The sequence below is a fragment of the Triticum aestivum genome, chromosome 2B (genome assembly GCF_018294505.1).
Source record: "Triticum aestivum cultivar Chinese Spring chromosome 2B, IWGSC CS RefSeq v2.1, whole genome shotgun sequence".
NCBI lineage: Eukaryota > Viridiplantae > Streptophyta > Magnoliopsida > Poales > Poaceae > Triticum > Triticum aestivum.
In genome coordinates, this window is record NC_057798.1 from 526,436,378 (window position 1) to 526,724,735 (window position 288,358).

Consider the following 288,358-nt stretch of genomic DNA (forward strand, 5'->3'; position numbering starts at 1 on the left):
AAGACCTAGGCAATTTGAGGAAGCCCATCATTGTAATACACAAGCCAAGTTCTTTAATGAAAAATTCCCACTAGTATATGAAAGTGACAATATAGGAGACTCTCTATCATAAAGATCATGGTGCTACTTTGAAGCACAAGTGTGGTAAAAGGATAGTAGCATTGTCCCTTCTCTCTTTTTTTCTCATCATTTTTTTATTTGGGACTTTCTCTCTTTCTTTATGGCCTCTTTTATTTTTTATTTTTTTTATTTTTCGTCTGGAGTCTCATCCCGACTTGTGGGGGAATCATAGTCTCCATCATCCTTTCCTCACTGGGACAATGCTCTAATAATGATGATCATCACACTTTTATTTACTTATAACTCAATACTTGAACAAAATATGACTCTATGTGAATGCCTCCGGTGGTGTAATGGGATGTGCAATGAATCAAGAGTGACATGTATGAAAGAATTATGAAGGTGGCTTTGCCATAAATACGATGTCAACTACATGATCATGCAAAGCAATATGATAATGATGGAGCGTGTCATAATAAACGGAACGGTGGAAAGTTGCATGGCAATATATCTCGGAATGGTTATGGAAATGTCATAATAGGTAGGTATGATGGATGTTTTGAGGAAGGTATATGGTGGGTGTATGATACCGGCGAAAGGTGCGCGGTATTAGAGAGGCTAGCAATGGTGGAAGCGTGAGAGTGCGTATAACCCATGGACTCAATATTAGTCATAAAGAACTCACATACTTATTGCAAAAATCTATTAGTTATTGAAACGAAGTATTACACGCATGCTCCTAGGGGGATAGATTGGTAGGAAAAGACCATCGCTCGTCCCCGACCGCCACTCATAAGGAAGACAATCAAAAAATAACTCATGCTCCGACTTTATCACATAACGGTTCACCATACGTGCATGCTACGGGAATCACAAACTTCAATACAAGTATCTCTAAAATTCACAACTACTCTACTAGCATGACTCTAATATCACCATCTTCATATCTCAAAACAATCATAAAGAATTAAACTTCTCATAGTATTCAATGCACTTTATATGATAGTTTTTATTATACCCATCTTGGATGCCCATCATATTAGGACTAATTTTATAAGCAAAGCAATTACCATGCTGTTCTAAAAGACTCTCAAAATTACATAAGTGAAACATGAGAGATCAATAATTTCTATAAAATAAAACCACCACCATGCTCTAAAAAGATATAAGTGAAGCACTAGAGCAAAATTATCTAGCTCAAAGATATAAGTGAAGCACATAGAGTATTATAATAAATTCCGATTCATGCGTGTCTCTCCAAAAGGTGTGTACAGCAAGGATGATTGTGGTAAACTAAAAAGCAAGGACTCAAATCATACAAGACGCTCCAAGCAAAACACATATCATGCGGTGAATAAAAATATAGCCTCAAGTAAAGTTACCGATAGATGAAGACGAAAGAGGGGATGCCTTTCGGGGCGTCCCCAAGCTTAGGCTTTTGGTTGTCCTTGAATTTTACCTTGGGGTGCCTTGGGCATCCCCAAGCTTAGGCTTTTGGTTGTCCTTGAATTTTACCTTGGGGTGCCTTGGGCATCCCCAAGCTTAGGCTCTTGCCACTCCTTATTCCAAAATCCATCAAATCTTTACCCAAAAACTTGAAAACTTCACAACACAAAACTTAAACAGAAAATCTCATGAGCTCCATTAGTATAAAAAAATAAATCACCACTTTAAGTTACTGAAATGAACTCATTATTTATTTATATTGGTGTTACACCTTCTATATTCCAACTTCTCTATGGTTCATACCCCCCGATACTACTCATAGATTCATCAAAATAAGCAAACAACACACGAAAAACAGAATCTGTCAAAAACAGAACAATTTGTAGCAATCTGTATCAAACGCATACTTCTGGAACTCCAAAAATTCTGAAATAAATTGGTGGATGTGAGGAATTTGTCTATTAATCATCTGCAAAAAGAATCAACCTAAAAGCACTCTTCAGTAAAAAAATGGCAGCTGTTCTTATGAGCGCAAAAGTTTCTGTTTTTTACAGCAAGATCGCAAAGACTTCACCTAAGTCTTCCCAAAGGTTCTACTTGGCACAAACACTAACTAAAACATAAAACCATTTCGCAGAAAGGAATATCAAACAGAATCCAAACGTAATGAAACCTTCGGGAGAGTTACTTTTGGAACAAACACAATTCAGGAGACTTGGAGTGGACGTCAAGGAAGCAACGAGGTGGCCATGAGGCAGGGAGGCGCGCCCAAGGGGGCTAGGCGCACCCCCACCCTCGTGGGCCCCTCGTGGCTCCATCGACCTACTTCTTTCGCCTATATATACTCATATACCCCAAAAAGATCCAAGAGCACCACGAAACCCTATTTCCACTGCTGCATCCTTCTGTACCCGTGAGATGAGATCCCATCTTGGGGCCTTTTCCGGCGGTCCACCGGAGGGGGAATCGATCACGGAGGGCTTCTACGTCAACACCATAGCCTCTCCGATGATGTGTGAGTAGTTTACCACAGACCTTCAGATCCATAGTTATTTGCTAGATGGCTTCTTCTCTCTCTTTGGATATCAATACAAAGTTCTCCTCAATCTTCTTGGAGATCTATTTGAGGTAATTCTTTTTGCAGTGTGTTTGTCGAGATCCGATGAATTGTGGGTTTATGATCAAGATTATCTCTGAAAAATATTTGGTTCTTCTCTGAATTCTTATATGCATGATTTAATTATCTTTGCAAGTCTCTCCAAATTATCGGTTTAGTTTGGCCTACTAGATTGATCTTTCTTGTGATGGGAGAAGTGCTTGGCTTTGGGTTCAATCTTGCGGTGTCCTTTCCCAGTGACAGCAGGGGCAGCAAGGCACATATTGTATTTTTGCCATCGAGGATAAAAAGATGGGGTTTATATCATATTGCTTGAGTTTATCCCTCTATATCATGTCATCTTGCCTAATGCGCTACTCTGTTCTTATGAAGTTAATACTCTAGATGCATGCTGGATAGCGGTCGATGTGTGGAGTAATAGTAGTAGATGCAGAATCATTTTGGTCTACTTGTCGCGGACGTGATGCCTATATACATGATCATGCCTAGATATTCTCATAACTATGCGCTTTTCTATCAATTGCTCGACAGTAATTTGTTCACCCACCGTAGATTATTCTATCTTGAGAGAAGCCACTAGTGAAACCTATGGCCCCCGGGTCTATCTTCCATCATATTATTTACCTATCAATTTTCTATTTCTATCGCTGTTTATGTTGCAACCCTTACTTTCCATTCTATATCATGAAAATACCAAAAATATTTATCTTATTATCTCTATCAGATCTCACTTTTGCAAGTGGTCGTGAAGGGATTGACAACCCCTTTATCGCGTTGGTTGCAAGGTTCTTATTTGTTTGTGCAGGTACAAGGCGACTTGCGTGTAACCTCCTACTAGATTGATACCTTGGTTCTTAAAAACCGAGGGAAATACTTATGCTACTTTGCTGCATCACCCTTTCCTCTCCAAGGGAAAACCAACACATGCTCAAGAGGCAGCAAGAAGGATTCCTGGCGCCATTGTTGGGGAGGCTTACACCAAGTCAAGTCAAGATTTGATCTCCCGCCAACGTGCGATTTCTGGCGTCATTGCCGGGGAGATCTACGCACAAGACAAGACATACCAAGTACCCATCACAAACTCTTATCCCTCGCATTACATTATTTGCCATTTGCCTCTCGTTTTCCTCTCCCCCACTTCACCTTTGTCGTTTTATTCGCCCTCTTTTTACGTTCGTCTCCTTTTGCTTGCTTCTTGTGTGCTTGATTGTTTGTCACGATGGCTCAAGACAATACTAAATTGTGTGACTTTTCCATTACCAACAACAATGATTTTCTTAGCACTCCGATTGCTCCTATTACCGATGCTGAATCTTGTGAAATTATTGCTGCTTTGCTGAATCTTTTCATGAAAGATCAATTTTTTGGCCTTCCTAGTGAAGATGCCGCTACCCATCTAAACACCTTTGTTGACTTGTGTGATATGCAAAAGAAGAAAGATGTGGATAATGATATTGTTAAATTGAAGTTATTTCCGTTTTCGCTTAGAGATCGTGCTAAAACTTGGTTTTTGTCTTTGCCTAAAAATAGTATTGATTCATGGAATAAGTGCAAACATGATTTTATCTCTAAGTATTTTCCTCCCGCTAAGATCATCTCTCTTAGAAACGATATAATGAATTTTAAGCAAATTGATCATGAGCATATTGCACAAGCTCAGGAGAGGACAAAATTAATGACACGTGATTGCCCTACTCATGGATTGAATTTATGGATGATCATACAAAATTTTTATGCTGGATTGAATTTTGCTTCTAAAAATCTTTTAGATTCGGCCATGGGATGCACTTTTATGTAAATCACTTTGGGAGAAGCTACTAAACTCCTAGATAATATTATGGTTAATTATTCTCAATGGCACACCGAAAGATCTACTAGTAAAAAGGTTCATGCAATAGAAGACACTAATGTTTTAAGTGGAAAGATGGATGAACTTATGAAATTGTTTGCTAATAAGAGTATTTCTTCTAATCCTAATGATATGCCTTTGTCTACTTTGATTGAGGATAATAATGAATCTATGGATGTGAATTTTGTTGGTAGGAACAATTTTGGTAACAATGCGTATAGAGGAAACTTTAATCCTAGGTCGTTTCCTAGTAATTCCTCTAATAATTATGGTAATTCCTACAACAACTCTTATGGAAATTTTAATAATATGCCCATCGGTGTCAAAACCGGCGGATCTCGGGTAGGGGGTCCCGAACTGTGCGTCTAGGCGGATGGTAACAGGAGACAAGGGACACGATATTTTACCCAGGTTCGGGCCCTCTTGATGGAGGTAAAACCCTACGTCCTGCTTGATTGATATTGATGATGTGGGTATTACAAGAGTAGATCTACCACGAGATCAAGGAGGCTAAACCCTAAAAGCTAGCCTATGGTATGATTGTTGTTATTCTACGGACTAAAACCATCCGGTTTATATAGACACCGGAGAGGGCTAGGGTTACATAGAGTCGGTTACAATGGTAGGAGATCTACATATCCGTATGGCCAAGCTTGCCTTCCACGCCAAGGAAAGTCCCATCCGGACATGGGACGAAGTCTTCAATCTTGTATCTTCATAGTCTTGGAGTCCGGCCGATGATGATAGTTCGGCTATCCGGACACCCCCTAGTCCAGGACTCCCTCAGTAGCCCCCGAACCAGGCTTCAATGATGACGAGTCCGGCGCGTATATCGTCTTCGGCGTTGCAAGGCGGGTTCTCCTTCAAACTTCATGTACCTGTCGAATAGCGTCCGGCTTCCTTATAAATGTTGCGCTCCTTGGCTTCTACGTCCAATAATGGCCCTCTTCCACGTGTCATATGAATGCGAAAAGCTAGGGTATTTTTACGTTTTACCCCCTAGCCACGCGAACGAGCTGCCTATAAGAGAGGCGAGGATCTAGATCCAACTCACACCATCCTCCTTCCGCAAGTACTCATCGAAGTGCCTCTGACAAAAATCCATTCCATCATGGATAGTCGACGCGGCTCCTCCTCTCGCGCTCCCAGCCCTCAGCCAGGAGATTGGGGGAAATGCTCAGTTCCACACAGCGAGCTAGTGACACTCCAAACCGAGGGATATCTTCCCCCAGCCTTCATGGTTCCGGTTCGAGCCGGACTGGCCACCTTCAGGGGTGGAAAGCAGGCGGAGAGCGTCACCAACCCTTCCAAAGGAGAGCGGGTATGCTTCGTCCCTTATCTAATAAGGGGACTCGGATTTCCCATACATCCGTTTCTCTGGGGGCTCCTGGAGCTCTACGGACTCCAGCTTCACCACCTTACACCTGCCTCCATTCTGCACATCGCGGGCTTTGTAGCTCTTTGTGAGCTGTTCTTGGGCATCGAGCCCCATTTTGCACCGTGGAAGAGATTGTTTTGCCTCGTACCCCGTTCTCACGAGGGGTCGATATATCAAGTGGGCGGAGCCGAAATATGGCGCATCGTCGGGACCGGATATCTATCCGGTACCCCGAAGAAGGCGTCCGAAGACTGGCCTTCAGAATGGTTCTATATGGAGGACGCCCCTCTGCCGGATCCAGTTCGGATCGGCCTCCCGGAGTGCAGCAACGCTCCCTTGAAGAAACGCCTGAGTTGGCGCCCGCGAAGCCCTCAACGGGAAGATCATGGGAGCGTCCCTTATCTGATGGGCCGAATAAAGTTACTGGCCCACTCCGGATTGACCATGATTGGAGTCATGGACACATGCATCATGCGAGGGGTGCAGCCGCTTCAATATAGGGGCCACCCCATGTGGGATTTCAACGAGGAAGATGACGCCACCCGTCATGGCCGCAAAGGGCCGGGATCGGCCGCCGATCTTAAAGATCATGTCCGGCTTGTACAAGGGGGAGAAGGAGGACTTTCTCCGCACGAGTCCATTAAATGGATTCTCCATGAATAACCCTCGGAGCTGGGTAAGCGGACGTTTATCTATCCGATCCATATTCCCAAAGTCAAGTGTCTTACTTTGTGATTTTGACGCAGGAGCTGCGCCGGGACGTGGAGGGCATACAAAGCCTGACTCCACAGCCCGAGGATCTGGGACGATCCCTTGATCCGGCCTCCGAAGAGGATCTGGACATAAAGGTGGAGCTGATTGACGGGGTGTTCCACCAACTTAGCATGGACAATGTTCTAGTCACCATTACGGCTGACTATCCCGGTTTATCTCCAGCTTCCCAGGTGACTACGACCGGAGTCCTGACACCATTATTTGATTCATGCTCATTTCTGACCATCATATACCGATGGTGCATTGCAGGAAGCGTCTTTAAGGCGGGAAGCCGAACCCGCGGTGGCTGACCAACAAGGGTCAGTTCGGCCCAGCAGGCGGAAGAGGAGTGCGTCGCGAATCGAAACATCGCCGCAACGGTACGGCGCACCGCCGTTTTTAAGGGAAAGATCCCTAGGAGGTATATTAACGCTCATGACTTTTCCAGGAGAAAGAGCGCTCGCCGGACAGTGTCCGGAGAGGTTGCCAATCAAGCCTCCGCCAGCCATGCTCCAACGCGTGGTCCGGAAGGGGAGGCGAACACAAGGCATGAGCCGGATGCTCCTCCAACGGAGGATGCCGACAGGCTGTCCGCCACCAGGTCTGAGGTGGAGAGCGCCATGAATCACAGGCGTCGCGGGACAGTTCTTCGTGACGCGTGTTTCTCCCCGGAGGCGTTGAATGCCTTTAATGCGGGAGACACGCACCTCCGTGCCGCTCAAGATGGTTTAACCAGAGCCACGGAGCAGTATTTGAAGGACATACGGGCAAGGAATTTTAATAGTTATATATGCCAGTAGCCCCCGAGACTTAAAATAGTTAAAATAACTGATTTAAGGATCATTTGTTATGCAGGATCTTACGGAGAAGAATACCCACCTGTCCCAGGAGCTTCAAGAGTGCAAGGCCCAACTTGAGGCCGCACTGGCCGCCACAGGGGGAGCTACGGAGACCCCTGCTGGTAATACATACTTCGAAAAGATAAGTAGTTAATAAAGTGCAGCGTGTGCGTAAATCTGACAATAATATTGCAGAGGGTGCCGGACTAGATCCGGACAAGCAACAGCTACTGCGCCAGCTGAAGGCTAGCGAGAGGGTGCTTATGAAGGTGCAGCAGGAGAGGAACAAGCTCCAAGATGCCCACACCCAGCTGGGAGAAGAGCTGAAAGGTGTTCGGGCCCAGCTGTTTGGCTCCGTGAAGGAGAATCAGCGGCTTCGTCACGGCATTTATAGTAAGTGCTTGAGCAAACTCCTTTGAAAAGAAGAGTTCGGCGAGGAAGTCGATTGACAGAAATGTGTCTTATAGGTGTGCTCACAGGTCGCCCTGCGGAGGAAATGCCCGGTTCAACGGGTGACCAACTCCTCGAGCTGATGCAACTGCACGAACGTGTTCGGCAAGCGATGAGTGGCATCGCCCAGGCCTTATGGCCGTCCGTCTCCCTACCCGAAAGCCTTGAAGGGCTTGCCGAGAAGCTGCAGGGAGCACGACAGCGCTTCCATCTGTGGAAGATATCGGCCTGCCGTCAAGGCGCCAGGGAGGCCTGGGCCATGGTGAAGACGTGGTACAAGAAGGTGGATCCGAACCACATGGCCGAGGTCGGACCCGTGGGGCCCGATGGGAAGGAGATCCCTGTGAGCTTAATGTACGGCCAAGTAGAGTTGGCCGCTAAGTATTCCCAACAGGACTGTAAATTAGACAGCCTGTTAGACGGGATTGAAGAGGAGTACAATCAGTCAATTTGATGATGTATTTTAAAATGACATGTAAAATGCCTTCTAGCCGGATTGTAGATCGTTTGTCTTTGCCGACCTTTTCGCTTCAACCTCGGGACCCTAGAGTCCGGAGTGTGTCCGAATACCTTCTCAGTTATGAAAAAACCGGGGCAATGCATGGAGACCAGGCATAGGGGTCATTAGTGCTTTATCAGACAAGTGCCCAACTAGTTATGTTATATTACATGGTTAGTAAGAAACATCTTCCAGGGAGAATAGTTCCGTTAGGGGTTCCTTTCCTTGGGAGGCATGCCCTGAGGTGCATGTCCGTACTGCGAAGAGAGCAGAAAAAGCATCTGGAGGCGGATAAGTTAAATAAGTAATAAATCATCTTTCAAGTCACCGACCGAATATTCCCTTAAGAACGCTAGCTTTCAGCTTCACCCAGTCTGAGGTACACATCCGGCTGACCCGGCAGTAACAATCGCAGAGGTGCTCCCTTTACCTCCTAGCCGAACAATCGGGAATGTAGGGGTAAGCACAGGAGCCAGGCAACCCAGCTTGGCCAAAACTTAAGTCATATCGATGCATATAATGGTGAATAAAAGGTACATGCGGAAGTATGACACATGTGTTGGGCATGAAGCCCGTATAAATATGCTTCTGTTAAAGAAGCCCCCAGGTATAATGAGTGCTAGGAGCACATCAAGTGTGTGCGAATAATGCGCAAATCAGCCTATCAAAGGCTTTTACTAAAAAAAAGTGGGAAGAAGGAAGGGGACAAGAGACAGTGAAAATGTAAAAGGTGGACGGAGGAGGGAGATGAACTCTGAGTCCGGCGCTAGGCGTAGAATCTTCGGAGACGGGCTGCGTTCCATGGGTTTGGCTCGAGTCGGTTGTCAGATGCGTTACGTAGACGGTATGCTCCGCCGGTCAGGACTTGGTCGATGATGAAGGGACCTTCCCATTTGGGCTTAAATTTGTCCTTTTTCTTGTCCGGCAGGCGTAGAACAAGTTCGCCAACATTGTAAGTTTTGGCCCGTACTTCTCTGCTTTGATATCTTCGAGCCTGCTGCTGATAAAATGCGGAACGAGCTTGTGCCACGTCCCGCTCGTCCTCTAAGGCGTCCAAACTGTCCTGCCGATCCAACTCGGCTTCTCTTTCTTCGTACATGTGCACGCGAGGTGAGTCATGAATTATATCGCAGGGCAGAACTGCCTTTGCGCCGTACACCATAAAAAATGGTGTGAATCCGGTAGTGCGGTTTGGCGTGGTCCGCAGCCCCCAGAGTACAGAGTCGAGCTCCTCTACCCAGTGCGTGTTAGATTCCTTGAGGGACCGCACTAGTCTGGGTTTGATGCCGCTCATGATTAGACCGTTTGCTCGTTCGACTTGACCATTAGTTTGGGGGTAATAGACTGAAGCGTAGTCGAGCTTGATGCCCATGTTTTTGCACCAGAGTTTAACCTCGTCGGCCGTGAAATTCGTGCCGTTATCAGTGATGATGCTGTGGGGGACACAATAACGGTGTACTACCCCGGATATGAAGTCTATCACGGGTCCGGATTCGGTTGTTTTAACTGGCTTGGCCTCTATCCATTTGGTGAATTTGTCCACCATGACCAATAGGTATTTTTGCTTGTGGGTTCCCCCTTTAAGGGGTCCAACCATATCAAGCCCCCAGACCTCGAACGGCCAGGTGATGGGTATAGTTTTGAGGGCGGTGGGTGGCATGTGGCTTTGATTAGCAAAGAGCTGGCAACCGACGCATCGTTGGACTAAGTCCTGAGCATCTACCTGGGCAGTCAGCCAATAAAATCCTGTACGGAAGGCCTTGCCTACAAGGGCCCGGGCTGCGGCGTGGTGCCCATCGAGTCTGGTGTGAATTTCAGCCAGGGGATTTCGCCCTTCCTCTTCAGAGATACACCTTTGAAGGACTCTGGTTGTGCTTTTCTTATAAAGTTCTCCCTCATGGACCTTGTAGGCTTTAGATCGCCGAACTATGCAGCGGGCCTCATTTTGGTCTTCGGGGAGTTCCTGCCTAGTTAAGTAGGCTAGGAATGGTTCCGTCCACGGGGCGATTACTGCCATTATTTCGTGGGCTGAGGGTGTTATTTCATTGGCTGAGCCATCGACTGTGTCAGAATGTTCCGTGTTGGGTGGTGCGGCTGGTTCCGGGTTGCTATTTCGGGACTCCTCTTCCCATAGTACGGATGGCTTAAAGAGCCGCTCCAGGAAGATGTTTGGAGGGACGGCGTCGCATTTTGCGCCGATGCGCGCCAACACATCGGCTGCCTGGTTGTTGTCCCGGGCTACATGGTGGAATTCGAGTCCTTCGAACCGAGCTGACATTTTTAAGACGGTGTTACGGTAGGCAGCCATTTTCGGATCCTTGGCGTCAAAGTCTCCATTTACTTGGGATATTGTGAGGTTTGAATCCCCGTGGACCTCTAGGCGTTGAATGCCCATGGAGATGGCCATCCGGAGACCATGTAGAAGGGCCTCGTATTCGGCTGCATTGTTGGAGTCCGTGTACATTATTTGAAGTATGCATTGGACTGTATCTCCAGTTGGGGACGTCAAGACGACGCCAGCCCCCAAGCCGGCCAACATTTTAGAGCCGTCGAAGTGCATAATCCAATTGGAGTATGCGCCGTACTCTTTAGGGAGTTCGGCTTCAGTCCATTCCGCGACGAAGTCAGCCAAAACTTGCGACTTTATAGCTCGCCGTGGTTTGTAGGTTATATCGAATGGTGTAAGCTCAATGGCCCATTTTGCAATCCTGCCCATCGCGTCGCGATTGTTTATGATGTCGTTGAGAGGTACTTTGGAGGCCACTATTATCGAACACTCTTGAAAGTAGTGTCGCAGCTTCCGGGATGCCATGAACACCGCGTACGCTATCTTTTGATAATGTGGGTACCGGGACTTGCATGGAGTTAGGACAGTGGATACGTAGTACACTGGTTTTTGAAGAGGGAATTTGTGCCTTTCTGTTTCTCATTCGACGACGAGCACCACACTTACAACTTGATGTGTTGCCGTGATATATAACAACATTGGTTCGCCCAAGTTGGGCGTGGCCAGGACCGGATTTGTTGCCAGTATGGCCTTTATTTCTTCGAGTTCGGCTGTGGCAGCGTCTGTCCATTCGAAGTGTTCGGTGCGCCTGAGGAGGCGATAGAGGGGCAATGCTTTTTCTCCCAAACGGGAGATAAAGCGGCTTAGGGCCACCACGCATCCAGTCAAATTTTGTATTTGTTTGAGGTCTTTTGGGATGTCCAATTGTGACAGAGCTCGGATCTTGGCTGGGTTTGCTTCAATTCCTCTACCGGATACAATGAAGCCCAAGAGCTTTCCGACTGGTACGCCAAAAACGCATTTTTCCGGGTTAAGCTTAATGTCATATGCTCGGAGGTTGTCGAATGTGAGCCTCAAATCATCTATTAGAGTTTCGACGTGTTTGGTCTTGACAACCACATCATCTACGTATGCCTCCACTGTTTTGCCGATCATGGTAGCCAGACATGTCTGAATCATGCGCTGATATGTTGCGCCGGCGTTTTTAAGTCCGAAGGGCATTGTATTGAAGCAGAATGGTCCGTATGGAGTAATGAATGCCGTTGCGGCCTGGTCTATTTCCGCCATCTTGATTTAATGGTATCCGGAGTATGCGTCGAGGAAACACAATGAATCATGCCCCGCGGTAGCATCGATGATTTGGTCGATGCGGGGGAGGGGGAAAGGATCCTTTGGACAGGCCTTATTAAGGTCTTTAAAATCCACGCAAAGGCGCCAGGATTTGTCCTTTTTTGGTACCATTACCAGGTTTGCTAGCCAGTCCGGATGTTTTATATCTCTGATGAATCCGGCTTCCAATAGTTTGGCTAGATCCTCTCCCATTGCTTGTCTTTTGGGTTCGGAAAATTGTCGAAGAGCCTGTTTGACTGGCTTGAATCCTTTTAGGATATTTAGGCTGTGCTCTGCCAGCCTGCGTGGGATTCCTGGCATATCTGAAGGGTGCCAGGCAAAAATGTCCCAATTTTCCTGAAGGAATTCTCGTAGTGTGGCTTCTACATCAGGGTTTAATTGTGCCCCGATGGAGGCCGTCTTTGTGGGGTCCGTAGGATGGACCTGGAATTTGACTATTTCGTCCGCTGGTTTGAAAGATGTGGACTCAGATCTCTTGTCGAGTATCACATCGTCCCTATTCACCATGGAGCGTAGTGCCGTGAGTTCTTCTGCCGCTAGTGCTTCGGATAGTGCCTCTAGGGCTAGTGCGGCTGTTTTGTTTTTGGCGTGGAGTGCTATGTCCGGATCACTGATCAGAGTGATGATTCCATTGGGCCCGGGCATTTTGAGCTTCATGTACCCGTAATGGGGTACGGCTTGGAAAATTGTGAATGTCTCTCGCCCTAATAGAGCGTGATATCTGCTGCTGAACGGGGCCACTTGGAACATGACTTCCTCGGACCTGTAGTTGTCCGGCGAGCCGAACACCACATCTAGTGTGATTTTTCCTGTGCAGCGTACTTCCCGACTAGGGATTATTCCTCTAAAGGTTGTGCTGCTTCGCTCAATGCGGCTCCAGTCTATTTCCATTTTTTGGGGAGTTTCCTCGTAGATGAGGTTTAATCCGCTGCCGCCATCCATGAGTACCTTGATAAGGCGAAAACCGTCCACTATGGGACTGAGGACCAATGCGGCTGGTGCTCAGGCTGTTCGGAATTTAGGTTCGTCACTGGCATTGAAGGTGATAGCCGTGTCGCTCCATGGATTTGTTGTTGCTACTTGGTAGACTTCGGTGAGGCTGCGGATAGTTCGTTTCCGCATATTATTTGATGTGAAAGTCTCGAAGACTGTTAATACCGTACTGGTACTGTTGGGCTGGTTCTCCGGGGCTAGAAGACCTTCGCCACTTTTGGCCACCTGCCGTAGTATCCAACATGCTCGAAGGCTATGTGTTGGAGTGGCGCCCTCTGTATTATGGATTTTGCAGGGTCCGCTGAGCCATCCCTCCAGTACTGTTCCGTACCCTTTGGGGGGTTTTTGCTTTTTGGTTTTTGACCCAGGTGCTTGAGCATGGTGCACCCTTTTATTCCGGACTAGGGTTGTGTTCAGGGCTGGATTGTCCCAAAATCTAGTTTCGGTTTTCCAGGCATTCTCCATCGCACAGGATTTTCATACTATGGTTGCCAGGTCGGCGAAGCGCGTAACTTCGCGATGACTTATGGCATTCATGATTCCCTTGTCCGTGCAATTGTTGCAGAAAATAGAGATTGCGCTTTCCTCACGGCAGTCCTTTATCCTGTCCATAACCAGGAGGAATCTGGCCCAGTAATGATGTACTGTTTCATCGGGCTCTTGCCGTATTTGAGATAGATCGCTTGTGTTTGGGTGGGTGGGTGGAATTAAATTCGGAACCCCGCCCAATCTGAGGCTCAAAGGCTGAGGAGTTTCCGGATTTGGAAGCTTGGATTGCTGGACGTCGTCCAACGAATCTAGTCTGCTGCCTGACTTTAGGTTTAGTACTCGATTGACGTCCGTCCCTCCGCGGGAATCCGGCATGGAGGGATCGGGAATCCGAACATAACTGGTTTTTAACATAGAAGAGGAGTCGCCGCGTTGTTCTTCTACCACAGCAACATGGTGGGTAGCCTGGGGAGAATTAATTTCTCTTAGATCGGTTTTAAGCCCAATCTGATCGTAGTCTGTAGTGACCCCCAGGGCGGCGATGCGATCCAAGAGCTCGTTTACGGAAGAGAGCTCCATCGGCGAATTCTGAGTTGATGCGAAGATCGCTTTTGATGACCCGAGAGGTCATCGTCGAAGCGGTGGCCGAACAGGCGGTCATAAGAAAACCACCTAGCCGTATAGCTTGACCGGCGGCCAAAGCTCCTTTGGCAATGGTACCGTCTTTAAAGACGGGAAGAGGCATCCTTCCTGATTGCGACGGCACAGAGGAACTCTCAATGAAAGCACCAATGTCGGTGTCAAAACCGGCGGATCTCGGGTAGGGGGTCCCGAACTGTGCGTCTAGGCGGATGGTAACAGGAGACAAGGGATACGATGTTTTACACAGGTTCGGGCCCTCTTGATGGAGGTAAAACCCTACGTCCTGCTTGATTGATATTGATGATGTGGGTATTACAAGAGTAGATCTACCACGAGATCAAGGAGGCTAAACCCTAAAAGCTAGCCTATGGTATGATTGTTGTTATTCTACGGACTAAAACCATCCGGTTTATATAGACACCGGAGAGGGCTAGGGTTACATAGAGTCGGTTACATTGGTAGGAGATCTACATATCCGTATCGCCAAGCTTGCCTTCCACGCCGAGGAAAGTCCCATCCGGACACGGGATGAAGTCTTCAATCTTGTATCTTCATAGTCTTGGAGTCCGGCCGATGATGATAGTTCGGCTATCCGGACACCCCCTAGTCCAGGACTCCCTCAATGCCCTTTGATTTTGAGACTAGTGTTAAAGAATTTATGATTTCTCAAAAGAATTTCAATGCTTTGCTTGAAGAGAAATTGCCTAAGATTGATGAGTTGGCTAGGAACATGGATAGAATTGATTCTTTGAAACTTAGATCTCTTCCACCTAAGCATGATATCAATGAGTCTCTCAAAGCTATGAGAATTTCCATTCATTAGTGCAAAGAAAGAACCACTAGGATGCGTGCTAAAAAGGATTGCTTTATGAAAGCGTGTTCTTCTAGTTTTCATGATAATAAGGATGAAGATCTAAAAGTGATTGATGTATCTCCTATTCAATCTTTAATTTGCAATATGAATCTTGATAATGATAGGACTGGAGATGAGTCAACTTTCAATAAAAGGCATCCCAATGATTCAGAGTTTTTAGACCTTGATGCAAAAATGGTAAAAGTGGGATTGAAGAGGTCAAAACTTTACATAGCAATGAACCCACTATTTTGGATTTCAAGGAATTTAATTATGATAATTAATAGATTGTATTTCCTTGTTGCAATCCGCGTTAAATTCTCCTCATGCTTATAGTCAAAATAAAGCTTTTACTAAACATATTGTTGATGCTTTAAGGCAATCTTATGAAGAAAAGCTTGAATTAGAAGTTTCTATCCCTACAAAACTTTATGATGAGTGGGAACCCACTATTAAAATTAAGATTAAAGATCATGAATGCTATGCTTTGTGTGATTTGGGTGCTAGTGTTTCCACGATTCCAAAAACTTTGTGTGATGTGTGAGGTTTCCGTGAATTTGATGATTGTTCTTTAAACTTGCATCTTGCGGATTGCACCATTAAGAAACCTATGGGAAGGATTAATGATGTTCTTATTGTTGCAAAATAGGAATTATGTGCCTGTAGGAATTCCACCATTAAGAAACCTATGGGAAGGATTAATGGTGTTGATGTAGAACCCCTCCATGATCGATTCCCCCTGCGGCAGATCGCCGGAAAAGGCCCCAAGATGGGATCTCACGGGTACAGAAGGTTGTGGCGGTGGAAAAGTGGTTTCGTGGCTCCCCTGATGGTTTTAGGGTATGAGAGTATATATAGGTGAAAGAAATAGGTCGGTGGAGCTCTGTGGGGCCCACGAGGATGGGGACGCGCCTACCCCCCTGGGCGTGCCCTCCTACCTTGTGGCCACCTCGTGGAGTTCCAGACTTCAACTCCAAGTCTTCTGGATTGTGTTTGTTCCAAGAAAGATCCTCGCAAAGGTTTCATTCCGTTTGATATTCCTTTTCTGCAAAACACTGAAATAGGCAAAAAAAACAGAAACTGGCACTAGGCCTTCGGTTAATAGGTTAGTCCCCAAAAAAATATAAAAGAGCATATTAAAGCCCATTAAACATCCAAAACAGATAATATAATAGCATGGAACAATCAAAAATTATAGATACGTAGGAGATGTATCACTTTGCCTAAGCTCTACAACGATATGACCAAGGTGGAAATCTGTGGAGGGGGGCACCGCACACGGCTAAGACAACTCTCAACTTGTGTGTTCTAGGGTGCCCCCTGCCCCGTATATAAAGGAGCAAGGGGGAGGCTGGCTGGCCCTCATGGGGCGTGCCTCGAGTAGGATTCCTACTAGGAATCCTATTCCTAGTAGGTTTCCAACAAGGGAAGAGAGAGGTGTCGGAGTAATTAGCCACGGGTAGCCTCATCGGCCCCCCATGGCGCTTCAAGACATCGGGGCCGGCTGGTCCCTCAAGATTCAAAGAGCCAAGCGCCGCCTCCTCGCGGCCGGCTGGTCCAAGCGGCCGGCTGCCAGGAGACGGCAAAGCCCGGCAGGCAGTCACGAGGTGGGCCGGCTTCTAGCAGGCGGCCTCCAGAGAGGCCGGTCCCTAGAAGGCGGCCCTAAGCGTCCTCAAAGTCTACGTCCACATCAGTGCGATGAGAAAGGGCATGGCTACAGCGCGCCTAGCCACCCCCAAATCTAGCGCCAAGCATGGCCACAGTGCATCGTACCAGACGGAGATCTCCCGTCCGGCGCGACACTGTTGCCACGCTACCCATGACGTCACCCTTGTCAGTGAGAGCCATGCTCCCACGACGAGCTGTTTGTACGGACCGCAGGCGGTGGGCCCTACCTGTCCACAAGGAGCCAGAAGGCGGCGAGCCCAGACCAGACGGCTCGTGGGTAGGCCAGCTAATGACCGGGCGGTCCTCCCCCTCCTGGGGGTTTGGGCGCCATTAACCAGAAGATACAGGGAGTGGCTACAGTGAACGCCCGCCAGGAGGCGGTACTGTAGCCACGCCTACCCTGACAAAGCATGCATCATTAGCCACACGGCTACAATGCCGAGCAGCCGACAAGACCCGCAAGTGGTGGGCGCGGCTTGTCGGCCAAGTACGAGACAGCCGGCGGGACCCACCAGATGGCGGGCCCCAGCAGCCAGCGAAGAAGCCGGCGACCAGAGACACTGACAGCCAGGTCTTACACCCGGCTAGATTACCATTGTACCCCTGAGGGGTAGGACTATATAAACCCCCCAGTCCCATGCAAAGGGTTCCAGTTCCGGTTGAGCCTCATCCAGACCTTAGTTCATCCACACACACATATAGAGAGAGGGAGCTAGGGCTAGCCTTGTTCTTCTTCCTCCTCTGGAGAAACAGCTCAAGGAGCAAGCTTGTAGCCACCATTGTTGCTTGAGTGATCATACGGAGACCCCGCAGAGCAGGACTAGGGGTGTTATCTCCGAGGAGAGCCCCGAACCTGGGTAAGATTCGCCGGCGTGCATGTCTTTGCCTTATCCCGTTTCCTGGCACCAGCGATGTCTTACTAGCCCCCTCCATGATAAGCCATCCTTTATCATATGTCGCACGACACCCCCGACATTTTCCACCCACCGTGGGGCTAGGTGCACCGTCATCCGGGATCTGTTCTGGACGGGAACCCTCTTCCTCCCCAGCGAGCGCAGCCAGCCCGGCACGCCCGATGGCGTGAGCACAGATGCGTTGCGTGGTGCGGACCTTGCCTGTGCAACGGCTGGCCTCGCTGACCTTGTTGGCGAGATCCGCCTCTTCGACAAGCCCGCGTCTGGTTATAGTAAGGGGCGAACCAAGTGCTTGCGCGAAGAAGCGAATCAATCAGAATGGAGACAAGGAAAGGAATCGAGGCCCGGCCCGGTAGCGATGCCTCTCACGCGGATGGGAGTTACTTTTCTTTATCACCGTAAGCATTATGAAATGGACCCGCATTCCCCTTTGCTTTTCTTTTGCAACTAAGCTTAAAAGAAATATAGTAGTCTTGCAAGCCATTAGAAAACTCATTAAGTGCTCTGTTGAGTGAATGCCTGTTGAGAAGCTTAGGTCATACATTTCCACCTAATTAGAATACAACCATGAAGGTGGGGTTTGAATGCCATACAACTATATACTCTGGTAAGTAGGATTGGAATGTAGCCGAAAGTTGCCTCATCGACCTCCTTCGCAAGCTCGACATCGCCAACGAGCCGGCCTCCGACCTGGAGTCGATCGGCTCCACCGACCCGATGCTCGTCGACTCCGACACCGCGTCCCTCGACACCTTCCCCGCCAATGTGGTGATCGTCAATGACCCGCTCCGTCACGCTGACAGCGGCGGCAACACCATCACGGAGGTGCTCGTCATCAGCCACGGCGGAGCCTCTGGTGGGGATGCCCAAGACCCCCTCCAGGCGGCAGTGCGAGACCTCTCTGCACCTATTCCCGAAGACGCCGACGCCGAGACGCTGGAAGCCCGCTGCGTCACGCTCATCGAAAGCGCCAAGAAGTTGGCCACCATGAGACGCCTTTCAGAAGCCTACCAGCTCGAGATCGACCATGCTGTTGGTGGCACGCCGGCTGTCGGCGGGCCTAGCTGCATTGGCCTGGTCCGGCAGCGTGGCACTGCCATTGCTAGCATGTTTGGGGTGGACCGCCCTGTCTATGCCACGCCCGTGGAGAACCTACGAGCTGCCCAGGCAGACACTACAAAAAAAGACACATCCGTGACATTTTGGGCCGAACAATTTTTTTTCTGTCATACTTATGACAATTCTATGACGGTAATTATGACCAAACCCGGTATCATCATAGATGTGATGGGCTCCTACTTCTATGACAAAAAATCATGACAGAAAATGGGCTTTTCGTCCAGGGCGGGCCGAAGATGCAGCTGCATGACATTCTTTGGGCCATCCATGACGGAAAAAACCATGGTAGAAGCGAGGGCGAGGAAAATTTCGGGGAGTTCCCGATTACGGTGGGTGGTCGGGGCCGAGCGATGTGCGTTTCTCTCATACACGTACGCGTGTGTGTGCGAGGCGTTGGGCTCTAACTGAACCCGAGCGAGGCGTCGCCTAACTGAACCCGAGCGATTGCACTGCAGGCTACGCGTTACTGAACCCGAGCGATCAAGCGATTTCTTCGCTACTGCTGCTAACTGAAGCCAATCAATGCTGTGTAACGCCCCGGATACAACTTTCCATATTCCTAACTCCAACTCTTGTCATTTCCGGCTATGTGATATGTTATTTCCTCCGTGGTTGGGTTTTTGTCTGTTGTTTTGCATTTTGTTCTTGTCATGCATCTCGTCTCATGTCATCATTCGCATTGCATCGGCATCGTTTTCATAAAACTTGCATTCGCTCGTAGTTGCCGCTTCTTCCTTTTCCCTGTTGACCCCTCTCAGATCAACCGGACCGCTCTCTTCAAGATTTCCCTTCCTTTGTTATCGTATCAATTCACTCATTCATTCGTTGTTTCCAAATTCCACCGGTGGTTCCATCAATACCTTCTCGAGTTTGCGCTATATCTCTTTTATCCTTTCAACGAGAATAAGTAGTATGCATATCCGTTGCTTGCCATCAATTTAAATTGGTGAAGGATACGCATAATGTAATTCTTATTATTGTTTCATCCAAGTGATCTAGTTTCTTCTTTCCAGAGTTATTCATCATGTCACATTTCTCGGTTCGAGATGCTTCATCTTTTCTTTTCCGGAGTTCCAAGTTTTTCGCATTATCTCATCGCGAAGATCCATCTAAATCATTTCAAGGCTTGAATCCTATTCTTTTCATCCTTTTGTTTACTGGAGGCTCTACATGATGGTTCGTCAAGGATTCTTTTCATTCTTCAATTGTTCTTCAAGATTTCTCTTGAAGTTAAGATCAGCCAAGCTATACTCTAAAAAATAAACATGGTGCTCAACACATGTTTTGTTTTGAGGAGCTCAAGTTTTCTTCATCTTGCATTCCAAAGTGCAATTCCTTCTATCTTGTCTTTGACATGGTGCTATGTCATCCTTGACAATTTCTCTTCATGTTTCATGATTCACATGTTGTCAAGAATGAGATATTTTAAATCCATCAATCCCTTTGTTGGAGTTATCTTGGGTCATATTTCACCTAAAGCCTTCCCTAAGGAATGTTGCTATTTGTGGTGCTTATCAATGATCCAATTTTCCTCCTTCTCTTCTCGGTGAAGAAGTTTTTCATCTCTTCGGTGCTCTCAACCAATCAATGGTTTCCATTAGTGGCCGGTTGTCATCTCACAGTCTTGAGATGTTTTCCATAAGCCCACTACAAGCTTATTCGTTTCGTTGTTGGTTTTCCAACAATTCCGTTCTAACCTTCTTGGAAGGGTGCTTTCCAAGATTATTTGTGGCAGAAGTTGGCATTTTTCTTCTCCATTCTTTTATTCCAATGATCTATCTTCTATTCTTTGTTCCGGAGGTAGTGTGTTGTTGATTTCATCAAGTATCATCCCATCTTCTCACGGTCATGTTCTATTCCTTCCATGTTCAACCGGAGTGCTGCCCGAATTCTTCCTCTCTCATCTTGTTTTAACCGGAGTGGTTTCGAATTCTATCTTGTCCATTAAACTCTTGATTCATGTCTTTGCAACCTTCAAGTTCTCGTAATGTTCCTTGTTCCTCTTTTCCAACGGATTGTTTGCAATCTCATTCATCTCTGTTGTACTCTTTCTTTTTAATTGCTCAACCTCTCAAGGTTTGTCGTTTCACTCGTTCGTCAAAGAAGCAACTTAGTTTTACCTCTTCTCTTCCTCTTCCGTTTCTCTCCGGTGCCATCCTAGATCTCGGGACGAGATCCTCTCGTAGTGGTGGAGTGTTGTAACGGCCCGGATACAACTTTCCATATTCGTAACTCCAACTCTTGTCATTTCCGGCTATGTGATATGTTATTTCCTCCATGGTTGGGTTTTTGTCGGTTGTTTTGCATTTTGTTCTTGTCATGCATCTCGTCTCATGTCATCATTCGCATTGCATCGGCATCGTTTTCATAAAACTTGCATTCGCTTGTAGTTCCCGCTTCTTCCTTTTCCCTGTTGACCCCTCTCAGATCAACCGGACCACTCTCTTCTCTCTCTTTTCTGAGCCCATCAAAACCCTTTGTCTCCATGGTGTTTCGTCAAACCCCTCTTGCACACGATCGCCTTGCATCTCTAGACAACCATGACACTTCTTGCCGTGTCCGAAATTTACCCGGACCCGACCCGGGCTGTCATGATCGATGAGTCCGGATCATCCCCAAACATCTATAAATCATCTCCGTTTTCTTATTTGGACTCCCTAGCCTATTTATTCCGGGCCGTCCGATTACGATCGGAGGGACCAAATAGTCTCTGACCAAATCCACCTGCTATTTATACACGGGATCCAACCCTAGAAATTAGGCAGCTTCGCCGCCACACCTCTTGTCTCCCCTTCCTCGGGATCTCCTCCCGATCCAATCTCCCCGACCACCTTCCTTGTTTTCTGTTGACGCCCAATCCGAGCCTCTGCCATCCAATGCCCGAAGGAGCAAGGCCCCTCGTGCCCGATCTCCCTCACCTCCTCCGTCCCGCGAGCAGCAGCAACAGGACCATGGCCGTCACCCCGCTTCTTCGAGACCAGCCACCGCTGATCTGCATCCATGCCGCCTCCCGCCGTCGGCCGCAAGCCAGGAGCCCGAGCTCCTCCTTCCCGAGCTACAGGACCCCGCAGCCGTTCTACCTCGTCGGACCCCTCGCGCAGACCAGCGCCACCAGGCCGTGCCCTGCTTCCTTCCTCCCCGTGCCGCTCTCTCGAAATCTCTCATCTCTCTCGCCTCACTCTCTCTGTTCCTCTTCTTCAGGTACCTCATCCACCAGGCCAGAAGCCTGAGCTCCTTCTCGCACGTTCGTCCCCTGCCTCGATCGGGACCTTGTCCCAAGCCATCGTCACCGTGCTTCTCGCGTCGCCCGACCTGGAGGAGTCGCCGCGTTGACCACGGTCCCGCGGTGACTGTCCTCTGCGTCCCGCGCCGCCACTCCTGCTTCATTCCGGCGAGGCTCCGCCCGGATCCGTTCGCCGGCCGCAGCCATCGGTACCTGCATCCCCTGCTTTGTGAACGAGGAGACCAGCGCTGCGCCTTTGTTGACCTATTCCACTGCCAGCATGGACGAGACCACGTCGCTCGCGTGGGCCTCGATCCCAAGCCGGCCTTGCCCAGCGGCCTCGCTCGGCTTGCCTCCACCGAACCGGGCCTTGGCCCAGGGTGAGCAGCCCCGCCCCCTCTCCTGTGCACTTTCGGGCCAGCCAGATTCGGCCCAGCTCCTGTTTTTTTTCCTTCTGCGAATTTAGCATTTATCCAGTGATTTAACAGATTTGCAGAAACCCCCTTGAACTTCATGCATATAATAACTCATGATCTGTGCATCATATGTAAAAACTTTATATATGTAAAGTGCTTAGAATTTCATGTAGTTTCATAATATGCTGTTTTCATCCATGATAAAAATGCTTAACCCTGCTGTTTGCATTAATTTGCATAAATAACATGCTAAAATGATTTATTTCATAACTAAATAACCGTAGCTCCAATTTTAATAAACTTTATATGTAAATGGGGTGGGAAAATGCCTAGTTTAACATGGTGCACTTTATTTTCCTGTTTAAAAACAATAAAATATGGTTTAGGGCAGAACAGTACCAAATTCATAATTTGCATATGGGGATTCTCCGGAATTGTTGTTTGTTGTTTCCTGCCTCATTTAAACTTGCCTAGATAGGTAGTTTAATTATGCTTCACCTCTTGCCATGTTTAACAACATTTAATATTGCTTGGTAGCTTAAACGAGATTAAACTAAATATGTCAATGTGGTGTTTTGTCAATATGCAACTCGTTGCATATTGAGCTCCACTTAGCTTGTAGTATTGTTTGTTGCACTTTGCCATGCCATGCCTCATTAAACCGGACATGCATCATGCTTGATTGTGCATCATGCCATGTCTTGTGATGGTTGTTTACCATATTGTTTGCTTCTTTCCGGGTTGCTTCTCTCGTTAGCTTCAGTTTCGTTCGGGAGTTGTGAGGATTCGTTCGACTATGTTGGTTCGTCTACTTCATCGACTCGTTCTTCTTCCTAGCAGGATTTCAGGCAAGATGACCGCTACCCTGGATCTCACTACTATCATTGCTATGCTATTTGTTTCGTTCTATCGCTTTGCCGCGCTACCTATCTCTTGTTGATCAAGCCTCCCAATTTGCCATGTCAGCCTCTAACCTTTTTCACCCTTCCTAGCAAACCGTTGCTTGGCTATGTTACCGCTTTTGCTCAGCCCCTCTTATAGCGTTATTAGTTGCAGGTGAAGTTGAAGATTGCTCCATGGTGGACAGGATTATGTTGGGATATCACAATATCTCTTATTTAATTAATGCATCTATATACTTGGTAAAGGGTGGAAGGCTCGGCCTTATGCCTGGTGTTTTGTTCCACTCTTGCCGCCCTAGTTTCCGTCATATCGGTATTATGTTCCTGGATTTTGCGTTCCTTACGCGGTTGGGTGATTTATGGGACCCCCTTGACAGTTCGCTTTGAATAAAACTCCTCCAGCAAGGCCCAACCTTGGTTTTACCATTTGCTTCACCACCACCTATACCTTTCCCTTGGGTCGGCCAACCCGAGGGTCATCTTTATTTTAGCCCCCCCCCCGGGCCAGTGCTTGTCTAAGTGTTGGTCCGAACCGAGCAACCTGCAGGGCCACCTCGGGGCAACTTGAGGGTTGGTTTTACTCGTAGCTTGACTTATCCGGTGTTGCCCTGAGAACGAGATATGTGCAGCTCCTATCGGGATTGTCGGCGCATCGGGTGGCTTTGCTGGTCTTGTTTTACCATTGTCAAAATGTCTTGTAAACTAGGATTCCGAGACTGATCGGGTCTTCCCGGGAGAAGGAATATCCTTCGTTGACCGTGAGAGCTTATAATGGGCTAAGTTGGGACACCCCTGCAGGGTATAAACTTTCGAGAGCCGTGCCCACGGTTATGTGGCAGATGGGAATTTGTTAATGTTCGGTTGTAGATAACTTGACACCAGATACGAATTAAAATGCATCAACCGCGTGTGTAGCCGTGATGGTCTCTTCTCGGCGGAGTCCAGGAAGTGAACACGGTTTTGGGTTATGTTTGACGTAAGTATGAGTTCAGGATCACTTCTTGATCATTGCTAGCTTCACGACCGTTCCGTTGCTTCTCTTCTCGCTCTTGTTTGCGTATGTTAGCCACCATATATGCTTAGTCGCTGCTGCAACCTCACCACTTTACCCCTTCCTTTCCCATTAAGCTTTGCTAGTCTTGATACCCATGGTAATGGGATTGCTGAGTCCTCGTGGTCACAGATTACTACAACAACAGTTGCAGGTACAGGTTATGCGATGATCATGACGCGAGAGTGATGTTTGCTTGTTTTGGAGTTCTTATTCCGCTTCTTCTTCGATCAGGGGATAGGTTCCAGGTCGGCAGCCTGGGCTAGCAGGGTGGATGTCATTCGAGTTTCTATTTGTGTTTCATCCGTAGTCGGATGATGCTCTTATGTAAGATGATGTTGTATTCGTGTGGCATTGTATGCCTTATGTATGTATCCCTATCTATTATGTAATGTTGATGTAATGATATCCACCTTGCAAAAGCGTCTTCAAGATGCGCTTCTATCCTTGGTGGGACCTTCGAGTTCCTTTAGGATAGGGTCGCATCTTGGGCGTGACATGCTGCCTCTAGATGGACAATGAGCATTGCAGGGCGGTTTAGATGAGCAGTGAGTGTTGCGGGGGGGGGGGGGGGGTTGGATGAACTGTGAGCGGTGGGGACCCCGTGGTGTTGCCTCTGGATGAACAGGACCCCGATCGATCGAGTTGGTTGGGGCTGGATGAACAGGACCCCGTGGAGGGCTGGATGAACAGGACCCCGTGGAGGGCTGTCTGAACAGGACGACCCCGTGGAGGGTTGGATGAACATTAGATGGTGGAGGGGTGGATGAACAGTAGCCCGTGGAGGGGTGGTTGAACAGGAGCCCCTGGAGAGGGGTGGTTGAACAGTAGCCGATGGAGTAGCGCGCGGTGGAGGCTGGATGAACAGGAGCCCGTGGATGAACAGTCGCAGGTGAAGGCTGGAGGAGGTCAACGGTGGATGAACAGTAGCCCGTGGAGGCTTGAGGAGGTCGATGGTGGAGATGAACACTATCCCGTGGAGTCCCGTTTTGTGGTACACCACACCCCTCCCGATGAACAGGACCCCCATTTCGATCGTGGTGCTCCAACACAAGTCCGTTTTGTCCGTTTTGCGGTACGCCACACCCCTCTCAATCAACAGGACCCTGTTTCGACCGTAGGAGGTCCAACACAAGTCCGTTTCCTCTGTTTTGCGGTATGCCAGACCCCTCCCGATGAACAGGATCCCATTTCAAACGTGGCCGGTCGAACACAAGGTCATTTCCTCCGTTCTGCAGTATGCCAGGCCTCGTTTCCATCGCATGTTTCGTCCAAGCCCTCCCAATGAACACGACGATGCATTCTGTTTGGACCTAGCCGGTTGGCTCCCCATGAACACGACGACGATGCTACTTCTCTGTTCCGACCCATCCATGTACACGAGCCCTGGCCGTACGTATGCGCGAGTAGGCGTTCGAGACCCCACCCGTATGTACGTACGTGGCCGTATTTTCTTTCTTGCACCCTGGCCGTTGTACGTATGTGTACATGCTACGTGCGCGCCTCTACTACGACATGTGCACGCCTCTACTACAACACATGCGCGCCTCGACATCGACCAGTATATGCGTACACGTTCGCGACCAAAATGACAACGCTATGTACGCTTCGACCAGGTGGGTCCCAACTGTCAGGCACTTCCTTGCGTGCGAAGATGTAGATGGTGGGTCCTAGCAGTCACGGGGGCGAATCGTTTTTTTATTTTTTGCCTGGACGCACTTCCTTGCGTGCGAAGATGTAGCTGGTGGGTCCCAGCAGTCAGGGGGCGGATTGTTTTTTTGTTGCCCGGGCGCACTTCCTTGCGTGCGAAGATGTAGCTGGTGGGTCCCAGCAGTCAGGGGGCCAATCATTTTTTTTGTGAAATACGGTGGCCCTACCGGTGGGTCCCCGCTGTCAGGTGGAGGAATAATTATTTTGCGTGTAATAAGGAGGCACTTCCTTGCGGCTGCCGTGGACCCAGCTATCAGCCTCTCCACGTACAATACTCTTCCGATGGAAGTCGGTCGTTGACCACATTGACCACGCCACGCCGAGAGCACCACGGCGGTGGACGATGGTGAGGCCTAGGAAGGGGACGACACGGAGCCGGGGAAGACGTAGCAGTGGATGCCCACGTGGAGAGGAGTACGAGGGTTCACTGGTTCGACTGTGGTGTGAGGCTGCCGTCGCCGCAGAATAATAGGGGGTGTGGGTGAGTAGAGGGATGGCCTAGTCAGTGGTGGGAGTAGTAGGGGGGTGAGGCCTCCATGGCATCACAGCCGGCCACGGGAGGCAGGAGCATGCGACACGACCGGCGCTGCTTTGGGCGGCTGGGGCATGAAGACCATAGGTTGAAGAAGCACTACGCCGTTGGATGGACATTGTACGGTCACTGGAGCTAGAATCGTTCATATTGCCTAAGTTGACAAAGCCCTCTATCCCCGTCAACTTAGTAGGCCCACAAGTCAGCCTCCCATGAAGGTGAGTCCCAGCTAGCAGGGGGAATATTCATTTTTTTGTGTGAAGGAGGCACTTCCGGTGGGTCCAAGATGACAGCGGGGGGAACGTTTTTTCGCGAAATACAGAGGCCCTTCCGGTGGGTCCCAGCTATCTGGTGGAGGAATCATTATTTTGCGCGTAATGAGGAGGCATTTCCCTGTGTGGGCCCCTATTGTCGGCCTCTTTCGATGGCTGTTGTTTGTTGACCATGTTGACCTCGCCGCGCCGAGAGCACAAACGCGGTGGATGAGGGTGAGGCCCAGGAAGAGAACCACCCGGAGCCGGCGAAGCTACCGCAGTGGATGCCCACACTGAGGGGAGTACGGGCGCTGACTGGTCGACTGCGGGGTGAGGCTGACATTGCCGGAAAATAACAGGATGTGTGGGTGGTTAGAGGGATGGCCTGGCGGCAGCACAGCCAGCCACGAGAGGAGGGAGCAGGCAGTCCCGCCGGCGCTGGTTTGGGCGGCTGGAGCAGGAAGATCAGAGATTGAAGAAGCATGGCGGCCATTGGATGGACATCCAACGGTCACTTTTGTGTGTTAACTAAGTTGACAAAGCCTTTCGTATGCGTCAAAAAAAATTTAGGACAGTGTCATCGTCAACCTAGTAGGCCCAGAAGTCAGCCTCCAAATCTATGGAAAACAGCATACAGCCCTTTAGTTATTATTTTCAATAATTTACAGTCCATTTGCTAATTCTTAAGGACATTTGAAGCCCATATTCTTTTTATTAGCATTACAAACCATATATTCTGGGCACTGCTAAAAAATTCAATGAAATTTTGCATATTTCGGTGGGGTCCGAACTCTTTTAATCACGAAATTTTGAGTCACGTTAAAAATAATTTTCAAAAAATTATATCAAAATAAAATTCAAAAAACAATTCTCCGCAAAAAAATGAATGAAATTTAGAATCTTAACTAGCAAGATGCCCGTTCATTGCACGGAACATGAAGATGCATTTGTATGAGTAGTTTATCTTGTGGGAGAAAAGATGATATTTTAATGTAATTGCCAGTTGGCTTTGGTTTTTATAAGAGTGGAGAGTAGAGAAATCCTAAAAAAATGATATTTTAATGCAATTGCCGGTTGGCTTTGGTTTAAAAATTTACAGCCCATTTCTTACAACTTATAGCCCATTTTCTGGGGAAGCCCATTTCTTACTACTTACATCCCTCCTCGTCTTGAAAGATTTGCAGCCCAGCAGGGCTGAGAAAAGCAACTAGGCCTCAGTTTTGGTATTCTCCAAAAAAAGAACTAGGCTAGCCAATTTCAGAAAGAAAAAATATATCAATTGGGCTCGTCATGTGCTTAATAAAAGCATAATCATGGGCTAGACGGGCCACAGCCCCCGCACAGCGCGCAGTTGAGCTCCGTCTCTGAAACTAAAAACAACTGGGCGAGCTACTGGGTTCCTGGTGTTATCCGCTTGTTGTGTAATTTTCTCGTTTATTGACTACATTGACAATGGCATGGGACCTAGTTGTCAAACAATTAGGAGGAAATATATATTTTTGGCTTGTAATAACGAGGCACCTGCTTGCGAAATGCAATGACCCTGGTGGGTCCCTACTGTCAGCCTCTCCATGTATAGTCATCTCCTGATTCCTCTTGGTTGTTGACCATGTTGACAACGCCAGACGGCGGCGGGCACAGCGAACGAACCAAGGCGGAGAACGGCGGCGAGGCCTCGGACGGGAATGAACAGCAGTCATGGAAGATGTGGCAGTGTAGTGGCAGGTGGAGGGGAGTACGAGGTTAACAACATGCAACTCAAGCATACAAATGGTACAAAAAGCCCAAGGATTAACTGTTCATCAAATTTTTAGACAAAACCCAGATTGAACATGACAGTAACATCTAACAGAACCACTCTTTTTTGCAGTCACAAACAAATGGATCGGTCTGATCCATAAAATCAACATCCTGTGCAAAAAACTTTATTTCAGGATGACTACAACTTGTTGTAAATAGAAACCGAGCACGTTTAGAAGCCCATTTGTCCACCTGAAACTTCTTTTTTCGCTGTTCAACATGTCCGTCCATGAGAAATCTCTTGCGGTAAAAATTATGCCTCATGGACAATAGTAACCCCACATTCAACACGAAGAATGTGACAGAGCTTCTGTTTGCCTGGTTGGATGCATATCGTTCCATCATTATTGTCCTCAAACGAATGTCATGAGAACTGAGAAAATCCTTGTGCTTATTACGCCACTGATTGGTTATATGTTTTTCTCCATGTGATTCTGCCTAAGTAGACATGAAGATTGAAAACAGTTAAGGTCTGAAAAAGAGTATGTCAAAAGAACGACAACTGAATAGTTAATTCTAGTACAATATATACGGGCTTTCAATGTGCATGAAATCATCACCTCTATGTATAAATTCTCCAGAGATCGAAAGCATCGCAGCAAGCCAATAATTATGTTCAGATCAAAACTATACATTCTGATATATATGATCTTGACAGAATCCAGCAGCATTGATAGGCTATCAATGGATGAATTCTCCATTGAGCATATAACATAATATTAGTACCCAAAGTGTACTCCAAGATGATATAAAACTTATGCGCACAAATGAAAAATGCAGCATATGATTACAAATGTGTAGATGATAATATACGGTACCTGAAAAGTGAGGATCCAAACACCAACTCCTTGTGATTATTAAACGGGTCACGAATTACACCCAAGGTCTCCAGTTTGGGCGCAGAGACGACAGTTATTTGTGAAGGTGTATAACAATTATCAAGGAGCAACCTTTCAAGTGAAGGGGCATCTTCGTTGATGAGCTGCTGTCCTTGAAAACAAATTCCAATGCTTTTAAGGTGAGGCGACTTTATTTGGAGACAACTGATACGGATTTCTATTCCCAAAACAAGCATCAAGCGCTCCAGGGTAGGGCAACTGGATTGGATGATGCTGTGCAGTGAGGCCTCCGACAGATAAACCACCACAAGCGAAAGTTTTTTAGCAGTGGGAGTCGAAGCATTTGTACCAGATCGTCTGGTAGATGGCATCGGGCGAAGGTGGCGGTGTGGAGTGATGACCCACAAGTATAGGGGATCTATCGTAGTCCTTTCGATAAGTAAGAGTGTCGAACCCAACGAGGAGCAGAAGGAAATGACAAGCGGTTTTCAGTAAGGTTTTCTCTGCAAGCACTGAAATTGTAGGTAACAGATAGTTTTGTGATGAGATAAATTGTAACGAGTAACAAGCAATGAAAGTAAATAAAGTGCAGCAAGGTGGCCCAATCCTTTTTGTAGCAAAGGACAAGCCTGGACAATTTCTTATAATGAGAAAAGAGCTCCCGAGGACACATGGGAATTATCGTCAAGCTAGTTTTCATCACGCTCATATGATTCGCGTTCGGTACTTTGATAATTTGATATGTGGGTGGACCGGTGCTTGGGTACTGCCCTTACTTGGACAAGCATCCCACTTATGATTAACCCCTATTGCAAGCATCCGCAACTACAGAAGAAGTATTAAGGTAAACCTAACCACAACATTAGACATATGGATCCAAATCAGCCCCTTATGAAGCAATGCATAAACTAGGGTTTAAGCTTCTGCCACTCTAGCAACCCATCATCTACTTATTGCTTCCCAATGCCTTCCTCTAGGCCCAAATAATGTTGAAGTGTCATGTAGTCGACGTTCACATAACACCACTAGAGGAAAGACAACATACATCTCATAAAATGTCAGGACCCCGACTCAATGCCACATCGATCTAGCATGTAACACCTCATATCACTTTGCGGCCTCACGCACGGTATTCCCACAGGTGTCGCCTTACCTTTGCCCGGGACCGTTTGCGCCTTTTGGCACACGTATATGACAGTGTCGCTAGCATCCATATGATAAGGAGCCCGGGCTGACATGGCTAGTCGTAAACCCAAAGTGGCACAGACTTACAGGGACAGGCATCCATGACCCAGCATCGAACGTGCCAGTCATCAGCGAGTGGATCCAGGCTGTAGCACTGGGCTAGCAGGACTCCGATGAACCGGGCTGTAGTGGGCTAACAGGACTCCGGTATTCATCGCATGACATTTCCCCGAAGGGACAGACACAGGAACGAAGAAGGACACATGCCGGCCAGCCTAAGTGTTCCGGAGCAGTAGCAAGCTATCATGGCTCGGTGGAAACACTAGGAGACATTTCCCCATAAGAGAGGCTACTAAAGATAAACAACTAGATGGTCAGATCCCACACATACCAAGCATTTCAATAACATACACACAATATGCTCGATATGTGCAAATACAACATGGCATCACAACATGACTCTACGACTCAAGTAATTTATTCATAGGCTCCGAGGAGCGAGATATTACAAACATGGGTCTCATGACCCAACATTCAGAGCATACAAGTCAAAGCACAAGCGGAAGCTATCATGTCTGAGTACAGACATCTATAAATGAAAAAGGCTGAGAAGCCTGACTATCTACCAGATCCTGCCGAGGCACAAGATCGTAGCTGAGGTAACAAGCTAAACGTCGAAGTCCACGCGAAACTACTAGTGAGACCGAAGTCTCTCTGCAAAAACATAAAATAGGCAAACGTGAGTACAAATGTACCCAGCAAGACTTACATCAGAACTAACTACATATGCATCATTATCAACAAAGGGGATGGTGGGGTTTAACTGCAGCAAGCCAGCTTTGACTCGGTGGCTATCCTGAACTACGACTGCAAGTAACTCTTTGAGGTGGCGCACACGAGTCCACATATTCACCATATCAATACACCACTATGGATCCGCTCCCGTCTCCCTACGAGAACGCCATCCATAGCACTCACGCTTATCTTGCGTATTTTAGAGTATCCACTTTCACTTGTCTATGAACTGATATAAGCAACCCAGAAGTCCTTTTCCGCGGACACGGCTATTCGAATAGATGATGTTAACCCTGCAGGGGTGTACTTCTTCATACATGTTTCCACCACTTAGCGTCTGCACACGACATGTGCTCGGCAGACTTCAAGCGAAAGCCGACGTGGGTGTAGACCACGACCTACCTAAACACTCAAGTCTCTAGTCCAGGTTTATCGCCTATTCGGGTTCCATCCATGAGGAGATCCGGCCGGAGTTTCGCTCACAGCCCCAAACGATGTGAACAGGGTTCCCGAGATACCAAACGGGCATCCGGTACACCGTGCCACGTACCTACCGCATCACAGCCCACCCCTACGGTCAGCGCTGTCCACGGCCTCCAGTAAGCTACAAACACCAGAAACTACTTGCAACTCCTGGACAGAGGACTAGGGTGAATAAGAAGTCGAGCGGGGTCATATTTCAGGGCCCAATGTATGGTAGTAGCTGAATCATGGATCACAAACACAGAACTCAGTTCCTGAGGACGGCTGCAATGAGACAACCCACCATGTACTCCTACATGGCCTCTCACCGCTACCTTTACCAAATCGTGTTCACACACTTAGCTCACACACGGTAGGACATGTTCACACGCCTCTGATTCATCCCCGATGAATCAGACCTGACTCAACTCTAAGCAGTAGCAGGCATGACAAACAAGCATGAATGAGTAGGCACAACAGGGCTCAAACAACTCCTACTCATGCTAGTGGGTTTCATCTATTTACTGTGGCAATGACAGGTCATGCAAAGGATAAAGGGGTTCAGCTACCGCAGCAAGTAACAGATGAATCGTTGTTGTCCTAATGCAGTAAAAGAGAGCAGGAGCGAGAGAGTGGGGTTTTATCGGAATGAACAAGGGGGTTTTGCTTGCCTGGCACTTCTGAAGATAACATTGAGTCTTCATCAGTGTCAACGATCACATCATCGGTATCACGTCTATCGAGAGGGGACAAATACCGGCAACACAGAAGGGAACACAATCAATGCAATGCACAATATGATGCATGATCATGACATGGCAAAATGAATGTGTTTTGGGCTAATGCAACTAGCAACAGATTAAATGAAGTTGGTTTGAATACAAGATTCAAATTCAAACTCCATATATGATTATTTAAATGCCCTTTAATTGATTTGTGCTAAACAGCAGCTATAAGTTGTTCTAACATGCATGAAAGTGGTACAGATGGATTCCTTGAATTTTTCTGATAATTTTTCATATATAATTATTTAATTTGGAGTTACGGTTGAATTTCTATGATTTTTAGAAGTTTTAGGCATTTTCTGAAATTCCTGAATAATAATAAATCCAGAAATGAATTTACTGCGTCAGCACTGCGTCATAGTGACGTCAGTAGGGTCAACTGGGCTGGCTCGGGTCAAACCTGACGTGTGGGGCCCATACGTCAGTGTCTCAGTGCCAGTTAGGGTCACTGACATGTGGACCCAGTCAATGGCCACGTCAGCATGGTCAACGCTGATGCGTGGGGCCACTAGGATTAGTTAAAAACTAAATAGAAACTAATCTATGATTAATTAGCAGGTGGGGCCCTGCTGTCAGTGTCACTAGGTGTTGACTAAGTGCGTCATTAGCCCGAATTAATCCGCCACGTCACCCTCGCCGGAGTTACGCCGGCGGCGACCAAAACGACGGCGGAGCGTTTCGGAAAAACGCTACGGGGCTCCATTTTGAGCGCGGTTTGTTGCTACGGCTTGCTGGCGTTCTTGCGCATCTAGTGGTAGCAGCGACAGCAGCTGGGATGGCCTGAGTCGATGGCGACGAGCACTTCCGCGGCGGCCGAAGTTCGGGCACCCGCGGGTTTGGCGTTGCGGTGCGCAGGAGGGGGAGCTGGTTGGTGTGTTGGGCTCCTGGGGGCTTTATGAGCACGGTGAAGCACTCCGTCGTGGGCATGCGCGGCTATGGCCACGGCTGCGCCATGGCCGGCGGCGAGAAGCTCTCGGCCGCGACGGGCATCGGTGTTAGAGGAAGAAAACGGGCCAGGGAAGAGGGGGAAACAGCACAGGAGCTCACAGCGGGTGCAGCGGTGGCCTCGGCGAGCTCGGGGAGGGGCTGGAGCTCGCGAATCCTCGAAAGTTCGCCGGCGGCCGAAGGTTGGGGGCGAGCTTGAGGGCGACGCTGCAGGGCTTCCGGAGGGCCGTGGATCGGTGGGGAGGAAGAGGGGGTCGGGGCGGAGCTTCCTGGGGCGTCGGTGAGGCGTGGGGTGGCCGGTAGCCACGGTGGCTCTCGTCGGTGGCGGCGGCTCCGTTCGGGTGAGGAGAACAGAGGAGGGGGAGAGTGTTCCGGGGAGAGGACGAGGACGCGGGAGAGTGAGGAAGAGAGGCAGGGAGGTGCGTGGCGTCGCGGACGGGGTCCAGGGCGACGAGAGGAAGCAGGAGGTGGCCAGGGGGAAGCAGGAGGTGGCCGAGGCCTCTCGGGCGCGCCACGCCTCGCCTCTGTTCGTCCTCCTGGCAGAGGAGGAAGAGGACAAGGGGGAGGAGGTGGGCTGGGTCGGCCAGATGGAGCTGGGCCAGGTAAGTGGCGCCAGGTAAGTGGCGCCAGGTAAGTGGCCCAGGTGGCCTTCTCTCCCTTTCTATTTATTTCTGTTCTGTTTTTCTTTTATTTAATTCTTTTGCCACTGTTTTGAATTAAAAATAATAATTCAAACAATGCCAAAGCTCCTCTGAATATTTTATTTTGCTAGATGGACCTTTCCAAAAGCTCATAAAATAATTCAGGGATATTTGAAATTATATTCTAATTATATGAATATAATTCAAATTCAAATAGCTAATGAATTAAATTCAAAGTCCCAAAAATAAATCCTTAAAAATGTTCAATATTTTGGTTGGGACCAGAACCCTTGCCAAAAATTATCAAACATTTAAGAAGAGCATTTTGGAACAATGAATGAGATTTTTAGGGTTTCTGCCCTTCTTTTATTTAGGGTTTTGAGGCTTCCAATTTCCCTCAGTTCAAATTTCAGAATTTAAACATGATGCACACATGAAGCTAGCCTAGAGCACTACCAGCAGCTAGGGATGTGACAACTCACCCCCACTAAACAAGAATCTCGTCTCGAGATTCAAGCGTAGGGTAGGATGAAGGGGAAACGCAACTAGTATAATCTTCACGATCCAGGTTGCACTTCAAATGAACATTGATTTGAACACCATCTTTGTCTTGTCGTCTTGCTCTGAGAACTCCAGCTAATCATGACAAGAAGAGGAAAGGAAAACTCTAGAAGGATCGGTCTTCTCGAAGATCGAACAACTCAGAATTAACTCACGGAATGTGACATAGCAACATCTCTCGAGCTGAGAGATGAAGCATACCTCTAGAGGGATGGAGTGGAGCAGGTGACGAGGTTCACTAGGTAGACAACAATTCCAGACTTAAGAATGTGGTGATCGGTTGTCAACATAGCGAGGAGTTGAATTGCCATGATACCATAACGATGCACCTTAGGGAAGGTGACTCGTAGAAATATCCCCTTAAGTGGCAAAAAGAATTACCTTTGATTCAAAGATCATTGAAACTCTTTAAACCAGCCTAAGGCAATTCTCGAGCGATCGTTTGGAGGGGGGTCGGTAGAATGGCATACTCGGACTTGGATGATGTGGATTACCTTGTTGAAGACAACGCAATGGATAATTTGCTTGTCACCGGAAATGGAAGAGACCCGTGGTAGAATGGCACATTGGCGGTGCAAGCTGGGAATAAAATGCAAATGCTGGGAATGATTCTAGTAACTGGGGAAGAACCCAACAATAGAGAGTGAATTCTCTGTTTGAGAAGGTCATAGCATTGCCGAGGAAACTGAGAGCAAACCCAGTTAGTGTCGATGATAACACCTAGCGCTTGTGCGTGCTCTCAAGAACTTGAGCATTTCCATAATCATCAAGATTTTATCAACATCCGTGTCAAGGGTGCTGACAACACAACATACTACCATGATGAATAGCGATGGACGATGCAGATGCAAAGGAGGATAACACTTTCTCAGATTTCACCTTAGCGAGGCCAAGGGAACGAAATCTGGATGATCGACCGAGAGACATTTAGCACTCCGCTTCTAATGTTCTCCTTGATGTGCTAGTGTAACCCATTCATAGATATGGTTTGATAACTAGAACATCAAGTAAAAGGTCGGACTTCGGGAGCAATAGAATCCATAAGGAACAGTTACGGAGGTAAATCCTACGAAATCCTTATGGGGAGGTGGCCAACTTCTTCAATCAAGATACTACAATAATAGGTCTTTCGGCTGGGTGGTGCTGGCCACGACATCCACTTTACCAGTTATCGAGGAACCAATATTATAGTTCTTGGGAAATGTTCCAACCATCATATCTGCCTGAGATTCAGATCTGGTTGGTGTCAGGATATTCCAGACTCATCGAGTCTAGGAAGAAAAATGAAAGTTTGCAACACAAATCGACGAGATGACGTTGCGAGATTCTCGGGAGATGAACTACGATAGCAAGCTCCAAAACATGAGCTGGTTCTGCTACAAACATGTGAACACGTTGTCCCAGACAAGCATGACCACATGGTAGTCTTACAATAAAACACTACCGAGTTCAGGAGGGGGAACCATCAACGAGGGTATCGAAGTCTTTCATAAGTCCGGATTAGCTCTTATGAAGATACTCCTTCTCCTTGAACAAATCAATCAGTGGCTTGGTGTGCTAGGGATACATATAGATTGAAGGTTGCAAGTCTTCAAACCACAGCATTCTTCGCACGTGTGCATGACTGATTTGGAATGATTCCAAAGAAAGCAACATTGACTTTCTCGAATCCACGGCGGCAACTTGCATCAGATGCACATGAATTAAAGGAAGTCACTACCTTCATCCAAACATATGCTTCATGAGCTAGCATGAACAAATGCTTTCAAAAGTTTCCAACACTAGCTTAATGTTCAACAAAATCATGGAGGAGATAAGGATGTTGTCAATGGGCTCAACAACAATTCATCTAGGTTTCCTTTTAAAAGGAATTCCATAGTTAAGTGAACACGGTGATAGCATTGGTCAGACCAAAGATGTAATGGTGTATGCTCGAGGGATCAACCACGAATAAGACAACATTACGAGCATCGTTGGTACTGATTTGATTTGACGATAGCCCACACTCAAATCAAAGGATTGATAAGACAATAGGTCCAGCAACTGATCACAGGGACCAATCGATGAAGATATCATCTTTCTTCAACACACACTACACAAGAATATCCCTTTGGAACGAACTAAGTCAGGCAAGCTTTTATCTTCCAACTCTCCAAGTTGTTGTCTAGCTTAACCAACTAGCTCAGGGATATCTAACACCGATTCTTGGAGAGAAGGGTGGTTTACAGAAAACCAACTTGATCACGAGCTCAACATAGCGGTCAGGTGACAACCTGGTAATACTTCTGAGAAGATATTCAGAAAATCACGAACCATCGGTATGTTACTAAGCTCAAGAACAATCTCGCTTTTGAGGGCAAGACGATATGATCAAATGAGTGAGGACTTGACAAGATCCTAACTCATCAATCGAAGGGTGCACCGAAATAAGGACTAGGTAGCACGATCAGTCTTAGAAGGATGATTCAAAAACCAACATGCTAAGAATGAAATTATTATCCTTTAACTACCAAGCAACGAGGTTGCTGGGAGTATTGATTTCACACATCACAATTCATTTGTCGGTATTCCGGTTGCATCAACACGAGGGCCGAGGAATGACTAATGATGGTGAGAAGTATCACTACGTCAAAATTCATGAGAGTTGGTGCAGTTCTCATGACAATTCTGACATAAAGGGGGTAATACTCCAAGGTAGAACAGAACCAAAAGCTGGATTGGCATTTGATCTGCGGAATACAACTACTTTGACCCAATCCTAGATATGGACGAGGTACTGGAGTTTGTTTCTCCAAGTCATTCAGGACAGAATGGCTTGACGGACCACAAGGGTAATAGGCATCGATAAACGAATGCATGCATACCCTTGACTATCAATTGATAGACGAAGGTCAGTAGACAACTAAAGAGGGACAACTCAAAGGAACATATAATTTTCTGAGTTGTGGATGCATAGATTAGTATGTCGAGCGAGATCAACATTTCTTCCAGATAACCCATGCAGAGAGGTAGGACTGGCAGAGTCACGATTTATGAATGGAGATCTCCTCAAGAGTACTCTAATTGTGATCTTTTGATCCAATAAACATCTGCCATAAGCGGTTCATAGTATTTGAAGAAGGAAATACCACGGACCTCGAGGACTATCGCAAAGTTACTAATATCCTGAAGGAACTAGCAAACACTATCAACATGAAGTAAGTAGAGTGAATCTCGGGTTCAAAACCCAGAAATAGAATGCCTACTAACTAATAACATCACGGGATGCTTTCGAGAATGATGGCCAGAATCATCACACTGGGAACACAAATCATGGCTAAATTACTAGATGATCCCCTAAGACACCTAGGGTCATAATAATATCTCCAACATATATGTCAAGGTAACGGAGTACCTCAACTCACTGATTAGTGTGGTTAATCTGGCCCATGGGAACATTGAAATGGAAAGAAAGGATTTGCAAATGCATCAGACTACTTAGAAACCTGGAATGACTCGGACAGCATAACGGCTGTAAATGCTCAGAAAAGATTTGAGACATTCACAAAAATGGTGGCATAACCACTCAGAAGCACAATATCACGGTTTCGAGATCAACAATTAACATACGGAAGCAGTAAAAACTGAATAGAGGCTTAAGTCCAAAAATCTTATAAGTCTACGGATTAGTAACACGTGATCCTGATAGTAAGAAGAGATAGCCTAGTTCTTAATCCCCGTAGGAAAGATAAGATGACTCAGATCAGAAGGCCATGAGGTATAAGGAGTAAAAAGAGCCTTACGTTCCATCCCACAATCAATTCCCTTATATAACTAAAGAATTTCTAGACTCAACTTCGACCAGTTTGGCTTGGTAATCCTACAGGCAGTCAAGCTCTGATACCAATGCTGTCAGGACCCCGACTCAATGCCACATCGATCTAGCATGTAACACCTCATATCACTTTGCGGCCTCACGCACGGTATTCCCATGGGTGTCGCCTTACCTTTGCCCGGGACCGTTTGCGCCTTTTGGCACACGTATATGACAGTGTCGCTAGCATCCATATGATAAGGAGCCCGGGCTGACATGGCTAGTCGTAAACCCAAAGTGGCACAGACTTACAGGGACAGGCATCCATGACCCAGCATCGAACGTGTCGGTCATCAGCGAGTGAATCCAGGCTGTAGCACTGGGCTAGCAGGACTCCGGTGAACCGGGCTGTAGCGGGCTAACAGGACTCCGGTATTCATCGCGTGACATTTCCCCGAAGGGACAGACACAGGAACGAAGAAGGACACATGCCGGCCAGCCTAAGTGTTCCGGAGCAGTAGCAAGCTACCATGGCTCGGTGGAAACACTAGGAGACATTTCCCGGTAAGAGAGGCTACTAAAGATAAACAACTAGATGGTCAGATCCCACACATACCAAGCATTTCAATAACATACACACAATATGCTCGATATGTGCAAATACAACATGGCATCACAACATGACTCTACGACTCAAGTAATTTATTCAATAGGCTCCGAGGAGCGAGATATTACAAACATGGGTCTCATGACCCAACATTCAGAGCATACAAGTCAAAGCACAAGCGGAAGCTATCATGTCTGAGTACAGACATCTATAAATGAAAAAGGCTGAGAAGCCTGACTATCTACCAGATCCTGCCGAGGGCACAAGATCGTAGCTGAGGTAACAAGCTAAACGTCGAAGTCCACGCGGAACTACTAGTGAGACTGAAGTCTCTCTGCAAAAACATAAAATAGGCAAACGTGAGTACAAATGTACCCAGCAAGACTTACATCAGAACTAACTACATATGCATCATTATCAACAAAGGGGATGGTGGGGTTTAACTGCAGCAAGCCAGCTTTGACTCGGTGGCTATCCTGAACTACGACTGCAAGTAACTCTTTTGAGGTGGCGCACACGAGTCCACATATTCACCATATCAATACACCACTATGGATCCGCTCCCGTCTCCCTACGAGAACGCCATCCATAGCACTCACGCTTATCTTGCGTATTTTAGAGTATCCACTTTCACTTGTCTATGAACTGATATAAGCAACCCAGAAGTCCTTTACCGCGGACACGGCTATTCGAATAGATGATGTTAACCCTGCAGGGGTGTACTTCTTCATACATGTTTCCACCACTTAGCGTCTGCACACGACATGTGCTCGGCAGACTTCAAGCGAAAGCCGACGTGGGTGTAGACCACGACCTACCTAAACACTCAAGTCTCTAGTCCAGGTTTATCGCCTATTCGGGTTCCATCCATGAGGAGATCCGGCCGGAGTTTCGCTCACAGCCCCAAACGATGTGAACAGGGTTCCCGAGATACCAAACGGGCATCCGGTACACCGTGCCACGTACCTACCGCATCACAGCCCACCCCTACGGTCAGCGCTGTCCACGGCCTCCAGTAAGCTACAAACACCAGAAACTACTTGCAACTCCTGGACAGAGGACAAGGGTGAATAAGAAGCCGAGAGGGGTCATATTTCAGGGCCCAATGTATGGTAGTAGCTGAATCATGGATCACAAACACAGAACTCAGTTCCTGAGGACGGCTGCAATGAGACAACCCACCATGTACTCCTACATGGCCTCTCACCGCTACCTTTACCAAATCGTGTTCACACACTTAGCTCACACACAGTAGGACATGTTCACACGCCTCTGATTCATCCCCGATGAATCAGACCTGACTCAACTCTAAGCAGTAGCAGGCATGACAACAAGCATGAATGAGTAGGCACAACAGGGCTCAAACAACTCCTACTCATGCTAGTGGGTTTCATCTATTTACTGTGGCAATGACAGGTCATGCAAAGGATAAAGGGGTTCAGCTACCGCAGCAAGTAACAGATGAATCGTTGTTGTCCTAATGCAGTAAAAGAGAGCAGGAGCGAGAGAGTGGGATTGTATCGGAATGAACAAGGGGGTTTTGCTTGCCTGGCACTTCTGAAGATAACATTGAGTCTTCATCAGTGTCAACGATCACATCATCGGTATCACGTCTATCGAGAGGGGACAAATACCGGCAACACAGAAGGGAACACAATCAATGCAATGCACAATATGATGCATGATCATGACATGGCAAAATGAATGTGTTTTGGGCTAATGCAACTAGCAACAGATTAAATGAAGTTGGTTTGAATACAAGATTCAAATTCAAACTCCATATGTGATTATTCAAATGCCATTTAATTGATTTGTGCTAAACAGCAGCTATAAGTTGTTCTAACATGCATGAAAGTGGTACAGATGGATTCCTTGAATTTTTCTGATAATTTTTCATATATAATTTATTTAATTTGGAGTTACGGTTGAATTTCTATGAATTTTAGAAGTTTTAGGCATTTTCTGAAATTCCTGAATAATAATAAATCCAGAAATGAATTTACTGCGTCAGCACTGCGTCACAGTGACGTCAGCAGGGTCAACTGGGCTAGCTCGGGTCAAACCTGACGTGTGGGGCCCATACGTCAGTGTCTCAGTGCCAGTTAGGGTCACTGACATGTGGACCCAGTCAATGGCCACGTCAGCATGGTCAACGCTGATGCGTGGGGCCACTAGGATTAGTTAAAAACTAAACAGAAACTAATCTATGATTAATTAGCAGGTGGGGCCCTGCTGTCAGTGTCACTAGGTGTTGACTAAGTGCGTCATTAGCCCGAATTAATCCGCCACGTCACCCTCGCCGGAGTTACGCCGGCGGCGACCAAAACGACGGCGGAGCGTTTCGGAAAAACGCTACGGGGCTCCATTTTGAGCGCGGTTTGTTGCTACGGCTTGCTGGCGTTCTTGCGCATCTAGTGGTAGCAGCGACAGCAGCTGGGATGGCCTGAGTCGATGGCGACGAGCACTTCCGCGGCGGCCGAAGTTCGGGCACCCGCGGGTTTGGCGTTGCGGTGCGCGGGAGGGGGAGCTGGTTGGTGTGTTGGGCTCCTGGGGGCTTTATGAGCACGGTGAAGCACTCCGTCGTGGGCATGCGCGGCTAGGCCACGGCTGCGCCATGGCCGGCGGCGAGAAGCTCTCGGCCGCGACGGGCATCGGTGTTAGAGGAAGAAAACGGGCCAGGGAAGAGGGGGAAACAGCACAGGAGCTCACAGCGGGTGCAGCGGTGGCCTCGGCGAGCTCGGGGAGGGGCTGGAGCTCGCGAATCCTCGAAAGTTCGCCGGCGGCCGAAGGTTGGGGGCGAGCTTGAGGGCGACGCTGCAGGGCTTCCGGAGGGCCGTGGATCGGTGGGGAGGAAGAGGGGGTCGGGGCGGAACTTCCTGGGGCGTCGGTGAGGCGTGGGGTGGCCGGTAGCCACGGTGGCTCTCGTCGGTGGCGGCGGCTCCGTTCGGGTGAGGAGAACAGAGGAGGGGGAGAGTGTTCCGGGGAGAGGATGAGGACGCGGGAGAGTGAGGAAGAGAGGCAGGAGGTGCGTGGCGTCGCGGACGGGGTCCAGGGCGACGAGAGGAAGCAGGAGGTGGCCAGGGGGAAGCAGGAGGTGGCCGAGGCCTCTCGGCGCGCGCCACGCCTCGCCTTGTTCGTCCTCCTGGCAGAGGAGGAAGAGGACAAGGGGAGGAGGTGGGCTGGGCCGGCCAGATGGAGCTGGGCCAGGTAAGTGGCGCCAGGTAAGTGGCCCAGGTGGCCTTCTCTCCCTTTCTATTTATTTCTGTTCTGTTTTTCTTTTATTTAATTCTTTTGCCACTGTTTTGAATTAAAAATAATAATTCAAACAATGCCAAAGCTCCTCTGAATATTTTATTTTGCTAGATGGACCTTTCCAAAAGCTCATAAAATAATTCAGGGATATTTGAAATTATATTCTAATTATATGAATATAATTCAAATTCAAATAGCTAATGAATTAAATTCAAAGTCCCAAAAATAAATCCTTAAAAATGTTCAATATTTTGGTTGGGACCAGAACCCTTGCCAAAAATTATCAAACATTTAAGAAGAGCATTTTGGAACAATGAATGAGATTTTTAGGGTTTCTGCCCTTCTTTTATTTAGGGTTTTGAGGCTTCCAATTTCCCTCAGTTCAAATTTCAGAATTTAAACATGATGCACACATGAAGCTAGCCTAGAGCACTACCAGCAGCTAGGGATGTGACATAAAAATATCGAACGAATACCAAATTCACATGACTACCAATAGCAAGACTTCACCCATGTCCTCAGGAAAAAATGTAACTACTCACAAAGCATATTCATGTTCATAATCAGAGGAGTAATAATATGCATTAAGGATCTGAACATATGATCTTCCACCAAGTAAACCAATTAGCATCAACTACAAGGAGTAATCAACACTTCTAGCAACCCACAGGTACCAATTTGTGGTTTTGATACAAGATTGGATACAAGAGATGAACTAGGGTTTTAAGAGGAGATGGTGCTGGTGAAAATGTTGATGGAGATTGACCCCCTCCCGATGAAAGGATCGTTGGTGATGACGATGGTGATGATTTCCTCCTCCCGGACGGAAGTTTCCCTGACGGAACAGCTCTACCGGAGCCCTAGATTGGTTCCGCCAAGGTTCCGCCTGATGGCGGCGGAGTTTTGTCCCGTAAGCTTGCCTCTAATTTTTTTCAGGGTAAAAGCCTTCATATAGCAGAAGATGGCCACTGGAGGGCCACCAGGGGGCCCAGGAGACAGGGGCGCGCCCAGTAGGGGTGGGCGCGCCCCCACCCTCCTGGCCAGGGTGTGGGCCACCTCTGGTGTTTTCTTCGCTCAATAATTCTTATTAATTCCAAAACTGACTTCCATGGAGTTTCAGGATTTTTGGAGGTGTGCAGAAGAGGTTTCCAATATTTGCTCCTTTTCTAGCCAGAATTCCAGCTGCCGGCATTCCCCCTCTTCATGGTAAACCTTGTAAAATAAGAGAGAATAGCCATAAGTATTGAGATATAATGTGTAATAACAGCCCATAATGCAATAAATATTGATATAAAAGCATGATGCAAAATGGACGTATCATGGAGAGAGGAGGAAAACCGCGAGATGGACAACAGTGGTGTGGGCATGAATTCTTGGTGGGTTAGTGGTATGAAACTTTTGTGGTAATGTTACAACTCAAACTGCTGGAGTTTTCCGAATTCAGGGGATATCAACCAAGCGTCCACCTTGCTGGGTATGGACAACAGGTAGCATGTCGGGATGCAGAGGCATTGAACGTGGCCCTGCTGGTGAGAAGAGACGATGGCTCTGAGGAGATCAAATTCAGGAAGGACAGATATTTGACGACAGTCAAGATTGAGGGGCGCGGTGTGCCATAGAGGGCGCCACCGAGTTGAGAGGACTTGTGTGCGGCAGCAATTCTTGGTGGGGAGAAGCGAGATGATCTCCTCAAGGATGACGTCTGGGAGATCGCTGATGCGGTCCACCGGAGATTCTACCGGTTCCTCAGATCCGGGTGGGGAGGAGGCTCGCCGCTTCTCCTCGTGCTACCGGGTGCGGGATCTACAACCGGCATCGCCGCTGGCGGGAGCCTCATCTTCTTGGCGCTAGGGCCAGCCGACTCCATTTTCCTTGTGGGCGTCGCGCTGAGCTCACGGGTTTGAGCAGAGTAGCGAGAGATGAGCCTAGTGGCAGTGCGAGTGGGGAAGAAGGAGGGCTGGAGATTTCTGTAGGAGTGGAAGAAGAGGAGCCGGCGTTTTCTGGACGAGAGAGGAAGAAGGTGAGCGGGGGTTTTCTGGACGAGTGAGGAAGATGGGGAGCGGGGGGAATTGGGGGGAGGGGGGAGACGGAAGCGGGAGAGCGAGTTGTTTGTGTTTATAAGGCCCGCTGCACTAACTACTCGGTTTTTCTCAAGAACCGCTCTCTTCTTTTGCGTTGCTGCATTGGAGCTAGCGCATGGACTTGGCTGACTGGCCATGCATGCAGGATGCATGCCCGCCGGACACTGCATGCGCCTGGTTTGTTACTAGGCCTATTTAATAGGGTGGTTATGGAGTAAATTAAGGAGATTTATTTTCTTTGTGTGCTTCCACCAAATTAGAGGATGCGGTACTGGATGCAGACACTCACATTAAACTAAGCTTCAGAAGATACGATATGCATACTAACATTCAGAAGAACAAAAGTTCAGCATGTCTATGCATCTCAATGATTCGCCATACTATAACCAATACAAAGCTATGAGAAGGTGTGGAAATAAAGAAAATCGGACGATGCTTCTCTGAGCAAAGGGCCTCCCTGCGCACGCATTAATTTCCTGGGCATGCTTGTTTCTTCTCAATGTTGTGAGCACTTTGAGCATGTTGGCAACTCCACAGCTAGCTAGCTACCTCATCTTGCAATTGATGCTGACACATTTGCAGCAAACACATGAGGCAATAGAGATGACTCAACATGAGTCCATATTGTGCAGTTCCCCTGAAATCATATTCATTGTCCTGAATATGAAAAGATAGGAAAATAGTAGCTATACTTAAACGGTGTTGCAAAACAGTAGACATATCAATAGCTTAGCATGACAAAACACGATCATCTGGACGAAGGGGATACTGACCTGCCTGAGGAAGATTATATATAATTTCATAAGTCCTTGGTTGATTTCCACCTTCAGCTGCACTACTTGTTTGCTCCTCCACACATGACAGGATCGTTCCGCACTGCATTCAACAAGTCAACGTACGAATAAGCTAATTTCATCTTGCGATGGTCATTGTACCTAGTTATGAATGTAGGAATACCTGGAGCACCATGAGGTTAGCTGACAGCAGGTAGATGCAGCCATATAAATTTTGTGCGGTGCTACCAAAATCGAGGTTTGTATCCCTTCCCGTTATGAGAATTCTTCTTGAAGTTGGTAGCATGTGACGGCTTGTTCTTTGCATCAAACTTACCTTTCCCCTGAGATTTGTTCTTGTTGTTTTGGGGCTGGTTGGGCTGGAAGTTCTTCTCGTGTACCATGTGGGCACTAGAAGCTCCCTCAGCGACCCGAGCACATGTGTCTTTTGCTCTCGCCTTCTCCTCAAAATCAAGAGTGCTAATGAGATCCAAAACAGAAAACTCATGTCTCTTGTTTCTCAGAGAAGTAGCAAAATCGTTCCACGAAGGTGGAAGCTTGGCAATGCTGGTCCCGGTAACAAATTTGTCCGGCAACACACACTTAAAGTACTCAAGTTCCTTAGAGAGTGACTGTATCTCATGAGTCTGCTGAACAACAGAACGCTCATCAGTCATCTTGTAGTCACAGAATTGCTCCATGACGTACAACTCGTTGCCAGCGCCCGAGGGCCCAAACGTGGCCTCGAGCACAACCCACATGTCTTTGCCGCCGTCAAACGACATACATGAATCCACAATGGAATCATCAAGAACACTCAGCAGGGCCGCTTTGAAGAGGGTACCCATGTTCTGAAAAGCTTCCTGCTGTGTAGGATTAAGATCGCCCTCAGGCTTACCCTTAGTGGCGTCATAGCAGTACATGATCTGAAACCATTATACTGCTATTGTGCGCCACCTTTTATATTGCACCCCCTTAAAAGTAGGCGGCTTCAAAAGCGAAGCAAAACCACTCAGAGTAAATTGCCTATAATCAGGTTTTTGGATTGGATTGTTGAATATATGAGCAATTTATTATGAGATTTAATCCGAATCAGCAGTAAATAGATCATGACGACAATTGCAAATATCAAAGTAATGATGCGGACTAAACCAGGAGGATAGAATCACATACTGTACAGCGGGAGCAGAACCGATGTGGTTGATGTTGTCACTCATGTCATTGATGAAGAGGTTACCGAGGTCGGGGAAGAAGGCTGTCATTGAGGAAGTCGTCGCTGGCAGCAGTCACATGAGTGTGCACCCCAAAAACCTGATCGCCCCTCTCCCGTACAGGATCACGAAAGGCGGGGTTCGGAGGACTGTTGTCCCTTCTCGCGGTGCATGCCGGAAGGAGGGCTGGAGAAGAATTGTGTGGCGGCGCTAAGATCTGGAACGGTGCGAAACCATATGATACAGCGGCGGCTAGGGTAGAGCATGTCAGGTCGGTCGTGTGAGTATAATAGTAGGCCTTTGGCCCCCAAACCCCACGTCCAAGTCAATAATAGCCCCACCAATGTTTGTCTCAAAAAAAAAGGAGTAATTAAGGCGTCTGTTAGTCCCTTTAGTATAAATACTATATCATTAATAATGGCCCCACCTTTTGTCTCACAAAGTATGTTGGAGTACATCTAGCTACACGTTTACAATCCGCTTCTCTTCTCTCTCCTCTTCTCTCTCCTTCAACTAAGCAAAATACTATATTTAAATCCTTATAGCCTACTTATGTCATCTAATTGTAGTACTTGCTCTAAAGTTACTCTCCACTGTGTAGTCTGAAATGCCGGGCATGCAGCGGGCGTTGCCCTCGGTCGGCACGCCGCTTCAACGGCGGAAGTAGTGAGAGGTCGTGTCGCCCTGACTTGCCATCAATATGGAGCGGCGGTCTCAGTTGGCACCGGGCGGGAAGCGCGCGCGGGAGGGGGAGGGGTTTTTGTTGGTCCAAGAAGGTGAGAAGCCAACTTGGGATCGGCCGGACGGGGAAATATCATGTGCTCCCATACTCTGCATATGACACTAGCCTATGTTACTACTCCCTCCTTTCCGGTTTATAGAGATGCTTAGTGTAACATAGTAATATGTTACAGTATAAGTTACTCCCCACTATGACCAGCCTTGTGTTGGAAATATGCCCTAGAGGAAATAATAAATTAGTTATTATTATATTTCCTTGTTCATGATAATCGTTTATTATCCATGCTATAATTGTATTGATAGGAAACTCAGATACATGTGTGGGTACATAGACAACACCATGTCCCTAGTAAGCCTCTAGTTGACTAGCTCGTTGATCGATAGATGGTTACGGTTTCCTAACCATGGACATTGGATGTCATTGATAACGGGATCACATCATTTGGAGAATGATGTGATGGACAAGACCCAATCCTAAGCCTAGCACAAAGATCGTAGTTCGTATGCTAAAGCTTTTCTAATGTCAAGTATCATTTCCTTAGACCATGAGATTGTGCAACTCCCGGATACTGTAGGAATGCTTTGGGTGTACCAAACGTCACAACGTAACTGGGTGACTATAAAGGTGCACTACAGGTATCTCCGAAAGTGTCTGTTTGGTTGGCACGAATCGAGACTGGAATTTGTCACTCCGTGTAAACGGAGAGGTATCTCTGGGCCCAGTCGGTAGGACATCATCGTAATGTGCACAATGTGATCAAAGAGTTGATCGCGGGATGATGTGTTACGGAACGAGTAAAGAGACTTGCCGGTAACGAGATTGAACAAGGTATCGGTATACCGACGATCGAATCTCGGGCAAGTACAATACCATTAGACAAAGGGAATTGTATAAGGGATTGATTGAGTCCTTGATATCGTGGTTCATCCGATGAGATTATCGTGGAACATGTGGGAACCAACATGGGTATCCAGATCCCGCTGTTGGTTATTGACCGGAGATCGTCTTGGTCATGTCTGCATGGTTCCCGAACCCGTAGGGTCTACACACTTAAGGTTCGATGACGATAGGGTTATAAAGGAAGTTTGTATGTGGTTACCGAATGTTGCTTGGAGTCCCGGATGAGATCCCAGATGTCACGAGGAGTTCCGGAATGGTCCGGAGGTAAAGATTTATATATGGGAAGTCCTGTTTTGGTCACCAAAAAAGTTTCGGGTTTTATCGGTAACGTACTGGGACCACCAGGAGGGTCCCGGGGGTCCACCAAGTGGGGCCACCATCCTCGGAGGGCAGCATGGGCCAAGTGTGGGAGGGGACCAGCCCCAGGTGGGCTGGTGCCCCCCCCCACAAGGGCCCAAGGCGCCTAGGGTTTGGGGAGGGGGCGCCCCACCTTGCTTGGGGGGCAAGTTTCCCCCTCTCCCCCCTTGGCCGCCCCCCTAGATGGGATCTAGGGCTGGCCACCGCCCCTAGGGGTGGAAACCTAGGTGGGGGCGCAGCCCCCTCTCCCCCTATATATAGTGGAGGCATAGGAGCAGCCCAAGACACAAGTTTCTTCTCTTGTTGGCGCAGCCCTACCTCTCTTTTTCCTCATATCTCACGGTGCTTGGTGAAGCCCTGCTGGATCACCACGCGCCTCCATCACCACCACGCCGTTATGCTGCTGCTGGATGGAGTCTTCCTCAACCTCTCCCTCTCTCCTTGCTGGATCAAGGCATGGGAGACGTCACCGGGCTGTACGTGTGTTGAACACGGAGGTGCCGTCCGTTCGGCACTAGGATCTCCGGTGATTTGGATCACGACGAGTACGACTCCTTCAACCTTGTTCTCTTGAACGCTTCCGCTTAGCGATCTACAAGGGTATGTAGATGCACTCTCCTTTCCCTCGTTGCTAGTCTCTCCATAGATAGATCTTGGTGACTCGTAGGAAAATTGTGAATTTCTGCTACGTTCTCCAACAGTGGTATCAGAGCTAGGTCTATTGCGTAGATTCTTTGCACGAGTAGAACACAAAGTAGTTGTGGGTGTTGATTTTGTTCAATATGCTTACCGTTACTAGTCCAATCTTGTTTCGACGGTATTGTGGGATGAAGCAGCCCGGACCGACCTTACACGTACACTTACGTGAGATAGGTTCCACCGACTGACATGCACTTGGTGCATAAGGTGGCTAGCGGGTGCCAGTCTCTCCCACTTTAGTCGGAACAGATTCGATGAAAAGGGTCCTTATGAAGGGTAAATAGCAATTGGCATATCACGTTGTGGTTTTGCATATGTAAGAAACGTTCTTGCTAGAAACCCATAGCAGCCACGTAAAACATGCAAACAACAATTAGAGGACGTCTAACTTGTTTTTGCAGGGTATGCTATGTGATGTGATATGGCCAAGAAGAATGTGATGAATGATATGTGATGTATGAGATTGATCATGTTCTTGTAATAGGAATCACGACTTGCATGTCGATGAGTATGACAACCGGCAGGAGCCATAGGAGTTGTCTTTATTTATTGTATGACTTGTGTGTCATTGAACAACGCCATGTAATTACTTTACTTTATTGCTAACCGGTAGCCATAGTAGTAGAAGTAATAAGTTGGCGAGACAACTTCATGGAGACACGATGATGGAGATCATGATGATGGAGATCATTGTGTCATGCCGGTGACGATGATGATCATGGAGCCCCGAAGATGGAGATCAAAAGGAGCAAAATGATATTGGCCATATCATGTCACTTTTTGATTGCATGTGATGTTTATCATGTTTATGCATCTTATTTGCTTAGAACAACGATAGTAAATAAGATGATCCCTCATTAAAATTTCAAGAAAGTGTTCCCCCTAATTGTGCACCGTTGCGAAAGTTCGTCGTTTCGAAGCACCACGTGATGATCGGGTGTGATAGATTCTTACGTTCACATACAACGGGTGTAAGCCAGATTTACACATGCAAAATACTTAGGTTGACTTGACGAGCCTAGCATGTACAGACATGGCCTCGGAACACAAGAGACCGAAAGGTCGAGCATGAGTCGTATAGTAGATACGATCAACATGAAGATGTTCACCGATGATGACTAGTCCGTCTCACGTGATGATCGGACACGGCCTAGTTGACTCGGATCATGTAATCACTTAGATGACTAGAGGGATGTCTATCTGAGTGGGAGTTCATAAGATGAACTTAATTATCCTGAACATAGTCAAAAGATCTTCGCAAATTATGTCATAGCTCGCACTTTAGTTCTACTGTTTTAGATATGTTCCTAGAGAAAATATAGTTGAAAGTTGACAGTAGCGATTATGCGGACAGTAGAAAGCTTATGTCCTTAATGCACTGCTCAGTGTGCTGAACCCCAAACGTCGTCTGTGGATGTTGCGAACATTGGACATACACGTTTTGATAACTACGTGATAGTTTAGTTAAACGGTTTAGAGTTGAGGCACCAAAGACGTTTTCGAAACATCGCGGAACATATGAGATGTTTCGAGGGCTGAAATTGGGATTTCAGGATCGTGCCCACGTCAAGAGGTATAAGACCTCCGACAATTTTCTTAGCCTGCAAACTAAGGGAGAAGAGCTCAATCGGTGAGCTTGCGCTCAGATCGTCTGAGTGCAACAATCACTTGAATTGAGTGGGAGTTGATCTTCCAGATGAGATAGTGATGTTTCTCCAAAGTCATTGCCACCAAGCTGCTAGAGCTTCGTGATGAACTATAACATATCAGGGATGGATATGATGATCCTTGAGGTATTCGCGATGTTTGACACCGCGAAAGTAGAAATCAAGAAGGAGCATCAATTGTTGATGGTTGGTAAAACCACTAGTTTCAAGAAGGGCAAGGGAAAGAAGGGATACTTCATGAAACAGCAAATCAGTTGCTGCTCTAGTGAAGAAACCCAAGGTTGAACCCAAACCCGAGACTAAGTGATTCTGTAATAAGGGGAACAACCACTGGAGCAGAATTATCCTAGATACTTGGTAGATGAGAAGGCTGGCAAGGTCGATAGAAGTATACTGGATATACATTATGTTAATGTGTACTTTGCTAGTACTCCTAGTAGCACCAGGGTATTAAGATCCCGGTTCAGTTGCTAAGTGCTAGTAACTCGAAATAAAAGAGCTACGGAATAAACGGAGACTAGCTAATGGTGAGCTGACGATATGTGTTGGAAGTGCTTCCAAGGTTGAAGTGATCAAGCATCGTACGCTCCCTCTACCATCAAGATTGGTGTTAAAACTAAAAAATTGTTATTTGGTGTTTGCGTTGAGCATAGACATGACTGGATTATGTCTATCGCAATACGGTTATTCATTTAAGGAGAATAATGGTTACTCTGGTTATTTGAATAATACCTTCAATGGTCTTGCACCTGAAATGAATGATTTATTGAATCTCGATCGTAGTGATACACATTTTCATGCCAAAAGATATAAGATAGTAATGATAGTACCACTTACTTGTGGCACTGCCATGTAAGTCATATTGGTATAAAACGCATGAAGAAGCTCCATGTTGATGGATCTTTGGACTCACTCATTTTTGAAAAGTTTGAGACATGCGAACCATGTCTATTGGTGTATACGCATGAAGAAACTCCATGCAGATGGATCGTTTGGACTCACTTGATTTTGAATCACTTGAGATATGCAAATCATACCACATGGGAAAGATGACTAAAAAGCCTCATTTTTTAGTAAAATGGAACAAGATAGCAACTTGTTGGAAGTAACACATTTTGATGTGTGCGGTCCAATGAGTGTTGAGGCATGCAGTGAATATCGTTATGTTCTTACTTCACAGATGATTCGAGTAGATGTTGAGTATATTTACTTGATGAAACACAAGTCTGAATTATTGAATGGTTCAAGTAATTTCAGAGTGAAGTTGAAGATCATCGTGACAAGAGGATAAAATGTCTATGATATGATCATAGAGATGAGTATCTGAGTTACGAGCTTTGGCACGCAATTAAGACATTGTGGAAATTGTTTCACAATTAATACCGCCTGGAACACCATAGTGTGATGGTGTGTCCGAACATCATAGTTGGACCCTATTGGATATGGTGCGTACCATGATGTCTCTTATTAAATTACCACTATCATTCATGGGTTAGGCATTAGAGACAACCACATTCACTTTAAATAGGGCACCACGTAATTCCGTTGAGATGACACCGTATGAACTATGGTTTAGAGAAATCTAAGCTGTCATTTCTTAAAGGTTTGGGGTCGCGACGCTTATGTGAAAAAGTTTCAGGTTGATAAGCTCGAACCCAAAGCGGATAAAATGCATCTTCATAGGACACCCAAAATAGTTGGGTATACCTCCTAATTTAGATCCGAAAGCAATAGGATTGTTTCTTGAATCGGGTCCTTTCTTGAGGAAAAGTTTGTCTCGAAAAGTTGAGTGGGAGGATGGTGGAGACTTGATATGGTTATTGAACCGTCACTACAACTAGTATGTAGCAGGGCACAGGAAGTTGTTCCTGTGGCACCTACACCAATTGAAGTAGAAGCTTATGATAGTGATCATGAAACTTCGGATCAAGTCACTTCCGTACCTCGTAGGGTGAGAAGGATGCGTACTGCTTCAGAGTGGTACAGTAATCCTGTCTTGAAGGTCATGTTGCTAGACAACAATGAACCTACGAGCTATGGAGAAGCGATGGTGGAACCAAATTCCGACAAATGGTTAGAAGCCATGAAATCCGAGATAGGATCCATGTATCAGAACAAAGCATGGACTTTGGTGGACTTGCCCAATGATCGGCAAGCCATTGAGATAAATGGATCTTTAAGAAGAAGACGGGCATGGATGGTAATGTCACCATCTATGAAGCTCGACTTGTGGCGAAGAGTTTTTCACAAGTTCAAGGAGTTGACTACGATGAGATTTTCTCATCCCTAGCGATGCTTAAAGTCTGTCGGAATCATGTTAGCACAAGCTGCATTTATGAAATCTGGCAGATGGATGTCAAAATGAGTTTCCTTACCAGTTTTCGTAAGGAAAGGTTGTATGCAATACAATCAGAAAGGTTTTGTCGATCCTAAGGATGCTAAAAGGTATGCTAGCTCTAGCGATCCTTCTAAGGACTAGAGTAAGCATCTCGGAGTTGGAACGTACGCTTTGATGAGATGATCAAAGATTTTGGATTTATACAAAGTTTATGAGAAACTTGTATTTCCAAAGAAGTGAGTGGGAGCACTATAGATTTTCTGATGAGTATATGTTGTTGACATATTGTTGATCATAAATGATGTAGAATTTCTGGAAAGCATATAGGGTTATTTGAAAAGTGTTTTTCAATAGAAAACCTGGATTAAGCTACTTGAACATTGAGCACCCAGATCTATGAGGATAGATCAAAAATCACTTAATAGACTTTCAAATGAGCATATACCTTGACATGATCTTGAAGGTGTTCAAGATGGATCAGTCCAAGAAGAAGTTCTTGCCTGAGATGTAAGGTATGAAGTTAAGACTTAAAGCTCGACCACAGCAGAAAAGAGAGAAAGGACGAAGGTCGTCCCCTATGCTTTAGACGTAGGCTCTACAGTATGTTATGCTGTGTACCACACCTGATATGTGCCTTGCTACATATCTGGCAAGAGGGTACAAAGGTGATCAAGGAGTGGATCACCAGATAGCGGTCAAAATTATCCTTAGAGGAATAAGGATATGTTTCTCGATTATGGAGGTGATAAAGAGTTCGGCGTAAAGGGTTACGTTGATGCAAGCTTTAACACCTATCTGAATGACTCTGAGTAGCAAACCGGATACGTATAGTGGAGCAACCATTTGGAATAGCTCCAAGTGGAGCGTGGAAGCAGCATTTACAATATGACCTAGAAATTTGCGAAGAACATACGGATCTCAATGTTGCAGACCCGTTGACTGAAACCTCTCTCACAAGCAAAACATGATCAAACCCCTAAACTCATTGAGTCTTAATCACATGATGATGTGAACTAGTTTAGTGACACTAGTAAACTCTTTGGATGTTGGTCACATGGCGATGTGACCTATCAGTGTTAATCACATAGCGATGTGAACTAGATTATTGACTCTAGTGCAAGTGGGAGACTGTTGGAAATATGCCCTAGAGGCAATAATAAATTAGTTATTATTATATTTCCTTGTTCATGATAATCGTTTGTTATCCATGCTATAATTGTATTGATAGGAAACTCAGATACATGTGTGGGTACATAGACAACACCATGTCCCTAGTAAGCCTCTTGTTGACTAGCTCGTTGATCGATAGATGGTTATGGTTTCCTAACCGTGGACATTGGATGTCGTTGATAACATGATCACATCATTTGGAGAATGATGTGATGGACAAGACCCAATCCTAAGCCTAGCACAAAGATCGTAGTTCGTATGCTAAAGCTTTTCTAATGTCAAGTATCATTTCCTTAGACCATGAGATTGTGCAACTCCCGGATACCGTAGGAATGCTTTGGGTGTACCAAACGTCACAATGCAACTGGGTGACTATAAAGGTGCACTACAGGTATATCCGAAAGTGTCTGTTTGGTTGGCACGAATCGAGACTGGAATTTGTCACTCCGTGTAAACGGAGAGGTATCTCTAGGCCCACTCGGTAGGACATCATCGTAATGTGCACAATGTGATCAAAGAGTTGATCGCGGGATGATGTGTTACGGAACGAGTAAAGAGACTTGCCGATAACGAGATTGAACAAGGTATCGGTATACTGACGATCGAATCTCGGGCAAGTACAATACTGTTAGACAAAGGGAATTGTATACGGGATCGGTTGAGTCCTTGACATCGTGGTTCATCCGATGAGATCATCGTGGAACATGTGGGAACCAACATGGGTATCCAGATCCTGCTGTTGGTTATTGACCGGAGATCGTCTCGGTCATGTCTGCATGGTTCCCGAACCCGTAGGGTCTACACACTTAAGGTTCGATGACGATAGGGTTATAAAGGAAGTTTGTATGTGGTTACCAAATGTTGTTCGGAGTCCCGGATGAGATCCTGGACGTCACGAGGAGTTCCGGAATGGTCCGGAGGTAAAGATTTATATATGGGAAGTCCTGTTTTGGTCACCGGAAAAGTTTCGTGTTTTATCGGTAACGTACCGGGACCACCGGGAGGGTCCCGGGGGTCCACCAAGTGGGGCCACCATCCCTGGAGGGCAGCATGGTCCAAGTGTGGGAGGGGACCAGCCCCAGGTGGGCTGGTGCGCCCCCCCACAAGGGCCCAAGGCGCCTAGGGTTTGGGGAGGGGCCGCCCCACCTTGCCTGGGGGGGCAAGTTTCCCCCTCTCCCCCCCTTGGCCGCCCCCTAGATGGGATCTAGGGCTGGCCGCCGCCCCTAGGGGTGGAAACCTAGGTGGGGGCGCAGCCCCCTCCCCCCTTATATATAGTGGAGGCATAGGAGCAGCCCAAGACACAAGTTTCTTCTCTTGTTGGCGCAGCCCTACCTCTCTTTATCCTCATATCTCGCGGTGCTTGGCGAAGCCCTGCTGGATCACCACGCTCCTCCATCACCACCACGCTGTTGTGCTGCTGCTGGATGGAGTCTTCCTCAACCTCTCCCTCTCTCCTTGCTGGATCAAGGCATGGGAGACGTCACCGGGCTGTACGTGTGTTGAACGCGGAGGTGTCGTCCGTTCGGCACTAGGATCTCCGGTGATTTAGATCACGACGAGTACGACTCCTTCAACCCCGTTCTCTTGAACACTTCCGCTTAGCGATCTACAAGGGTATGTAGATGCACTCTCCTTCCCCTCGTTGCTAGTGTCTCCATAGATAGATCTTGGTGACTCGTAGGAAAATTGTGAATTTCTGCTACGTTCTCCAACACCTTGGCCTCTCCCAGTGCTCCACCATGTATAGCTGCTAAGCCTGCCACGTAGGCATAAAATATGATGTGGTACCAATAAACTAAGCGCCTATGCATTGAAGACTTGAGTTACTAAGCCATTTAATGCACTTAGCACCTTATCTAAGCACATCTAAGCACTTACTAGCACCCCCTTGATCGTGGACCTTGACGGTGTACGTCACCTTGTGTCTTATAATTTTCCTCGTCATCATCTGAGTCCTAGAAGATCTCACCCACATCATCATTAGCATGCAGCCGCCTTGATAGACAACATGCGCAGAAGGAGTAGAGGCGACTGGGGACGCACCATGTCATGGGCACTCCGTACATGCTCGTGTGTGTGCAGCGTGCGTGTTTTTCCATTGCTAGCTCTAAGGCCAAGGCTGCGGTCGTCTTCGTCTCCGACTAGTCGTTGAGCAATGACGGCAAAGAGGTGCTGCAAGAGATGCGTAGGCGCCGTTGCGTGCGAGCTTCACCGTAGCACGACGAACCAGACGTCACCGCAGATGGCGCACGCCTCCATGCAGCCGAGTGTGTGCACATGCATGTGTTATTCACGTTCATTCTGCGGCCGAGCGTGTGTGCATGCACGTGTTCTGTACGTGCGTTGTGTGCTCCATGCTGTGTGCGTAAGTGCATGAGTTGGATCAGATGGAGTTAGTGCGTTGGCTTATGTACATGCATGGCTGCATGCGTCCTGTACATGCGTGGCTTGCTGCGTGGTTATCAATATAAACTACTTCCTCCATTCCTAAATATAAGGCTTTCTAGCCATTTCAAATAGACTACAATATACGGATGTATGTAGACATATTTTAGAGTGTAGATTCACTCATTTTGTTTCGTATGTAGTCCCTTATTGAAATCTCTAAAAAGACTTATATTTGGGAACGGAGGGAGTATAAAACATCTTCAACTTAGCATCCTAATGTACCGTTTCTAGTGGTTAGCCAAGAGTTCATCTTCTTTTATTTGTTTACTAGGAAACATGTCCATGTGTTGCAACGGAAGAAAACAGCCCTCACACGCCTTACCCACTAAACATGGCTAAAGAGCTCACCCTCATGCCCATAACATAATAAACATGACTAATACCTCATCCTCAGGTCCACATCCTCCATTTCAATATAACATCAGCCACATGTTTCCGCTTGTCGTCTTTGTCGTCCTCCTCGTCGGTGGTCGCAGTATGAGTTGTCACTAACCAAGGTTGGCAAGGTCCAACAGCTGTATTGTTGAGCCGTCTTCGTGTCCGACAAAGATCAAGAGTGTTGAACGCGGTTTTTTATCATCTGGCTTATATAATAGGGAAAAACACTGCACATAATATATGTTTGTGTCATCATGTAAATTCAGTAGTTTGTGTCAGATAGACCATGCATGAAACCTTGGTTGGACTTCTCATGCATTTTGACGGGAGTCACTGGGCAGAGTGAGACTGGTTGTATGTGAAGATGCGACAGAGAATAAGATTCTTTCCATATCCCTAGTTTAATAAAGTGAAGTAAAACAAAGCTTCATGTGGGCATATTTCAAAAATTCGCCCAAGTTTTATTAATATAGGTATAGATTAAAACAATTTAGCTATAGTACCTCCCAGTTTAAAAAAACATGTTTATAAAAATGTTTGCCTTTTCAAATTTAATGTTCAGAAAATATTTGTGTTTTTAAAATGTTTGCAAATTCGAGAAATATGACAACAGTACATCCTACTTTTAAAAAATTGTTTGTGCTTTAGAAAATGTTCAGGTTTCAAAAAAAAAGACAAATATTGTTCTTTAAAAAAATGTTCGCCTCTAAATTTTTTATTAACAACTTTGCAAAAATTTCACGTTCTAAAATTTATTCACTTAAAAAAATATTCCTCTCAGTATCTGGCGCGACTGCGTACTTTATTTTAAATTTCGTGGTGCTAATTAAACAACTAGTCTTGCTTAGTCTAATGGTTAGCATTTGAGTGCTCTAGTGTGAGTGGCTGGGTTCGATTCCTTCTATGGCAGTATTTTTCCTCCGAAATTCTTTTACTGGCGCGGGCTGTTTGTGCACTAATGGGCCGGCCCATTGAGGCTCTGTGCGTCCTGTAATTTTTTTCACAAAAATGAATCGGGAGAACGCCTGCGACGTACGAACGAAGCGTGGGATGTACGAAAATTATGTGGGTCCCACCATGAACGAAATAAACTGAAAAACAATCCTCCCTTTAATATTAGGTAAAAGATAGGTGGGTAGGCGGCAAAAAACAGGGGAAAATGCGCAAGGTTCCTTGCAGATGCTCCACCGTGAGGTTCCTTGCTCCTTCTCGGTCGTCGGGAAACTATGCTCTTCAACTCTTTTCTTTTACGTGAGCTTTGTTCATCATTTTCCCAACACGCGAGACATCTAGCATCAAGGTGCACGTGTCATGCAAGAAAATGGAAATAATCAGATAAGCAGTGCGTAAGTGAGTCATGCACTTCGATGGCACCTACGCCATATTTTTTCTCCTCGATGGCATGTGAATAGTGCACTTACTCAACGACGGAGCACGGGATGGTAGCAATGACATGGTCAGCCCTTTTTGGAGAGAGTACGTACTAAATAACTTTGATGTGTCCCGTCAACTCGCAGAACGACGAGAAGCTTGATTACGCCTTCTCCCTCGCCGACGCATGCGCGGTGGCTCGCAGCACGCGGAGAAATTTGCTTACAAGCGGTGGGCGTGCGGCAGTTCATTTGGTGTCAGATTGCCAGAAGTACTACTGTAGAACCATCGACTTCCGGAAGAGGCGAAGAACCAAGCGAAAGGTCACCTACTAACCTTAGGCTAGGCGTAGTGGGAGTAACATAAGTAGGGGTACCTCCTTTTTTTATTCTAGAAACAACCACACGCGAATATCGAGGTGCTGGTTACGTAGAACTGGAGCCCGTGCTCAGCCCTCCTCTATCTCTCTTCTCAGCCAGCCAGCGGACGTGCGGAGCCCATCGTCTGTTTGCTCATATGCGGTCCCACATGTCAGTGAAAATGCAAGAGGACCCACTAAACCTGCACATCTTTCACCTCGACGTGCTGGTGATGAAAAACAAATCCAATAAAGATCTTCGGTGGCCGCTTTTGGAGTTACTCAAGAGTGGTAAGATTCTATTTACAGTTTAACCCAAGATGCACATCACGTGCATTCAACTACCACTCTATTTTCTTGCATGACACGACCTGGATGCTGGATGTCCCACGTGTCGGCAAAAGGAGGAAGAGCCCGACCAAATCTTCGGTTGTGCTCTCGGATTAGACTAGTTGTGCTAAGTTAAAAAAATTATTGTGTACTCCCTCCGTTCCAAAATACTTGACTTCCATTTGTCCAAAAATGGATGTACCTATATACTAAAACATGTCTAGATACATCTATATTTTGATAAATAGAAGGCATGTATGGTGGAACGGAGGGAGTAGAATGGATGCAAGTTTTGGTATTGGGAAGAAGAGTACATCGATATATTGATAGAGTGCAATTTAGTAGATGTTCTAGCACTTTTAGCTAGCATAGAGGCTAGAGATGAGACTAGTGCACTTGTTGATACTCCTACTAGAATAGAGGCTAGACATGAGACTAGATGCGAGGAAGCAATGTCTACTTCTTTACACTCGAAGAAGAAAGAAGCACGCAAGATCGAGCCTCCGCAGATCAACAATGAATGCATCGAGAAGGCACTAATCCAACTTACAAGAGCAGTTATGGAAGTTGGATATCTTCTAAAATGTATTCTTTTGGTTCTTGTTTTCTTTGGTCTTGCTTTTCTAGTCAAAATTATCGTTGGAGTTCGTGCAAAACAAAGGTCCGTTTGGGGTCGTGCGTTGGAGTTGGCCTTACAAGTGGGATCGCAGTTGAGGAAACCGACTATCCGCAAACCCCCACCTCGCCCGCCGTGCGATGGCTGGAGTTAGAGAAACGGCGAGGTTGAAGAGTTTGCTCTAGCACGGACTCCAAGAAATATGGTGTCAGATGGATGTCGTGGTGGTGGCGTGTGCCGTACTCCTGGACGTGAATGCTTGTTCTGGCCCATGCCACCCTACTACTCCTACTACTTATATAGTACTCCTACTAGTAGTATCGAGGATTCGAGGTGCTGGTTACGTACAGCGAACACATTAACATATGGCTACAGTAAAAACACCCGCCCGACGCGCGAAGCATGTGAAGCTAGTACAAATAGTGTACTACTCCCTCTGTAAACTAATATAACAGCGTTTAGATCACTAAAGTAGTGATCTAAACGCTCTTATATTAGTTTATAGAGGGAGTACTCAGAGAAGCGACTCGAAAGCCATTCATAAATTTAGTAAGTTTATCACAGGCATATCATTCTATTACATACAACAGGTCATCAACCCACATCGAGAACGAGGATACATTATAAATACTAAAGTTTTCATCACACAACAAATAACAAGCAATGAAATGAACTTTAACTCAACCAATCCTCGGCGTTGGAAACGCTTGCTTTGAACCACAAGTGATTCTCTGGGACGGGCCATCTATTGTCAATCTCGAGACCAATGCAAGACTGATCATCCAGGCTGAAGTGTCCTACTATATCAGTACCAGGGTAGGGAACCACCCAAATGTCCAAGGTATCACAAGAAGAGGTGATCCATCGGAATTAGTTGTCAGGCGCCACTGAGTATATAAGTTCTGCTCGTCCTCATGCTCGTGATCATCACCATCGTCATCTCCCCCTTGATTATAAAATTTTTCAAGTATAGGTGGTGGAATGTTCATAGGACCTTGGAAACACAAGAAGAAGGTTAATTAGTAAAGGGAAACTTGCTAACCCACATGCATGTGGATGAAACAATTATAATTATGGTGGAAGACAAACGTACTAAAACTACGAGGATCCCATGCAAAAACAGTGCCATGAGTGGTGTAAGCAAACACAAGACCCTCGTATTGAATTGCATCACAGTACACATCCGTGTATAGAAACTAATTTTTGAGCAATATCCATCGAGTTGAACCACAAAGAACGGCAACAAGCTTGTCGAAGACAGCAACAGCTTCATAGTTCTTGTAATTCCAAGAGTAGTTGGGAACTCGACAAATTGCTATCTTTCATAGAAGACAGTCACCATGATCGTATTTGAACGTGCGTACAATACCGGTGTGCTCAACCTCTTGGCAGTCTGCTGAGATTTTTTGGAGTGGAACCCGGTGACGAGTGTACACATTCACAAGTTCCCACTCGCAGTTGTACCCAATATAAACAATCCAATCTCCATTTGCACCTGCCCAATCCTTGCCCTCAAGCGATGGCATCTTAACATCATATGTATCATTATCAAGCAGCATCAACTTGCACAAGGCGAGGCCTCCGTCGTCCCCGCACTAGTCATCAGGGTCACGGCGAAGAAGATAGGGGAGATCAAACCGCTCCTTGACCCTTGGGTTCCTTGTAATGATGTTATTAGTTGAGTCGAGAATGGTCTCTAACAAACCTACCATGCTAGCCGAGGTGATGACGTCGCACCGATCAATGAGTTCCTCCACCATGTCATTTTCAGATCGGGGCAAGAATAATGGGGTCATTTCCGGCCTGTTCCCTCCATGGAGAAGACGATCGAACAATGGCAGAAGGAAGGGTGAAGGCAAATGGAGGAGGGAGAGGAAGAGCGTGCGACAGCAGTTCCAAATCAAGAGGGAAAAGCGAAGAGTCGATGGACGGTTGCCAGTTTGCCACGGTACACGAAGAGGTGCCCCGGCCTACACGTCCGTTCGGAAATACTAGTAGAAAAGGACTCGCCGTCGTCTCACTGATATGTTGGAACGGGACCACATGTCAACGAAACATGGTGTGTAATTTCTCGTGCAAAATGCGATCTGGCCGCGTTGGCCCGAGCTTCCGCACTAGTTTTTTTTAAGTTCACCGCATTAGTTATCGACCTTTATTTTTTTTAACATACAATCTGAATGGATAGCTCCTGTGGTCATCACATGTGAGCGGATATAGTGATGGTTGATTCGCCCGAGCAACTTATTACTGTGGGAATATGGGAGTACCAGCGGATTCAAGGAACAGAGAAATGATGGTTGCTTCGTCCGAGCAACTTACTGTGGCGAAGGTGGGGCTCTGTGATTTGACTGCTCACTAGTAATTACTACTGCGGTGCAACGACCGGGGTGAATCTTTCCCTGAAGTTGTGTTGTGCACTCAATATTGTTGCATGGCAGGTGGAGCCGGATGAAGGATGTCCAACATGTTGGTGAAATGAAGTTGAATTGTTTCTGGCATTGCTATCAATCCTTTAGGATTTGTTTATATGTACGCATAATATTAATGAAATTGTATTGTGATGCTATGAAGGTTTCAACTTTGGTTCCCGCAGGAAAAAAAGGTTTCAACTTAGGATTCATGTGTCTTGCCTCGAGATTATCTCGTTACAACATTCCATCAAATATAAATGAAACTACCATGGCTGCCATGGCTAATGCATCTCAATGGTTCACAGATCAGCGCCAATATTCACATCACAACAGAAGACAAAGTTGTGAGAAGGTGTAGAAATAAAGAAAAAAAATATAATTGATCGACGCTGTTCGTAGCATGGCTCCATTTCCTTGGCACAGTGTTCATTGCTTGGCAGCTAGTTTCACCCAGCTCTGTAGCCAAAAAAGAGGTGTATGGAGGACACCACAATCCGATCATTTTGTGCAGCTCCACTAAAATCGAGCGGACCATCCCTGTTTGCAAAGATATCCAGTCAGTGTGATTACAATAATAGTGGAACTAGATGATGAAACATAACACACATAAATAGAAGTGGATCACCTCTACGATCTCTCTTTAGGACTAACTTCTTGTTGGAGAAGATTAGGCACAAAGTTGGATGAGGATGATAGCAAAACCAATCTCCCTTTCTGCATTCCCATAGAAATGTAAAAACGTTGCCTTGTGACATTTTCACGGAACTGCACAAAACACTCTTAAGAAAAAAGTGATTTGTGCAGTTCACCAAAAGGTCGCAATAGCAACGAGGTGAAAATGGATAGCCATGTTTGCAAAAGGAGGTCGAAAGGAAACAATTACTGCCCAATAACACGAGTTGAAGACACATACGCCGACAAAAAAGAAGCATATTCCATGTAATAAGGGAAAGATAGCACATGGTGGTTTATCAAAAATGGTTTGAGGACGAGATTGCAAGATGGAAAGTACGTCGGCGAGAAACGATTTAAGCAAACAACTAAAGAAGATCCACATGCAGCAACGTGGGAAGATGGGCAGTGGAGCAAGGCCGGAGGAAGCTGTACCTGAGGGTCGTCGGGATGTTACTAGGAGGGTGCCGGCAGCCGGGATCTTCCCATACTGCGGCAGCGAGCAAGTGGCGAAGGCCCTACCGCGCCGGAGCTTGGTCAGAGTGAATGGCGGGTACCACAGATCAGGACGTGCTGCCTTAACACCGTCGAACAGAGAGACGATGCACATCCTCCCTTTTCGCCGGCGGACGGGATGCGGCCGAATCACTGACCAACACTGAGAGAGAGAGGCCACGGCCGCCTTGTGTGAGATGGTGTGACGAGAGACAAACCCATTTTTCCATTTTCCCCACGACAATCGTTTTATATTTTGTATGTGCCATTGAGGAATATATAACTTTATTTAATACTAACGCGTCAAGTCGAACTTTGTTCCGTCTAGACGTGGTACCCGACCCTCCTTCGAGTAAACAACTGCTACACGCATCAAATTATCACGTGGGTTGCCTTTTCGTACAGAAATGAACTCCACCGTGTACCCGCGCGGGTGTGGCTGGGAACAAGATGTGAGTACATGCGTCCTGCGTGCACTTCTTCTTTAGGTGCAGGTACGTACGTGGGTGGGTGTGAGAGAGATGGTTTGTGCAAAATAGAGGCAATGTGTTGATGATATCTCAAACAGAAAAACGTAACATATGCAATGTGTGTGAAACGGAGTCATGGACGTGAGATATCGATAGAATTGAAAACAGGGATGAAGTGTGTGGATGCGCGATCGATAAAGAGTGCCATCGAATTTGTGTTTGCCCACGTCAAAGATACAGGGCGGCTGACCTACTGGAATTTGAGAGGGCAGAGGTGCAGTTTTTCTCCGTGGCATGGATACCTACCTAGAACGTTCGACTATCGGTGTGTGTTGGGGGGGGGAGGGAGGGGGCAGAGACCGATCGACTAGTATATGTGTGGGGAAGGAGAGAGACCTAGCTATGTATTGAGGGAGATCGACCGACATCCCTGGATATGTGTAGCGGAGGAATAAGGTTGGCAGAAAGACAAAGGTAGAGCGTCGGAGGGTTGGTGGTGGAGTGGCGTCTCACAAATGGTGGGAGAGGCCTGCTAGACAAACGGAGGGTATGAGTGCAATATCAATAAGAGAGGGCGGGGGATGTCTGTCTGTCTATGCACGTGCGTGTGAGAGACGGGTCGGGATGTATGCAAGGATGATGAGGGGAGAATATATGGTTGTGGTAAGCATACGTAACTACATAGGAAGATCAACCATCGTGTGTCCGAGAAAGGGAGAGACATAACTAGCAAGGTAAGTGTATCGGTGCTTGGGGAAAGCGAATTATAGTCGACCTGGCTATATGTAGGGAGATCAGTTCATATACACACCTGCAGGTGTTAGAAGCAAATAAGGTCCGGAGAGACACACTAGGGGAGAGGGGTGCGGCTAGGAGGTGGTGCGAGAGGCCTACCATGTCGAGGGGGGAGGAGTGTGCGAGTATGTGATCAATATAAAGAGGGGTGGGAGTGTGCACCTGCCTGGAACCGTATTGGACATAGGGGGGCATGGACGGTGAGAAGAGAAGAGGGGAAGTATATATGTGTTTGTTGTAGGCACACTTGGCTAGATAGGTATATCGACCGGTGTGTGCCAGAAAGAAGGAGCCGGGGGCCTACGCACACCGTGGGTGGATGACCTAAAGAGAAATAGTGAACATGCGCGATGGAGGGGATGCTAAGGGTGGGTGAGAGGGGGGCGGGCGTGTGCATGCACGATAGAAAGTTAGCGCTAGCTAGCTACAAATAGAAGAGGATCGTGAAGGTGTAAAAGACGAACAAAGATCATAATTCATTATAAAAAGTGGATACGGGCACTTGAAAAAGATATTATAATGTAGAACATTGGTTATAATTTGGGCTAATGTGTGGCTTTTGCAACTCAGGTCTAAATACTTGTCATAATGTAGGGGGCGGGGCACTATACTTTGTGTGATAAACACGGTGTACGTATGGAACATGGTTTGGATTATGAATATATAGTTAGTACATCAAATGTACTATTATTTGGAATCAACATCAAGTGTATTCAAAAAATAGAATTTGAGTTCATGTAGTACACATAGATCATATCTATCTCTATAGTAATCATGTGGTGTGTTATTAAGGTAATACACGAATGATGGTTGAAGTTGGCAACAATCATGATTGTAGATTCTAATTGAAATAGAGAAACGAATTCAAATTTGGTTCGAACTGCAGCGGTAGTATAGACATTTGGAATGCACTAAAATGTTGGTATGAGTAGGTTACATGCATTATACAGCAAGCGAAAAAATTTAATTGGACATAACATGGATTCATACTCCCTCCTTCCATCTATATAGGGCGTAATGAGATTTTTAAGACCGCCTTTGACTATTGACAAGATTAATAGTACATGACATGCACAATGTGAAAATTATATCATTGAAAGAACCTTTCACAGACGAATTTAACGGTGTGCTTTGTGTAAGTTGCATGTCATATATTATTGCTCTAATATTTGGTCAAAGTTAGCATCGGAAAATGCATTAGGCCCTATATAGATGGAAGGAGGGAGTAGCTTTGAATAGCATTTGTATAGTAAAACGGGGCAAGACTCTCTCTTTGTGTGGTGTGAATAGTTTTATTTTTTTCGTTTTATTTTTGGTTGAGGGAAGTGCGAATTGATTTGGTACGTACAAGTACAATATTACTACACATTAGGCTTGTCCCTAAAATTCAACCCGCGTCTTGTTATATCCCAAAAATTCAGATATCGTGCTCCCAAAACTGGCGCCTTCACAACTCGCGCCTTGCTATCCCGAAATTACAATGCGCGCAAAAACTCCCTCCAGCTGCCAAATCCCGACACGCAAAATCCCCTTTCTAACCCTGAGCCGAAAGGGCCGCTAGTTCAAATTGGTGGTGGGGGGTACTTTTGTAACACACCCTACATTTTGGACAAGCGCGTCCCTAAGTCATGGTTTATCCCCTCCCACCGCCCCCTTTTCGCCATTCGAAATCCCAGGCCGCCATAACCTCTCCGCTCCAACCGCGAAACCCCACCCTCCTCCGTCCACCACCTCATTGTTGCCCAGCCGGAGCCTCTTCCCCGACGACGTCGTCCACCGCAATAGCTCGACGTCCCTCGTCCACCTCCCCGAATGAGGATCCGTCGTCCATCTCATCGTCCCATCGGTTCAGCCGCCCCGTCCTCCACCTCCAAGGAGCTGCTCCGACGATCGCCTCGTCTATCGCGGCTGCTCCATCACCACAGCGCTGCCTTAACCTACTCCACCGGAACTGCAGCATCCTCACCGAATCCTCGGACGAAGGCGAGGCCTACTCGGTGCCACCAAAGAGGTTGTACACTCATCGCATCGCACCTTCTCCTTAAATCGACCTCCCGGCGCCGATTGTGCTCCATCCCACACCCCCATGGAGCGGCTACCTTAAAGCTGGCGCCGCGGGCGACATCTCCATGGTGGCTCTCCCCCAGTGCGAGGCCCCTTCGGCGGCGGCGGCCATACCAACCGGATCTGCTACTGCTGCTCCGGCTCTCGCTCGATCGCTCACTCGCCCAGCTGCTGCTGCTGCTCTCTCCCTCGCTCGTGCTGCTACTCTACTCCGATTTAGCCACACTTCAGTCGACTGAATCGGCTTTTGGGTCAGTCGATTTTCAGGGGCTGGGGGGGGCTCGCCGGAGTTAATGAAGAACCACCCGCAGCGGGGACGGGGGCTCGCCGGAGAGGTACCCCACTATCTATCTTAGGGTTCAGGGTGGGGCGGCGGGCCTAGAGGGTTGGCCGGGGCGGCGGTGGGGAGTTGTTTCGGGGTGGCGAGGCGGCGTTGGGGCCGGCGGTTCGGCCGGTGGTGGCTGGCGGCTCAGGGGGGTGTAGGTTGAAGATGAACTGCAGGCCCTCCCTAAACTACATGTCAAGTGCCTCTCTGCTACCATTGTGTGCAGTTTCGACAGTAACATTCAAATTCCATAGTAAATTTCAGTTTCGACAGTTAACTTCAGAGTCAACAGTTTTTACCTCATCTGTTGTAGTCAGGTGGTTTTTGGTGATGTAAAATTTACATCATCTATTGGAAATGCTATTAGAATCCCACTTGAGATTGACGATGTCTGTCTTGTGCTGCTTCAGCCTTGACGTCTTACGGCTCACCGAAGCTGCTCCAACAACAGAATGATCCATCACAATAGAGCAGTGCCATGGACGCTGTCTACAGATTCCTCAGATCTTCCTCCACACCTCCGACAGCCACCTCTGCCTCAACTGCTTCAGCGACCAACCCAATGATGTTGAGGTCTACACGGCTACGGCAAAGAGGTTGTACACTTGTTGCATCACTTATTACTATACATTCATGTCGATCCATTAGGGCTATTTTGGCTCAATGGAAAAACATAGCAATAGGGAATTTTCCAATGGCACTCTACTATTCAATTATTCATGCATTTTGTTGAAAGGAATGAAGCAAAACATCCACCTGGACCTACTTTTCAAAATCCTATGCATGAAAACAAGACCAAGTGCATTAGTGGCAGAATAACATTCTAACTATACACGCTTTCATATGGTTTCACTTTATTTTGGCCATGTTTCTTTGCATTCCTCTGCTCTTCCAATTCCTGTAAACCAAACACCCAAGTTGACAGAAATCCTGTGTTTACAAATGCTCTGTTTACCATGTGCATTCCTATCATATTCCGGTGTTTTTCCTATCCCTGCGTTTTTAGAATCATGCAAGCCAAATGAGCCCTTACAGAATTACTTCAGTTACAGGTAGGTGTCGAAGGGAACTTTGTGTGGTTTGTCCTGCTCCTGCCGCGACGTCGTCCACCTCACCTGAGCTGCTCCATCGACAGAAGCATCCACCAAACCAGACATCACGACTCCTGACCGTCTTTCGCCGCCTCAGATCTCCTTCCCTGCCGCCGGCACCCACCGCAACGGCATCACCATCATCGACTCAGCAGATGAACCTGAGGAGTACACGGGTCCACAAGAGAGGTCGCACTCTTTTGTTTCTGCTTATGTTATGCATTGCTTAAAATTACCTGCTACTTTATCGTCCTGTTCAGCTCTTGGACTCCCAAGTCAGGTCCAAATTAATGTTCAAACTTGAGTTCTAAATTAGTTGTGGGGCACATATCGAGGCAGCAATGAATAGTATGTCTGTCTAATATCTGGTTCACCTAGGGTATGCCTATGTTGTTCATCTTGGGTGGGAAACAAATAGTAAAGCAATCATCATCTGTCTTTTTATTAAATTAAAGCAATCATCAGCCTGCTATCATTATTTTTGGATCCATCCACTGGTTGTTACCATCACTCTAAATTTCTGCATGCTCTCCTTACATAATCTCACCATATTTTTTCGTATGCATGTCAGATATTGTACACAGTCATGCTGAACATGTAGAGAAAAAGAGAAGAGTTTTGCGCGGCAATACAATGTCATGCAGACATCGCTCCATGGTGGGTTCAATGGCAAACCCTCCCCACCCCTCTCCAGATTGTAATCCAGAGGAAGATATCTGTTCTGAGGCGGATTCAGACGCCGCTGACCACTCCTATTTACCCCCCAAGGTGTTTGCTCTACCTTGGCATGATGATGTTAGTCATATCATGCATATGTTGCCTTGCAGTGCCTACTTTTGACATCATATATGTCATCTGCTTAGTTTAGACATGTTCTGTAATGCCACCTGTTTAGTTTCTATATCATATATGGGAATTATGCAGTCTCATGTCTTTTAGCCAGCCATAATATATGTGAAATGTGCAATGCCATCCTGTTTAACCAGGCATCATATATTTGAATGATATCTTGCCCATCCTTTTCTTCATTACATTTCCATTTGTCGACAATGTTTGTACATTAAACTACTCTTCCTGTGAATCAGCCATTTGGGTGGGAGATGGAAAAATCTGGAGTGAAAACAAGGCCTTCAGAGCAGACAGTGCTACCTGTCGAAGCAGATCTCTTGTTGGGTCCCGATAGCTCCTCAGAGATGGATTCAGAGACAGATGACCAGTCCTATTCCCCCACTGAGGTGTATGCTCTAACTTGGCACGGTTATACTGCTCATATCATGCATATGGTGTCTTGCATTGCATAGTTTAGACATCATATACACAATATTCAACACCATGTTCTTAGTTCAGACATCATATCGAATGCCCTCTGTTTAGCATATAAATCACATATGTGAATTAAATGATGCGATCCTGATTACTTAGATAACATGTAGGTGAATTATGTCATGCGATCCTGTTTAGTTATTCATCATATCTTTGAATTATGTTATGCTATGCTATCCAGTTTAGATAGACATCATATATGTGAAATTATGTCATGCTATCCGTTTTAGTTAAACAATATACATGTCAACTATTTCATGCCCTCTTTTTTCCACACTATCTATTGCATCTGTCTCTCATACAATGTCTGTACATTCAACTATGTTTCCTGTTTATCAGCCATTTGAATTGGAGCGGGTGATGCCAGTATCTAGCGGACTAAAAACACGGTCTTCAAATAAAACAGTGCTACCTCTTGGTGGAGATAGCACCCCGGTTGTACATGCACAAGAACCAGCCCTACCACACATAACCCAAACTCTCGCAGATTGTACCCCTACTGCGATGGACAGAGAACCAGCTTCACCCAATCTAACCCCAACCCCAGCCGATAGTAACCCAGTTCCTGTTGACACAGCACCATCTCCACCACAGAGCTCCCAAACAAGAGCAGTTAGTAAGGCAGCTCCAGTGCCCAAAGGGCCAGTACTATCACGGCGAACCCCAACTCCACCAGTTAGTACGCCTATTCCTGTGGAGGAAGCACAACCAGCTAGTCGTAGTTTAGCATCTATCGCATTTGATGTTGTTAAATCGTATGTGCGTATCTTCCCATCTTGGAAATATTATACTGAAGATGAAGGAAAATGCCAGTTGCAGGTGTTTGTCCAGGAGTTATGTGTAAGTAATGTTATTCATGGCAATTACTTTGCTTTGTCCCATACATCCTACCTCCATGATGGTTATAATACAGCAAATTTTCCCATTTTTCTCTATAGAGAAGGACCGATTTGGAAACTCAGGATGAGGTAACCTGTGCTAATACCTCTGCTATCTTCAAGAATGCTTGGTGGCAGTATCGGAATTACCTGAAGAAAACGTACTTCACCGGCAAAGAAACTCATCAAATTCCCTTACGTTCTCCTGAGACACATTTACTGGACGATGACTGGGAACGCCTTGTTCTGTACTGGTCCCGAACCAAGAATGTGGTAAGGTCTATGAGCTCATTTTCTATTTTTAAGTATTATATTCTTGCGTCTTACTGTACTCTGTTCATGTAGAACAAGTGCCTAAACCTGAAGAACAACTGTTCTAATTTAAGATTCCATTGCTATCATAGTTCAAAAAAGCGCTAGGCGTTAATTGTGCGTTTTGCCACCGCCTTGCGCTTTACTGACCAAAGCGCATGCTTATGCGCAGTTATGCACAGATTAAGCGTAGTTATGCGCAATGCGTTTTGCCAACGCCTAGAGCCTAGGCGCGCTTAAGCGCTCGCTTAGGCGCGCCTTTTTTAACTATGATTGCTTTGCTCTTGTATCACTGTATTTACTCATACAAACTTATTTTTAAATTGAAGGATCCAATCGAAACTCCAATGGCACAACAGGTATGTTCACGCATGTTTCTTTAACAGGTTTGCTCTTATCAATAGCTCTGTTGATTTCAATTTCAATTGTGTATACAGTTGACTTTCATATCATGCACATTACTAGCATCACAACAGAGCCAATAGTGTTGTTGTACATGTAGACCCGTGGTACCCATCTGAAATCTTGTTGTGCCGTGTAGTTTCCCACGCTTTGTATTCTTTCACTGCTGCTTTGTCTTGAACTGATATGATTTGAACCGTGTCTCTATTTTGATTTGGCAAGACAATGCAGTGACCATAGGACATAGATATATGTTTGTTTGATGCTTTTATTATGTACTAGTACTTGGCAATAGAAGACTTGGTAGTTTAATCCTGTCCACCTTACTAATGAACTGGTTCACCGAAATGAGTTTCATATACTAGTACATGCTAAACTTGTTATGTGTCTGCTTGTTTCTTCTTTTAGAATGCTGACAGAATATTGGGGAAGAGTGCCTTATTAAGCAATGGTAAAGGAAGTAATGCAGATAAGGTTCAGGATAGTGACACATCCTTGTTGGTCTCCAACAAAGCTGATAAAACAGCTAAGGAAGACTATCTTGAAGACAGCGAGACAACCCCAAAGTCCTGTCTTGGTTTAGTGTTCGAGTTACTGGCCACTACCGCTTGCACAAGCTATTCAAACTCACTGTCTGAATCAGTTCGGTTTCTTGAGTCTCAACTACAAGCTGAAAGACATCGATCAGCTGTGCTGCGACAAGAAGCGGAAGGACTGCGGAAGTCCCTGGAGCATTCAGATGCATACTTTATGGTGCAACAGCAAGCGTTGGAGGATTTTAGCGCCAAACAGGACAAAGCTAATAAGCTTGCTAAGCTTATTGCCAGCATGGTGGATACCCAGGATAACGTTTCTTGAGCTCTTCTGAAGTTGTTTCAGTTATGCTCTTGTTTTGCTGACGTGTTTATTTGCACTGGTGGCCAATTTTGACGGCCAGTGTATGTAATATGCTGCTTTGTTCCCTATATTTGCACTGGTGGCGAACTTTGATGCCCAGTGGATGTAATATGTGTAATAGCGGTAATAGGCTAGCGTTAATTGCTTGCTTATTTATTTCCTTATTGTCTTGTTTAGTTGTTTGCTTGTAGTCACTGTAGTTCTTTTTCTGTGTTTTTCTAGTGGCCACAATAGCCTATTTTTGGTAACTAGGCCAAAATAATCATGGCAACACATGGACTGTTGTAACCATGGGCCTCCTGCGGGCCGTATGATCCATGGGCCTTCTTTGGGCCGTAGGATCCATTGGCCTTCTATAAGGGTCGTAGGATCCATTGGCCTTCTATACGGGCCTTAGATCCATGGGCCTTCTACGGGCCGTAGGGTCCATGGGCCTTCTACAGGTCGTTCGATCCATGGGCCTTCTACGGGTCGTACGATCCATGGGCCTCATACGGGCCGTAGGATCCATGGGCCTTCTACGGGGCGCATCATCATTTTGCCAATCATGGGTCATACTATTCCTGGACCATAACGGGCCGTTAATAGGCCGTATTTGATAACTCTATGAAAATAGCCCAAAGGGTTTTTTTTGACATGAAAACGGCCCAACGTATTAACGGTCCACAAACGGGCCGACTGTAACGACGGGCTGAATTTGGCCCACAAGCAGAAAATGACAGTAACGGGTCGTATGTAACCGAATGCTGCAAATGGGCCCAAGAATCAATGGGCCCTGAGAAGGCCGAAAGATAACTTGGGCTGGAAACGGCCCAATGGAATAACGGGCCGTTAATGGGCATAAAGTGATAGACTGTTCATTACGGGCCAGTTTCACCACGGGCCGTTAAAACGGGCTGGAATCATATTGGACGGCCCAGATGACGCTATTGGGCCTAATTCGGAGAGGTCATAACGGGCCCTGGGTTAGCGAGCTGTAAATGGGCTATATGCGAACATGTCGTTAATAGGCTTTCTATGGGCCAGCCCGCCACCTTTTGACCAAGTCAAACAGGCCGGCCTTTTCACAAGAATGGGCCTCTGTTGGGCCATGCCACGTGTCGCCGTATCATAGGTGCCTTCGGTCCAATGAGTGGATGACATATGTCCCAACGGTGAGCTGACACGTGTTTCCTCCAGCCAATGACGATTTTACACATGGAAAATCCCCATTGGTCGGGGCTGTTAACGGGTTATCGGAACCAAAACCGGACCCGATAGCTTAACGGCGTTCCGTTACGGTGGATGCCACGTGTCGGTCACCCTTGACGAAAGCACTTCTATGACGCGCGATTTATCGTCATGGAATTGGACACTTCCGTGATGATAATTTTGGTAATGTCAGGAACACTTCTACGACAGCACAGGTATGACTATCTTGATTCTGTCATAAAATCGTCATGGATGAACATGCATGACAAAAACGCGACCTACTGTGACAAACACGTATCATCACGGAAGTGCATTTTTTTTGTAGTGAGACGAGCTGGACAACATTGAGGGCGACGAGCGTCGCTACATGACGGAGCGCGTCCAGTAGCTCATTGACGCGGCTGCAGCGCAAGAACCTGGCCGACGGAATGACAACCCGCCCCCTCGCCGAGATGAAGGCGCGACCTCCCGGACGCCGACACATGGCGTCCGCGACAGACAAGACAAAGAACCAACTGCAAGCCGCAGCCACACACGCCTCACCATCGAGCGCGACCAAGACGGTCGCCCACGAGCAGTGGAATAACGGGACGATCGTCTGCCTCCTCCTCCTTCGTGGAGGGAGAGGCATGCCTCCCCGCCGCCTGTTGACCACCCAACTCTCGGCGACCGGCTGGGCCGCCAAGAGGGAATCAGAGAGAATGACGCCCGCCATTGGATCGACCATCTCAATCGATCCCTGGCACTAGAAGAAGAAGAGCGTTGGTCCCGCCTTGTTTCGGCCCTCGCATCTGTGACGAGCCCTTCCCCAAAGGATTCACACTCCCACGAGACACGCCCAAGTACAACGGCTCTGTGAAGCTGGCAGATTGGCTGGTCGACTACTCCACAGTCGTCAGCATAGCAAACAGCAACAAGCGCGTTGCCGTGAAGTACGTTTCATGCTCCAGGGCACGGCACGGACATGGCTGAACAGCCTGAAGCCCTGCAGCATCAATAGTTGGGTAGATTTCACTGAAGTCTTCGTCCGCAACTTCACCAGCACTTACAAGCGGCCTCCTAAGCCTCGCCAGCTCTCACTGTGCATCCAAGGCCCCAACGAGTCCACCCGCAACTACCTGACGCGGTGGGCTGAGCTCCGCAACTCCTTTGAAGGGGTGCACGAGGTCCAAGCAATCGAGTACTTCACTGCCGGGTGCCGAGAGGGCACCTTACTCAAACACAAGCTTCTCTGCGACGAGCCGGCCACGCTCAACGAGCTGCTGATCATAGCAGACAAGTACGCCACTGCCAACTCCTCCATGAAGTCGGAGCTCCGTGTGGAACCCTCTGGGAAGGTGATCCCTCCGGCTCCTCGAACGCCGGCAGGAGACAATAGCCGGCGCTAGCACCTGAACGACAACAAGCGCAAAGCCCCCCAGCCGGCCTCCACCAGCCGGCAGGTGGCAACAATTGAAGACCAACAGCCTGAAGGGCAGCCACTCCCCAAGCGCTAGAAGGGCGGCAAGCCAGCCTGGTTGCCCGCCTTCTCTTTTGAGCAGACCCTTGATGCCCCTGCAAGTTCCACAGCGGTGCAAAGCTGTCCAACCACACAACTCGGAAGTGCCACTAGCTAGTCCATATCGCCAAGGCAGAAGGACTACCTGCTCCACTTGCTGGCCCACCGGCTCCGCCTCCTCAGCAGCCGCCCGCTGGTCTAGTAGTCGGACAAGTCCAAGATGATTACCCTGAAGAGCATGGTGCTTATGTCGTCTTCACCAGCATCGCCAACAACAAACACAGCCGACATCAGCAGCACCCAGAAGTGAATGCAGTTGCCTCAACAGCTCCAGAATTCATGCACTGGTCTGAGAAGCCAATCAGCTAGAGCCGAGCTGACCACCCAAAAGTAATGCCTTCTCCGGGTTCCTATGCCCTGGTGTTGGATGCTACCCTTGCAACTAAGAGGCGAGCTGTTTGTCTCTCCCGAGTCCTGATAGACGGCGGTAGCAACATCAACATCATTTACCGTGATACCATGGAGAAGTTGAAAATCAAAGAGAAGCAGCTGCTGCCCAGTCGGACCGTTTTCATGGCATTGTGCCCGGCCTTTCCTGCTCACCAATCGACAAGATCAAGATAGACGTCCTCTTCGGAGACAAGCATCACTTAGTTCCGGTTGAGCCTCATCCAGTCCTTAGTTCATCCACACACACACATAGAGAGAGGAGACCCTGCAGAGCCTCATCTAGTATGTAGCCACCATTGTTGCTTGAGTGATCATGCGGAGACCCTGCAGAGCAGGACTAGGGGTGTTATCTCTGAGGAGAGCCCCGAACCTGGGTAAGATTCGCCAGCGTGCATGTCTTCGCCTTATCCCGTTTCCTGGCATCGGCGACGTCTTACTAGCCCCCTCCATGATAAGCCATCCTTTGGCATATGTCGCACGACACCCCCGAAAAGAGGGGGAAGGAAGAAGAGGGAGAGAGGGAGGGAAAGAGGGGGCGCCACCCCCCTCCTTGTCCAATTCGGACTCCTTAAGGGGGGGTGGTCAGCCCTAAGGCCCCCTCCTCTCTCACACACACAAGGCCCATGTTGGCCCATTAGTTCCCCCGGGGGTTCCGATAACCCCCCGACACTCCGATATTTATCCGGTGACCCCCAAAACTCATCCGGTGTCTGAATAACATCGTCATATATATCAATCTTTATGTCTCGACCATTTCGAGACTCCTCGTCTTGTCCGTGATCACACCGAGACTCCGAACTACCTTCGGTACATCAAAACACATAAAATCGTAATACCGATCGTCATCGAAGGTTAAGCGTTCGGACCCTACGGGTTCGAGTCAATAATGAATAGCGGAACCTAGATGCTCATATTGGTTCCTACATTCTACAAAGATCTTTATGGGTCAAAACCGCATAACAACATATGTTGTTCCCTTTGTCATCGGTATGTTACTTGCCCGAGATTCGATTGTCGGTATGTCAATACATAGTTCAATCTCGTTACCAGCAAGTCTCTTTACTCGTTCTGTAATGCATCATCCCGTAACTAACTCATTAGTCACATTGCTTGCAAGGCTTATAGTGATGTGCATTACCGAGAGGGCCCAGAGATACCTCTCCGACAATCGGAGTGATAAATCCTAATCTTGATTTATGCCAACTCAACAAACACCATCGGAGACACCTGTAGATCATCTTTATAATCAACCAGTTACATTGTGACGTTTGATAGCACACTAAGTGTTCCTCCGGTATTCGGGAGTTTCATAATCTCATAGTCATAGGAACATGTATAAGTTATGAAGAAAGCAATAGTAATAAACTAAACGATCATAGTGCTAAGCTAACGGATGGGTCAAGTCAATCACATCATTCTCTAATGATGTGATCTTGTTCATCAAATGACAACTCTTTGTCCATGGCTAGGAAACTTAACCATCTTTGATTAACGAGCTAGTCAAGTAGAGGCATACTACTGACACTATGTTTGTCTATGTATTCACACATGTACTAAGTTTGCGGTTAATACAATTCTAGCATGAATAATAAACATTTATCATGATATAAGGAAATATAAATAACAACTTTATTATTGCCTCTAGGGCATATTTCCTTCAGTTTCCCACTTGAACTAGAGTCAATAATCTAGATTACATTGTAATTATTCTAACACCCATGGAGTCTTGGTGCTGATCATGTTTTGCTCGTGAGAGAGGCTTAGTCAACGGCTCTGCAACATTCAGATCCGTATGTATCTTGCAAATCTCTATGTCTCCCTCCTTGACTTGATCGCGGATGGAATTGAAGCGTCTCTTGATGTGCTTGGTTCTCTTGTGAAATTTGGATTCCTTTACCAAGGCAATTGCACCAGTATTGTCACAAAAGATTTTCATTGGACCCGATGCACTAGGTATGACACCTAGATTGGATATGAAGTCCTTCATCCAGACTCCTTCATTTGCTGCTTCCGAAGCAACTATGTACTCCGCTTCACACATAGATTCCGCCACGATGCTCTACTTGGAACTGCACCAACTAGCAGCTCCACCAATCAATAAAAATATGTATTCGGCTTTTGACTTAGAGTCATCCGGATCAGTGTCAAAGCTTGCATCAATGTAACCGTTTGCGACAAGCTCTTTGTCACCTCCATAAATGAGAAACATATCCTTAGTCCTTTTCAGGTATTTCAGGATGTTCTTGACTGCTATCCAGTGATCCACTCCTGGATTACTTTGGTACCTCCCTGCTAAACTAATAGCAGGGCACACATCAGGTCTGGTACACAGCATTGCATACATGATAGAACCTATGGCTGAAGCATAGGGAATGACTTTCATTTTCTCTCTATCTTCTCCAGTGGTCGGGCATTGAGTCTAACTCAACTTCATACCTTGCAACACAGGCAAGAACCCTTTCTTTGCTTGATCCATTTTGAACTTCTTCATAACTTTATCAAGGTATGTGCTTTATGAAAGTCCAATTAAGTGTCTTGATCTATCTCTATAGATCTTGATGCCCAATATATAAGCAGCTTCACCAAGGTCTTTCATTGAAAATTTCTTATTCAAATATCCTTTTATGCTATTCAGAAATTTAGTATCATTTTTGATCAATAATATGTCATCCACATTTAATATCAGAAATGCTGCAGAGCTCCCACTCACTTTCTTGTAAATACAGGCTTCTCCAAAAGTCTGTATAAAACCATATGCTTTGATCACACTACCAAAGCATATATTCCAACTCCGAGAGGCTTGAACCAGTCCTTAAATGGATCGCTGGAGCTTGCACACTTTGTTAGCACCTTTTGGATCGACAAAACCTTCTGGTTGCATCATATACAACTCTTTTTTAAGATATCCATTAAGGAATGCAGTTTTGACGTCCATTTGCCAAATTTCATAATCATAAAATGCGGCAATTGCTAACATGATTCGGACGGACTTAAGCATCGCTACGGGTGAGAAGGTCTCATCGTAGTCAACTCCTTGAACTTGTCAAAAACCTTTCGCAACAAGTCGAGCTTTGTAGACAGTAACATTACCGTCAGCGTCAGTCTTCTTCTTGAAGATCCATTTATTCTCTATTGCTTGTCGATCATCGGGCAAGTCAACCAAAGTTCACACTTTGTTCTCATACATGGATCCTGTTGAGGATATAACTACAGAGTGTAAACCGCCCAGGAGGGGCCGGTTCACGCTCATCTATACTGAAGCCCAGGAAGACAAAGAAGATGGCGCTTTATTGATAAGGCTCAGAGGCTCAGAGCCCAGAGGAGGATTAGGGCCCATACTGGTAAACCGCCATAGTTGTATAACTTGTATTGTAAGTTAGGGAAAGGGAGGGACTGAGCCGGACACTTGTATGAGCCGGCCTTGGGACTTTGTAAACCGGCCGGGCGTCACCCTGTGTATATAAAGGGACGACCCGGCGGCGGTTCAGGGACAAGAAACAACAACTCGAGACCCAGGCAAAGCGTATTTGCTCCCTGGTCATCGAAACCCCAATAATCCCATCACAACTAGACGTAGGCTTTTACCTTCATCGTAAGGGGCTGAACTAGTATAAAACTCTCGTGTCCCTTGTCCGGTTTAACCCCTTTAGGCTAATATCATTGGGATGGCTCCACGACTAAGTCCTTCTGCTAGGACATCTAACGTGATATTTCCACGACAGTTGGCGCCCACCGGGATATTCCGATGGTGATAGTATTCCGGGTCCCCTTGAACCGCCGAACCGGGTGGCGATCTTCATGGCCGGTACACAACCCACCGTGCAATCTTCATCTACAGCAGCAATGGTCTCCGGATCGGCTGCCACGACGGGAGGGCCGGCGCGCCGGCCGGCTCAAGTTCTTGCCGGTTTACTGGACGCTTTTACGGCATTTGTTGACTACAGCGGTGACTCCGGAGACTCAAGTTCAGCATAATGCGGATGTTACGAAGCTAAAGGCTCATATAGCTTAGGCCAAGGCGGACTTGGCAGCTGAGGAGGCCAGGATGGATGAAGAGCGGGCCGCTTTAGATGCCCAATCACAACAGATCCAGGCACAGAATTACCGGCTTATGCTGGATCAGAACGCATCAAATGAAGTTATGAGAAGGAAGTACCGGTCTCGACTGCCGCAAGTTTACGAGGGTCTGAATCTCTTCGGTACACTAGGAGCCGGGCCTAGCAATCCGGCAGGAGTAAATCGGACCGAGGCACCCGGGGTGGCACCGGATCAGTCACGAGCTATGGACCCGCCTCGACAGATGGACAACCCGCCGCAATATGTAGCAACACCTCCGGGTCACTTTTCTAGCCCTTTGGATAATATGATCGCGGCAGCATCACGTTTGGCGGATACACCGATGGAGGGTGATTCATTAGCAACGATTGAGACTCGACGAGCCAGGGATCTTCTTCAAACCACCGTTGTACAGCAAAAAACACAGGCTTATTCCTACAGCCGAGACAGAATAAATTCAACCCCTTGTCCGAGCAAGAGTTATAGCAGGTGCATAGATGAACCGGCCGTGTCAAGCAGTGCGCGGCATCATGATGCCCCTCGAGGGCCTAATCCGGCGAACGGCGGTTTGAATGCTCAGGATGTGGTGGATAATGGCAGAGCGTGAAGGGAGGCTGCATTAGCAGCACAACACGCGGGTCATAATCAACCCGCCCTAGTTCAGCCAGCGGTGTCAGTAGAATGAGGGAACGGGCTTTCCTTCAGCTCCTGGGGAGTGCCGTGTCTCATCTCGGCTCTCCGTAATGTGCGGTTGCCCAAAGATTTCAAAGGTCCACGCAAGGTGCCTAACTATACCGCTGATCAGCCCCCCGAGGCGTGGGTCGAGAGTTATGAGATGGCAATGGAGATGCTAGATGTGGATGAAGCGGCGTGTGCAAAATACTTCACCATGATGCTAGAAGGAATGACTCGCACCTGGCTGAAGAGCCTGCCTGCTAACTCGATCAATTCCTGGGATGAGTTGAAGGCCAAGTTCATAGCCAACTTCAGAGATACATGCAAGCAACCTATGTCCATTGTAGATCTGGCAGCTTGTGTCCAAGGAGAGAATGAATCAACAACCCATTGGGTACGCGGGGTTTCGGAAATTTTGCATTCGTCCGGCCGCATCAATCCGGATATGGCAATTGTGACATTGGAGGGCAATTGCCGGTTTAAGTCACTAAAAATGAAGTTGGGACGGCTCAAGCATCACTGCAATGATATGGGAACACTCATGGCGGCTCTGGTTAAGTATGTTGATTCTGATAATACCAAGGACCCTGATTCTGATGAAGAGAAACAGGAGAAGGGAAAGAAGAATGCCGGTTCAAAGGGACAGCATAACCAGGCGGGCCACGGAAACAACGGTAAGCGTAAAGCGGACAACTCCGATTTTGTGGCTAACACCAGTATGCAGGGTAATATGCAGCGCCGTAAGGGTAAACCGCCCCAGTGCGGTGGAGGAATGAATCTGGAACGCCTGCTAAACCAGCCTTGCCCAAAGCACGGGACAAAGGAGGTTTCGGCCACACACCTTTGGAAGGATTGCCACATCATGAGGGAATTCAAAAACTCTGATCTTTTCCGGTATGATCAGGGTCCATCTAGTGGTTCTGGTCCAGGATTTCATGGGCCGGGTTATGATGGTGGCGGTTCAAACTCAGGGTTTCAGAATAATCAGGGCAATCAGAATAACCAAGGTGGTAACCATCAACAGGGTAATCAGGGGAATCAACAGCAGTCGGGTTATCAGAGCAACCCAAAGCAGTTAAACGGTGGACAGTATCATGTCTTCACTACTAGCTTGTGCAAGCGCGATCAAAAACTCCATAAAAGGGCAGTAAACTCTGTTGAACCGGTAGTGCCCCATTATCTACGCTGGTCTGAGCAACCAGGATCATCCGCCCCGGGTTGATAATCCGGGTCACCTAGCTTTGGTGGTTGCACCACAGGTGGGAGGTTATAAGTTCACCAAGGTACTCATGGACGGAGGGAGCAGTATCAATATCTTGTATTATGAAACCTTCCGGCGTCTGGGATTGACATATAAGAATCTTAGACCGTCAAACACCGTTTTTCACAGAGTGGTGCCTGGTAAATCGGCTGACCTTTGAAGTGATTTTTGGAGATGATCATGATTCAAGATCCGAGACGCTGACCTTTGAAGTAGTCAAGATCAGAAGTCCGTACCATGCGTTATTTGGACACCCGGTTTATGCTAAATTCATGGCAAGGCCATGTTATGTTTATCTGCAGCTCAAGATGCTAGGTCACAAAGGAACCATCATGGTTCATGGTAGCCGTAAGATCGCTCTGGAATGTGAGGAAGGTGATGCGGCCTATGCTGAATCGGTTTGTGCAACGGAAGAGTTGAAATTCTACAAGGACAATGTTGATCTGGCGGATATGACTCCTCTGAAGAAGCCCACCACAGAGCATGACCCGACCCTAAAGTTCAAACCAGTTGATGAAACTAAACTTGTTGATTTTGTTCCTGGCGATTCATCCAAATAGTTTAGTATCAGCACAAATCTGGATCCAAAATAGGAAAGTGCGCTCATCAAGTTCATCCGTGAGAACCGGGACATTTTTGCATGGAAGCCTTCTGACATGCCAGGTGTACTGAGGGAACTCGCTGAGCACACTCTCAATATTGATCCCAAGTTTAAACCGATCAAGCAGTTTCTTCGCCGCTTCAATGAAAAACGACGCAAGGCCAATGGAGAAGAAGTAGCCCGGCTATTGGCTGCTGGGTTTATCATTGAAGTTTTTCATCCGGAGTGGCTGGCCAATCCGGTGCTAGTGCTTAAGAAGAACGGCACTTGGCGTCTATGTGTGGATTACACAGACTTGAACAAAGCTTGTCTAGCAGATCCTTTTGCTCTCCCGCGTATTGATCAGATCATCGATGCTACGGTGGATTGTGAGCGTTTGAGTTTTATAGATGCTTATTCCGGTTATCATCAGATCAAAATGGCAGTTAAGGACCAGGAGAAAACAGCCTTTATCACTCCCTTTGGAGCCTTCTGCTATGTGTCTATGCCCTTTGGGCTCAAGAGTGCCCAGGCGACTTATCAGCGCTGTGTGCAGAATTGTCTTCATACTCAGATTGGGCGCAACGTTCATGCTTATGTGGATGACATTGTGGTAAAGTCCAGGAAGAAGGAGACATTGATAGATGACCTCAAGGAGACCTTTAACAGTCTTCGGGTTTATAAAATGATGCTTAATCCAGATAAGTGCGTTTTTGGTGTTCCGGCAGGCAAGCTCTTAGGCTTTCTAGTGTCTAACAGAGGCATTGAGGCTAATCTGGAAAAGATCAAAGCGATTACATCCTTGGCTAAACCGGCATGTATCAATGATGTTCAGCGACTGGCGGGTCGAATTGCAGCCCTAAGCCGGTTTATCAGCCGCTTGGGAGAAAAGGCGATCGCGCTGTATCAGATGTTGAAGAAAACAGACAACTTTGTCTGGAGTGACGCGGCTAATGCGGCGTTTGAGGACTTGAAGAGACAGCTGGTTGAACCACCAGTTCTTGCTGCTCCGGTTGATAAGGAACCCTTGTTGTTATACGTCGCTGCTAACGCCTGGGCTATCAGCGTAGCCATTGTGGTCGAACGCAAGGAGGCTGGGAAGGAGTATCCGGTTCAAAGGCCGATTTATTATATCAGTGAGGTGTTAATTGAGTCAAAGCAAAGATATCCGCATTGGCAGAAGCTAGTGTATGGGGTTTTCATGGCAAGTCGGAAGCTTAAATAGTACTTTCAGGGCCATCCCATCACAGTGGTCAGTTCTGCTCCTTTGGGGGATATCATCCAGAACAGGGAGGCAACTGGCCGGGTTGCTAAGTGGGCTATTGAGCTTGGACCACACAGTTTGAAATGCATGCCTCGTACAACTATCAAGTCTTAGGCTCTTGTGGATTTCATTAACGACTGGACTGAGTTGCAGGCACCAGAAGACAAACCGGACAGCACATACTGGACTATCCACTTTGATGGGTCCATACAGTTGGAGGGCTCGGGGGCTGGAGTTGTTCTTACTTCCCCTCGAGGTGATAAAACTTGTTATGTTCTCCGCTTAATGTTTCCTTGTACTAACAATGCAGCTGAGTATGAGGCCTTACTCCATGGTCTCCGTGTGGCCAAGGAAATGAACTTAAGCCGGGTTCGGTGCTTTGGAGATTCAGATCTGGTGGTTCAACAAGTTTCTGGCACTTGGGAGTCTAAGGATCCCCTCATGGCGGCTTACAGGTGAGAGGTGGATGTTGTGGCTGGTCACTTGAAAGGTTATCAGGTTGAGCACATTGATCGGCGCAAAAACGAAGCAGCAGATGCTTTAAGCCGGCTGGGGTCTCAACGTAAACCGGTGCCGCCCAATACCTTTCTTGATATCCTGCATAACCCATCTGTAAAGATGCCCACAGAGGAGGATTTGGTTATTCCTGATCTAGAGGCACAGTTAGTTGCCTCTTTACATATAATTCCGGATTGGACGGTTCCATATCTGGCGTATATGAACTGGGGCGAGTTATCAGAAGATGAAGTGCTCGCTAGACAGATAGTCCGGCGATCCAAGTCCATGGTTATTCACAATGGCGAGTTACACCGATGCAGTGTTTCAGGTGTATTCCAACATTGTGTTTCTCCTGAGGAGGGCCAAGTTATCTTGCGTGAAATCCATGAAGGCGATTGTGGTCCCCATGCCGGTTCAAAATCCCTGGTTGCTAAAGCTTTTCATCATGGTTTTTACTGGTTGACAGCTCATGCCGATGTTGAGGACCTGGTAAAGCGGTGTTATGCTTGTCAGAAGTTTTCACGCCGAGCTCATGTTCCGGCTCAAGAGCTACGGATGATTCCAATAACTTGGTCGTTTGCTACTTGGGGGCTTGATATGGTGGGTCCTTTTAAGCGGTCCAAGGATAAGAAGACCCACCTCTTGGTGGCGGTTGACAAATTTACTAAGTGGGTTGAGGCGGAGCGAGTAAGCAAATGTGACGCAGCCACGGCGGTTCAATTCATCAAGAAGGTGATCTTCCGTTTTGGTTTCCCACATAGCATCATCACAGATAATGGCACGAACCTTTCCAAAGGTGATATGGAGGAATTTTGTCAACGAGAGCACATCCGGCTTGATGTAGCATCCGTGGCTCACCCCTAGTCTAATGGTCAAGCTGAGAGAGCTAATCAAGAAATCTTGAGGGGTATCAAGCCCCGGCTTATGGTTCCTTTGAAGCGGACGCCGGGTTGTTGGGTGGAAGAATTACCATCTGTGTTATGGAGCATCAATACCACCCCAAACCGATCTACGGGTTATACACCTTTCTTCATGGTTTACGGGGTAGAGGCAGCCCTCCCAAGTGATATTCGTCATGATTCGCCCCGGGTTGCCAATTATGTTGAAGCGGATAATGAGCAAGCACACCAGGAGGCACTGGACCTGTTGGATGAGAAGTGGGATATAGCTTTGGCTCGTTCGGCGGTTTATCAGCAAGACCTGCGGCGTTATCACAGCCATCGGGTTAAAACAAGAACCTTTCAAGAAGGCGACTTAGTGCTCCGACTTATCCAGGATTAGACTGATATGCACAAGTTATCCCCACCTTGGGAAGGACCCTTTGTGGTTAGCAAGAATCTGCACAACGGATCATACTACCTCATCGACGTTCGCGAGCACAAAGACTCAAGCAAATCGGAGGAGGAAACCCGTCGTCCGTGGAATATCGCTCTTCTACGGCCTTACTACACCTGAGCTATAGGCTCTCATTATGTACATATTTTGACAATGTATACATTATGCTCAATATAATAAACTGGCATCCTTGCTACAAGCAGGGCCTCTGCCGTTTCTTCCAATATTTCTTGGTTACAAGGGGGCTTCTGCTTACAAAGCGATGACCTGTTTTGTCCATTAAACCGGCTATCATGCCATCATACAGCTTGGGAGCTTCACACCCAAAGGGCCAAAGAGAGTTCTGTTGCTAAAAGCACGACTCAAACATAGGCACCCATTGAGCACGGCTCACAAAGTTACTTGGGGGCTCTTTGTGTAAAGTAACAAAGAGTTTGAAAGGACCCTTGTAATTGGGTATCGACCCACGGCTTGGAAACCTGGTGTATTCACCTAAAACCCCGGGTTAACCTGCCTTCATCAAGTAAGCCACTCCTATCCAGGTAATCCTGGCACGACCCGCCGAACGTTTGACAAGTTACTCTCATTGAGACCCTGAACTTGTCAAAGTTAAAACGACGATTGGTTAGTTGGAGGCCCATCTTAAAAAGCTTTGTCAAATGGTTTAACTCAGCGGCCTGGCAGCCCACGAAAAGCCTCGAATTTGGGCCTGGCAGCCCTCCAAAAGCTTCGACTACAAGTTTTATTTGCTTTTGTTTTTACAAGTTTTATCTTTCTTGATCAATTTTTAAAGTAAACCGGCGTCTCTCGACCCGGCCAGACTATATGTCTTCATCTCAACCCGGTGTTTCTTAACCTGGTGTGTCTTACAGTTATCATCTGTTTAGCATATAATCAATGGTGAACCGGCATCTTTCAGTCCGGTCTGGCTTTGACTACATGTCACCAGTATGATCATTCGGTGTTCATCGCAACCCGGTGTGACTTAATACACACCAGCACTGCATGGTGGGAGTTATGAACACAAAGAGTTGGGTGTTCACCCTTACAGCAATCAAGTTGGTAAACCAGCAGCATAATTTCATATCATAGGTATGATCTATTTTTTGCTATTTTTGCAACCTTGGTTATCTACCAGGTTTTGTATTGGGCATTATGACCCGTCCGGCGGTAAACCGCCCAGACATATCTTTTTAATGCAGACACAAGGATTGCATAATATTATGAAGATATATAAGTCAGCGCCACAAATATCATGGCGGATCAAACAAAGTCATATATCAGCGCACGATGGCAGCAGATCAAAGTATGCCAACTAGCCTATTACAAGGCGCTTTAAGGCCCAAAATAAGTGATTGTTCTTTACACAGCACACAATCTGTGAAAATCAACCCAGTCACCGGATTAAGACTCATCGACGGGTTGACGTGAGGTTGATGGATCTTCTGGCGTCGTTTCAACCTCCTCCTCCCCACCCAGTGGCTAGAAGTCAATGGTGGTCCAGTCAATCCGGGTTAAAGCTTGAAAGACAACCTCTTCACTTATAAGATTGGATGGTTCAACGTCAGGGGCATAAGTGTGCTTACGGATTGGCGGGATAAGATTTTGCACTTCTTTCACAGCAGTGTCAATCCATTGGTTATTTCATCATAAAAGGACCGACGAACAGACAAGTTAGCCTCTTCTGCCAATTGACTTGCCAGCGGACGCATCTCCTTTGTCAGGGCTTTGAGAGCTTCATTATCAAATTCCAACATGTTTTCTTGTTCACCCGGATAGCCCTTGGCCATATCCACTGGATCCAGGTTAGCTATCCATGCTTTGGCCCGAGTCAGTGCTAACAAAGCGCCAGCCCTGGCAGCAGATCATTTCATTTCTTCTATCTGCGCCGGCGTCATCGACAATTTGGCTAGTGTATCTTTGATCAAACTTGGTGCCAGTTTGTTGTATGAGACTGCGCATATAACTCGTTGGGCACTGGTATACAGTTACTCTATCAACGTATATGTTGCCTTCAGTTTCATCCGCATGTCAGAACCCAGATGAGCTACACGGCTACCTGTAACGGTTTAAGAACTCGTTGTTAAACCGGATATTTTAGCGATGGTTAATCAAGATCTGTACACAAGGTACGTACCAAATATCGCAGACGTCATAGCATTTACTTGATGTTTCAAACCGGTTAGCTCTTCTACCACCGGTTTAAGAGCTGCCTCGGTGTCTTCAGCCCGCTTCAACAAAGCAGCCTTTTCAATTTCCCAGTTGGCTCGCTCAGTCTTGAAACCATCTTTCAATTGTTCCATGACTGTCAAAGCACCTTTTAGTTCCTCTTTAGCCTTGGAGGTCTCTGCTTGCTGGGACTTGATATTCTCCTGAAGATCAGAAATTTGGGAACCTTGGTTGTTTATATCAGCCGGCAATAGTCAGATGATGAAGATATTAATATTTCTCTCAAAAGTCCCAAGCATATAACCAGTTATACACTTGGCACTTGGGGGCTAATGCGGATTGCTTCTTTCCTGCTGATTATTTAAAGTCCCAAGGCTTAATACAAGTATTAATCATGGCACTTGGGGGCTAATGTGTATTTGATCAGGAAATAAAAAGGCAAGGAAATTGACAAAATGCTGTATGGAACAAAAAGTCCCGGTTTATCTTCAAAATACAAACCGGCCCTTGGGGGCTACTCAGTTGAAGTGTTCTCTATCCCAAAAAGTCTCGGTTTATCTTCAAGAGATAAACCGGCCCTTGGGGGCTACAATGAAGTGGATATACAGAACAAGAAAGATTAAAGTGTTTGGAAGATTACCTCATAGCGCTCCTTCATCATGTTCACCAAACCGGCCTCATAATCTCGGCTTGTGTATAGGCGGTTTAGGAATCCGGAATGAAGTTCATGTGCAGTAAGGTTAACATAGCTGGATAGATCTGTCTTCTCTTTCCCCTTGCCCATAGCAACAAATTCTTCCTTGGCAATATGCTTTGATAAGGCAACCGGATTGCCTGGGACGGTGTGAGCAGTACCGGTGATAATAACATCATCATCGCCACCTTTTGACGGGCTCGGCGGATTGACAGTATCCCTGGCTGGGCTCAGCGAATCAGCAGCTGGGCTCGGTAGATCAGCAACTGGACTTGGAGGAGTAGCATGCGGGCTTGATGGATCAACATGAGTAGCCGGGTCAGCTTCCGGCGGATCAACATCAGTGTTTGGACCTTGTGGGGCAGAATCGTCCATGACAACATCAACATTCTCACCAACATCTTCTGAGGTCCTGGCTGGTTCAACCTCGTCAGTGGGAGCAGTTGTTTTTGCCTTCTTTCTCAATCTGGCTTTGGCACTGCAAAATGGCACATAAACAATTAATATGGTAAACCAATGCAAGAAGACAAAGTTAAACATTGTTATACTTACCCAGGGACGGTTTTAAGGGGAGGCATTTGGGTGGTTGATGAACCGCCAGAGGACGAGTTGGAAGTGGCCTGATAATTTGAGTCAGACGGATTAAGAGGGTATCAAAAGTAACCTCCCAAGGGATAAGGTTTATTAAAAGAGTAAGAAACCTCTGGACGACGTTTCCGGTTTGGAGAGTCTGGTAAACCGGAGGAAGTAACTTGATGGCCACTGATGAAGCCATGTACCTAGGGTAGGGTCATGGACCTGTCCAAGATACCCTCCCCAAGGACATCTTTAGAAGAAATCACCTTTCAGTCGACCTGGAAGGGTTCCACTCGACGGACTCGAAGACACTCGACCATGAATCCACTCACTCGACCACCAGGAGATCTAAAGTCACTCTACACACAAACGGTCGGTCATTAAGTAGCCTTTATGGTCATCATAGCACTTTATGTATAGCGTTACCAGTAACGCCAGATCTTAATGTACTTTAAACCCTGCATAACTGAGGGTCGGAGGGGTCTGGCGGACCCTATATAAGCCACCCCCCTCCTTAGTGTAAAGGGTTCGCACCCCTGTAACTCATACTCATATAATCCAGTCGACCACCTCAGGGCTCTGAGACATAGGGCTGTTACTTCCTCCGAGAAGGGCCTGAACTCGTAAACACCTTGCGTATACAACTACTCCATAGCTAGGATCTTGCCTCTCCATTCCTACCCCCCTATTCTACTATCAGACTTAGAACCACGACAGTTGGCGCCCACCATGGGGCAGGTGTCTTAGCGACTTATTGGAGAAGTTGCGATTTTCCCGATCTCCTTCATCATGGTTTCGGGCAGAGTTTTGGTTGAGGGCTGCGAGATCCGTCTCGGCGCGCTCACGTTCATCGCCGACGACTCCTCTTGGCTTCAAGAGGCTCCACTCGACATCGACGCGCTCCCCATCCGCGGGGCAACGCACTTTCGCGCGTGCGTCCACAGCGTCCTCCTGCGGCAACCGTTAACCCAGTATCGGTCAACCCCTGTGTCGTCCTCCCTCCCTGTCTCCTACCGACGCAAGCGCTCCGGCCGGTCGAGGCTTCAGCAGTGGGTGAGGCACGCGATGGCTCGCCAGTCGGCCACTCCCCAAGTCGCGGCGATCGAGCCCGATGAATCTCTCTACGGCCTGTTCGACTAGCTCCGTAGAGACTGCATCCGAGTGCGACAGCAGTGATCCAGCGGCGGAGGTTCTGATGGTCAATGGACCATGCAGTCCTCCCGGTTTTCCCCGCACCGACGGGGTCGATGGCGGAAGCGATCCGGCGCACGCCCACAAAGAATATCAGCCCGAGCCCCTCACATCGCTACAAAGGGAAGAACTTCGCCGCCGGAACATGGATGCGCCGCATACTCCTATCGTTGGAGAAACCCCCGAGGCTCGTGCCTTAGAGGACGCGCATTTGGCCAACTTGGCTTCGCGCACTTGACTGGAGAACCTCCAGCGAGCACTCGACGAGCGCGCGCAGCAACGGGTCCTAGACTCCAGTCGACGTCAACTCTTTCCACCACCGACTCAGGTATATCGAACTCCGATTCAGAATCTAGCAGCTGCAGCCCGTATAGCAGAGTCGATTCAGCCTTCCCAGTTAGAGGCTGGTAGGGGTTTGCTACAGATCAGATATTTACTCCGGGCAGCAGGAGATCAAAATTCAGCTGTATCGCAGTCATGGCACAGCAGATCCATCGCTGCGAATACGGTCCAGTCGGCCCATAGTCCAAGATCGCCCCCGAGGCGTGAGGAACGTGGAGGCCGGCGGGATGATCAGTACAAGAACCGTGAGCAGTATGATCACCGATTCGATCGTAATGATCGACGTCGAGTGCCCACCCCTCCCCCAAGGGGTGGGTCGTACGCGCCTCGACAGCAGGATGACATACGCCATCACAGTGTTGGGCGAAGGATTCCAGTCGACCCCAGGGAACCAGGCTTTGATGCAAGATCCATTATCGTTCAAGGTTTGGTCGACAGGAACAGAGCTCACTGAGAAGGCCATGACAGAGATGTGCCCACTAGCAACAGAGTACACGTCTCAGGACCAGAGTGTTTTAGCAGAGCCATCAGGGCCGCGGTGATTCCTCCCAACTTCAGGTTGGCGACTAGAGTCAGTAAGTTCACTGGTGAGTCCAAGCCTGATACTTGGCTTGAGGACTACCGAGTGGCTGTTCAGATTGGCGGCGGCAACGATGAGGTGGCCATTAAACATCTGCCTCTTATGTTGGAGGGCTCAGCCAGAGCATGGTTGAATCAGTTAGCACCCAGCAGCATTTACACTTGGGAAGATCTTGCCCGAGTGTTTGTCAGGACATTTGAAGGAACTTGCAAGTGGCCAGCAGGGTTGACAGAGCTGCAGTCGTGTGTGCAAAAGTCGAATGAAACTCTGAGAGATTACATCCAGAGATGGATCACATTGCATCACACATTAGAGAATGTATCTGATCACCAGGCAGTCTGTGCCTTCAAGGAAGGCATTAAGAACAGAGAGCTGAGTTTGAAATTCGGTCGAACCGTTGACATGACTCTGAGTCGAATGATGGAGATTGCCACCAAGTATGCTAATGGTGAAGAAGAGGATCGGCTCCGGAGTGGCAAGTACAAGTCAGCTGCCCATGAAATCGGGGGAGGGAACTCCAGTCGAAAGCAGAAGCGGAAAGCCGAGCCAGCCGCTCCTGGAGAAGCCTTGGCCGTGACTCAAGGAAAATTTAAAGGGAAGCCCAAAGGGTCTTGGAATCCTAAGAAAGTGAAGGACACGGGAGGGAATGACGTGATGGATTTGCCGTGCCACATCCACACGAAGAAAGATGAGGAGGGTAAATTCATTTATCCGAAACATACCACTCGACAGTGTCGGCTCTTGATCCAACAATTCCGGGGGAAACAGCCTAAAGATAAGGAAAAGGAGTCGGACAAAGTTGAAGACAAAGAAGATAGTGATGATGGATATCCCCAGGTCAATTCCACCCTGATGATTTTTGCTGATGTTGAAAGCAAAAGTCGATTGAAAGTTATCAACTGTGAGGTGAATATGGTTGCTCCGGTGACACCCGGTTATCTGAAATGGTCTCAGACTGCCATCACATTCGACCAGTCCGATCATCCGACACACATAGCCACCCCCGGGAGGCAAGCTTTGGTGGTCGACCCAGTCGTCGAAGGCACTCGACTGACTAAAGTTTTGGTGGATGGTGGCAGTGGCCTGAATATATTGTATGCAGAGACGTTGAAAGGGATGGGCATTCCGATGTCCAGACTCAGTACCAGCAACATGAGTTTCCGTGGAGTCATTCCTGGAAAGAAGGCTGAGTCACTCGGCCAAATTGCTCTTGATGTGGTTTTCGGTGATTCCAAGAATTACCGCAAAGAAAAGTTGACGTTTGAAGTTGTGGATTTCCAGAGTGCTTATCACGCTATTTTGGGCTGGCCAGCTTATGCGCGTTTCATGGCTCGACCATGCTATGTGTACCTCAAAATGAAGATGCCTGGTCCCAAAGGTGTGATCACTATTACTGGCAATCGGAAGAAGGCGGAAGAGTGCTTTCAAAAAGGCTCAAAGATCGCCGATGCTCAGATGGCAGTGGTAGAGCTGCAGGAATACCAAAAAAATGCGGATCCGAGTGATCTGTTGCGAGCCAAGAAGCCTGCTACAGAGTCAGCATTTCAGTCGTCCGGTGAGACAAAGCCGGTTCACATTCACCCGACCTACCCCAGTGCTGCTCCGACTCATATCTCTACAACACTCGACTCCAAATAGGAAGAAGCGCTCATCCAGTTCCTCCGTGAGAACTGGGCCATCTTCGCATGGAAGCCTGCTGACATGCCGGGTGTTCCCAGGGGGCTGGCTGAGCATCGTCTATGAGTCGACTCAAAAGTGAAACATGTCAAGGAACATCTTCGACGGTCCGCCGTCCAGAAGAGAAAGGCCATTGGCGAGGAGGTGGCTCGGCTCTTAGCAGCAGAGTTTATCCGAGAGATTTACCACTCCGAGTGGCTCGCCAATGTTGTCATGGTCCCCAAGAAGGACAAGTCACTTCACATGTGCATTGACTTCAAACATATCAATCGGGCCTGCCCGAAAGATCATTTTCCTCTCCCCCGCATCGACCAAATAGTCGATTCAACTGCGGGATGTGAGCGCGTGTCTTTTTTAGACGCCTATTCCGGTTACCATCAGATCCGTCTGTATGGACCCGACGAGATTAAAACAGCTTTCATCACTCCATTCGGGTGCTTCTGCTATGTCACCATGCCATTCGGCCTCAAGAATGTCGGAGCCACGTTCATGAGGATGATTCAGAAGTGTTTGCTCACTCAAATCAGTCGGAATGTGGAAGCATACATGGATGATATTGTGGTCAAATCACGGAAGGGTTCCGACCTGTTGACTGACCTTGCTGAAACATTTCCAACCTCAGGAGGTATGATATCAAGCTTAGTCCATCACAGTGCACATTCAGAGTTCCTGGTGGAAAGTTGCTTGGTTTTCTCGTTTCCGAACGAGGAATCGACTCCAACCCAGAAAAAGTTGGCACTTATACTCCGAATGAAACGCCCTGTGCGTGTGCACGATGTCCAAAAGCTTACTGGATGCTTGGCCGCTTTAAGTCGATTCATCTCTCGTCTCGGTGAAAAGGCATTGCCTCTTTACCGACTGATGAAGAAGTCAGACAAGTTCGAGTGGACTCCCGAAGCTGATGTGGCATTTGCAGAGCTAAAAGCCCTGCTCTCCACCTAGCTGGTGCTTGCTGCCCCAATCAGCAAAGAGCCTTTGCTGCTTTACATTGCAGCCACAGGACAAGTCATCAGTACAATACTTACGGTCGAGCAGGAAGAAGAAGGAAAAGCCTTCAAAGTTCAGCGCCCAGTATATTATCTTTCTGAAGTGTTGACCCCATCAAAGCAAAGATACCCTCATTATCAGAAGCTTGTATATGGGATTTATATGACCACGAAGAAGGTTGCTCATTATTTCTCTGATCATTCCATTACAGTCGTCAGCGATGCCCCATTATCAGAGATTCTACACAACAGAGATGCAACTGGTCGAGTGGCAAAATGGGCGATTGAACTCCTTCCCCTTGATATCAAGTTTGAGTCAAAGAAAGCCATCAAGTCCCAAGCAGTAGCTGATTTCATTGCCAAGTGGATTGAACAGCAACTGCCGACTCAAGTTCACTCGGAGCACTGGAACATGTTCTTTGATGGTTCTAAGATGCTGAATGGTTCCGGTGCTGTGGTAGTGTTGGTTTCCCCCCGAGGAGATAAGCTCATATATGTGCTCCAGATCCACTTTGATTCCTCCAATAATGAAGCAGAATACGAAGCACTTTTGTATGGGTTGCGTATGGCCATTTCACTCGGCGTCCGTCGCCTCATGGTTTATGGCGACTCAGATTTGGTGGTCAATCAAGTGATGAAGGAGTGGGACGTCAGAGGTCCAGCCATGACTGGTTACTGCAATGCAGTGAGAAAGCTAGAGAAGAAATTCGAGGGGTTAGAGCTTCATCATATACCCCGACTGAAAAATCAAGCGGCTGATGATTTGGCGAAAATAGGTTCCAAGAGAGAAGCTATTCCCAGTAATGTGTTTTTGGAGCACATCCATACACCATCAGTTCAAGAGGATCCTTTCACCGAAGAAGCTCCACAGCCAAAAAAGTATCACCGAACCGACTGAAGTTGAAGTTCCGGCTGTGGTCGACCTGATCATGGAAGTTTTGGTCATCACTCCCGTCTGGACAGAGTCGTACATCGCGTATATCCTAAGGAAAGAGCTCCCAGAAAATGAAGAAGAGGCTCGACAGATCATCCGTCGATCCAAAGCCTTTACCGTGATAAAGGGACAGTTGTATAGAGAAAGCGCGACTGGAGTCGGTCAGAAATGTATAACACCGGAAGAAGGTCGGATAATCCTTTACGATATCCACTCGAGGACCTGTGGTCATCATGCGTCTTCTTAGACCATTGTGGCTAAAGCATACCGAGCGGGATTTTACTGGCCAAGAGCAAATGAAATGGCAAAGGAAATAGTCGACAAGTGTGAAGGGTGTCAGTTCTATTCCAATCTGTCACACAAGCCCGCTTCAGCCTTGAAGACCATTCCACTCGTCTGGCCCTTCGCTATTTGGGGATTGGATATGGTTGGGCCACTGAGAACTGGCAGGAGCGGCTTCACCCATGTACTAGTGGCAGTCGACAAGTTCACTAAGTGGATTGAAGCTAAGCCTATCAAGAATCTTGATGCCGGCACTGCTATCAGCTTCATCAGAGAGTTGACATTCAGATATGGAGTTCCGCACAGCATTATCACTGACAATGGGTCAAACTTCGATTCCGACAAATTCAGAGTCTTTTGCGCCTCTCAAGGCACACGAGTCGACTACGCTTCAGTCGCTCACCGCCAGTCGAATGGACAAGCAGAACGGGCAAATGGTCTAATTCTCAAAGGGCTGAAGCCCCGACTGATGCGCGATCTCCAGCACGCAGCAGGCGCATGGGTCAATGAACTTCCGTCAGTTCTTTGGGGATTGAGGACCACTCCTAATCGGTCGACTGGGCGGACTCCATTCTTTCTGGTCTATGGAGCTGAAGCAGTTCTGCCGAGTGACTTGCTTCACAATGCGCCTCGAGTCAAGCTCTACTCTGAAGATGAAGCAGAACAAGCCTGGTAGGATGCATTCGACCTCCTAGAAGAGGAAAGGGAGATGTCCATGATCCGATCGACTATCTATCAGGAGGACTTGGCGTCGATTCCATGCCAGAAATGTGAAGAGTCGAGCCTTCCAAGAAGGAGATTTGGTCCTCCGAGTGGATCAACAGAAGCCACACAAGCTTGCTCCTACTTGGGAGGGTCCCTTCGTCATCACCAAAGTTCTCCACAATGGAGCGTACCGTCTTTACAATGTCGACCGCCAGATTAATGAGCCACGAGCTTGGAACGCGGAGCTGCTCCGCCCCTTTTATACTTAAGTACTCACTCAGATGAGATGTAATAAAAGTACCTCTGTAGTTTATTTATCAAAGACAAGAGTGTTATAATTTTCCCACGGATTGTTGTTACTTTTGTTTACGTGAGAAATCCCCCAGTGGGTGGCTTAGGTGCGAATCCGTTTCGCCTAAGTTTGTAAAAAAATCCCTACCGAATGGTGAGCCAGACTCCCACTCGGGGGCTTAGCTGCGAATCCGTTTCGCCTAAGTATTTGAAAATCCTACCGAGTGGTGAGCCAGCCTCCCACTCGGAGGCTTAGTTGCAGTCCAGTACTCACCTAAGTATAAAAAAAATCCTACCGAGTGGTGAGCCATCCTCCCACTCGGAGGCTTAGCTGCAGTCCAAGTACTCGCCTAAGTTTAAAAAATCCTACCGAGTGATGAGCCAGCCTCCCACTCGAAGGCTTAGCTGCAGTCCAGTACTCGCCTAAGTATTTGAAAATCCCACCGAATGGAGAGCAATCCTCCCACTCGGGGGCTTCGCTGCAGTCCAGTACTCGCCTAAGTACTTAATCCATTGCGCTCTGCAAGGATGACGAGGTGCAGGTCGACTGCTACCTTCTCCTTCTGAGCTACGCCACAAATACAAAAAAATCCCTACCGAGTGGTGAGCCAGACTCCCACTCGGGGGCTTAGCTGCGAATACGTTTTGCCTAAGTATTTGAAAATCCTACCGAGTGGTGAGCCAGCCTCCCACTCGGAGGCTTAGCTGCAGTCCAGTACTCGCCTAAGTATAAAAAAATTCCTACCGAGTGGTGAGCCAGCCTCCCACTCGGAGGCTTAGCTGCAGTCCAAGTACTCGCCTAAGTTTAAAAAATCCTACCGAGTGATGAGCCAGCCTCCCACTTGGAGGCTTAGCTGCAGTCCAGTACTCGCCTAAGTATTTGAAAATCCCACTGAATGGAGAGCAATCCTCCCAGTCGGGGGCTTAGCTGCAGTCTAGTACTCGCCTAAGTACTTAATCCATTGCGCTCTACAAGGATGACGAGGTGCAGGTCGACTACTACCTTCTCCTTCTGAGCTATGCCACAAATACAATGTGTATTTGAAAATCCCACCGAGTAGAGAGCAATCCTCCCACTCGAGGGCTTAGCTGCAGTCCAGTACTCGTCTAAGTATTTGAAAATCCCACCGAGTGGAGAGCGATCCTCCCACTCAGGGGCTTAGCTGCAGTCCAGTACTCGCCTAAGTATTTGAAAAGCCCACCGAGTGGAGAGCAATCCTCCCACTCGGGGGTTTAGCTGCAGTCCAGTACTCGCCTAAGTATTTGAAAATCCCACCGAGTGGAGAGCAATCCTCCCACTCGGGGGCTTAGTTGCAGTCCAATACTTGCCTAAGTATTTGAAAATCCCACCAAGTGGAGAGCAATCCTCCCACTCGGGGGCTTAGCTGCAGTCCGGTACTCGCCTAAGTACTTAATCCATTGCGCTCTGCAAGGATGACGAGGTGCAGGTCGACTGCTACCTTCTCCTTCCGAGCTACGCTACAAATACAACGTGCGCTCTACAAGGATGACGAGGTGTAGGTCGACTGCCACCTTCTCCTTCTGAGCTACGCCACAAATACAACGTGCGCTCTGCAAGGATGACGAGGTGCAGGTCGACTGCTACCTTCTCCTTCTGAGCGACGCCACAAATACATTGTGCGCTCCATCCTGATCCGCAGGGACGCAGGTCGACTGCCATCTGTGCTCCATCCCTACCTACAAGAGCGATGAACTACAGGTCGACTGGACTTTCCACCTCAGAGCTACATCTCAACCACTAAAGTATATTCCGAGTGAAGAACAAAGTTTACTCGAAGGCAAATGCAAGCATATTCGATGATAAGCCAAGTTCAGATAACGTCCTACGGATTCGGAAGTTCTCAGGCGTCAAGCCTGAAAAAGTTTATCGGTTACAAAACCACTCGGCATTCCGAGGCAAATTTAAGACGAAGCATAGAAGTTTTTTACTCCTCAGGTGGAGAACTGGAGGGCGCGACAAACTGGTCCAGGTCGATTCCGTCAGCAATCCAAGTGACAGCAGCAATGAAGTGAACACATACCATGGACAGAGCAACATCAGCACCACACCTGGCGGAGGACTTCTTCCATTCCTGCACTCGACCTGGAACGTCATTCAGTCGAGTCATTAAAGACTGGAGGTCATTTTGAAGCGTCTCACTTGGCCAGAGTGTCGTGTCGATCTGCGACACCGCAACCTTCAGTCGAGCGAGGTAGTCAACCACACCGGTAACACGAGACTCCAGTCGGAGCACGTTCATAGCGGCTTCATCCTTCACAGGAGAGTTGATGGGGTCCAAGCTTGTCTCCACTCGACTGGTCTCCTCCTCAAAGTTCTGGCAGAATTCTGTAAACACAATTCGAAGTTAAGCCAACAGTTCCACGACGAGTCGACGATAACAAGTCAGTTGAATAGAAGAGATTACCTTCAAGCATGAGGAATAGCTTCTTGGCGAGCCCTCCCAGATAAGCCTCCAGATCGTTCTTCTTCCCCGCCAGTTTGCTAGCCTTGTCACTCAGAGCTATCTTGTCATTCTTCAGACGGCTGACCTCCTTGTTGGCCGCATCGAGAGTAGCTTTCAGATTGGCGTTCTCCTCTTCAAGTTTTCCGACTGAAGCCAGTTTTTCTTCTGCAAGCTTCGTTTTATCCAAAGCTACCTTCTACGCCTCGGCGAGGTCATGGTCCTTCTTATTCAGAGCTTCCTTCAGTTTATCTGCAAAGTGACAATGAGATCAGAATTAGAAATGGACAGAAAGACAAAGACAATCGTCAAGATTCTCACCAAACATACCTTTTGCTTCATCCTTCGCCTTCGTAAAGTTCTCCTGAACAAGCTTCAAGTCAAGTTCGAGCTGGATATGTTTGTTCTCCAATTTAGTATAGCGAGCCACAAGCTCGCAAGATTTCTGCGAAAGGACAGTCAACAAACATTAAAGATAGGTTGCTTCCGAGTGACTAAGAGAAAAATCGTAGCATTTCTAAGACTACAGCTGAATCAAAATATTCAACAGTAGTCTCGGGGACTACACCCAGTGGGTGCACTCAGCGTGCCCCCACTGGTTCTACCGACTCGGTTCGATCAGTCGACCGAAAGAGACAAAAAGGTTATGATCCTAAACCATAGCTCACTGCCAGCAATCAACCACAGTATCACCATGATCTAAAAAAACAGGTTCTTCAGACCTTAGTCGACTGCCAGCAGTCGACCATGGTCTCGGGGACTACACCCAGTGGGTGCACTCAGCGTGCCCCCACTGGTTCCAAGATTCCATTCGACCAGACTGAGTGGAGAAGTTAGAGTGAAGACATTCAAAATACGAAGACTACAGTCGACTGCCAGCAGTCCACCATAGTCTCGGGGACTACACCCAGTGGGTGCACTCAGCGTGCCCCCACCAATCCAAAATTCAATCGACACACCCAGTGGGTGTACAAATACGAAGATCTTCGGAAAGAAGAGTTTTCAGATACCATATCCTAACAGAACAAGCGGTGAACAACTAACCTAGACATTGCTCTGAAGGGCTGAACTAGCGTCATAGGTTGCCTGGCTGGCTTCTCGGATCGCCTTCACCTGCTCCATCATGATCCCCGCCTGGCATATAGCCTCCTTAGCAGCACCCGCTTGGTCCTTTGGGACATGGTGGGTGGCGAAAAGGGAAGGCGGATCAGCAGTCGGCGATGAAGGTCGAGCACTCGTCAGCGGCACAGCTAAAGACACGGAAGTCCGAGTGATGTTGCCACCCTCCTGAACCAGTGTCTCAGGCTCTGACGCAGTCTGAGTGGTCTTGCCAGCCGACGCCTTTCTGTTCCTCCTCGGCCTTAGCGGCGCCTCATCGTCATCATCAGGGAGGTCAATGACATGAGGAGGAGCTTCAGGAGAAGTCCAAAGTTAAACACGAAAATCCAATCGACCAAAAGTGAAACTTCGGAGATCATACCGAGGTTGGAGGTGGCAGCGTCTTCCATTTCTTGGTCTTCGTTCCTGGCGGAGGTCTCGGAGGTAGCAGCCCCGTGGAGTTCAGAAATCAGTCGGTTAGCCAACGAGTCGACCAAGGGTTTGTCCATGATAAATGAGAAAATGCAAGTTCTGTTGTTACCCAGAAATGGTGGGAACGACCATCCTCATCTTAGGCAAGGCCTTCGGCGGCTTTGATGATGCCGCTCGGGATGCTTCAGCGCTTTTTCAGTCGGCGTTGGAGAGGTAGTCCGAGGGCGCTTCGTCGACTGCCCAACAGGCGCAGTCGTTTTGTCATGCTCGACCGCGGGGTCGTGGATGAGCTTGGATCACCTTTCCGTGAGAGGAGGATCGACTTCCTCCTCCTCCTCTTCACTGGAGCCGTCGTCATTGTAGGACCTTGAAGTATGTCTAGAGGGGGGTGATTAGACTACTTGACCAATTAAAAACTTAACCTTTTCCCAATTTTAGAGTTAGGCAGATTTTAGCTATCTTAGGACAAGTCAAGCAATCATCACGCAATTCAAGCAAGCATGCAAAGAGTATATAGGCAGTGGAAATTAAAGCATGCAACTTGCAAGAAAGTAAAGGGAAGGGTTTTGAGGATTCAAACGCAATTGGAGACACGGATGTTTTTGGCGTGGTTCCGATAGGTGGTGCTATCGTACATCCACGTTGATGGACACTTCAACCCATGAAGGGTAACGGTTGTGCGAGTCCATAGAGGGCTCCACCCACGAAGGGTCCACGAAGAAGCAACCTTGTCTATCCCACCATGGTCGTCACCCACGAAGGACTTGCCTCACTAGCGGTAGATCTTCACGAAGTAGGCGATCTCCTTGCCCTTACAAACTCCTTGGTTCAACTCCACAATCTTGTCGGAGGCTCCCAAGTGACACCTAGCCAATCTAGGAGACACCACTCTCCAAGAAGTAACAAGTGGTGCATTGATGATGAACTCCTTGCTCTTGTGCTTCAAATGATAGTCTCCCCAACACTCAACTCTCTCTCATAGGTTTTGGATCTGGTGGAAAGAAGATTTGAGTGGAAAGCAACTTGGGGAAGGCTAGAGATCAAGATTCATATGGTAGGAATGGAATATCTTGGCCTCAACACATGAATAGGTGGTTCTCTCTCAGAAATGGTAAGTTGGAAGTGTAGGTTTGTTCTGATGGCTCTCTCCACGAATGAAGAGGAGGTGGAGGGGTATATATAGCCTCCACACAAAATCTAACCGTTACACACAATTTACCAAACTCGGTGGGACCGATTCAACAGACTTGGTCAGACCGATTTAGTAAACCTAGTGACCGTTAGTGATTTTCGGTGGGACTGACATGCAACTCGGTGAGACCAACTCGGTTAGGGTTAGGGCATAACGTAATCTCGGTAAGACCGATTACACAAACTCGGTGAGACCGATTTTGGTAATAAGCTTTCCAGAGAGTTGGTCAGGTAAACTCGGTGGGACCGATTTGCTCTTTTTGGTGAGACCGAAATGTTACAAAAGGGAAATAGAGAGTTTACATTGCAATCTCGGTGGGACCGATCGCTCACTTCGGTTAGACCGAAACGTTACGAAGGGAAACAGAGAGATTACAATCCCATCTCAGTGAGACCAAGATCCCTATCGGTAAGACTGATTTGCTTAGGGTTTGTGGCAGTGGCTATGATTTTTGAAATCGGTGGCGACGGATAGGAAGAATCGGTGTGACCGATTTTGGCTTTGGGTTTAGGTCATTTGTGGATGTGAGAAAGTAGCTGAGGGTTTTGGAGCATATCACTAAGCACATGAAGCAAGAGGCTCATTAAGCAACACCTCATCCCTCCTTGATAGTATTGGCTTTTCCTATAGACTCAATGTGATCTTGGATCACTAAAATATAAAATGAAGAGTCTTGAGCTTTTGAGCTTGAGCCAATCCTTTGTCCGTAGTATTTTGAGGGATCCACTTTCATCATCCATGCCATGCCATTCATTGAGCTTTCCTGAAATAATAGTCTTGGAATAGCATTAGCTCAATGAGCTATATGTTGTTATGAATTACCAAAACCACCTAGGGATAGTTGCACTTTCAATCTCCCCCTTTTTGGTAACTGATGACAACATATAGATCAAAGCTTCGACAAATGATAATAAGATTAAAAACATCGTCGCTTTAAGAAGTATGTGATAAGCAAGAGCTCCCCATAAATTTGTGCATAGTTTAAGATTTGCTTTGGACTGCAAATGCACAAGGAATTAGGCTCATGGGTTACTCTTCCATGTCACATACATCTTGGTGGAGCGCTCAAAATGATAAATATTGAATACATGCACTCATCACCAAGCAAAGTGAATGATCACATAGGATAGATAAGATAATATCATCAAACATGCATAAGTGTAGCTTATGATCAAACACATGATCATCAATGTCTCACAAGAATAGCATAGTATCTCAAGCAATCAAAAGCAAACAAGTTTAACCACCAAATCAAGAGAGAACAAAAGAAACACACTCTCTCTCGAAGCCTATGATCTATACATTTTTCTCCCCCTTTGGCAACAAGTTACCAAAAAGTTCATATAAAATGCATAGTGCTAGATCGACCCTCAGGCTTGATCTTCAGGTGGTGGTGTCCGGATAACTCCAAGAACGAAGGCTTCAGTTGAAGTAGATGGAGCTGGAGTTGATGCTGGAGCTGGTTGCACTGGAGCTGTAGGAGTTGTAGCTGGTGCAGATGATGTTGCTCTAGTGTCTGTCACAGGCACTGCAACTGACCTCTGGGCTCTAGGCACTCTGGCAAACATATTAGTGGTAGTCTTGCCCTGCCTCTCCTGCATGTCATCCTGAAGTTGATCCACAACAGACAGAATCTCAGTTACTTTGACATCAAGATCATGAAATTTGAGTTCCATGATTCTTTCCAAGCTCTCTTGATTCTGAGTGAGGGTGGCCAATCGCTTCTGAATCCTCAGTGTTGATTCTATTAAGTAACCAAGCTGCTCCTGCTTGTTCATTAAGAAATACTCAGATGCCTCCTCTTGAGTTGGCATCTTGGCAGCCTTCTCCTTCCTTGCCTTCTCCTTCTTCTCTTGAGCATGTACACATGATGGATCATTCTCATTCATGAAAACCTCATTGTCCTCAAAGTCTGGATAAAGTGGAAAATGTTCCTTATCCAATAGATATTTTCCTGTGCCCATCTTTGAGTTAATCAACTCCTGAATCTGAGGGGCATATCCACAACTCCTCTTCTGGTCTGCTGCAGTCCTCTTAATGGTTTCAACCATAAGGCTCATGACCTTGAATTTCTGTGGCACATCAAACAAATGCAACATGTTGATTGCATGCCCTCTAATCATGTTGTGGTCACCAGACTTAGGCAATAGAGTGTGCCTTAGGATCCAATTGATTGTGGGCAGCCCTGACAGAAGAAAGTGGACTGATCCAAACTTATGTGTCTCAACAGCTTTGTCTGGGATCTCCTTGTACATGTGTGCCATGGAATTGTGGCCCATCTTCTTCTTGGCATATACATCCAGGTCATCATCATTTTCCTTTGGGGCATTGATCAGTCTTGCCCATTCCTCAACAGTGGACTGGTACCTTGTACCTTCAGACATCCAAACTATCCTCCCATCTGGATAGAAGTGTGATGTGGAGTAGAATTGCATGATAATTTCATCATTCCAGTTGGTGAGCTTTTGCCCAACATAATCTGCAACTCCACAAGCAACAAAACTGTCTTGCACTCTAGGATAGTGCTCTTCATTTTCCTTTATGTAGGTCCAGTCGACCCACCTCATATCACATACTATGGGCTTCTTGTCCAACAAGATTGTCTCATAGAAGTCCTGTTGTTCCTTTGTATGGAACCTGTAATCAACAGCAGTTCTTCTCCTTGTGGCATATGGATCTGTCAGCCTCCATAGCCTCAACCCTGAGTCTCTTCTGATGTTCATGTCCTCAGCCATAGGATGGGCATCACTGTGGTCTGGCATCTTGGGCTTGAGCTTCCTCAGAACCTGTCCTTCTTCATCTTCTTCATCAGCAACATTAGGCACTGGAGCCTTGTTCTTCTCAGCAGCTGGAATACTCCTGGTATTCCTCTTTGGTCAAGCTTGGCCTTGGGGCAGCTTTGGGTGCTTCCTTGGGCTTAGATGTTGCAGCCCCTGATCTAATAGCATCACCCATAAGCTTTGGTGCCTTGGGTGCTAGTGCAGCAACCTCTTCTTCTTCTTTAGAGTCTCTCCTCATTGAGGGCTTTCCAAGAACCTGGGCAGTAGTGGTTCTGGCTCTCTTCTTCTTCTTTCCCTGAGCAGCTTCATCCTCTGATTCAATGGTAAACTTCATAGTTTCTCCAGTGGGAACTTTCTTGGGTTTGGAAGTGGTGTCTTTCTTTGCAGGTGCCTCTTTGGGTTCAGATGTTGCTGACACTTGAGTGGACCTTCTGACCTTGGGCATTGGTGTCCTCTTGGCAGGAACCTTCTTATTCAGTCCAGGCTTTGTGCTATGTGCTGAGCCATACTCCTTTTTGAGCACTACTTTCTTGGAAGTAGCCTCATCTTCTTCTGCTTTATAATCCTCATCTTCAGAGTCTGAAGTTCTCTTCTTCCTTTGCCTGGTAGCAGCCTTAGGCAGGTTGCTAGGAGTGCTTCTACTGCCTTCATCTGAAGTGCTTGAGGGACTAGTGCCCTCACTCATGTGAATCTGCTCTTCTGACTTGTTCTGGCTGTCACTCTGGTCTGACATGCTGCAAACACTGACTGCTGACCCTGTGAAGAGTTATAGATGAGATAGAGTGGATGAGCATCACAAAATGCAGAGATTTTTGCAAAAGAATGATTCAAAAATTCAGTTTTAGTTTTCCACAGAAAGCATTTCGGATCAACCGATTTTCAAACTCGGTGATACCGAAGCAGTTTTGGAACCTAAACTGATGAACTCGGTTGGACCGAGTCACAGTTCGGTGGCACCGAGACTGCTAGGGTTTCACAAAGTCCTAAAATCGGTCTCACCGATTAGGAATTCTCGGTTAGACCGAGAGTTACTAGTGCAATGGCATAAACCAAATCGGTGGGACCAAGTTTTTCAACTCGGTGGGTCCGAGATGGTTTCGACGGAAACCTAACCCTAAAATTTTGAATCTCATTTAATCTACGGATTGCATTGACTGGATAGGAGTGTTTCAATCGCGGCAAGAATCAATAAGAACACAATGTGCTAGGAATCAAACAAGGATAGCATAGTGATCGAGTCCATACCCTAGCTCAGCGATGAACTCGCTACAGCGGCAACAGCGGGGTTGAATTCCATTGACGGCGGTGGAGACCAGCGACAGGAGGCGGCTGGCGACGAGGAGACGATCCGGAGACCTTGGAGGCAGAGCGAGCTATTGCGCGGGCGAAGGGGTTCGGAGGAATTTCCAAATTTTTGCCCATGACTATATATAGCCCGACCCTGTCGGTGTGACCGAGTGGAACAACTCGGTGGCACCGAGATGCATAACTGTGTACAGTTACAGCAACTCGGTGTGACCGAAAAGTTCAAATCGGTTGCATCGAGATTGAAAACTTAGATCAACTTAATGATCTCGGTAGGACCAAAATAGAGGAATCGGTCAGACCGAGAATTACAAAGAAGTTTTGGAAGTTTAAGTCTATGACGAATCGGGGACTCCGAGTGCTCCTCACACAGTGTGGTTCGAATCTGACTTGATCAAATTTTGTGATGTAGCATGAATAGAGTTTGAGACGAGAAAAGCATAGATAGCTAGAGAAGGTTCTTAGGCATTCTTGTCCATCCACTTGGCCAAAAAGAAAAAGAACCAAACAATCAAAACAACAAGTGGATGTCCTTGAATGAGTAAAATATGCACCAACATGCTCACACAATAAGATGGCAAATGAAATATGTGGCAAAGCATGCACAACAAATTCTAGCTTCTATCAAACAATTGGCGATGACTAGGTCATCTATATATGAGTATATTGACTTAGGATTCAAATGATAAACATTTGATCATAGGTCATACTCATCGTTTAAGCTCAAGTGGGGTTACCACTTTTACATAATGCATTTATGTGTTCACACCATTAGAGTTGCTTTGACTCAATTCTTTAGAGTTAAGCTCCCCCTAGATGTGGGACCCCCTTTTAGAGGGGTGAACTAACCTTGGGTTTTGTCGATGATGACTTCATGTAGGTGTTGAAGATGTGGATGCTCAATGTTGATGTAGATCATTTGGAGCAATCCTTTGGAGTGAGTTGCACTTTCAACTTGCCTACATGGGTTAGTCCCACAAGGAACAAACAAGAATATCCATAGACATAGAGTGATGCACACACAAGATGATGTCCATGAAATCATTAGGTTACCGTGTCCCTTGCCTTACCAACATGAGGGTTTGTGACTGTCGGTGTACTAGAGTAGGGGTACCCTTAGTATCCCGAACTTGTGCACGGGCAGTTGCAGCACCCCGCGGCAAGGCTCGCCGGGTCACCGCCAAGATCCTCCGTGACTCCTTAAGAGACAAGACCCCGGCAAGAGGAGCTTGCTGGGAAGCCATTCAAGAACAAAGTACACAAATTTGGAAGACAAGGCCCCGGCAAGAGGAGCTTGCCGGGAAGGCCAGCCATGGCATCCCAGGAAAGCTTGCCGCGACGCGCCACGCGTCCCGGCAAGGGACGATGAACGACAAGCTCCCGGGCCCGACAAGACGACGACCGCGGCAAGGCACTTGCCGCGGCAAGCGGCCACACCGCACCCGCGCTCCAGCACATCCACCCACGTGTCGCTTAGGGGCCCTCCCGGGCACGCGTGGTGGGAGGCTGTGCAGCCAGGGGTGCATGGTGGCAAGCGGCGCTGACGAGAAGGCCATCGTGGCGATCGCTAGCGCCCCTGACGGTCTCTGTTTACACTGTTTGGGCGAAACAAACGGGCATTTAATGCCCTTGTCCCCTACCTGGCGCACCAAAGATGTCGGGGAAACTGATCCACGAACACCTATGGGACCGGCGGACCGAGCCCCTTTCGGTTCGGCGGAGGGTGGAGGTCGCACGAAGAGCGGATCGAGGCAGTACACACAAGCAGTTTACCCAGCTTCGAAGCTCTCCGAGAGATAACACTCCTACTGCTGCTTGTTTGTGTATTCAGTGTTCTTGCTCGGGAGCGATCTCAGCTACAAGACCGAGCGTGGGAGCATTTCTAGCTTCGAATGAGTCGAACCCCTTCTACGTTGTGCATGGGCCTCCTTTTATACGCTCAAGGGGTCACCGACAGGTGGCAACGTAGATACAAAAGGGTAAAAATGGAAAAAGAAAGTGGTAGGTACAGCTACCTATACTGTAGACACAGTGTATTATACCTAACTCTGACGGCAGGGGAAAAGGGCATTAAATGCTCGTCTGTGTCGCCCAAACAGTGTAAACAGAGACCGTCAGGGGCGCCAGCGATCGCCACGATGGCCTTCTCGTCAGCGCCGCTTGCCACCATGCACCCCTGGCTGCACAGCCTCCCGTCACGCGTGCCCGGGAGGGCCCCTGAGCGACACGTGGGTGGATGTGCTGGAGCGCAGGTGCGGTGTGGCCGCTTGCCGCGGCAAGTGCCTTGCCGCGGTCGTCGTCTTGTCGGGCCCGGGAGCTTGTCGTTCACCGTCCCTTGCCGGGACGCGTGGCGCGCCGCGACAAGCTTTCCTGGGATACCATGGCTGGCCTTCCCGGCAAGCTCCTCTTGCCGGGGCCTTGTCTTCCAAATTTGGGTACTTTGCTCTTGAATGGCTTCCCGGCAAGATCCTCTTGCCGGGGTCTTGTCTCTTAAGGAGTCACGGAGGATCTTGGCGGTGACCCGGCGAGCCTTGCCGCGGGGTGCTGCAACTGCCTGTGCACAAGTTCGGGATACTAAGGGTACCCCTACTCTAGTACACTGACAGTGACTCCTTGAACTAATGCAAGTTGTGGAAGTTGATTGCACTTGTTCTTTCCATAATGATATGAGTGAAGAATGTTGGCGGAGTCACCCTCAAGAACTCTCTAGTTCTTCTTCTTCGGGATCCACATCATCTTGATGGGAATCCTTGGAGTTGTAGTTGTACTTGATGACGTAGAACTTGACGTAGTCTTGGGAACCCACTTGAACGAGGCCTTAGGTGCTTCTTCAAATGCATCAATCTATTCTTGAAGCTTGTCCTTGCCTTTGTTCTTGTGATCTTGTGGTGGAAGATCATCTTGTGCTTGTGTTCCCTTGAAGGAAGTAGGATCATACTTCTCTTGTTGAGGAACAAACTTCGTCTTGGGGTATTGATCTTCTTCCCACTCAACTCCATTGGCATTGAACTTTCGTTCAAAACCAACACCTTGATTCTTCCGGTGTCTTCCTTGCTTGCGTACAATTTCCTCGAATTGCTTACTCCCGGCAAGGCTCTTGTAAACACCTTTCTCTATAATTCCCTTCAATAAGCTATTTTCTTGCTCCAGTGTAACTTGGCTAAGAGAATCATTAGTGGAATCAAAAGAACTACTAGAAGCAACAATATTGGATTTGACATTATTATTGTTACTACTAGAGGAAGGATCTTTCTTGTACTTGTTAGTAGACTTGACTTGAGGCATGTAAGTAGATAAGAGTAAACGCTTGGCAATGTAAGAAGAACTTTTCTTACGGAGATCATCATTGATCGCTTTTAAGAACTCATGTTGTTGCTCAAGATTGAGCTTTTCAAAGCGTAACTTCTCATGAGCCCTTAAAAGTTCCCGATGATCTTCGAAGATAGTTTCATGAGCCAACTTAAGAGTGTTTAGTTCTTTAGTTAGAATCTCAATCTTCTCCTTATCATTGTCATTCGTTTTATCTTGATTAGCATGATTAATTGACGTTTCATCATAGTATTCATCACTAGAGTTGTCAACAAGTAGATCATCATCCACAAGCAAGTCATCTTCATCACTATTGAAATCAACATACTCAGGATGTGTTACCTTTGGACCTTTGGCCATGAAGCATCTTCCAATTCCTTCATTTGGTGAATCCAATATGTTGTAGGAGTTGGTTGACACAAGTGCTAGACCGGCAACACCTTCATCTTGAGTATATTCGGAGTCGGAGTGATAGCTTCTCTTGGAGTGATTGTCGGAGTCGGAGCCGGATACCCATTCACCAACATGAGCTTGATGTCTTCGTTTTGTGTAGCTCCTTGATGACTTGTCCTTCCTTTCCGAATCCTTGCTTCTCCGTGAGGGTCTTCGTTCATAACGATCATCTCTACTCCTCCTCTCTCTTGGTGGTGATTCTTCTCTTTTGCTTCTTCTTCTTGGAGAATCTTCTCTTCTTTTGTAGGGTGCCATACACTCATTGGAATAGTGTCTAGGTCTCCCACAATTGTAGCAATTGCGCTCTCGACTAGAAGATCTTTTATCATGGTAAGACCTTGACTTGGAGCTTCTTTCTTTGCTTCTACTCTTGTAGAATTTGTTGAAGTTCTTCACCATTAAGCTCAATTCTTCATCGAAGGTTTGTTTCTCACTTGATGATGTGGGGGCTTCACTTGAGGCTTTGTAAGCACCACTTGACTTGTTGTGAAGTTCCTCCTTATCCTTGAGTGACATCTCATGAGCAACAATTCTTCCAATAACTTCCGTTGGCTTGATATCTTTGTAGTTTGGCATCATTTGGATCAATGTGCACACGGTATCATACTTTCCATCCAATGCTCTTAGGATCTTCTTGATGATGAATCTGTCGGTCATCTCTTCACTCCCTAAGCCGACAATCTCATTTGTAATAAGAGCAAGCCTAGAGTACATTTCAGCGACACTTTCACCATCCTTCATTTTGAACTTGTCAAGCTGACTTTGGAGCACATCCAACTTGGATTCCTTGACGGATTTGGTACCTTCATGCAAATCAATCAAAGTATCCCAAATTTCCTTTGCATTCTCAAGACGGCTGATTTTGTTGAATTCTTCGGGGCACAATCCGTTGAAGATGATATCACAAGCTTGAGCGTTGTATTGCAGCATCTTCAATTCTTCCGCATTAGCTTCACGGTTCGGCTCTCTCCCATCAAAGAATTCACCTTGCAAGCCAATACAAATAATTGCCCAAATGGCGGGGTTATGTCCGAGAATATGCATTTTCATCTTATGCTTCCAACTAGCAAAGTTAGTACCATCAAAGTAAGGACCTCTACGGTGATAATTTCCCTCGCTAGACTCCATACTCTCCTAGGTTGTGAAACCAAGGCTATGACCACCAAAAGCTATGGAAATCAAAGAAAATGGAGACCAAAGCTCTGATACCACTTGTAGGACCTTGAAGTATGTCTAGAGGGGGGTGATTAGACTACTTGACCAATTAAAAACTTAACCTTTTCCCAATTTTAGAGTTAGGCAGATTTTAGCTATCTTAGGACAAGTCAAGCAATCATCACGCAATTCAAGCAAGCATGCAAAGAGTATATAGGCAGTGGAAATTAAAGCATGCAACTTGCAAGAAAGTAAAGGGAAGGGTTTTGAGGATTCAAACGCAATTGGAGATACGGATGTTTTTGGCGTGGTTCCGATAGGTGGTGCTATCGTACATCCATGTTGATGGAGACTTCAACCCACGAAGGGTAACGGTTGCGCGAGTCCACGGAGGGCTCCACCCACGAAGGGTCCACAAAGAAGCAACCTTGTCTATCCCACCATGGCCGTCGCCCACGAAGGACTTGCCTCACTAGAGGTAGATCTTCACGAAGTAGGTGATCTCCTTGCCCTTACTAACTCCTTGGTTCAACTCCACAATCTTGTCGGAGGCTCCCAAGTGACACTAGCCAATCTAGGAGACACCACTCTCCAAGAAGTAACAAATGGTGCATTGATGATGAACTCCTTGCTCTTGTGCTTCAAATGATAGTCTCCCCAACATTCAACTCTCTCTCATAGGTTTTGGATCTGGTGGAAAGAAGATTTGAGTGGAAAGTAACTTGGGGAAGGCTAGAGATCAAGATTCATATGGTAGGAATGGAATATCTTGGCCTCAACACATGAGTAGGTGATTCTCTCTCAGAAATGGTAAGTTGGAAGTGTAAGTTTGTTCTGATGGATCTCTCCACGAATGAAGAGGAGGTGGAGGGGTATATATAGCCTCCACACAAAATCTAATCGTTACACACAATTTACCAAACTCGGTGGGACCGATTCAACAGACTCGGTCAGACCGATTTAGTAAACCTAGTGACCGTTAGTGATTTTTCGGTGGGACTGACATGCAACTCGATGAGACCGATTCGGTTAGGGTTAGGGCATAACGTAATCTCGGTAAGACCGATTACACAAACTCGGTGAGACCGATTTTGGTAATAAGCTTTCCAGAGAGTTGGTCAGGTAAACTCGGTGGGACCTATTTGCTCTTTTTGGTGAGACCGAAATGTTACAAAAGGGAAACAAAGAGTTTACATTGCAATCTCGGTGGGACCAATCGCTCACTTCGGTTAGACCGAAACGTTACGAAGGGAAACAGAGAGATTACAATCCCATCTCGGTGAGACCGAGATCCCTATCGGTAAGATCGATTTGCTTAGGGTTTGTGGCAGTGGCTATGACTTTTGAAAGTGGCGCCGGATAGGAAGAATCGGTGTGACCGATTTTGGCTTTGGGTTTAGGTCATTTGTGGATGTGAGAATGTAGCTGAGGGTTTTGGAGCATATCACTAAGCACATGAAGCAAGAGGCTCATTAAGCAACACCTCATCCCTCCTTGATAGTATTGGCTTTTCCTATAGACTCAATGTGATCTTGGATCACTAAAATATAAAATGAAGAGTCTTGAGCTTTTAAGCTTGAGCCAATCCTTTGTCCTTAGTATTTTGAGGGGTCCACTTTCATCATCCATGTCATGCCATTCATTGAGCTTTCCTGAGATAATAGTCTTGGAATAGCATTAGCTCAATGAGCTATATGTTGTTATGAATTACCAAAACCACCTAGGGATAGTTGCACTTTCAGTCATCTTCATCCCCTTCACCATCAGATTGCCACTCCTCTTGACTTTCACCTCCGCTCGCCTCCTCCTCCTCGACCTGATCTTGCGCCCGGTTGGGCATCGAATACATCTCAGTAGTGGCCTGGAAGACAACAAACAAGACAAAAGTCAGTCGACTGATTTTGAACAAACAGAATGAAGAAAGCAGAATCACAGTCAGAGATGCAGGATTAGACCTTGTCTACTTCGTATGATTGGTCGAGTGGGGGAATCCTCCTGGCTCCTCGAGGGTTGTCCTTGTTCCCTGTGATGCTTGCCAGCCACCTCTCCAGCGTGGCATCCTCAACCTCCTCCGGGTGGATCCGAGTGGTGCCCTCAGTGCCAGAGTACAACCACATCGGATGGTCTCGAGCTTGAAGCGGCTGGATGCGTCGTCGGAGGAAGACCTCCAAGAGATCCATGCCGGTCACTCCGTCACGGATGAGCTGGACAACGCATTCAACCAGCACCTTAACCTGCGCCTTTTCTTCCGGGATCACCTTCAAAGAGGACGGCTTCCTCACTCGGTCCATGGAAAGAGGAGGGAGTCCAGTCGACTGCCCTGGCGTCGGCTGGTCTTGGTAGTAGAACTAGGTCGACTGCCATCCACGGACCGACTCGGGAAGGATCATGGCCAGAAAAGAGCTTTCCCCCCTCATTTGAACCCCAAGACCCCCACACATCTGAATCACTTGTGTTCTCTCATCACTCGGATTGGCCTTTTTCACTGTCTGGGAGCGACAGGTGAAAATGTGCTTGAAAAGACCCCAATGAGGCCAACAACCCAAGAAATTCTCGCACAAGGACACGAAAGCAGCGAGATACACGATGGAGTTGGGTGTGAAGTGGTGGAGTTGTGCCCCAAAGAAGTTCAGAAATCCCCGAAAGAAAGGGTGAGGCGGCAAAGAAAACCCGCGGTCAACATGGGTGGCCAAGAGGACACACTCACCCTCCTGAGGCCGCGGCTCCGACTCCTTTCCTGGGAGCCGAGCTGATCCATGGGGGATCAGTCCTTCATTGGCCAGGTCATCAAGATCTTTCTGACGGATCGTCGAGCAGATCCAGTCACCCTGGATCCAGCCCTGCGGCAGGCCGGCCCTTGACGAAGATCCATCCCGACTGGTCGCCCTTCCCTTCGCCTTTGCCGTCGCCTTCTTCGCCCGCTCCAAAGCCGCTGTCTTCTCCTTCACCATCGTCGCCGGCGAAGCGCGCACGGAGCAGCAGCGCTGAGATGGAGGTGAACGCGGCGGATAAGTCTGAGGAAGAGGGGGAGGAAATGAGAGTGCACTGTTCAAAAAAACCCTGTCTGGCGCCTTATCTGAGCTTGCTTCCGAGTGACTGACTTGTAGGCCCGGGCAATCCTGTCAAATCCCGCAACAGTCATGCACGCGATACGTGGCAAAAAAGGTGGCGTGGAGATCGAGGCGTTCCTGCCTTATCCCATCCGAGTACCGCGGCCTCCTCCGCCCCGCGCGCTTCCCAAAATCCGAATCCCGCTAAATCTGCGAATTGCAGAGCAACTTGTCAGACGGGAGATTTCCTCCCCTCGGTTGTTCGGAGATCTCCAAGTGCAGAAAATTCACTTGACAGATACAAAGAATGGATCAAGGCGACTAAAAAAGAAGTTGGTGTCGTCACCTAAGTTCATTGATCCAGAACAAGACATAATCACATCACTTAAATGGATCGGAAGTGTGTACAACTCCTTCCCCACTCAAACCTCGATCCATTCGGGGGCTAATGATGAAGCCATGTACCTAGGGTAGGGTCATGGACCTGTCCAAGATACCCTCCCCAAGGACATCTTTAGAAGAAATCACCTTTTAGTCGACCTGGAAGGGTTCCACTCGACGGACTCGAAGACACTCGACCATGGAGCCACTCACTCGACCACCAGGAGATCTAAAGTCACTCTGCACGCAAACGGTCGGTCATTAAGTAGCCTTTATGGTCATCATAGCACTTTATGTATAGCGTTACCAGTAACGCCAGATCTTAATGTACTTTAAACCCTGCATAACTGAGGGCCGGAGGGGTCTGGCGGACCCTATATAAGCCACCCCCCTCCTTAGTGTAAAGGGTTCGCACCCCTGTAACTCATACTCATATAATCCAGTCGACCGCCTCCGGGCTCCGAGACGTAGGACTGTTACTTCCTCCGAGAAGGGCCTGAACTCGTAAACACCTTGCGTATACAACTACTCCATAGCTAGGATCTTGCCTCTCCATTCCTACCCCACTATTCTACTGTCAGACTTAGAACCACAACAGCCACTATGCCGGGTTGTGCGACGACCTTCATGTTGCTGTGTCTTCAAAGAAAATTGTGGATCCAAATGAGCAAGAGGGTGAGAGTATTTTACTTTCCGAACTGCACGGCGAAGTTTTTGAACCCGCACATGATCTGAATCCGAAGAAAGGGAGATTACCTCTACATGGTCGGCACGACTGGCTTCCGCATCATCCTGGTAATAGTTGTTGTCAATAAGATGTACGAAAAATAAGCCAAGGGAGTCAAGTTCTACCTCTTGTTCCGAATCTTCGCGCGGATCAGAGGGCTCAGCGGTTTTCTTCTTGGCTGGTCTCTTTGTGACTTTGCTCTTGGCACGAGGAGCCCTTGCCGGTTTATCTTGAGTTTTCCTCTTCCAGAAGGAATCTTTGGCCTGTAAAAATTAGACAAAGGATTATCAGAACATGTTAAAGCGGAGATAGATTAGAAAGGCAGAAGGGTGAAATCTTTACCCCTGGCGGTTTGTTGGTGGTGTTGAAGGGACGCAGCCCAGTTTTGCTGCATTCAGCGAGCGGTTCATCCAGCATCTTCTTGACGGCCTCAATAACTTCGTCGTTAGTTATTTCTATTTCATGGGTCCTTGATATTTTTGGTATACTCATGCATCAACCTGGAGCGGCGGCTTAAGGGCAGGATACCCCATGAAACCCAGCAACGAACGAGGTCAACACCGGTTAAACCGTTGGCTATGAAAGCCTGGAGCTTGGCTAGTTGAGGTGCGTAAGCTTGTCGTTCCTTGGCAGTGAGTCGTTGAGGCAGTGGGTGGCCATTGCTAAGCCGGTGAGCACGGTAACTTGGCAAAGTGTTTTCTTCAGCAGGAGCAGTATTCCGACAGTAAAACCATGTTTGGTTCCAATCTTTGGGGTGGCTGTGATGTTTGGCGTGAGGAAAATCAACTTCTTTCCTTTTCTGAATCGACACTCCACCGAGTTCAATGTTGGGACCGTCAGAGAATTCAGTTCAGCGGTTTAAGTGGAAGAAGTCCCTAAAGAGCTCAACAGACGGTTCTTCTTGAAGATAAACTTTGCAGAATACTTGGAAATTGCAGATGTTAGACACAGAATTCGGTCCAATATCTTGTGGATGGAGCTGGAAGCTAGCAAGCACATCCCGGAAAAACTTTGATCCAGGAGGGCCAAATCCCCGATCTAGATGCTGCATAAATACCACTACTTCTCCATCTTGAGGTTCAGGAGGGCACTCAGGGCCAGGAACCCGCCAATGAACAACTTCTTTCTTGGCCAAAGCGCCAGTCAGAACATATCCATTGAGTTGTGTTTCCGTGATCCGGGAAGGAACCCAGTTGCAAGCAGCGAATTGCTTGGTCATTTTGGGAAACAAACTGTGAAAGAAATGTGAAGGTCGGTTTACGATTCAAGGTTGATGTGGACTAATCGGTGTTAAACCGGGGAATTTAATCAGGGCATATATGTAAGGTAAACCGGAAACTACTACTCAAGTCAAGATGGCGGTTTAAGTGAGGGCTAATGGCATATGGCGGATTATCAACTACTAAAGATTAAACTGCCTTTAACGGACGAAGCAGATCTAAAATCTACTAAGTGTTGCAGAAACAAGTTTCACAAGATGGTGATATAATTTTGGATCTACTGTGATTCAGTAAAGATATTTTTCTGAGCCCTACAATGGCGTTAAGCAGAACAGAGAAGGTCTAGATGGGATTTATCCAGGAACAACAAAATGCTATAGTACGACAGATTAAAAGCTAGGGATCTACCACAAAAGGAAACTGTCAGGCCTAGCTAAGATTCAGTAAGATGCCAAGGGAAAAGCGGATAAGCATTGATGAACGTCGATGAACAGGGAAGAACTTGAAGCCCTAATGGAGATCTAGGGTTACAGGAAGAAAGCTTACCGGATTCTCAGGAGCAGCGGAGGAGAGTTGCGGATCTCTGGAAATGTTTAGGTTGATGCAGCGGCCTGAGATGAGGCAGAGCTTCGAGGTCGACGACGGCGATGATGCTTGAGTTCTTCGGGTCGCGAGGAGGGAGACGATGCGAAGAGGCAAGGGAAAAAAATGGAAGGACCCCCCGACCTTATTTATAAAGGGAAGGGGATAAGCGGTAGGCGCGAGAATCGAGGAGCCTGAAGCGGCAAAAGGGGGCACAGCTGTCGCCTCAATTTTTGGGAACTAATTAAGTGAAGGGAATTTTTATTTATATAGGGATGATGTCATGATAATTCACTGCAGTGTTCAGAAGATGACGTCATGGCGGTTTACCAAAGTTTACAGGGAGAAGACAACATGGCGGTTGACGAGAGTCATTAGAAGATGTTCACGGAATTTTTCTAAGTATTGAAGATTGACATGAACAGGTTCAAATCAATCTGGGGCCTGATGTTGAGGATATAACTACATAGTGTAAACCGCCCAGGAGGGGCTGGTTCACGCTCAACTATACTGAAGCCCAGGAAGACAAAGAAGATGGCGCTTTACTGATAAGGCTCAGAGGCCCAGAGCCTAGAGGCAGATTAGGGCCCATAGTGGTAAACCGCCATAGTTGTATGACTTGTATTGTAAGTTAGGGAAAGGGAGGGACCGAGCCGGACACTTGTATGAGCCGGCCTCGGGACTCTGTAAACCGGTCGGGCGTCACCCTGTGTATATAAAGGGACGACCCGATGGTGGTTCAGGGACAAGAAACAACAACTCGAGACCCAGGCAAAGCGTATTTGCTCCCTGGTCATCGAAACCCCAATAATCCCATCACAACTAGACATAGGCTTTTACCTTCATCGTAAGGGACCGAACTAGTATAAAACTCTCGTATCCCTTGTCCGGTTTAACCCCTTTAGGCTAATCTCGTTGCGATGGCTCCACGACAAGTCCTTCTGCTAGGACATCTGACGTGATATTTCCACGACAGATCCCATCTTAGATTTCATGCCCTCAAGCCATTTTGTGGAATCTGGGCTCATCATCGCTTCCTCATAGTTCGTAGGTTCATCATGGTCAAGTAACATGACCTCCAGAACAGGATTACCATACCACTCTGGTGCGGATCTTACTCTGGTTGACCTACGAGGTTTGGTAGTAACTTGATCAGAAGTTTCATGATCATCATCATTAGCTTCCTCACTTACTGGTGTAGGAATCACTGAAACTGATTTATGTGATGAACTACTTTCCAATAAGGGAGTAGGTACAATTACCTCCTCAAGTTCTATTTTCCTCCCACTCACTTCTTTCGAGAGAAATTCCTTCTCTAGAAAGGATCCATTCTTAGCAATGAATATCTTGCCTTCGTATCTGTGATAGAAGGTGTACCCAACAGTATCCTTTGGGTATCCTATGAAGACACATTTCTCCGATTTGGGTTCGAGCTTATCAGGTTGAAGTTTTTCACATAAGCATCACAGCCCCAAACTTTAAGAAACAACAACTTGGGTTTCTTGCCAAACCACAGTTCATATGGTGTCGTCTCAACGGATTTAGATGGTGCCCTATTTAACGTGAATGCAGTCGTCACTAAAGCATAACTCCAAATCGATAGCGGTAAATCAGTAAGAGACATCATAGATCGCACCATATCTAATAAAGTACGATTACGACGTTCAGACACACCATTACGTTGTGGTGTTCCAAGTGGCGTAAGTTGCAAAACTATTCTGCATTGTTTCAAATGAATACCAAACTCGTAACTCAAATATTCTCCTCTACGATCAGATCATAGAAACTTTATTTTTTTGTTATGATGATTTTCCACTTCACTCTGAAATTCTTTGAACTTTTCAAATGTTTCCATCAAGTAGATATACCCATATCTGCTCAAATCATCTGTGAAGGTTAGAAAATAACGATACCCGCCGCGAGCGTCAACGCTCATCGGACCGCATACATCAGTCTGTGTTATTTCCAACAAGTCTGTTGCTCGCTCCATTGTTCCGGAGAATGGAGTCTTAGTCATCTTGCCCATGAGGCATGGTTCACAAGCATCAAGCGATTCCAAAAGCCCATCAGCATGGAGTTCTTCATGCGCTTTACACCAATATGACCTAAATGGCAGTGCCACAAATAAGTTGCACTATCATTATTAAACTTGTATCTTTTGGCTTCAATACTATGAATATGTGTATCACTACTATCGAGATTTAGTAAAAATACACCACTCATCAAGGGTGCGTGACCATAAAATATATTATTCATATAAATAGAACAACCATTATTCTCTAATTTAAATGAATAACCGTCTCACATCAAGCAAGATCTAGATATAATGTTCATGCTTAACGCTGGCACCAAATAACAATTATTCAGGTCCAAAACTAATCTCGAAGGTAGATGTAGAGGTAGCGTGCCTACGGCGATCACATCGACTTTGGAACCATTTCCCACGCGCATCGTCACCTTGTCCTTAGCCAATCTTCACTTAATCCGTAGCCCCTGTTTCGAGTTGCAAATATTAGCAACATAACCATTATCAAATACCCAGGCGCTACTGCGAGCATTAGTAAGGTACACATCAATAACATGTATATCAAATATACCTTTCACTTTGCCATCCTTCTTTTCCGCCAAATACTTGGGGTAGTTCCGCTTCCAGTGACCAGTCCCTTTGTAGTAGAAGCACTTAGTCTCAGGCTTAGGTCTAGACTTAGGCTTCTTCACTTGAGCAACAACTTGTTTGCTGTTCTTCTTGAAGTTCCCCTTCTTCCCTTTGCCCTTCTTGTTGAAACTGGTGGTCTTATTGACCATCAACACTTGATGCTCCTTCTTGATTTCTACCTCTACAGCCTTTAGCATTGCGAAGAGCTCGGGAATCGTCTTATCCATCCCTTGCATATTATAGTTCATCACGAAGCTTTTGTAGCTTGGTGGCAGTGATTGAAGAACTCTGTCAATGACACTATCAACTGGAAGATTAACTCCCAGCTGAGTCAAGTGATTGTGGTACCTAGACATTCTGAGTATATGCTAATTGACAGAACTATTCTCCTCCATTTTGCAGTTGTAGAACTTATTGGAGACTTCATATCTCTCAATCCGGGCATTTGCTTGAAATATTAACTTCAACTCCTGGAACATCTCATATGCTCCAGGACGTTCAAAACATCGTTGAAGTCCCGGTTCTAAGCCGTAAAGCATGGCACACTGAACTATCGAGTAGTCATCAGTGTTGCTCCTGCAGCGGGTTTGGCACCCAGCGGTGCTTCCAGGACATAATTCTTCTATGCAGCAATGAGGATAATCCTCAAGTTACAGACCCAGTCTGTGTAATTGCTACCATCATCTTTCAACTTAGCTTTCTCTAAGAATGCATTAAAATTCAACGGAATAACAACACGGGCCATTTATCTACAACAACATAGACATGCAAAATACTATCAGGTATTAAGTTCATGATAAACTAAAGTTCAATTAATCATATTACTTAAGAACTCCCACTTAGATAGACATCCCTCTAATCATCTAAGTGATCACGTGATCCACATCAACTAAACCATGTCCGATCATCACATGAGATGGAGTAGTTTTCAATGATGAACATCACTATGTTGATCATATCTACTATATGATTCACGCTCGGCCTTTCGGTCTCAGTGTTCCTAGGCCATATCTGCATATACTAGGCTCGTCAAGTTTAACCCAAGTATTCTGCATGTGCAAAACTGGCTTGCACTCGTTGTATGTGAACGTAGAGCTTATCACACCCGATCATCACGTGGTGTCTTGGCACAGCAAACTATAGCAACGGTGCATACTCAGGGAGAACACTTATACCTTGAAATTTAGTGAGATATCATCTTATAATGCTACCGCCGCAGTAAGCAAAATAAGATGCAATAAGGATAAACATCACATGCAATCAATATAAGTGATATGATATGGCCATCATCATCTTGTGCCTTTGATCTCCATCTCCAAAGCACCGTCATGATCACCATCATCACCGGCTTGACACCTTGATCTCCATTGAAGCATCGTTGTCGTCTCGCCAACTATTGCTTCTACGACTATCGCTATCGCTTAGTGATAAAGTAAATCAATTACATGGCGATTGCATTTCATACAATAAAGCGACAACCATATTGCTCCTGCCAGTTGCCGATAATTGTGTTACAGAACATGATCGTCTCATACAACAATTTATATAATCACGTCTTGACCATATCACATCACAACATGCCCTGCAAAAACAAGTTAGATGCCCTCTGCTTTGTTGTTGCAAGTTTTACGTAGCTGCTACGGGCTTAGCAAGAACCGTTCTTACCTATGCATCAAAACCACAATGATTTTTTTGTCAAGTTTGCTGTTTTAACCTTCAACAAGGACCGGGCGTAGTCACACTCGATTCAACTAAAGTTGGAGAAACAGACACCCACTAGCCACCTGTGTGCGAAGCACGTCGGTAGAAACAGTCTCGCGTAAGCGTACGCGTAATGTCGGTCTCAGTCGCTTCATCCAACAATACCGCCGAATCAAAGTATGACATGCTGGTAAGCAATATGACTATTATCGCCCACAACTCTTTGTGTTCTACTCGTGCATATAACATCTACGCATAGACCTGGCTCAGATGCCATTGTTGGGGAACGCAGTAATTTCAAAAAAAATTCCTACGCACACGCAAGATCCATCTAGGTGATGCATAGCAACAAGCGGGGAAAGTGTGTCCATGTACCCTCGTAGGCCGAAAGCGGAAGCGTTTAGTAACGCGGTTGATGTAGTCAAACGTCTTCGCAATCCAACTGATCCAAGTACCAAACGCACGGCACCTCTGCGATCTGCACATGTTCAGCTCGGTGACGTCCCTCGTACTCTTGATCCAGCTGAGTCCGAGGGAGAGTTTCGTCAGCACGATGGCGTGATGACGGTGATGATGAAGTTACCAATGCAGGGCTTCGCCTAAGCTCTACAACGATATGACCGAGGTGGAAATCTGTGGAGGGGGCACCGCACACGGCTAAGACAACTGTCAACTTGTGTGTTCTAGGGTGCCCCCTGCCCCCGTATATAAAGGAGCAAGGGGGAGGACGGCCGGCCCTCATGGGGCGCGCCCCAAGTAGGATTCCTACTAGTAATCCTATTCCTAGTAGGTTTCCAACAAGGGAAGAGAGAGGGGGAAGGAAGGAGAGGGAGAGAGGGAGGGAAAGAAGGGGCACCGCCCCCTTCCTTGTCCAATTCGAACTCCTCAACTGGGGGGCACAGCCAGTCCTAAGGCCCCTTCCCCTCTCTCTCACAAGGCCCATGTTGGCCCATTATTTCCCCGAGGGGTTTCGATAACCCCCCGACACTCCGATATTTATCCGGCGACCCCCGAAACTCATCTGGTGTCCGAATAACATCGTCCAATATATCAATCTTTATGTATCGACCATTCCGAGACTCCTGGTCATGTCCGTGATCACATCCGGGACTCTGAACTACCTTTGGTACATCAAAACACTTAAACTCATAGTATGGATCGTCATTGAACGTTAAGCATGCGGACCCTACGGGTTCGAGAACTATGTAGACATGACCGAGACTCATCTCCGGTCAATAACCAATAGCGGAACCTGGATCCTCATATTGGTTCCTACATATTCTACGAAGATCTTTATCGGTCAAAACCGCATAACAACATACATTGTTCCCTTTATCATCGGTATGTTACTTGCCCGAGATTCGATCGTCGGTATCTCAATACCTAGTGCAATCTCGTTACCGGCAAGTCTCTTTACTCATTTCATAATGCATCATCCTGTAACTAACTCATTAGTCACATTGCTTGCAAGGCTTATAGTGATGTGCATTACCCAGAGGGCCCAGAGATACCTCTCCGACAATCGGAGTGACAAATCCTAATCTTGATCTATGCCAACTCAACAAACACCATCGGAGACACCTGTAGAGCATCTTTATAATCACCCAGTTATGTTGTGACGTTTGATAGCACACTAAGTGTTCCTCCGGTATTCGGGAGTTGCATAATCTCATATTCATAGGAACATGTATAAGTTATGAAGAAAGCAATAGCATAAACTAAACGATCATAGTGCTAAGCTAACGGATGGGTCAAGTCAATCACATCATTCTCTAATGATGTGATCCCGTTCATCAAATGACAACTCTTTGTCCATGGCTAGGAAACTTAACCATCTTTGATTAACGAGCTAGTCAAGTAGAGGCATACTAGTGACACTCTGTTTGTCTATGTATTCACACATGTACTAAGTTTCCGGTTAATACAATTTTAGCATGAATAGTAAACATTTATCATGATATAAGGAAATATAAATAACAACTTTATTATTGCCTCTAGGGCATATTTCCTTCAGTAACGTGCTACACAACAAAAAATTATGCTAGACAATCACACCCACGAACATTATGAAGTAGCGGAAGCAGTGTAGAGATTGTTGAAGCTTAATGATTCCGGCAACTAGGTTATACCTCCGAGCTGCAGGAATTTGTTCGAGATGATACATTGATCTAGAGTTGAAGTAAACGACCTTTTCAAGGTATCCGCGCGTTTCGAACTAATAATCTGGCAACACTCCATCATTCAGGAAGAAGATCACTGAGAAAATAGAGAGAGATTAGCTTAGCGGCATTCAAGGATAACTGGAAGTCTATTATAGTTAGGCTGGAGGAGATATTAGAGCGTGTAGCTAAGAGGAGGCTCCTTTAAAGGATTGATGTGCTCTAGGGTGAGCCCTCCACACATTACTCCTATAAAGAATGTTGGAGTACGCCATCTCTTGGGAGCCTCCGCGAGCAAGAGTGCCCTCGTCACCGTCTGTTGCGTCAGGGCCTCGCGTGGCTAGCTCCACGAGGCGCTCTAGGTCGTCTGATCTGCATCTCCCACCTGGACAACTTGCTTCGAGGGGCTAGTGGGCCACATGTGCGACCGGGGCTACTGTCATGTGGTGTTTGCGGGCGCGCTGTGCGAGGCTGGGTCTAGCTGTCAGTGACGTTAGCCAATTTTGCCCAGTTGTGTCGCTCGCGCCAGCCGGGCACGCGTGTGCCCGGCTCAGTGCGTGACAGTCGGGTGGTCAGAGAGGGCCTTTCGGCTAGGGGCCGCGGCGACGCACGATGGATGAGGTCGGGTCCGCCTGCTAGCATTCATCGCCTCCTATCGGGCTGCTTCGCTCGCGCCAACCAAACCCACGTGCTCGCGAGACTCAACGGGTGACATCCTAGTGGTCGAAGAGGGCCATCTGGCCAAGGATCCCGACAACGAGAGGCCAGCTGGTCCAACGGCCAACCATATCCGAATGCGGTTCGAAGGATGTTCGATATTTAAGATGATTGTGTCTTCCTATAAGTTCATTGTTTTAGGCTACACGTCATACACAATGCACACAGGCCTCCCTCTCGCTTCGTCTTGCAGCTCCTGCTCCATACCGCCTTTTGCTTGTTTTCGTCAGCGGCAGTCGAACACGTCTACTACCTCCGCCTTCTTGCGTGGATGCGCATCCTGCCCTGTTCTGTGGCCTCAATAAGCGCACAATTGAGCGTCAACCAGTGTACCTTTTTTGTTTTGGGTGGGCATCTCCTTCGTGCTCAGTGTTCTCTCCCATTTGAAATCCGTTGCGCCGTTTCGCCGCCGTGGCCGACCATCGCCGTGGCGCTGCCCGACCGCTAGCCCGTCAGAGACCATCGCGATCCTTTGTGTACCACCACGCCATCGCCGAATACCCTTTTTAAGGAAGGATTTTTATGGGAGCGGTAAAAGCAGCGCACCTGTCAATCTTTTTTTTGAAATAACCACATATATTTCATTAGACAAACGTATAACAAAGAGTACATATGTGGTCATCACAGAAGACATACATAGATGTCATGCAATATTGCATTAAAGACTTAACTTCGGCGGAATCTTATGCCACGCCAAAACATCGCCCACCATCGTTCTCCACCGCTACTGAGGCAACGTGGAAGAAAGAGGGGAGCTGCCTTCATACCAAGATCTAGAGGAGCACCTTTGCATGCAAGGATGCTTTTCAAGCCGATGAACCGGACCGCCGCAAGCGACGAGACCGAGACTATGTGGCACGTGGCCGTGGTTCTTCCCCGTGTCGGTTAGATCCTAGCGCCATCAACTTCATTCGATGAGATCGAAGAAGAGGAACGCCACTGCATTCTGCCATCCACGCAGCCCACTGCAAGACATCAAACACAACCACAGGAGCCGACACCAACGCTATCTGAGAGAGTGTTGAGCGCCGACCATCAAACATAAGCCTTACCGGATCTGAAGATCGGGAAGAAGACCGAGCCACCTGCTCCTCGGTGCCGCCCATTAGAGCGCTACCGAGATGGAGGAAGAGCAGAAGCAAATTATTTCGACACGGCGTCCTCTCTACCATTAAAGCAACACTTTTGAGAACAAACTATGCCTATTCTATACCTCTACTGAAGAAAAACTGCCGGGGTCCCCACTTATGGACACCTCGTGAATATGGGGTGTTTTTTACGGTAATTGTTGGTGATGCTCTTGATAATTTAGTTGCAAAAAAGAAACCCTAATAATTCCAAGAGCTCTAACGAAAGTGCCGTTTTGTTCTCTGCGCGCGCCGTGAATCTAAACTCGGAATCGCTACATGTCACCGACACGCTCCTCTCGCCGCCGCGGCCGCTGCCTGTAGGTTCTAGCGATCCACCGATGGCGAGGCCGGCGGCGAAGGCGCTGCCGCCCAATCACCTCGTGGCGCTCGCCGCCGTCGCCATCCTCGGACTCTTCCTAGTCGCCGACTACCTCTGGGCCTCCTCCCGCTCCGCTGCCTCCTCCATCTGGCCCTCGAGGCTCGATATCTCCACTCGCCCCACGGCGTCGCGGCCGCCCTCGGAGAAGGTGACGCCCCCCAACCTGATGTTTATGATTATTGGGCTGCTGTCTGCCCTCTACTGCCTTCAATTATTCTGTGCTCCGGCAGTGTCGGGGTGTGCGATTACTGAGATCTGGTGGGAGATTTTTTTTTACTATTCAACTTGTTTGCTACACTCTCTGATTGGCAGAGTAGAAATTCATTTGCTGCTCGGCCAATACTGCCTTCAAGTGCTTGACTCGCAACTTGCCCTCGACCTAATGCAGTTCACTCGAGCACCCATCGTGTGCTTGATTGTTAGGTGTGAACTTTGAAATTTGGTTATGCTTGCTTCGTGTGGCAATCTAGATGTTTGAGTCTCTAATTGCAGAACACCGATTTCTGGTTGGTCATGTTACTTGGCTGTAGTGGTCATAAATTTTCTTACTGAATATCTTATAAAACTGCTGAGGGAAATGGCAATGTACATTCACTGGTAGGCTATTGTTTATTCCGCAATTTTGCAAATTAATTTCTAACTCCTAAGAAATCGATTTGTTAATTGTCATGACCTATGTTGTGACCAGATTGCTATGGTCTATAACTTGGATTTCAAGTTGATTTGCTTGCTTATTATCATCATTCTGTCTGCTACAATGATTTCATTCAGAACTAATTATGTTATGTACTTCTCTTGTACAGCAAACAAAGGGCAATACATCTACAGGTTCCATGGACATAAGTGCCACTTTTGCGGATTTGCGAGCACCAGAATTGCAGTGGGAGCAGATGGCTGAAGCACCGGTACCACGTTTGGATGGTGCTGCTATACAGATTAAGAATCTCTTATTTGTGTTTGCTGGATATGGCACCATTAACTATGTGAGGAAACTTGCCCGTTCTTTTACTAGTTTACTAGGTTTGCCTATTTTTCTGTACTGTCTAAGATCTGATACTTGCTTAAGCATAACATATACACATGCTAATGCTTAAGATGGATATTTTACTTAAAAGTTGAATTCACATAAAATGTTGTAGTTGTGGAGGGGTTGGGGGGACTGCACACTATTGCTGTAGCTTTGGTATCTGAATGGTTGCACCTATGTCAGTCTGTACTCTGTACACTATAGACTCAACAAATTAAACTGAATAAAATGAATGAGTATTATGCCAAAGTTCAAGCGTGCCCTTACTTACCAAAATTAAGTTCAAGTACTTGTACTATGTAATGTTGTTGCATGACCTCATTATAAATAGCTGCGATAAATTTTGCCGAGTTCAATTAATTTAATGAGGCCACACTGCAAAATTCTCCAGTTGTTCCTTGTAATGTTGTTTTCTTTATTGCAGAACAGCAGAGGTCTATCATTAGTTATTTCTGTTTGTCAACAAGTTAGCTCTTGAGACCTTCTGATGTTTTCCATTTATAGGTGCATTCTCATGTGGATATTTACAATTTCTCGGATAATACATGGGGAGGAAAGTTTGATATGCCAAAGGAAATGGCACATTCACATCTGGGGATGGTTACAGATGGAAGATATATTTATGTAGTAACTGGACAATACGGCCCTCAGTGTAGGGGGCCTACAGCTCGAAATTTTGTGTTGGACACTGAAAGAAAAGAATGGCATGATTTGCCTCCATTGCCAGTTCCTAGGTACGAGTCTTGTTTCATTTTTCACAATTAAGATTAGACATCACATTATGCATTTGTTTGTATTTGTACTTGCATGGTCCTATTCTTCCATTGCTCTAAATACTATTTTGGAGTTTGAAGATTTGACAAGTTGTTCTTTCACTTTTTTCCCCCTGTAAATATCTTGTTCAGGTATGCTCCAGCCACACAACTTTGGAGAGGGAGGCTTCATGTGATGGGTGGTAGTAAGGAGGACAGACATGAACCTGCACTTGAACATTGGAGCCTCGCAGTTAAGGATGGGAACGCATTGGAGCAAGAATGGAGGAGCGAGATACCAATCCCGCGTGGTGGTCCACATAGGTCTGTTACTTCCCCTTCATGTGACATCTGCAATTCTTTGGAAATGGAAGTTAGATTCCTATATCGTCTTGACTTCTTGACATTTCACTTTCTGGTGTCTTTAAACTCTTTTTGTGCTCCTGGCAATACATTTTCTGTTAAGGTATTCTGTTAATCAATTATTTAGAAGAATAAGTTCTGGGCAAGAAATTTGGTTGCACAGTATACAAAATTGAGGGTGGTTTATGTAACACATAACATGTTTATTAGATCATGACCTACTATTTTGCATCAGGGCATGTGTTGTTGCTAATGATAAGCTCCTTGTTATTGGTGGTCAAGAAGGAGATTTTATGGCCAAACCTGGATCACCTATATTTAAATGTGTTAGAAGAAGTGAGGTATGTTGATACTTCGATTAATCAGTATACATGCTGAATTGCTACACATGATGGAGAAAGTTGTTCATTTTATAGGTCAACTCAGATCAGTTTATTGCATTAGTTGCGCATCTCAGCCATGTGTTCTGCATGACTGCGTCTATTAAATAGACATTGAATACCTAGCATGTTTCACCTAGTGGCAACTAGTGTGGACTGCAGTTTTGATACAGAAGACAGGTCTGTTTTTCTATGAGTGATTGTGAATAGTTAATGCCCTACAGTCAATTGTAGATTGGCACTTAGTGAAAAATCTATCATATCGTATGGTACCATAATAGGATGCATTACCGAATAATGATGATTTTTTAGCTCGCGTGTTTATCAACATAGATACTTGATATTTAAGAAAAAAATAATACCTGCATGAAATGTTTCATCTTCTAATTACAGTTGTTTTCTTACTTAAAGTTCTACATTCCTTCTCTTGATCTGTGCCTATGCAGATGGTGTACAGCGATGTATACATGCTTGATGATGAAATGAAGTGGAAGGAACTTCCACCCATGCCGAAGCCAGATTCACATATAGAGTTTGCCTGGACGAATGTCAACAATTCTATAATTATTGCTGGGGGAACTACAGAAAAGCACCCAATTAATAAAAGAATGACCTTGGTTGGTGAAGTCTTTCGGTTCAATTTGGAGACACTGGTACATATCGTTCCATATACCTTTTTTGTTTTGTTTGAGAATACAATTCATGAAAGCAGGGGAAGTTGGGAAAATGTTGTGCTAGGTTTTAGCTATCAACATCCTGTTGTTTGCAATGTGGTGTTTTCTCTGTTTCTTGTTTTCTTAAAGTTCTGCTCTTAATACACAGAGAACTGAAATACTGTTATTCTACACATCCAAATTTCTGTTCTAGAATAATATGATGCTAACAGAACTGTGTAAGAGAATCTTAAAAAAAAAGCATTCGTAAATCATGAATTGCGTGGGTTGTTATCGTGATGCGACTGAAATTCCATCTGCATACAGGAATGGAGTGTGATCGGGCGGTTACCTTTCCGGATCAAGACCACATTGGTAGGATACTGGGATGGCTGGCTGTATTTCACTTCCGGGCAACGGGACAAGGGCCCAAGCAACCCATCTCCTAAAAAGGTTGTCGGGTGCATGTGGAGAACTAAGTTGCACCTGTGATTTTTCTAAAGGAGAACTGATTTTAGCAGAGCATTCCTTCAGTATTCTTTTGGGTACATAACTGTTCGATTCCCCCCTGTTGGTGAGCGAGTTAGTTTATTGTCATACGAATTGGCTGGCTTTGTTGTGCACTTTCACATCATGCCACTTACTCTGTTGTATGCTTAATTTTTGCGGTTATATCACAGAATAGCTCACTTTACACAATTTTGTACAATATCCTATGCTGATGTTCTAATCTTGTAGCTGTAACAGATACCTCTACTCTTGTGTTTCTTGATGTTCCTATATCCTTGTATATAGCAGTTCGTGGGAGAAAAGCATCTTGTACCAAATACTGCTAGCCACATCAGGTATTGAAAGCATTCTCGCCGTTGCTTGTTTACTCTTACTCCCTCCGTTCGGAATTACTCATCTAAGAAATGAATGTATCCAGATGTATTTTAGTTGTAGATACATCCATTTTTGTGACAAGTAATTCCGAACGGAGGGAGTACATCCGAGAGGTGTTCAGATAAGGGGTATCCGGCAGGTAGTTTTCATATGCACTCCATATTAGTTAACCAGAAACACCTCTCATCCAAACAGCTTCCAAGACTAAGACGTATTTTTCTCTCAAGCCTCTGCAGTAGTAGCTTCTAAACTGGATGGGAATCCAGTTCGTTTCCTCTGAGGCATCAACGTCATCTTGACCTATTCCTACAGTTGACTTGAGCTCTCTCAACTCACACGGTTACACCTCTCACATGCCTTCTGTGACATGGCAAGTATTGTTCTCTGACGGTTGCTGCTTTTCGCCCGTGTAATTGGACTTGTATAAAGTGGCTGGATGTTCCTTGTGATTACGATGATCAACACATTTATGTTTTCTTTCCCTTCAAAAGCTGGGAGCTACCGAGAAGTACGTACAATACTAACTTGCACCTCTTGCTTTATGCCGTAGATTACTCACGACATGTCGCTGCCGACGACCACAGAACCGATTCCTGATCTGTACAGGATCATATCCAGGGGACAGCTAGTGCCGCTCGTGTAGCACTTTCCAGTTTTTCTGCAATTCTTTACTCGTTGACGTTTCTAAAGCATTTCAAGATTTTGTTAAAAAAAAAGAGAGAAAATCTCAGCATTTCGGGCTTTCGGCATCCAGCTTTTAAGTGATGGCAGTTAGACGGAGTACAACACTTGAGGTATGGTATGAGGCACACAACCATTTTTTGATAAAGGATGGTTTTATTTGCTCAAAATGAAGGATCAAGAGAATACACAATGAGCACACATCTGACCTCTGCATAGTTAGTATGTACACAACCAACGTGAACGCACGCACAAACAAAACACTACACTGACAAATAGCAAAGTCAAATAAGACCAGAGATATGCATAGGTGAGGAAAAAGAAAAAGAAAAACCAAGCTACCCGATTCACGATCGGCACCGCACAGATGACCATGTTCTTCAACAACAACATCTTCAAGACGGGAACGACACTCAAGCACCTCTGCACTGGCGAATCTAGACAGATAATGGAGGGTGGGCTCAAATTTTTACGCAAGCCTGTATCATGGGAACATGTATTGGGTTGGGCTGGCAAGTGGGTGAGTTGGGCCTTGAGACTAGTAGTAACAAACTTTTCTTTCAGTGCTGGGAGGGGGGGGGGGGGGGGCTTAAGCCTGTTAAAGCTCCTCTACTCGATTCGCCCCCTGGGTGAAACCGATCCAACCGCTCGAGGTCGGAATTTAAGTATTCACCCTGGAACCAATCCGATCATATCCGAACAATGCTTTTAACAAGATAATGACATATAAACATCGCCATTGCCAGGTATATCCAACATGGGAGACCGAGGCTTTCACCTCGGAACTCGAGATCGGGTGCTTGCGTAGAACCACCATCGACGTCACTTATGTGTAGTTGCCACCATTTTTCCACGATCCCAGCAGGTACATGTGATCTGGATCGCCGCCGCCACACAACAATCCCTCTGCGTCAAGTCATCATCCATGTTTTGCATCTTCCTCCCGAGGCCAGCCACCGAATCTGAAGAGATGGACCCTTATAATACTTTTCGGTGGCCATCGCAATCCGCAACCAGTCCGTCACCACATGCCAGTGTGGTCGCCAAAGACCAACGCCGAGGACGGAGCATACCAGCACCGACTACTACCTTGCTGAAGAGACCCATCGGCCAAGAGGCTGAGAGCCGGAGCTAAAGCACGAAAGCCAGATCATCACTGTTCGCATGAAGCGTGATGCGTCCATTTTGCATCATGCTTTTATATCAATATTTATTGCAGTATGGGCTGTTATTTCACGTTATGTCACAATACTTATGGCTATTCTCTCTTATTTTACAAGGTTTACATGAAGAGGGAGAATGCCGACAGTTGGGATTCTGGGCTGGAAAATGAGCAAATATTGGAGACCTATTCTGCACAGCTCCAAAAGTCCTAAAACTCCACGAAAGTCATTTTGGGAATTAATAAAAATATTCAGCGGAAGAAATACCTGAGGGGGGCCACCCACCACCCACGAGGGTGGGGGCGCGCCCCCTGCCTCGTGGGCCACCTGGCAGCCCTCCGGTGCCCATCTTCTGCTATATGAAGTCTTTTACCCTGGAAAAATTATAAGAAAGCTTACGGGACGAAACTCCGCTGCCACGAGACGGAACCTTGGCAGAACCAATCTAGGGCTTCGGCGGAGCTGTTCTGCCGGGTAAACTTCCCTCCAGGGGGGAAATCATCACCATCGTCATCACCAACGATCCTCTCATTGGGAGGGGGTCAATCTCCATCAACATCTTCACCAGCACCATCTCCTCTCAAACCCTAGTTCATCTCTTGTATCCAATCTTTGTATCCAAACCTTAGATTGGTACCTATGGGTTGCTAGTAGTGTTGATTACTCCTTGTAGTTGATGCTAGTTGGTTTATTTGGTATGTTCAGATCCTTAATGCATATTAATACTCCTCTGATTATGAACATGAATATGCTTCATGAGTAGTTACATTTGTTCCTGAGGACATGGGTGAAGTCTTGCTATTAGTAGTCATGTGAATTTGGTATTCGTTCGATATTTTGATGAGATGTATGGTGTCTCTCCTCTAGTGGTGTTATGTGAACGTCGACTACATGACACTTCACCATTATTTGGGCCTAGAGAAAGACATTGGGAAGTAATAAGTAGATGATGGGTTGCTAGAGCGACAGAAGCTTAAACCGTAGTTTATAAGTTGCTTCGTAAGGAGCTGATTTGGATCCACATGTTTCATGCTATGGTTAGGTAATACTTCTTTTATAGTTGCGGATGCTTGCAATAGGGATTAATCATAAGTGGGATGCTTGTCCAAGAAAGGGCAGTACCCAAGCACCGGTCCACCCACATATCAAATTATTAAAGTAACGAACGCGAATCATATGAGCGTGATGAAAACTAGCTTGACGATAATTCCCATGTGTCCTCGGGAGCGCTTTTCTCATTATAAGAACTTGTCCAGGCTTGTCCTTTGCTACAAAAAGGATTGGGACACCTTGCTGCACATTATTTACTTTCATTGCTTGTTACCCGTTACAAATTATCTTATCACAAAACTATCTGTTACTTACAATTTCAGTGCTTGCAGAGAATACCTTACTGAAAACCGCTTGTAATTTCCTTCTGCTCCTCGTTGGGTTCGACACTCTTACTTATCGAAAGGACTACTGAAAGATCGTGGATGTCGCCTAGAGGGGGGGAGGGGTGAATAGGCGTTTTAAAATAATTACGGTAGAGGCTTGAACAAATGCGGAATAAACCTAGCGGTTAATTTGTCAAGCACAAAACCTACAACAACTAGGCTCACCTATGTGCACCAACAACTTATGCTAAGCAAGATAAGCAACTATGTGATAGCAAGATATATGACAAGAACAATATGGCTATCACAAAGTAAAGTGCATAAGTAAAGGGCTCGGGTAAGAGATAACCGAGGCACGAGGAGATGACGATGTATCCCGAAGTTCAGACCCTTGCGGATGCTAATCTCCGTTTGGAGCGGTGTGGAGGCACAATGCTCCCCAAGAAGCCACTAGGGCCACCGTAATCTCCTCACGCCCTCGCACAATGCAAGATGCCGTGATTCCACTAAGGGACCCTTGAGGGCGGTCACCGAACCCGTACAAATGGCGACCCTTGGGGGCGGTCACCGAACCCGTACACTTTGGCAACCCTTGGGGGCGGTCACCGGTACCCGTCAAATTGCTCGGGGCGATCTCCACAACCTAATTGGAGACCCCGACGCTTGCCCGGAGCTTTACACCACAATGATTGAGCTCCGAACACCACCAACCGTCTAGGGCGCCCAAGCACCCAAGAGGAACAAGCTCAAGGGTACCAAGCACCCAAGAGTAATAAGCTTCTCAACTTGTAACTTCCACGTATCACCATGGAGAACTCAAACCGATGCACAAATGCAATGGCAAGGGCACACAGAGTACCCAAGTCCTTCTCTCTCAAATCCCACCAAAGCAACTAATGCTAGGGAGGAAAGTAAGAGGAAGAACAAGAAGGAGAACACAAAGAACTCCAAGATCTAGATCCAAGGGGTTCCCCTCACATAGAGGAGAAAGTGATTGGTGGAAGTGTGGATCTAGATCTCCTCTCTCTTTTCCCTCAAAAAGTAGCAAGAATCCATGGAGGGATTGAGAGTTAGCAAGCTCAAAGAAGGTCAACAATGGGGGCAAAAACGAGCTCAAGAGATAGGGAACAATTGGGGAAGAAGACCCCCTTAAATAGGTCCCCACGAATCTGCCCGTTATGTGCAGAATAACATAGGAGAGGTACAACCGCTATGAGCACCGGTACAACCGATAATAGGCAATAAGCGGTACAACCGGCCCACAACCGCCCAACCACCGCACCACAACAGAAGCTAGTCCGGTGGTAGAGCGGTACATGGCCGGTACAACCTCCGGACCAATTCTGGAGCGGTACAACCGCTCCAAACACCGGTTGTACCGGTCAACCGGTACAACCTTTCTATGGGGCGGTACAACCTCTCTATGTAAAACAGGCAATATCAAAACAGCCACAACTTTCGCATACGAGCTCCGAATTCGATGAAACCAAGTTTGTTGGAAAGCTAGCAACAAGGCTAACACAATCTTGATAGAAATATCAATAAGAAGCAAATGAGAAAAGGCCCATAAGAAAATGGTGAGAACCCTTCCTTGGATAAGACCGGTAAAACCTCCAACACCGAAAACATCATAGAAGACGCATGCGAACTCCGTTTTCGATGAACTCAAGCTTGTCATCAAGATGACCATAAGCTCTAAGACTCACAAAGAGAACCAAACAAGAACCAAGAAACATGATGCAAGGATGCAATGGTTTGAGCTCTCTACTAACGATACGATCAAGCTACCAACTTGAGAGCCCCCCTTGATAGTACAGCAAACGATCCTATAACCCGGTCTCCCAACTACCACCACGAGACCGGTAAAATAGAAAACCTATCAAGGGCAAACCTTTGCCTTGCACATGGTCCACTTGAGCTAGATGATGACGATCTTGACTCCCTCAAGTTGGACCACCTTTCTTGATTGCGTTGGCTCGATGAAGACTAGATGATTGCTCCCCCATAGTCCACTATGGGTGAGCGACTCTTCGGCACATCTTCACAAGTCCATTGACACCACAATGGATGGCAAGATTCAAACTTGATTGCTCCCCCATACTCCATTATGGGTGAGCCACTCTTCGTGTTGCTCCACTTGAACTTGCACACAGCAAACTTGATGACGATCACCACTTGATGTCATCCTCCATGGGTTGTATGGGATCTTCCTCTTAACGCAAGACCATGGAAACATACCTAACCCCACAAAGAACTCTCATGTAGACCATGAGTTAGTACACAAAGCGTAATGGACAATGCTTACCATACCATGGGAACACTTGGTCCCTCTCGGTACAACTTGTGCGCTTTGTGTGTTGATCAACTTGAATCACTCTCTGTACTTAGTCTAGATCAACCTTGAATCTTTCCAACTCTCTTCATTTGGATGATGTCTTGAAGGTAAACATGAATGATCACATAATCTTCTTCTTCAAGACATGCTTGCAATAAGCTCAACACTCACATGACCAATCTTTGGGTAGTTCCTTAATAGCACGTTGGTCAACTCATAAACTCCTTGAAACCAACACATGGACTTCAAGAAAAGCCTATGGACAAAACCTTAAAATATAACTCAAGGCAACCATTAGTCCATAGAGATTGTCATCAATTACCAAAACCAAACATGGGGGCATCTCATGTTCTTTCAATCTCCCCCATTTTGGTAATTGATGACAATCACTTTCAAGAGAGTTTATATAAGGAATTATGCATCACCATGCAATACAACAACCAATAGTGCATGCGAATGAGATGCAAATGCTAAGGAACAAAACCAAAGCAAGAGGAGACAACTCTCTAAACTTCTCCACAAAACTCTCTAAAACTTCTCCCCCATTGGCATCGATTGCCAAAATGGGCTAAAAGCTTAGAAGGCCAATATAAAATGTATTCCTCCATAAATTGTGTATTTCTCAACAAGAGAGTGGAATGCAATACACATATCCAACGCTAAATACTTGGAGGAAGACAAACTATATTGAGGCCCAAAGATTGCAAAAGGAAGATATGCCACAAAGACATAATCAAAGAGAGAAACACGCAATCAAGCAATCAAAAGATACTGATTGAAGCAAGCTATCAAAAGATACCAATTGAACCAACTATGCCAATGATCCTACGAGCCACATGAATAAAGGATATTATGATAAGAGCGGAGCAGTGTTCCAAAGAAACTAGAGAAGCTCCCCATGATTTGTGCACATCAAGAATTTTTGTATTTGGATACAAAGTGCACAAAATAGGATCATAGCTCCCCCAAAATCAATAGAAACTTACAACAAGTGCAAAGAGAGCATATAGGAAACTAAGCCTAGTACTTGCAACAAACACATGGTTGAGCAACAAGTAAGAGAGGCAACTTAAGAGTGGGCTCAACCAAAAAGATGTGTGTGGCTCAAGGCAATGCACTTGATAAGACTAATGTACAGAAGAGCATTAAGCAACAATAAAGTCTTCAAAGAATGAGGCACGCGGTGCAAGGCCTATCATTCCCACACACAACTAGCGAATGGGTTCACAAACTTACTAATAAGCATATAGAGAACCTATGCTTGTGACAACCCGCGGTGAAGATAGAAGATGAGAGGCTCATCAAGACGAGGGATACCAAAAAAAGATGGCAAAAGCCTCGTAAAGATAAGCAAGAGGAAAATAATCTTCACCACACAAGAGTGCAACAAGATGCAACGAGATAAGACCCGCACTCAAGCCACACACTTTCACGGAGCCACCAAAGAAATAACATGAGAAAGAAACGATGGACATGAAAGAAAGGGATATCAACTAGAGATGTACCTTCTCTCAAGTGTATAAGATTCTAGGTAGATGAAAATCATGATGATATCAATCCACAAAGAAGGATATACACATGAAATAGTTACAAAAAGGAAAGAACAAGATATCCACAAGGAAGTCATAAATATACCAATAAGAAATTTGCTTGAGAGCATAACACATGGCTAGATATGGTCTTATTGTATATAAATGAATTCCAACCACACGAACATCAAAGACATCACAACTAGCAACAAGAGATCATTGTTGGGATGCTTTGAGAAAGGAAACAAGTAACACAAGAAAGAATGAATAACATGCCATGATACAACCTACACAAGGTTGATGCAAGAAATGTGTGCATGAAGTAGATGATGATACTTGTTACCGAGATACCATTGGAAGGATATAGTAGATACCAATTGAAGGTAGGTAGTAGTTCATTGATGATCCTAGCTTGACTACAGTAAGCACATGGTGACAACACCTTCCTTGTGAGTGAGACGAGCATCCAATGCATCTCCAATTGTTCCTAGAACAAAAACACAAACAAAATGGTAGCCAAACTCATCGGGACCAAATAATTAGAAACACCAATACATAGGACAAACTCCACAGAAATATGTGTATCTAGATATGAAAATGAATTTCATGCACATCTCATCCAAATTGAGACTAGGTGGAGTTTCCCCTATATATTGAGTCAAAGAGAGAAAGCATGCCAAATGAAATACATGAAGTAAGCATGCATGCTCAAGACTTTCAAAACCCGAAACCAAAAGACAAAGAAATGCCAAGGGAAGAAAAGATACCAAATGAATAAATCATCACTTGGAGGATGTCCATAAAAGATACATCAAGGAATGAGATATCCATTGATACACACGAAAATAAAGATGTCGAACTCCCAAAGAGAGGATGGTTCCAAACAAACCAAGCTCTCAACAAAGTTTCATGATGGCACAAAGTACCAAAAAGAAATGGCTTGCCTTCCACCAAAACACACTTGATGAGGATCACAAGATGAGCGTTTTAGAGAAAATAGAATAGCTCCCCCACAAGTTGTGCATTACATAGGATTTGCATTTGAATACAAAATGCACAAGGTGGGATCATCACTTTCACTATATCTAGAAAACACTAGACAAGAACAAGAAATAAACAAGATCCACAAGTGGTAGGGAAGACAATGGGAGTTGACACAAACTTGGCAAGAGATAAGGCAAATAAAAAGCAAACGCCAACGTGAAGATGATCAATAATTTCTACCACACATAAGTGAGTACCAATTGTCAAAAGACAAGAAGTATTTGGAAATAATTCCCGTTGGTAGATAGCAATGATATCCAACATCATCTTCACACCAAACACACGCAAATTGCAACTTGTAGAGCTAACATGCCACCTAGGAACAAGATAATCTACAATATCAATTCTAGGTGACAATATCTCAAATGTACACATTTTCTAGGCTTGTAATATGCACTTAGCATATTACTCCCCCATAATGTGATACCAATAAGAACTTAACAAGAGGCAATAAGAGGAACAAACAAGAGATAATTAATGGACTATTTAGAATTTGAATTTCTCATGAGAGATATACCACCTAGCGACTAGATAATCTTGTAATATCAATACTAGATGGTATTCCTCATGTACACACATTTATAGGATTGTGAGGTGCACAAAGCACATCACTCCCCCAAAATGGGATGTTCCATTAATCTCTCACACGAGCCAACTAGGATACAAACAAGAAGCATAAAGGCTCAACGCACGACACACACGTACATGATGTGCAAACCAACACACACATACTTGATTGCTCAAGATAAGCAAGTTGGAAGCACAACATATACAAACACATGCAAGGAACAAAACCAAAACATGCAAGGGGGCAAGTAACTTTCAATGTAAGCAATTTTAAGTACAAGTTACCGCAAGGAGGCACATTGGATATAAGATATAAACTTGATGATTCCAATTGACTTGGCTTGAGACAATAAGAGTGATGAAGTCCCCTTAATTCTTCATAATGTAGCCAAGTCTCCAATGCCCTCCAACAACACCTATTGATCAAGTTTGAGCTTGTTGGTCCCCAACCAAGTTGGGTCCTAAGAGGTTAGTCACAATAGGTTTGGCTACCCAAATGGTTCTTTGCTTGACACCACTTTGAGTACCAACAAACTTGGCAAACACATTGCCAACCTTATCCTTCCCAAGAGAATAGATATCATCAATAATAATTGGGTTGGATAAGTTACCACTAGTGCATGAAGAAGCGACGTGACCTTTCTCACGACATAAGTAGCAACGTCTACTCTTCACTTTCTTCTCACTTGATTTCTCAACTTGAGAAGCATTAACTTGAGTCTTCTTGGGAAGAGGCCTTTCTTCAACTTGAGGTTGAGCATGAGATTGAACTTGTGCCCTCTTCCCTTGTTGCTTGACACTAATGGCCTTCTTCTTCAATGGGCAAGATCTAACATGATGCCCTTCAACTTTGCACTTGAAGCAAATAATCTTGGCCGAATTCTTGACTTGTTCTTGGCCCTTCTTCTTGTTCATCTTGGACTTCTTCTTCTTATTGGAGTTGAATCCAAGTCCACCTTTGTCATTGGGGATTTTTGCACACTCAAGATATTGTTGAGTGTGGATTTCCCTTCATGACACTTTTCCAAGTCTTTCTTCAAAGAAGTGACTTGGGCCTTGAGCTCTTTGATTTCCTCTACATGGTTAGTCTCAACACAAGTACTAGAGGAAGTATAAGCTTCATCGTTAGAGCAACAAGGCAAGGAAAGCAATTCATCACAAGATGTACCAACATTGTGAGTAGATGAATTACAAGGACTAGCACATGGCAATATACTATTTTGACTAGAAGTAGTGCTAGTATCCACATGAGGCTCACTAGATGTTACCTTAGCAATCATGGCCTCATGAGCTATCTTTAGCACACTATGGGATACTAGAAGATCATCATGAGAGCTTGAGAGCTTTTCATGACTTTCTTCCAATTTCCCATAATTGCTAGATAGCACCTCAAGTTGAGCCCGTAGCTCAACATTCTCCTTCAAAATGGATGCTTCACAAGTAATAGAATTAGTAGCACAAGCATCATCATTAACAACAAGAGGAGAAGGCAACTTGGCAAGCTCTTTTAAATAAGAAGCTTCAAGTTGAGCATGAGACTCGGTGAGTTTGATGAGCTCACCCTTGATGACCCTTGAGCCATTTTCGAGGTGCTCAAAATCCTCAAGGAGTCTAGCATGAGCAACTTCAAGCTTAGCATTTTTAGTTTCAAAAACATTGGCCACCTCAAGAGCTCTATCAGTAGATTCCTTCACTCTAGACAATTCTAGAGCAAAAGTCTCCTCAAGAGATTCCTTGGTGGTTTGTTCAAGTTCAAGAGCTTGAGAGAGGTCCGCAATCTCATTAGCGTAATCACGCCCATGACCTTCCATTTTATCAATGGTGACCTCATGCTCCTCAAGACGAGATTCCAACTCATCAATATATTTCTTGCCATCAATGGCAATGGACATTATTTCCATGAAGTTGGAACGAGCAATTTTATTTTTATGAAGAGCTTTAAAAATCATTTCCCCCTTAGTTTTTAAGGAGGCAACATTATCATTCTCTTCATCATTATCCTCATCATCATTAGCATCAACATCATCATCAAGAGACATATTGGGGTACAAAGTAGGAGATACCTTTGACGCCTTAGCCATAAGGCAAAAGCAATAGATGATGATGTAGGATCCCTTGAGGCACCATTAAACACCACATCTTGTTCCATGGAGTGTTCGGTTTCCTCTACATTGTTAGCACAATAATTCGAGGAAATAGATGCATTTTTATCATGGCAACAAGACATAGCAAGCATATCATCATGAGATTTAGTCAAGCAATTTCTACATGATATGCAAGGACTATCAACACAAGCATGTGAAACATTTGGAGTGCTCGAAGTGTTAAAGCCCAAAGAAGGAGCATTGCAATAATATAGTGATGAAGGATCATCCACAATAAGCATACTATCATCATTGCAATGACCAACACTACTCACCATATCATTACCTTGTGGCAAACCACATGTAGGTGAAGTAGAAGAAGTTGAGAAGACTATACGACCGGAGGTGGAGGGAGAACAATCATCCCCACAAATCTTGGACACACCATATTTATCTTGAAGCTTCGTCCACAACTCATGAGCATCCCGGAACGGCATGAGTTGAAATATAACTACATTGCTCAAAGCATCGAAAAGCACATTAGAAGCTTGAGCATTGAGATAAGAGTTTTTCTCATCCTCTAAAGATAATCTTTGGGGATCCTTTGGAGGAGAAAAACCCATATCTACAATTCGCTCTAAATTTGGGTCCATGACCCTAAAGAGATTAAGCATGCGAATTACCCAAACATCAAAATTTGTGCCATCGAAACTAAGAGTGTCAGAGAATCCTAATCCCCTAGTCGACATCTTTACTCTCTAGGCGGTTAAGCCTAACAAAGAGAGACGAGGCTCTGATACTAATTGAAAGATCGTGGATGTCGCCTAGAGGGGGTGAATAGGCGTTTTAAAATAATTACGGTAGAGGCTTGAACAAATGCGGAATAAACCTAGCGGTTAATTTGTCAAGCACAAAACCTACAACAACTAGGCTCACCTATGTGCACCAACAACTTATGCTAAGCAAGATAAGCAACTATGTGATAGCAAGATATATGACAAGAACAATATGGCTATCACAAAGTAAAGTGCATAAGTAAAGGGCTCGGGTAAGAGATAACCGAGGCACGCGGAGACGATGATGTATCCCGAAGTTCACACCCTTGCGGATGCTAATCTACGTTTGGAGCGGTGTGGAGGCACAATGCTCCCCAAGAAGCCACTAGGGCCACCGTAATCTCCTCACGCCCTCGCACAATGCAAGATGCCGTGATTCCACTAAGGGACCCTTGAGGGCGGTCACCGAACCCGTACAAATGGCGACCCTTGGGGGCGGTCACCGAACCCGTACACTTTGGCAACCCTTGGGGGCGGTCACCGGTACCCGTCAAATTGCTCGGGGCGATCTCCACAACCTAATTGGAGACCCCGACGCTTGCCCGGAGCTTTACACCACAATGATTGAGCTCCGAACACCACCAACCGTCTAGGGCGCCCAAGCACCCAAGAGGAACAAGCTCAAGGGCACCAAGCACCCAAGAGTAATAAGCTTCTCAACTTGTAACTTCCACGTATCACCGTGGAGAACCCAAACCGATGCACAAATGCAATGGCAAGGGCACACAGAGTACCCAAGTCCTTCTCTCTCAAATCCCACCAAAGCAACTAATGCTAGGGAGGAAAGTAAGAGGAAGAACAAGAAGGAGAACACAAAGAACTCCAAGATCTAGATCCAAGGGGTTCCCCTCACATAGAGGAGAAAGTGATTGGTGGAAGTGTGGATCTAGATCTCCTCTCTCTTTTCCCTCAAAAAGTAGCAAGAATCCATGGAGGGATTGAGAGTTAGCAAGCTCAAAGAAGGTCAACAATGGGGGCAAAAACGAGCTCAAGAGATAGGGAACCATTGGGGAAGAAGACCCCCTTAAATAGGTCCCCGCGAATTTGCCCGTTATGTGCAGAATAACATAGGAGCGGTACAACCGCTATGAGCACCGGTACAACCGGTAATAGGCAATAAGCGGTACAACCGGCCCACAACCGCCCAACAACCGCACCACAACAGAAGCTAGTCCGGTGGTAGAGTGATACATGGCCGGTACAACCTCCGGACCAATTCTGGAGTGGTACAACCGCTCCAAACACCGGTTGTACCGGTCAACCGGTACAACCTTTCTATGGGGCGGTACAACCTCTCTATGTAAAACAGGCAATATCAAAACAGCCACAACTTTCGCATACGAGCTCCGAATTCGATGAAACCAAGTTTGTTAGAAAGCTAGCAACAAGGCTAACACAATCTTGATAGAAATATCAATAAGAAGCAAATGAGAAAAGGCCCATAAGAAAATGGTGAGAACCCTTCCTTGGATAAGACCGGTAAAACCTCCAACACCGAAAACATCATAGAAGACGCATGCGAACTCCGTTTTCGATGAACTCAAGCTTGTCATCAAGATGACCATAAGCTCTAAGACTCACAAAGAGAACCAAACAAGAACAAAGAAACATGATGCAAGGATGCAATGGTTTGAGCTCTCTACTAACGATACGATCAAGCTACCAACTTGAGAGCCCCCCTTGATAGTACGGCAAACGATCCTATAACCCGGTCTCCCAACTACCACCACGAGACCGGTAAAATAGAAAACCTATCAAGGGCAAACCTTTGCCTTGCACATGGTCCACTTGAGCTAGATGAAGACGATCTTGACTCCCTCAAGTTGGACCACCTTTCTTGATTGCGTTGGCTCGATGAAGACTAGATGATTGCTCCCCCATAGTCCACTATGGGTGAGCGACTCTTCGGCACATCTTCACAAGTCCATTGACACCACAATGGATGGCAAGATTCAAACTTGATTGCTCCCCCATACTCCATTATGGGTGAGCCACTCTTCGTGTTGCTCCACTTGAACTTGCACACAGCAAACTTGATGACGATCACCACTTGATGTCATCCTCCATGGGTTGTATGGGATCTTCCTCTTGACGCAAGACCATGGAAACATACCTAACCCCACAAAGAACTCTCACGTAGACCATGGGTTAGTACACAAAGCGTAATGGACAATGCTTACCATACCATGGGAACACTTGGTCCCTCTCGGTACAACTTGTGCGCTTTGTGTGTTGATCAACTTGAATCACTCTCTGTACTTAGTCTAGATCAACCTTGAATCTTTCCAACTCTCTTCATTTGGATGATGTCTTGAAGGTAAACATGAATGATCACATAATCTTCTTCTTCAAGACATGCTTGCAATAAGCTCAACACTCACATGACCAATCTTTGGATAATTCCTTAATAGCACCTTGGTCAACTCATAAACTCCTTGAAACCAACACATGGACTTCAAGAAAAGCCTATGGACAAAACCTTCAAATATAACTCAAGGCAACCATTAGTCCATAGAGATTGTCATCAATTACCAAAACCAAACATGGGGGCATCGCATGTTCTTTCAATCTCCCCCATTTTGGTAATTGATGACAATCACTTTCAAGAGAGTTTATATAAGGAATTATGCATCACCATGCAATGCAACAACCAATAGTGCATGCGAATGAGATGCAAATGCTAAGGAACAAAACCAAAGCAAGAGGAGACAACTCTCTAAACTTCTCCACAAAACTCTCTGAAACTTCTCCCCCATTGGCATCGATTGCCAAAATGGGCTAAAAGCTTAGAAGGCCAATATAAAATGTGTTCCTCCATAAATTGTGTATTTCTCAACAAGAGAGTGGAATGCAATACACATATCCAACGGTAAATACTTGGAGGAAGACAAACTATATTGAGGCCCAAAGATTGCAAAAGGAAGATATGCCACAAAGACATAATCAAAGAGAGAAACAAGCAATCAAGCAATCAAAAGATACCAATTTAAGCAAGCTATCAAAAGATACCAATTGAACCAACTAGGCCAATGATCCTATGAGCCACATGAATAAAGGATATTATGATAAGAGCGGAGCAGTGTTCTAAAGAAACTAGAGAAGCTCCCCATGATTTGTGCACATCAAGAATTTTTGTATTTGGATACAAAGTGCACAAAATAGGATCATAGCTCCCCCAAAATCAATAGAAACTTACAACAAGTGCAAGTGAGCATATAGGAAACTAAGCCTAGTACTTGCAACAAACACATGGTTGAGCAACAAGTAAGAGAGGCAACTTAAGAGTGGGCTCAACCAAAAATATGTGTGTGACTCAAGGCAATGCACTTGAGAAGACTAATGTACAGAAGAGCATTAAACAACAATAAAGTCTTCAAAGAATGAGGCACACAGTGCAAGGCCTATCATTCCCACACACAACTAGCGAATGGGTTCACAAGCTTACTAATAAGCATATAGAGAACCTATGCTTGTGACAACCCGCGGTGAAGATAGAAGATGAGAGGCTCATCAAGACGAGGGATACCAAAAAAAGATGGCAAAAGCCTCGTAAAGATAAGCAAGAGGAAATAATCTTCAGCACACAAGAGTGCAACAAGATGCAATGAGATAAGACCCGCACTCAAGGCACACACTTTCACGGAGCCACCAAAGAAATAACATGAGAAAGAAACGATGGACGTGAAAGAAAGGGATATCAACTAGAGATGTACCCTCTCTCAAGTGTATAAGATTCTAGGTAGATGAAAATCATGATGATATCAATCCACAAAGAAGGATATACACATGAAATAGTTACAAAAAGGAAAGAACAAGATATCCACAAGGAAGTCATAAATATACCAATAAGAAATTTGCTTGAGAGCATAACACATGGCTAGATATGGTCTTATTTTATATAAATGAATTCCAACCACACGAACATCAAAGACATCACAACTAGCAACAAGAGATCATTGTTGGGATGCTTTGAGAAAGGAAACAAGTAACACAAGAAAGAATGAATAACATGCCATGATACAACCTACACAAGGTTGATGCAAGAAATGTGTGCATGAAGTAGATGATGATACTTGTTACCGAGATAACATTGGAAGGATATAGTAGATACCAATTGAAGGTAGATAGTAGTTCATTGATGATCCTAGCTTGACTACAGTAAGCACATGGTGACAACACCTTCCTTGTGAGTGAGACGAGCATCCAATGCATCTCCAATTGTTCCTAGAACAAAAACACAAACAAAATGGTACCCAAACTCATCGGGACCAAATAGTTAGAAACACCAATACATAGGACAAACTCCACATAAATATGTGCATATAGATATGAAAATGAATTTCATGCACATCTCATCCAAATTGAGACTAGGTGGAGTTTCCCCTATATATTGAGTCAAAGAAAGAAAGCATGCCAAATGAAATACATGAAGTAAACATGCATGCTCAAGACTTTCAAAACCCGAAACCAAAAGACAAAGAAATGCCAAGTGAAAAGGATACCAAATGGAGAAATCATCACTTGGAAGATATCATTAAAGATACATCAAGGAATGAGATATCCATTGATACACACTAAACTAAAGATGTCAAACTCCCAAAGAGAGGATGGTTCCAAACAAACCAAGCTCTCAACAAAGTTTCATGATGGCACAAAGTACCAAAAGAAATGGCTTGCCTTCCACCAAAACACACTTGATAAGGATCACAAGAAGAGTGTTTAAGAAAATAGAATAGCTCCCCCACGAGTTGTGCATTATATAGGATTTGCATTTGAATACAAAATGCACAAGGTGGGATCACCACTTTCACTATATCTAGAAAACACTAGACAAGAACAAGAAATAAACAAGATCCACAAGTGGTATGGAAGACAATGGGAGTTGACACAAACCTTGGCAAGAGATAAAGGCAAATAAAAGCAAAAGCCAATGTAAAGATGATCAATAATTTCTACCACACATAAGTGAGTACCAATTGTCAAAAGACAAGAAGTATTTGGAAATAATTCCCGGTGGTAGATAGCAAGGATATCCAACATCATCTTCACACCAAACACAAGCAAATTGCAACTTGTAGAGCTAACATGCCACCTAGGAACAAGATAATCTACAATATCAATTCTAGGTGACAATATCTCAAATGTACACATTTTCTAGGCTTGTAATATGCACTTAGCATATTACTCCCCCATAATGTGATACCAATAAGAACTTAACAAGAGGCAATAAGAGGAACCAACAAGAGATAATTAATGGACTATTTAGAATTTGAATTTCTCATGAGAGATATACCACCTAGCGACTAGATAATCTTGTAATATCAATACTAGATGGTATTCCTCATGTACACACATTTATAGGATTGTGAGGTGCACAAAGCACATCACTCCCCCAAAATGGGATGTTCCATTAATCTCTCACACGAGCCAACTAGGATACAAACAAGAAGCATAAAGGCTCAACGCATGACACACACGTACATGATGTGCAAACCAACACACACATACTTGATTGCTCAAGATAAGCAAGTTGGAAGCACAACATATACAAACACATGCAAGGAACAAAACCAAAACATGCAAGGGGGCAAGTAACTTTCAATGTAAACAATTTTAAGTACAAGTTACCGCAAGGAGGCACATTGGATATAAGATAGAAACTTGATAATCCAATTGACTTGGCTTGAGACAATAAGAATGATGAAGTCCCCTTAATTCTTCATAATGTAGCCAAGTCTCCAATGCCCTCCAACAACACCTATTGATCAAGTTTGAGCTTGTTGGTCCCCAACCAAGTTGGGTCCTAAGAGGTTAGTCACAATAGGCTTGGCTACCCAAATGGTTCTTTGCTTCAACCACTTTGAGTACCAACAAACTTGGCAAACACATTGCCAACCTTATCCTTCCCAAGAGAATAGACATCATCAATAATAATTGGGTTGGATAAGTTACCACTAGTGCATGAAGAAGCGAGGTGACCTTTCTCACGACATAAGTAGCAACGTCTACTCTTCACTTTCTTCTCACTTGATTTCTCAACTTGAGAAGCATTAGCTTGAGTCTTCTTGGGAAGAGGCCTTTCTTCAACTTGAGGTTGAGCATGAGAATGCACTTGTAGCCGCTTCCCTTGTTGCTTGTCACTAATGGCCTTCTTCTTCAATGGGCAAGATCTAACATGATGCCCTTCAATTTTGCACTTGAAGCAAATAATCTTGGCCGAATTCTTGACTTGTTCTTGGCCCTTCTTCTTGTTCATCTTGGACTTCTTCTTCTTATTGGAGTTGAATCCAAGTCCACCTTTGTCATTGGGGGATTTTTGCACACTCAAGATATTGTTGAGTGTGGATTTCCCTTCATGACTCTTTTCCAAGTCTTTCTTCAAAGAAGTGACTTGGGCCTTGAGCTCTTTGATTTCCTCTACATGGTTAGTCTCAACACAAGTACTAGAGGAAGTATAAGCTTCATCGTTAGAGCAACAAGGCAAGGAAAGCAATTCATCACAAGATGTACCAACATTGTGAGTAGATGAATTACAAGGACTAGCACATGGCAATATACTATTTTGACTAGAAGTAGTGCTAGTATCCACATGAGGCTCACTAGATGTTACCTTAGCAATCATGGCCTCATGAGCTATCTTTAGCACACTATGGGATACTAGAAGATCATCATGAGAGCTTGAGAGCTTTTCATGACTTTCTTCCAATTTCCCATAATTGCTAGATAGCACCTCAAGTTGAGCCCGTAGCTCAACATTCTCCTTCAAAATGGATGCTTCACAAGTAATAGAATTAGTAGCACAAGCATCATCATTAACAACAAGAGGAGAAGGCAACTTGGCAAGCTCTTTTAAATAAGAAGCTTCAAGTTGAGCATGAGACTCGGTGAGTTTGATGAGCTCACCCTTGATGACCCTTGAGCCATTTTCGAGGTGCTCAAAATCCTCAAGGAGTCTAGCATGAGCAACTTCAAGCTTAGCATTTTTAGTTTCAAAAACATTGGCCACCTCAAGAGCTCTATCATAGATTCCTTCACTCTAGATAATTCTAGAGCAAAAGTCTCCTCAAGAGATTCCTTGGTGGTTTGTTCAAGTTCAAGAGCTTGAGATAGGTCCGCGATCTCATTAGCGTAATCACGCCCATGAGCTTCCATTTTATCAATGGTGACCTCATGCTCCTCAAGACGAGATTCCAACTCATCAATATATTTCTTGCCATCAATGGCAATGGACATTATTTCCATGAAGTTGGAACGAGCAATTTTATTTTTATGAAGAGCTTTAAAAATCATTTCCCCCTTAGTTTTTAAGGAGGCAACATTATCATTCTCTTCATCATTATCCTCATCATCATTAGCATCAACATCATCATCAAGAGACATATTGGGGTACAAAGTAGGAGATACCTTTGACGCCTTAGCCATAAGGCAAAAGCAATAGATGATGATGTAGGATCCCTTGAGGCACCATTAAACACCACATCTTGTTCCATGGAGTGTTGGTTTCCTCTACATTGTTAGCACAACAATTCGAGGAAATAGATGCATTTTTATCATGGCAACAAGACATAGCAAGCATATCATCATGAGATTTAGTCAAGCAATTTCTACATGATATGCAAGGACTATCAACACAAGCATGTGAAACATTTGGAGTGCTCGAAGTGTTAAAGCCCAAAGAAGGAGCATTGCAATAATATAGTGATGAAGGATCATCCACAATAAGCATACTATCATCATTGCAATGACCAACACTACTCACCATATCATTACCTTGTGGCAAACCACATGTAGGTGAAGTAGAAGAAGTTGAGAAGACTATACGACCGGAGGTGGAGGGAGAACAATCATCCCCACAAATCTTGGACACACCATATTTATCTTGAAGCTTTGTCCACAACTCATGAGCATCCCGGAACGGCATGAGTTGAAATATAACTACATTGCTCAAAGCATCGAAAAGCACATTAGAAGCTTGAGCATTGAGATAAGAGTTTTTCTCATCCTCTAAAGATAATCTTTGGGGATCCTTTGGAGGAGAAAAACCCATATCTACAATTCGCTCTAAATTTGGGTCCATGACCCTAAAGAGATTAAGCATGCGAATTACCCAAACATCAAAATTTGTGCCATCGAAACTAAGAGTGTCAGAGAATCCTAATCCCCTAGTCGACATCTTTACTCTCTAGGCGGTTAAGCCTAACAAAGAGAGACGAGGCTCTGATACCAATTGAAAGATCGTGGATGTCGCCTAGAGGGGGGGGGTGAATAGGCGTTTTAAAATAATTACGGTTAGAGGCTTGAACAAATGCGGAATAAACCTAGCGGTTAATTTGTCAAGCACAAAACCTACAACAACTAGGCTCACCTATGTGCACCAACAACTTATGCTAAGCAAGATAAGCAACTATGTGATAGCAAGATATATGACAAGAACAATATGGCTATCACAAAGTAAAGTGCATAAGTAAAGGGCTCGGGTAAGAGATAACCGAGGCACGCGGAGACGATGATGTATCCCGAAGTTCACACCCTTGCGGATGCTAATCTCCGTTTGGAGCGGTGTGGAGGCACAATGCTCCCCAAGAAGCCACTAGGGCCACCGTAATCTCCTCACGCCCTCGCACAATGCAAGATGCCGTGATTCCACTAAGGGACCCTTGAGGGCGGTCACCGAACCCGTACAAATGGCGACCCTTGGGGGCGGTCACCGAACCCGTACACTTTGGCAACCCTTGGGGGCGGTCACCGGTACCCGTCAAATTGCTCGGGGCGATCTCCACAACCTAATTGGAGACCCCGACGCTTGCCCGGAGCTTTACACCACAATGATTGAGCTCCGAACACCACCAACCGTCTAGGGCGCCCAAGCACCCAAGAGGAACAAGCTCAAGGGCACCAAGCACCCAAGAGTAATAAGCTTCTCAACTTGTAACTTCCACGTATCACCGTGGAGAACTCAAACCGATGCACAAATGCAATGGCAAGGGCACACGGAGTGCCCAAGTCCTTCTCTCTCAAATCCCACCAAAGCAACTAATGCTAGGGAGGAAAATGAGAGGAAGAACAAGAAGGAGAACACCAAGAACTCCAAGATCTAGATCCAAGGGGTTCCCCTCACATAGAGGAGAAAGTGATTGGTGGAAGTGTGGATCTAGATCTCCTCTCTCTTTTCCCTCAAAAACTAGCAAGAATCCATGGAGGGATTGAGAGTTAGCAAGCTCAAAGAAGGTCAACAATGGGGGCAAAAACGAGCTCAAGAGATGGGGAACCATTGGGGAAGAAGACCCCCTTAAATAGGTCCCCACGAATCTGCCCGTTATGTGCAGAATAACATAGGAGCGGTACAACCGCTATGAGCACCGGTACAACCGGTAACAGGCAATAAGCGGTACAACCGGCCCACAACCGCCAACAACCGCACCACAACAGAAGCTAGTCCGGTGGTAGAGCGGTACATGGCCGGTACAACCTCCGGACCAATTCTGGAGCGGTACAACCGCTCCAAACACCGGTTGTACCGGTCAACCGGTACAACCTCTCTATGGGGCGGTACAACCTCTCTATATAAAACAGCAATATCAAAAACAGCCACAACTTTCGCATACGAGCTCCGAATTCGATGAAACCAAGTTTGTTGGAAAGCTAGCAACAAGGGCTAACACAATCTTGATAGAAATATCAATAAGAAGCAAATGAGAAAAGGCCCATAAGAAAATGGTGAGAACCCTTCCTTGGATAAGACCGGTAAAACCTCCAACACCGAAAACATCATAGAAGACGCATGCGAACTCCGTTTTCGATGAACTCAAGCTTGTCATCAAGATGACCATAAGCTCTAAGACTCACAAAGAGAACCAAAAAAGAACCAAGAAACATGATGCAAGGATGCAATGGTTTGAGCTCTCTACTAACGATACGATCAAGCTACCAACTTGAGAGCCCCCCTTGATAGTACAACAAACGATCCTATAACCCGGTCTGCCAACTACCACCACGAGACCGGTAAAATAGAAAACCTATCAAGGGCAAACCTTTGCCTTGCACATGGTCCACTTGAGCTAGATGATGACGATCTTGACTCCCTCAAGTTGGACCACCTTTCTTGATTGTGTTGGCTCGATGAAGACTAGATGATTGCTCCCCCATAGTCCATTATGGGTGAGCGACTCTTCGACACATCTTCACAAGTCCATAGACACCACAATGGATGGCAAGATTCAAACTTGATTGCTCCTCCATACTCCATTATGGGTGAGCCACTCTTCGTGTTGCTCCACTTGAACTTGCACACAACAAACTTGATGACGATCACCACTTGATGTCATCCTCCATGGGTTGTATGGGATCTTCCTCTTGACGCAAGACCATGGAAACATACCTAACCCCACAAAGAACTCTCATGTTGACCATGGGTTAGTACACAAAGCGTAATAGACAATGCTTACCATACCATGGGAACACTTGGTCCCTCTCGGTACAACTTGTGCGCTTTTTGTGTTGATCAACTTGAATCACTCTCTGTACTTAGTCTAGATCAACCTTGAATCTTTCCAACTCTCTTCATTTGGATGATGTCTTGAAGGTAAACATGAATGATCACATAATCTTCTTCTTCAAGACATGCTTGCAATAAGCTCAACACTCACATGACCAATCTTTGGATAATTCCTTAATAGCACCTTGGTCAACTCATAAACTCCTTGAAACCAACACATGGACTTCAAGAAAAGCCTATGGACAAAACCTTCAAATATAACTCAAGGCAACCATTAGTCCATAGAGATTGTCATCAATTACCAAAACCAAACATGGGGGCATCGCATGTTCGTTCAACTACGATAGATCCCCTACACTTGTGGGTCATCAAGACTCTTTTTTGGCGCCGTTGCCGGGGTGCTTTTGGTAAGTGGAACTTGGTAAGGAAACATTTTATATAGTGTGCTGAAATTTACTGTCACTTGTTACTATGGAACATAATCCTTTGAGGGGCTTGTTCGGGCTATCTTCACCCCGACCAGTAGAGCAAAGAGTTGCTCCTCAACCTACTGAAAAATGTTTACTTTGAAATTCCTTCGGGTATGGTAGAAAAACTGCTAGCTAATCCCTTTGCAGGAGATGGAACATTGCATCCCGATTTACACCTAATCTATGTGGATGAAGTTTGTGGATTATTTAAGCTTGCAGCTATGCCCGATGATGTTATTAAGAACAAGGTTTTCCCTTTATCTTTGAAGGTAGACGCATTGACATGGTATAGGCTATGTGATGATATGGGATCCTGGGACTATAAACGATTGAAGTTGGAATTTCACCAGAAGTTTTATCCTATGCATCTTGTTCATCGTGATCATAATTATATATATAATTTTTGGCCTCGCGAAGGAGAAAGCATCGCTCAAGCTTGGGGGAGGCTTAAGTCAATGTTATATCCATGCCCCAATCATGAGCTCTCGAGAGAAATGATTATTCAAAACCTTTATGCTTGGCTTTCTCTCAACAATCGCACCATGCTCGATACTTCTTGTGCTGGGTCTTTTATGATGAAGACTATTGAATTCAAATGGGATTTATTGGAAAGAATTAAACGCAACTCTGAAGATTGGGATTCCGACGATGATAAGGAGTCGGGTATGACACATAAATTTGATTGTGTTAAATCTTTTATGGATACCGATGTTTTTCGTGGATTTAGCACTAAATATGGACTTGACTCTGAGATAGTAGCATCTTTCTGTGAATCATTTGCTACTCACGTAGATCTCTCTAAGGAGAAGTGGTTTAAATATAATCCTCCCACTGAAGTAAAAGTAGTTGCACCTATTACAGTTGAAGAAAAGACTATCACTTATAATGATCCTATTGTTCCTATTACTTATATTGAGAAACCACCTTTCCCTGTTAGGATAAAGGATTATGCTAAAGCTTCAACTATGGTTCGTAAGAGTAATACTAGAACATATACACCTCCTGAGCAAATTAAAGTTGAACCTAGTATTGCTATGGTTAAAGATCTCTTGGCTGATAATATTGATGGGCATGCTATTTATTTCTGTGATCAAGCTGCTAGAACTGCTAGACCCGATGCTAAGAAACATAGACCTGTTGTAGGCATGCCTGTTATTTCTGTTAAAATAGGAGATCATTGTTATCATGGCTTATGTGATATGGGTGCTAGTGCTAGTGCAATACCTCATTCCTTATATGAAGAAATTATGCATGACATTGCACCTGCTGAGATAGAAGATATTGATGTTACAATTAAGCTTGCCAATAGAGATACTATTTCACCAATTGGGATTGTTAGAGATGTTGAAGTCTTGTGTGGGAAAGTTAAATATCCTACAAATTTTCTTGTTCTTGGTTCCCCACAAGATGACTTTTGTTCCATCATATTTGATAGACCCTTCTTGAACACTGTTAATGCTAAGATAGATTGCGAAAATGATGTTGTTACTATTGGGTTAGGGGATATGTCTCATGAGTTTAATTTTACTAAATTTAGTAGGCAACCCCATGATAAAGAATTACCTAGTAAGGATGAAATTATTGGTCTTGCTTCTATTGTCGTACCTCCTAATGATCCTTCAGAACAATATTTGCTAGACCATGAAAATGATATGTATATGAATGAAGGAAGCGAGATAGATGAAGTATTCTTTAAACAGGGACCTATTTTGAAACACAACTTGCCTGTTGAAATCCTAGGGGATCCTCCACCACCCAAGGGTGATCCCGTGTTTGAGCTTAAACCATTACCTGATACTCTTAAATATGCTTATCTTGATGAAAAGAAGATATATCATGTTATTATTAGTGCTAACCTTTCAGAGCAGGAAGAAGAAAGATTATTGAAAAATCTGAAGAAGCACCGTGCTGCTATTGGATATACTCTTGATGATCTTAAGGGCACTAGTCTCACTCTATGCCAACACAAAATAAAATTGGAGGAAGACGCCAAACTAGTTATTGATCGCCAATGATGGTTAAATACTGAGATGAAAGAAGTGGAAGAAACGAAATACTAAAGCTCCTCGAGGCAGGTATAATTTATCCCATTGCTGATAGTGAGTGGGTAAGTCGTGTCCATTGTGTCCCTAAGAAGGGAGGTATTACTGTCGTTCCTAATGATAAAGATGAATTGACCCCGCAAAGAATTATTACAGGTTATAGGATGGTAATTGATTTCCGCAAATTAAATAAAGCTACTAAAAAGGATCATTACCCTTTACCTTTTATTGATCAAATGCTAGAAAGATTGTCCAGACATACACATTTTTGCTTTCTAGATGGTTACTCTACTTTCTCTCAAATACATGTGTCAGCGAAGGATCAAGAAAAGACCACTTTTACTTGCACTTTCGGTACTTTTTCTTATAGGCGTATGCCTTTTGGTTTATGTAATGCACCTGCTACATTTCAAAGATGCATGATGGCTATATTCTCTGACTTTTGTGAAAAGATTTATGAGGTATTCATGGATGATTTCTGAAAGTGCAACTATCCCTAGGTGGTTTTGGTAATTCATAACAACATATAGCTCATTGAGCTAATGCTATTCCAAGACTATTATTTCAGGAAAGCTCAATGAATGGCATGGCATGGATGATGAAAGTGGATCCCTCAAAATATCAAGGACAAAGGATTGGCTCAAGCTAAAAATCTCAAGACTCTTAATTTTACATTTTAGTGATCCAAGATCGCATTGAGTCTATAGGAAAAGCCAATACTATCAAGGAGGAATGAGGTGTTGCTTAATGAGCCTCTTGCTTCAAGTGCTTAGTGATATGCTCCAAAAACCCTCAACTACTTTCTTACATCCACATATGACCTAAACCCAAAGTCAAAATCGGTCCTACCGATTCTTTCTATTCGGCGCCATCGAGTTCATATGTCATAGCCACTGCCACAAACCCTAGGCAAATCGGTCTCACCAATAGGGATCTCGGTCTCACCGAGATGGGATTGTAATCTCTCTGTTTCCCTTCGTAACATTTCGGTCTAACCGAAGTGAGCGATTGGTCCCGCCGAGATTGCAATATAAACTTCCTGTTTCCCTTTCGTAACATTTCGGTCTCACCGAAAAGAGCGAATCGGTCCTACCGAGTTTACCTAACCAACTCTCTAGTTAGCTAATTACCAAAATCGGTCTCACCGAGTTTGTGTAATCGGTCTCACCGAGATTACGTTATGCCCTAACCCTAACCATATCGGTCTTACCGAGTTGCATGTCGGTCCCACCGAAAATCCTAACGGTCACTAGGTTTACTAAGTCGGTCCGACCGAGTTTGTTGATTCAGTCCCACCGAGTTTGGTAAATTGTGTGTAACGGTTAGATTTTGTGTGGAGGCTATATATACCCCCTCCACCTCCTCTTCATTCGTGGAGAGAGCCATCAGAACAAACCTACACTTCCAACTTACCATTTCTGAGAGAGAACCACCTACTCTTGTGTTGAGGCCAAGATATTCCATTCCTACCATATGAATCTTGATCTCTAGCCTTCCCCAAGTTGCTTTCCACTCAAATCTTCTTTCCACCAGATCCAAATCCTATGCGAGAGAGTTGAGTGTTGGGGAGACTATCATTTGAAGCACAAGAGCAAGGAGTTCATCATCAACGCACCATTTGTTACTTCTTGGAGAGTGGTGTCTCCTAGATTGGCTAGGTGTCACTTGGGAGCCTCCGACAAGATTGTGGAGTTGAACCAAGGAGTTTGTAAGGGCAAGGAGATTGCCTACTTCGTGAAGATCTACCGCTAGTGAGGCAAGTCCTTCGTGGGCGACGACCATGGTGGGATAGACAAGGTTGCTTCTTCATGGACCCTTTGTGGGTGGAGCCCTCCATGGACTCGCACAACTGTTACCCATCGTGGGTTGAAGTCTCCAACAACGTGGATGTACGATAGCACCACCTATCGGAACCACGACAAAAACATCCGTGTCTCCAATTGTGTTTGAATCCTCCAAACCCTTCCCTTTACATTCTTGCAAGTTGCATGCTTTAATTTCCGCTGCTCATATACTCTTTGCATGCTTGCTTGAATTGTGTGAAGATTGCTTGACTTGTCCAAAGATAGCTAAAATCTACCAAAGTCTAAAATTGGGAAAAGGTTAGGTTTTTAATTGGTCAAGTAGTCTAATCACCCCCCTCTAGACATACTTCAAGGTCCTACAAGTGGTATCAGAGCTTTGGTCTCCATTTGCTTTGATTTCCATAGCTTTTGGTGGTCATAGCCTTGGTTTCACAACCTAGGAAAGTATGGCGTCTAGCGAGGGAAATTATCACCGTAGAGGTCCTTACTTTGATGGTACTAATTTTGCTAGTTGGAAGCATAAGATGAAAATGCATATTCTTGGACATAACCCCGTCGTTTGGCTATTGTGTGTATTGGCTTGCAAGGTGAATTCTTTGATGGGAGAGAGCCAAACCGTGAAGCTAGCACGGAAGAGTTGAAGATGCTGCAGTACAACGGTCAAGCTTGTGATATCATCTTCAACGGATTATGCCCCGAAGAATTCAACAAAATTAGCCGTCTTGAGAATGCAAAGGAAATTTGGGATACTTTGATTGATATGCATGAAGGTACCGACTCCGTCAAGGAATCCAAGTTGGATGTGCTCCAAAGTCAGCTTGACAAGTTCAAAATGAAGGATGGTGAAGGTATCGCTGAAATGTACTATACGCTTGCTCTTATCACAAATGAGATTGCCGGCTTAGGGAGTGAAGAGATGACCAACAGATTCATCATCGAGAAGATCCTAAGAGCATTGGATGGAAAGTATGATACCGTGTGCACATTGATCCAAATGATGACAAATTACAAAGATCTCAAGCCAACGGAAGTCATTGGAAGAATTGTTGCTCATGAGATGTCACTCAAGGATAAGGAGGAACTTCACAACAAGTCAAGTGGTGCTTACAAAGCCTCATGTGAAGCCCCCACATCATCAAGCGAGAAACAAACCTTCAATGAAGAATTGAGCTTAATGGTGAAGAACTTCAACAAACTCTACAAGAGTAGAAGCAAAGAAAGAAGCTCTAAGTCAAGGTCCTACAATGACAAAAGATCTTCTAGTCGAGAGCGCAATTGTTACAATTGTGGGAGACCCGGACACTACTCCAATGAGTGTACGACACCCTACAAAAGAAGAGAAGATTCTCCAAAAAGAAGAAGTAAAAGAGAAGAATCACCACCAAGAGAGAGGAGGAGTAGAGATGATCGTTATGAACGAAGACCCTCACGGAGAAGCAAGGATTCAGAAAGGAAGGACAAGTCATCAAGGAGCTACACAAAACGAAGACATCAAGCTCATGTTGGTGAATGGGTATCCAGCTCCGACTCCGACAATCACTCCGAGAGAAGCTATCACTCCGACTCCGAATATACTCAAGATGAAGGTGTTGTCAGGCTAGCACTTGTGTCAACCAACTCCTGCGACATATTTGATTCACCAAATGAAGGAATTGGAAGATGCTTCATGGCCAAAGGTCCAAAGGTAACACCCCCCGAGTATGTTGATTTCAATAGTGACGAAGATGACTTGCTAGGTGATGATGATTTACTTGTTGACAACTCTAGTGATGAATACTATGATGAAACGTCAATTAATCATGCTAATCAAGATAAAACGAATGACAATGATAAGGAGAAGATTGAGCTTCTAACTAAAGAACTAAACACTCTTAAGTTAGCTCATGAAACTATCTTCGAAGATCATCGAGAACTTTTAAGGGCTCATGAGAAGTTACGCTTTGAAAAGCTCAATCCTGAGCAAGAGCATGAGTTCTTAAAGGCAATCAATGATGATCTCCATAAGAAAAGTTCTTCTTACATTGCCAAGCATTTACTCCTATCTACTTACATGCCTCAAGTCAAGTCTAGTAACAAGTACAAGAAAGATCCTTCCTCTAGTAGTAACAATAATAATGCCAAATCCAATATTGTTGCTTCTAGTAGTTCTATTGATTCCACTAATGAATCTCTTAGCCAAGTTACACTTGAGCAAGAAAATAGCTTATTGAAGTGAATTATAGAGAAAGGTGTATACAAGAGCCTTGTCGGGAGTAAGCAATTCGAGGAAATTGTACGCAAGCAAGGAAGGCACCGAAAGAATCAAGGTGTTGGTTTTGAACGAAAGTTCAATGCCAATGGAGTTGAGTGGGAAGAAGATCAATACCCCAAGACGAAGTTTGTTCCTCAACAAGAGAAGTATGATCCTACTTCCTTCAAGGGAACACAAGCACAAGATGATCTTCCACCACAAGACCACAAGAACAAAGGCAAGGACAAGCTTCAATAGGAAATTGATGCATTTGAAGAAGCACCTAAGGCCTTGGTCAAGTGGGTTCCCAAGACTACGTCAAGTTCTACTTCATCAAGTACAACTACAACTCCAAGAATTCCCATCAATATGATGTGGATCCTGAAGAAGAAGAACTAGAGAGTTCTTGAGGGTGACTCCGCCAACATTATTCACTCATATCATTATGGCAAGGACAAGTGCAATCAACTTCCACATCTTGCACTAGTTCAAGGAGTCACAAACCCTCATGTTGGTAAGGCAAGGGACAAGGTAACCTAATGATTTCATGGATATCATCTTGTGTGTGCATCACTCTATGTCTATGGATATTCTTGTTTGTTCCTTGTGGGACTAACCCATGTAGGTATTGAAAGTGCAACTCACTCCAAAGGGTTGCTCCAAATGATCTACATCAACATTGAGCATCCACATCTTCAACACCTACATGAAGTCATCATTGACAAAACCCAAGGTTAGTTCATCCCTCTAAGGGGGGATCTCACATCTAGGGGGAGTTTAACTCTAAGAATTGAGTCAAAGCAACTCTAATGATGTGAACACATCAATGCATTATGTAAAAGTGGTAACCCCACTTGAGCTTAAACGATGAGTATGACCTATGATCAAATGTTCTCTTTTGACTCCTAAGTCAATATACTCATATATAGATGACCTAGTCATCGCCAATTGTTTGATAGATGCTAGATTTGGTTGTGCATGCTTTGCCACATATTTCATTTGCCATTTTATTATGTGAGCATGTTGGTTGCATATTTTACTCATTCGAGGACATCCACTTGTTGCTTTGATTGATTGGCTTCTTTTTCTTTGGCCAAGTGGATGGACAAGAATGCCTAAGAACCTTATCTAGCTATCTATGCTTTTCTTGTCTCAAACTCTATTCATGCTACATCACAAAATTTGATCAAGTCAGATTCTAACCACTCTGTGTGAGGAGCACTCGGAGTCCCCGATTCGTCATAGACTTAAAACTTCCAAAACTTCTTTGTGATTCTCGGTCTGACCGATTCCTCCATTTCGGTCCTACCGAGATCACTAAGTCGATCTAGGTTTTCAATCTTAGTGCAACCGATTTGAACGTTTCAGTCACACCGAGTTGCTGTAACTATCAACAGTTATGCATCTCGGTGCCACCGAGTCGTTCCACTCGGTCACACCGACAGTGTCGGGCTATATATACACACGGGAAAAATTTGGAAAACTTTCTCCAAAATCTCTTCACCCGCGCATAGCTCACTCTGCCTACTAGGTCTCCGGATCATCGACTTCGTCGCCAGCCGCCTCCTGTCGCTGGTCTCCGCCGCCGTCAACGGATTTCTTCTCCGTCGTTGCCGCCGTAGCGAGTTCATCGCTGAACTAGGGTATGAACTCGATCACAGTGCTATTCTCGTCTGATTCTCAGCACATTGTGTTCATTATGATTCTTGTCACGATTGAGACACTCCTATCCAGTCAAAACAATCCTTAGAATAGATGCGATTTGAAAATTTAGGGTTAGGTTTCCGCCGAAACCATCTCGGACCCACCGAGTTGAAAAACTCGGTCCCACCGATTTGGCTAACGCCATTGCACTAGTAACTCTCGGTCTGACCGAGAATTGCTAATCGGTGTGACCAATTTTAGAACTTTGTGAAACCCTAGCAGTCTCGGTGCCACCGAACTATGACTCGGTCTGACCGAGTTCACTAGTTTAGGTTCCAAAACTGCTTAGGTATCATCGAGTTTGAAAATCGGTTGATCCGAAATGCTTTCTGTGGAAAACTAAAACTAAGTTTTTGAATCATTCTTTTGCAAAAATCTTAGCATTTTGTGATGCTCATCCATTCTATCTCATCTATAACTATTCACAGGGTCAGCAGTCAGTGATTTCAGCATGTCAGACCAAAGTGATAGTCAGAACAAGTCAGAAGATCACAATCACATGAGTGAGGGCACTAGTCCCTCAAGTTCTTCAGATGATGGCAGCAGAAGCACTCCTAGCAATCTGCCTAAATCTGCCACCAGGACAAGGAAGAAGAGAACCTTAGAATCTGAGGATGAGGATTATATGGCAGAAGAAGATGAGGCTACTTCCAAGAAGGTAGTGCTCAAAAAGGAGTATGGCTCAGCAAAGAACACAAAGCCTGGACTCAATAGGAAGGTCCCTGCCAAGAGGACACCTATGCTGAAGGTCATAGGATCAACACAAGTACCTGAAAAACCTGATCCCAAAGAGCCAGCTGCAGAAGGAAAGAAAAGGAAGGAAAGGGTCAAAAAGACCATGGCCAGAGTGATTGGAAAGCCTTCCATGATGGAAGAAGAAGAGGAAGAAGAGGTTGCTGCACCAGCACCCAAGGCACAAAAGCTGATGGGTGATGCTATAAAGTCAGGGGCTGCAACATCAAAGCCCAAGGAAGCACCCAAAGCTGCCCCCAAGCCCAAGATTGCACCAAAGAGGAATACCAGGAGTATTCCAGCTGCTGAGAAGAACAAGGCCCCAGTGCCTGAAGTTGCTGATGAGGAAGATGATGAAGGACAAGTCCTGAGGAAGCTAAAGCCAAAGATTCCAGACTACAATGATGCTCATCTCGTGGCTGAGAACATGAAGTTAAGAAAGGATGCAGGACTCAGACTGTGGAGGTTGTCAGATCCATATGCTATCAGGAGAAGGACTGTTGTTGATTACAGGTTCCACACAAAGGAATAGCAGGATTTCTATGAGACAGTGTTGTTGGAAAAGAAACCTATAGTGTGTGATATGAGGTGGGTCGACTGGACCTACATGAAGGAGAATGAAGAACACTATCTTGGAGTGCAAGACAGTTTCATTGCTTGTGGAGTTGCAAACTTTGTTGGGCAGAAGCTCACAAAGTGGAATGATGAGCTCATTATGCAGTTCTACTCCATAGCATATTTCTATCCAGATGGCAGGATAGTTTGGATGTCTGAAGGTACAAGGTACCAATCAACCATTGAGGAATGGGCCAATCTGATCAATGCACCAAAGGAGAGTGAAGATGACTTGGATGTCTATGCCAAGAAGAAGATGGATCACAATACCATGGCATATGTACAAGGAGATCCTAGATGCTGCAGTTGAGACACATAAGTTTGGGTCAGTTCATTATCTTCTGTCAGGACTCCCAATGATCATCTGGATCCTAAGGCATACTCTATTGCCCAAGTCAGGTTACCACAACATGATCAGAGGGCATGCTATAAACTTGCTACACTTGTTTGATGTGCCACAGAAATTCAAGGTCATGAGCCTCATTGTTGAGACTATCAAGAGGACAGCAGCAGACCAAAAAAGAAGTTGTGGATATGCCCCACAAATTTAGGAGTTGATTAACTCAAAGATGGGCACAGGCACATACTTGCCGGACAAGGAACATTTTGCTATCTATCCAGAATTTGAGGACAATCAAGTTGTGATGAATGAGAATGAACCATCATCAGTACAAGCTCAAGAGAAGAAGGAGAAATCAAAGAGAGAGAAGGCTGCGAAGATGCCAACTCAAGAGGAGGCATCTGAGTACTTTTTGAAGAACAAGCAGGAGCAGCTTGGTTACTTGATAGCATCAACACTGAGGATTGAGAAGGGGTTGGCCACCCTAACTCAAAACCAGGAGAGCCTGGAAAGAATCATGGAACATAAATTCTATGATCTAGATGTCAAAGTAACTGAGATTCAGTCAGTTGTGGAGCAGCTACAGGATGACATGTAGGAGAGGAAGGGCAAGAGTACCACTGATGCATTTGCCAGAGTGCCTAGAGCTCAGAGATCAGCTGCAGTGCCTGTGACAGACACCAGAGCCACTTCATCTGCACCAGCTACATCTCCTAAAGCTCCAGTGCAACCATCTCCAGCACCAAATCCTCCAGCTCCATCCACATCAACTGAAGCCTTCGTCCAAGGAGCCATATGTACACCACCACCTGAAGATCAAGCCTGAGAGACGATATAGTACTATGCATTTTCTGTGAACTTTTTGGTAACTTGTTGCCAAAGGGGGAGAAAAATGTATAGATCATAGGCTTTGAGAGAGAGAGAGAGAGAGAGAGAGAGAGAGAGAGTCTTGCTTTTTGTTCTCTCTTGCTTTGGTGGTTAAACTTTGTTTGCTTTTGATTCCTTGAGATACTATGCTATTATCTGTGAGACATTGATGATCATGAGTTTGATCATAAGCTACACTTATGCTTGTTAGATGATATTATCTTACCTATCCTTACATGATCATTCACTTTGCTTGGTGATGAGTGCATGTACTCAATCTTTATTATTTTGAGCGCTCCACCAAGATGTATGTGACATGGAAGAGTAACCCATGAGCCTAATTCCTTGTGCATTTGCAGTCCAAAGCAAATCTTAAACTATGCACAAATTTAGGGGGATCTCTTGCTTATCACATACTTCTCAAAGCGACGATGTTTTTCAATCTTATTATCATTTGTCGAAGCTTTGATCTATATGTTGTCATCAATTACCAAAAAGGGGGAGATTGAAAGTGCAACTATCCCTAGGTGGTTTTGGTAATTCATAACAACATATAGCTCATTGAGCTAATGCTATTCCAAGACTATTATTTCAGGAAAGCTCAATGAATGGCATGGCATGGATGATGAAAGTGGATCCCTCAAAATATCAAGGACAAAGGATTGGCTCAAGCTCAAAAGCTCAAGACTCTTCATTTTACATTTTAGTGATCCAAGATCACATTGAGTCTATAGGAAAAGCCAATACTATCAAGGAGGGATGAGGTGTTGCTTAATGAGCCTCTTGCTTCAAGTGCTTAGTGATATGCTCCAAAAACCCTCAACTACTTTCTTACATCCACATATGACCTAAACCCAAAGTCAAAATCGGTCCTACCGATTCTTTCTATTTGGCGCCACCGAGTTCATATGTCATAGCCACTGCCACAAACCCTAGGCAAATCGGTCTCACCGATAGGGATCTCGGTCTCACCGAGATGGGATTGTAATCTCTTTGTTTCCCTTCGTAACGTTTCGGTCTAACCGAAGTGAGCGATCGGTCCCACCGAGATTGCAATGTAAACACCCTGTTTCCCTTTCGTAACATTTCGGTCTCACCGAAAAGAGCGAATCGGTCCCATCGAGTTTACCTGACCAACTCTCTGGTTAGATAATTACCAAAATTGGTCTCACCGAGTTTGTGTAATCGGTCTCACCGAGATTAATTATTCCCTAACCATATCGGTCTTACCGAGTTGCATGTCGGTCCCACCAAAAATCCTAACGGTCACTAGGTTTACTAAGTCGGTCCGACCGAGTTTGTTGATCCGGTGTCACCGAGTTTGGTAAATTGTGTGTAATGGTTAGATTTTGTGTGGAGGCTATATATACCCCCTCCACCTTCTCTTCATTCGTGGAGAGAGCCATCAGAACAAACCTACACTTCCAACTTACCATTTCTGAGAGAGAACCACCTACTCTTGTGTTGAGGCCAAGATATTCCATTCCTACCATATGAGTCTTGATCTCTAGCCTTCCCCAAGTTTCTTTCCACTCAAATCTTCTTTCCACCAGATCCAAATCCTATGAGAGAGAGTTGAGTGTTGGGGAGACTATCATTTGAAGCACAAGAGCAAGGAGTTCATCATCAACGCACCATTTGTTACTTCTTGGAGAGTGGTGTCTCCTAGATTGGCTAGGTTTCACTTGGGAGCCTCCAACAAGATTGCGGAGTTGAACCAAGGAGTTTTTAAGGGCAAGGAGATCGCCTACTTCGTGAAGATCTACCGCTAGTGAGGCAAGTCATTCGTGGGCGACGGCCATGGTGGGATAGACAAGGTTGCTTCTTCGTGGACCCTTCATGGGTGGAGCCTTCCGTGGACTCGCACAACTGTTACCCTTCGTGGATTGAAGTCTCTATCAACGTGGATGTACGATAGCACCACCTATCGGAACCACGACAAAAACATCCGTGTCTCCAATTGCGTTTGAATCCTCCAAACCCTTCCCTTTACATTCTTGCAAGTTGCATGCTTTAATTTCCGCTGCTCATATACTCTTTGCATGCTTGCTTGAATTGTGTGAAGATTGCTTGACTTGTCCAAAGATAGCTAAAATCTGCCAAAGTCTAAAATTGGGAAAAGGTTAGGTTTTTAATTGTTTAAGTAGTCTAATCACCCCCCCTCTAGACATACTTCAAGGTCCTGCAATTTCTCCGTTTATGGATCCTCTTTTGATGGTTGCTTGAGCAACCTTGAACGAGTTTTGCAGAGATGTGAAGATACTAGTCTTGTTTTGAATTGGGAGAAGTGCCACTTTATGGTTAATGAAGGCATTGTCTTGGGGCATAAAATTTCTGAGAGAGGTATTGAAGTTGATAAAGCTAAGGTTGATGCTATTGAAAAGATGCCGTGTCCCAAGGACATTAAATATATAAGAAGTTTCCTTGGTCATGCCAGTTTTTATAGGAGGTTCATTAAGGACTTTTCTAAAATTTCTAGGCCTCTGACTAATCTATTGCAAAAAGATATTCCTTTTGTCTTCGATGATGATTGTGTAGAAGCATTTTAAATACTTAAGAAAGCTTTGATTTCTGCACCTATTGTTTAGTCACCTGATTGGAATTTACCCTTTGAAATTATGTGTGATGCTAGTGATTATGCTGTAGGTGCTGTTCTAGGACAAAGAGTTGATAAGAAACTAGATGTTATTCAATATGCTAGTAAAACTCTAGACACTGCTCAGAGAAATTATGCTACTACTGAAAAAGAATTCTTAGCAGTTGTATTTGCTTGTTATAAGTTCAGACCTTATATTGTTGATTCTAAATTAACTGTTCACACTAATCATTGTCCTCTTAAATATCTTATGGAAAAGAAAGATGCTAAACCTAGACTTATTAGATGGGTTCTCTTGCTACAAGAATTTGATTTGCATACTATTGATAGAAAGGGAGCTGAGAACCCCGTTGCACACAACTTGTCTAGGTTAGAGAATGTTCTTGATGACCCACTACCTATTAATGATAGCTTTCCTGATGAACAATTAGCTGTCATAAACGCTTCTCGTACCGCTCCATCGTATGCTGATTATGCTAATTACATTGTTGCTAAATTTATACCACCTAGTTTCACATACCAGCAAAAGAAAAAGTTTTTCTATGATTTAAGACATTACTTATGGGACGACCCACACATTTATAAAGAAGGAGTAGATGGTGTTATTAGACGTTGTGTACCTGAGCATGAATAGGAACAGATCCTACGCGAGTGTCACTCCGAGGCATATGGAGGACACCATGCTGGAGATAGAACTGCATATAAGGTATTGCAATCCGGTTTTTATTGGCCTACTCTCTTCAAAGATGCCCGTAAGTTTGTCTTGTCTTGTGATGAATGTCAAAGAATTGGTAATATTAGTAGACGTCAAGAAATGCCTATGAATTATTCTCTTGTTATCGAACCATTTGATGTTTGGGGCCTTGATTATATGGGACCGTTTCCTGCCTCTAATGGGTATACACCATATTTTAGTTGTTGTTGATTACGTTACTAAGTGGGTAGAAGCTATTCCAACTAGTAGTGCCGATCATAACACCTCTATTAAGATGCTTAAAGAAGTTATTTTTCCGAGGTTTGGAGTCCCTAGATACTTAATGACTGATGGTGGTTCACATTTTATTCATGGTGCTTTCCATAAAATGCTTGCTAAGTATAACGTTAATCATAGAATTGCATCTCCATATCACCCACAGTCTAGCGGTCAAGTAGAATTGAGTAATAGAGTGCTCAAATTAATTTTGCAAAAGACTGTCAATAGATCTAGAAAGAATTGGTCTAAGAAACTTGATGATATATTGTGGGCTTATAGAACTGCATATAAGAATCCTATGGGTCTGTCTCCATATAAAATGGTTTATGGAAAAGCATATCACTTACCTCTCGAACTAGAACATAAGGCATATTGGGCCATTAAAGAGCTCAACTATGATTTCAAACTTGCCGGTGAGAAGAGGTTATTTGACATTAGCTCACTTGATGAATGGAGAACCCAGGCCTATGAGAATGCCAAGCTGTTTAAAGAAAAAGTTAAAAGATGGCATAATAAAAGGATACAAAAGCATGATTTTAACGTGGGTGATTATGTGTTGCTATTCAACTCTCGGTTAAGGTTTTTTGTAGGAAAACTTCTCTCTAAATGGTAAGTCCCTTACGTTATCGAGGAGGTCTATCGTTCCGGCGCCATAAAAATGAACAACTTCGAAGGCACAAATCCGAAGGTGGTGAACGGTCAAAGAATCAAACATTATATCTCAGGTAATCCTATAAATGTTGAAACTAATATTAATGAAACCGTAACCTCGGAGGAATACATAAGGGACACTTTCCAGAACGTTCCGGACTCCGAAAAGGAATAGGTATGTGGTACGATAAGTAAACCGACTCCAAAACAGTTATAATAGCAATTTTTCTACGTTTTGGAATATTTAAGAAAATAGGAAAATAAGAAGTAGTCCAGGAAGGACACGAGGCATTCACGAGGGTGGAGGGCACGCACTACCTCCCAGGGCACGCCCCCCTGCCTCGTGGGCACCTTGTGTGCTCTCCGTACTCTGTTTTCTTACATGATACTTCTTTTGGTCGGTAAAAACTCCATTATACAATCTCCCGAAGGTTTTGACCACCGTATCACGCAAAAACCTTCTGTCTTTGTTTCGAGCTATTTTCTGTCAGATTTGTCAAGGCCAGGCATCATGACATCACCCTCCTCTAATAATGAAGACAAGGATGCTTGGCTATTGAAGATAGAGCTGAAGAGAGAAGAACCTGGGGAGATCAACAAGGATGATGGGATCAAGAAGGCCATGGAGGATCAAGCTCCAGCGGCAGGAGAAGAAAACATCCCTCAACCTCTTCCTAACCTCTTTACCCCAACTGAGATTGAAGCTTTCAAGATGATTAAGTTAGCTCGCATACAAAACAAGTATCTCACACAGGGAAATATTTTGTTGAAGGATCATATCGTCTCACTTAAGGGCATTATCCACAAATTGGAAGAGCTCCTATGCTCGATGTGCGACTATCCATCATCATCACCACCTTCTTCACCAGCAAAGGAAACATAGTCACATGGGTATGGGCACTCCCCTTGGCAACTGCCAAGCTTGGGGGAGTTGCCCCGGTATCGTATCACCATCACACTCCTATCTTTACCGTTTTACTTAGTTCGATCCTTTTAGTAATATCTTGATCTAGTAGAATAAAGTTTTGGTATGAATTAGTTTTGAGTTTTGCTTTGTGATCCCTCTATGTAATCGAGTCCATGAGCTATATATAATAAAGATTAGTGTTGAGTCAAGGGCTTTGCTATCTTGCTTTGATCTTGAGGGAATAAAATAATAAAAGAAATAAAAGAGATCATATTGATCTTATGGATAGTAATGACTTCACATATAAGGAGTATGATGATTAAAAGTTGTTGAGAGTTGGCAAACATAGTTTTGGTCATCATTGCAATTAATAGGAAGTAATAAAGAAAGGGAGGTTCTCACATATAAATATACTATCTTAGACATCTTTTATGATTGTGAGCACTCATTAAAGTATGACATGCTAAAGAGTTGATGTTGGACAAGGAAGACAATGTAATGGGTTATGTTTTCTCACATCTCAGTTAAAGTATATTGTCATGGATCATTCAACATGTTGAACTTGCCTTTACCCTCATGCTAGCCAAATTCCTTGCACCATGTAGAGTTACTACTTGTGCTTCCAAATATACTTAAACCCAGTTTTGCCATGAGAGTCCATCATATCTACCTATGGATTGAGTAAGATCCTTCAAGTAAGTTGTCATGTTGCATGCAATAAAAATTGCTCTCTAAATATGTATGACTTATTAGTGTGGAGAAAATAAGCTTTATACAATCTTGCGGTATGGAAGTAATAAAAGCGACGAACTGCATAATAAAGGTTCATATCACAAGTGGCAATATAAAGTGACCTTCTTTTGCATTAAGATTTCGTGCATCCAACCATAAAAGCACATGACAACCTCTGCTTCCCTCTGCAAAGGGCCTATCTTTTACATTATGAAAGAGTCAAGGTGATCTTCACCTTTCCTTTTTACATTTTATCCTTTGGCAAGCACCTCGTGTTGGAAAGATCCTGATATATATATATCCAATTGGATGTAAGTTAGCATGAACTATTGTTGTTGACATTACCCTTGAGATAAAAGGTTGGGAGGCAACACTATAAGCCCCTATCTTTCTATGTGTCCGATTAAAACTCCATAACCATAAGTATTGCGTGAGTGTTAGCAATTGTGAAAGACTAAAGGATAGTTGAGTATGTAGACTTGCTGAAAAGCTCTTATGTTGACTCTTTCCGATGTTATGATAAATTGCAATTGCTTTAATGATCGAGATTATACTTTGTTGGTTCTCAATGAAGTTTCTGAATCATACTTGACATTGTGAATAGATTGTTACTTGAGCATAAGAAATCATATGACAATACATACATATATATATATATATATATATATATATATATATATATATATATATATATACTCCTCTTTTGTACTCCCAAGAGTACATACTCCCACTTCTAGTTGATGCGGTTTAATGAGTAAAACGGGTATATACCCCATAGCAGCGAGTAACAACCGTGCTAATTAGCAAAACAGAATAGCTAGTTTGTTTGCATTCGTAGCTACTCCCTAAAATAAATGAGCGTGTGGGTGCTGATAGATTGCTTTAGGCGGATAAGTTTGTTAGCTTCCGGTTGGATTATATTCTCTCCATATGAGGCTAGCCCATATGAGCAGGTATGGTGTATGATACCTTTTTATTTTTATCTTTTGGGTGTGTCTACTACATATTTTGTGAGGAAGTATATACTTTATATTTTGTGTGAGTACATACACAACATTTTTTAGGAAGTATATACTTCATCTTTTATGAGAGTGTATGTACAACTTTTTTTTGAAGTATATACTTCATTTTTGAGAGAATATATACAATGATTTTTTGAGGAAGTATATACTTCATCCTTTATGAGAGTGTATATACGACTTGTTTTCTTGGAAGTATATACTTCATTTTGCAAGTGAGTATCTCCAACAACATTTTTAGGAAGCATATACTTTTATTGGAGAGTAGACATGACATATTTCACGAGGAAATTTATACTGCATCTTTTACACGAAGTATATACTACATTATCTAAACATAAACTACAGGTGCGGATAAATATATTACCTTTTCAAGTATTATGATCATCATGCAAAGAAGTCATATATATTAATCCTTCACGAGGAAGTATAAACTTCCGGTAATAACCAAAAGAAGTTTGTCATACTTGTAAATTCAAAAGGAGTTAAGACTTGCAAAATACATCGGTGTAGTATTCACCAAATGTGAGTATATGCGACCGAGAACAAAACATGTACATATACTCTTTTCCAACCAAATTTAGATACATTCAATTATTGCGAGCGATAAATGGAGTACACCCATCTTAGATCAGAGAAAACTAAAGGATGATATGTACTGATTTTTTAATGGAGTATATACTTCATGCATCTGAGATCGAAAGAAGTGCATGATACTCAAAAATGAAAAAAAAGGTATATGCTCTATGTAAAGAATTATGTGCCCAGTTGGATCACTGGCCATCTAAGATTAAAAGAACACGCGGAGTACATATGACCTTTAATCCGGGTAACACGGGTTGTTTACATACATGCACAAGACCAATACGTAATCATGTGCGTGCGCATGTTGTATTCTTTGATTACACGCATGCAGATCAAGCTACAAAATGCCATTCCTGGGTAGCTAGCTAGCTTGGTCTTTATGCATGTGTTTTTCATCGTGAGAGCATCTTGTTCTTTGACCTGGTCAGCAGCAAAGCGTATGGAGACAGCATCCAAGACCAATGGCCCGCCTCGCCGTTGATCAACCATCCGTCATCTGCACACGACACTTTCGGAAACCCGGCTCATTTCCCGTGGCTACCGTGGAACACGAATACATAATCGCCAAGCCAAGAGAGGATGGATACTGCATGAGGCAAGAAGGACTTGCATAATCACGCATTGCAAACTGATCTATGAATCGAGGAAACAACGGACAAGTATAAAGAAATAAAGATGTGATTTTCAGTATAAGCACATCCAAAGGCCAGTATACCTGGGCATATATATATGTCGCTAATGACAGTGAGCCGTCTTCGTGGCCGCCGATTTACTCGACTTGATCACCAGAGCGCCTGCTCATATGCGTCTCGCCGATGTCGTCGCCCATGCGGATGGATGTAGAGTGCGCATGGTCGTCGACCGTTGGCCAAGAATACAACGACGACGGTCGAGGAAGGCTCGCAGGCTAGGAAGAGTTGCCGGTCTCGCCCATGGCGGCGAAGATAGACGAGGGTTAATTCATATGGAATAGGATGACGATAGAGTATTTTCTTTTTTGCGCACTACACATGCGCACATGCATCGACTGGGATCCTATAAACCAGGAATTTGTTCAACGGAACACCAACTCTTGTGTCTAGCCCGTTAGGCGGTGCGTCTTTTTTTTGCGGGACTGAAACGAGGGAGGAGTATGTACTCCTAGGAGTACGAACCTATTTTCCTATATATATATATATATATAAACACTATTCTGATCACGGGATCAGAATAATATTCTGATCACAACCTGAACTGCCTGAGTAACGCATCTGAACTTCTTTTTGTACGAACCCGACCTTCGGGCTATCTTCGCAACCGTGCCTTCTACCGCGAATTTTTCTGGTTAGTCGTGTTCCATGTGATGTAAGTGTAATCTTCAAACGATTTTTAGCAACTAAATACTCATTTTAGATAGGAATCTCGCTCATAGGCGGATTTTGCACTCGGGTCGTGAAGAACTCGCGTTTTTTGTGATTTTACTGCCTGAGTTCTTCGACCTGAACTTCCCCCTGTGCTAGGTTGAACTTCCCGCAACATTGCCCAAATAGGGCTTGCTATATACCGTTGGAAAGCTATGGACACGAGTATCATGACCCAAGTTAAATTTTTCGCAAAATGTAAGAGGTTTAAGAGCAGTTTTGAAAACCGTTTTTTCTTCACACAAAAAATGTGAATTGTAATTTCAATCGCATTTCTAAACCGTTTATCGGAATGAGGCATATAATATGGCGTTGAACATCTGCTACAAAACCGCTTCTTCCACATGTTGAAAGTTTATTCTAATTCCCTATGGTTAAAGAGTAATTTGAAAAAACGTAAAATTTCGTAAACCGAACAAGTAAGTTCGTTTTTTCGATGTCATTTCTAAACGGCTAATCCAATGGAGGCATATGATATGGCCTTGGAAAGCTTATGAAAATGCGCTACTTTTTCATCTTGAAAGTTTTTTTCTAATTTTGAATGGTTTAAGAGTAATTTAGAAAATGGTCCAAGTCCTACCGAGTTTGTATTTTCGACCTAATTTTTTAACCGTATGTCCAAATGCAACAAATGATATGGCGTTGGAAAGCTTGAACAAATGCGAAACTTTTTAGTATGTATTGTTTCTCCCAATTCTTTATGGTTTCAACGCAGTTTCGAAAATAGCGAAAAATGTATTTTCGCCGTAATTTCTACGAACTTTATCGAAATGGGGCAAATAATATACCGCTGAAAAGATACGGAAAATGCGAAACTTTTTCATGTTGACAGTTTTCTCTGATTCTTAGCCGTTTTCAAGTAATTTCAGAAACGGCGAGATCATTCGTTCTACCCTTATCGCCAAACAGATTCGCCAAAAATGTATCGCGTGAAGTACCTGAACTTCTCGGTATGAAACCTTGAACTTCACTCTGTTTTTCACGTGCTTTTTTTGCCCGTAGCTCTCCATCCACTCCTCAAATCTCTCCATCCACTCACCGGAATTGAGCAAATGATATACCGATGGAAAGCTGCTGTAGACACGCAACTTTCCCGTGTTGATCATTTTTTCATACTCGCAACGGTTTTAAAAAAATTTCATCCAAAATTCATTCAGTGTACTAATTGAACTTCCTGCTGTTTTCACGTTGAACTTCTTGCTGTTTTCAATCTGACGTATTTTTAATAACGAGGAAAATCTGAGTTTTATATAATCATCAAACTTCTCCATCTTTTTAATATGGCCTTCTTGGTTTTATTTCTTAATCATTTTTTATGAATAAAAATATTTTAAGACACCAAAACAACATTTTTGTGTGTGTGTTTTTGCATTGGTTTGCACATCAAACCGCGTCATCTTTAGAAATTGAACTTCTCCTTTTTCTTTTTATTTTCTTTCAACATTGTTTAGTACGTCGAACCATGTCATCTTTAGAAATTGAACTTCTCCTTTCTTTTTGTTTTCTTTCAACATTGGGTTGCACGTCGAACGCTTCATCTTTAGAAATTGAACTTCTCATTTTCTTTCAACATTGGTTTACACGTTAAACCGCGTCATCTTTAGAAATTGAACTTCTCCCTTTTGTTTTCTTGCATGTTTTACCTTGCATGTTTAAATTTATTTTGAACTTGCTGAGATAACACACTTGACCTTCTCGAACACAACATTTTGACCTTCGCAAAACATAAATTAAAGCCAAACTTTTGACCTACAAAGCATGTATAATTTTCTCCACTTTCTCAAGAATAAGCGCTGAATCACCCCGTTAGTTTGACTTGAACTTCTGCTGCACATGAATAAGCTACCGTAAACACGCAACTTTCCCGTGTTGATCATTTTTTCATACTCGCGACTGTTTTAAAAGTTTTTCATCTGAAATTCTTTCAGTGTAGTAGTTGAACTTCTTGCTGTTTTCACGTTGAACTTCTGTGACGTATTTTCGTTTGTAATTTTCTTATCCATTCGTCAGTGTTACACAAATGATATTCCTTTTGTACAGACCTCTGTCACAATAATTCTTTTAACTTTCTCCGACCGAGGACTTCAACTTATAACAACAAAACTTTTAGTCTTTGCTTTTTATTCCTTTTTTAAAACAAAATGCACACCGTGTAGTACGTGAACTTCTGACAGTTATCAATCTAACCTTCCCTTGGTTAAGTGACAGTATTTGAATTTTTTATGAATTTTAATCTGAATTCCTTAATCCTTTTTTTATGAATTTTGAAGCGCTCTATTTTTAAAAGTTGAACTTCTTGTTATTTTATATTTGAACTTCTTGTTTCCATTCTTTAATAACGAGGAAAATCTGTGTTTTCTATAATCATTAAATTTCTCCATATTTTTAATATGGGCTTCCTGGTTTTATTTTCTTAATCTTTTTGTGAAATTTTGAAGCACTCTATTTTTAAAATTGAACTTCGTGTGATTTTATTTTTGAATTTCTTGTTTCCATTCTTTAATAACGAGGAAAATCTGAGTTTTCATCGAACTTCTGCATATTTTTAATTTGGACTTCCTGATTTTATTTCTTAATATTTTTCTATGAAATTTTAAAGCGCTCTATTTTTAAAAGTTGAACTTCTTGTGATTTTATTTTTGAACTTCTTGTTTCCATTCTTTAATAACGAGGAAAATCTGAGTTTTCTATAATCATCGAACTTCTGCATATTTTTAATTTGGACTTCCTGGTTTTATTTCTTAATCTTTCTCTATGAAATTTTGATGCGCTCTATTTTCTAAAGTTGAACTTCTTGTGATTTTATTTTTGAACTTCTTATTTCCATTCTTTAATAATGAGGAAAATCTAAGTTTTCTATAATCGTCAAACTTCTGTATATTTTTAATTTTGGACTTCCTTGTTTTATTTCTTAATCTTTTTCTATGAAATTTTGAAGTGCTCTATTTTTAAAAGTTGAACTTCTTGTGATTTTATTTTTGAACTTCTTCTTTCCATTCTTTAAAAATGAGGAAATCTGAATTTTCTATAATCATCAAACTTCTGCATATTTTTAATTTGGACTTCCTGGTTTTATTCTCCAGTAACGAGAAAACCCGAGTTTTTAATGTACGTTGAATTACTCTGTTTTTCAAATTGAACTTCTTGGTTTAATCTTTATTATTTGGGAAAATCTGAATTTTTTAAAAAACAGCGAAAATCTTTTTAAATTTTGTTGTTGTTTCCTTATTTTAATTGAACTTACTAGTTTTATTCTTTAAAATGAGAATTTGATTTTTTTTTTATAAACTTTGAACTTCTCTGTTATTTTAATTTGAACATCTTGGTTTTATTATTTAATAACGAGGAACAGTTGAGTTTTTTTGAACTTCTTTGTTTTAAAATTTTGAACTTCTTGGTTTTTATTTTTTAATAATGTGAAAAAAGTCTGAGTTTTTTGTAGACATTGAACCGCTCTTACTTTATTAGAACTTTCTTTGTGTATTTTTAAAAATGTGAAAATTGGAGTTTTTTTTAATTTGAACTTCTTGGTTTATTCTTTAGTATCGAGGAAAATCCATTTTTTATAAATTTTGAACTGCTTTGTTTGTTTAATTGGGACTTCTTGGTGTTATTCATTTGTAACAGGAGAAATCCTTGTTTAATTTGGACTTCTTGTTTGCTAAAAAAAACATTCATCGAACTTCTATAGTTGTTGTCTTTGAACTTTCTAAAAAATTGAAGCATAGCAACATCCAAGCACACTAGTCATACATCATACAACATGCACATGGCTTATATTTTTTTCACTTATTTGTGAATTTACACAATTTTTTCTCGCATGTGAATTTCTCATACACGAACACTTATATACTTTTTTCACTTTATTTGTGAATTTAAACAATTTTTTATCATGCGTGAATTTCTCATACACGAACTTTTTTCTTTACATATTTTGAACTCTTACATATCTTATTTTTGAACTTATTTCTTTTGTATACACAAAGCACGAAAAAAAACATTTCCCCAAAGACATACACAAAGAACACACACAGCCATCACATGCACGAACGCCATAAAAACATCTCCATTGTTTCTTTTGACACCCAACGCTGATCTGAATCCCGTAGTACTTGTTCTTCTTCACCCAGGAGATATAAGGAGCAAGGCAGGGAATGATTTAGTGCGGATAAACAAGGCTAGCTTCTCCTCGCCGCTCCTTTTGACAGGCACCTGCCGCCCCTTTTGACAGGCACATGCTCTCTCTACCGCAGTTTTCAGAATACGCTCATGGTGCGATGCCCGGCAACTGGAGACGACAGCGACCATTCCACACTCCCGGCGCACAGCACATGCGTCTATTCTGAAAAAAATCCACTTCAGAGAGAGATATGCGCCTAAATAAAAAACAGTGTAAGTTCAGTTTGAACAAAACTCAAAGTTCAAAGGAAGGAGGCGCAACCAATGGGGATTGAGACGCTCGTCAGTGAGTCCTTCTTGGCGCCACGGGCATCGTCGGGAGGTGGTAGGAGGAGCACAACAGCGGGCGCGCGCTGGGGCAGCGAGCCATGATGCCGAACGGAGCACTCTGTATTTCTTTTTAGGACACGATGCATGAATGATTAGTGAATAAACAATATAAAGGAGGAATTTGGCTAATTGCATATACGTGCATATGTGTATCATAGAACGATCAAAGATAGAGAGATGCTGCTTTTTCCCTTATATGCTGGTTCGGTTCTCTTTTATCAGTACAACTAGAGCTCCTACTAAGCATTAGCACAAACACGTTACTGGGAGCCAAAGCATAACATGGCTAGCCTATTATGGCCGCCACCTGATTCGTGATGCTGTGAGTCGGAGAGCAGCAATAGCATGGACTTTGTTGATGGCGTGTGGACCTGCCGGCGCGGTGTTCGTACTCATCAACCCAAGCGCATGTGGGTTGAGCTGCAGCGGCAGCTTGTACGAAAGCCATGGCTGCGACCGAGATGAGCAGGGTGTTTGGATCCAGCTCACCTTGCATGGCAGTGCCGAACGGCTGCAACTGGACACATTGGACTGCGGCCGTGGCATGGGGCTGGAGCATGAGGCCACCGCGATGGCGGTTGTGGATTGAAACGAACTTGAACAGAGGAGATGGCTTGGACGCTATCGGGCTGAACAGAGGAGATGGCTTGGACGCTGTCGTTCCCGATGCTGCGCCAAAGAGGAGTTGGACGGCATCGAGCCAGTTCGTTGAACGGCCGCACATGGCTAGAATGGAGGAACCGGGGATGAGGTACCGCGCCGGCGGCTGGCGGCGGTGGGGGAGCGCGGCGTCCGCTGGCGGGCCCCAGTGGTGGGGATCTGGGGCTGCAGCCGGCGCCGGCGCCGGCGAGGCTAGCTAGCTGGAGGAAGGCGGAGATGGTAGGAATGACCGAGTCGCGGAGCTCCGGGATCCAGGAGGCGGCGGCGGCGCGCAGGAATGTTGGGACGGCGGCGTCGCGAGGATCCGGGGGTGGCCGCGGGATGGGGCAGGTGCGGTCTACGGTGGGTAGTCAAGCCGGATTTGGGAGGGGGCCGCCGGCGGGGTTGCGGGAGGAGGCTTGCGGCGGCGGGTCTGCAGGAGGAGGCCGGTGGGTGCGGCGTGTCTGGGGGAGAAGGCCGGCGGTGGTGGCGGGTCTGTCGGAGGAGACCGGCGGCGACGGTGGGATTCGGGAGATGAGAATCGAGGTTGGAGAGAAAGTCGGGGATAGATTGTGCGTCCGTTCGGGACGTGATAGTGGGCCAATCGGGTTGCTCTGTTTTCTGTGGATCCAGGAACATCTCATCCGGCCCTATATAAGGCACGCTGTGATCCAAATAACTATTCTAATTTTGGAATTAGAATAGTGTTGTCATATATATATATATATATATATATATATATATATATATATATATATATATATATATATATATATATATATATATATATATAATGATCATGATGCCTCGTGTCCGTATTTTATCGACACCTCTATCTCTAAACATGTGGACTTATTTTTCGATATCGGCTTCCGCTTGAGGACAAGCGAGGTCTAAGCTTGGTGGAGTTGATACGTCCATTTTGCATCCTGCTTTTATATCATTATTTATTGCAGTATGGGATGTTATTTCACGTTACGTCACAATACTTATGGTTATTCTCTCTTGTTTTACAAGGTTTACATGAAGAGGGAGAATGCCGGCAGCTGGAATTCTGGGCTGGAAAAGGAGCAAATATTGGAGACCTATTCTGCACAGCTCCAAAAGTTCTGAAACTCCACGAAAGTCATTTTGGGAATTAATAAAAAATATTCAGCGGAAGAAATACCTAAGGGGGGCCACCCACCACCCACGAGGGTGGGGGCACGCCCTACCCCCCTGGGCGCGCCCCCCTGCCTCATGGGCCACATGGCAGCCCTCCGGTGCCCATCTTCTGCTATATGAAGTCTTTTAGCCTGGAAAAAATCATAAGAAAGCTTACGGGACGAAACTCCGCTGCCACGAGGCGGAACCTTGGCGGAACCAATCTAGGGCTCCGGCGGAGCTGTTCTGCTGGGGAAACTTCCCTCCAGGAGGGGGAAATCATCACCATCGTCATCATCAACGATCCTCTCATCGGGAGGGAGTCAATCTCCATCAACATCTTCACCAACACCATCTCCTCTCAAACCCTAGTTCATCTCTTGTATCCAATCTTTGTATCCAAACCTCAGATTGGTACCTGTGGGTTGCTAGTAGTGTTGATTACTCCTTGTAGTTGATGCTAGTTGGTTTATTTGGTGGAAGATCATATGTTCAGATCCTTAATGCATATTAATACTCCTCTGATTATGAACATGAATATGATTTGTGAGTAGTTACATTTGTTCCTGAGGACATGGGTGAAGTCTTGCTATTAGTAGTCATGTGAATTTGGTATTCGTTCGATATTTTGATGAGATGTATGGTGTCTCTCCTCTAGTGGTGTTATGTGAACGTCGACTACATGACACTTCACCATTATTTGGGCCTAGAGGAAGGCATTGGGAAGTAATAAGTAGATGATGGGTTGCTAGAGTGACAAAAGCTTAAACCCTAGTTTATAAGTTGCTTCGTAAGGGGCTGATTTGGATCCACATGTTTCATGCTATGGTTAGGTTTACATTAATACTTCTTTTGTAGTTGCGGATGCTTGCAATAGGGGTTAATCATAAGTGGGATGCTTGTCCAAGAAAGGGCAGTACCCAAACACCGGTCCACCCACATATCAAATTATCAAAGTAACGAACGTGAATCATATGAGCGTGATTAAAACTAGCTTGACGATAATTCCCATGTGTCCTCGGGAGCACTTTTCTCATTATAAGAACTTGTCCAGGGCTGTCCTTTGCTACAAAAAGGATTGGGCCACCTTGATGCACCTTATTTACTTTCATTGCTTGTTACCCATTACAAATTATCTTATCACAAAATTATCTGTTACCTACAATTTCAGTGCTTGCAGAGAATACCTTACTGAAAACCGCTTGTCATTTCCTTCTGCTCCTTGTTGGGTTCGACACTCTTACTTACGATAGATCCTCTCCTTCCTCTCATATATATAGGTGGATGGGGGAGGGGAGGCAGCCCCTAGGGCGTCCCAAGTGGCCGGCGGCTTCCGTAGGGCACCTGCCCTGGCCGAATCCACCCTTTCCATATTTGTTTATGGGCGGTGGGGGGAGGAAAGGGGGGTTGGCTGCCTTTGGGGCGCCTTCCCATTCCTTCCCTCCCTCTTTGGTACGTGGACAAGGGGTGGAAGGGGCGCACCAGCCCCTTGTGGGCTGGTGTGCTTCTCTCCCTTTGGCGCATAAGGCCCATACACTTGTCGGGGGTGTCTGGAACCCCTTCCGGTGCCCCGGGAGTTTCAAGCTCGGGTCCAGCTTTGGGCTTCTTCATGGAAGCGGCAACTTGCTGGCCATTCTTCTTGAAGTTCCCTTTCTTTCCCTTGCCTTTTTCTTGAAACTAGTGGTCTTATTAACCATCAACAATTGATGCTCTTTCTTGATTTCTACCTTCGCCGATTTCAGCATCGCGAAGAGCTTGGGAATCGTTTTCGTCATCCCTTGCATAGTTTATCACGAAGTTCTAGTAGCTTGGTGATAGTGACTAGAGAACTATGTCAGTCACTATCTTATCTGTAAGATTAACTCCCACTTGATTCAAGTGATTGTAGTACCCATACATTTTGAGCACATGCTCATTGGATGAGCTATTATCCTCCATCTTGTAGGCAAAGTACTTGTCAGAGGTCTCATACCTCTCAACACGGGCATGAGCCTGAAATACCAATTCCAGCCCTTGGAACATATGATATGTTCCATGGCATTCAAAACGTCTTTGGAGCCCTGATTCTAAGCCGTATAGCATGGCGCACTAAACTATCAAGTAGTCATCATACCGAGCTTGCCAAACATTCATAACGTTTGCATCTACTCCTGCAACAGGTCTGTCACCTAGCAGTGCATCAAGGACATAATTCTTCCTTGCAGTAATGAGGATAATCCTCAGATCAGGACCCAGTCCGCATCATTGCTACTATCATCTTTCAACTTAATATTCTCTAAGAACATATCAAAAATAGGGGAACTACATTGCAAGCTATTGATCTACATCATAGATTTGCAAATACTATCAAGACTAAGTTCATGATAAATTAAGTTTAGTTAATCAAATTACTAATGAACTCCCACTTAAATCAACATCCCTCAAGTTGTCTAAGTGACACATGTTCCAAATCAACTAACCCAGGTTCGATTATCACGTGAGATGGGGTAGTCATCAATGGTGAACATCTCTATGTTGATCATATCTACTATATGACTCAGGTTCGACCTTTCGGTCTCCAGTGTTCTGAGACCATGTTTGTACATGCTAGGCTCGTCAAGTTTAACCCAAGCATTCTACATGCGCAAAACTGTCTTACACCCATTGTCTGTGAACGCAGAGTCTATCACACCCGATCATCACGTGGTGTCTCAAAACGATGAAGTTTCGCAACGGTGCATACTCCGAGAGAACACTTATATCTTGAAATTTCGTGAAGGGATCACGAAATAACATGTGGTGCCCCCATGTTTGGTTTTGGTAATTGATGACAATCTCTATAGACTAATGGTTGCCTTGAGTTATATTTGAAGGTCTTGTCCATAGGATTTTCTTGGAGTACATGTGTTGGTTTCAAGGAGAGCTTGTGTCGACCAATGTGCTATTAAGGAATTATCCAAAGATTGGTCATGTGAGAGTTGAGCTTATTGCAAGCATGTCTTGAAGAAGTAGATTGTGTGATCATTCATGCTTACCTTCAAGGCATCATCCAAATGAAGAGAGTTGGAAAGGTTCAAGGTTGATCAAGACTAAGTCAAGAGTGAATCAAGTTGATCAACACACAAAGCGTAGAAGATGTACCGAGAGGGATCAAGTGATCCCATGGTATGGTAAGCATTGTCAATTACGCTTTGTGTACTAACCCATGGTCTTTGTGAGAGTTCTTTGTGGGGTTAGGTTGCGGTGTGCATGTTCAAGTGATGCATCACGAAGATATCAAGTGCTTGAAGCTTGCCGTCCATTGTGGTGACAATTGACTTGTGAATATGTGCCGAAGAGTGGCTCACCCATAATGGAGTATGGGGGAGCAATCTACTAGTCTTCATCGAGCCAACGCAATCAAGAAAGGTGGTCCAACTTGAGGAAGTAAAGATCGTCTACATCGAGCTCAAGTGGACTTTGTGCAAGGCAAAGGTTTGCCCTTGATAGGTTTTCCATTTTACCGGTCTCATGGTGGTAGTTGGGAGACCGGGTTATAGTATCGATTGCCGTACTATCAAGGGGGGCTCTTGATGAGTAGCTTGATCGTATCATTCGCAGAGAGCTCAAACCATTGCATCCTTGCATCATGTTTCTTGGTTCTTGTTTGGTTCTCTTTGTGAGTCTTAGAGCTTATGGTCATCTTGATGACAAGCTTGAGTTCATCAAAAACGGAGTTTGCATGCGTCTTCTATGATGTTTTCGGTATTGGAGGTTTTATCGGTCTTATCCGAGGAAGAGTTCTCACCTTTTTCTTTTGGGCCTTTTCTCATTTGCTTCTTATTGGTATTTCTATCAAGATTGTGTTAGCCCTTGTCGCTAGCTTTCCAACAAACATGGTTTCATCGAATTCGGAGTCCGTTTGCAGAAGTTGTGTCAGTTTTGGTGTCCTTAAAAGGGGCTACTGCGGATGTAATTTTTTAGTACCGCTCTTGGGAGCGGTACTACCGCTTGGAGCGGTACTACCGCGACTACTTCCATGGCTACTTCCTCTCAGGACCAAAAACTCGTCACAAGTCCAGCGGTGGTAGGGACGGATGTAATTTTTTAGTACCGCTCGCAAGCAGTAGTACCGCTCCTTGGAGCGGTAATACCGCTCGGTGCGGGCTGTGAGCATAATGGTTGGATTTTTTCCCCACCTATAAAAGGGGGGTCTTCTTCCCCAATGAACCTTATCCTTTGAGCTCGTGTTCTTTCCTCATTGTTGACCTTCTTCGAGCTTGCTAACTCTCAATCCCTCCATGGATTCTTGATAGTTTTTGAGGGGAAAGAGAGAGGAGATCTAGATCCACATTTCCACCAATCACTTTCTCCTCTATGTGAGGGGAACCCTTTGGATCTAGATTTTGGATTTCTTGGTGTTCTCCTTCTTGTTCTTCCTCTCATCTTTCTCCCTAGAATTAGTTGCTTCCGTGGGATTTGAGAGAGAAGGACTTGGGCACTCCGTGTGCCCTTGCCATTGCATTTGGTGCATCGGTTTGAGTTCTCCACGTGATACGTGGAAATTACAAGTTGAGAAGCTTATTACTCTTGGGTGCTTGGTACCCTTGAGCTTGTTACTCTTGGGTGTTTTAGACACCCTAGAGCTTGTTCCTCTTGGGTGCCTTGGCGCCCTAGATGGTTGGTGTTGTTCGAAGCTCAATCATTATGGTGTAAAGCTCTGGGAAAGCGTCGGGGTCTCCAATTAGGTTGTGGAGATCGCCCCGAGCAATTTGACGGGTACCGGTGACCGCCCCCAAGGGTTGCCAAAGTGTACGGGTTCGGTGACCGCCCTCAAGGGTCCCTTAGTGGAATCACGGCATCTTGCATTGTGCGAGGGCGTGAGGAGATTACGGTGGCCCTAGTGGCTTCTTGGGGAGCATTGTGCCTCTACACTGCTCCAAACGGAGATTAGCATCCGCAAGGGTGTGAACTTCGGGATACATCATCGTCTCCACGTGCCTCGGTTATCTCTTACCCGAGCTCTTTACTTATGCACTTTACTTTGTGATAGCCATATTTTTCTTTGTCATATATCTTGCTGTCATATAGTTGCTTATCTTGCTTAGCATAAGTTGTTGGTGCACATAGGTGAGCCTAGTTGTTTTAGGTTTTGTGCTTGACAGATTAACCACTAGGTTTATTCCGCATTTGTTCTAGCCTTAACCATAATTATTTTAAAGCGCCTATTCACCCCCCTCTAGGCGACATCCTCGATCTTTCAATTGGTATCAGAGCCTCGTCTCTCTTTGCTAGTCTTAACCGCCTAGAGAGTAAAGATGTCGACTAGGGGATTAGGATTATTTGACACTCTTAGTTTCGATGGCACAAATTTTGATGTTTGGGTAATTCGCATGCTTAACCTCTTTAGGGTTATGGACCCAAATTTAGAGCGAATTGTAGATATGGGTTTTTCTCCTCCAAAGGATCCCCAACGATTATCTTTAGACGATGAGAAAAACTCTTTTCTCAATGCTCAAGCTTCTAATGTGCTTTTCGATGCTTTGAGCAATGTAGTTATATTTCAACTCATGCCATTCCGGGATGCTCATGAGTTATGGACAAAGCTTCAAGATAAATATGGTGTGTCCAAGATTTGTGGGGTGATTGTTCTCCCTCCTCCTCCGGCCGTGTTGCCTTCTCAACTTCTTCTACTTCACCTACATGTGGATTGCCACAAGGTAATGCTAGGGTGAGTAGTGGTGGTCATTGTAATGATGATAGTGTGCTTGTTCTTGGTGATTCTTCATCACTATCTTATTGCAATGGTCCTTCTTTGGACTTTAACACTTCGAGCACCTTACATGTTTCACTTGCTTGTGTTGGTAGTCCTTGCATATCATGTAGAAATTGCTTGCTCAAATCTCATGATGACATGCTTGCTATGTCTTGTTGCCATGATAAAAATGTATCTATTTCCTCGAGTTGTTGTGCTAACAATGTAGAGGAAACTCAACACTCCATGGAACAAGATGTGGTCTTGAATGATGCTTCAAGGGATCCTACATCATCATCTATTGCATTTTGCCTTATGGACAAGGCCTCAAAGGTATCTCTCACTTTGAATCCCAATATATCTTGTGATGATATTGATGATGGCAAGAATGATGATGATGTTGATTATGATGAAGAGAATGATAATGTTGCCTCCTTAAAAATTAAGGGGGAAATGGTTTTTAAAGCTCTTCATAAAAATAAAATTGCTCATTCCAACTTCATGGAAATTATGTCCATTGCCATTGAAAGCAAGAAATATATTGAGGAGTTGGAATCTCATCTCGAGGAGCATGAGGTCACCATTGAGAAAATGGAAGGTCATGAGCGTGATTATGCTAATGAGATTGCGGACCTCTCTCAAGCTCTTGAACTTGAACAAACCACCAAGGAATCTCTTGAGGAGACTTTTGCTCTAGAATTATCTAGAGTAAGGGAATCTCGTGACAGAGCTCTTGAGGTGGCCAATGATTTTGAAACAAAAAATGAGGAGCTTGAAGTTGCGCATGCTAAACTCCTTGAGGACTTTGAGCACCTCGAAAATGGCTCTAGGGTCATTAAGAGTGAGCTCATTAAAATCACCAAGTCTCATGCTCAACTTAAAGCTTCATATTCAAAAGAGCTTGCCAAGTTGGCTTCTCCTCTTGTTGCTAATGATGATGCTTATGCTACTAACTCTATCTCTTGTGAAGAATCCATATTGAAGGAGAATGTTGAGCTACGGGCTCAACTTGAGTTGCTACCTAGCAAATATGGGAAATTGGAAGAAAGTCATGAAAAGCTCTCAAACTCTCATGATGATCTTTTAGTATCCCGTAATGAGCTAAACATAGCTCATGAGGCCATGCTTGCTAAGGTAACATCTAGTGAGCCTCATGTGGATACTAGCACTACATCTAGTCAAAGTGCTATATTGCCATGTGCTAGTCCTTGTAATTCATCTACTCACAATGTTGGTACATCTTGTGATGAATTGCATTCCTTGCCTTGTTGCTCTAACGATGAAGCTTATACTTTCTCTAGTACTTGTCTTGAGACTAACCATGTAGAGGAAATGAAAGAGCTCAAGGCCCAAGTCACTTCTTTGACGAAAGACTTGGAAAAGTGTCATGAAGGGAAGGCCGCACCTAACAATATCTTGAGTGTGCAAAAATCCCCCAATGACAAAGGTGGACTTGGATTCAATTCCAATAAGAAGAAGAAGTCCAAGAGCAACAAGAAGAAGGGCCAAAAACAAGTCAAGAATTCGGCCAAGATCATTTTCTTCAAGTGCAAAATTGAAGGGCATCATGTTAGATCTTGCCCTTTGAAGAAGAAGGCCATTAGTGACAAGCAACAAGGGAAGCGGCCACAAGTTCACTCTCATTCTCAATCTCAAGTTGAGAAATCAAGTGAGAAGAAAGTAAAAAGTAGACGTTGCTACCTATGTCGTGAAAAAGGTCACATTGCTTCTTAATGCACAAATGGTACCTCATCCAACCCAATTATCATTGATGATGTCTATTATCTTGGGAAGGATAAGGTTGGCAATGTGTTTGCCAAGTTTGTTGGTACTCAAGGTGGTTTGAAGCAAAGAACCATTTGGGTAGCCAAGCCTATTGTGACTAACCTCTTAGGACCCAACTTGGTTGGGGACCAACTAGCTCAAACTTGATCAATAGGTGTTGTTGGAGGGCATTGGACACTTGGCTACATTATGAAGAATTAAGGGGACTTCATCACTCTTATTGCCTCAAGCCAAGTCAATTGAATCATCAAGCTTATATCTTATATCCAATGTGCCTCCTTGCGGTAACTTGTACTTAAATTGTTTACATTGAAAGTTACTTGCCCACTTGCATGTTTTGGTTTTGTTCCTTGCATGTGTTTGTATATGTTGTGCTTCCAACTTGATTATCTTGAGCAATCAAGTATGTGTGTGTTGGTTTGCACATCATGTATGTGTGTGTCATGCATTGAGCCTTTTGCATCTTGTTTATTTCTTAGTTGGCTCTTGTGAGAGATTAATGGAATATCCCATTATGGGGGAGTGATGTGCTTTGTGCACCTCACAATCCTATAAATGTGTGTACATGAGTAATACCATCTAGTATTGATATTTCAAGATTATCTAGTTGCTATGTGGTATGTCTTCTCATGAGAAATTCAAATTCTAAATTGTCCATTAATTATCTCTTGTTGGATCCTCTTATTGCCTCTTGTTAAGTTTTCTTCATTGGTATCACATTATGGGGGAGTAATATGCTATGTATATTACTAGCCTAGAAAATGTGTACATTTGAGATTTTGTCACCTAGTGTTGATATTGTAGATTATCTTGTTCCTAGGTGGCATGTTAGCTCTACAAGTTGCAATTTGCTTGTGTTTGGTGTGAAGATGATGTTGGATATCCTTGCTATCTACAAACGGGAATTATTTCCAAATACTTCTTGTCTTATGACAATTGGTACTCACTTATGTGTGGTAGAAATTATTGATCATCTTTACATTGGCCTTTGCTTTTATTTGCCTTATCTCGTGCCTAGGATTGTGTCAACTCCCATTGTTTTCCATACCACTTGTGGATTTGCTATTTCTTGATCTTGTTTAGTGTTTTCTAGATATAGTGAAAGTGGTGATCCCACCTTGTGCATTTTGTATTCAAATGCAAATTCTCTATAATGCACTAGTCTTGGGGGAGCTATCCTATTTTCTATAAAACGCTCATATTGTGATCCATATTAAGTGTGTGTTGGTGGATGGCAAGTCGTTTCTTTTGGTACTTTGTGCCAACATGAAACTTTGTAGAGAGCTTGGTTTGTTTGGAACCATCCTCTCCTTTGGGAGTTTGACATCTTTTTTTTGTGTGTTCCAATGGATATCTCATTCCTTGATGTATCTTTTAATGATATCTTCCAAGTGATGATTTCTCCATTTGGTATCCTTTTCACTTGGTTTTTCCTTATATTTTGGTATCGGTTCTTGAAAGTCTTGAGCATGCATTTTAACTTCATGTAGTTCCTTTGGCATGTTTTCTTTCTTTGACCCAATATATAGGGGAAACTCCACCAAGTCTCAAATTGGATGAGATGTGCATGAGATTCATTTTCATATCTATATGCACACATCTATGTGGAGTTTGTCCTATGTATTGTTGGTTCTCTAACTCTTTGGTCCCAATGAGTTTGGTACCATTTTGTTTGTGTTGTTGTTCTAGGAACAATTGGAGATGCATTGGATACTCGGCTCATTCAAAAGGAAGGTGTTGTCACCATGTGCTTATTGGAGTCAAGCTAGGATGATCAATGAACTACTTTCTACCTTCAATTGGTATCTACTACATCCTTCCAATGCTATCTCGGTAACAAGTATCATCATCTACTACATGCACACATTATTGCATCAATCGTGTGTAGATTGTATCATGGCATGTTATTCTTTCTTTCTTGTGATACTTGTTTCCTTTCTCAAAGCATCCCAACAATGATCTCTTGTTGCTAGTTGTGATGTCTTTGATGGTTGTGTGGTAGGAATTCATTTATATACAATAAGACCATATCTAGCCTTGGGCTATGCTTCCAAGCACATATTATTGGTATATGTATGACTTCCTTTTGGATATCTTGTTCCTTCGTGTTGTAACTATTTCGGGTGTACATCCTTCTTTGTAGATATATATCGTCATGATTTCGTCTACCTAGACCCTTATACACTTGAGAGAAATTACATCTCTAGATGATTTCCTTTCTTTCACGTCCACCTTGTCTTTCTTATGTTATTTCTTTGGTGGCTCTGTGAAAGCTTTTGCCTTGAGTGCGTGTCTTATCTCGTTGCATCTTGATGCACTCTTGTGTGGTGAAGATTATTTTCCTCATGCTTGTCTTGACGAGGCTTTTGCCATCTTAATTGGTATCCCCTGTCTTGATGATGCTTATGTTTTCTATCTTCACCTTGGGTTGTCACAAGTGTTGGTTATTCATTTTGCATATTTAGTGTTCTTGTGAACCCATTTGCTTAGTTGTGTGTGAGAATGAAAGGCTTTGCACCGTGTATCTCATTCATTCGAGACTATGTTGATGCTTATGCTCATCCGTATATTAGTCTTCTCATGTGCTTTGCCATGACTCACACACATCATTTTGGTTGAGCCTATTCTTAAGTTGCCTCTTTTACATGTTGCTCAACCATGTGTTTGTTGCAAGTGCTAGGCTTAGTTTCCTTTATGCTCACTTGCACTTGTTGTTTGTTTCTATTGATTTTGGGGGAGCTATGATCCTATTTTGTGCACTTTGTATCCAAATACAAAAATTATTATGTGTGCACAAATCATGGGGAGCTTCTCTAGCTTATTTAGAACACTCCTTTGCTCATATCATAATATCCTTCATTCATGTGGCTCATAGGATCTTTGGTCTAGTTGGTTCAATTGATATCCTTTGATTGCTTGCTTCAATTGGTATCTTTTGATTGCTCGATTTCTTGTTTCTCTCTTTGTTATGTCTTTGTGGCATATCATTCTTTTGCAATCTTTGGGCCTCAATATAGTTTGTCTTCCTCCAAGTATTTACCATTGGATATGTGTATTGCATTCCACTCTCTTTTTGAGAGATACACAATTTATGTAGGAACACTCTTTATATTGGCCTTCTAAGCTTTTCACCCGTTTTGGCAATCGATGCCAATGGGGGAGGAGTTTCAGAGAGTTTTGTGGAGAAGTCTTCAGAGTTTTCTCCTTGCTTTGGTTTTGTGTTCCTAAGCATTTGCATCCCATTCTCATGCATCATAGGTTGTTGCATTGCATGGTGATGCATAACTCCTTGTATAAACTCTCTTGAAAGTGATTGTCATCAATTACCAAAATGGGGGAGATTGAAATAACATGCGGTGCCCCCATGTTTGGTTTTGGTAATTGATGACAATCTCTATAGACTAATGGTTGCCTTGAGTTATATTTGAAGGTCTTGTCCATAAGATTTTCTTGGAGTACATGTGTTGGTTTCAAGGAGAGCTTGTGTCGACCAATGTGCTATTAAGGAATTATCCAAAGATCGGTCATGTGAGAGTTGAGCTTATTGCAAGCATGTCTTGAAGAAGAAGATTGTGTGATCATTCATGCTTACCTTCAAGGCATCATCCAAATGAAGAGAGTTGGAAAGGTTCAAGGTTGATCAAGACTAAGTCAAGTGTGAATCAAGTTGATCAACTCACAAAGCATAGAAGATGTAACGAGAGGGATCAAGTGATCCCATGGTATGGTAAGCATTGTCAATTACGCTTTGTGTACTAACCCATGGTCTTTGTGAGAGTTCTTTGTGGGGTTAGGTTGTGGTGTGCATGTTCAAGTGATGCATCACGAAGATATCAAGTGCTTGAAGCTTGCCGTCCATTGTGGTGACAATGGACTTGTGAAGATGTGCCGAAGAGTGGCTCACCCATAGTGGAGTATGGGGGATCAATGTACTAGTCTTCACCGAGCCAACGCAATCAAGAAAGGTGGTCCAACTTGAGGAAGTCAAGATCGTCTACATCGAGCTCAAGTGGACTTTGTGCAAGGCAAAAGTTTTCCCTTGATAGGTTTTCTATTTTACCGGTCTCATGGTGGTAGTTTGGAGACCGGGTTATAGGATCGATTGCCGTACTATCAAGGGGGGCTCTTGATGAATAGCTTGATCGTATCGTTCGCAGAGAGCTCAAACCATTGCATCCTTGCATCATGTTTCTTGGTTCTTGTTTGGTTCTCTTTGTGAGTCTTATAGCTTATGGTCATCTTGATGACAAGCTTGAGTTCATCAAAAATGGAGTTTGCATGCGTCTTCTATGATGTTTTCGGTATTGGAGGTTTTACCGGTCTTATCCGAGGAAGAGTTCTCACCTTTTTATTTTGGGCCTTCTCTCATTTGCTTCTTATTGGTATTTCTATCAAGATTGTGTTAGCGCTTGTTGCTAGCTTTCCAACAAACTTGATTTCGTCAAATTCGGAGTCCGTTTGCAGAAGTTGTGTCAGTTTTGGTGTCCTTAAAAGGGGCTGCTGCGGATGTAATTTTTTAGTACCGCTCTTGGGGGCGGTACTACCGCGACTACTTCCGTGGCTACTTCCGCTCGGGACCAAAAACTCGTCACAAGTCCAGCGGTGGTAGGGATGGATGTAATTTTTTAGTACCGCTCGCAAGCAGTAGTACCGCTACCCTTAGCAGTAGTACCGCTCGGTGTGGGCTGTGAGCATAACGGTTGGATTTTTCCCCACCTATAAAAGGGGGTCTTCTTCCCCAATGAACCTTATCCTTTGAGCTCTCTTTCCCCATTGTTGACCTTCTTCGAGCTTGCTAACTCTCAATCCCTCCATGGATTCTTGATAGTTTTTGAGGGGAAAGAGAGAGGAGATCTAGATCCACATTTCCACCAATCACTTTCTCCTCTATGTGAGGGGAACCCCTTGGATCTAGATCTTGGAGTTTTTGGTGTTCTCCTTCTTGTTCTTCCTCTCATCTTCCTCCCTAGCATTAGTTGCTTCCGTTGGATTTGAGAGAGAAGGACTTGGGCACTCTGTGTGCCCTTGCCATTGCATTTGGTGCATCGGTTTGAGTTCTCCACGTGATACATGGAAGTTACAAGTTGAGAAGCTTATTACTCTTGGGTGTTTTGGACACCCTAGAGCTTGTTCCTCTTGGGTGCCTTGGCGCCCTAGACGGTTGGTGTTGTTCGGAGCTCAATCATTATGGTGTAAAGCTCCGGGCAAGCGTCGGGGTCTCCAATTAGGTTGTGGAGATTACCCCGAGCAATTTGACGGGTACCGGTGACTGCCCCCAAGGGTTGCCAAAGTGTACGGGTTCGGTGACCGCCCCCAAGGGTCGCCATTTGTACGGGTTCAGTGACCGCCCTCAAGGGTCCCTTAGTGGAATCACGGCATCTTGCATTGTGCGAGGGCGTGAGGAGATTACGGTGGCCCTAGTGGCTTCTTGGGGAGCATTGTGCCTCCACATCGCTCCAAACGGTGATTAGCATCCGCAAGGGTGTGAACTTCAGGATACATCGTCGTCTCCGCGTGCCTCGGTTATCTCTTACCCGAGCCCTTTACTTATGCACTTTACTTTGTGATAGCCATATTTTTCTTTGTCATATATCTTTCTATCACATAGTTGCTTATCTTGCTTAGCATAAGTTGTTGGTGCACATAGGTGAACCTAGTTGTTTTTGGTTTTGTGCTTGACAGATTAACCGCTAGGTTTATTCCGCATTTGTTCAAGCCTTAACCGTAATTATTTTAAAGCGCCTATTCACCCCCCCCTCTAGGCGACATCCTCGATCTTTCAGATCATCTTATAATGCTACCATCGTTCGTTCTAAGCAATGCATAAAGGATAAACATCACATGCAATCAAAATATATACGACATGATATGGACATCATCATCTTGTGCTTTTGATCTCCATCTCCAAAGCATCATCATGATCTCCATCGCCACCTTGATCTCCATCGTTGCATCGTGGTCGTCTCGCCAACTATTGCTTCTACAACTATTGCTAACGCATAGCAATAAAGTAAAGAAATTACATGGCGTTTGCATTTCATACAATAAAGAGACAACCATAAGGCTCCTGCCGATTGCCGATAAATTACAAAACATGATCATCTCATACAATAACGTATATCACATCATGTCTTGACCATATCACATCATAACATACCCTGCAAAAACAAGTTAGACATCCTCTACTTTGTTATTGCAAGTTTTACGTGGCTGCTACGGGTTACTAGCAATAACCGTCCTTACCTACGGCAAAAACCACAACAATGATTTATCAAGTTTGTTATTTTAACCTTCTTCAAGGACCGGCCACAGTCAATTTTGATTCAACTAAAGTAGGAGAAACAGACACCCGCCAGCCACCTTTATGCAAAACTAGTTGCATGTCAGTCGGTGGAACCGGTCTCATGTGCATGGACATATAAGGTTGGTCCGGGCCGCTTCATCCCACAATGCCGCCGAATCAAAATAAGATGTTGGTGGTAAGCAGTATGAACATCACCGCCCACAACTTCTTTGTGTTCTACTCGTGCATATCATATACACATAGACTCTAGCTCGGATGCCACTGTTGGGAAACGTTGCATGGAAAACAAAAAATTTCTACGCACACGGAAGATCTATCCATGGAGATGCATATCAACAAGAGGGTGAGTGAGTCTACGCACCTTTGTAGATCGTAAGCGGTAGCGTTTAGTACGCGGTTGATGTAGTCGAACTTCTTCATGCTCCAACGGATCAAGTACCGAACGTACGACACCTCCGAGTTCTGCACATGTTCAGCTCGGTGACGTCCATGCCTTCTTGATCCAGCAAGACATACAAAGTAGTAGATGAGTTCCGGCAGCACGACGGTGTAGTGACGATGATGGTGAATTTATCTCTGCAGGGCATCGCCTAAGCACTACAAAAATATCACTGAGGGACGAACTAGAGGGAGAGGGGTGCCGCACACGGCTAGGGAATCATGGTGTGTGTTGCCCCTCTCCTTCATCTCATATATATAGGTGGAGGGGGGAGGGGAGGCATCCCCTAGGGCGCCCCAAGTGGCCGGCGGCTGCCCTAGGGCACCTGCCCTGGCCGAATCCCCCTTTCCATATTTATGTAAGGGGGAAGGAATGGGGGGGGGATGGCTGGCTTTGGGGCACCTCCCTCTTTGGTACGTGGGCAAGGGGTGGAAGGGGCACACCAGCCCCTTGTGGGCTGGTGTGCTTCTCCCCCTTTGGCCCATAAGGCCCATACACTTGCCGGGGGTGTCCGGGCCCCTTCCGGTGCCCCGATGACTACCCGGTGCACTCCGAAACTCTTCCGGTGTCCGAATACCATCGTCCTATATATCAATCTTTACCTCTCAACCATTTCAAGACTCCTCATCATGTCCTTTGATCTCATCCAGGACTCCGAACAACATACGGTCACCAAATCATATAACTCATATAAAACTATATCGTCAACGAACGTTAAGCGTGTGGACCCTACGGGTTCGAGAACTATGTAGACATGACCGAGACACCTCTCCGATCAATAACCAACAGAGGAACCTGGATGCCCATATTGGTTCCTACATATTCTACGAAGATCTTTATCGGTCGAACCGTTATGCCAACATACGTAATTCCCTTTGTCCATCGGTATGTTACTTGCCCGAGATTCGATCGTCGGTATCTCTATACCCAGTTCAATCTCGTTACCAGCAAGTCTCTTTACTCATTCCGTAATACATCACCTTGTAACTAACTCCTTAGTCATTTTCTTGCAAGCTTATGATGTGTATTACCGAGAGGGCCCAAAGATACCTCTCCTATACTCGGAGTGACAAATCCTAATCTCGATCTGTGCCAACTCAACAAACACCTTCGAAGATACCTGTAGAGCATCTTTATGATCACCCACTTACATTGTGACGTTTGATAGCATACAAGGTATTCCTCCAGTATTCGAGAGTTACATTTTCTCATAGTTGAAGGAATATGTATTTGACATGAAGAAAGCAATAACAATAAACTGAACAATCATAATGCTAAGCTAACAGATGGGTCTTGTCCATCACATCATTCTCCTAATGATGTGATCCCATAATCAAATGACAACACATGTCCATGGTTAGAAAACTTTAACCATCTTTGATCAACGAGCTAGTCTAGTAGAGGCTTACTGGGGACACGATATTTGTTTATGTATTCACACATGTATTTAAGTTTTCGATCAATACAGTCTAGCATGAATAATAAACCTATATCATGAATAAGGAAATATAAAATAACAACTTTATTATTGCCTCTAGGGCATATTTCCTTCAGTCTCCCACTTGCACTAGAGTCAATAATCTAGTTCACATCACCATGTGATTAACACCCATAGTTCACATCACCATGTGACCAATACCCAAAGAGTTTACTAGAGTCAATAATCTAGTTCACATCACCATGTGATTAACACCCAAAGAGTACTAAGGTGTGATCATGTTTTGCTTGTGAGAGAAGTTTAGTCAACGTGTCTGCTATATTCAGATCCATATGTATTTTGCAAATTTCTATGTCTACAATGCCCTGCATGGAGCTACACTAGCTAATTGCTCCCTCTTTCAATATGTATCCAGATTGAGACTTAGAGTCATCCAGATCGGTGTCAAAACTTGCATCGACGTAACCCTTTACGACGAATTCTTTATCACCTCCATAACCGAGAAACATTTTCTTAGTCCTCTTAGGTAACTAAGGATAATTTTGACCGCTGTTCAGTGATCTACTCCTGGATCACTATTGTACCCCCTGCCAAACTCATGGCAAGCTACACAATAGGTGTGGTACACATCATGACATACTTTATAGAACCTTTGGCCGAGGCATAGGGAATGACTTTCATTCTCTTCTATCTTCTACCGTGGTTGGGTTTTGAGTCTTACTCAACTTCATACCTTGTAACACAGGTAAGAACCCTTTATTTGACTGGCCCATTTTGAACTTCTTCAAAACTTTGTCAAGGTATGCTTTGTGAAATTCCTATTAAGCGTCTCAATCTATCTCTATAGATCTTGATGCCTAATACATAAGTAGCTTCACTGAGGTATTTTCATTGAAAAAAAATTCTTATTCAAGTATCCTTCTATGCTAATCAGAAATTCTATATCATTTCCAATCAATAATATGTCATCCACATATAATATTAGAAATGCTACAGAGCTCCCACTCAATTTCTTTTAAATACAGGCTCCACTTCAAGTCTGTATAAACCATATGCTTTGATCACCTTATCAAAGCGTATATTCCAACTCCGAGATGCTTGCACCAGTCCATAGATGGATCACTGGAGCTTGCACACTTTGTCAACACCTCTAGGATCGACAAAACCTTCTGGTTGCATCATATACAACTCTTCTTTAATATATCCATTGAGGAATGCATTTTTGACGTCCATTTGCTAGATTTCATGATCATAAAATGCCGCAATTGCTAACATGATTCGAACAGACTTAAGCATCGCTACGGGTGAGAAAGTCTCATCGTAGTCAACCCCTTGAACTTGTCGAAAACCTTTTGCGACAAGTCGAGCTTTGTGACAAGTCGAGCATCGTAGTTGAGCTTTCCGAACCTCCGCAACACCATGCCACCAGGATCCGTTGTCAGCCATGCGGTGTACGTGACACCGCTCCTCCGCTTGTCTCGTTCAACCAACATTTGCTCCAAAACGATGCCCCCGGGAGGGACACAAACATCGAGGTGCCATCATCGTCTGATCCGATAGATCCAGATCTAGGGTTTAGCATCACGAGTGGGGTGCCACGACCTGCAACAACGATGCCTCGAGATGGGGTCGACATGTAGCGGGACAGAGGACATGGGCCACATCTCAACCACTCCAAAGTCATATGATATATAACTTAGAAAATACCATTATCTGCTAACTACCTAACTAAACATGAGCATAGTTAATAGTACCCCGCAGGGTCTATTTGATTCATAGGATTCTCAAAATTCGGGAATAGAAAAACACAAGATTAGGGTGTCATGTCCTCTTGATTCCTACTATAAAATAGAAAACTACAAAAATATGTATTGAAGAGTGTTTGATAGCATATGAAAACAAAGAAATTCTATCAAAATGTTTGAGTTGATGAGAATATTCCTCCAAAACAAAGTGCAAATCAATCATAAGAAAGGAAATCTTAAAGATTCCAATACCGTGAATCAAACAACGAGTTGATTAAAAAGACCATTATTTTTCTCTGTCAAAAAAGACAACATTTTTATATGAATATTAAATTGAAAAAATTATACGATATAAAACTACTTCTCACAACAAATATAATGGCATTTTTATATAAAATATAGATAAAATTTGAAATTATACTCCCTCTATCCCACAATGCAAGACGTTTTTGCAAGCTTGCATCAAAACGTCTTACATTATGGGACGGAGGAAGTACTTTAAATTACTTGTGAAATATAGAGAAGTTTGGTACATGCTTCATAGTTTGTCATGTATTTTGAAACAAAGGTGGTATAAGAAAATGACTAACTGCATGTAGAACATTGTAGTCCATACATATCATTGTCTTGCAAAAACATACTTCCTCCGATCCATATTACTTGTCTTAGATTTGACTCTTCCTATCTAGAAAAATCTAGGACCAGTAATATGGAACGGAGGGAGTATCCCTTTTTTTTCAAGGATAAGGGAGTACCATTTTGACCAAATGAGACAAACCCACACATAGTCGTTGCACCAAATAAAATGTATAATGAAGCTCCCCACCCCCAGACTAGTGATGTTAAAGCTATATACTCCCTCCGTCCTTTAAAGAGTGTATTTTCAACTTTGTTAGAGGGTCAAACTATCTCAAAGTTTGACCGAGTTTGTGCAAAAATATATCAATATTTATGAAACCAAATAGGTATATGATGAAAATATATTTTATCGTGAATCTAATACTACTAGTTTGTTGTCATAAATATTTGTGTATTATTGTATAAATACGATCAAACATAAAAAAATTGACTTTAAAACAAAGTTGAAAGTAAAGGACGGAGGAAGTCATATGATAAGATAACATACAGTTAAACACAAATGTATTAGTGCAGCTAACCCAAACTTTGAGATGTCGCTAGATTACGGTACCTTGACCATAGTTCTTACCGATACCAACCTGCGTTGCTCACACGTTACCGGCAGCACGAGTCTTCTTTTTCCAAAAAATATACTAGAAAAGGAGGGACTACTATTCAGCTGTTCGTCGCTTCAAATCTCCCCGACCCTTCCACCTTGGTCCACACTTCTCTCTTTTTTTAGAGAAAAGGCCAAGGCCCGACTTTATAGATAAAGCCACCAGGCAGCGTCACGGATACCACAGGTTCACAGGAAATCATAACCATACAGAGGAGTTTAAGAGAAACCTAAGCAAGCATGATACAGGCAACTGCCATACACAGCGCGCAGGCCGGGGAGGAGAAAAACCAAATGTCCGCAAACGACAGCACCAAATTATACGGCAGGGTTCGTCCCGGATATCTGAGAAGCCGAAGCCTGAATTTTGTTGATGAGCAGGTCCAGGGCGTCCCGATCAGGCTCCTTAGTCAATGATCTCCATTGCTGCAAGAATATACATGATTTGAATAGGACATCAGCAGGTTTAGATGGGAAGGTAAGCTCAATAGTAAATTTGTTTCTAATATTCCATAAGGCCCAGCATAAGGCTCCCAAGCCAACCCAAAATACCCTCTTGGTGACCCCGACCAAAGTTTTAGCTAGAGTTCTAATATCAGAAAAAGAGGAGGGATTCCAAGAAACCCGAAGCCAAGATCTGACGCAAGACCAAACTAATTTGGCAAGTACACAGTTGAAAAAAATGTAGTCGGAATTTTCCAAGGCCCCACACAGGTTACAGAATTCAGAGCCCGACCCATTGCGTTTTTTGATCTGATCAGCAATAGGGAGGCGACCACGAAAGGCCTGCCAGAGAAAAATCTTAATTTTCGGAGGAACCCTTGATTTCCAGACACAAGAGAATCTAGCCGAGGGGGTACCACCAATGAGTCTAGAATACAACGACTTAACAGAAAATTTACCAGAGGCCGAAAGTGGCCAAAACACCGAGTCAGCCGACTCCGAGAGCACGGGGAAGAGGGCAGAGAGGCTTTGCCAATCTTTCAACTCTTCAGGAGACAGAGCCCGACGGAAAGCCAAATCCCAATTATTAGCAGCCAGCTCCGCGATGGAGATCTGCGGATTGGGACAATAAGAAAACAAAACCGAAAAGCTCACGGCAAGTGGGGCATCCCCAGACCACCAATCCAACCAAAAATGAACAGCAGACCCATTCCCCACAGAAAACTTGACATGCTCCAAAAAAATCGGCCTAACTTTAACAAGAGCTTTCCAGAACTGAGAACCACGCCGCGCGGGAGCAAACATAGGACCGGAGTGGGGGAAATATTTGGCCTTAAGAATCGAAAACCACAGCGACCCGGCCCCCACAGTCATAATTTTCCACCACCACTTGATGAGCAAACACATGTTCATCACCCGAGTGTTAATAATGCCTAACCCCCAAGGTTTTTAGGCCTACACATCAGTTGCCACTTAACCAGCCTATATTTTCTTTTGTTATCAGCTGAATTCCAGTAGAAGCCACCCCTATGTTTGTCGAAGCCAGAATGCACGCCATTCGTGAGAAGATAGAAGCCCATAAGAAACATAGGGAGAGAAGACAGGCAAGAATTGATTAAAGCCACTTTGCCTGCATTGGTATTATATCTACCCCTCCATGGGAGCACCCTGTTTCTCACTTTAGCAACCACCGGAGCGAAGTCCTTCGCATGAAGGATACCAGGAGACATAGAAAGTCCTAAATACTTGAAAGGGAAAGAACCTAAAGCACAATTAAGGAGCCTGGCAACCCGCAAGGCTTCCACCCCGTCCACACCCGTCACCAGAACCTCACTCTTGGCGAAATTGATCTTCAGACCCGAAACAGCTTCGAAACACAGCAAGATGAATTTAAGATTGGCAATACAGGCATTATCCAATTCCACCAATATGATTGTATCATCAGCGTATTGCAGATGGGAGACACCTTCCGGCAGAAGATGGGAGATCACGGGGGTAATGTGCCCACAACGGGCCGCCTTGGAGAGCATGCAAGAGAAGGCGTCGGCCACAAAGTTAAAGAGAACCGGGGAGGCTGGATCCCCTTGGCGAAGGCCCCTGCCATTCGCAAAGAAGTTACTAATAACACCATTCACAGCAACAGCAGTATGGCCACCCGAGACCAACTGCATGATACGATGGACATAAGCACCGTCGAACCCTTTGGCAAGAAGGACCTGCTTGAGGAAAGGCCAACTGACCGAGTCATACGCTTTTTCAAAGTCTAACTTAAGAATAACCGCTTTAGCTTTCCGCGCGTGAAGGTCGTGAACAATCTCATGAAGGGAAAGAATGCCATCTAGAATGAATCGCCCTTTGATAAAAGCAGATTGAAAGGGGCTAATAACTCTATGCGCAACCGGGGACAGCCGATTCGCAAAGCCTTTGGAAGGGAATTTGGCAAAGTTGTTAATCAACGCTATAGGCCGAAAATGGGAAATAACATCAGCACCCTTGACCTTCGGAATCACGGATATTACAGCGTAATTCAGACGAGAGATATCGACAGTCCCAAGACAGAAACCCTGAATAACGCTACACACCAGCTGTTTCAACTGGGGCCAAAATCTCCGAAAGAAAGGAATGGAAAAGCCATCTGGCCCAGATGCTGCATTGGGGTTAGCAGAATTAACCACGTCCCAGATTTCCTGATCAGAGAGCGGGATCATCAAGGAGGCATTCTCCTCGGGGGAAATTTTAAGACCAGAACTCCAAAGGTGGGGGGAAATGGACAAGCCCGATTGAGGGTTAGCCCCTAACAAAGACGAGAAGAAATCCACTACATGAGCTAGAATCACCGACTGGTCAGAGGAGCGCAGACCATTAATCATCAAACTGTTAATGTCACAGCGCCTACGCCTACCGTTCGCAATCGCAAAAAAATATGCAGTAGGAGCGTCCCCTTTGAGTGTCCAATTAAGAGTGCCCCTCTGGCGCCAGTAAATCTCAGCCTGATGGTGCAGCTGCAAAAGTGCAGCCTCCAGATTATAACGAACGGCCCATCCATCGTTAGAGAGCCCAGTAGAGTCAGCAGTACGATCCAGCTCCAGGATCTGATTTTCAAGAAAGGCTTTGGAGCGTCGATCCTCCGCCGCACGGTTACGCAACCACCCTCTAAGAAATTTGCGAAGGGAATAGAAGCAAGAATGCCAGTCATCCAGAGGGCCAAAGGAGCGGAGGTTGGAGGAGAGGGAGTGGGAAATTTTCGCAGCGACCATATCGACAAAGCCGTCAACCGACAGCCAAGAAGCATCAAACTTAAATCTAGCCGGAGGTCTATTGCAGATGGAACCATCGTCAAGAATCAAGGGGGTATGATCAGACCCGACAATGCATTTAGCGAGAAGATAAGACCTAGGGAACAGGGCATCCCACCTGGGACCAAGGAAAACACGATCCAGCACGGATCTAATAGGGTTAGCCTGATGATTAGACCAAGTAAAGCGAGCTCCCCCCCGAGGAAGCTCACGAATGGCGTTAGCACTAATGAAGTCATTAAAAGCATTGGCTAAAGGCCAAGAGAAATTATTATTATTCTTGTCAAGAGGGCAACGCAGCAAGTTAAAGTCTCCCCCAATAACCATCGGTAAAGTACAAGACTCAATCTTGGTCGAGAGTTCATTAAGGAAAAGGTTCGACAGAGAGTGGTCCGCAGGCCCATAAACAACGATGTACTCACAGAGGGTATTCATAGATTTGTGAGACAGAACAACACTAGCCCAAAAAAACCCATGATCAAAAGCAACGAAATAAAAAATATCCTTATTAGAGCCAATCAAAATCCCGCCAGAGTGTCCTGAAGCAGGTAATAATTGCCAATGAAATCTATCCATACCCACGATAGCAGAGAGCTCAGTAGGGGAGAAGGAATCCTTAAAAGTTTCAATCAGCCCCACAAAATCCATAGAGTTAGAACGAACCAAATCTTTAAGTTGGTCACGGCGCCCCCTAGCACCGAACCCCCTTATATTCCAGAATAAAGCCCTCATTTATACGACAGGTTCTTGATATGGAGACTCGACCTGCAGGGGGCCATGCATGATTTAAAACGTTTATTAGCGCCCCTCTTGGCAGGACAGGAAGGGGGCTGGCCACTACCAGCACCCGAAGCCTCCCCCGCAGCACAGCCAGCGTCTGCGACCCGCAAGGCAACAGCCTCTTTGGCTTTCGCAATGGCTGCCTGAGCCAATTCATTAGCCCGAATAATGGCAAGAAGCGAACTAGGAGAACCAACAGAAGAATCGACCACCACACCCACATCCGACATAATGTTTAAAAGATGATCATCAGACATCGAAGATAAAACCACCCGAACCGGAGAAACATCGGCAATTGAGGATGGGGAGGTACCTGGGGGAGGGAGGTCCTTTGCCGCAACCCGCTTCTCCGCCCGTTCCAGGATAGAACCACCAGAGTGCGCCACCCGTCTACCTATATGGGCCGTGGACACCGGGGAACGGATGGCAGACGACCGCACAGCAGGAGAGCCAACATGGGGGCCCGAGCAGGACATGGAGCCCAGATCTTGATCAAGACACCGACAAATCCCCGTCATTGATTGCTTCGAGCCCGACGAGTTCCGCTCTTAGCCGAGTACTTGCGCACTGAGGATTTCTTCTTCGAGGGGGGCTGGGATTCCATCATATCACGAGCAGGAGAGACAGGAAGATCTTCAATTCCCAAGCGCGTGGGGGAGAGAGGGCGAGCAGGAAGATTGGAGCAAGCACCAAACATAGGAGTGGCCGAGCAAGGCGGAGCCTTTGGCAGATCAGCGGCAGTAGTAGGAGCATTCTGAGCAGCAGGGGGGATCACCGAGTCATCACGAGGGGCATCACCATCAGACGCTTGAGATTGAAACAACTCTCGTTCTAAGTCTGCCAGTCCATCCCATTCGGATTGAGTGAAGCGGAGATTAGACCCAAAGCTCTGATTAGGGCCACCAAAGGAACCATCCCCTTCCTTGTCATGCTTATCATGCTTATCCGAAGGATTAACAGACGGAGGGGGGGAGGTGGAGCTTGGAAAGCCGCCGCCACCCCCTCCACCCGCACCCGCAGTCTGATGCCATTGGGAGATGGGTAAACATCAATGAAACCATGCACCCGTTCAAGGTCAACGCACCAAACCTTCATCCTAGCAGGACCAACCTTGTTCAGAGACTCCTCATCCACCTCAATGGGTTTTCCAATCAGAACCCCAAAGGACATGAGAAAAGCAGACGAGCGCAGGCCAGCCGGCAGATCATCGATCAACACCCACACTTGAGAGAGAGGGCCAACCGCAGTACCATTGTATGAAGCCGCTTTAACAGAAACCACCAGTTGGTTAAGGGGCAAGGTGAAACTGGTGCAGGAAGCGATCATACGCAGGCATTCTTTGGAGGGGAACACCACAGAGAAGTCAAAGTTCGATAGCTGCACAACTTGCCAGTCCCAACCAGCCACATCCCAAATGCGGAGCCCTTCCAGAAGAATTTGGGGCGAGATCTTTTGGTCCTTGACAGAGACAGTCGCCGCATTGGACAGCGCAGGTGCCACCTCCCGAACAGGCAGGTCACCATCAAAGGCAAAGAAAGAGCAACCAGGGAGGCCCATACCAAACTGGAAGACCGCGGGAGGCTTCTGCCTATCCATGCAGTTAACCGTGAGGTGACCATCAGAATGGCAAATCAAGCAGAATGGGGGGTTGGTGCAGCGAGACTGGAAGTGCCCCGGTCTGTGGCAGGCAAAACAGGTGAGCGCCGATGGGTTGCTGTGGAAGGAAGGGGAGGGGCGGGGTTGCTGATGCGCCGGAGGAGGAGGAAGGATCCCATCCCCCATGCCTGAAGGGAGGGGCGCCCCCGAGGCCGGACCAGGTGGCCGACGCCGGCCCCGCGAAGGAGCGAGGCGGCGGACGAAAACCAGATCCAGCCCCAAACGCGCGAGGAGGCGGGGGAGGCAGGGGCCGAGACGGGGCAGACGAGCCCCGCCCCGCACCCTGAGTAGGAAGGGAAGCCGAGGACGAAGATACCCCACCGCCGGAGGCCACCGCCGCCTCCCACGGATCCAGCACCGGAGAGGGAGAAGGACCAGATCCAGAGCCCTGCGGACCAGATCCAGTCACCCCATCCCTCTCCGAGCGCTGCACCCGCTCCGGACCCGAAGCCCAGGCGTCGCGGCCACGAGCCGCCTGCTCGTGCACCGCCTGCTCCGACTCCAGCTTGGAGCGGAGCGAGGCCTCTAGCTCCAGATCCACCGCGGAGGCGGGGGAGTCCTCGTGGCGCCGCTTGCTACCAGAAAGCACCTCGCAGGAAGAGCCCCTAGATTTGTCCATGGAGATCACCGCAGCAAAAGTAAGAAGGAGGGGTGGGGGTGGAGGGGATCTAAAGACGCGACGGATGGGAAGGCGATAGCGGCGCAGATCAAAGGCAGAAGCAGGAAACCCTAGCAGGGGGGACGCCGAACCGCGTGGGATCCATATATAGCCCGAGCGAGCCGTGCCCCCCTGGGCCTGACTCGCCAAATGGGCCGAAGGAGGATGGGGAGCCGGTAGCCGGGTGTTGGGCCCAACTGGGCCAAAAGAAACGAGCGAGGGAAAATCGACCACCGAAGAAAGGAAGGGGCGGGAGGCCCACTAGCCAACACCGCCCCGATAGGCCCATCAGGCCCACATGGAGGGCAGGCCCGCAGGCCGGAGGCCACCGCACTGAGATCTGGATCTAGGGTACACGGGGCAACTGCCGGCCCCGCCGACGCCGCCACCGGCGACGAAGCCACAGTAGCCAAAGACGGAGAAGGAGAGGGAGAGGGAGATGGAGATGGGGAGCCTCCAAGCTCCCCATCAGGAGCACAGCCCAAGATACCAGGAGCAGGGGATGCGACCGCAAACTTACCAGATTTACGCCGACGCTGCGAGATCCGGATCCAGCCGTCGACCGACGGAGACACCACCACCGGCCGGCCTCGACCCCCGGGGGTGAACTTACGAAGGCGAGGGGCGGCGCAGGCCACCCCCCCCCCCCCCCCCCCCCGAGCAGGTCACCGCACCACCGGAGGAGGGGGAAGAAGACTGCGAATCCTCCACATCCGACCCCAGGGCCCAAAAACGAGAACCAAGCACCGGCAGCGGAGAGGAGGGAGGGGAGAAACCCACTTGCGGAGAGCCAGGGGGGAGACGGGGAGAGCCGCTGCACACGGAGAGGATGGCGACCGGGCACCGGCCACCGGGGAAGAGCGGGGGGCAGACCTACCGAGGCAAGGAAGAGGGGAGGAAGGGAGGGGAGAGAGGGAGGAGAGAGAGGGAGGAGAGAGGAGCCATCTCCCTCTTGCATGGGCTTCTTCGTCCACACTTCTCTCTCGCGCGGCGCCAAAACACCAGTCCGCCATGTCTCCCTTGCTTCTCCTTCTCCTGGCTCTAGCCATCCCCCTAGCGCTAGCCACGCCGGGGTCGGCGTCGGGGATCCAGGAGGACGACGTACGGTGCCTACGCGGCGTCAAGAGCGGTCTCAAGGACCCCGACGGCCGCCTCTCGTCGTGGACCTTCGGCAACACCTCGTCGGGCGCCGTCTGCGACTTCCCCGGAATCACCTGCTGGAACCCGCAGGAGTCGCGCGTCCTCGGGCTCTCGCTCGCCGGCTTCGGCGTCCAGGGCACCGTCCCCTCCGCGCTCAAATACTGCCGGTCCACCAACATTCTCGACCTCTCGAAGAACGCGCTCGAGGGGCCGATCCCGCCCGCGCTCTGCGACTGGCTCCCCTACCTCGTCGTCCTCGACCTCTCCGGCAACCGCTTCTCCGGGCCGCTCCCCTCCGAGCTCGCCAACTGCCGCTACCTCAACTCCCTCAAGCTCAGCCACAACAACTTCTCCGGCCAGATCCCCGCGTCTCTCTCGCGGCTGGAACGGCTCAAGACGCTCGACCTCTCTGAGAACCGGCTCGACGGCCAGATCCCGCCCCAGCTCGGCGCGACATTCCCCAAGGAGTCCTTCTCCGGGAACCCGGGCCTGTGTGGACGCCCTGTGTCCTCGTACTGCGGCCGCGATTAGCAGTTGGACAAGCAAATTTAAACATAGACATGAGTTAGCATATGTTGTACAATCACCGATAAATGTGCTAAGTCGTTGGATCAGACTCCTATGTAATACATCACGCGAGAAGTAAGGTGGTTCGAGGGACGAGCAACTGAGGAAGCTAGCTTTTTCGAAAGAAAAAAAAGCTTCACTCTGATATCCTAAAACAATAAAAAATCGCATAATTTCGTCTTGATGTCCCATGTAGTGACTGATGTGTGCGTTTTGCATATATAGTTTTGTATGTTAATTATGCTTGTTTTATTAAACCTGCATTTTCATACATTTGTTTTTAAATATAATAATTTATCTCTTACTTAAAAAAAATACACGAGTTCCAAGTCTTACCTTACTTTTCTCATCCCCTCATCCCATTATCTGATAAATGTGTTTTCAACTCAAAATAAAGCATTAAGAGAATAGAAAAGACCATGATCATACACCCAACATATGTATAGTTATGATGCACACAACCAACATCAACACACACATTCTCGCAAAAAAAAACATCAACACACACATAAAAGACTGTCGACAAATCGCGAAACCATAGAAGATCAACACTATGCCTAGGGGGATGAAAAACTAAAAGAAAAAGGGAAAAGAGCAACATTGATCCTCGTCGAGGAGTTGCCGCCACAAAAATGACGTGAGCGTATATGGTCTAGATGTGAGATCCACGCGAGCTGTAAACCATACACACACCAATAAAATAACCTTGTGCTAAGAAAACCAAACAAATAACTTATCACGGAGCCATTGATCACATGACGAGAGAAAACACCACCGCCGAAATCCCACTTTGAAGACAATCCGACAGTCACCCGCTTTCATCACCAATGTCTCTAAATGGTAAATTTGGGCACCTGAGACAATACACCACGAGTTGTCACGGTCCCGCCAAGGTCGTGGATATGACCTGTGAATTACCACGCACCATCTTTGTAACTTGATGTCTCAACGGAAAATCGGCACCACCTGTCACCACGCTTCGCCATGATGCCCCAACCACCCAAGACAGGGCACTGGTGAGCAAGGAATCGGCCGCCGCAGCACGAACTTGCCATCATCCACTGGTCCACCTAGACAATGTAGCTCTAGGAGAAAAAAATGACACCATTGACGCCATCGTCAGATCTGAGATCACTTTTACATAGGGTTTCCCTCGAAGTAGCGGACGGCTCGGCGAGAACGGCATTGACGAAACTTCGACAAGGTAACGACGCCCAAAGGCGTCGACTTCGTTGGCCCGGGGAAATAGTCGTCGTTAGGTGGTCGACGAACCTGGTTATAATTTTTATTATCTTTGATGTTCTTTATACTACCATGATTGAGAATGAATAGATTGGAAGTTTATTGGGGGAAAATGACTGTCTACAGTGCGAGTATCATATAAAATATCATGCATATGCCAAGTAAGCAGTTTAGATGGGGTGTCAGACAATTAAATGAAGAAAAATAGGATATGATATTATAATATCATATTAAATGATGTGCTACTACGTGTCACACAGGACAATAAATGAAGTCATGTATAATACTACCAATCTTATTACATTATGCACTATGAAGATAACATCATACTATCATATGCATGATACTAATTAATATACTCCCTCCGTTCCTAAATACTTGTCTTTCTAGGCATTTTAACAAGTGACTACATACAGAATAAAATGAGTGAATCTACACTCTAAAATATGTCGACATACATCCGTATGTGTTAATCATTTGAAATGTCTAGAAAGACAAATATTTAGGAACGGAGAGAGTATGATACTTCTTACTGCTAGTATCAAATGTTTGGAAGAATTGGCTTGTCAATTTCATGGTCAAGAAATCTTCACTCCGGCTTGACCAATTATTTGGCAAGAATATATGAAATTAATTGGATTTCCTAGCAACTTTGTTTGACTCTCTCTTCAATATCTTGCAAAAAAAGGGAATGGTTAAAGTGTTAGACAGATGACTAATGAGCTGCACATGCGGCGAGACCTTTGACTGGATCGACGGTCGTCGGTCTCCTGGCGTTTTGGGCCTGCTGACAAGAACAGCCTCCCCAATCACACGGGAGAGAAACAAAAATCGCACGTCGAAACTCATTATTTCCACGTGTGGTGTTGCCGCTGCTTCCAAGTCGACGGTGAATCGGTGACATCTGGTCGCCCCCGACGCATATTCATGCTCATGCTCTTGTCCCATGCATTACACCTTGGGTGTGTTCGGTTTTCTGAATTTTAGACCCTAGACTATAGGGAAGTGAAGAAGCTTCTCTGGACTCCGGTAGATGGTCTAGTCACTCTGTCCCTCTCTAGCAAAAGAACACTTGTGGAAGAATCTTGGGTCCGAAAGAAAATTCTTTTGGAGCAGTAGCGTTTTAGGTTCTAATCTTTGTTTGATGGTCTAAATTTCCACGTAGAAGGTTCGTCGAAAAGGATTCGCCGTGGACTCGCACGGTCCAGTTTGGTTTGCTTTTACAAGTAGCGCGTGACACTGTAGCTACGTACCTAACGCATTGGCTCGGCCTGAAGAGTGCCCTTCTCCTGATTCTCACCCCCATCGGTTCACATGTGTGCTTTCGTGGAAAATCTCCAGACATGTGTTCCGGACAAGGAATGTTTGAAGTGTTGCTCCATGGAGCCATCTTAATTTTTTAGTCGAGGATTCATGGTGGTCGGCGTCCAAAGTACCCAAGAAACTGATATGTAGAATAAAATGCATTGGCATTGCTGGCTCACTGTGATCCCTGTACTTAAAAATACGGTAGATATAATTATTAAGTAATTTATCATGATTATACAGTCATTGCCTTGCCCAAGCCCCTAGAGCTCTGCATTTATAAAAGAAAATCAGTATGCATATTTGTTACAAGTAAAACGAGAGAAAATCGAGAGAGATGTAAATGAATCCAACCAGTGTCAGTTTCATTGATGGTCAGTGAAGGGATGCGTCGGCTCGATGAAGCAAGAAAACCGTCGTGGCGGTTGCCGGATTGGCAATGCACGTGCAGTTATATAAGACATGATTATCTCTTTAATTACAACATTAATTAAATCCTAACACTCTCTCTAATCCTTGCTTGTCCATGTGACTGATCATCTTTGAAATAATCTCTTCTAAAATACCGTGAGAAAAGTATGAGGAGATATGTGTAATATGCCGTAAAAAACTCCGTCCAAAAACCCAGTGAAAGAATAAAAAGAAAATGACATATCATAATGCTTGTATTACCATTCCTTCGTTAAAAAAATTCTATGAGAAACCATTCATGAAAAACTCCTAAATAAGAAGAGTACAATATCTAAGAACCAAATATCTTGAACAGGTTGTCATATGGGGGTACACTTTCCCCGAATCATGCAAATCATAAAGTCATCTCATATCAATTTCAGTAACATAGATAATAGTGGGTAGTTCCAAATTTCCAATGAACCAACTCATCTTAAACTTTCAATAAAATTCATCATTCTGAGAAGTCACATACATCTATGTGATACTTCATACAAATCAATGATTTTAGATGACTAGTGGATGCCGCCACTAAAGTATCGCTGACCACGGCGGAGACGCACGTGATGCGCCTACTCAGCAAGAATGCGAAGGTCTGGCTCGACATCGAGTACTAAGAGCGCGAAGCGGCGAAGAAGGTGGCCAGCGACGCGAAAGCGGACTGGCTCACGAAGCAGCATAACCGCGTCGCCTGGCGCCTCGCAGGCTTCATACCGTCCTCTCCCAACTATAGCGGCACGATGAGCACGAACGACGGCGATGCCTCTCTGACCATGGACGCCTACGTGGAGGAAAACTATCGCCGCACTTGTGACTGCAAGGGCAAGGGCCGGATGCGGAAACGGTGAAGTCCGACGCCCCTCCGTTTATTTTAGTATCTATCTAGTTTAGCTATCTAGTATCCGGTAATGAACTTCTAGTGGTTCGGTTGTACAGGTCCGGTGATGAACTTTTGTTGCTCTGTCCGTGAATTTTATCTATGTTTGCTTCTTTCTATTGTTGCTATGCTGATGATCTATGTAATTTTTCTCACTTTGCATGGATTTGGAGGGCCGAATATGATGAGGATGGTTGCGAACACTAAAATATGAGGGATGACCAAGAATGTCCACGACTGCGTCCTGTAGGATCGAAAGTATGTCTAGAGGGGGGGGGGGGCTTGATTAGAAACCTAAAACCTAACATTTTCTCAATTTTAGCTGTAGGCAGATTTTAGCAATTATGATAAGTCAAGCAACACCCTACACATGCAATTATAAGAGTATAGTAGCGAAAAGTAAGACATTGCACATGTAAGTAAAGGAAGGGTTTGACGAAGGCAAATGTAATGGGGATACGAAGATTTTTGGCATGGTTCCCATAGGTGGTGCTATCGTACATCCACGTTGATGAAGACTTGAATCCACGAAGGGTAACGGCTGCGCGAGTCCATGGAGGGCTCCACCCACGAAGGGTCCACGAAGAAGCAACCTTGTCTATCCCATCATGGCCATTGCCCACGAAGGACTTGCCTCACTCGGGTAGATCTTCACGAAGTAGGCAATCTCCTTGCCCTTGCAAACCTCGGTGGGACTAAAATAATTGCAACTGGTTACAGATGGTTTGGCAAGCCATCTTGGTGTGACCGGTTGGAAAACTCGGTGGGACCGAAATAATTGCAACAAGTTACAAAGAGTTGGGCAGGCCATCCCGGTGTGACCGAGAACCATAGCAATCACTCCGATTTGTTAGGGTTTGGTTGTGGCAGTGTCCAGATGAACTCGGTGGGTCTAGATAGAGAAATTTTGGTGGGGTCGAGTTGGAATGTAGGGTTTTGGACAGATTTGGATAGAAAAAGTGGTTCAGGGTTTTGGAGCAATATCAATAAGCACTTGAGCAAAAAGATCATGATCAAAACCTCATCCCCATTTAATAGTATTGGCTTTCCTATGGACTCAATGTGATGTTGGATCACTTAATCAAAAATGTAGAGTCTTGAGCTTTTGCCAATCCATGTCCTTAGCATTTTGAGGGGTCCACAATCAATTGGCATTGCCATGCCAATCATTGAACATCCTGAAATCTTTAACTTGAATGGATATTAGTTCAATGAGATATACGTTGTTATGAATTACCAAAACCACCCAGGGATTAGTTGCACTTTCAATCTCCCCTTTTTTGGTAATTGATGACAACATATAGATCAAAACTTTGACAAATAATTAATTGAGTGAAATTCATCGTCGCTTTGAGAAGTATGTGATAAGCAAGAGCTCCCTCTAAATTTCTGCATTATTAAAATTTGTGTTCGAATGCAAATGCACAATCAATTAGGATCATGGGTCACTCTTCCATGTCACATACAACTTGGTGGAGCGCACAAAATGATATGATTGGAATAGTAAGCACGCATCACCAAAACACAAGTGAATGATCATACAAGGATAATGATACTGATAGGCATTGGACATAACATGAAGCATGGTATGATCAAACACACACAATCAACATAGTACCTCACAAGCATCACTACAAAAAAAGACACATCCGTGACATTTTGGGCCAAACGAATTTTTTTCCTGTCATGCTTATGACACTTCTATGACAATAATTGTGACAAAACCCGGTATCATCATAGATGTGGTGGGCTCTTACTTCTATGACAAAAAATCATGACAGAAAATGGGCTTTTCGTCCTAGGCGGGCCGGAGACGCAGTTGCATGACATTCTTTGGGCCGTCCATGCGGAAAAAACCGTGGTAGAAGCGAGGGCAAGGAAAATTTCGGGGACTTCCCGGTTACGGTGGGTGGTCAGGGGCCAAGCGATGCGCGTTTCTCTCATACACGTACACGCGTGTGTGCGAGGCGTTGGGCTCTAACTGAACCCGAGCGAGGCGTTGGGCTCTAACTGAACCCGAACAGTTGCACTAGCTACGTTACTGAACCCGAGCGATCGAGCCCTTGCTGTTAACTGAACCTGAGTGATTCCTTCGCTACTGCTACTAACTGAAGCCGATCGAACCCTGTTGCCTCCTTCCCTTGATGAACAGTGAGCGTTGTTGGGGGGGGGTGGATGAACAGTTCCCGATGGGGGTGGATAAACGGGACCCCGTGGTGTTGCCTTTGGATGAACATGACCCCGATCGAGCCGGTTGGGGGCGTATGAACATGACCCCGTGGAGGGCTGGATGAACAGGACGACCCCGTGGAGGGCTGGTTGAACAGTAGCCGATAGACGGCTAGATGAATAGTAGCCCATGGAGGGGTGGTTGAATAGGACCTCGTGGAGAGGGTTGGTTGAACAGTAGCTGGTGGTGGAGCGGTGGAGGCTGGATGAACAGGAGCCCGTTGATGAACAGTCGCAGGTGGAGGCTGGAGGAGATCGATGGTGGATGAACAGTATCCCATGCAGGCTGGAGGAGGTCGACGGTGGAGATGAACAATATCCTGTGGAGTCCCGTTTTGTGGTACGCCACACCCCTCCCGGTGAACAGGACCCCCGTTTCGACCGTAGAGCTCCAACACAAGTTCGCTTCCTCTGTTTTGCGGTACGCCACACTCCTCCCGATCAACAGGGCCCTGTTTCGACCGTAGGAGGTCCAAGAGAAGTCAATTTCCTCTTTTTTGCGGTACGCTAGACCCCTCCTGATGAACAGGATCTTGTTTCGACCGTGGCCGGTCGAACACAAGGCTGTTTCCTCTGTTCTGCGGTATGCTAGGCCCCATTTCGATCGGCTGTTCCGTCCAAGCCGGTTGGCTCCCGGTGAACATGACGTATTTCATTGTCTCCCGATGAACATGACACATTCTGTTGTCTCCCCATGAACACGACGACGATGTAGTTTCTCTGTTCCTTCCCAGCCATATACACGAGCCCTGGCCATACGTATGCACGAGTAGGCATTCGAGACCCCGCCCGTATGTACGTACGTGGCTATATTTACTTTCTTGCACCTTGGCCGTTGTACGTATGTGTAGACGATATTAACGGGACTGCGTGACATGCTACATGCGCGCCTCTACTACGACACGTGCCCTTCCTTACACAGCCATGGTTCATCGCTGCAGCGTGCAGACAGACCGATCGACCAGTATGTACGTACACGTTCGTGACCAAAATGACAACGCCATGTACGCTTCGACCAGGTGGGTCCCAACTGTCAGGCACTTCCTTGCGTGCGAAGATGTAGCTGATGTGTCCCAGCAGTCAGGGGGTGAATCATTTTTTTGCCCGTAATGTGGACGCACTTCCTTGCGTGCGAAGATGTAGCTAGTGGGTCCCAATAGTCAGGGAGGAAACGTTTTTTCGCGAAATACGGTGGCCCGTCCGGTGGGTCCCTGCTGTCAGGTGGAGGAATTATTATTTTCCGCGTAATAAGGAGGCACTTCCTTGTTGTGGCCCTGGACCCAGCTGTCAGCCTCTCCACGTACAATACTCTTCCAAATGGAAGTCGTTCATTGACCATATTGACCAGGCTGCGCCGAGAGCACCAAGGCGGTGGACGATGGAGAGGCCTAGGCATCCCACCTTTCTTTTTCAATAATTATCGGTTAGTATCGGTTAAACCTAAGTTTTTGCTGCTTCACATAATGTGTGCTATCCTTGAAATGTCATTTTGTTTTGTTTTGCTTACTGTTTGAATAATATCCCAAGATCTGAAATTCTTAAATGTTAGAGAGTCTTCACATAGTTGCATAATTATTCGATTACTCATTGATCTGCACTTATATCTTTCGGAGTAGTTTGTCATTTGCTCTAGTGCTTCACTTATAAGATGATCTCTCATGCTTCACTTATATTATTTTGAGAGTCTATAGAACAGCATGGTAATCTGCTTTGGTTATGAATTCAATCCTAATATGATAGGCATCCAAGAGGGATATAATAAAAACTTTCATATAAAGTGCATTGAACACTATGATAAATTTGATACTTGATAATTGTTTTGAGATATAAAGGTGGTAATGTTAGAGTCATGCTAGTTGGGTAATTATGAAATTGAGAAATACTTGTGTTAAAATTGGCAAGTCCCGTAGCATGCACGTATGGTGAACATTGTGTGACAAATTTGAAGCATGGGGTGTTCTTTGATTGCCTTCCATATGAGTGGAGGTCGTGATCGCGCGATGGTTAACTCCTACTAACCCTTCCCCTAGGAGCATACGTAGTAGTACTTTGCTTCGAGGGTTAATAAACTTTTGCAATAAGTATATGACTTCTTTATGACTAATGTGAGTCCATGGATTATACGCACTCTTACCCTTCAGCAATTTGCTAGCCTCTACGGTACCGTGCATTGCCCTTACTCACCTTGAGAGTTGGTGCAAAATTCGCCGGTGCATCCAAACCCCGTGATACGATACACTCTATTGTTGGAAATATGCCCTAGAGGCAATAATAAAAGGATTATTATTATATTTCCTTGTTCATGATAATTGTCTATATTCATGCTATAACTGTATTATCCAGAAATCATAATACACGTGTGAATACATAGACCATAATATGTCCCTAGTAAGCCTCTAGTTGGCTAGCTCGTTGATCAATAGATAGTCATGGTTTCCTAACTATGGACATTAGATGTCGTTGATAACGGGATCACATCATTAGGAGAATGATGTGATGGACAAGACCCAATCCTAAGCATAGCACAAGATCGTGTAGTTCGTTTTCTAGAGCTTTTCCAATGTCAAGTATCTTTTCCTTAGACCATGAGATCGTGTAACTCCCGGATACCGTAGGAGTGCTTTGGGTGTACCAAACGTCACAACATAACTGGGTGACTATAAAGGTGCACTACAGGTATCTCCGAAAGTTTCTGTTGGGTTGACATGGATTGAGACTGGAATTTGTCACTCCGTATGATGGAGAGGTATCTCTGGGCCCACTCGGTAATGCATCATCATAATGAGCTCAAAGTGACCACGTGTCTGGTCACGGGATCATGCATTATGGTATGAGTAAAGTGACTTGCCGGTAACGAGACTGAACGAGGTATTGGGATACTGACGATCGACTCTCGGGCAAGTAACGTACCGTTCGACAAAGGGAATTGTATACGGGGTTGATTGAATCCTCGACATCATGGTTCATCCGATGAAATCATCGAGGAGCATGTGGGAGCCAACATGGGTATCCAGATCTCGCTGTTGGTTATTGACCGGAGAGCCATCTCGGTCATGTCTGCATGTCTCCCAAACCCGTAGGGTCTACACACTTAAGGTTTGGTGACGCTAGGGTTATTAGGAAGACTTGTATGTGATTACCGAATGTTGTTCGGAGTCCCGGATGAGATCCCGGATGTCATGAGGAGTTCCGGAATGGTCCGGAGGTGAAGATTTATATATGGGAAGTTGTCATACGGTTTCCGTGAAAGTTTCGGGGGCGTATCGGTATTGTACCGGGGCCACCGGAGGGGTTCCGGGGGTCCACCGGGAGGGGCCACCTCTCTCGGAGGGCCCCATGGGCCGTAGGGGGCAGGGAACCAGCCCCTGGAGGGCTGGGCACCCCTCCCTTGGGCCCATGCGCCTAGGATTGGGGGGAAACCCTAAAGGGGGCGCCCCCTCCCTGGCCGCCCCCCCTCTAGATCTCATCTAGAGGGGGCCGACCCCCTTCCCCCTTCCCCTATAAATAGAGGGGCGAGGGGAGGGCTACAGAGATGATCCAAGGCGCAGCCCCTCCCCTCCCCAACACCTCTCCTCCTCCGTTAAGTGCTTGGCGAAGCCCTGTCGGAGTACTGCCTCTCCACCGCCACCACACCGTCGTGCTGCTGCTGGAGTCTTCTTCCTCGACCTCTCCTTCCCCCTTGCTGGATCAAGAAGGAGGAGACGTCATCCGCTCCATACGTGTGTTGAACGCGGAGGTGTTGTCCGTTCGGCACTTGGTCATCGGTGATTTGGATCACGGCGAGTACGACTCCATATCCCCTTTCTCTCGAAAGCTTCCGCTCGCGATCTACAAAGGTATGTAGATGCACTCCTATCACTCGTTGCTTAGATGAACTCATAGATGGATCTTGGTGAAACCGTAGGAAAATTTTTATTTTCTGCAATGTTCCCCAACAGTGGCATCATGAGCCAGGTCTATGCGTAGTTCTCTATTGCACGAGTAGAACAGAATTTTGTTGTGGGCGTAGATCTTGTCAACTTGCTTGCCGCTACTATTCTTATTTTGCTTCAGCGGTATTGTGGGATGAAGCGGCCCGGACCGACCTTACACGTACGCTTACGTGAGACAGGTTCCACCGACTGACATGCACTAGTTGCATAAGGTGGCTAGCGGGTGTCTGTCTCTCCCACTTTAGTTGGAGCGGATTCGACGAAAAGGGTCCTTATGAAGGGTAAATAGAAGTTGACAAAATCACGTTGTGGTTATTCGTAGGTAAGAAAACGTTCTTGCTAGAACCCAATTGCAGCCACGTAAAAGATGCAACAACAATTAGAGGACGTCTAGCTTGTTTTTTGCAGCAATTGCCTTGTGATGTGATATGGCCAAAAGTTGTGATGAATGATGAATGATATATTGTGATGTATGAGATCATGTTATTGTAATAGGAATCACGACTTGCATGTCGATGAGTATGACAACCGACAGGAGCCATAGGAGTTGTCTTTATTTTTTGTATGACCTGCGTGTCATTGAAGAACGCCATGTAAATTACTTTACTTTATTGCTAAACGCGTTAGCCTTAGAAGTAGAAGTAGTCGTTGGCGTGACAACTTCATGAAGACACGATGATGGAGATCATGATGATGGAGATCATGGTGTCATGCCGGTGACAAAGATGATCATGGAGCCCCGAAGATGGAGATCAAAGGAGCTATATGATATTGGCCATATCATGTCACTATTATATAATTGCATGTGATGTTTATTATGTTTATGCATCTTGTTTACTTAGAATGACGGTAGTAAATAAGATGATCCCTTATAACAATTTCAAGAAAGTGTTCTCCCCTAACTGTGTGCCTTTGCTAAAGTTCGTCGTTTCGAAGCACAACGTGATGATCGGGTGTGATAGATTCTTACGTTCACATACAACGGGTGTAAGACAGTTTTACACATGCAAAAACACTTAGGGTTAACTTGACGAGCCTAGCATGTACAGACATGGCCTCGGAACACAGAGACCGAAAGGTCGAACATGAGTCGTATGGAAGATACGATCAACATGGAGATGTTCACCGATGATGACTAGTCCGTCTCACGTGATGATCGGACACGGCCTAGTCGACTCGGATCGTGTAACACTTAGATGACTAGAGGGATGTCTAATCTGAGTGGGAGTTCACTAAATAATTTGATTAGATGAACTTAATTATCATGAACTTAGTCTAAAACCTTTGCAAATATGTCTTGTAGATCAAATGGCCAACGCTCATGTCAACATGAACTTCAATGCGTTCCTAGAGAAAACCAAGCTGAAAGATGATGGCAGCAACTATACGGACTGGGTTCGGAACCTGAGGATCATCCTCATAGCTGCCAAGAAAGCATATGTCCTAGATGGACCACTAGGTGAAGCACCCATCCCAGAAAACCAAGACATTATGAACGCTTGGCAGTCACGTGCTGATGATTACTCCCTCGTTCAGTGCGGCATGCTTTACAGCCTAGAACCGGGGCTCCAAAAGCGTTTTGAGCAACACAGAGCATATGAGATGTTCAAGGAGCTGAAAATGGTTTTCCAAGCTCATGCCCGGGTCGAGAGATATGAAGTCTCCGACAAGTTCTATAGTTGTAAGATGGAGGAAAATAGTTCTGTCAGTGAGCACATACTCAAAATGTCTGGGTTGCACAACCGCCTGTCCCAGCTGGACATTAACCTCCCGGACGAGGCGGTCATTGACAGAATCCTTCAGTCGCTCGCACCGAGCTACAAGAGCTTTGTGATGAACTACAATATGCAGGGGATGGTGAAAACTATTCCTGAAGTATTTTCAATGTTGAAGTCGGCAGAGGTAGAAATCAAGAAAGAACATCAAGTGTTGATGGTCAATAAAACCACCAAGTTCAAGAAGGGCAAGGGTAAGAAGAACTTCAAGAAAGACGGCAAGGATGTTGCCGCACCCGGTAAGCCAGTTGCCGGGAAGAAGTCAAAGAATGGACCCAAGCCTGAGACTGAGTGCTTTTATTGCAAGGGGAAGGGTCAATGGAAGCGGAACTGCCCCAAATACTTAGCGGACAAGAAGGCTGGCAACACTAAAGGTATATTTGATATACATGTAATTGATGTGTACCTTACCAGTACTCGTAGTAACTCCTGGGTATTTGATACCGGTGCCGTTGCTCACATTTATAACTCACAGCAGGAGCTGCGGAATAAGCGGAGACTGGCGAAGGACGAGGTGACGATGCGCGTCGGGAATGGTTCCAAGGTCGATGTGATCGCCGTCGGCACGCTACCTCTACATTTACCTACGGGATTAGTTTTAAACCTCAATAATTGTTATTTAGTGCCAAGTTTGAGCATGAACATTGTATCTGGATCTCGTTTGATACGAGATGGCTACTCATTTAAATCCGAGAATAATGGTTGTTCTATTTATATGAGAGATATGTTTTATGGTCATACCCCAATGGTCAATGGTTTATTCTTAATGAATCTCGAGCGTAATGTTACACATATTCATAGTGTGAATACCAAAAGATGTAAAGTTGACAACTATAGTCCCACATACTTGTGGCACTGCCGCCTTGGTCACATTGGTGTCAAGCGCATGAAGAAGCTCCATGCTGATGGACTTTTAGAGTCTCTCGATTATGAATCATTTGACACGTGCAAACCATGCCTCATGGGCAAAATGACCAAGACTCCGTTCTCCGAAACAATGGAGCGAGCAACCAACTTATTGGAAATCATACATACCGATGTGTGCGGTCCAATGAGCGTTGAGGCTCGCGGAGGATATTGTTATGTTCTCACTCTCACTGATGACTTGAGTAGATATGGGTATGTCTACTTAATGAAACACAAGTCTGAGACCTTTGAAAAGTTCAAGGAGTTTCAGAATGAGGTAGAGAATCAACGTGACCGAAAGATAAAGTTCCTATGATCAGATCGTGGAGGAGAATATTTAAGTCACGAATTTGGTACACACTTAAGGAAATGTGGAATCGTTTCACAACTCACGCCGCCTGGAACACCTCAGCATAACGGTGTGTCCGAACGTCGTAATCGCACTCTATTGGATATGGTGCGGTCTATGATGTCTCTTACCGATTTACCGCTATCATTTTGGGGATACACTCTAGAGACAACTACATTCACTTTAAATAGGGCTCCGTCTAAATCCGTTGAGATGACACCGTATGAATTATGGTTTGGGAAGAAACCTAAGCTGTCGTTTCTAAAAGTTTGGGGATGCGATGCTTATGTCAAGAAACTTCAACCTGAAAAGCTCGAACCCAAGTCGGAGAAATGCGTCTTCATAGGATACCCTAAGGAAACCATTGGGTATACCTTCTACTTAAGATCCGAGGGCAAGATCTTTGTTGCCAAGAATGGATCCTTTCTGGAAAAAGAGTTTCTCTCGAAAGAAGTAAGTGGGAGGAAAGTAGAACTCGATGAAGTACTACCTCTAGAACAGGAAAGTAGTGCAGCACAGGAAAATGTTCCTGTGATGCCTACACCAACTGGAGAGGAAAATAATGATGATGATCAAGGTACTTCGGATCAAGTTGCTACTGAACTTCGTAGGTCCACAAGGACACGTTCCACGCCAGAGTGGTACGGCAACCCTGTCTTGGAAATCATGTTGTTAGACAACGGTGAACCTTCAAACTATGAAGAAGCGATGGCGGGCCCAGATTCCAACAAATGGCTTGAAGCCATGCAATCCGAGATAGAATCCATGTATGAAAACAAAGTATGGACTTTGACAGACTTGCCGATGATCGGCGAGCGATAGAAAACAAATGGATCTTTAAGAAGAAGACGGACGCGGATGGTAATGTTACCATCTATAAAGCTCGACTTGTCGCTAAGGGTTATCGGCAAGTTCAAGGGGTTGACTACGATGAGACATTCTCTCCCGTAGAAAAACTGAAGTCCGTCCGAATCATGTTAGCAATTGCCGCATACTATGATTATGAGATATGTCAGATGGACGTCAAAACGGCATTCCTTAACGGACATCTTAAGGAAGAACCGTATTGTGACACTCCAAAGTTTTTATTTGGTTTTTTATCAAAACTTTGTGGTTTTGAGGAGAGACCTTTTTTTAAAAAAAATTCTTTTTCAGAAAAACCTTCCTCTTAAAAAAACCTCCTTTTGCCTTGGCAAAGATTTTATTTCTTTCAAACTTTGGTGGTTGATCTTTTGCAAACTTCTTCTCTGTTAGTTCCCTCTAAAAATCTAAATTTTTTTTGGGAGTTTTTAATTTGTTTTTTTTAAGTGAAGCTCTATGAAAATTTGGGTTTTTCTTATCTTTGAAGCCACCCTTGGCTTTGTATTTTTGCCCATGAGATAAAACTCCTCCAAAACCTCCCCTCCCCCTAGTGATCAACCTAAATTCTCTGTCCCAACTAATCCAAACTGGTTTTGGATTTTTATTCTAATTATTTTTCCCCTCAATTCAATTCTGAAAATTATTTGGAGCCTGAGGGATTTTCAAAGCAAGTACACTTTTTCATTTGAGTTTTGACCTCAAACCAATTCTCCTGGATTGTCCTTTGAACCCACAACCCAGAACCATCTTGATCCACTCCTCCCCTTTTCAAATTTTTCAAAATGCATTCTCTGCAAGTTTGGACCAGATTTGCCAAATTTGGTGAAATTCATATCCACACTGCTCCGAAAATTCCACCAAAAATCATGCAGCCTACTTGAGCAAGGAGAAGCCACTCCACCAAAAATCAGCTCAAGGAAAAATCACCAGAGGCCAATTTCATTCGGTCGAACACCTGGTGGGCACTGTTACTGTTCAAAGTTCAGAAAATTCAGTTTCAGTGTCATCTTCAGTCCGTCAGTTTCAGTCACGCGGCCACAGTGCCCTTGGCACGTTCCTCGCCGCCTCTTCCTCTTGTCCGAAGCTGCACACGCGTGCGTGGAGCCTTCCTGGCGTCGATAGCGTGCTGGCTCGCCCTCGCCGGCGTCTTCTGCGGCGTCGGGACCTCCCGTGGCGGCCGACAGGAGGCACACCACGGCAGAACGCCGTTCCGCGCCGCCCATCACTCCCTGGCCCTCCGCGTGGCCTCATGCACGCCAGCGCACGCCCGTAGCACAGCCACCGTGGCCGGCAAGCACGGAACGCGCTCTCCGCCGCCGACGGGCCCGCGCCATCACCGTTCCGTCGAGCTCGCCCTTAACACCCAAACCCCGGCCAGTTTAACACCAAAACGGACCCATTGAACCTCCGTGATGACGCTCGACCCCCTAACCACCCCGACCGAGCACTGCGCCACCGTAATCGCTCGCCGGTGATCCTCGTTCATGGCAACCGCCTCGGACCGCCTATATAAAGGGGTCCCGAGCTCACTCTTGTGCACGCAGCACCCCCACTACTCACCAACACCCCGCCAGGCCACTAGGGGGACCTCGAGGAGGTCTCCTCCCCCAGCTCCGGCCGCCTCGTCCCGCCTCGGCCTCCAGCCCAATTCGTTCTGGTGAGGCCATCTCCGGCGCTCAAACCCCGTTCGTTACCCTCTCTAGCTGCCAGGAGCATAACCCCCTCTTCAATTTAACCTTTGCATCCCTCTCCGACGAGCCCCTCGACCACCCGAGCCGCCGTCCGCCGGAGTAGAGCTCGCCGTCGACGTGGTGCTCGCCGACCGACTCCACCACCATCAACTGACGCGGAAGGGTACCCTGAGCACGGAGGTACTCTCCGATCTCTCTGCCTCGCCGTGGATCGCCGCCGGCGACCACCGCAGCTCTCGGGCGCCGGCGAACTCTGCCGCCCCGTTTGAACATTTGAACCTGACGGGTGGGACCCCACCGTCAGCCTCTCCGCTCTCTCTTTCGAATCGTTTTCTGGAAGCGCCTTCGGGCAGAATGCGTCTTCTCTTCGGGCTGGCGTAGTCGCTACCGAAGCGTTTTCTGTTTTATAAACTAGCCCCTGGAAATCTTCTGTTTCATTACAGATAAGTCCCTGGACAAAAACCCTTATAACTTTTAATCAGAAAAGTATTTTTGATTGATTCTTTTTCTGTTCTCTTTAAAATTTTGTCTAGTTTTTTATCAGATTTATTTGAAAAATATTTGGTTTACCTTCTGTGCACTCCTTGGTATTTACGTTAGCGCATATATTTTCTTTAAACCGTAGATACCGAAGGAGGTGACGGAGCCGCGAACTTCACCGAGCTAGGCTCCGACTACTCTGAACCAGGCAAGCATGTTTGAACTTTTGATATGATGAGTGTCTCGGCATGTTTTGCATTTAGTTAGTTTCATGGCATGTTGGTAAGCATACCGATGAACGTTATTTTATGTGAAAATAAGGTGAGTGAGTTCAATGATCCATACGTGGATGAATGTGAATATGAATGGCCATGTGTTGGCATGAGGATGGGTACGATGGCAGTGTTGTAGCATGCCAGTCTTACGCCAGACTATGTGACTTCAGTGTCAAACCATATCGGTCCAGTACCTATCATTTCCTTCCTTGTACTACCACATGTTTTCCGCAAGGAATATGGTTTAGTAAGTTGCAAACCACTTTCATGGTACACACCAAAGAGGAGAGGCCGTGATGATGGTTCCATGGCCCTGGATTAAAGCCAGTCAACCGGTCAGGGGGCATGGGTGTTTCCGGTTGGGACCGAGAGGGGGGCACCCCTTAGAGCGCGCGTATATAAATTTGATCCCATGCTATTCGAGATTGTGATCTCCCCGTCTCAAAAGTTTTTCTTGGACGATGACTAGGGTGATTCCTAGCATCGGGAGGTAGGATGGGTGTGTACCGGTTAGCTGTGTTTTCTTCCGAAATACCGTAAACGGAACTAGTCCTTCGTGACTACGGAAATCCGTTGACTGTGGGAAAATTTTTGTACAAACTCTGCAGAGTCATATATTCCTCCAAATCATCTCTTCCATGTCAAGTTTCGTTCCATCTTATCCTAATCGATTGTCAGCTTTGATGACAGAGACTCCGGTGAATCGCATGAGTGCTAAGTCCGGTTGAATGATTATCCCTGTGGATGGACTAACCCGTTTATTCTCATGGATTGAATGTTTATTATGAGTATTATTTACTGATGAACTTTTAAAGCCCTTTCTGCGATGTCGCTCAGACGTCCGACTGTGGCATTTCTTTTAAAGCCCTTTATGTGATGTCGCTCAGACGTCCGACTGTGGCATTTCTTTTAAAGCCCTTTTTGCGATGTTGCTCAGACGTCCGACTGTGGCATTTCTTTTAAAGCCCTTTCTGCGATGTCGCTCACACGTCCGACTGTGGCATTTCTTTTAAAGCCCTTTATGCGATGTCGCTCAGACGTCCGACTGTGGCATTTCTTTTAAAGCCCTTTCTGTGATGTTGCTCAGACGTCCGACTGTGGCATTTCTTTTAAAGCCCTTTTTGCGATGTCGCTCAGACGTCCGACTGTGGTATTTCTTTTAAAGCCCTTTATGTGGTGTCGCTAAGACGCCCGACTGTGGCATCTTTTTTTCCTTATTTTTATTTGTTCACCTTTCGAGGCGTCGCTTCAGACACCCGATCGGTCTTCATTTGTGTTATGTTGGGATTTCAGGCGGACTACCGCCGTTTCCCCTTTTTCTTACCCCGTTATGCTAATTTTATTTTAATGTGCATTGATGAATTAATCATGTCGCATCCATGCATGCATTTGTTATATCTTACGTCCGAACTGTCTTGCGAGTACTTTCAAAGTACTCACTGGCTTGTTGATTTGGCCAGATGCTGACGAAGGCGATCTCATGGATGAAGAGTTTGATAGCGAGTCCGACACCTAGAGGAGTCCCAGTCAGTCTTGTGCGACCCTGGATTTGGTCACTGTATTATATCCGCTTCCGCTACCAAATAAATTCATCGAGCCTCTCCTCGACGCTCGATGAGATGACAGACGTAGAGTCTTGTATTTCTCTCCCCGCTGTGTTTTTCCACCACCGTCCTATCCTCGAGTCAGTAGTATGCCTCCACACCCCTGTGTCGTGTCCGCCATTATGTATAATTATTGGCATGCTTGTAATAATTTGGTTGAGCAACCGTAGTTCGACCCTGTAATATATTTTATGCTACTGGCTTATTGTATCAAGAATTTGTCTGCCAGTGTGGAGGATTTCTCTCATACTGGACTTAAAAGATTGGCTTTTCAATAAATATTTTTATTGGAAAACCGGTCGTGACATGTATATGATGCAGCCGGAGGGTTTTGTCGATCCTAAGAATGCTAACAAAGTATGCAAGCTCTAGCGATCCATTTATGGGCTGGTGCAAGCATCTCAGAGTTGGAACATTCGCTTTGATGAGATGATCAAAGCGTTTGGGTTTATGCAGACTTATGGAGAAGCCTGTGTTTACAAGAAAGTGAGTGGGAGCTCTGTAGCATTTCTCATATTATATGTAGATGACATACTCTTGATGGGAAATGATATAGAACTTTTGGACAGCATTAAGGCCTACTTGAATAAGTGTTTTTCAATGAAGGACCTTGGAGAAGCTTCTTACATATTAGGCATCAAGATCTATAGGGATAGATCGAGACGCCTCATAGGTCTTTCACAAAGCACATACCTTGATAAGATTTTGAAGAAGTTCAAAATGGATCAGTCCAAGAAAGGGTCCTTGCCTGTATTGCAAGGTGTGAGATTGAGCTCGGCTCAATGCCCGACCACGGCAAAAGATAAAGAAGAGATGAGTGTCATCCCCTATGCTTCAGCCATAGGATCTATTATGTATGCCATGCTGTGTACCAGACCTGATGTAAACCTTGCTGTAAGTTTGGTAGGAAGGTACCAAAGTAATCCCGGCAAGGAACACTAGACAGCGGTCAAGAATATCCTGAAGTACCTGAAAAGGACAAAGGACATGTTTCTCGTTTATGGAGGTGACGAAGAGCTTGTCGTAAAGGGTTACATCGATGCTAGCTTCGACACAGATCTGGATGACTCTAAGTCACAAACCGGATACGTGTATATGTTGAATGGTGGAGCAGTAAGCTGGTGCAGCTGCAAGCAAAGCATCGTGGCGGGATCTACATGTGAAGCGGAGTACATGGCAGCCTCGGAGGCAACGCATGAAGCAATTTGGATGAAGGAGTTCATCACCGACCTAGGAGTCATACCCAATGCGTCGGGGCCGATCAAACTCTTCCGTGACAACACTGGAGCTATTGCCCTTGCCAAGGAGCCCAGGTTTCACAAGAAGACCAGGCACATCAAGCGTTGTTTCAACTCCATCCGTGAAAATGTTCAAGATGGAGAAACAGATATTTGCAAAGTACATACGGATCTGAATGTCGCAGATCCGTTGACTAAACCTCTTTCGCGAGCAAAACATGATCAACACCAGAACTCTATGGGTGTTTGATTCATCACAATGTAACTGGATTATTGACTCTAGTGCAAGTGGGAGACTGTTGGAAATATGCCCTAGAGGCAATAATAAAAGAATTATTATTATATTTCCTTATTCATGATAATTGTCTTTATTCATGTTATAACTGTATTATCCGGAAATCGTAATACACGTGTGAATACATAGACCATAATATGTCCCTAGTAATCCTCTAGTTGACTAGCTCGTTGATCAACAGATAGTCATGGTTTCCTGACTATGGACATTAGATGTCGTTGATAACGGGATCACATCATTAGGAGAATGATGTGATGGACAAGACCCAATCCTAAGCATAGCACAAGATCGTGTAGTTCGTTTGCTAGAGCTTTTCCAATGTCAAGTATCTTTTCCTTAGACCATGAGATCATGTAACTCCCGGATACCGTAGGAGTGCTTTGGGTGTACCAAACGTCACTACGTAACTGGGTGACTATAAAGATGCACTACAGGTATCTCCGAAAGTGTCTGTTGGGTTGACACGGATCGAGACTGGGATTTGTCACTCCGTATGACGGAGAGGTATCTCTGGGCCCACTCGGTAATGCATCATCATAATGAGCTCAAAGTGACCACGTGTCTGGTCACGGGATCATGCATTACGGTACGAGTAAAGTGACTTGCTGGTAACGAGACTGAACGAGGTATTGGGATACTGACGATCGAGTCTCGGGCAAGTAACATACCATTCGACAAAGGGAATTGTAGACGGGGTTGATTGAATCCTCGACATCGTGGTTCATCCGATGAAATTATCGAGGAGCATGTGGGAGCCAACATGGGTATCCAGATCCCGCTGTTGGTTATTGATCAGAGAGCCGTCTCGGTCATGTCTGCATGTCTCCCGAACCCGTAGGGTCTACACACTTAAGGTTCGGTGATGCTAGGGTTATTAGGAAGACTTGTATGTGATTACCGAATGTTGTTCGGAGTCCCGGATGAGATCCCGGACATCACGAGGAGTTCCGGAATGGTCCGGAGGTGAAGATTTATATATGGGAAGTTGTCATACGGTCACCGGAAAGTTTTGGGGGCGTATCGGTATTGTACCGGGGCCACCGGAGGGGTTCCGGGGGTCCACCGGGAGGGGCCACCTCTCTCGGAGGGCCCCATGGGACGTAGGGGGCAGGGAACCAGCCCCTGGAGGGCTGGGCGCCCCCCCTTGGGCCCATGCGCCTAGGGTTGGGGGGAAACCCTAAAGGGGACGCCCCCCCTTTGCTTGGGGGGCAAGCCCCCTCCCTGGCCGCCGCCCCCCTCTAGATCTCATCTAGAGGGGGCCGGCCCCCTTCCCCCTTCCCCTATAAATAGAGGGGCGAGGGGAGGGCTACAGAGCTGATCCAAGGCGCAGCCCCTCCCCTCCCCAACACCTCTCCTCCTCCGTTAAGTGCTTGGTGAAGCCCTGTCGGAGTACTGCCTCTCCACCGCCACCACGCCGCCGTGCTGCTGCTGGAGTCTTCTTCCTCAACCTCTCCTTCCCCCTTGCTGGATCAAGAAGGAGGAGACGTCATCCGCTCCGTACGTGTGTTGAACGCGGAGGTGCTGTCCGTTCGGCACTTGGTCATCGGTGATTTGGATCACGGCGAGTACGACTCCATCATCCCCTTTCTCTCGAAAGCTTCCGCTCGCGATCTACAAAGGTATGTAGATGCACTCCTATCACTCATTGCTTAGATGAACTCATAGATGGATCTTGGTGAAACCGTAGGAAAATTTTTATTTTCTGCAACGTTCCCCAACATCTATCACACATAAACCTCCTTATATCTTCCTCAAAACAGCCACCATACCTACCTATTATGGCATTTCCATAGCCATTTCGAGATATATTGCCATGCAACTTTCCACCATTCCGTTTATTATGACACGCTCCGTCATTGTCATATTGCTTTTGCATGATCATGTAGTTAACATCATATTTTTGGCAAAGCCACCTTTATAATTCTTTCATACATGTCACTCTTGATTCATTGCATATCCCGGTACACCGCCGGAGGCATTCACATAGAGTCATATTTTGTCCTAAGTATTGAGTTGTAATTCTTGAGTTGTAAATAAATAAAAGTGTGATGATCTTAATTATTAGAGCATTGTCCCAAGTGAGGAAAGGAAGATGGAGACTATGATTCCCCCACAAGTCGGGATGAGACTCCGGACTTTATGACAAATAAAAGAGGCCAAAGAAGCCCAAATATAAAAAAGAGGCTAAAGAAGCCCAAATAAAAAAAGAAAAAAAGAAAAAATGAGAGAAAAAGAGAGAAGGGTCAATGTTACTATCCTTTTACCACACTTGTGCTTCAAAGTAGCACCATGATCTTCATGATAGAGAGACTCCTATGTTGTCACTTTCATATAATAGTGGGAATTTTTCATTATAGAACTTGGCTTATATATTCCAATGATGGGCTTCCTCAAAATGCCCTAGGTCTTCGTGAGCAAGCAAGTTGGATGCACACCCACTTAGTTTCTTTTGTCAAGATTTCATACATTTATAGCTCTAGTGTATCCATTGCATGGCAATCTCCTCGCATTGACATCAATTGATGGGCATCTCGATAGCCTGTTGATTAGCCGCGTCAATATGAGACTTTCTCATTTTTTGTCCTCTCCACACAACCTCCATCATCATATTCTATTCCACCCATAGTGCTATATCCACGGCTTACGCTCATGTATTGCGTGAGGGTTGAAAAAGCTGAAGCGCTTTAAAAAGTATGAACCAATTGCTTGGCTGAAACCGGGGTTGTGCATGATGGGAGCATTTTGTGTGACGAAAATGAAGCATGGCCAAACTATATGATTTTGTAGGGATAAGCTTTCTTTGGCTATGTTATTTTGATAAGACGTGATTACTTTGTTAGTATGCTTGAAGTATTACTATTTTTATGTCAATATTAAACTTTTATCTTGAATCTTATGGATCTGAACATTCATGCCACAATAAAGAGAATTACATTAAGAAATATGCTAGGTAGCATTCCACATTAAAAATTCTGTTTTTATCATTTACCTACTTGAGGACGAGCATGAATTAAGCTTGGGGATGCTTGATACGTCTCCAACGTATCTATAATTTTGATTGTTCCATGCTATTATATTACCTGTTTTGGATGTTTAATGGGCTTTACTAAGCACTTTTATATTATTTTTGGGACTAACCTAGTAACCGGAGGCCCAACCCAAACTGCTGTTTTTTTGCCTATTTCAGTGTTTCGCAGAAAAGAAATATCAAACGGAGTCCAAACGGAATGAAACCTTCGGGAGAGTTATTTTTGGAACAAACTCAATCCAGGAGACTTGGAGTAGACGTCAGGGAAGCAACAAGGTGGCCACGAGGGTCCAGGGCGCGCCCTACCTCCCTAGGCGCGCCCCCACCCTCGTGGGCCCCTCGTGGCTCCCCTGGCCGACTTCTTTCGCCTATATATATCCATATACCCCGAAAACATCTAGGAGCACCATAGATCGGGAATTCCGCTGCCGTAAGCCTCTGTAGCCACCAAAAACCTCTCGGGAGCCCGTTCCAGCACCCTGCCGGAGGGGGAATCTATCACCGGTGGCCATCTTCATCATACCGGCGCTTTCCACACTACAAAAAAAATACATTTCCATGATGATACGTGTTTGTCACAGTAGGTCGCGTTTTCTGTCATGCATGTACATCCATGACGATTTTATGACAGAATCAAGATAGTCATACATGTGCTGTCGTAGAAGTGTTCCATGACATTATCAAAATTATCATCATGGAAGTGTCCACTTCCATGACGATAAATCGCGCGTCACAGAAGTGCTTTCGTCAAGGGTGACCGACACGTGGCATCCACCGTAATGGAACACCGTTAAGCTATCGGGTCGGATTTTGGATCCGATAACCCGTTAATAGCCACGACCAATGCCAATTTTCCACGTGTAAAATTCTCATTGGCTGACGGATCCACGCGTCAGCTCCGCGTTGGCACAGGTGTCACTCATCCAACGGTCGAGATGGGCCTATGATATGTTGACACGTGGACCGGCCCAAAAGTGGCCCATAAAGTTTAAATGGGCCGGCCCAACTGAAGGCCGATAAGATTTAGCGGACCATAATGGGCCGGCCCAGCTAAAGGCCCACAAAATTTAGCGAACCATAATGGGCCGACCCAGCTCAGGGCCTACATGATTTTGCAGACCATAATGGGCCGTCCCGGCTAAAGGCCCACAAGATTTTGCGGACCACAACGGGCCGGCCCAGCTAAAGGCCCACAAGATTCTGCAGACCATAATGGGCCGGCCCAGCTAAAGGCCCAACATTCTGTAACATCCCAAATTTTCAATTTGGAATGTTATACATTAGATCATCATGCATATCATATTTTCTTGCATTTTGTTGATCCTAGAAATTTCACGCAACTCAAGGACCCTCGGAGAGAGTTGGAGATTTCGAAATTTTCGTATTTGAGTTCTCTCAAAACTATGAAAAGAGGATCATTGGATTTATTTATTTTATCTTCAAATATTTTTCCAATATCAAAATAAGAGAGGGAATAATATGACTTTCCCAAAATTTAGGAAAAATGAAGATTTAATAAATAAATCAAATTTTGGATTTTCTCTCGGAGTTTATTGCCTTAGGGAAAAATGCGTGTTTTCAAAAATTGCATTTTAGGCCCCGAGTAAAAGTTCATTTTGTTCGACTCATTTTTAGGAGTCGGGGAAAATTTACTTTATTAATTTTGGAGTTCGTTTAGATTTTTTTTCTGTATTTTTTCTGCGCGCGAAACCGATTTTTTTTTAAAAAAGAGAGCCGCAGCGCCTTGGGCCAAAGGCCCAAGCCGCCAAGCCACCGGCCGGCCAGGAGGCCAAGGCCATCGCTAGCGCGCCGCGCCAGGGAGCCAGGGAGCCAGCGCCCTGTTTCCTTTTCTCTTTTACAAATCCTAGTAGGATTTGGACCCGTTTCGTTATTCCGTTTTTTGTTCCTAGGATTCCTAAACCTACTCTAATTCTTGTCCCCTACTCCAAGCAAAACCCTCCCCTCCCCAATATAAATACCCAAGCACCCCCCCTCTAACACATCAAACCAACACCTCTCCTCTCCGTAGCAGCAGCAGCGCAGCACCACACCCGCGCCGCCGCCCCTCGCCGCCGCCCTCACCAGCGCCGCCGCCGCCGCTTGCCGCCGCCGCCGCCGCCGCCCAACGCCGCCGCCGCCGCTGCCAAGCCCCGCCGCCGCCGGAGCCCTCGCCTCTTTGAGGTACTAGCCCCGCGCCGCGTCACTTTTTTTCCTTTTGGTTCGATTTTTCTCGTAAACCGTTCCGGTTTTCTAGATCGGTTTTTCATTTCGGTTTCTTTGCGAAACCCTAGATCGATTTTTCTCGTCGATTTTTCTTTCCGGTTTTGTTTAGCGAGCGTTCGCCGGACCGTTCGTCCTAACGAACATGATCACCGGTTTGCCTCGGTTAATGAACGTCCGTTCGTTCAACCGTTCGTCGTTTTCTTTCTCATCGGATTTATTCCGCTATTTTTCTGATAGCGATTTCAGATCCGATTTTCTTTCTAGTCTATCTTCTCGCTCGTTTATCAGAATCAGGTGATTCAAGCACCTGGAGTTTCGTCTCGAAACCGCCGTTCCGACTAATCAACTTGAACCAAGTTTTGCTACTGTAAAATTTGACCTAGTTTCAACTTGCTAGAACCGAGTTGTTTTCCCTCGCCGTTTGACCTTCGTGGCTTTCGTTTTGATTATTTTGTCACCAGGGTTCTTAAGTTGAACTTTCTGGTTAGATCTTTTATTCGAGATTTACCTGTGCATTAGATGAGTACTTATTGTATGCTTGTTGTTTGTCTGCGATAGATCACCCGGAGTGCGCCGCTTGTTACTTCGAGTCTCTAGGTTTCGCGGATCGTTAGCAAGGCAAGTAACACTTGATCATATCTTTTCTACTACCCAGTTTTTATGCATTAGATCAATCCTCAAACATTGCATGATTAGGATCTAATTAAATTGTGGGATGGGAAGTAGATGAGGTAGTACCTATCACCTGTATTACTTATGAAACCTTTGGGAGTTACTTATGCGTTTGCTTAATATGCTATGCTATGCTAGTAGACGTGGATTGGGTGAGTGAATATCCATGACAGATGTGAGATTGATGGTTTATCTAAGGTGGCAACTTAAATACACATCTGGGTGGATTGAGGCACCTGGAGTTACCAGGACTTGCCTGTTTTTTTGGAAATCCCGGAGGTACCGTGTGATTTTCCTATGGACCGCCACCCAGGCTCAAAGGGATCATAAGATAATTCATACTAGTAACTTACGTGTGCAGCCACAAGCCATTATGGGCTCTGGCATAGTTGACTAAGTCGTGTGAACTCTTATAGTGGTGGACTAGCAGATGTAGGGGATGTAGGTGTACCGGTCCATCCATCGTAAGGTGCTAGCGCTTCTGAAAGACTATGTCTCGGTCATCCGTTTCTTAAACACCATGTAGTGCGAGAAACCAAGCGGAGGCGATCGAGTCTTGTGGGGAAAAGTGCGCAAACTTCTGCAGAGTGTACAAGCTAATCATGATTAGCCGTGTCCCCAGTTATGGATGTCTTGAGTATCTAGTACTTGGATTATCCTGTTGAATCTCAACATGTTACTTCTAATTAATATTGTTGGGTTTTAAATGAGTACTTTTAATTGGGATTGAGAATGCTGACAACCATTCTCAATGTTTAACAACTACCATGATAGTTAAATAAATTTATTCCTTTGAAGTAGGGAAAAACTGGCTTTATGCAAAATTGTAACCATAGAGCTTTCTACCAGCCATGTATGCATGTAGTATAGGCTTACTCTTTCATTACTCTCTATGTGTTACATTGCCAGCATATTCCATGTGCTGACCCGTTTTCGGGCTGCAACTTTTCATGTTGCAGACTTTTCAGACGACGAATAAGGTGCTTTTAGGTCGTGGTTCTATACTCAGTGATGCCGTTGGAGTTGATGGACTCACTTATCTTCCAAGTCTTCCGCTGTTATCATTATTAGATGGCCTTAAGCCATGATTATTGTAATAAGTCCTCTTTTGGGACATCGATGTAATAAGTGTGTGATTGCTACTCTGCTATAAATCCTTCGAAGTACTATGTGGTGTCAGCATTACTGATCCAGGGATGACACCGGAGCACAGAGACTTGATCCATTCGGGTCGGGTCGCTACACATTCTCTGTCAAATCGGCCCGTCAGCGGCCTGTCCTAAACTTGTCATCAATGCGGCCCATGGTCACTTCTGGCCCGTTAACAGTCCGCTAAGTAATTGGACCGAATTACGGCCCGATGTATTTCCGGCCTGTTAAGGGTCCGGCTTCATTTGGGCCCATTTACAGGCCATCAAAACTTTCAGCCCATAAACGACCGTGAAGGATTTGGGTCATATTCGGCCATGTCTGACATTCGGCCTATTAGAGGAATTTCGGCCTGCTAAGTCCAGTGGGTTATTTGGCACAATCAGGGCCCAATCTCACTTTCGATCTATTAAAGGCCCATGTTTTTTATGGGCTCGAGATATTTACACCTGTAAACGGCCTATTTTTACTGAGGGCCCAAATTATGTTTAGGCCTGTTGAAGGCCCACTATGGGCACAAGCCTACCAGAAAAATATGAAAGCTTATGCTGATTTAGGCCCAGATATTTTTAGTGGGCTACATGCCAATTTTGGCCCGTAATCGTTTTTAGCGCAATTGGAATGGGCCCGACCAATGTTGGCATGTTGGGATCCTACGAAGCTTTCGGCCGAATACATTACTAAGATAAACCTACACTATACAAAAATAGCGTCGTAATTACTGCAGCCTGTGGCAGCATCATAAATGTAGTATCACAACAAAATAAATTCCAACCATACAACAAAAGGCCTGTTGGCATAAAGTTTATAGTCCTTCCAGATAAAATCACCATCAGATGTATAGAAGCACAGATCATTTGACTTGAGTGCTAATGTTTCAGGCTGTAGAATCTGATGGAGCAGCATGATCTCCACCTTTTTCCGCCATTGCTCTTGAGCAATGAAGCGAATGTCTGATAGTCTGGTTTCAAAACCATTCATATCTTGAGGACATTTCTCAACCACTATTCTTGTTTCTGAAACAACGTCCATTAGGGATTGGACTTGTGTCTGGAGCACAGATATATCACTCTGTCTAGCAGGAAGATTTGTTCAGTACGCGATTTGGACGAGGTTACCTTGACAACCAACCCAGAATTACGCAGGAAGGTGCTTTTTGCACTGTTAGTGGAGAGATACTGACGCACTGCAGCAAGAGGTGACATTGTGCCTGTAGTAGCCTCGTCACCTTCAGGTGGTTGTGGCTGTTCAATCATTTGTTCCATAGCTTCCTGAAAGTTTGAACTTGTAGATTAGTGTACCAAATAAGTTACTAATGAGACAAAAACAAACAAAGTAGGTTAAACTTTTATACATAACTTATTTTGGTGAACTACTGTAATACATTAGCATGTATTGTAGTGCCAACTACATAATAAAATCACTTTCGGAACATATGTCCATGTAGCATGCCTACTGTATTGTCTATTTCCTCACATTCATTGACATCTAAGGATAAAGAGACATGGTTTAAAGTAGGATGAACATAGTATGACATCATTCATATCATGGGCAAACAGATATAAAACAAACATGCTATTTTATCATTGTGTGCGCACGTGAACATAACAACTAGATTACAGATCAAGACCAAAAGAATATCCTTCATCTCTTTTAAACCATGTAAGGTGAAATGATACGTTAAGACAACTGTGTATAAAAGTGAACAGAGTAACTGACATTGGCTGCAAACCAAGTAGTTAAATGAACACATCACAGTACCAATCAGTTCAAGGCAGGAGGAGTAAGGACTTACAACAACGGCTTGAACTGGTGTGCTCATGCCCTTCATCTTGCTGGTGTGGCAATCCTTGAAGATTTGCACTGCATTCGGTTCAGGTTCTTTTTGGTCTGCACGGGCTTTCCTCTGTATTTGGAATAAGTCAATATAGATACGATAATATGGCACAAAAAAAGAAGGAAGTAGCAGCTATTTACAAGAGCCTCGCAGTGTGCAATATAGCTACGAGATCCTGTTGTCTGTTGGAATTTCACTTTAGAACGGTTGGTTTTGTTCTTCAAACAGTTAGCCTAGAAGAAGATACACTTGTAAGGCACATACATAAATACAAGTTCAATATGTGGTCTGATCAAATACATATAGCCTACTGATACTTTGGATCAGACCAGTGTTTAACGAGGGCTGTCCAGTCTTCATCTGTAATATATTCCACTGGAGATGTTTGGGCGATTTCATTGTTAGCCTTGCCTTCAAAGTGAGATTTTCTAAGGTGGTACCGATACTGTCGCAGAGCAGACTGAAAAACATGAGTGCATGCTTGTTTAGTTGCATCATCTTTCGGATCCAACTTGAACCTCATCTGTTGAAAAAAGAATGTGAGTCTTATTAGGAGGAAGCTAGAAAGTATGGGACAGAGCAAGACAATATTACTAATTGCGATGAATAACATTACTTACGGATAAATGGTCAAGGAAGGTGTTAAACTGGGTATTGTCTTTCTCATTCCTGTACTGGATCCACGTTGGGAGGATACGTGCATGACACCTAACGGCAACGGCTGCCTCTGATACTAACTTGGCTGACTCTGTAGCATCACGTGGCCTTTTTAAACCTGCCTCAAAATGGATCTCCATTCTTCCTCCTTTAGATTTTGTTAATCTGTCAAGCATTATCCCTGATGTCTGTTTCCGCTTGCGCCGTGGTGCTAGTTCAACAACGAATATGGAAAGTGTTAGTGTACATCAAACTGTGAGAGTACATATAAAGGAGCATGCAACTGCAACTTGACTCGGTCAGGTACCGTCTTGGTGTTGATGCTCATGAGGTTCATCTGATCTTGCCAAGTCCTGTTGTGTCAGCAGTGCTTCGGAAGTAGTGTTAGGTGTGAAGGCAGCTTGGGAACTGGCCAGTTCCGGAGCAAACGAACGAGTAACTGGTTGAGATGCTGGTACAGTTGAAGCGGATGCTGCAGCTGGTGGAGCAGGTGATACTGTGTTTGTAGATTTAGCCGGTGGACTTGGACCTTCTACTGCACTATAAGTACCAGCAGAATCTCGACGGCAGAACCTTTTCCGTTTCACCCGACGAGTAACAGCACTCCCTACTATATTATTTTCCTTGCTCTTTTTTGACTTTGCCATGTCAAGCTGTACCCACAACACAAAAGAATAAAATCACTCTTCAGAACTCATTGATGCATGATACAGACAAGCAATACTTTGATGTAAGACAACCGTATGAGGATGGAATATGTAAGAAAAACAGGACGACATGACATATTCACAGCTACGATGTGCAAACTAAGCAGAAGGATTTTCAAGAAAATAGAAGTAATGCAAGCTAGACACCATATGAAAGATGCAACCAATATTACTCTGCCAAGTTAAAAGTGTCTTGTCATAAGTGGCAATTCAAAAAATTAGAAGCAGTACAACATAGAAATCAATGCAAGATGCAACCACTATCAAACTGCCATGTTAAAAGCGTCCAATCATGAGTGACTGATGCGGGATACACAACAGCAGTACTTTGATGTAAGAACATGGTATGATAGATAGATGTAGTGTATTCTAGACACAGAAAGCCATGTCATATGCACATGTATAACGTATAAACTCAGCAGGTGCAATTTAATCAAAATAGAAGAAATACAGGCTAGACAACATATGCAACATGAAACCAATTATCACACTGTCAACTTAGAGCAAGCACCTGCGATGGTGGAGTACGGGAGATGAACTCATCATGTAGACTTGGGACTTCAACTTCATTAGCAGTAGCAGTGGCAAATCTAGAGAGTCTCTGTTTGCGTCGGTGCGGAGGACCACCAACATCCCCTAACTTACTCTTTTCCTTCCTATTTTCTGATATTGCCTTATGAAGTCAAAACCACAAGAAGATGAATAAAATTAGCTCTGCATAACTGGTTGATGCATGATACAGACGAACACTACTTTGATGTAAGGCAAGCGCAGGATAGGAGGATGGAATATATACAAAAAAAAGACAGCGTTTCATATTCACGTACGATAGGAGGATGGAATATGTATGAAAAAACAGTAAGCGGAAGGCATTTCAACAAAATTAGAAGAAATGAAAGCTAGGCACCATATGAACATGCAACCAATATCACTCTATCAGGTAAAAAGTGTCTCGTCGTAAGTGCCATTTCAAGAAATTAGAAGCAGTACAAGCTAGAAGACAATGCAAGATGCAACCTACATCACAGTCCCAAGTTAAATGTGTCTTATGGGTAAGTGATCGTTGCAGGTATAAGTTGTAAGCTACGCAGATGCAATTCAACATAATCAGAAGCAATACAAACTAGACATCATACGGAAAACGCAACCACATATAACAGTTCCAAGTAAGAGCAAGCACCTGTGATGGTGGAGTAGGGGAGATGTGCTCATCATGTACACGTATGTTCTAGAAACAGGAACACATGTCATATTCACAGGCATTATGTGTAAAGTAAGCAGATGCAATTCAAGTTAGAAGCAATACAAGCTAGACATCATACGCAACATGCAACCACATATAATAGTGTCAAGTTAGAGCAAGCACCTGTGATGGTGGAGTAGGGGAGATGTGCTCATCATCTACACAGCTACGTTGACTGTCCAGCCTTGTGTTGTCTTGCGAATCTTGTTGGGAGGATGGCGGAGTAGAATCTGTAGAGACCCCCTGTTTGAGTTGCTCCGAAGGACCACCATCATCCACTGCCGGACTAATTTCCTTCAGCTGTAATGATTTTGCATTGTGAAGTCAAACCGATAAGAAAAAGGAATAAAATTCGCTCTTCAGAACTCATTCATGCATGATACTGACGAACACTACTCGAATGAAAGGCAAACACATGATGCGAGGATGGAATATGTATGAAAAACAGGATGGTGTGACATATTCACACCTATGATGTGGTAACTAAGCAGAAGGCATTTCAACAAATTAGAAGCACTGCAAGCTAGACACCATATGAAAGATGCAACCAATATCACTCTGCCAAGTTCAAACTGTATGGCGTTTCAACAAATTAGAAGCAGTACATGCTAGAAATCATATGCAAGACACAACCAATATCACAGTGGCGACTTAAAGGTGCCTTATCATAAGTGACTGATGCGGGATATGCAAGAATAGTAGTCTGATGTAGAAACAGGAACACATGTCATATTCACAGGCATTATGTGTAAAGTAAGCAGATGCAATTCAACAAAGTTAGAAGCAATACAAGCTAGACATCATACGCAACATGCAACCACATATAATAGTGCTAAGTTAGAGCAAGCACCTGTGATGGTGGAGTAGGGGAGATGTGCTCATCATCTACACAGCTACGTTGACTGTCTAGCCTTGCGTTGTCTTGCGAATCTTGTTGGGAGGATGGCGGAGTAGAATCTGTAGAGAACCTCCGTTTCAGTTGCTCGGAAGGACCACCATCATCCAATGCCTTGCCAATTTCCTTCAGCTTTATTGATTTTGCATTGTGAGGTCATACCGACAAGAAAAAGGAATATCATTCGCTCTTCAGAACTCATTCATGCATGATACTGACGAACACTACTCTGATGAAAGGCAAAGTCATGATACGAGGATGGAATATGTACGAAAAAATGGACGGCTTGACATATTCACACCTATGATGTGGTAACTAAGCAGAAGGCACTTCAACAAATTAGAAACACTGCAAGACACCATATGGAAGGTGCAATCAATATCACTCTGCCAAGTTAAAACTGTCTCGTCATAGGTGGCGTTCATCAAACTAGAAGCAATACATGCTAGAAATCATATTCAAGACGCAAACCAATATCACACTGCCAACTTAAAGGTGTCCCATCATAAGTGACTGATGCAGGATACACAAGAAGAGTAGTTTCATGTAAGAACATGGTGTGATAGACAGATATAGTATGTACCAAAAACAGGAAAGCGTGTCATATTCACATGTATCATGTGTAAGCTAAGCAGATGCAGTTTACACTAATTAGGAGCAATACGAGCTAGACACCATATGCAACATGCAACCAGATATCACACTGCCAAGTTAGAGCAAGCACCTTGGATGGTGGAGTAGGGGAGCGGAGACTTGGACCTTGTAATGCACTATCAGTACAAGGAGAATCGGTACAGATGCTCCGTTTACGTTGCTGCAGAGGACCACCATCATCGCCTTCCTTACTCTTTTCCTTCCTCTTTCTTGATTTTGCCTTGTCAAGTCAAACCCACAAGAAAAAGGAATAAAATTTGCTCTTCAGAACTCATTGATGCATGATACTGACGAACACTACTTTCATGTAAGGCAGCCGCATGATAGGAGGATGGAATATGTATGAAAAACAGGACGGCGTGACATATTGACATGTATGATGTATAAAGTGTAAACTAAGCACAAGGTGCTTGAACTTGTTAGAATCGATGCAAGCTAGAAACCATATGAAAGATGAAACCAATATCACTCTGCCAAATTAAAAGGGTGCCCTAACAAATGTATTTGACCAAATTAGAAGCAATACATGGCAACAGGCTAGAAATAATATGCAATATGCAACGAATAAAGGTGACTCATCGTAAGTGATTGATGCAGGATACAGAAGAGAGGTAGTTTCATGTAAGAACAAGGTTAACACATAGATGTAGTGTGTACCAAAAATAGGAAGGCATGTCATATTCACAGGTATAGTGTGTAAACTAAGCAGATGCAATTTACCCTAATTAGAAGCATTACAAGCTAGACACCGTATGCAACATGCAACCACATATCACACTGCGAAGTTAGAGCAAGCACCTGTGATGGTGGTGTAGGGGAAGTGCGGTCTTCAGGTACAGAGCTACGTTCAATATCTTCATTTAGGCTTGCTGTTTCTTGAGAATCATGTGGAGAGGATGAAATTGCATTCTTTATAAGAGTATTGCGTCTCATATTAACCCACGCGCGTGACTGTCTCATCATAAGCGATAGATGCAGGATACACAAGAACAGTAGTTTGATGTAAGAACATGGTGTGATAGGCAGATGTAGTATGTACCAAAAACAGGAAGGCGTGTCATATTCACATGTATAATGTGTAAGCTAAGGAGATGCAATTTAACAAATTAGGAGCATTGATGAGGGATACACAAGAAAAGTAGTTTGATGTAAGAACATGGTTAATAGAAAGACGTAGTATGTACCAAAAACAGGAAGGCATGTCATATTCACAGGTATAATGTGTTAACTAAGCAGATGCAATTTACCCTAATTAGAAGCATTACAAGGTAGACACCATATGCAACATGCAGCCACATATCACACTGCCAAGTAAGAGCAAGCACCTGCGATGGTGGTGTGGGGGAATTGCGGTGATCAACTAGAGAGCTACGTTGACTATCTTCATTTAGCCTTGCTGTTTCTTGAGAATCATGTGGGGAGGATGACACTGCACTCTTTAAACGAGTAGGGCGTCTCACAGTAACCCACTCGGGTGACTGTCTCATCATAAGTGATTGACGAGGGATACAAAAGAGCATTAGTTTGATGTACGAACATGGTTAATAGACATATGTAGTATGCATCAAAACAGGAAGGCATGTCATTATCAAAGGTATAATGTATAAAGTAAGCATATGCAATTTAACCAAATTGGAAGCAATACAAGCTAGACACCATATGCAACATGCAACCACATTTGACAGCGCGAAGTTAAAGCAAGCACCTGGGATGGTTGTGTGTGGCAATTGAGATCATCAACTGCAGAGCTACGTTTACTGTCTCCAACTGCTGACACTGCACCCATTAGAGCGCTGAAACGCTTAGTGCTTATCTTCGAATTACACTGGAGCGACTTCTGTCTTTTCTTTTCTGCATTCATCAACACTGCGTCAGAGTCTGAAATACCCATGCATAAAAAAACAATAGTGTGAGTATGGGTGAAGTGTGTGCACAATTAGTACAGTCTAAAGGTAGCAGATAGCAGGTCGGTGAGAAATAAATGACGGGAGACATATGATAGCTCTACAACATGCATGGCACACTAAATTACTACAGGATTCTATGAAAATAACAGTCGACTGAAAGCAAATAGGTCAGTCCATTTTTTCTGCACCGTCCGATGTACAAAGAATGGGCAGATCGCCTTCATCTACCTCCAGCCAGTCAGTGTTGACGATCTTCCTTGAAACGCCAGCGACCATCGGCCCAGTATTCCTCCCCTGCCTGCGCCCTCCCCTCGACCTCACCGCACTGCCGTGCTTGGCACCGCCCCCCGGCCATCCATTCAAGCCCCGGCGACCTCCAGATCGGGCGCAAGCAGCTCTTGCACCCCACACCCCTATGATAGACACCGATGCGCCGCTTCCTGGGGAACAGGCGGAATAGGTGCTCCGCACGCCTAAGCGGGTGCTGCTTCTTTTAATTGCGGTTCGACTGACCCTGAATTGAAATCCAGGCGGGCTACTGACCTCTAGCAAAGGTGAAAGAGTAAAAGGGAGGAAAGCTTGTGCATTTAGTATCACGAAGAAGATGCAGTAAGAAGCGCTCAACTAGTTTCTTTCATGGGATGAATACGGTGTGAGTGAAGACGTAAGATTTGCATGAATAAGGGAAGAGGAGTACCTCTTTCTGCTGGCAGTGCTGCATCCTCCTTCTGTTTTTCCGACGATCTTCTTGTTGTTCGCCGGAAACCAGAAGTTGTGGAGGACAGTGCAGCCTTGGACGAACCCATGGCCAAGTTGTTGAGTGTGGTGCGGTGGTCGTCTGTCTGTGGCGGGGAAGCAGATCAGAGGCGGCGAACGACGGCGTAGCGGGAACAGCTCCGGTGTGGTGGACGGTTTCGGTAGTGGAGCCGCAGCAGTGAGGCGCAGGACGGTGTGGTCGGAGTGGTTATGGTACGGCGCATGTCGGCGTCGGCATTGTGGAGACAGCTCTGCCTCGGCTTCAGCTGCTAAGTCCTTGAGGGAATTGCGGTTGCGGTTGCGTTGGACGACGACATCGGTGTACCGGCTCCGGCGTGATGGAGGAGGGTGGCGGTGGATTGGCCGTTATGGGGTGGAGGACGAAGGAGGCTGGGGTTTCGTGGCTGGTGGAGAGGGTGTTTTCGCGTCCATGGAGTATGAATGGGGAAACGGAGGGAGGCGAGGAACTAAGGGGGAACAATGTTTCGATTTGAGACGCGCTTGTTTGAAATTTGGGGAAAGTTATAAACTTTGCCCCCATCTAAAATTTCGGACATATTGCGGGTTGGGGGTAAGACAGTCATGTCAGGTGTCCCAAAACATGGGCGGGATAGATTTCGGCCAAGAGCATGGGTGTTTAGGCGCCCATGGCGTATGAATGCTTCCCGGAGGCGGTTGAGACTGGCGTCTTGGTGAAGTTACAAACCTACCCCGGTTTAGACCTTTGGACATCGGGCCGATAGGCTACATGGGCCAGAGTCAGGATAGTAATTTCCTACCACCAAGACATTAGTCTCGCGCACTTTCGGGTGACCAGAGGCCTATTTGGCGCTTCGTTCAATATTTGGGAGCAGAAGCATTAACGTTTTTGGTTCTCTTGAATTGAACTTTTAGGATTTGTCAAACTTCACAAATCTTTACTCTTGAAAATCCTAAGGCTACGATTATTTTGTAATGGAGGGGGTACATTTGAATATACATTGTACACGAGTATATATTAAAAAATATGCAACTTACCTCAGTTCATGCATGGTTCCAGATATAATCTCCTTGGTTGCAAAAAAAAGTTAGATATGCGTATGAATATATATAGCATGTTCAAACTCACAACAAAGATTGATGCCCCCTTTTACATCTGATTTACAAATGCCATTATCTCGGGTTCAAATAGATGAATGCACTTCCTATGAATTCGAATCTTCGAAACCCCCTTTATGTTGAATTCGACATGTATTCTATTTCGTAGCTAGCAATTTGGAATGTATCCATGCAAGTGACAAATGTATAAAGTGCTTCACACTAACAACATGGAGTGCACTAATTAATGTTTATATATGAATTGCAAAAGCATCCATTGCCTGTATTTCAAACCGCTCTCACTCTATGGATCGATAATATGAAATAAACACATGCACATGCTAGAATTCAATAGAGTATGGGTGTCTGATAGACCGATTTTCGTCCATACGCAATTTGCAAAATTCATGATCTCATCCAAAAATAATAATGCCATTTATATTTTAATTTAATGCGTAGAACCGCCTTTTACACGTAGATGCACTATGCCTCGCCCCGTTCTCACAAACGCGTTATATATCTCTCTATCTAACGCATAAGTGCACACACTTTATATGCATCGGCATTTCTCTTTCACACATGCTCACAATCTCTCTCAGGGTGTCGGGGTGTCTCACGCACATGCTCTCTCTGTTTCTCTCTCTCTCTTTCTGACTACTATGTACCACTCTTTTCACTAATCTCAGTTGGAAAACACTATTTCTCTCACATGCATATATACACATGCACGGTCTCTACTAGCCCTCTATACGCACATATATGTGCCTACGTGTCTCCCGCACGCACATTATCTTTAGGCCTCTCTCGCACACATTGCCCCCCCCCGACACACCTCTCTCTTAGTAGTTGGCAGATATGATTTCATCATATCATTCGGTAGGATATCCCTGGCTGTTAGGCTGGATGGTAATACGAGGCAAAGTTTTACCCTAGTTCGGATCGGACCCTTGCAGTTGAAGAAAGAGCCTACTCCTGGTACTGTATATTAGTGATAGGGGTGTGTACAAAGTACACGTGAATACCAGGCATTGTGCGTGTGTGTATACTATCGACGAACTAGCCCCCAAGCTTGTATAACATACTAAGGGCCTAGGGTTACAAATCATATATAGTCGGCTTATCACAGTGGGGATAGATTCCTCCGCGACTCTGGTAGCTTCGTGTTGTACGCCGAGTCCTCCACATGGGTCTTCGTATAACACGTCTCGGTCCAACCTATATGTGGCGCAGGATGGAACCGACCCATGAGTCTTCATGTTGACCCACCACAACTAGAAATGATGTGCCCACCACACCACACACGCAATCGGCCACTAAGAAAATAAGCATATACAATAGTACAACGGTATCTAGCTCACGATACGTCTCCATATTTTGTTGACGACACTGACGTACTTTGCATTTGATGCGTGCTCTGTATTTTGTTGACGACACTTACGGTCATTGTATTTGAAGCGAAAGCACGATATGGTCACTGGACTTCAGAATAAGCTCATCACGGTCACCACATACATTTTGTCGTGCTAACCAACATGTGGTTGGATGGTTAGGAGGACAGTGGTTTCTCGAGCCCACCAAGGTTAAAGTCCCGGTGCTCGCATTTATCTTGTGTTAATTTTAGTATTTTCCGGCGATGTACGTTCAGTGGGAGGAGACATTCCACTCGACTACGAGGCACCTATGGTGACTTCGTAAAATCTCAAGATCATATATGCTGGCCGACTCTCTCGAAGGTGCTCATAGGGGTAGGGTTCGCGTGTGTGCGCTTATAGTGGTGAGTGCTTGCGCGTATATATGAGCCCTTGCGTCTGTACCGTGTTAAACAAATACATGTCATGATTATACGGTCACTGGCTCACCCGTACAACTCCGTATTTTGTTGATGACACAATCAATTGACCAGTCAAACGTTCCACGCGGCGCAACTAGTGTTGCACCATCGGGGCACGTAACCGTGGGGCCCACCTGTCAGCCATATATGAAAGAAATAAATGGTAGTTTAAGTCTGTACTGTGTTAATAAAATAGGAGTACATTTTAGGGTGATCATACGATCACTAGCTCACCATACAGCTCCGTAATTTGTTGATAACACGATCAATTAACCAGTCAAACGGTCCACATTCAGCAGCGCACATTACCATAGGGCCCACCCGTCAGCGCATATATGAAGGACAGAAATGGTAATAAATTAGTGGTCAGTGGGTATTCGGAGTCGTGAGACCTCTGGTTGGTAGTCACCGGCGGTTGGGGGGGCATTCATTGGGCGGTGGGGTGGGGATCCCCGAAGAAAAAGCTCGGCGCGGGGGGGGGGGGGGGGGCTACAGTCGACTGACGTGTAGCCTCACACCGCACGTACACATGCACGCACGCATGTAGGCGTGCAACACGACACGTACACATAACATACACATGCACGCATGCTGGCGTGCAACACTGACACGTAAACATGCACTCACGAACACACGCACGTACGCACACATGCATGCAACACTGAAATGTACCCTTGCACGCACGAAACACTCGCACGCCTGCATGCACATATCACACGACGCAAGACACACGCTCAACCTATACGTGCATGCGCCCTTTGTTAAGGACATGGATTGTTACGGGTATTAATCAATCTTATCTGTGATAAGCAGAACATTGATGTTTGTAGCGGTCTTTATGAATCACAACGTATCGAACGGGCTATCAACATAGTGGGCTTATCTGCATGAAAAAGATGACGTCACACTCAATGAACAATCATCGGTTTATGAAATGCCCGCTTCTGACCGCCCCGGCCCACCAAAGGTTCCTCTGCTGTGCGCTGCCTGCGTTGGGTCACTGACATGCAGGCCATGTACCCAAAGAGCCCACATGTCAGTGGAAGAACGGCACGGTGTCCTAGGTCAGAGTCGAGGGCGCCACTCGCGGCACGCCCGGATGAACACGCCTCCGTGCCGCATTCAAACGCCTCCATGAAACCCGCCCGTGTGGAAGCCGAGAAACCCACTCTGGACACACGTCCGTTCATGACTGGGCCGGCGTTAAATGCAACGTCGGCCGAGCTCCTCCCGTCTGCCATCTATTTAATCTCCTATTTAAGTGAGGCCAAACGCCGGCCAAGAATCGCACACCTCCGCCGCTCCCCTATCTCCTCCACCATTTTGTCCACTCTTACAATGGCTTACGAAGAGTAGTTATACCGGATCCAAGCCGGCTGGGTAGCCCGCGGGATACGAGCTATGCAGCTCACTGATCCACCTCCCTCCCCTCTCCCGACAGAGCCAGTTGCGGCCCCAAGCCGGCGCGCGGTTCAGCAACTCGCCACTCCAGGCCAGCTCGACAAGGAGCGGCGCACGGGCGTCGTTGCTGCCGTCCACGCCGCCGCCTTGTACCGCGTCTCCCGTTTTTGTGGCCGAGACTCCCATGCCGGCGGCCGCGCCATGCAAGCAGCGACAGAAGCTGGGTGCGCGGAGAGCAACGAGTCGGTGGCCAGCGCCTCCGCGTCCGCCGCCATCATCGAGGAGAAGTAGAACATGGGAGGCCGCCACCGCTTGGGTCCCATGAAGGCCACCGCGGAGGCGACGCCGGCGTACACAGCAGGTGTCTTGCCGGATCCTTTTGTTGCGAGGACCTTCGTCGACCCCGCATGGGCTCCACGGAAGAGGGGAATGTTAGGATGAACTCGAGACGGTGCCGGCCATGGCGAAGTAATGGTCGGTGATGAACTCGAACCGGTGCCAGCCACCATCATCTTCGGCACCAGCCAATGATATCAGTTGGGCAGTGGGGAAGCGAGCCGTCCTTTGCGCTGAAGCATATACCTCCAGGTCTCCCGACAGTCCAGTGATCATGCTGCCGGACATGAGGAACACAAATCGATCGGCAGTCGACCATTTAGGCCAGGTATTATATACCTGTGCTGTCCAGAACTAGCACCGCGTAGTTCATTTGAATGTAATGAAATCCGTCATGTTTGTATGAAAATCCAGTATTTTATATGATTTTCGTCATTGTTTATATGAAATATCAGTTTGTCTATGTGTTTGCGTGAATTTCATACGGTTGGTTGAGTTGCTGTCATAATGTGTGCGTCTACGGTTGGATGGCGTAATTTGCGGGTCGTCGGTCGGTCTGCGGGCGGCATTGTGGGACAAAAAAACACAGCTCGTGCGAGCTCGTCTCCAACGTGCGCGCTGGAGGATGCATGACAACATGAGCACCTGAGCCATTCCTCGTTCATCGGTGGCAAAGGCACCGGTGGACAAAAGGGTCGCCAATATTTTGGCTACCCCGAGCAAGATCCAAACAGCCCCTCCCAACAGATTCAAATCCCTTGTTCGCCGTGGAATTTTGCCATGTGTTGTTTTCATGGACTAGCAAGATGCCTGTGCATTGCACGGAACATCAAGATGCATTTTTTTACAATCTCCCGCATGCATGCAAGGGATAATTAATGTCCTCCTTTGCTAGTACCACGAGGCAAACACCATTAATATTGCATCGATTAGTGTTAGTGGCCTTGTATATCTGCAAATTGTAATTTTGATAGTGGCCCCTTGTATATAAAAATGGAGGGAGAAAGATGAGAGATAAGATGAGGAGGAGTGGGGCGTGGTGGTGACTGGTGGTCGGACTGGGCGGAGGCATGGGGATGGATGGCGCATTATGTCTAGGTTTGTATCTCTCTCAGACACACCCACGTAGGTGGGGGACGTGCACGAAGAGAAGAGGTGCACGCACGGCACATGTAGTCTCTTTCCCAACCACACCCGCGCGGGTACACGATGGAGCTCATTTCTGTACCAAAAAGGCAGCCCACATGGTAATTTAACATGTGTACTGGTTGTCCACTTGGTGGAGGGAGGATCGTCTACCACGGGTGAACAAACAAATTGCCACTTGACGTGTTATGTTAAAAAAAGAGGCAAACCATGTGGGGCCTACCTTAGAGGCAAGGCTCTATACACTGGAGTACTTTTGATGTGTCCCGTCAACTCGCAGAACGAGGAGAAGCTTGCTTAGTACGCCGTCTCCCCCGCCCACAGGCGCGGTGGCTCGCAGGATGAGGTGAAGCTTGCTTACGAGTACTACTACTACTACTACTACTACTACTAGTACTACTACTACTACTACTACTACTACTACTACTACTACTACTACTACTATTACTACTACTACTACTACTACTACTACTGTACGCCTTTACGCCCGTTCCCTCGCCCACGCACGCGGTGGCTCGTAGCACGAGGAGAAAATTTTACTACTCCCTCCGTTTACTCCTCGACCCTACTACGTATATTGGTTAGTACTCCCTCCATTTACTTATACAAGGCCACTATAAAAAATACATTTTGCATCTATACAATGCCACAAATAGTAATTGAGACAAAAGTTACTACTCCCTCCTTTCTAGTTTATGGCTCAATTTCAAAATCTCTCCAACCAAGGTAGACGGTGAGTGGTCGAATTAATTTCTTAGTTTGCGCAAGTTATTAGTACGCTCTTTTTTCTCAAGAAGTTATGTTTACCGAGGCATTAATTAGAACGAATGCATGAATGACCACTAAATTTCCATGAACTTGTACATGTATTGGTTAGTTTCCTCTTGACACTGCTTGCGTCGGGTGATCTAACGCACCTCAAAATCCAACATGTAATGGTACTACTACTAGTATAGTAGAATTGAGACTTATCAAACAGAAAAACGAATGTTTTTTAGATGAGCCCTATAAACCCTAGTGGGTACGTACTCCGTAGAAATAGATTTTTCCAAAACTAAGTCGCTCCCTTTCATGAATTCTGTAGTATACTCCTCTATCGATGCTCCCTTTCATGAATTATGTACTTCCTGTCGCCGACATGTGGGACATATAGCAACCGGGTCGATGTGTCAAGCACCAAATAACAGTGCAGAACAGCAGGGGGGACACACCCCACTCGTACCGGCCCAGTAGTAGTAATGAGCAATGAGACGTCAAATCACAATGCCGCACCTTCCCAGACGGACGAAGCAACCATATTATTTCACACTTCGGTTCGCCATCATCTCAAACCACATAGTATTGCTTCTGCCTCAAGAGGGACACGCGCATCACCTTGGTACATCATGACACGTGGGACCGCATGACAGGCCATGCTCCCCCGCCGATCGCTCGGTAAAATCACCTCATTTTTACTCTACTTCCTCCGTATCGGTTTACTACATGGCATGCACATCGTTCTAGGTTGAGAATTTAACTGGCTATATATGTGATGAACAGTACTCTAGCCTTTTAAAAAATGTATACTTTTGTACAGTAGTACTATCGATGGATTGCGCCATGGAGCAAAAATTGAAATTAAAAAAAAGGTGGTACATATAGAGAGCGCTCGTCGCCAAATTATGCATATAGTACTGTTAAAAAAGCTAGTACATGCTTAATTGGGGTGCTAAATTCTATTAAAGAAATAATAGTAGTATGTACATACTGAAGAGTTAAAGTAACAAGAAGAAACATAACATAGTTCTGCTGGGGGCTCAGCACAACACACCCCTCAAATTAAACTAAGCACACCTGAAATTAAACTATGCAACTAATCCGGTAGACACTGCATTAGAAGTTTAGAACCACCATGAGCAACGACACTGCCACCTTACTCGGAGTCCTCGTCCACGTGTTCGACTTCGTCCTTGTCCCTCTTCCTCTTGGCCGATACTTCTTTGCTTGAACCGCACACTTGGCTGTGGCTCTTCATCCAACCCTTGTAGATATTGAAACAAAGGTAGCCATCCATTGCAGCGTAGTGGATGTGGTCTATATCTAGTACATTCCACTGCCATGCATGACGATGAAACGTGTAATGAGGTTTCTCCAGTTTACGATACGAAGGATGAACCATGGCTCCTGCCAGGGTCAGCATTGAAGGCTGACAAGAGGGCAGCAGCCGATTCTTCTGGAGGTCGAAGGGGTTGCCTACAGCGAGGCCTATCCGACCAAGGACTTCTTTGTCGTTCTTAAAGTCTACAATAACGAATTTCCCTGTTTTGTCCTTGAGGAAGTTCTTAAAATCCTGGCACTCAACGTCGGCATGGCATATGTGGTAGACCAAGCAAACGTTATGTACGCAAACCTGGATCACAACGGGATTTGATGCGGAGCATCCCATGATCATCCCCATGGACGCATCTACATCCCCTACAACACCACTTGGACCTATGACTCGAGCACGTGCAAGAGCTCTCGAAACCGAGGTGACATCTCTCCTCTCCCAATTCCCTTTCGATTTACATGAGACATGGTTACTACCTCAAACGGAAACACTATGCATACTCAGGTACCAAGGAGTTCACCGTGAAGAAGCTAGGAAGCAAGGAGAACAGGAAGCGGAAGACATGCGTGAAGACAGAGAGGAAAAGCGCCAAGGACCAGACTGGCCGGACGATCCGGACGGCGGCCCGGATGATCCGGACAGAGTCCGGACGATCTGGACCACCATCCGGACGATCCGGCTAATTAACCCCGAAGACACCCGAAGCTCTCCCCTGAAGCCGGATCATCCGGATCCCGTCCCGGATCATCCGGACCCTGCCCGGACGTCCGGACCCCCAGCCGGACATCCGGCCCTGCGCCTCCACCAGCCGAGCATCCGGCTCATCCGGGCCTCCTCCCGGACCATCCGGACCAGCCCGGATCATCCGGCTCCGGACCCGGATCATCCGGCCAGCGCCTGCGCGCGCGTGTTGGGCTGAGCCCATGTACCCCTTCGCCCCCTAGTCTATTTATAGGACTCCTCCTTCTCCTTTTGAGACTTAGCATTGGATTAGCTCATGTTTGTGTGAGAGCCTTTGCTCATCCACTTGGATACTTCTCCTCGGAGATCAGGACCTCTCCGGAGAAGATCCCCAAGCGGATTCAAGACCCCTCTTTAGGGAAGAACATCAAGGCCTCCTCTTGGAGAAGAACGGTTCCGTTGTATCCTTTCCCTTTGTTGATTGTGGATCATATGTTACTCTATGTGTTCGGTGATCTAGCACTCGTGTGATCGATTCTATGTCGGTTTAGCGTTTCTCTCTCGTTTTCCCCGTGTTCCCCTTTGTGATTTCCGCGCGTTTCTCGTGTTCTCCCGTAGGATCCCCTCCAAACGTGAAAGATCGACGTTCTAGGGTTACACCATACATCATCTTGGTATCATGAGCCACGTTGATCACGTTTTTGGAGCCCCTACCTCGTGTTTTCTAGCTTGATTTTGTTGTTTTCGTCCTAAATCCGAAAATCCCCACCAAAAATAGCCCCAATTTTTTTTTGTGATTTGTTGGTTTTGATGAAGATTTGTTGATTTTGATCCGTGGATTCGGTGTGTAACTTGTGGATCTTGCTTTTCCCCACCTTCTCCCCCTCGAAATCCATCCAAAATCTGCGGAATCGCCGAATTTCTCGCCGTTTCGAGTTCATCCCGAGCAGTTCCCGACCACGTTTGACCTGCCCGGATCATCCGGACCCTGACCCGGATCATCCGGACGCGCCCGGATCATCCGGCTCCTGGCCCGGATCATCCGGCTTCCTCTGCCGAAACTGCATTCTGCAGTTCTCCACCACCACCACCTACGCCTACATACTCTCCCACCTCCAACACCACCACTTCCACCTGCCAAAATACCACGACACAACCTCCATACCACCATTCGACTTTGGGTTCGAGAATTTGAGTTGTGATCTCCGTGTCCTATTGTGTTTCGGCTATTTAGGTACGGTGCGACATCAACAACCAACGCTCATCTTCGTCGACTACTCATCTTCGCTACGGACGGTAACTTCGATGACATCTTTGCCATAACTTGCAATTGCATTGATAACCCACATTGCCTCATTTCTCGCCGCTTACCCATCGAGACTAGCCATTGAGTATTGCCGGCAACGTGACTTGTGCACATTAGGGATCATACTCCATAACATACATACCATACCATAGTGGTGCATATCTTGGGATCCACTTGTGTGTCACAAAGTTGTCATAGCATACACAATTGCTATCTTGGTTCGTGAAGTTTGCATAAGAAAAGAGCTCAAAAGAGAAAGAGCCAACCAAGCTTTTAAGCAAAGAGAGAGATAAGCAAAGAGCTTATGAGCAAGAATCATAGCATCATACAACATTAAGATTGTCATATTGGATCATCTTGGATCATTGCACCGAAATACCATACATATAGCATACTTGGGATAGAGATAGTTGCATTTTTGCCTAGTAGGTTGTGCACAAGTTTGCGTATCCGCCTATTGTGCAATCGTGCTAGCGTCTCTCTAGTATTGTGCAACAAGAGCATTTTCGTGGTTTCCACATTTTGGCTCACTTTTGGTTTGCACAATCCCATTTATCTATTTGCGTGTGTGTTTCCGTGTACCACTACTTGCTTGGTCTACTTGTTGCATTTGCGAATTTGCGAATCATTTTCCACATCTTTGAGTCAAACTAACGATTGCAATCAATTTTGTGCCACCATCCTAACCAAGCTCCACTATAAGCTTTTACTTGTGTAGGTGTGAGAACCGACAAGAATTGGTACCAAAAGTGCTATTTCATTGTCCACATTTGAGTGAACTTGATTCACTTTCAACATCGGTCAAAGGTACATTGGTATTCGTTCTTTCCCTTCTACCACTCACATTTTGCTTGAAATGATGGATAGGCCAAGTACTTCTACCAACCCACTCTTCATCGAGCAAGACGACGACATGTCATCATATGTCACCAAGAGCCACCTCTTTGGTGCACAACGAGCATTGCATCAAGAGCAACAAGCTATGAACGACCGTATCGACAACCTCGCCACCGACTTGCGACTCTCCGAGCAACATACAAGAGACTACTTCGACAACAAGCTCGACGCGCACAAGCAAGAGAACGATGCAAGAATGGACGAGATCCGCGCCTTGTTGGTGAACCGGCCTCATTCTACATCGTCATACTCAAGACGAAGCCACTCAAGTCGACACTCCGACGACTCCTTCTCCGGCTCGAGTACACCGTCATCGAACACTCTTCGACGAGCCGCGCGTCACGACCGTCATGCATCCCGCAACCCGCTACATGACAAGCATTTCCCAAGAGCAAGTCGATGAGCAAGTCCCTCGTCCTCAATCAAACCAAGTTGCTTTTGCTCAAGCCCAAGAACGGCAACCATTACGACGCCAACAAGAACAAGAATGAGCGCGTCTACACCAAGAGCAACAAGACGCCGAGACTCAACATCTTCAACAACAACAACGAGAAGCACAAGCTCTTGAGGCGGAACGTGCCCTTCAAGCATCAAGTCGAGCTATCGCCAACCGCAATCGCGAACGGCGCAATCAAGAGGAAGCTCTTCGAGAAGAAATCCAAGAGAGGAACTACCATCTGCGAGTGCAACGTCAAGCTCCACAAGCTCCTCAAGCTCAACTTCAACCTCAAGGTCAACAAGAGCAAGTTAATCATGGACTTCATCCACGCCAAGAGCAACATGAGGATGATTACCCTCCACGTCAAGGGCGTCATCATCACCATCGCCAACAACACAATGAAGAGCAACGCTATGGCAAGCTCAAATTCACAATGCCCAAGTTCAATGGAAGCAATGATCCGGAAGAATACCTCTCATGGGCATTGAAGGTCGACAAAATTTTCCGTTTGCACAACTATGAGGAAGAGAAGAAGATCGCAATGGCATCACTAGAGTTCCAAGACTATGTGCTCATATGGTGGGAACAAGTAATTGAGCGCCGACAAGCAAGAGGTGAACCTCCAATCACCACTTGGGCTCAAATGAAGGATGTCATGCGAGCACGTTTTGTTCCAACATACTACAACCGCGATCTCTTCAAGAAGCTACAACTCCTCAAGCAAGGAACAAAGAGTGTTGAAGAATACTACAAGGAAATGGAGATTACCATGATTCGAGCCAATGTCACGGAGGATGATGAGTAAACAATGGCACGATTCTTGAATGGACTCAATCATCCCATCAAGAAGATCGCCGACTTCCAACCCTACTCCAACCTCATTGAGCTCGTGCATCAAGCTACAAAGGCGGAACGTCAAGTGCAAGATGACTTCAAGTACGCCAAGTACTCATCCAAGACCTACGGCTTCTCCAACATCCAAGCTTCATCGACTCCTCCAACATCAACCAAGCCTTCTCCAAGCAACGACGACAAGTCAAGTTTCAAGAAACCTTCATCAAGTTCAAGTCGTCTTACTCCTACTACAAGCAACTTCAAGCAGCATGCTTCATCATCTACTCCAACCGATGAGACCGTCAAGACAAGCTCCTTCAAGTGTTTCACTTGCGGCGGTCGAGGCCACAAGTCCTATGAATGCATGAACAAGCGCACCATGATCCTCAACGAAGACGGCACATATGACTCCATGAGTGAAGAGGAGATGGAAGCACTTGAGCAAGTGGCCATGCACCGGCGCATGAACGAGGATGAGTATGATCAAGTCTTTTGTGATGAAGATTCGAGCCCCGCTCTCGTTGTATCCAAGGTCTTGACTCTTCAACATCAACAAGAAGAAGACCATCGATGCCACATCTTCCACACAAAGGCCGACATCAATGGACAATCCGTCAAGGTCATCATCGATGGAGGTAGTTGTCACAACTTGGCAAGTGAAGAACTATGCTCCAAGCTCCAATTGGTCAAGAAGAAGCACCCACACCCCTACAAGGTTCAATGGCTAAGTGACTCTGGCACTATACGAGTTGAGCATATGGTCCAAGTATCCTTCAAAATTGGTGCATATGAGGACACTTTGGAGTGTGATGTGGTCCCAATGACCGTTTGCCACCTCCTTCTTGGTCGACCATGGCAATTCGACCGTGGTGTCTTCCACAACGGGCGTACCAACCACTATAGCTTCAAGATGAAAGGGAAGGAATATGTGATACGACCTATGTCTCCTAGTCAAGTGATAGCCGACAAGCAAGCCACCCACCATAGAGAGAAGAGTGAGGAAGTGAGCCACCAAAAAGTGAGTGAGAGCGACAAGCCAAACTTGAGCGCCTCTTCGCCTAGAGAGAAAAACCTCATCCTATTTTCCACCAAAAGTGAGATGAGAGAAGTGTGTGAGAAACCATCGAGTGTGATGCACTTTGTCCTTGTTTGCAAGGATGGAGAACCAAAAACTAACACCATTCACGAGCTACCGTTGGTGTTTCAATCTCTTTTGCAGGAATTTCAAGATGTTTTCCCCGATGAGCTACCTCCGGGTCTACCTCCTCTTCGAGGCATTGAGCATCGAATCAACCTCATCCCCAGAGCGCCACTTCCTAACAAAGCTCCCAACCATGTTAATCCCGAAGAAACCAAGGAGATTCAACGGCAAGTACAACAACTAATCGACAACGGTCATGTACGTGAAAGCTTAAGCCCTTGTGCCGTTACCGTTATACTTGTGCCTAAGCCCGATGGAAGTTTCCGCTTGTGTTCCGATTGTAGACCTATAAATGCTATCACCGTTCGCTATAGGCATCCCATTCCTCGCTTAGATGATATGCTTGATGAACTTAGTGGAGCCAACTTTTTCTCAAAAATAGATCTTAAAAGTGGCTATTATCAAATACACATTCACGAGGGTGATGAATGGAAAACCGCTTTCAAAACCAAATTTGGCTTATATGAGTGGTTAGTCATGCCTATGGGTTTATCGGAAGCTCCCGGTACTTTCGTGCGTCTTATGCATCATGTACTTCGACCTTACATTGGAATTTTTGTTGTGGTTTACTTCGATGATATTCTTGTGTTTAGCAAAACCATGAAAGAGCATCTTGATCATGTTAGGCTTGTTTTGCAAACACTTCGCAAGGAAAGTCTTTATGCCAACATGAAAAAGTGCACATTTGGTGTTGACAAAGTGGTTTTCTTAGGTTTTGTTGTCTCTTCCAAGGGTATCCATGTTGATGAAACTAAAATTGAAGCAATTAAAACTTGGCCCCAACCTACCAATTTGCAACAAGTGCGAAGTTTCCTTGGTCTTGCAGGTTTTTATCGTCGCTTTGTGAAAGATTTTAGCACTATTGCAGCCCCTTTGCATGCTTTGAGTAAGAAGAATACTCTTTTTGTTTGGGGATCTTTGCAATCCACCGCTTTTGAAGAGCTCAAGTCTTTGCTTACACATGCTCCGATTCTTGCTTTGCCTAACTTTGACAAAACTTTTGAGGTTCATTGTGATGCAAGTGGTACCCGAATTGGCGGAGTTTTATTGCAAGAAAAACGAGCAATTGCATATTTTAGTGAGGAACTCTCTGGTGCTCAATTTAACTACCCCACTTATGACAAAGAATTGTATGCTTTAGTGCGTGTACTACATGTTTGGGAACATTACCTTAGACCGCATGAGTTTGTCATCCATACCGATCACGAAACGCTTAAGTACTTAAAAGGTCAAACTAAGTTGAACAAGCGACATGCTAAATGGAGTGAATTTATTGAATCTTTTCCATATGCGATCAAGTACATTAAGGGTAAGGAAAATGTAGTTGCCGATGCACTTTAACGCATATGCACGCTTGTCACTAAACTTGAGTTGAATGTTATTGGCTTTGAGCACATAAAAGACTTGTATGCCAATGATCCATCTTTTGCACCTCATTATGCTAAATGTTTGACGCATACATCTTGGGAACAATATTACATCAAGGATGGTTATCTTATGAGAGCTAACAAACTATGCATTCCCGAGTCTTCTTTTCGTTTGCTACTTTTGCAAGAGGCTCATGGAGGTGGACTCATGGGACACTTTGGATGCGACAAGACTTTCGCCATGCTCTCCAAGAACTACTTTTGGCCCAAGATGTTCCGCGATGTCTCACGCTTCACCACCCGATGCTCAACATGTCGCAAAGCTAAGTCTAAAGCTCAATCTCATGGTCTTTACATGCCTCTTCCTATTCCTTATCAACCATGGGAAGACATTAGTATGGATTTTGTACTTGGTTTACTTAGAACTCAAAATGGAAAGGATTCCGTGTTTGTCGTTGTGGACCGATTTTCTAAAATGGCACATTTCATTCCTTGCAACAAGATAGACGATGCTTCACATGTTGCAAATCTCTTTTGTAGGGAAATCTTACGCCTCCATGGAGTACCAAAGACAATCGTCTTCGACCGCGACGTCAAGTTCTTGAGTTACTTTTGGAAGACTCTATGCACCAAGCTCGGAATCAAGCTCTTGTTCTCATCCGCATACCATCCTCAAACCGACGGCCAAACGGAGGTGACGAACCAGACACTATCCACTCTACTTCGTGTGTTGATCAAGAAGAACATCAAGGAGTGGGAGGCGTGTCTACCCATCGCCGAGTACGCCTACAACCGTGCAAGACATTCGACTACCGGCAAGTCCCCCTTCGAGGTCGTCTACGTTGGCCCCATTGGACATTCTACCTCTACCTCTACAAGAGCGCACTAACATGGATGCGAGTGCACGAGCAAGCTACATCAAGAAGATGTATGAGGATACAAGGCACACCATCGAGCGCCAAGTACAACGACTAGTGTCCAAGCTCAACATCAACAAGCAACCCGTGATATTCAACATTGGAGACCTAGTGTGGTTACACCTTCGCAAGGACCGCTTCCCCAACGAACGCAAGTCCAAGCTTCTCCCTCGAGCCAACGGACCCTTCAAGGTGCTAGCACGCTACAACAACAACGCTTACAAGATCGACCTCCCACGCGACAAGTACAACGTGAGCGACATCTTCAACGTCTCCGATCTATCCCCATACCATGGTGATGAGGATTTTGATCCGAGGTCGGATCTTTCACAAGGGGGGGGGAGATGATGCGGAGCATCCCATGATCATCCCCATGGACGCATCTACATCCCCTACAACACCACTTGGACCTATGACTCGAGCACGTGCAAGAGCTCTCGAAACCGAGGTGACATCTCTCCTCTCCCAATTCCCTTTCGATTCACATGAGACATGGTTACTACCTCAAACGGAAACGCTATGCATACTCAGGTACCAAGGAGTTCACCGTGAAGAAGCTAGGAAGCAAGGAGAACCGGAAGCGGAAGACATGCGTGAATTCGGAGAGGAAAAACGCCAAGGACCAGACTGGCCGGACGATCCGGACGGCGGCCCGGATGATCCGGACAGAGTCCGGACGATCCAGACCACCATCCGGACGATCCGGCTAATTGACCCCGAAGACACCCGAAGCTCTCCTCTGAAGCCGGATCATCCGGATCCCGTCCCGGATCATCTGGACCCTGCCCGGACGTCCGGACCCCCAGCCGGACATCCGGCCCTGCGCCTCCACCAGCCGAGCATCCGGCTCATCCGGGCCTCCTCCCGGACCATCCGGACCAGCCCGGATCATCCGGCTCCGGACCCGAATCATCCGGCCAGCGCCTGCACGCGCGTGTTGGGCTGAGCCCATGTACCCCTTCGCCCCCTAGTCTATTTATAGGACTCCTCCTTCTCCTTTTGAGACTTAGCATTGGATTAGCTCATGTTTGTGTGAGAGCCTTTGCTCATCCACTTGGATACTTCTCCTCGGAGATCAGGACCTCTCCGGAGAAGATCCCCGAGCGGATTCAAGACCCCTCTTTAGGGAAGAACATCAAGGCCTCCTCTTGGAGAAGAACGGTTCTGTTGTATCCTTTCTCTTTGTTGATTGTGGATCATATGTTACTCTATGTGTTCGGTGATCTAGCACTCGTGTGATCGATTCTATGTCGGTTTAGCGTTTCTCTCTCGTTTTCCCCGTGTTCCCCTTTGTGATTTCCGCGCGTTTATCGTGTTCTCCCGTAGGACGCCATGGATTTGGGAGGAGGGTTAGGATTAGTGGAACTGCCGTAATGTGAATGGACGGGACGACTAGGAGCGAACCGCCATAGTATTGAAGGACGTGCGGGGACGAGTAGGAGCAAACTGCCAGCGTGTGAACGGCAGGGTAGTGGCTTTCCATTCTCCCATGATACGAGCTTCTGAGAGCCCTTGGATCTGAGATCGAACGGTTGCATGGCGTGACTCTAGACCTATGGGTGAATATCCTATCCTGGAGGGTTATTTTGCAAATTTTCAGCAACTTAGCATGCGACCGTTTGATCTCAGATCCAAGGGCTGCCAGCAGCCCGTATCATGGTCGCGCCTACCACGACCGTCGCGTCGCTTGCGCGTTTGCGCCCTTGGAGATTTAACACGGTGCGTTAGGCTATCTAATGTTGGCATGTCATACATAGTCATCACTTAGTCACTCATACTACAACAAGGTTGGCTATAAGTGTATTTTTTTACTCCTCTCTATCTCTTTCTTCGTACTCCCTCCGTCCCATAATATAAGAACGTTTTTTACACTAGTGTAGTGCCAAAAATATTCTTATATTATGGGACACATGGAGTACTAGTATTTATTGCATTTGCCAAGGAGTGACCTCTTCCAATGAAATGGTGTGCTACATTGGTGCCACATCATTTCACAGGGAGTACTAGTTTTTTGTTGCTAAGTTTGCTTCATTTAATTAGCTATAGACTCAAAATTGTCTTTTCACCTAGGTACACGCACTTAGCACCGTTTCTTCCTTGGGTCACCAAACTAGTCTCTCTCTTCTTGATTAACTTGCCACATCAGACTTTATGCCTATGTGGCAAGCTTAGCACCTGTCGGAGCAAGTAAGTACAATAGTGCACTTTACATGGCATTTTTGCATATGTGGAGGAAAGAGAGGCAAGGAAAAAGTGGAGAAGTGGGCTCTCATGCAAGAGCCAGCCTCTACTACATGGTGGAGCATTGGGAGAGGCACCTGTATGGAGGTGGTCAGGAATCAGGAGACTCACGCCGGTCGTAGCGCCGCAGTTAAAATGATAATGGCAAGTCGAATCACGGGGCACCACCTGTCCAGCAGTAACTCGTTGTCAAATCACACAGCCCTACGTTTGCAGCAGTCTACTCCCTCGTCTTCTCGCGTCTCTATCGAACCGACTAGGCAGAACTGCCCCGCCTACCGCGCAGGAAAAGCCGCGCCCTCGACTTTTAAATACAATTACATCCGCTTAAGAATCCAATGATATACTTTTTGTGACATAGTAACTCATATTTAGTTAGTCAAATGGATGACCTAGAACTACGTGCAGGCCCTATAAACTGAGACGCCTAAAAATAAAAAACCGAGACGGAGAGGGTAGTTCAGCACCTATCTTTTTAGATCAATATAGTCGGGATTCACCAAGGAGCAAAACCAAGTGGTAGGCTGCTCCTGTCGTGTTGGCGTAGCAACTCAAGGAGGGTCAGTCCGCACACGAAATGGTGACACACTTAACAGGACCCCTTTGGCCGACATGTGGCTCATCCACCACCTTGTTCCACGTGCGATGCACCAAATTACAGTTCGGAGCAGCGGTTGGAATTGGAGGCACCCCAGTCGTAGCACCGCAGTAGTAGAAAATGAGCGATGAGGGGTCAAATCACAAAGCCCCACCTTTCCCGCAATAAGATGGACGGACGAAGCAACCATCATTTCACTCTAGGGCGCAAGAGCATAAAGAAAAGAGAAAACAATGATGCATGCGGCAGCTACCTAGGGCACCCTAGGGTAGGGGTCTCCACTATAGATCCTTTTTTTAAAGCACCTCCACTACAAATCGGCTTCTCCCTCGTCCTCTTGAAGAAAACCAATGATGAGTGCGGCGGTAGGGCTGGTAGGAGTACTACGGCGTGTGGGGCCATGTCGTAGTAAATGGGTTCGAGTCGACGCCTTAAATATGTGTGGGCCGCTTGGTTTTACGGGAATGAGGCAGCATTTTGGGTTCGGGGACCAGTGGAGATATAGTACATACAAAAAATTGTGGACGTAGGTTCGACCGAAAGGCAATGATGCATGGGCCCTGCATTTTGATATACCCGGGGCCGCGTGAAATTTGCTACTCTACTCAAAACTAGTAAGGTACACATGTATTGAACGCATGAGATTTCGAAACCAAATTATGAATAAATACACACTATAGCATGTAAAGCTTTGAGTCATATATGCATGATGTAGATGTTCGTTTAGTTCTTATAGTTCATTTCATTCAAAATCAATTAGTTTTATAAAACTGTTAAGATTCACGGGGTTGTGCATTGTAAATCATAAAGTAAAAAAACAAATAATGGCAATTCATTTAGAGAAAAATAATCAATTATGATACAGAAGATTCTAGAACAAAGGAGAAATGCTTGTGTTTTGAGGTTTGTGCATTATGCTTAAGTTCAACCATGGAGTCTTCTAAATTGTACATGTGGCAGATCTGGTGGAATGTTGATGATATCCAACGGCCAGTAGTGCTCGGATTTGCCTATATCTACACTGTCGGATTAGCTTCATCGAGCGACCATCTTTCAAAGTTATTGGTACACTATATAGTTCTTGTGCCATAGTTGCATGTTTTGGAAAAAAGCTACTAGTGGGTTGTACTATCTATTTAGGAATAGAAGATGTATACATGGAAGTTGTAGGGAAAGAGATGACATGGAGCATCTCAATTCCTATGAGTAGGGATTGGAAAAGAGTGTCATTTGGTTCACATCATAGGAACTTTTCTATTGAATCTAGAGATGACATGTATCTCAATTCCTATGAGGAGGGATTAGAAAATAGATGTAATTTGGTTCATATCATATGAACTTTTCTATTGAATATACGCTAATGTTTATTTTCCTTTGGAATTAAGGGAGTATAGAAATCCATTCATATGAACCAAGTGGCTCTAAAGCTATAGAAATGATATCATGTTTATTTCCTTTGAAATGTGGAGTATATGAATCTATTCCTATGAACCAATTGGCTCTAAAGGAAAAATCCTATAAAAATCATATCATATAAAGTTCCTATGATATTCCTCGACACTAAAGGATGGTTGAAATTGCTGCGGGTGATACGATGGTATTTCTTTGTAGACTCCTCACCCATCTTTATAGTTACCTCTCGAAGATGAATGAAATGATATATACAGGGTATTCTACATGTACAATTTGGTACTGAAAGTGCGTTATATCGACTAGAGGGGGGTGAATAGGCTATTTTTATGAATTCTTCACTAAGGAATTTGCCGGTGAGGAAATTCCTTAGCGAAGAACTGCTAGCAGCGGAATAAGTACTCAGAAGTAAGCATAACAGAATACAAGCATGGTCATCATGATGAAATGAAGACTAACACAGAGTACAGAAAGCGTAATCACAGGATAACACAAGATGAAGACAAACAGACTGAAGAAATTGAACTGAGGAAATTGAGAAAGTCTTCAGTCAAAGTCTTCGAACACAGATATGAACAACACTCAACACAGTAATGAGGAAATGAAAGGGTTGAGGAAATAGAACCAGTTAGGTTGGTGAAGACAATGATTTGGTAGACCAGTTCCAACTGTTGTCTCAGTTGTACGTCTGGTTGGAGCGGCTGAGTATTTAAACTCGAGGACACGCAGTCCCGGACACCCAGTCACTGAGCCGCAACTCAGGACACCCAGTCCTCACCGTATTCTCCTTGAACTAAGACCACACAGGCCTCGTCCAATCACTCGTGGTAAGTCTTCAGGTGACTTCCAAACCTTCACAGACTTGGTCACTCGGTGATCCACAATTCCTCTTGGATGCTCTAGACCTTGACGCCTAACCGTCTGGAAGAAGCACATTCTTCAAAGGTAACAAGCGTCGGATCCATGCAGGATCAATTTCTTCAGTGATGCTCAATCACTTTGGGTTTGTAGGGGTTTGGTTTTGGGTTTTCCTCACTTGATGATTTTCGCTCAAAGTCCTCGGAGGATGGGTTGCTCTCAAATGACAAGTGTCAAGTTTCTCTTGGAGCAGCCAACCAACTAGTGGTTGTAGGGGGCGGCTATTTATAGCCTAGGGAGCAGCCCGACATGATAAGACATAAATGCCCTTCAATGATATGACCATTAGGTGGATAAGATATTTTGGGACAGCTGGCGCGCAGCACAGCAACGGTCGGAAATTTGACTCTCAAATTCCTCAGGGCTATCATGTTCCTCACTGTGTAGGCAATACACACTGGCGAATTCCTAACTCCTCAGTCAGAGCAAAGTCCTCAGTAACCAGAAGAACTGCGTCTCTGTCACTGAAGAAATTGACTGAACTGTATGAGATTTCCAATGGCTTCACTCGAAGGGATTGGTAGGTGTAGGATTTTGAGTTGAGCATCACACGGAAATTTTTCCTTAGTATTTCCTCGACCCCTTTAACAGTACGGTGTTTCCTATGACTCAAGAAAGAGAAAATGAAACTACAAAAACAAAAGTCTTCACGCTTCATGTTCCTCAAATGAATACCAAGTCTTCAAGGTCACACCAATTTCTTCGCTTTCAAAGTCTTCAGAAAGTCTTCAGAATATCAAAGTCTTCAGTTGAAGAACTTCATTTTTAGGGGTCGACTTTCTCTGTAAATATCAAACTCCTAATAGACTTATAGACCTGTGTACACTCACAAACGCATTAGTACCTTAACCTATAAGTCTTCAATACACCAAAATCACTAAGGGGCACTAGATGCACTTACAGGTACACGAAAACTCGGTAAAACTTTGCGAGGTTCGAATTTTCAATAAAGCTATATGCACTGCATTTTAGAACAGAGGGAGCATACGGGAGTTGCTAACACTCATGTGGAAGATTTGTGTGTAGGAGGAGTGGCTGTTCTGTTAAATGACATGGCAAAACGGACACTGTCGGATGCCGATCTAACGGTTCTTACGGCGTTCGTCAGGAAAAGGCTTGTGGCGAACGCTTGTCGGATAATGATTTACGGACACATGCATTGCATTGATACGTGCCCCCTCTCTCTCATGCACACGCACCCTCACGAGTCACGACTCTCCCGAGTCCTCTCGCAGACTCACACGTCGCACCCACCGTCTATCTGCAGGTAGACGTCACGCACATATGTGCTCTTCACACCCTACCCTCAGAACTTTTAAAAAACAAAAGACGGCGCGCACATTTTATTTTACCTCACACGTCACACACTTATACTATTACTCTTGCGGCGAACATTCTTTGGGCATAGTATATTGTACTCTCACGAAGAGAAGCGATGCATGCACGCACTAGTTCTCTCACACCCACTCACGGGTACATGTAGGAGCGCATTTTTTTGAAGCTGGTACAACAAAATCAGTCCACTATATATAAAAGCAGGAGCCTTAGCGCTTGCTTTACTAGGTGGCCACTCCACTCTCGTTCACTCTCTCATGCTCTCCATATCTAAGCAAGACATAGGTGGCCACACTCTCTCTCAGCTCACGGTTGGTCACAAATCCGGTCGGACAACCTCGACCGGGCAGGGGTGTAGGTGCATCATTCACGCTTTCGTCGGCGACGAGGGAGGAGACCAACGGCTGCCCGCGCGTCCCGATCGATGGCCGTGCCGTTCTCTCTGAGAGAGCGCCGGCTCGGGAGGGCCTCCGACCCCTTCTTCCTCCCTGCGGTATTGTGGCCAAGATGCGGCCTCCCGGCGCCGTCTTTGCCACATGCCGACGACCCTCATGTATATATTCCTTCGAAACCTGCCTTGCTCTACTGCCCCAGCTCCCTTCGTGTGGATCCTTTTCTACTTTCGTCCGCTGTTCCAAAGCCACCTAGACTTCTACTATTATTAAAAGTAAAGCTAGTTCATATAGTCGACTCTAAGCGTTGGTTCAAACAGGGAAGAAAGTGGGAAAGCTGTAGCATGAATCTAGGACTTGGTTCTAAGTAATATCTGTCACTGTTTAAATAACCGTATTTCGTATTTGCGCAAACAGGGATGTCTATCTCCATATCATTTCGGGATGTCTGTCTTCGTATCGTTTCTATCCGCGCAATCAAAAGCACACACCTCAACTTTAGTACAAATGCACAAAATGAGATGGCTATCCCTCGTTGTCGTCGTCTAACCTCCCGTCTTCAAGGTATCCCTACATTGGTAGTAACTAAGGTAGAATGACCAACACAATCTAAAAGAAGCTGATTCGTACATTTTACTTCCTGATTGCAGTGCAGGGACGAGCAAAAACAACTGCATCCTAGTCCGGAATGCACTTTCTACCAGTTCATCCATGGAACGAGGACTAGCTGGCACGGCTGCACGGCGGTTTTTTGGACAGGTGCACGGACAAAAGCCATTGTGGTCTGCTTATTTCTGCAAATAACGGTGCTTAAATTTAGTGGAATGCACAAGCATTATAGCTGGTCAGTACACTGCATGGTTCAGTTCAACATTCCAGCTGAGACCACAATTATAATTGGTTATTCTGGAATGAGAGAACCTAACCCTGCATGGTGGCGACAAGAAAAAACCAGAGTGAACTCCAGGAAATTTAAGCCTGCCGGGAGGCCCTTTGCTCAGAGAAGCCTTGCTTGTTTTTTCCTAATTTGTAAACCTTCTCACAACTTTGTCTTTTGCTGTGAACTAGTATATGTTTGTTATGTTTTATGAATCATTGAGATGTATAAAATTGCTTAACTTATGCTTTTCAAGTTTTTTATGAAGACGAGTTTAATGTGAGTGTTCCACATGAGCGCTGGACTAGCGTGTGAACATTTAGAATTTATTACATTGTGGCCTCAATTAACTGCATGAACCACTGTAACAAGATACATAGTTGCTTATGTGTCAGACAACAGATTGTTGATTGCTAGCTGGTTGATAGCCTAGTGTTGAAACGAGCTGAGCCAATGTGTCGTGTTTTGCATAACTGCTTACAAGTGGGGTACCACCAACCGTGTTTACAAGTACTTATGTCTACGTCGGCGCACAGTTCTCGAATGAGTGCTCTATTTCATCAAAACACACACTACTCGTATGATAAAACGTGACAACTTAGGTCTTAACATGCCATATTCATGAAAAAACTAGTGAGGACGCATCTGTTTCGGCAACAATTATGATGGTTCTCACATGATTCACGGGCACACAAAAGTAGCAGCAGTTCCCATAGACGGATTCAAACAGAGTACTAGCCCCAGAGGTGTCGATAACAGGCAAGGTTCGGATAATTAGACACAATCCAAACTACTATTAAACACTAGCTGGGGCAGCTATTTCATGCCTCGATCTAATTTGGGCTGGACACAAGATGGACCTTGCCATGAACATCATCGAGGACGTCCCGCAGCAGCTCAATCCTGTGAACCTTCATGAAGACAACCTTGTGTCCTTGCCACTGATAAACTTGTTTGTGGAGGCATGCCACGTCATCTTCCTGCGTAAGCTTGACAAGAACAGTATGCCTCACAAATGAAGGAGTAGCTTTGAACTTCTTGTGCTTTAGTACACCCTAGACAACACGCCTGACAACAGTGAGGCTGGAATACAACTCTTCATTGGTATAACCGCAAATGGCTTCCAGGATCCAATAGCCTAAGAACTCTGTTTTCCTAGTGCGTATATTCAGGTCATCCGCCTCATAGCGAGTGACATGTACAACCACACAATCCTTGTCTGTATCAGGGCTCTAACTGAAACAGAAACAAATTCTGAATTACTTTTCAGTATAAGAAATACAAGTTATTTAAACCACTATGTATAGCATGGCATCGAAGCTAATAAAATTTTGCATTATTAATCACCACATACTTAGATGAAAAACCACAATCGAGATCGGCAAAGAAGGAAATCACCTTGGGCAGCTCAGCGGGGGGGGGGGGCACATCCTCGAAGGGGGAAAACTGCTCCTGCAGTGCCACGGGGGCTGTAACCTCAAACGGAGCGTTGACCATCTCAGTAGTGGTCGTGAGCGTATCTGGGGTCGGCTTGGTGGCTGCCTCCATCTTCCTGGAGCTCTTTGTCTCGTGGGGATCAGCCTCCCGCGTCTGCTCCAATATCGGCAGATCTTTGCCTGGTTCTCCTTGGTCCATCATGAAACTGACGAATACTAGGAGACCACTTAAAAGGAAAACACAATCGCAATGACAATGAAACAAAAAAGAGAGTGAGGATCGGTTACTGCTTTGCAAAAGTTCTTATTTTTTCTGAACGAAAATATACCAACATCACGGATCCTCTTACCTTCCCTTCGTTGGGAGAGAAGAACAATGGAAGATGCAAGTGTTTCCTTTCTTGAAGACGGTGAGGGAGAAGGGGATTCAGCGAAGAGTGAAATGATGGTTGCTTCGTCCGTCAAACTTAGACTGCGGGGAGGTGGGGTTTTGTGATAGTTACTGCCGCGCTACGACCGGGGTGACTCTCTGCCTGCATACTGTCTTCTAATTTGGTGGATGGCATTTGGGCCCCGTGCTGCATGGCCCACATGTCGGTGAACAAAAGTATAACGACATTCAGTAGAGGGAGACATTTCAATGACCTAGGAGAAGCCAGAAGCGGTAGAGTGTCTCCACTGTACTAGTAGTAATTGTTTTTCGGGGTAGCTGTAGAGTGTCTCCACTGTACTAGTAGTAATTGTTTCTCTGGGCCCAAGACAAAACAGCCCATCCACACTAGTAAATAGTAAAATCAATTCAAAAGCCCATATATTTACTGAATGAGAGGCGTTACCCACACCCAGCACACCGCCCCCCCCCCCAAAAAAAACCTGGGTGCTCTTCTTCCTCCTCGCTCCCACCCACCTCACGTCAGCTCGCTCCACTCGTACCCCCAAATTCCTCACCTCACTCCTACAGAGAACCCCAGCTCCCCTTCTTCCTCACTCCTACAGAAAACCCCCAGCTCTCCTTCTTCTTCGCTCGCACTACAACTAGGCTCGTCATTCATTACTCTGCTCAAATTCGTGAGCGCGACGCGAGGCCCTCGAGGAAAATGGAGTCGGCTGACCCCAGCGCCAAGAAGATGAGGCTCCCGCTAGCGGTGACGCCTGTTGTAGATCCCGCACCCGGCAACGCGGGGAGAAGCGGCGACCCCGCCCCCACCGATCCCAGGATTCCGTAGAATCTCGGGTGGACCGCATCAGCGATCACCCGGACGCCATCCTTGGGGAGATCATCTCGCTTCTCCCCACCAAGGATTGCTGCCGCACCCAAGTCCTCTCAATTCGGTGGCGCCCTCTATGGCGCCCCGTGCCCCTTAATCTTGACTGTCGTTAGCTATCTCTCATCAATGATTTTGAAATCCCCAGAGCCATCATCTCCTCCCACCAGGGCTCCATTCAAAGCCTCTGCATCCTGTCATGCTACCTGAGCAAGCATACCATGCCCTGCATGCTAGACGCCTGGCTGAAATCCCCTGAATTCAGAGAACTATAGCTGCTTGAGTTCTACTATTCCCCTAGAAATAACATGCCACATACCGAACGCCATGAACTTGTGCCCTCAGCACCGATGTCCATCTCGCGGTTTTCCTCCTATCTCCACACCGCCACCTATGTGTTGTGCTACCTACCAGACAATCTGGTACTAAACCTTTGACTCCCATTTCTCAAGAAACTTTCACTTGTGCGGGTTCGTATATCGGAGGCCTCATTGCATAGCATCATCCACTCCAGTTGCCCTGCGCTAGAGTGCTTGGTGCTTGTTTTAACAGTTAGAATTGGTTGTCTCCAAATAAAGTCGCCTAACCTTGTAAGATTGGAATTTCTTTTGAAGGAAGGCAGCTCATCATCCAAGATGCCCCTTCACTTCAAAGGTTGATCCTTGATTCTAGTTATTCACCGTTGCAAATAACCGTCCTCTCTGCGCCTAAACTGGAGACCTTGGGTGTAATACATGATCTCTGTGCTCATTTCAATATGGTGTTTGGCCTCCACAGTTCTTCAGGTACTTTATATTATCATCTACACTTGTAACCATAAGCTGCATTTTAAATTTCTGCGCATAAGTTATATATCATCTTGGAGTACACATTTTGTACTAATATTATGTTCTCTGCTCAATGAAGAGTTTCTCCATGGATGGCCTATCAATGGTGTTGGATTCTGTCAAGATCTTATATATCCAAATGAATAGTTTTGATCTGAACAAGATTATTGGCTTGCTGCAATGCTTTCCATGTCTGGAGAAGTTGTATATAAAGGTGATAATTTCACGCACATTGGAAGCCCGCATATAGTGTACTAGAATTAACCGTTCAGCTGTTGCTCTTTCGACACTCTTCTTTTAGACCTTAACTGTTTTCAATCTTCATGTCTATTTAGGCAACAGGATGGGGTAAGAAAGTTATAACCAATCGGTAGATTCGTAAGCATCGGGATTTTCTCACTTCTCATGAGATTCGATTGAAGACAATAACGCTAGAACGATATGTAGCATCAGGCTTAAGTTTATCCGTGCAAACACAAGATTTGTCACATTCTTCCTACTGAATGCGAGGTTACTATTGTCCATCAGGCTTAAGTTTATCAGCAGCATGGTTTTGACGGATGGGTATGTCGAAGAGCAAAAAAAGGAGTTTCAGGTGGGCAAAAGAGCTTCTGAACGTGTCGGGCTTCTATTTACAACATATTGTGGTCATAATCCAGTAAATTTTACGACCCAGGATGTTCATTCTATGGACCTAACCGATCCATTTGACTGTGACTGCCGAAAACAGTGCTGGAGTTAGATGTTGTTGCCCTTTTCAATCTGGGTTTTTTGTAAACCTGATGAACAATTAACCCTCATGCTTTTGTACAGTTTGTAAGCTGGAGTTAGATGTTCCTGCCCTTTTCAACTCGGCTGTGACTGTCATATTTTCTTTGAAACAAGGCAAATGGCTTGCCATTCGTTTAATTTAGAGTGAAATATTGTAACAAATCCCAACCAAGGGAAATAACATCACCCTCGCCGGCTGCTTGAGCTCACTGTGCATTACAGAAGCCAAGTGATTAGCCCCCACCAGCACCCACAAACTTATTTTAAACTAGCACATCAAATGGGTTGTAAATTTTCATAGGAAAGGTTGCATGACCGTGACAGATTTGGATTCTGACATTTGGGACCCGCGAGGAAATAGCCTATCCAAGGTGGTGTCCACTTACTAGCCAGTCAACAAACGATTCTGCCTACCACCCGTTGGATTGACATCCAACATCTGTCGTGTATCTTCTATATCTTGTCTTCTTCCTCCAGCCGCCCAAACCAAACCACCCCGTTGGCTCTGCCTGCTCCCGCCTCCCATGGCTGGTTGCGCCTCCGCCGCCCTACCGTACGTACCCTCCAATGTTGACCAGTCCCTCCCTCTATTCCCCCACACGTCCTGTTATTCTTCGGCGATGTCAGCCCCAACATGCACCCGCGCCCCAACCAGTCGACCCTTGTACTCCCCTCCGCCTGCGACTGGACCGGTGCATCTTCCACGGCTCCTGTTCGTTCCGTTCGAGGCCTCGCCGTCGTCCTCCGCCTTGCGGCCTTGGTTCGCCCGCCATGCGTGGCGCGCCGCCCTCTTGCGTTGTCAACGTCGTCAACAACTAAGATGAACAAGGAGATGACTGTACATGGAGAGGATGACAGTAGGGACCCACCAGCGTAATGGCAGTACGCAACCAAGTGCCTCTATATTACAAGCCCAAAATATGGTTCCTCATAATGGTTGGACATCTGGGGCTCACACCATTGTCAACGTAGTCAATAAACGAGATAATTACACTACGAGTGGCTGACACCAGGGACCCAGCAAGTTGCGTAGTTTTTTTTGAGGAACAAGCAGTTGTTATTTATACTAGTTTTAGCGATGGATCAGGGTAATAACAGGGCTGTGCGGGGGTTGTGGCCCGTCTAGCCAGGATTTTATTTATGTTTTACCACATCATGAGCCCAGTTGTGTCTTTTTCTTGCTGAAAATGGCTAGCCCAGTTCTATTTTTTAAAAGAAATACCCAAACAATGCCTACTTGTTTTATCGGCCCTGCTGAGCTGCAAAACTTTCAAGACGAGGAGAGTTTCATTCGGTTTGCCCAGAAATGGGCTGTACATTTTTAAAACACATCAAATTGGGAATTAGTTTCAATTTTTTTCATTACAAGATCTTAAATACCATTGATTTTTATGCGTGGACAATTATTTGGATTTTATATTTATATAAATTATTTTTCAAAATAGTTTGAATGTGAATCAATATTTCTGGATTAAAAACAGTTGACCGCACCGAAATATGTAAAATTTCGTACACTTTGTAACCGTGGCCACAATATGGGATGTAATGCTAACAAAAATAAGATGGGCTCCAAAAAAATTCTTAAGAATTAGCAAATGGGTTGTACATTATTAGAAATAATGGCAGATGGGTTGTATGCTGTTTTCCACATATTTGAGCCTTACTTGTGCGCCTACTACAGGTTGACGCACATGCAACGCCCTGTCAACTTAGTCAACACATGAGAGCAGTGACTGTTGGATGTCCATCCAACGGCTGTCGTGCTTCTTCAATCTCTGCTCTTCATGCTCCAACCGCTCAAACAAGCGCCGGCGGGACTGCCTGCTCCCTCCTCTTGCGGCTGGTTATGCTGCCGCGCAGGCCTCACGGCCCCACCGTACTCCCATCGCTGGCCTAGCCATCCCTCTACTCACCCACACATGATGTTATTCTCCGGCGACGGCAGACGGACCAGTAAACCCTCGTACTCCCCTCCGCATGGGAAACAACTGCCGAGTCTTCCCTGCCTCCGTGTCGTTCCCTTCCTAGGCCTCGCCGTCGTCCACCGCCCTGGTGCTCTCGGCGCGGCTTGGTCAACGTGGTCAATGAACGACATCCATCAGAAGTGGACTGTACGTGGAGAGGCTCACAGCTGGGTCCATGGCCGCACGCAAGGAAATGCCTCCTTATTACGTGCAAAATAATGATTCCTCCACCTGAAAGCTAGGACCCACAGGAAGGGCCTCTATATTTCGTGAAAAAAACGTTCCCCCGCTGACAGGTCGGACCCACCAGCTATATCTTCGCACGCAAGGAAGTGCCTCCTTATTACGCCAAAAAAATGAATACCCCCCTGCTAGGTGGGACCCACCATATTGTTGGGCTGACTTGTGGGCCTACTAAGTTGACGGGGACGGAGGGCTTTGTCAACTTAGTCAACACTCCAGTGACCGTATGATCTCCATCCAACTGCCATAGTGCTTCTTCAACCTCTGGTCTTCTTGCTCCAGCCGCCCAAAGCAGCGTCGGTCGTGCCGCCTGCTCCTGCCTCCCTTGGCCGGCTGTGCTACCGCGGAGGTCTCACCACCCCCATACTACTTCCACCACTGGCCAGGCCATCCCTCCACTCACCCACACCCCATGTTATTATGTGGCGACGGCGGCCTCACACCACAGCCGAACCAGTGAATGCTCGTACTCCTCTCCGCGTGGGCATCCACTATCGCGTCTTGCCCGGCTCCGCGTCATTCCCTTCCTAGGCCTCGCCGTCGTCCACCGCCGTGGTGCTCTCGGCGCGGCGTGGTCAATGTGGTCAACGACCGACTTCCATCAGAAGAGTACTGTGCATGGAGAGGCTGACAGCTGGGTCCACGGCAGCCGCAAGGAAGTGCCTCCTTATTGCGTGGAAAATAATTATTCCCCCACCTGACAGCGGGGACCCACCGGACGGGCCACCAGTATTTTGTGAACAATATGTTTACCCCTGACTGCTGGGACCCACCGGACGGGCCACCGTATTTTGCGAAAAAATGTTCCCCCCGCTGTCAGCTTGGACCCACCGGAAGTGCCTCCTTATTACGCACAAAAAATGAATACTCCCCCGGCTAGCTGGGACCCACCTTGGTGGGAGGCTGACTTGTGGGCTTACTAAGTTGATGGGGACGAAGGGCTTTGTCAACTTAGTCAATATGAACGATTCTAGCTCCAGTGACCGTACGATGTCCATCCAACGGCCGTAGTGCTTCTTCAACCTCTGGTCTTCTTGCTCCAACCGCCCAAAGCAGCACCGGTCGTGCCGCATGCTCCTGCCTCCCGTGGTCGGCTGTGCTGCCTCGGAGGCCTCACCGTCCCCTACTATTCCCACCGCTGGCCAGGCCCTGCAGCGACGGCAGCCTCACACCGCAGCCGAACCAGTGAACCCTTGTACTCCTCTCCGCGCGGGCTTCCACTGCCGCGTCTTCCCCGGCTCTGCGTCGTCCCCTTCCTAGGCCTTGCGTCATCCACCACCGTGGTGCTCTCCGCACCGCGTGGTCAACGTGGTCAAGGAAAGACTTCCATCGGAAGAGTACTGTACGTGGAGAGGCTGACAGCTGGGTCCATGGCCACAGCTCAGTTTTTTTGTGATTTGCCAAGTAAGTCGCCTTGTCAGGCCTGTTGGGCTGCAAATCTTTCAAGACGTGGAGAGCTTTCATTCGGCTGGCCGAGAAAATGGCCCATCAGTAATGAGAAATGGGTTGTACATTTTTAAAACACATCAAACCGGCAATTAGTTTCAAATATCTTTTTTCTCATTTCGAGATTTTAAATTACATTAATTTTTATGCGTGGAGAATTTGTTGGATTTTACATTGATATACATTTATTTTTAAGATCAGTTTGAATGTGAGTCGAAATTTCGGGATTAAAAACAGTTCGGACCGCACCGAAATATGCAAAATTTCGTATAATTTTTTAACCGTGGCCACAATATGGGCTGTAATGCTAACAAAAAGAATATGGGCTCCAAAAAAACCTTAAGAATTAGCAAATGGGCTGTAAATTATTAGAAATAATGGCAGATGGGATGTATGCTGTTTTCCACAGATTTGAGACTTTCCTAAAAAAAGGTTGACGCACAAGCAGTGACTGTTGGATGGCCATCCAACGACCGTCGTGCTTCTTCAATCTCTGCTCTTCCTGCTCCAGCCGCTCAAACAAGCGCCGGCGGGACTGCCTGCTCCCTCCTCCCCGCGGCCGGCTGTGCTGCTGAGCAGGCCTCACCTCCCCACCGTACTCCCATCGCTAGCATAGCCATCCCTCTACTCACCCACACCTGCTTTATTCTCCGGCGATGGCAGACGAACCAGTAAACCCTCGTACAGTCATACTCCCCTCCGTGTGGGAAACAACTACCGAGTCTTCCCTACCTCTGTGTAGTTCCCTTCCTAGGCCTCGCCGTCGTCCACCACCCTGGTCCTCTCGGCGCGGCCTGGTCAACATGGTCAAGTAATGGCTTCCATCGGACGTGGACTGTACATGGAGAGGCTGACAGCTGGGTCCACGGCCGCAGCAAGGAAGTGCCTCCTTATTACATGGAAAATGATCATTCCTCCACCTGACAGCGGGGACCCACCGGACGGGCCACCGTATTTCGCGAGAAAAACATTGCCCCCTGACTGCTGGGACCCACCAGCTACATCTTCACATGCAAGGAAGTGCATCCGGGCAAAAAAAACAACGATTCGCCCCCTTGACTGCTGGGACCCACCAGCTACATCTTCGCACGCAAGGAAGTGCCTGACAGTCAGGACCTACCTGGTCGAAGCATACGTAGCATTGTCATTCTGATCGTGAACGTGTACGTACATATAAACTGGTCGATGTAGAGGCGCGCACGTGTCGTAGTAGATGCACGCACGTAGCATGTACACGTACGTACAGCGGCCAGGGTGCAAGAAAGAAAATACGGCCACATATGTACATATGGGCGGTGTCTCGAACGCCTACTCGCGCATACGTACGGCTAGGGCTCGTGTACATGGCTGGGTCGGAACGGAGAAACAGTGTCGTCTTCATGTTCATGGGGAGGCAACGGAATGCGTCCTGTTCATGGGGAGGCAACAGAATGCGTCATGTTCATGGGGAGGCAACGGAATGCGTCGTGTTCATCGGGAGGCAACGGAACGCGTGGGAGCCAACCTGCTGGGTCGGAACAAAATGCGTGGTCGTGTTCATCGGGAGGGCTTGGACGGAACAGGCGATGGACACGAGGCCTGGCGTACCGTAGAACGGAGGAAACAGACCTCCTACAGTCGAAACAGGGGTCCTGTTGATCGGGAAGGGTGTGGCGTACCGCAAAACGGACGAAACGGACCTCCTACGGTCGAAACGGGGGTCCTGTTGATCGGGAGGGGTGTGGCGTATCGCAAAACGGATGAAACGGACTTGTGTTGGAGCGTTATGGTCGAAACGGGGGTCCTGTTTATCGGGAGGGGTGTGGCGTACCGCAAAACGGGACTCCACGGGGTATTGTTCATCTCCACCATCGACCTCCTCCAGCCTCCACGGGATACCGTCGACCTCCTCCAGCCTCCACGGGCTCCTGTTCATCCAGCCTCCACCGCACACTACTCCACCAGCTACTGTTCAACCACCCCTCCATCGTCTACTATTTATCCAGCCCTCCACACCACGGGGTCCTGTTCATCCAGAGAAACACCATCACTCATTGTTCATCCAAGCCCCCCCCCCCCGCGCGCAACGTTCATCCAGAGAGGCAGCATCGATCGGCTTCAGTTAGCAGCAGTAGCGAAGGAATCGCTCGATTGGGTTCAGTTAATAGCCATCGATCGATCTCTCGGGTTCAGTAATGTGTAGCCTGCAGTGCAATCGCTCGGATTCAGTTAGAGCCCAACACCTCACTCGGGTTCAGTTAGAGCCAACGCCTCGCACACACGCGCGTACGTGTACGAGAGAAACACACATCGCTCGGCCCCCGACCTCCCACTATAACCGGGAACTCCCTGAAATTTTCCTCGCCCTTGCTTCTACCACGGTTTTTTCCGTCATGGACGGCCCAAAGAATATCATGCAGCTGCGTCTCCGGCCCGCCCAGGACGAAAAGCCCATTTTTTGTCATGATTTTTTGTCATAGAAGTAGGAGCCCACCACATCTATGATGATACCGGGTTTTGTCATAATTATCGTCATAGAAGTGTCATATGTATGACAGAAAAAAATTCGTTCGGCCCAAAATGTCACGGATATGTCTTTTTTTTGTAGTGCCATGACGAGGAGGGAGTAGTTCACCCTCGGGGCTGAGGGTATGTACCAGTATCTATGTGTTTGATCTCTCTCTCTCTCTCTCTCTCTCTCTCTCTCTCTCTCTCTCTCTCGCGTGTTCTTGATTTGGCACGACCTTGATGTACTGCAAGTTTTGCTATTATAGTTGGATCTTATGATGTTTCTGTTGGGGAACGTAGTAATTTCAAAAAAATTCCTACGCACACGCAAGATCATGGTGATGCATAGCAACGAGAGGGAAGAGTGTTGTCAATGTACCCTCGTAGACCGAAAGCAGAAGCGTTAGCACAACGCGGTTGATGTAGTCGTACGTCTTCATGATCTGACCGATCAGGTACCGAACGCATGGACCTTCGAGTTCAGCACACGTTCAGCTCGATGACGTCCCTCAAACTCCGATCCAGTCGAGCTTTGAGGGAGAGTTCCGTCAGCACGACGGTGTGGTGACGATGATGATGTTCTACCGATGCAGGGCTTCGCCTAAGCACCGCTACGATATTATCGAGGTGGATTATGGTGGAGGGGGCACCGCACACAGCTAAGAGATCCAAGGGATCAATTATTGTGTCTTGGGTGCCCCCTGCCCCCGTATATAAAGGAGCAAGGGGGGAGGACGGCCAGCCTTGGGGTGCACCAAGGAGGGGGAGGAGTCCTCCTCCTAGTAGGAGTAGGACTCCCCCCTTTCCTAGTCCAACTAGGAGGAGGAAGGGGAAAGGAAGGAGAGGGAAAGGAGAAGGAAAGGGGGGGTGAGGGAGTCCTGGATTAGGGGTATCCGGACAGCCGGACTGTGTACAACGTCCGGACTACTGAAACGTGAAGATACAAGACTCAAGACTTCGGCCCGTGTCCGGATGGGACTCTTCTTTGCGTGGAAGGCAAGCTTGGCAATCCGAATATTATATTTCCTTCATTGTAACCGACTCCATGTAAACCCTAGCCCTCTCCGGTGTCAATATAAACCGGAGAGGTTGGTCCTTAGAAAGCCGATCACAATTACAATCATACCATCATAGGCTAGCTCTTAGGGTTTAGCCTCTACAATCTCGGGGTAGATCTACTCTTGAACTACCCATATCATCAATATTAATCAAGCAGGAAGTAGGGTTTTACCTCCATCGAGAGGGCCCGAACCTGGGTAAACATCTGTGTACCTTGCTTCCTGTTACCATCAGCCTTGACGCACAGATCGGGAGCCCCTACCCGAGATCCACCGGTTTTGACACCGACAGGGGGCGCGCCCCCCTCCCTAGTCCAATTCGGACCTCCTATAGGGAGGGGGCGCATCTGCCCCTTGTGGGCTGCCTTCCCTCTTCCCTATGGCCCATGTAGGCCCAATAGTCCCCCGGGGGGCTTCGATAACCCCCCGGCACTCCGATAATTATCCGGTGACCCGCGGAACTCATCTGTTATCCGAATATAGTCATCCAATATATCAATCTTTATGTCTCGACCATTTCGAGACTCCTCGTCATGTCCCCGATCTCATCCGGGACTCCGAACTACCTTCGGTACATCAAAATACATAAACTCATAATATAACCGTCATCGAACTTTAAGCGTGCGGACCCTACATGTTCGAGAACTATGTAGACATGACCGAGACACGTCTCTGGTCAATAACCAATAGCGGAACCTAGATGCTCCTATTGGCTCCCACATATTCTACGAAGATCTTTATCGGTCATACCGCATAACAACATACGTTGTTCCCTTTGTCATCGGTATGTTACTTGCCCAAGATTTGATCGTTGGTATCTCAATACCTAGTTCAATCTCGTTACCGGCAATTCTCTTTACTCGTTACGTAATGCATCATCCAGAAACTAACTCATTAGCTACATTGCTTGCAAGGCTTATAGTGATGTGCATTACCGAGAGGGCCGAGAGATACCTCTCCAACAATCGGAGTGACAAATCCTAATCTCAAAACACGTCAACTCAACAATTATCTTCGGAGACACCTGTAGAGCACCTTTATAATCACCCAGTTACGTTGTGACGTTTGGTAGCACACAAAGTGTTTCTCCGGTAAGCGAGAGTTACATAATCTCATAGTCATAGGAACATGTATAAGTCATGAAGAAAGCAAAAGCAACATACTAAACGATCAAGTGCTAAGCTAACAAATGGGTTAAGTCAATCACATCATTCTCTAATGATGTGATCCCGTTAATCAAATGACAACTCATGTCTATGGCTAGGAAACTTAACCATCTTTGATTCAACGAGCTAGTCAAGTAGAGGCATACTAGTGACACTGTGTTTGTCTATGTATTCACACATGTATTATGTTTTCCGTTAATACAATTTTAGCATGAATAATAAACATTTATCATGAAATAAGGAAATAAATAATAGCTTTATTATTGCCTCTAGGGCATATTTCCTTCAGTTTCTCCCCCTCTACTCTCTTGTAATGGATTGAGTTTTCCCTTTGAAGTTATCTTATCGGATTGAGTCTTTAAGGATTTGAGAACACTTTATGTATGTCTTGCATGTGCTTATCTGTGGTGACAATGGGATATTCACGTGATCTACTTGATGTATGTTTTGGTGATCAACTTGCGGGTTCAGTGACCTTGTGAACTTATACATAGGGGTTGGCACACGTTTTCATCTTGACTCTCCGGTAGAAACTTTGGGGCACTCTTTGAAGTACTTTGTGTTGGTTGAATAGATGAATCTGAGATTGTATGATGCATATCGTATAATCATGCCCATGGATACTTGAGGTGACATTGGAGTATCTAGGTGACATTAGGGTTTTGGTTGATTTGTATCTTAAGGTGTTATTCTAGTACGAACTCGAGGATAGATTGAACAGAAAGAATAGCTTCGTGTTATTTTACTACGGACTCCTGAATAGATCGATCAGAAAGGATAACTTTGAGGTGGTTTCGTACCCTACAATAATCTCTTCATTTGTTCTCCTCTATTAGTGACTTTGGAGTGACTCTTTGTTGCATGTTGAGGGATTGTTATATGATCCAATTATGTTATTATTGTTGAGAGAACTTGCGCTAGTGAAAGTATGAACCTTAGGCCTTGTTTCCTAGCATTGCAATACCGTTTACGCTCACTTTTACCACTTGTTACCTTGCTGTTTTTATATTTTCAGATTACAAAAACCTATATCTATCATCCATATTGCACTTGTATCACCATCTCCTCACTGAACTAGTGCACCTATACAATTTACCATTGTATTGGGTGTGTTGGGGACACAAGAGACTCTTTGTTATTTGGTTGCAGGGTTGTTTGAGAGAGACCATCTTCATCCTACGCCTCCCACGGATTGATAAACCTTAGGTCAACCACTTGAGGGAAATTTGCTACTCTCCTACAAACCTCTGCACTTGGAGGCCCAACAACGTCTACAAGAAGAAGGTTGTGTAGTAGACATCAGAGCATGCGGCACAACCGACGCTGCTTTGGGCGGCTGGAGCAAGAAGACCAGAGGTTGAAGAAGCACTACGGCCGTTGGATGGACATCGTACGGTCACGAGAGCTAGAATCGTTCATATTGACGAAGTTGACAAAGCCCTCCATCCCCATCAACTTAGTAGGCCCACAAGTCAGCCTCCCACTACGGTGGGTCCTAGCTAGCAGGGGGAGTATTCGTTTTTTTGTGCGTAATAAGGAGGCACTTCCTTGCGTGTGAAGATATAGCTGGTGGGTCCAAGCTGACAGCGGCGGGAACTTTTTTTCACGAAATACAGAGGCCCTTCCGGTGGGTCCCAGCTATCAGGTGAAGGAATCATTATTTTGCGTGTAATAAGCAGGCATTTCCTTGTGTGGGCCCCTACTATCAGCCTCTTCCGATGGCTGTTGTTTGTTGACCTCACCGCGCCAAGAGCACAAACACGGTGGACGAGGGCGAGGCCCAGCAAAGGAATGACCCGGAGCCAGCGAAGCCACCGCAGCGGATGCCCACACTGAGGGGAGTACAAGCGCTAACTAGTCGACTGCGGGATGAGGCTGACCTCGCCGGAAAATAACAGGATGTGTGGGTGGGTAGAGGGATGGCCTGGCGGCAGCACAACCAGCCACGGGAGGAGGGAGCAGGCAGTGCCGCTGGCGCTGGTTTGGGTGGCTGGACGCAGGAAGATCAGAGATTGAAGAAGCACAGCGGCCGTTGGATGGACATTCAACATTCACTGCTCTGTGTTGACTAAGTTTACAAGGCCTTGCGTACGCGTCAAAAAAATTTTAGGACAACGTCATCGTCAACCTAGTAGGCCCAGAAGTCAGCCTCCAAATTTGTGGAAAATAGCATACAACCCACTAGCCATTATTTTCAATAATTTAAAACCCATTTGCTATTCTTAAGGATATTTGAAGCCAGATTCTTTTTATTAGCATTACAGACCATATATTCTGGGCACTACTGAAAAATTCAACGAAATTTTGCATATTTCGGTGGGGTCCGAACTCTTTTAATCACAAAATTTCAAGTCACGTTAAAAACAATTTTTAAAATATTATATAAACAACAATTGTCCGCAAAAAAATGAATGAAATTTAAAATCTTAACTAGCAAGATGCCCGTTCGTTGCACGGAACATGAAGATGCATTTGTATGAGTAGTTTATCTTGTGGGAGAAAAGATGATATTTTAATGTAATTGCCAGTTGGCTTTGTTTTTTATAATATTAGAGAGTAGAGAAATCTAGAAAAAAATGACACTTTAATGTAATTGCCGGTTGGCTTTGGTTTAAAAATTTACAGCCCATTTCTTACAACTTATAGCCCATTTTCTGGGGAAGCCCATTTCTTACTTCTTACATCCCTCATCATCTTGAAAGATTTGCAGCCCAGCAGGGCTGAGAAAAGCAAGTAGGCCTCGATTTTGGTATTCTCCAAAAAAACTGGGCTAGCCATTTTCAGAAAGAAAAAATATATCATCTGGGCTCGTCATGTGCTTAAATAAAAGCTTAAGCGTGGGCTAGATGGGCCACAGCCCCCACACAGCACGCAGTTGAGCTCCGTCTCTAAAACTAAAAAACAACTGGTCGAGCTGCTGGATCCCTGGTGTTATCCGCTCGTTGTGTAATTTTCTCGTTTATTGACTACATTGACAATGGCGTGGGACCTAGTTGTCAAACAATTAGGAAGAAGTATTTTTTTGGGTTGTAATATCGAGGCACCTTCTTGCGCAATGCAATGACCCTAGTGGATCCCTACTGTCAGCCTCTCCACGTACAGTAATCTCTTGATTCCTCTTGGTTGTTGACCATATTGACAACACCAGACGGCAGCGGGCACAGCGAGCGAACCAAGGCAGAGAACGACGGCGAGGCCTCGGACAGGAACGAACAGCAGTCGTGGAAGATGCGGCAGTGTGGTGGCAAGTGGACGGGAGTATAGTGCAACAACATGCAACTCAAGCTTACAAATGGTACAAAAAGCCCAAGGATTAATTATTCATCAAGTTTTTAGACAAAACCCAGACTGAACATGGCAGTAACATCTAACCCAACCACTCTTTTTCGCAGTCACAAACAAATGGATCAGTTTGATCCATAAAATCAACATCCTGTGCAAAAATATATATTTCAGGATGACTACAACTTATTGTAAATAGAGGCCGAGCACGTTTAGAAGCCCATTTTGTCCACCTAAAACTTCTTTTTTTTCTAGTTCAACGTGTTCGTCCGTGAGAAATCTCTTGTGATAAAACTTAAGCCTCATGGACAATAGTAATCTCGCATTCAACAGGAAGAATGTGACAAAAAGCTTCTGTTTGCCTGGTTGGATGCATATCCTTCCATCGTTATTGTCCTCAAACGAATGTCATGAGAACTGAGAAAATCCTGGTGCTTATTACGCTAATGATTGGTTATATGTTTTGCTCCATGTTGTTGTGCCTAAGTAGACATGAAGATTGAAAATAGTTAAGGTCTGAAAAAAAGAGTATGTCAAAAGAATGACAGCTGAACGGTTAATTCTAGTACAATATATACGGGTTTTCAATGTGCATGAAATCATCACCTCTATATATAAATTCTCCAAAGATCGAAAGCATCGCAGCAAGCCAACAATTATGTTCAGATCAAAACTAAACATTCCGATATATAAGATCTTGATAGAATCCAACAGCATTGATGGGCTATCAATGGACAAACTCTTCATTGAGCATATAACATAATATTAGTACCCAAAGTGTACTCCAAGATGATATAAAACTTATGCACGTAAATGAAAAATGCATCTTATGATTATAAATGTGTAGATGACAATATACGGTACCTGAAAAAGTGAGGAGCCAAACACCAACTTCTTGTGATCCTTAAATGGGTCGCGAATTACACCCAAGGTCTCTAGTTTGGGCGCAAAGACGACAGTTATTTGTGAAGGTTTATAACAATCATCAAGGAGCAACCTTTGAAGTGAAGGGGCATCTTCGATGATGAGCTGTTGTCCTTCAAAACAAATTCCAATGCTTTTAAGGTGAGGCGACTTTATTTGGAGATAACTGATAGGGATTTCTATTCCCAAAACAATCAGCAAGCGCTCCAGGGTAGGGCAACTGGAGTGGATGATGTTGTGCAGTGAGGCCTCCGACAGATAAACCACGACAAGCGTAAGTTTTTTTATCAGTGAGAGTCGAAGCATTTGTACCAGATCATTTGGTAGATGGCACCGGGCGAAGGTGGCGGTGTGGAGAGAGGAGGAAAACCGCGAGATGGACAACGATGGTGTGGGCACGAATTCTTGGTGTGTTCGTGGTATGAAACTTTCATGGTAATGGTAGAACTCAAATTGTTGTAGTTTTTTGAATTCAGGGGATGTTAGCCAACCGTCCACTATGCCGAGTATGGATAGCATGTAGCATGTTGGGATGCAGAGGCGTTGAACGGGGCCCTGCTGGTGAGAGGAGACGATGGCTCTGAGGAGATCAAATTCAGGAAGGACAGATATCTAACGACAGTCGAGATTGAGGGGCGTGGTGCGTCATAGAGGGCGCCACCGAGTTGAGAGGACTTGTGTGCGGCAGCAATCCTTGGTGGGGAGAAGCGAGATGATCTCCTCAAGGATGACGTCCGAGAGATCGCTAATGCAGTCCACCGGAGATTCTACCAGTTCCTCAGATCCGGGTGGGGGGGGGGCTCGCCGCTTCTCCCCGCGTTGCCGGGTGCGGGATCTACAACCGGCGTCGTTGCTGGCGAGAGCCTCATCTTCTTGGCGCTGGGGCCAGCCGACTCCATTTTCCATCTGGGCGTCGCGCCGAGCTCACGTGTTTGAGCAGAGTAGCCAGAGACGAGCCTAGTGGCAGTGCGAGTGGGGAAGAAGGAGGGCTAGGGTTTTCTGTAGGAGTGGAAGAAGAGGAGCAGGCATTTTCTATACGAGTGAGGAAGAAGGTGAGTGAGGGTTTTCTGGACGACTGAGGAAGATGGGGAGCAGGGGGAATTCGGGGGAGACGGAAGCGGGAGAGCAAGTTGCAGTACAAGTAGAAGCGAGGAGGAAGGAGGGTTTTTCTGGGATCGCCCCCTCTTCAAGAAATATGGGCTTCTCCTTGCAAAAAACAAAAACAAATGGGATTTAAGATGGATAGGCTTTTGTATCGGCCCAGTCGGTTGCCCGTGTTTCGTACTGGAGGGCCTTGTGCTAGAGGCAGCCGGAGACACTCTCCAGCTTATTGCCCATTTGAAAGAAAAAAAGAGACGCCTCCAGCTTATGGCTACTCATCGGTAACCTTTTTCAACTTGGCATCCACCAAATTAGAGGATGCGGTACTGGATGCAGACACTCACATTAAACTATAATTCAGAAGATACGGTATGCATACTAACATTCAGAAGAATAAAAGTTCAGCATGTTATGCATCTCAATGATTCACCATACTATAACCAATACAAAGTTGTGAGAAGGTGTGGAAATAAAGAAAATCGGTCGATGCTTCTCTAAGCAAATGGCCTCCATGCGCACGCATTAATTTCCTGGGCATGCTTGTTTATTCTCAATGTTGCGAGCACTTCGAGCATGTTGGCAACTCCACAGCTAGCTAGCTGTCTCATCTTGCAATTGATGCTGACACATTTGCAGCAAACACAGGAGGCAATAGAGATGACTCAACATGAGTCCATATTGTGCAGTTCCCCTGAAATCATCTTCTTTGTCTTGAATCTAAAAGATAGGAAAACAATAGCTATACTTAAATGGTGTTGCAAAACAGTAGCACATATCAATAGCTCGGCATGACAAAACATGATCATCTGGACGAAGGGGATATTGACCTGCCTGAGGAAGATTATATATAATTTCATAAGTCCTTTGTTGATTTCCACCTTCGGCTGCACTTCTTGTTGTTTTGGGGCTGGTTGGGCTGGAAGTTCTTCTCGTGTACCATGTGGGCACTAGAAGCTCCCTCAGCGACCCGAGCACGTGTATCTTTTGCTCTCGCCTTCTCTTCAAAATCAAGAGTGCTAATGAGATCCGAAACGGAAAACTCATGTCTCCTATTTTTCAGAGAAGTAGCAAAATTGTTCCACGAAGGTAGAAGCTTGGCAATGATGGTCCCAGCAAGAAATTTGTCCGGCAACACACACTTAAAGTACTCAAGTTCCTTAGTGAGTGACTATTATCATGCTCATGCAAATGCTAGAATAGATCACATTAAAAAGTGGTGCAACTCACACTCACCTACTCACACCACACTTAGAGCATGGTTAATAGTATAGCCAACATCCGGCTGTATGAAGTTGACACATCATCTAGAACCAACCTAATAGCCTGCTAGTACAATAGTTAGTCCCTTTAGTATAATACTATATCATTAATAATGGCCCCACCTTTTGTCTCACAAAGTATGTTGGAGCTCCTGCTACAACCGACTGCAAGTTTACAACCCGCTTCTCTTCTCTCTCCTCTTCTCTCACCGTCAACTAAGCATAAATACTATATTTAAATCCTTATAGCCTGCTTATGTCATCTAATTGTAGTACTTGCTCCAAAGTTACTATCCACTGTGTAGTCTGAAATGCCAGGCGTGCAACGGGTTGTGCCCTCGGTCGGCGCGCCGCTTCAACGGCGGAAGCAGTGAAAGGTTGTGTCTCCCTGACTTGCCATCAATGTGGAGCGGCGGGCTCAGCTGGCTCCAGGGGGGAGCGCGCGTGGGAGGGGGGGTTATTAGGCCAAGAAGGTGAGAAGCCAACTTGGGATCGGTCCAGAAAGGGAATATCATGTGCTCCCATACTCACTAGTAGTTTCATGCATATGACACTAGTCTATGTTACTACTCCCCCCTTTCCGGTTTATAGAGATGTTTAGAGTAACATAGTAATATGTTACAGTATAAGTTACTCCCCACCATGACCAGCCTTGGCCTCTCCCAGTGCTCCACCATGTATAGCTCCTAAGCCTGCCACATAGGCATAAAATTCGATGTCGCAAGTTAATTAAGAAGAAAGAGACTAGTTTGGTGACCCCAGGAAGAAACGGTGGAAAGACAGTTTTGAGTCTATAGCTAATTAAATGAAGCAAGCTTACAACAACAAACTAAGCACCTACGCATTGGAGACTTGAGTTGCTAAGCCATTTAATGCACTTAGCACCTCATCTAAGCACATTTGCATTGGAAGAGGTCTTAATTCCATACGATATCATAATATGATACTCAACTCTCCCTTTCTTCATTTAATTCTACGCCATCTCATCAAATTTGCCTACTACTAGTTGGCATGCATGATACTACTTATAATACTCCCATTACAACCAGCCTGGTAGAATTAAAATACCTAATCTAAATGGTTGTCGGCCGATCTCTTTGTCCTCCTCCAGCATCTGGCAGAAGAAGAATCATGCAAGACACCAGCTATATTCGCCGGCGTCGCCTCAGTGGTGGCCTTCATGGGATACAATTGGCGGTGGCCTCCCGTGTTCTACTTTTCCTCGATGATGGCGGTGGGCGGTGATACGTCTCCAACGTATCTACTTTTACAAACACGTTTGCCCTTTGTCGGTGTCAAAATCGGCGGATCTCGGGTAGGGGGTCCCGAACTATGCGTCTAGGCGGATGGTAACAGGAGACAAGGGACACGATGTTTTTACCCAGGTTCGGGCCCTCTCGATGGAGGTAAAACCCTACTCCTGCTTGCTTGATATTGATGATATGGGTAGTACAAGAGTAGATCTACCACGAGATCAGAGAGGCTAAACCCTAGAAGCTAGCCTATGGTATGATTGTTGTTCGTTGTCCTACGGACTAAAACCCTCCGGTTTATATAAGCACCGAAGAGGGTTAGGGTTACACAGAGTCGGTTACAATGGTAGGAGATCTACATATCCGTATCTCCAAGCTTGCCCTCCACGCTAAGAAAAGTCCCATCCGGACACGGGACGGAGTCTTCAATCTTGCATCTTCATAGTCCAGGAGTCCGGCCGAAGATGATAGTTCAGCTATCCGGACACCCCCTAGTCCGGGACTCCCTCAGTAGCCCCTGAACCAGGCTTCAATGACGATGAGTCCGGCGCGCATATTGTCTTCGGCATTGCAAGGCGGGTTCCTCCTCCGAATACTTCATAGAAGATTTTGAACACAAGGATAGTGTCCGGCTCTGAAAGATAAGTTCCACATACCACTGTAGAGAGAATAATATTTACACAAGTTCAATCTGCCGACGTATTTTGTGGCGTGACATCACACCATGGCCAAGCCTTTATTCGAATCGTTTTTACTGTTCCACCTCAGCGCGTTTAGCGAGGCGGTTTCCTTGGCACGTCTTGTCAAAGCAGAGATCGTGTCCCCTTATTCCGGGATTCTCATCAATACGGGCGTGGGTAACCCAACCGCGCCATTGATTACGGCACTTGGGAGATAAGCGAGTTCTACCAGGCTGGTGGGAACACATAGTTTCGTCCGTCCATATAAGGGGATAAGGATCCACCTTTTTACCTACGTCGTCTTCCTCCTTTGCTTATCCATTTCCGCGCACTCGAGCTCCAGCGCCTAAGTCCGCACATCTTGCCTCAACCTTCCCCAGCCATGTCCGGAGCGGGAGGCAAGTGGATGGCGTCCTCCATCACGGAGGGGCACATCAAGAGGCCGCGAAAGGCCGGATACTTGTCCAACGACATCACGCATCGGCTCCCCGACAAGGGGCAGCTCATCCCCACCCCAGGGCCCCATGAGAGGGTGGTGTTCCTCACCCACTTCCTCCATGGACTAGGTTTTCCACTTCACCCATTTGTTCGGGGGCTCATGTTCTACTATGGCCTGGATTTCCACGATCTGGCCCCGAACTTCATCCTCAACATCTCGGCGTTCATCGTCGTGTGCGAGGCCTTCCTCCGCATCAAGCCCCACTTCGGCTTATGGCTAAAGACCTTCAATGTCAAGCCAAAGGTAGTGGAGGGGGCAGCAGGCGGAGTGCGGAGGCACCATGGTGGGCAAGATGCCCAACGTCACATGGCTCGAGGGCTCCTTCGTGGAAACCATCAAAGGGTGGCAATCGGGGTGGTTCTACATCATCGAGCCGCGTGACCCTGAATGGGCAGCGGCCCCCGAGTTCCGATCTGGCATCCACACACGGCTCACCTCCTGGAAAGAGAAGGGCCTGACATGGGGTAATTCGGAGGAGCTGACCGGACTCCAAACCTGCGTCCAAAACCTTGTGAACAAGAAGATCAATCTTGTCAACATAGTCCAGGTCATGCTCATCCGTCAGATCCTCCCGTGCCAACAACGGGCCTCCACCTTGTGGGAGTTTGATCCGGCACAGCACCAAAGCTTGAGCAGGCTCTTCGACACTACGTACGAAGATGCCTGGAAGGTGGTGTTCATGGGCGCCGAGGCTCCCACATCCGCTACCGAAGATCGTGGATTCAGCTCGCAGCGTCAAGCCTGCGAGGTAAGCTATTTTACCCTTTACAGGACACTTATTTTTCATAATTTGACTCTATGCGGGATCTAAACCCCCTTACCTTTGATAGGCCTGGCAGAAGAAGTCTGGGCTGGTTAACTGTCTGGCTCCCTTGCCAGAAGACCCAGTGGACGCCCAATTAACGGGGCTGCTAGCTCCGGCGCCTTATGTGGTGCCAGAGAAGAAGGCCAAGAAAAAGGCCACGGGAACCCGAAGGAGTTCCCGGCGTCAGGTGTTATCGGACTCATCGTCCGATGACTCCAAGGCGGACTCCTCCCACGAAGACGAGGAGGATCAAAAAGAGGCCTCTCCCCCAGCGGGGGGAGAGAAGAAGAGGAAGGCCTCCCCAATGGGGGAGGCCGAAGGGTCCAAGAAGGGAAGGACCCTCCCCCCGGACTACTCCACCAACGTCGACGATGATGAAGAGGAGTGGCCACCAAGGACTAAGCCCCTGGCGACTTCGTAAGTGTCCGGATACCAGAATAACTCATGGTGTTTCGTTTTTCGTACAAAACCTCCTAACGCCGAACATGACCCTGCAGCCCGCCCAAGGACGGGCTCGACATTTCAACGAGCGGCTCCCTGGAGCCATCGGACGTGGATAGCACTTCACTTCCGGCCGTCTCCTCTCCTCGCGCTGCGGATGACGCTGAGGTGGGGTCCCAAAAGGGGCCCAGCCAAGAGGAGGAGGTCCCGGAGGTGCCGCAAGGCAACCTCCCGGACTTTGGGCACGAGGGGGATCAACCCCCAAAGGGTTCTGAGTTCGGCCCTGGGCCGGACTCCGCACTGGAGCCTTTAGTGGTTCCGGAGTCCGGCGGGCGGCCCCTTCGTAAGAAGGGCGAGACTGTGACACCGGTGACCTCCGTCCAACCGGAGGCGCCGGATAATTTGCTGGAGGCGCTTAACGGCGCCTCCATCGACGAGGAGCACCGCTCTGTTATGAGTGCGGTGATCCAGAAAGTTCAGTCCGCCAAGAGCGGGCTGACTAAAGCGTGCCAGCCTTCTAACGGGCTTTGAGGTATGTAATTAAGACATGTAAAAATAGTACCGCATAGACAGTAGCCCCCGATGCTCAGTTTGGTGTTCGGAAAGAAAAACCGAACTGAGGATCTAAAAAGATATACGCAGGAGTCTAACATAAGCATGTTAATATGGGAATGCAGGCTGCGCTGCTGACCTCTGCCGCACTGAATGCGGAGGTCAATGCATTGAAGCAGAACCTTGAGCGGTCCGAGAACGAGCTCGGCCATGCCAAGAAGCAGCTCGAGGACAAGGAAGGTAAGTAATACCTTATGGAAGTATATAAAATACGTGGTTGCAAAAAATAACAGGAATAACGTGAAAATTGCAGGGGCCACGAACGAGGTGGCGACCCGGAAGGAAGCGGTGTCCAGGGCCAAAAGTGAGGCGGCCGCGAAATGCACCGAGCGAGAGAAGCAGGAGGCGCGGGTGGCGGAGGTGCGGCAAGAGCTCCAGGCTCTCGTGGAAAAGCACGAGAGTTTGGAGCGTGACTCGAAGACTCGAGAGTCCGAGCTCGCCTCGGCTCTTGAGAGCGCCAAAGCCGCTAAGGCCGAAGCCCAAAAGGGCGTCCAGGAAATTGAGGCGATAAAGAAGATAGCGGCGGGTAAGGCATTCTTCATGCAAAGCAAGCACATGAAAGTGAATTACTTGTTACTTACCTGAATCCAGAGCTCTCCAGGAGCATTAGCAGATCTGCCCCACAGTGTGTCCGATGCTGCCGCATTCTACCGGGCCGACGAAGGGAGCTCGACGAAGAAGGTGTTCTGGTCTCAGTATGCTGAGGCCGGACATCCGGTGCCCTTGAGCGACCAGCTGAAGCAGCTGGTCGAGCTCCATAAGGTGGCCGAACAGGCCATGGAGGGCCTCATAGCTCGGCTGTGGTCGAAGGAGGCCATGTCTGGGCACTACTTCGGGCTGGTGCGGCGGTAGTGGACGCCTGTCCATGGATTGAAGTCGTCAAGCGCTTCATCTGCATCGAAGGTGCCCATAGGGCCCTTGCCCGTGCTAAAGTGCACTGGGGCAAGATGGACGCTGAGGGGCTTGTGATGGACGCTCCACCGCCGGGCAGGGAGTATCGCAAGCCCGAGATGTATTATGAGAACGTCCTGAAGGGTGCCCGCCTTATAGCGGGTGAATGCTCCAAAGATGTAATTTTTGAGTAAACTCGCATTTGTTATCCTATACGCTTGAAAACTTGTTCATATGCGCTAAGCAACGCTTGTGAATTTAAAATATTACCTTTTGTGCGGCCGTTTATTAAATTTGAGAGATGGCGAGTCGTCGGCTTCTGCCCCCATGCCACGAGTGCTGGGGTGTTCGGGATCTGGGGTGTTCGGGATAAATTTGAGCGCTCTTTTTCCCATTCTTGGGTCCTTCGAGGGAGGCGCTCAACGCAACGAACAAGGCAACCGGACTATAATGCTTGAACACTCTCACTTAGCCATAGAATTCTATAATTTTAAATTTCGGCGAAGCCCCTAGTATTCGGAAGACCGAGTTCGGGGCGCTATCCACGCCTAGGCCGGACAAGGCCGACTCCTCGCTCTAAGCAGCATAAGTCTTTAGGGACTCGAAGAAACCTCTCGAACAACGACCCGCTCTCGCCCTATCATGACGGTCAGTTTTAGCTTTCTCCACTGAGGTGCTCAACCCAGCTCAACCGGGGCACAATCGCAGTGGTTCTCCTAGCGCTACCTTAGCCGATATAACGGAACATAAGATACCAAAACATGGGAGCCGGGCAAACCCAACTATTGACCCAAGACATGATTCGGAGCCGATGCATATAATGCTATAAGTTCGGGGTGCCGCACTTGTGAAAGTGTTCTGACTTATCACACCATATTTTGGGGTACTTAAGCCCCTGGTGTATTTGGCCGTAACAAAAGCATACGGATGCAACATGTCATAAGTGAACATATATAGATAAGAAAAAGGAATGCAATAATAGGCAAAAGATGTGCATTGTTTATTAAAAAAGCTGCGGTAAAAGCAGAACGATACAAATAGTGCGATAAGCAAGGGACGGGACTATTTGACATGTCGCCCTCCAGGAGCGTGCTGCGGGATGATATGTAAACCAAGTATACTGCTCATTATAGAGACCGCATGTACACTCGACGTAGCTTTCTACTTCCCTGGCTGTTGCATCATGTGTTCGGCAATTCTACTGCCGGACAGGGCTTCTTGAGAAAGGAGTCCTGAAAGTAAGAGAAAAAAAAGAAGAATGACACAATTGGGAGCCCCTGGTGCGGTTGAGCCGCATTCTGGGCCTGCCGTGGTCGTGCCCCTCCCCCTATGCCCATGGTATTTCCAGAGCATAATTATGTATGTGTAGTACTGGTTTCGCAATTTCGCGAGGGCTGGGGTTGGGGCCGCATTGCTACGCGTGCTCGGAACATGCCAAGCGATCTTGTTGTAGGTTACTCCGGGCGCACTTGACAGTGTCCGGCCGCTTAACAGTCGGACTCGAGAATTGCCTTAAGAGGATGCTTTGTACTTCTGCCACGAGAGCCGTTGTATGCTCCTTCGTTCGGAGAGAGAGTTCGGTGTTTCCGTTGACCGTAATGACTCCTCAAGGGCCTGGCATCTTGAGCTTGAGGTATGCGTAGTGCGGCACCGCATTGAACTTTGCAAAAGCGGTTCGTCCGAGCAGTGCGTGATAGCCGCTGCGGAACGGGACTATGTCGAAGATTAACTCCTCGCTTCGGAAGTTATCCGGTGATCCGAAGACCACTTCAAGTGTAACTGAGCCTGTACAATTGGCCTCTACACCTGGTATGACGCCTTTGAAGGTCGTCTTTGTGGGTTTAATCCTTGAGGGGTCTATGCCCATCTTGCGCACTGTATCCTGATAAAGCAGGTTTAGGCTGCGGCCGCCGTCCATCAGGACTCTAGTGAGGTGAAATCCGTCGACGATTGGGTCTAGAACCAATGCGGCGAATCCGCCATGGAGGATGCTAGTGGGGTGGTCCCTTTGATCAAAAGTGATCGGGTAGGAGGACCACGGATTGAACTTTGGGGCGACTGGCTCCATCGCATATACGTCCCTTACTACACGCTTTCGCTCCCTTTTGGGTATGTGGGTTGCGTATATCATGTTCACCATCCGCACTTGTAAGGGGAAACCCTTCTGTCCTCTATTGTTCGGTGGCCGGGTCTCCTCCTTATCATCGCTATGCAGCCCCTTGTCATTGTTTTCGGCAGTTAACTTGCCTGCCTGCTTGAACACCCAACAATCCCTATTGGTGTGACTGGCTGGCTTTTCGGGGGTGCCGTGTATCTGGCACGAGCGATCGAGTATTCGGTCCAAATTGGACGGGCCCGGAGTATTTCTTTTGAATGACTTTTTCCACTGACCGGGTTTTGAGCCTCTGAATCTGGCATTGACTGTCGTATCCTCA

General features: G+C 45.8%; 2 protein-coding genes across 2 annotated transcripts; both read left to right on the forward strand.

Moving 5' to 3' along the window:
* Positions 1–123,973: 123,973 nt before the first annotated feature.
* LOC123045823 (kelch repeat-containing protein At3g27220) lies at positions 123,974–128,030 on the forward strand. Its single transcript, XM_044469002.1, has 7 exons — positions 123,974–124,304; positions 124,960–125,139; positions 125,688–125,917; positions 126,089–126,259; positions 126,534–126,639; positions 127,125–127,331; positions 127,659–128,030. Exons 1-7 carry the CDS (start codon positions 124,116–124,118, stop codon positions 127,821–127,823), a joined length of 1,248 nt encoding a protein of 415 aa, XP_044324937.1. The 5' UTR covers positions 123,974–124,115; the 3' UTR covers positions 127,824–128,030.
* A 74,245-nt stretch (positions 128,031–202,275) lies between these two features.
* LOC123041566 (inactive LRR receptor-like serine/threonine-protein kinase BIR2) lies at positions 202,276–203,167 on the forward strand. Its single transcript, XM_044464161.1, has one exon. The coding sequence runs from the start codon at positions 202,288–202,290 to the stop codon at positions 202,945–202,947; it is 660 nt and encodes a 219-aa protein (XP_044320096.1). The 5' UTR covers positions 202,276–202,287; the 3' UTR covers positions 202,948–203,167.
* The last annotated feature ends 85,191 nt before the right edge of the window (positions 203,168–288,358 follow it).

Coding starts and splice junctions, on each gene's coding strand:
- LOC123045823 (XM_044469002.1), top strand. CDS start 124,116: ATGGCGAGGCCGGCGGCGAAGGCGCTGCCGCCCAATCACCTCGTGGCG. Junction 125,918..126,088: donor CCTCCATTGCCAGTTCCTAG/GTACGAGTCTTG, acceptor TATCTTGTTCAG/GTATGCTCCAGCCACACAAC. Junction 126,260..126,533: donor CCGCGTGGTGGTCCACATAG/GTCTGTTACTTC, acceptor ATTTTGCATCAG/GGCATGTGTTGTTGCTAATG.
- LOC123041566 (XM_044464161.1), top strand. CDS start 202,288: ATGTCTCCCTTGCTTCTCCTTCTCCTGGCTCTAGCCATCCCCCTAGCG.